The 216427-nt window shown below is 38.0% G+C and overlaps 5 protein-coding genes and 2 long non-coding RNA genes across 17 annotated transcripts; 5 read left to right on the forward strand and 2 right to left on the reverse strand.

Moving 5' to 3' along the window:
• The first annotated feature begins 3049 nt into the window (after positions 1-3049).
• Positions 3050-10793, forward strand: LOC134802083 (uridine and thymidine phosphorylase-like). Its single transcript, XM_063774679.1, has 7 exons — positions 3050-3282; positions 5303-5423; positions 7596-7751; positions 9263-9448; positions 9545-9680; positions 9891-10084; positions 10505-10793. Exons 1-7 carry the CDS (start codon positions 3182-3184, stop codon positions 10616-10618), a joined length of 1008 nt encoding a protein of 335 aa, XP_063630749.1. The 5' UTR covers positions 3050-3181; the 3' UTR covers positions 10619-10793.
• A 10191-nt stretch (positions 10794-20984) lies between these two features.
• On the reverse strand, positions 20985-204437 carry LOC134802926 (uncharacterized). Its single transcript, XR_010145906.1, has 3 exons — positions 203917-204437; positions 202347-202660; positions 20985-21368 (listed from the first exon to the last, which is right to left on the reverse strand). It is a non-coding gene; the product is annotated as an uncharacterized LOC134802926 (long non-coding RNA).
• LOC134802371 (multiple C2 and transmembrane domain-containing protein) lies at positions 34611-181805 on the forward strand. 7 transcript variants are annotated; one of them, XM_063775007.1, is made up of 21 exons: positions 34611-34938; positions 57644-57751; positions 92438-92595; positions 116565-116718; positions 154602-154702; positions 155077-155188; positions 157201-157355; positions 159243-159434; positions 170997-171148; positions 171618-171776; positions 172768-172954; positions 174217-174413; positions 174742-174955; positions 175519-175664; positions 176579-176724; positions 177232-177288; positions 178048-178124; positions 179382-179488; positions 179785-179894; positions 180045-180142; positions 181617-181805. In XM_063775007.1, exons 2-21 carry the CDS (start codon positions 57721-57723, stop codon positions 181692-181694), a joined length of 2631 nt encoding a protein of 876 aa, XP_063631077.1. In that variant the 5' UTR covers positions 34611-34938; positions 57644-57720; the 3' UTR covers positions 181695-181805. The 7 variants fall into 7 exon arrangements, with proteins under 7 accessions (XP_063631077.1, XP_063631084.1, XP_063631093.1 ...); XM_063775014.1 differs by having other exon boundaries at positions 157213-157355; XM_063775023.1 differs by lacking the exon at positions 177232-177288.
• Positions 77941-80445, forward strand: LOC134802094 (uncharacterized). Its single transcript, XM_063774690.1, has one exon. It carries the CDS (start codon positions 78091-78093, stop codon positions 79471-79473), a length of 1383 nt encoding a protein of 460 aa, XP_063630760.1. The 5' UTR covers positions 77941-78090; the 3' UTR covers positions 79474-80445.
• LOC134802665 (3-oxoacyl-[acyl-carrier-protein] reductase FabG-like) lies at positions 93636-97926 on the reverse strand. Its single transcript, XM_063775302.1, has 3 exons — positions 97502-97926; positions 95061-95255; positions 93636-94370 (listed from the first exon to the last, which is right to left on the reverse strand). Exons 1-3 carry the CDS (start codon positions 97899-97901, stop codon positions 94210-94212), a joined length of 756 nt encoding a protein of 251 aa, XP_063631372.1. The 5' UTR covers positions 97902-97926; the 3' UTR covers positions 93636-94209.
• Positions 102861-103636, forward strand: LOC134799036 (uncharacterized). The gene is made up of 3 exons (XR_010145311.1): positions 102861-102976; positions 103115-103465; positions 103588-103636. It is a non-coding gene; the product is annotated as an uncharacterized LOC134799036 (long non-coding RNA).
• LOC134802680 (receptor expression-enhancing protein 5) lies at positions 192747-207282 on the forward strand. 5 transcript variants are annotated; one of them, XM_063775333.1, is made up of 6 exons: positions 192747-192965; positions 193035-193267; positions 197983-198106; positions 198563-198650; positions 201574-201615; positions 206102-206147. In XM_063775333.1, exons 1-4 carry the CDS (start codon positions 192836-192838, stop codon positions 198640-198642), a joined length of 567 nt encoding a protein of 188 aa, XP_063631403.1. In that variant the 5' UTR covers positions 192747-192835; the 3' UTR covers positions 198643-198650; positions 201574-201615; positions 206102-206147. The 5 variants fall into 5 exon arrangements, with proteins under 5 accessions (XP_063631403.1, XP_063631393.1, XP_063631387.1 ...); XM_063775323.1 differs by lacking the exon at positions 201574-201615; XM_063775341.1 differs by lacking the exons at positions 198563-198650; positions 201574-201615 and adding an exon at positions 206277-207282 and having other exon boundaries at positions 192748-192965; positions 206102-206230.
• The last annotated feature ends 9145 nt before the right edge of the window (positions 207283-216427 follow it).

Genomic DNA, 216427 nt, shown 5'->3' on the forward strand with positions numbered 1-216427 from the left:
ATTCTGCACACAGCATATTCAGTACAGGGAAAAAAGTTTGCGTTTTTAATTTCAATCTCCAGGCGTCGGCCGAGCCGATCCAAATAGAACGATGTCTTTTTCGCTCTTATTGCGTGGACATAAAGCTTTATTCTATCGGTTTTGGCCGATTCCGCGTCGCGTCAAGTGTGGGGAGAGCCCTTTAGGCTTAAGGCCAATTCGCAGTGGAATACCAAAGATGTGAGCTTCAGCGTCACTTTCCTATCTACCTCTAATGGCAAATTTTAAGCGAGGCTAAAGGCTAAGCTCAACTAGTGCCGCAAAGTTGATTTTCTCAATAGTTAATATTTTGCGAGGCTGAACAGCGATTGTCCGACCATAAGACCAAACGCCGAGCCTCATAATTAGAATCAACCTAATAATAAAGAACTTCCGTATATTAGAATTACTTAAATTACTAGAGTTAGACCAAGATAAGCCTGCAACAATTTTGATAGCACTCGCAGTGCAAGTATTATTTTAAACGTCAAAACTTCTATGAAATTATGACATATAAATAACACTTGCACTGCGTATGCTATTAAAATCATTGCAGACTTTTCTTGGTCAAGCTAACATGTAGATGATGCAGGGTCAAGTAAAGAACCAAAAATAAACGCGAGCGCAGCGAGCGCGAAATTTTTTATTAACAATATCGCAAATTGTGAAAGCGTGTTAAAAGGCCGGGTATCGATCTTCATCTACGCCTAAAGTCCGAAGTGCCCCAGTGAGGCGAGCTTTCATGCAAAGTCAAAGCCGTGCTTCATAGGCTTCAGGATAAATAGTTGAGCACAGACACGAACCAATGTCCATTGTATTAAAAGATTTAAAAGTTGTATTAAGGCCAAGCTTGGCGCAGCGAGGCCAAAGGCTAAGCTGAAGTAGAGGAGATGTGGAACACAAACCAATGGTAAATTGAGGTAAAAAGTGAGGCCGAAGGTCGAGCATTCCTATGAAAAACTGGGGACACGTTCGTCTTCTTTCTTTTTCTTTGTTTTAATCAGTAGTCCCCGTGATTCTGAGTCGAAATAACCCAAAAGTTGTTGGTTGATCGAAAAAAAGTGAACCATTTTTCCTGAAAACCCCTATTATTACAACTTTACAACAGGTACGCAGAATACGCCCCGTCAAACTGTAACGTATTGCTTCAATTTTATTACAGTATTTCATTAATTTAAAGAATGGATCGAAAAAAAATAATAACAAAGCATACTCATTATTATAAGAATAAAAAAATTTACTCATGAATTTTGACCCTATGGAACAAAATTTTATTTGGTGCGCGCTGAGCCGCCGGGGCCCGCTAGCCGAGGCGGGGCCCCTAGGCAGTTGCCTACTTTGACTTAGGGTTAATCCGGGCCTGGTCACTATACTTCGTTTTTTTAGCATTAGTGAAAAGGTAAAATTAAGTGTCTTAGACAAGCTCACGTCGGGCCGAAGGCCGTTTTATTGAAAAACACTCTTGAAAAATAGGTAAGTCACGAGCACGACAAATATGTAATTATTTACATTATTTTGCTTTCATAAGTAATAGTTACTGATTATTTATTTATTTATTATTTAAAATCTATTTGCATTTTTTAAAATGTATTTTTCTGCTCTATACGGCACGACCGATGCCGAGGTTTGAGCCCACAATTTTAAGTTTGAACCACATAAGAAAGGTTTCGATTTTTTCAAGGTGTCTACAATTGTGAGTTGTGAGATACTACTTAAGAGGCCTCCAGTGGGCTTAGAGCATTTAATAACCGGAGTCGCCTTTAAGAGCTTACCCCTCTGCCGAAAACCTTGCACAATAGGGTATTTGACTGTATTTAAAATAAATTATTTTACACCATGCATGAAATAAAGCACCAGAAGATTAATAGAGAAACGTAGACAGCAGTTGGGAGATAAACATGTTTTTTTATTGTCACTCAAAATATAAAAAAACATATTACAAAAACACGTAAGTACATTAAACGTATGCTAACACAGAACATATAAAGCACCAGAAGATTAATAGAGAAACGTAGACAGCAGTTATATTTAGACACAATTTCTATTTTAAAATTCGTATAAAACTATAAAGAGTAGGTAATTTCATTGTGACGTCACATGCTAGTGTTTCGTATAAATTCCATAGTCGCAAAATAGTTTCGACAGTTCGAAAAAAGAAACTGATTTGACTAGTAGTCAAATACCCTATTGTGCAAACTTTTTAATGGACTGATCTTTATCTCACATGGCTATTTGTACGTTAAGTACAAATTATGTACAAATAGCCCTACATTTGACGTGCCCCTCCCCCGCAAAAATCGGCAGAATGTTTTGTACAGAAAATGACAGCCAAGGCGTCTCCAGTTACTAAATGCTCTACGCCAGTGGGCCTTTTTAGTTTTTATTAATGCCTGTAAACTAGCTGTAATAGTAGCGGTGATCACTTTCTAATAGATATTGTTACAAGCTCCAGGTTAAAATGGCCTCCAGCAAGAATACTTCCAATTTAGGTACATAAGATTGTTTGTGATGTGACACACCTAGGTGTACTGATAAGTTCATAGATAATATTAAATAAATAAATATTATAGGACATTCTTACACAGATTGACTAACTCCCACGGTAAGCTCAAGAAGGCTTGTGTTGTGGATACTCAGACAACGATATATATAATGTAATATATAAATACTTAAATACATAGAAAACAACCATGTCTCAGAAACAAATATCTGTGTCATCACACAAATAAATGGCCTTACTGGGATTCGAACCCAGGACCATCGGCTTCACATGCAGGGTCACTACCCACTAGGCCAGACAGGTCGTCGCTAAAAGATTACATTAATTAGGTAATTACATCATAAATTAATATCTAAAGGCCTTATCTGTCGAAGTCGAAGCGTCCTCAACGTCGATAGATATACTTACAAATCTTACAATAATATTAATCATTGGCAACCCTATTGTTTGAGTCAAAGATTACGTTTACACAACAATCAACACGTCAAACAATCATTACAATCGTTTGTTTTGTATTAGTTCTACAACGACTGTCGACTCGAGAAGTTCTGTATAATCAGAACATAAAAAAAAAAGAATAAAAACTTTGGATTGCCTGTTATAAACTCCCATAACCACTGTAATCAAAGACCTTAAAACTTAAAAAAAAGTGTTTTGCTAATAATGCAGTGCAATTGTGACCATCTCTTAGACAGTTCCCAAGACCACTACTACAACTGTAGTGCCGTGTGGGATGAACGCAAAATTGGATATCCATGTCCGAAGTAAGTTGGACTACGTTTATTATTAAAGTGTATACCTATATAAGATAAGTGCATATTTTTAATACAAGAAAAATATTAATTGAATAAGATAAAGAAAATAAGCTTTATACATTTTTTTTAATACCAATTGTGACTGTAGAACTACCACCAAAATTCATCAAAATCGGTGCAGCCACTTGTGTGTTTTTGTTAGTATAATTTAGTATTGCTGACTGTACATTAAAAAATACAGATGTAGTGCATAATTAGGTATTTTCCATCGTATTTTCACGAAAATGTATGAACGTATCTGCTATTTCAGTCTGTCTCGGTACAAAAGATACTGAGGTTCACTGAACTAGCATGACAAATACGAAGCTTTCCGAGAAAATACGATGGAAAATAATTATTCACTACATCTGTACATGTTCTTACCTAGGTCAAAACATTAAAACAGCGTGCCCTTGTAAAAGTAACATGTTTGATTTGTTGTCATGTTCATGTGTGATGCACAGGTCATGTCATAAAATATTTGGTATCGTCTTGGGTCGTCCCATTCGTTTTTCGTCAAGTTCTTAAATTAGTCCTATTCTGCTTTCGTCACTCATTCTACAATGAAAGCCACCGACGATTGTGATGAATGTAGAATGAGTGACGAAAGCAGAATAGGAGTTATTTAAGAACATGACGAAAAACGAATGGGACGACCCAAGACGATACCAAATATTTCCTTTATTTAGTTTTCATCTTAAGTTAGGTTGTTTATAACATGAATATAAAAGTAAAATACAAAAGCCCATAAAAACAATAAAAAATACATATAAACACATTATAAAAAACCTAACCTAGGGTGCCCTCGGCAGCAGGGCAGGGCCCAAGCTGCCGGTGGTCAGGGCCGCAGAGTGAGGAATCGACGCGCCGTGTCCAAAATTACCGCATTCTGCATCTGACCCTTGATCCAACCATCCAGCGAGAGTCTCTCTAGGTGTTGGTCGAGACTCTTCGCTATAAGACCGTTCGCTGACACGACTATATGAACAATGATCGTCGAGTCAACATCCCACATGGCGGTTATCTCGTGAGCTAAGTCTAGGTACTTGCTGGACTTGTCCTTCTCGGCCTTTACGAGATTCTCATCATGGGGGATGGTGACGTCGACGAGCACGGTCCGGCGCTGCGATCGATCTATCAGCACGATGTCAGGCTTATTGGCTACAATAGTCCTGTCAGTGATGATAGATCGATCCCAATAGAGCGTGGCACGACCATTTTCGAGAACTGGAGCAGGTGAGTACTTGTAGTACGGCACTTCACGGTCCACAAGGCCGTATAGGAGGGCAAGCTGCTGGTGAATAATTCTGGCTACGAGATTATGTCTGTGCAAGTACTCGCCGTTAGCAAGATGAGAACAACCGGAGATACTATGCCTGAGCGACTCTCCGGAGTCTCCGGGACGGCGGCATGCCCGACAAATGTCGACCGTACCGTCCTTCAGGATATATCTCCGGTATCATAAAATATTATTGTTGTGTCTAAAAAAAGTGCAATTTTTATGGATTTCTGTGCACTTTTTGAATATACATTTCAGTGACAACAACCTTCGTAAAAATGTTAAGTTAAACGTTAGATGCTAACAAAATCTGTCATATTTTTGGTTACGAGTGATTTGCAAAAAAAAATGTACGTAAGTAAGCGCAGTTAAGAAGCTGTGATTAGTCTTAACTTCATTGATCCATTTGTGTTACGCAAATAAATTATGCAAAAAATGTATACGTAGTTAAGCACCTGTAATTAGTCTAAAGTTAATTGATTCCATTGTCTTACCACAGTTAAGCCATTTCTATTTAAGTTAGATGCAGGAAAGTGTGTTAGCGTATGCTAGACTATATTTGTACGAATTAAGTACATTACAATACAATTTACATAGTTAATTTTCGTAACACAAATGAATCAATTAAGTTAATACTAATCACCTAGTTTCTTAACTGCGCTTAGTTACGTAAATTTTTTTTGCAATTCTCTCATATATGTTATGTAACAGGAACCATGACGGGACACTGCGTTTGCGCAACCCACACCTGCGACACCTGGAGCGTGACTTCATCTACCACCTGGGCCTGGACACTAGCGCCGACGTGCCCGCCATGTTCGGTGACGTCAAGGTACACTACACACACACACACATACATACAACTGTAGGTGTATACAGGTGTATGCAGCACTACACCTGGAGCCAACAAACTAAAACCAACCAACAAACCAATGTTTATACAAAAAAACAAAATTTTAGAAAAGTAACATAATAATATAGCCTGTAAGTAAAAACTAGCCAAGTCCATTCCTGAACTTTAATTACAGCCCAAGTGAACTAGAAATTGGCACTCATATATGTAGATATATCATTATTTTGCCGGCGAAGTGAACAAGGACGCATAGGTATTCTTAATGTTGAACTTGGCTCTCATTTCACAGAGTAATGTTTTTGATGGGATTATTTATATCATTGGCAAGGTTAATTCTGCGAAATGATCGATTGACAGTCATGATTAGATAACGTTGCTCTTGCTTCTGTACTATCCTCGATAACCTGGGCATCCAAGGGCTCTTAAGATTATTATTTTATTGCATACGATAAAATAACAAAACATCGTAACTAAGAGCGATCGAACACGCAGTACATCTCGTTTTAACCATTCTATATTAGTACAGTCACCTGCAATAGTATGTTACACAACGAAAGCGGCAAAAATATCTGACACTATCTTATTTGTAGAGCCATAAGAGTGTGTCACATATTTTTGCGGCCTTCGAATAGTAACATATTATTGCAGGTGACTGTACCTACGAGCAAAGTGTATAGATGTAGTGCATAATTATTTTCCATCGTATTTTCACGGAAACGTGCGAACGTGTCTTGCTATTTCAGTTAGTCTCGGTACAAAAAGTAGGTACTGAGGCTGACTGAAGTGGCATGACAAATACGAACGTTTCCAAGAAAATACGATGGAAAACAATTATCTGTTCTACTTATTATTATAACGAGTAGAATAATGTCGAATATCAAGTACTTAAGTATTTTCAGAGTCTAATATTAATGTGGCTCCCACATTTTTCTTATAAAACATAATAGATCAGATCACTTGTTAATGCAAAAAGCATGAACAAAAATATTATAGACTTAAGTTGACTGTTTTAAAGTATAAGTTATTAGTGTAAAGTGTCATTTCTGTCAGTGCAAGTTTCTATGAAGCACTGAGGACATAACAACAACAACATAGAGCATAGAACAAGTTGGCTGTTTTAAAATATAAGTTATATTTTAAAACAGTCAACTTATTTCTAAAATATTTTTGTTCATGCTGTTTGCATTCACGTTCACGAGTGATCTTGATGTTTTTATCTAACATACCTACTTAGTATGAATACATACATATGATAAAATAGTCCTCTATATTTCTAGGAATGCCTATTCCTATTCTGTATTCGTGTCGCCTGTCGGGAAAGCCTACGAATTCGGAATAAACAAGTACTTACTGGACATATGGTTCCAGAGGACTATTTAGGTATATTCGGAAATGCTCAACATCGCTGCATAGATAAAATGAATTAATCTAGATAGGTTTCAAGGCGAGTTACTTGATCATTCATTTGGAAGTTCATTTGCAATTTAAGTTAGGTAAATGGAGCTTAAAGCAAGGTAGGGCTGTGGCGCATTTTAAATGTTTTATTTATTTTAAATGTGCGATACCAAATGATGTCAAAAAAGTGTAGTCGGAGCAAGATAACTATGCATGCATGCTATTTGCAATGGCAAAGTGTGCCAATATTAATATTATTGTCAATTTCTTTGAAAATATGATGCTTTTTAATGACAATTCCTCACTTTGACCTGCTGAAACTGGAGAAGTCTCTCCAAAAAAAAACCTAGTGATTATATGGTCTTTGCTCTCCAAGTAGCTACCTAGAGTTAGACCAAGAAAAGTCTGCAGAGATTTTGATAGCCCGTGGGCTATTTACGCGTGGGCACTGCGTGCAGTGCAAGTGTTATTTTAAACGTCAAACTTCTAAGAAATTAAACGTATAAAATAACACATGCACTGCCTGGATAATTTTGGGATGCGATGTCTTTGCCTTTGATTTCCGCCATTATTTAATGTGAAAAATAAAACCAATGGCAACCGTAAATCTGGTTGCTGGAGATAAAAATAATCAGCGGACCGTGTTAAAAATGCAGCCATACAAGCAGAACATACAAGCAAATATAACAAAATAACAATTTTGACGTAGCGGATAGTTTTCAATAACTAGCCCTTAATCATCATAATATGTTTCAGTTTGTCTGTATGGGCGGCACCAAGCACCGCATGCGCGAATTCGCTCTTCACGTAAGACAGGCGCTGGGTCTGCCTGACACAGGCACACTGGAGAACTTGACCAAACACGCGCACCGGTACGCCATGTACAAAGTCGGCCCTGTCATCTCTGTCAGCGTAAGTATAGTTATAGTTCACTGTTCACGTGAGGCAGGCAAGCCGGACACAGGCAAACTGGAGAACCTGACCAAACACGCGCACCGGTACGCCATGTACAAAGTCGGCCCTGTCATCTCTGTCAGCGTAAGTATAGTTACAGTTCACTGTTCACGTGTGGCAGGCAAGCCGGACAGAGACAAACTGGAGAACCTGACCAAACACGCGCACCAGTACGCCATGTACAAAGTCGGCCCTGTCATCTCTGTCAGCGTAAGTATAGTTACAGTTCACTGTTCACGTGAGGCAGGCAAGCCGGACACAGGCAAACTGGAGAACCTGACCAAACACGCCCACCGGTACGCCATGTACAAAGTCGGCCCTGTCATCTCTGTCAGCGTAAGTATAGTTACAGTTCACTGTTCACGTGAGGCAGGCAAGCCGGACACAGGCAAACTGGAGAACCTGACCAAACACGCGCACCGCTACGCCATGTACAAAGTCGGCCCTGTCATCTCTGTCAGCGTAAGTATAGTTACAGTTCACTGTTCACGTGAGGCAGGCAAGCCGGACACAGGCAAACTGGAGAACCTGACCAAACACGCCCACCGGTACGCCATGTACAAAGTCGGCCCTGTCATCTCTGTCAGCGTAAGTATAGTTACAGTTCACTGTTCACGTGAGGCAGGCAAGCCGGACCAAGGCAAACTGGAGAACCTGACCAAACACGCGCATCGCTACGCCATGTACAAAGTCGGCCCTGTCATCTCTCTATTTAACTAAACTCTGGAAAACTTCCAAGTCCTCATTCTTCATAAGTATGTCTAGTATTACTTCATAAATTAATCTAGTCACTCCTTGAATAATATGTCAGATTCACGTTATTATAAATAATAACAAATTTATAAGTCCGGTACACAAAATCTTTAAATAATCTTAAATACGAACAAAAACATTTGTACACTAATACCAAATCTATGCCATGGTTAAAAGTAGGTGCGGTCTCTACTAGCAATGAATAAGTACCATTATGATAAAACTTAAATAATCGAAAACTGTGCACAATGCTTTATTTTATGACACCTATGAGTCCTGTGACTGAAATTTGAGATGTGATAACATACTCTCTGCATACCAAACCGTTTATGGGATCGCTTTCGCAATGCCGCGCGCCGTGCTATATTTGTATTGTATAGTCAACTACACTCCCAGCTGGGAGTGTTGTTGACTGTACAATACTCGTATAATGAATCATATTATTAATGATTGACAAGTTTTACAACGAATGATAATTTATTTCCTTTAGTCTTTTTTAGACAATTATATAAATAGAATTTGGTTTTGACGTTGACAGTTAATCCATAGTCCATCCAAAAGTAAAAATATATCAATACCAAGCAACATTTGGCATCAATTTGGCCAAATTCCAGAATTCCAATCATACAACTTTGGATATTAATTCATGGGCTCTGTTACGATTGGTAACCCTTTCATGACCACCGTCGCTGTTAAATATTGCTATTCTTTTCCAGCACGGCATCGGAATACCCTCCATAAGCATCCTACTCCAGGAGATGTTTAAGCTGCTCCACTACGCGCGCGTGAAGGACCCAGTGTTCTTCAGAATAGGGACCAGTGGGGGTCTCGGTGTGCCCCCGGGGTCGGTGGTTGTGTCATCATGGGGCATGAATGGGACCTTGGAGAAAAGTTACGATATTGTAAGTGGACATTTCGTGTAGGACGCGCTAGCTGCGCAGCGCTATCACCAGTTCACCACGAAGTATTATGAAGTTGATTCAACCCCTTTGTTTCAGCCTGTGTTGGGCAAGGTGCGTAAACTGCCCTCCTTCTTCGATGAGCGGCTGTGCCGGGAAGTGCAGTCAGGAGCCACAAACGAGGGTTACACCACTTATATCGGAGGCACAATGGCTGCCGATGATTTCTATCGAGGTGAGAAACACACAGTGATCTTCAGATTTCGATTATTTCTATGGAGTCCCACAACCCACACTGGATTATATTTTTTGTGCTTACGGCGAATCCGCCTCACTTTAAATATCTACCCATAAAGAGTAATGTAATTAATGGTTTATATGGCTGAACATGGGCTGAAATGAGACTGTGAAATGTTTTAAACTAAATCTATCGCTTATTTTCCAGGCCAAGCTCGCCTTGACGGACCATTCTGCGACCACACAGAAGCGGACAAAATATCCTTCCTTCGCACTCTCTCAGAGCTAGGCGTGAAGAACATAGAAATGGAGGCCACAGCCTTCGCCGCATATACCAGGGAGGCAGGAGTGCGAGCAGCTTGCGTGTGTGTCACCTTTCTGGACCGACTGCAGGGCGACCAGGTTCGTAACTTTGACGAGAGAGGGCGCTGATATCAAACGCGTTAAGTTATCTTAGTATACTTATAGATGGCGTGATAATCAAAATAGGTTGTTAGGAAGATTGATGATTTAAAAACAGAGGTCACGGGCTATATGGGTGGGTTTTTGATGAGGGATATAATTATTATCGTGCGTGTACCTTCATTACAACAACAACAAATAGAGATCGCGACGAGTTGGACAGGATAAACTTAACCCTACATATTATGTGTGTGATAGTCATAACTCATAATAAATCACGCCAATCGTGGGTTCAAACCTCGGAAGGTAACCGTGCGGTGCGACAACTATTGATTATAAGATTTATAAGTTTGTGCATTGAATATTAGAATTAGTTTATTTATTTCCTTTCTCAAACTGTCCTGTCTCTTCATCGTACAGGTGACGTCAAACAAAGCCATGATGCTGGAGTGGCAGAACCGTCCTATAGCCCTGGTGGGAAGTTTCATCGTCAGCTGCTGCAAGCGCCGGGCTTTGGTCCATGACAGCCAATAACCCCAATTTATCATTATGAAAAAATGGTACCTACATGCAGTACTGTCTTTACCATAAGGGCACACGGGGCCCGTGCCCAGGGCCCCGGGGGGGGCCCCGAAGGACAGACAGTAAACAGTATATTTGATTACACATAATAAATAGAAGATCATAGTACAAAAATGTTATAGCTTAATTCGCCTTCTTTAATACTTTCCACAAGGGCCCCAAATTCTAATGTGCCCAAAAGGCCCTAGCATAGTTTAAGACGGCTCTGCCTACATGGCAGCATTTTTGACATTTGTGGCAGCAATTGCTGTAGGCAGTAATGTGGCGACTGCAATAATGCAGCCGCCTGGATTTCTGCAGAAAACGCCAAAAAGGTTATTTTATCGAGAAATTAAATTTCAGTAAAGTAATCTTATTTACTATTAAGACTTAAAAAATCCTACTCTGACAATGACTATAAATTGTTAACACTTTTGCTGTCCATGCATTACATGACATACACCGTCTAACTAGTTCTGTCACGTCCAAGTGACATCAGAAATGGATGGCTCTATACATTTGTGCATTACCTGTAATGCACAAATGTAATGGACGTATCGGTCCATGTCAGTAGTGAGGGTGAGGGACAGTTAAAGTGTTAATAATATTCTCTCTCTCGCATTTTCACTCCTTGATGTCATATGGTACGGTTATTTTGGGCAATTCCACGGATGCAAATTGCGTATTAATACTCCAGAAACATGCGATACGGTTACTGGCAGGAGTTAAACCCAGGAACCCTTGTAAGGACCTATTTAAAAAAAAATCGAATAATGACGCACTACTCCCTATACATATTCGAAGTATTGATGTTCGTTAGAAAAAACTTGCCACTGTTTAAACGTATTGAGGTCACGGGCAAAATAATCAGATCCACGGGGAGACTCAGAACAGTGCCGCGACGCATGGCACTTTCATGCAAAAACCCGCGAGTAATCGGCCCGACATACTACGAGCGTCTACCCGCTGAATTACGTACGGAAACATCTGACGAAACATTTGAACGTCAACTGAGAGTCCTTTTATTGGATAATCCACTTTATTCTGTAAATGAGTATATGACCTTGACATTTTAAATTGTAAATTGAATCATATAAATTTGACATGTTCTCAGTTATTGATTTATGTATAATGTAATGTGTACCTGTACGGCTACCACCAGTTTTGACATTGACAGATTAACTCGCGTCTACGTAAATTACTTTCTATACATCTCGCTTGCACTAATATGCGAGTACGAGCGAGATGCATAGAAAGTAAGTTACTTAAACGTGAGTGAATATGTCAATGTTAAAACTGGTGGTAGTGCTTCTAGTTTTCATTTAAAACATGACGATCATTAAGACTTAGTACTTAGTTATTCCCGTATTTTGTTTTCACATGAATGGATAAATTGTTGACATAAGATTATTATCAAACTGCACAACGGGACTTAATCGCGTATTTAAGTTTTAAGATTTACCTCCGACGTTTCGAGGACGGCGTTGTCCCCGTGGTCTCGGAGAAGACTGGCTCAAGTTGCCATCAACATCTTCTAGCCGCGCGAGTTTTTCGAACTACCCGCACTTGGTCTTGTTTATCAGTTTGAACGTTTTGCGCACTAGGGATGTCACTCTGTCGACACACAACACTAACGATATTCGATTTATCGACTGTCGATATTCGTTTCCGCTTACATTTACTAATGACTGGATTCCATGTGGATGAGATCTTAAAACCCTCGTCCCGATTAAAATTGCAATGTTTTTTGATTTCAATGGCTTCCCGCACTTTTCTACTGTAGAAATGGCGATCCGTGGAGAGGATTTTAGGGTTATGCAGCTCAATCCAGTGGTTTGGTCCTGACTCCAGCAAATGCTCAGCCACCGCAGACTTGTTGACCTGACGATTTTTGACAGCTGCGATATGTTCCTTAACTCTTTCTGCTATGGTGCGCTTAGTTTCTCCGATATAGGAACTACCACAACTGCAATCTATTTTATAAACGCCAGGTGACTGGAACGGTGGTGGGTAGCCCTGTAGCACCGGTTTTGGCAAATATCTGGATGGAGCATATCGAAGCCAGTATAAACTTGCAGCCTTGGGCGGTGAAGTTGTGGAAGCGCTATGTGGATGATGTTTTCTGTATTATGAAGGGTGGGAAGCAGGAGGTGGAGCAACTACTCCGATATCTAAATTCAATTCATCCGAAGACGAAGTTCACGTATGAATTGGAATCACAGCGCAGTTTGCCGTTTTTGGACGTGAAAGTGATTGGTCGAGTGGATGGAACCCTAACTCATACTGTTTATAGGAAACCTACACACACTGACAGGTATTTGAACGCCCTTTCTCACCACCATCCTCGTCACTTACAATCGGTGGTTACCTCGCTAGTAAACAGAGCACATGATCTGTGTGACCCTGAATATTTAGAGAGTGAGATGTCGCATATTCAGGAGGTACTAAGGAGGAACGGGTACAAGGTAAAAAAGTGGCAACCCAGACGAAAGGCAACGCGGAAACGTCCTGATGTCTCCAGACAGCCGGCATTTTTGCCGTATGTAAAAGGGGTAACGGATAAAGTTGGCACAGTACTTGGAAAGTACTCTATAAAGACGGTGTACACACCTTTATCCAAAGTAGCAGGGAGCCTAAGGTCACCGAAGGACGTTATTCCGTTCCAGTCACCTGGCGTTTATAAAATAGATTGCAGTTGTGGTAGTTCCTATATCGGAGAAACTAAGCGCACCATAGCAGAAAGAGTTAAGGAACATATCGCAGCTGTCAAAAATCGTCAGGTCAACAAGTCTGCGGTGGCTGAGCATTTGCTGGAGTCAGGACCAAACCACTGGATTGAGCTGCATAACCCTAAAATCCTCTCCACGGATCGCCATTTCTACAGTAGAAAAGTGCGGGAAGCCATTGAAATCAAAAAACATTGCAATTTTAATCGGGACGAGGGTTTTAAGATCTCATCCACATGGAATCCAGTCATTAGTAAATGTAAGCGGAAACGAATATCGACAGTCGATAAATCGAATATCGTTAGTGTTGTGTGTCGACAGAGTGACATCCCTAGTGCGCAAAACGTTCAAACTGATAAACAAGACCAAGTGCGGGTAGTTCGAAAAACTCGCGCGGCTAGAAGATGTTGATGGCAACTTGAGCCAGTCTTCTCCGAGACCACGGGGACAACGCCGTCCTCGAAACGTCGGAGGTAAATCTTAAAACTTAAATACGCGATTAAGTCCCGTTGTGCAGTTTGATAATGTTTAATAATCGTGAAAGTTTAAATCAGTGTTTGACATAAGATTAATTATTGTAAGACATTTTTTTAATTTGTATCTATTAAATAAAATAATATTATGTAAATATGAATGACGATCATAATATGAATTCATGTAGATTAGTCTAGCATAATTTATAATGTAATTTAATATTATGAGAATAAATATCTAAATCTAAAATCTAAATCTATTAATTATCTCTTAATAGTTATTTCTTATTTGTTTTACGAGGGGGCAAAGTTGTTGTTTAACCGCTCGTGCTAATATTGATACAGCCGAGCAAGCGAAAGATTCCAAAATTGAACCACGAGCGTAGCGAGTGGTTCGATAAATGGAATCTTGAGCGTTGCGAGGGTTTCAAAGCACGAGGGTTAAACAAAACTTGCCCCCGAGTGAAACACAAAATTTTTCACCACACCAACCCGAAGCAAATATTAAATGTAATATATCAAACAAAATCAAATCCAAATGAATGTTATTAAATATTTATCATGCAAAATCAACATTTAAAAGTCAATTCTACCAGCAAACATAAGAAAACAACTCAAAATTTGCATTTGATTACTTTGCCCCATATGTGAATAAAATGCAATTTGCTATCAGTTTTTGAAGTGCAAAGTAAGCCTTTCCGAGCTGGTGTGGTGAAAAATACTTTTTAATACAGTTGCTCACAAAGTGCTACTTTACGTAGCTGTTTAGCGTGCGGAAAGTTGGTTATGTCGAACTAGTGCTTTTTACTTTTCCAATTTTTTTAAATTTATACTTGTTCCAATTCACGACTACTTATTGATGAGTGTTAATATTAGTTTCCTTTAAACGTCGTAATCAGCATAAAAACCTACTGTTAATGTAAGAATATGAAAAATATACATATTTCATATTTTAATACTTACCTCTTCATCATTATAACACGTTTATTTTTTAATATTGAATATTGAAAATTCCGTTCTTAATAAGGTGTCTGAATGGAACGGAATAGCTGCCAAACGCCCATAGATATAATATACTTAAAGACGACGTCTAAGCGAGCTGTCACTGTTACCACTTTTGTTTAGTGTACGATTAACAATGTTTTACTTATTTTTTCGCAACTGTATTAAAAAACGTCGTTCGATACACGTGCGGAAATGTCATTCTTCACTCGTCCCGAGTCTTCCCACTCGCCTGCGGCTCGTGGCAAGATATCTCGGTACTCGTGAAGTAATGACATACCTTCCGCACTAGCATCGAAATGTACTATTGTTTTTGTTTTTATCGAAAGTTGTGAATGCAAAAAAGGTCAAGGATTCAAATACTGAACTGAAATACTCATTTCATTGCTCATGCTCTTATGTGGGACATTGTTGTTCTACAAGGTGTGCAAAAAATTATACGTTTCTGCACCAAAGCATTTTACATTCCAAGTAATTATTTTTTTTACGATAGGTAATCATTATTTCCTGTGATATAATTTTCCAGATATTTCCTTGAACCATGCCAACCTTTTGTAAATTTTCGGCAACTTTGACATCTATAATTTTGTATCTACCTTCACATCAGACCTGAAGCGGACGACGTAGGTAATTTATTGTGAGAGTCAGGATGGCGGGTGTACCTAGATAAAAATAATCAAAAAGTATACCATATTTTAGTACCTAATTTGTACTATTTGGTACCTCCTTTAAAAAAATTTGTACCTCACGGTATTAAAAGTTATCACCAAAAAACATTACACCCGCCATTCTGACAGTCAGAATGGCGGGTGTATTTTATTACGCAATGATCCCGCGATTATTGATAAATTCTATAAAAGACAAATTTTAGTACCTTTTTAGTACTTTCATATTCATTTATAAATTGAGCCACATTATTTGTGGTTTCCGAGTTTTACTCATTTTACACTTTACATTGCTATTACAATTTTACAGGCGCTTCGATTTTTAACCGTATCGATTTCGTTTTTAAGAAAAAACCCTACGCTACAACTATTGTTATTACGCCAGGATTTAGTACCTTTTACGTTTAATTTGTTACCCTTTCACGTTTAATCTGTTAAGTTCAATTAACTATGAAAATTACCTCTTACAAATGGCCAGGCGCGATGTCAAAGAATTCTTCCTATGAAAAAATTCCGCGTACCGTGTACTTATACCTACTCTTAAGTATATCGTGATTACTGATTAATAAAATAAAACCCGCAAATTATGTCTGTTTGTCGGTATATTAGTGTGATGAATATACTTCTTTGTGGGATCCCGTTGATTTTGCTAAGAAGACATACGATTGAAATACATACCTTTTAGAAATACAAGCAATTATTTCATTTAACTATTACATGATGTTTTTCTATCGTCTTGGTACAGTTTTTCTTCTGACAAGGTCGCTGTGTCTGAGTATGAATATGGCACGGAAAGCGACCCCACAGGGAATATTACGCAAAACTCTGCGTAAAGGGCGTCACTAGCACCAACACAGGGCCTACCGCGCAACCCGAAAATCAAAAGTTCGGTTTCTGCCTCTCTATCACTCTTGCATATTCGATCGATAGAGAGGCAGATAACGAAGTTTAGATTTTTGCGTTTCGCGGTTAAGCCACTTGTACACAAACCGCCTTGAGTATCAATGTCTAGCCTAGTTCGGACTACATAGTCGAGTGGCGAGTTGCGAGTATTACGTGTCTGAACACTAACAATTTAGTCGAGTAGATTAGTCAGTAAATTAGTCGAATGGATCCATTTTGATCTATTTTTTCTGGCGAGTGAGCCTCCCCGTGGCCTCACTCCACCACTCTTACTAGTCTTCTCGACTAAATTTTTGGTGTTCAGACACGTTTAGTAACTAAAATTCTCACTGTATGTATGTTGGTTTTTCGGGGATACTTGGGGGGGATTTAAGGTCAATGAGGGCATTTCCGTCATAGTTTAAGTTCACTTTGGCCGGTCATAACTATGATGATATTAACTTTTTAATAAACCTTAGGGGTCATCCATTAATTACGTCACACGAATTTCTAGGTTTTTTTACCCCTCCCCCCCCCCCCTTGTCACATTTGGTCACATTTGGCAAACCCCTCTACGAAATCGCCAAATCGAATTAAGTAAGTACCTAAGTATTATTAATATTTTATCAAAATATTTTTGACGATATAAATATTAGTAATTTTATAACCCAAAAGTGCTTAGGAAAGAAAATTAAAAGAATAAAAACGATTATCGTTTTAAAAACTTGTTATTTAAATGTACAGCGAATAAAATAATTAAAAAAAAAATTTCGGTTACTGATGAAGTTAAAGTGACGTCACAAAGTTTGTGTCTCCTCCCTCCCCCATGTCACAATATGTCACATTTTCTTGACCCCCTCCCTCCCCCTAAACGTGTGACGTAATTAATGGATGACCCCTTATCACTGTAATAGATTAAGCATTTATTTAACCTATGAGATATAGACGACCAGTCTGGCCTAGTGGGTAGTGACCCTGCCTGCGAAACCGATGGTCCTGGGTCCGAATCCCAGTAAGGGCATTTATTTGTGTGATGAACACTAATATTTGTTCCTGAGTCATGGGTGTTTTCTATGTATATAAGTATGTATTTATCTATATAAGTATGTATATCGTCGCCTAGCACCCATAGTACAAGCTTTGCTTAGTTTGGGGCTAGGTTGATCTGTGTAAGATGTCCCCAATATTAATTATGTATATATCGAATACCGAGGGTCTCAAAGGCGGTGGGCGCGTGGGGTAGTATCTCGATGTATTACTTCACAGCTAAACCAGTATGCTACCATGCTACCAGTGCATGAAATAAACATTAGGACTCGTTAACCATACTAGTGCCTACTATACTTCAGTACTAAATGTTTAAAAGAACTAATTGCTATTTTTAACTCAAGGGAGCGATATGAAAGTAAAAAGAAACCGTTTAAATCTTTATTCAAGTCAAACTAGGCCGGCTCCAACCCTACGCCTCTAACATGAGAAGATTTAGCCCTATATGGGACCGGCAACAAACTCAGAGGGACAAATCTTTTCAAAACAAGTTAAAACAACACATAACACATCATTTCTTTATTTCACAAAAGTAAGCTTCTAATGAAACATAAGAAATCAAAATAACACTTGAAATAAAACACTTAGCTAAATGGTTAAAAAACGCGGGATTCTATAAGCTATCAGAATAATCCTTCAGGTATAAACCTTCAGGAACGTAGCGAGTTAGGCACGAGGTTGGCTAACGAGTACGTCCGATCTCTAGCGCGGTCCGATCCAGAAGAACTACCAGCGGCGGAGCCTCTCCGCTCCCGCCTCAGTCAAGTTGGCAAACCTGCTCGACCAGTCTACCAACATACCGACAAAAACGCCAACTCGTGCCTACGCTCACTCGAGAGAAACCTCTCGACGTTCCAAAGCCTTCTACCTGTCATCTTAGTTCAACAACACGCCAATAGATGGCGTTACTCTCTACGCAACTTTATTTCAACAATGCGCCAATAGACGGAGTTACTCTCACACAACTTTATTTATTTTGTTACAACCAAATAATACGTAGCTCAACATTGCTAATCGATTTTATACAGGCGTCTAAAATAATGAACTATAACGCTGCAATACGTCTTTCTGGTGTCAGGGTCCGACATATATATTTTATTTATTTATATAAAGGTACTCATATTAAACTCCTAATAGTACTGCTGGTTATTTAAATATGATTTTTTTTAAAGACATGTCAGTTGACGGATTTTGCCTAGGGTTTGGGGCATTTCTGTCAACCAACGATTTTTCTTGTATCGTGACGTATTACAAACATGTAGGTACGTCAAGTGAACATAAATGCCACTATACCCTTAATCGAAACTAAACCTTAGTGAACTCAATATAAGGTTAAATTTAGATTTTATTCCCAAATGTATTCTTGCGGCAAATCCGTCCTATTTTTAAATTAAACCTTTAAAAAAAGTTTAAAAATAATATCTACTTTTTAATTTTAAATAATACAGCACAGATATCTTAGATTGATGTACGAAAGCTACCACGAATTTATATGAGAAATTTGACAATTCAGTAAAAATCTCGCATCACTGCATGAGTATGATATGAGTTATACTTACCTAAGTGAGTCAAATCAAAAAAGGTTGGTAAACACAAATTTTAACCACCCATGGTTTCTCACCAAGAGATTATAATGTAAAATGGATAAAAAGACCGATAAACATGCATATCGAACAATAATAAACATACTAAGGGCTGATTTAGACTGCGCGCGAACTCGCATGCATTTTAGTTACATTGCGGACTGTTGGTTACGTCCAATTCAACCGACCGATCAAAAACCGCAGTGTAATGAAACTCGCATGCGAGTTCTCGCATCGTCTAAAATTCTAAATAAGCCATTATTAAGGCCTAACTTACATCGTCTCATCCCAACTTCACAAAACAGAGCAGCACACTTAGCTCGATATCAAGTTCGGAGAGCACCTGAACTTTAATAGCGTTATTTTTTTTTCATTTACTGGCGACTGAGCGCTGTTTCTGACTACTGTTGTGATCTGTTTTTGACTACTGGTATTAAATATGCTCTCTGCCTTAGCCATCGAGTCAGCAAGTGCATACTGTTGTTAGAATAGTCGCAAATGTTGTTGGACGGATTTACTCCTCTGACGGATTTGGCCACATTGACCTTAATAGTTTTGTTTTTCACATTTTTCCTTCAAATATAAATTTATTTTTCAGTGTGAAAAAGAAATGTTTTGTAATGTTCAATTCGAGCGCTTTCAAATGATATCCTACTCGACCTAGTAACTATAGACTTGTAAATTTTGCCCCCTCTTTATATTGGGCATTTTCCATAATTATTAAAAATTCATAAACAAATAATCATTCCAAATTTCAAATCGATAGCTTCCGTAGTTCTCGATATATTTAGCGATATGACATACGGACGGACAGACGGACAGAGTCGCACCATGAGGGTTCCTTTTGTACTTTTTTGGTACGGAACCCTAAAAAGGACATCAACGGGACGAGAAGTCATATACCGACAAACAGACATAATTTGCGGGTTTTATTTCATTAATCACCATATACTTAAAAGTTGGTATTAGGTACACAATTACAAGCACAATTAAGAGCAGAATTTTTTCATAGGAAGAATTCTATGACATGGCGTCTGGCCATTTGTAAGACGTAATTTTCATAGTTAATTGAACTTAACAGATTAATCGTGAAAAGGTAACAAATTAAACGTAAAAGGTACTAAATCCTGGCGTAATAACAATAGTTGTAGCGTAGCGTTTTTTCTTAAAAACGAAATCGATACGGTGAAAAATTAAAGCGCCTGCAAAATTGTAATAGCAATGTAAAGTGTAAAATGAGTAAAACTCGGAAACCACAAATAAAATGGCTCAATTTATAATTGAATATGAAAGTACTAAAAAGGTACTAAAATTTGGCTTTTATAGAATTTATCAATAATCGCGGGATCATTGCGTAATAAAATACACCCGCCATTCTGACTGTCAGAATGGCGGGTGTAATGTTTTTTGGTAATAACTTTTAATACCGTGAGGTACTAATTTTTTTAAAGGAGGTACCAAATAGTACAAATTAGGTACTAAAATATGGTATGCTTTTTGTTTATTTTTATTTAGGTACACCCGCGATCCTGACTCTCACAATTTATTGCGTACCTTTTCGCTCAAATGTTTCCCGATTATTTATTTTACATCCTAAGCCGATTGGTGACGTTTGTTTAGGATGTTACCTTCAACGAGCCGTTTTATTTATCGTTCGAATTACGGACTAACTGGCCCGTTTACCTATTTGATTTGTAGAACTGATTATTTTTGACTTGAGCAAGAATGCAAAATTACTAGATTGATGGAATCTAAAATAACTTTAAATAGGAGATTCCTCTGACTTTGCTTAGTTTGGGGCTAAAAGTGATATATCTGGTAACTTACCAGTGGTAAGACTGTCCCCAAATTTAAATTTATTCTTCTAATTTTTTTATAATTTTAATAATTTTAAGGGAGATAAATATATCTAAACGGTCTCTCTGCTGCACGATACCACAGACAGAAGGTATTATATTATACACGGTGTAACATGAGGGAACCGAATAATTTTAACAGCGTATTCCTGATCATATTTAGAGAGAAAAATGTCCTATAAACTTTTATGAAATTCGCCTAGTTTCAGAGATAATATTAATTTAAATAAAAACAAGTTTTTATTGTTACATAGTGTAGAAGGCATTTTTGATGGTGATGTTGCTGCTATGGGACGTAGTCTAAATATCCTTATTGATAGATGTCAAAAAGTGACAAGTAACACTTTGCAAAAAGTAGGTTTTACGAAAAAAAAATGTAAAAATCAATTTTCAGTGACAAGTTTACCCATAACATTTATTTTTAATGTACAAATACATTCAAAAAATTGAAAAAAACAAAACAAAAAAAAAATTTTTGGCGAAATTGACCTCAGAAATGCGTGGTTAAAATTATTCGGTTTCCTCATGTTACACCGTGTATAAGGAAGGTTTCTTGTTATCATCAGCCAATTTTTTTGTTACAATTTGCCGTCCTAGGCTCGGGCCTACTGGGCCTTAAGGCAAATCTGCCACTTATTAAGTCTTATAACACCCCGTTATTTTCGGAGTTTAAGACTGGGACGTGTAACCTAAGAATCAAATAATTTATGCATTTCAATTACTTTATTACATTACAATCAATATTGCAAACACTTGACGTATAAAACACGTTAGACAACACCCATCCACAGCCTACTTGCCGTTTTGCCCCTGTGCTCGCTTGCGGGGCAGCACGCGGGCAAGATGTGACTTGCGGTGTAAGGTAAGTTACAACCGTAGCTTGTCTGACTTACCCCGTGGTATGGGGATAGGTGGAGCTACCAACCCACGCCCGTGGGGTAAGTGAAGTCCATCCCTGTGGCGGGGTGCAGCGCGTAGCCGGACTTGATTCCTGCGCTGCGCCAGTAGCCCGCGCATACGTACATAGGCCTGTAATGGAAATATAAGACACTATCTCATGCACTATTGGCTGCCGCCAAGCAGTAAAAATTAAAAACAGGTCGATAGCCGAAAGCCGTTCAGATAGTGACGCTGAGCGCTGCTGAGAAATGCGAGGAATGGCGCGGGCCATCACATCAGATATGTACCACTGGGGTATAATCAAAACACAATATTTAGTGGCTTTTGACGACCGGTCTGGCCTAGTGGGTAGTGACCCTGCCTATGAAGCCGATGGTCCCGGGTTCGAATCCTGGTAAGGGCATTTATTTGTATGATGATACAGATATTTGTTCCTGAGTCATGGTTGTTTTTTATGTATTTAAGTATTTATATATTATATATATCGTTGTCTGAGTACCCACAACACAAGCCTTCTTGAGCTTACCGTGGGGCTTAGTCAATTTGTGTAAAAATGTCCTATAATATTTATTATTTATTTATTATTTTAAGAGGTTGAATAATTATAGTAGCTTTTAAGTGGTTAAAGAATACCAAAGCGACGGTACACCCAACTGCAAAAATGCATGGTCACTTTATGAATGAATTCCATTCATAATGTGGCCGTGCAATTTGGAGCTTTCTGTACAGCCGCCATCAGATATATCGGACCGGCCAAATGAAAGTGCTCAAAATTATTTGAACACGCACTCTAACGCCTTGACAATAGAGGCGCGTTCAGATATTTGTGAGCACCTTGGTCGTTCCGATAAATCTGATGGCGACTGCGCTACTGGCGATGTAAATTCACCATGAATCTAGTATTAACTGGATTGGGCATGAGTGGTGGGGATAACTGACAGAACGGGATAGTCTTACGTATCTTTCAGTAGGAGTAGCAGAGAAAGCGCTATTATTGTTTGTCCTTATCACAGTCTCACATATTTTTTGTTCCCCACCTTTTTTTTAGTATGGATGAAGGTGGGCAACAAATAAATTCGACCAATCACAGTGTCGCATTTGCGTATGTTTTGTCCCTCACGGAGGCACGCGTATACCACTTCTATACGATCCTACCTTCTATGAAATTCACTGACTAATGAAATAGTCGTTTGAAAGCTCTCTGTCGACTGAATTGAGAGCATATTGTGGGAGTAAATGTAAGGACACCTCACTGCAGTCTGCGGCTCTCAGACAAAATAGTGTATAGGAAAATTAAACAAAAGTCCTCTCCTTCACGATTTTCGTCGACATCTCTTCTAAATACCTAAAACTGGTATGGATGTGTTCCTCGTGGTCTCTAGAATACGAATTGACCGGTTTTAGTTTATGGAGGGGGGGACGGGTCGAAAAAAAGGGGGGGAAAGTGGGCGGCCGACCAGCATTGATATTTGTTCACATCTCGAGTCCTATGGGGCCGATCGGTTCATGTGAGGTGTCGTTTGAAAGAGTATTAAACGTGCTATTATTGTTTCATAATAACCGTAGTCATAACTGTAGTCGTTTACAAAATATTTTAAAATATATGATTTTTTACCGTGCATGGATGGCATAAGTACTGACAAAACATGCGTCTAACTCAATAAATTATAACTTTACCGCAATTAACGTTCTTACAAAATATACGAGAAATTTCATTAGCTTTCCAGAAACATAAGTTTTATTGGTGTATGATATTATATAACCAAGTAATGACGAATTTTGTTCAGCATGGGTCACTACGCACCATCACGTAAATGGCGGGCAACCGACCTCAACTGTTCATTATTTCTCGGGTTCTATTTTACTGATCAATTGGTGATGAATACCATTAGAAAGAATATTAAACGTACTATAATTTGTTTCTAATAACCGTAGTCATAACTGTAGTCATTTACAAAATAATTGAAAATATATGATTTTTACCGTGCATGGACATAAGTACTGGTAAAACATGCTTCTAACTCAATAGATTATAACATTACCGCAATAAATGTTTTCAAAATATACGGAAAATTTTATGAGCTATCTAAAAATATAAGTTTTATTGCTGTATAATGTTGTATAACTAAGTAATCATGATTTTTGTTCAGCATGGGTACTGTGCACCGTCACGTAAATGGAGCCCGGCCATCGTTGAGTTTTCATTATATTCCCGGTTCTATTTTTCTGATACTTGGTGGATACCATTTGCAAGCATATTAAATTTTCTGTGAATAATCGATTGTTTAAAATCTGAGGCCCAAAATTAACCATTTTAAAAATATTAAAGAAAATGTTTAATTTTTTTTTACCTAAGAGGTTTGCTTAGTCACTGAAATAATTTGAGAAAGAGATAATGTAGTTAATATAGCGTGAAATTTTTAGAATAAAATCAACAAACTATTTATTAACTTTCCAAAAATATTGTTTAGTTACCGTACAATTATAAATATATATGTAAGCCAGGACCAATTTCGCCAAGCAAGCAAGCAAACACACGGCGCGGCGAGCGCCTGGTAGACCAGCAGCATTCTATTATTGTTTGACAGTACATTTGATAATGTAAGTATCCAAAATGTGAGGTTCTGTTATAAAATATCGATATAAATGATGGTTTATTTGCTTTGTCTTTTATCACAGGAAACTTAAGTATGTTTTGACAAAAGCCCAGTTCTAAGTTCATAACATTGTTAAGTTCGTAGCTTTCATGATTGCAAGACCACTGCATATAAAGTACTTAATATCTGTGTTGTTATTTGACTCACATCTACACGTAAATCGTGCTGCCTTCGACGCATTTTAAACATCTCGTGGAAGGATCGAGTCACAAACGAGAAGGTACTTAGCATCGCACGTTTACCCAGTATCACAGCAATCTTGAAAAAGAGACGATTACGCTGGTTGGGGCACGTGCACAGGATGGAGCCCTCTCGTTTGCCACGTAAGACTCTCCTGAGCGAAATAGCACACGCTAAACGACCGGTTGGGCGACCAATGCTTCGTTTTAAGGATAGCGCAAAGCGAGACATGTTGTCCTTCCGGATCGTTCCCACCAACTGGGAAAGGGAGGCCGAAGATCGCGACCAATGGAGGAAAACCCTGGGTGAAGGGGTAGTTGCACACGATGAAGCGTGGTTTAGCCTTCTTCACACTAGGCGAGAACTGAGACACCAGCGCGCCGCTCTCCCACCTTCGTCACCGGGCACGGCATTCTCCTGCCAGCTATGCGGTCGCGGCTGCCGCTCTCGCATTGGACTTAATAGTCATTTGCGGAAGTGCCGCACTCTTAATATGGACGCTGTTTAAACCATCATCTTATTGATGATGACACGTAAAACGTTTTCAAACCCACTCCGTAATTAATAATTTAAAATCACCTTGAGATCTGAGGCTTGTGGCGCTTTAAAGGGATATTTGTCGCCGGCACGCTCCAGGATGCAAAATAAGTGACTACTATTTGAGTAGCAGCGTAGGTCCACATAGGTGATAGTTTCAGCTTTAGATGGTAAATTAGCATTTATGGTCAATATTTGTAATAGGCACTCAAGAAGGTAATTGCACGTTATTTTTATTTGCCACTATCTACTTTCGTTGCATTTTTGTAAGCTTACAATCTGATAACTTGAAGTAAAATCTAATGGCGAGTAAATAAAAACAAGTAATTATTTTAGTGCACTGATGCCGGCGTTATCTGCGGATTTATTTTGGCGAAATTAATTATACTGTCAACAACTAGGTAAGTACATATATGTATTATTAAAACAAAATTTTAAAGGGCCTCTGATTCTTTGCAAATTTATCTTAATGCAATATATTTTTATTTGTGGTCTACCACATTTAATTTTGGAAACAGTGAACAATAACTATCCGTGAATTCCGGTTTTAAGTGTAGTAATAGTAACATTAGGTCAATATTGAGTAAAATATTTATATTTATTTACTATTTTATTTTGCTGTCTGATTTATAGTTTTTGCTTACCTATTGATTCATTGGCGTTTGGCATGGTAGTTTTAGCTTATAGGTATGACTCTATTGACAGTTATGAGATTAGAGAGTACTACGGTATTTAAATAACGCTCGTCTGTAACTACATGATCTTAAATATATAATAGCGACTCATAACTTCGCTGTTCGACTGTAAGTCATACAAGAGAGTTAAGTAGCGATTGCGATATAAGAGGCTATAAGTAGAAGACTTTATCACGCGTTTAGAAACTTAAGTGCAAATTGCAGATTATTACGCATACTTATAGATGTTAAGGTTGTTAAATTCACTTTGAGCTATAAGCTATAACACTAGCAGCTTAACATGCATTATAGCGCCCAAAACAGCTACTGTAGATCTTAAATCTTTAGATAAACCTTTTAAACACTTTTATGTCACCAGAGCCTGTAAAACTAAGACTAAATATGTAGCTATTCTAGAGCCAGGCTATGTCTTTAGGTAAGAAAATAGGTGCTAATTGTCGCCTAATTGTTTGTTGGGATTTATATCCGGCTCGCAGTGACCTTGCTGAACAAAATTCATTATTACTTGGTTATATAATATCAAACACCAATAAAACTTATGTTTTTGGAAAGCTTATGAAATGTCTCGTATATTTTGTAATTACATTAATAGCGGTAAAGTTATAATTTATTGAGTTAGAAGCATGTTTTAGCAGTACTCATGTGCATGCACGGTAAAAAATCATATGTTTTCAATTATTTTGAAAATGACTAAAGTTATGACTACAGTTATTGAAAACCAAATATAGTACGTTTAATATTCTTTCAAATGGTATCTATCACCAACTGATCAATAAAATAGAACCCGAGAAATAATGAAAAGTTGACGCCGGTCGCCCGCCATTTACGTGACAGCGCTTAGTGACCCATGCTGAACAAAATTCGTAATTACTTGGTTATATAATATCATACACCAATAAAACTTATATTTTTGGAAAGCTAATTAAATTATACGTACATTTTGTAAGAATATTATTGGAGTAAAGTTATAATTTATTGAGTTAGACGCATATTTTATCAGTACGTATGCCATCCATGCACGGTAAAAAAATCATATATTTTAAAATATTTTGTAAATTACTAAAGTTATGACTACAGTTATTAAAACCAATTATAGTACATTTAATAACCTTTCAAATGGAACCTATCACCAATTGATCAATAAATTAGAACCCGAGAAATAATGAAAACTTGGACGTCGGTCGCCCGCCATTTACGTGACTGTGCGTAGTGACCCATGCTGAACAAAATTCGTTATTACTTGGTTATATAATATCATACACCAATAAAACTTATGTTTTTGGTAAGCTAATGAAATATCTCGTATATTTTGTAATACAATAATTGCGGTATAATTGTAATTTATTAAGTTAGACGCATATTTAATCAGTACTTATGCTATGCACGGTAAAAAATCAAATATTTTAAAATATTTTGTAAAGGACTACAGTTATGACTACGGTTATTATAAAACAATAATAGCACGTTTAATACTCTTTCAATCGACACCTCACACGAACCGATCGGTCCCATAGGACTCAAGATGTGAACAAATATCAATGATGGTTGGCCGCCATCTTTGCCCCCCTTTTTTTCGACCCGTCCCCCCCTCCATAAACTAAAACCGGACAATTCGTATTCTAGAGATCACGAGGAACACATCCATACCAGTTTTAGGTATTTAGAAGAGATGTCGACGACTTTTTTCAAAACAGGCCGGTTTCCTCCAGTCTAAAATAAAGAAACCTAATTAATACTTACTGTGACGTGCACTGAGGCATGATTATCACTGGTACAACAGTAATGTAGCACAGAGTTTACAAAATTAATTTTAATCTAAAAAGCAACTTGAAATATTTTTAGTGGCATTTATATCAAAATAATTCTTCTTCTAATGCATTTGTTTTTTTGAACTCAAGTCATGTCAAAAATCTTAAGTACATAGTAAAAGTATAATAAAAGTATTTTAAGTAAAGAGTTTGTATTAATAAATACCTACCTCTTTTCTAGATCGTTTTTGATAGTACACGCAGTGCAAGTGTTAATTATTCGTCATAATTTCATAGAAATTTGATGATTACACTTGCACTACGTATGCTATCAAAATCGTTGCAGACTTTTCTTGGTCTAACTCTATAAAGATTAACTTGGAGCAGAGCTCGTCTTATAGTGTAGTAAATGAAGCAAGTTGTTGTATGGAGACCCATGCATTAATTTCTCAGTCGATGAAATTTTGCTTGGTTATTGTATAGTATGAGCCGAAACTAACATATAAATATCCAAAAAAAAAACACTCCTAAGTTAGGTATTTATACGTAAAAATACAAATCTGTTTATATATTGAACCGAGTAATTCCTCCGTCCAAAATTATTTTACTAAATAAGTAATTTTTCACCTCAGCAGCTCGAACAAGGGTACTTTGCTTCTTAAAAATAGTGAGCAAAACGCGATTTTGCTCACTGAGTGAGACAAAATGACATTCAAGTGACCTTTATAGTCAAATGTCATTTCAACATCCGGGGTCTAATACAAGTTCGAAATACTTGGGTTCTATTATCTCTGTCCCTTTCACACTGTTAGCAAAAAGAAACAGACGAAAAAAAGTTCAAACGATATTCAACGGTATATTGACGGTTTATATCATTGTCATTGGCCGGTCTTTATATTTATGAAGTGTCAGTTTTTGTTAAATCAAACCCCGATTTATTCCCATTAGTATCAGAAAACTCCAGGAACAGGCGTTTCAAGTACAAAATTAACCCAGTAGCTGGCAAAACTGCGTTATTGCGAAACGGCATACTGGGTATGGCCTCTAAAGTATATAATCATTTACCAGAAGAGTTAAAAGAGTTACACCTAAATCTATTTAAAAGAAAATTAAAGGCAGAGCTAATTGAAAAAACATATTATAAAATAGAACATTTTTTAATGATAAATTTTAATGTAATCCTATTTAAAATAATAATTCAATAATGTATTATAACGACATGTAAGATGGAAGTCTATTTTGTATTAACTCTCTTCCTGTTTCATATTTTTTTGACTATATAACATTATACCTAATTATTTTTATTACTTATTTAAATCAGTAATAATATGCATGCACTAGATTAAGTAGTTAACTAGGTTAAACATACTCTAATTTTCACATGCCTAACGGCCGAATGTATTAAGGTTCAGTATCATTATTGTAACATCTCATGTACCATATGTTCTTGTGAATAAATGACAATTCAATTCAATTCAATTCAATATAATAGACCTAGAGAAGGATTACATTTTTCAAGTTGTCTAATAGGTATGTTCTCACTGCTAAGGTGTGAAAAATTTTGTGTACTACACGAGATCAAAGTTATTTACATCTCGTGCGATTTTGAGTCCCTTACTACGCTCAAGATTATAAATTAGATTCACTCGCTACGCTCGTGAATCTATTATAGAGTCTTTCGCTTGCACGGGACTCAAAATAAGCACTCGAAGAAATATCAAACTTTGATCTCTTGTTGTACAAATAACTATGTATCAGTATGTGATACTAGAAAAAAATCTAAAACTTTTGTCAAACATGAGAATATTTTTTTATGATAATTCCTTTTTTGACGCTCATTTTCATCGGAAAATTGCTCTGCCATTTTTTCCTTCTTATATGATCTTAGAATATAATTTGGTGTAGTTGGTAAGAAAATCCAAAAAAAATGCATACCCAAGTTTATGTATTTTAGAACTATTAAAAACTGAGAGTGGAAAATTTCTCAGCCTGATTTCTTTTTAAATATGTATATACTAAGTAGTCACGTATATACTTAAATCCAAAATATCCAAAAGAAATATCATCCCTTGTACACCCCGCTCCCTATACACTGCTCCCGGTATGTTTAGTTTTTAATTCGCTCGTTATTTTTTTTTATGTTTTATAGTTGAATGGAAAGAAAACTGTGAACTTATTTTCTATAAATTAAAAGGATCGAGAAATTTTCCACAGCGAGTAAAAAGACAATTTCTGAAAAAAGTATAGTTACATGGTAACTTTTTAGATTTTCAATTTGTAGGTATAAATCGGCAATAAAATGGCATTCCAGTGAAAAAATTAGACTGAGCAATTTTCCGTTCCAAGACACGCCAAAAAAATATAGTTTGTTAATATTGGTATTTCTGCGGGGATATTTTTTTTTGATATTTCATATATTGTTGCAATACGTTACATGAATATGTCCGGAGAAGAAAGTTTAAACGGAGCATTTTTCCGTAAAAAGATATTAACGATTTAAGACTTTAGGTATTTACTTAAATCATATTATTATTATTCTTTGGAAATTTATACAATACTTTTTATTTATTGATATTTTATCATACTGTAAAGTTTCTTCTGGCTGAGGAATTACTGCGGGGTCCACTACCTTCATTTACTACACTATTAAGGATTTCGCATGGCGGAGGAGGAATGATGGTTTTCAAACAATGAAAAACTTTAAAGTTCATTCCAATCACTTTATCACAAAATTAGTATTGAAATAACAGTTCTTTGACATCACTAGACAAGATTAAACTACTCCACACTTTTAAACCACGTAGACAAGGTTGGGTTTCTTTCCAGTTTAGTTAATATTTCAGTTGGTTATAAGACCAAGTAACATTAGGTACGAATTGTACTGATCTGATAGTGGCATGAATACTAAAAGTTATATTATAACATAACTATACGATGATTAGCATGAATAATTAAGGGTCCCGCCGTCACGCTCTTAGAGTTAGACCAAGAAAAGTCTGCAAAGAATTTGATAGCATACAGCATACGCAGTGCGAGTGTTATTTATACGTCATAATTTCATAGAAGATTGACATATAAAACAACACTTGCACTGCGTGTGCTATTAAAATAGTTGTAGACTTATCTTGGACTAACTCTGGTCTGATTTGAGAGACAGGGGCACAGATTGGGGCACGATGGCTAGAAGTTATAGCAGCGGGGACAGCATGGTGAGTATGAGTAGCACGAGTAGCACAGGTATGGGTAGTTAGGGCTTCCGCCGTCGCGCGCGTAGCCTGACTTGATACCGGCGCCCGGCCAGCATCCGACGTGGCCCCTGCAAAGATTTGGTTGAATATTTGAATGGCATATACCTTAATTACCTATTAACTAAATATTTGCTATTTAGTTACCTAACGGTTATAGTTGCATTTTTTAAGCTGACCGAGGACAATGAGCTCTCATAGTCCTAAACGGTCAGCTTAAAAAAAATCAACTATACCAATACGTAGGTAGGTATAAGAGAAATAACCTGGTTGTTACAGCTAGGCAGGGCTGTAATTCAGAATGAACTATAAATCTACTCTAGCTCCTGCCTGCGACTTCGCCTGCGTGGAACGATGATGATAAATGATAAAACTCTAATATCCTTTGTCCTAGCCTTCTCCCATATCATTTGGGGTCGGGTCGCCTCGTCATTGTAGCCTGGCCTCAAGCTAAATATCTCCATACCAAATTTTATCTAAATTGGTTAAGCGGTTTTAGCGTGAAGTGGCAACAGATGGCTCCGCTACAGAAATGCGAAAAATGAATGTGCGAAAACATACAGTTACTTTGGCATTCACAATATTAAGGGATAGCAGGGATTGTCTTCTCCTTCTTTCTAGGAGACTACCCAATTGCGTGGCTAGGATATAAGATCGGATTACAAAGTTTGACCTAAGAAACAATGATAATACAAAGACGATTCTATAATACTTACATAATTCAATATGTAATATACGTGCTAAAGCAGAACTAAATTCACAACACTAATTTTATTTTAATTTGTAATTGAAAATAATTTTGACGGCATTTAATATAAAAAAAACGTCAGTTTTATAATGCTGACATTTGCTTCTTTTCTGTTTTGAGGGTCAGGCAAAGAGCAAAGAGCATATAATCACTACGTTCTACGTTCAAAGAGTATAGTATACTGCATGAAGGTTTAAATTCAGTTTATTCTCGGACTCCAAAAATTCTGGAAATTCGAAATCCGTATCGGATTATCAGAAATGGTTTTCTGCCTTTTCGCCGCAGTTTTATTGTCCGAATTTCACTTGCCAACCAACTTTTCGCAGATGATTTACCAACATTCGGTATCAAAAGAAATTTTAACAACAATCGCGATAAACTCAAAAACTACTGAACGGATTTTCATGCGGTTTTCAGGTAATATCAATAGAGGGATTCTTGAGGAAGGTATAGGTGTATAATTTGTTAAGGTTTACCCGTGCGAAGCGGCGGGTCGCTAGTATAAATTAAAAACAGGTCACTTACGTATTGTATGTAGAAAAATTTTCACTCCGTACCGAGAAATATCGTCAGGAGCTTGCGTTGGCGGACCGGCTCAGACGCCGGGCCGCCTCTCTCCGCGCCCGAGGACTCGGGCCCGATTTCAGCATTACCTATTGCCAAATGATGGGTGGGTGGCCAATGTTACACAAGTCGATCTAACCCCTAATAGACTTCACAGCTAGTCCCGGAAAACTATGGAGTGGTAGAAGTGACCTCTACCAACCTCTACCGTCCATACCATGTGCACGCACTTTACTCAAAAATATGTCCCATAGCTTTTATGTGGGCGAAATAAAAACTGACATATATTTTCGGGTAAGTTGTATGCATAAATAAAAGGTCATTGGTTGTATGCGCCATGTATGCGCCTCATATTTTTACACTTGACATGATATTGAGAGCAACAGTTTGCTATACTATCTCTCTGACAGATGTTCATCCATCATCATGGTGTGTCATGTTAATCATGTACCTACCCTTTTCAGCGGATACGACGGATATCTCTGTCTAAAAAAACAAATAAATACAAACATGTTCATTTTAATAAATTTATTACAATACTGTTTCACTTGACATTATACGTGACAGTAACAACCAGTAGACTTCCAACTGTCGTGTCTACCAGTAGGAGACGGGCAGCCTCGGGTACGGGTAGTCCTGCTTGCCGTTGATGCAGCGGCCGTCCCGCGGGCCGGACTTAACGCCCGCGCTGGGCCAGCAGGGGTCGTTAGCGGGCCATACTCCAGGACACCTGTAATTATGGAAGAATCATTTAATGGCGGTTAACAAAAAGACACCGGTTTTGTGCCTAGGCAAAGAGGAGGGCAGCTGTCATAGGTTTTTATAGATGGCGCCAGCATAGGTTTTTTCTATTTCTAGTTTTGTTCTATGGAATATTATAGCCCGGATGCTTCCAACAAGACTTCCAAAAAAATAAAACGAGAATATGGGACACGAACCTAAATACGAAAGATATTAGGTAGTACCTACAAATGTACAAATGAATGAGGAAATTTATAGCCCAATTTATTTGTGACCAGTGTGACCGGATATGAACTTCATAATCAGATGATGAAGAAAATACTCACCTAAGCATGATGCAGTTTATATGTTTAATTTGTACGTAGATAAATATCTATTGTTAAAGTGGTTGATATTGTATTTTTTATATATTTTATGTATTTTATATAAAAAGATAATATTAAACAGTTGCCCAGACGGTTATTCAAGTCCAAATGTGTCAGATAGCTCAAAAAATTCTTCTGTTTTTCAGTAGCTTGTTCCTTTTTCAATAACAAATGGATTTCTGTGGTGCCAGCGGGGTGTGCGGGACAGCATAGGCACTGCGCGACTCGTAGTGGTGTGGTTTTCTTGCACATTTTGCAACAAATATTTGTATATATATAGTAGTTATTCTCCGGGAAACATGTAATTTATTTTTTTAGTAGGCTACCACATATACCACATATACAAATAAAACCTTATTATTTATCTATGGACTACCAGACCAAAACTCTTTAGCATTATCTTTGATCATTAATCTGAGCAAAAACTAGCATCCGTACGTCAACAAGAATGCACCTGTCATTAGCAAAGGAAAAATTGTGATTAAAGAGAGTAAAGAGAATATAAATATTTTTAAAGACTGTGATAACATTACCAGTGTTACTTTTTACACTAGATCTAGTTAGATAGATAGAGTTTATTATAACAAAGTGAAATCTAGTAGATCTGTTAATGTACATAGCATAAATGCAGATTCATAATAAGTTCCGTGTTTATTGTTTCTACTGTTAGAGAATGTGATAGTTTTCGTGTTTGTAATTAAAATGAAGCAAGAAGGAAAATTCCTCAATGGAAATCTCTACAAGTAAGTTACATGAATATAAAAAGTCCTTTCTACAGCAAATACTTATTCTAGACGGCATATATAACGACGACGGCATTTTTATAATCACTTATTTATTGACTACCTACATCAACATTATGATCTACGGACTCTACGGCGTAGAGGCGATACGTGGTGCTACGAGTTTAAGTGCACTGTTGTACGTGTGTGTTGTGTAACCCTTCTCGTGCATGAAAGGAGGCCTTTGCCCACTTGCCCAGCAGTGGGACCTATATATAGGCTGAATTACATTATGTATTATTGTTTTATTCCACGCATACAGTTGTGGTGCATAATTATTTTCCATCGTATTTTCACGGAAACGTACGAACGTCTCTTGCTATTTCAGTCAGTCTCGGTACAAAAAGTAATAAGTAAGTGAAGTAGCATGACAAATACGAACGTTTCCGAAAAAGTACGAGGGAAAACAATTATGCACTACATTTATTTTGTACTAATGTATAATGTATCCCACATGAGTCACTACTTAGAGCTCTCTCGAGATGCACCTTGACTACCCCACCGGCCTCGACACCGGCCTACTAACCCCCTAAGGCTAGACGATGTAAGCTTACTCAGCGCTGTAAGCGCCGCCGGGGTGGCTACGTGCGCAAACCGATTTCCCCCCAAAATTCTACGTCAGTACGTAGAGGCAACCCGCGCGAGCGACCCGCTACGATCCACCCCCGCGCGTCTTTTGTTTTTGCAAGCCAATATTCATTAATAAAAACCCAACCCTGTGAATAATAACGAATGTTATATTTGTAATATAACCTTGTTGTTTCGTTAAAATTGTGCGCGTTTGTTTTTATCTGTGCAACTTGATGAGATTAAGCTAATCGTTCGCGTGTATTGCGTTTTTTGAATGTGTGTGTGTGAAAAGTGCGTTTTTGGATTTGGATGTGTTATTAATGAAAAGTAAGTTTAATTAACCTCTTTAAGTATTCTGGTTATATTTGAATATTCTGCAATTTTCAGGTCGAGTTAATTCTTCAGCAGTTTCTATAATTATGGTAATTGCAGAATGTTATATGTAAATTAAATGTGGTTAAAATCGTTGTCGTGCTAGTTCGGTGTTTTGAGCATTGTTTGGAACAGGACAAACACGATAAGCAATTACTTAGATTATTAGGACCGATTGATTCATTATTCATAATATATATATTACTATTTTTTTTGGGTTGCTTATAACAACAGCAGATTACAGGTCGAATATAAACTGTAAAGTACAGTCAGCAATAATAAGTAACGTGTTTCAATATATTTAGCCACTTTGGCTATCACTTCTATTTGATGCTGACTGTACCATCGCCCACACTGATAACTGACAGTTCGTAAATCTTATTACAATAGGCATAAGATCCACCTATGGACAGTTAAGAGTGTTGCTGTTGTACACTGTTTATAGCAAACTTTTTCATCTCATCGATTTCTTGAAGTCCATAACTGCGATAGATTAAATTATTAAAAAAAAAGGCGAAAGGATCTATCCTTCAATTAACATCTAAATCTCATAGAAATAGGGTTTATTTTTAAAGTAGTGTTTGTGTTCATATCGTAACTGGAAGTATTATCCACAACGCTGGGACTTATTCGCGTAAATTTAAGTAAAAAAAAAAACATAAGTGTGCTGGGTAAATTAATTACTCGTAATTATTAGTGCGGGTAGCTCGAAAAACTTGCGCGCCTAGAAGATGTTGATGTCAACTTTACTCAGTCTTCTCCGAGACCACCGGGGCAACGCCGCCTTCGAAACGTCGGAGGTAAATTTAAAACTTAATTTTACGCGAGTAAGTCCCGTCGTTGTGAATAATAATGAGTAAAAATCGGATTCTGATAAAAACGGGAATAAGTTTATTGTTTTTAAAGAAAAAATCTAGAATATCACTGGTCTTTCTGTAATGTCATTAATGTAGATAGGTACTCAGAAAAAGTATACTTACTATAATGTTGATTCGCGAAACCGGTTCAGTTCAGAAAAACCTCGCGCCAGGTCTTATGAATCTACATAAGTCCTGGGTTTCAGTTTGAGTGTACTCTAGGGTTGCCATAAGTGTGGGGACTCAGACCGGGACATTTAAAGAAAACCGGCCAAGTGCGAGTCGGACTCGCGTCGCGTTTAAAGGGTTACATAATTTGTAACAATGTATTTTTTCATGTGAAACGTGAGTGAAATGTCTATAATTAAGTCCGACTCACGCTTGACTGCACATTTCTAATAGGTTTTCCTATAGATAGGTAAAGAACTATTTTGTGTTTTTTTTTTCAAAATTTTAGCACAGTAGTTTCGGAGAGAAATTTTCCATGTGTTTAAATTATTATTCATTGACCAGTCAAGCTACCATGTAGATTTAGGGGATTCAGGGCCAACCAGCAAAAAACGCGAGCGAAGCGAGCGCGAAATTTTTTTGACAAAATTGTGAAAGCGTGTTAAAAAGGCCGGGCCGGGCCTAAAAATCCGAAGTTCCCCAGTGAGGCTAGCTTTCATGCGAGGTCGAAGCCATGCTTCAGGATAAGCTCAGCTAGAGCATAGACGCCAACCAATGTCCATTGTATTAAAAAGCGAAACCGTATAGGCCGAGCTTGGCGCAGCGAGGTCAAAGGCTAAGCTGAAGAAGACGAGATTTGGAAGACAAACCAAAAATTTAGGTAAAATGTGAGGCTGAAGGTCGAGCTCAGAAATCTCCACATTACTTAATAAGCCCGAAGCGTACTTATAACCAGCGCGGTGAGCTTTCATGCGAGGCAAAAGGCCAAGCTTCTCAAATCAAATTTTTATATTTGTTAAAAATTAAGCGACACTGAAGGTCGAGCTGTAAGAAAGCAGCGCTAGTGTTACTCAACAATAATATGTGTCATATGTACAAGAGTTACTCGGAGGGCCGAAGTTCCATTGATGAGGTTTTAGGCCCTAGGGAGCCTGAAATTCGAGCTCTACATTACAGACTTTAAAAGCTATAAAATAACATAATTTACATAATCATCTAATTATTGTGTGTCTGAGAAACTGATATTGGACATTAGGTAAAAGTAGATACCATAAAACATTTTTTTTTAATTTTGGCCATATGAAACGTAGAAATGTAGGTATATTATTATTTACCAAGTCCAGCCCCCTACTAAATACCTAACTATGATTTTTAAACCGGGACAATTTTCTTATCGGCCGGGACGCCGGGACACCGTGCTTCAAACCGGGACATGTCCCGGCGTACCGGGACGTATGGCAACCCTAGTGTACTCGTAACATTCCTTTGAAATGTTATATGACCAGTGGTGTTATATGACCTAATTGGCACATGCTTTTACTACCCACCCAATAAAATCATAACCATAAAAACTTCGTTAAGGGAAAATGCTGTTTTCTCTCTAGTGACATTGACCTTCCCTGAAATCTAAGGGCTTTCGATGATTAATTATGAAAATTTGTGATTAATGATTTACAAATTTTCATTCATAAATCAAATCTTTATTGTTGTTGAAATTCATTCTCATTTTTGCCATCAGCTCCTATAACTCGTCTGAGTTGAACCCAATAGAGGAGTGTTAATGGGGTTTAAAACAAAAATGTTTTTATTCTAAATGTGTACTTCTTAATTTGGTAGGGTTGGTCGGAAAAGCGAGTTTTAAGCAACCTACAATTTTTATGTAGGTATTTAACGACAAAAATTATTAAATAATTGTTGTACTCACTTCTATACATACATATTATATATATATGTTGATTTATAAGAGCTAAAGTTTGAAGATTTGTCCTGATCTTACAAAATTCAAGCACTAAATCCACGCCAGCTCTTTAGAATCTCGCACGTTACATTCTGTCGCAGAACCCTTAATGTCTAGACATAGTTAGTCCTTGCCAGTGATATTGGTCGGGGGTTGCCAAACCGAACTGAATCTAGGCCAACGAACTGTAACGCATGCGGGACGAGTCAATATTTTAGGTAAACATTGTAGTTTTAAGCGTGAAGAAGTCTTAGATGTGTTTCGCAGAATCCGTGTAGGCACCGATTGTTTCGTAAAAGAAGGGTTGGCAAAAATTCGTACGCTAAATTCCCTTTTTGTACACAACTTTGCATTAACTAGCATTTCAATAAGAACTATAATTTACTATTTACATATAAGTAATAAAAATTGTTTGGAATGAGTTTTAGTATAATTTTCATGATCGAAATCAAATTGGCGAAGTTGAGAACGGGTGGCGAAGTTAGGTTATTTTAATTATTATTTTGTAACTATTTTTACGCTGGTCTTCTTCTTCAGTCGGTCCCTCAATGCTGAGGATCGTGACATCATGTCTATCTACTCCTCGCCAAGAGTATGGCCTCGTGCAGTTTTAATTGCATAGGTGCAGTGATTTGAGCACACCATCTAGTAGGGGGAGGGCCCTGAGGTGCCTTCTACTTTGCCCTTCATAATAACTCGCTCCAGGCAGCGGCGTGAGAGTATTATAATTATAGTAGTATATGAGTATTGACAAAACCGGCATTTTATGCGCAGCTCTATGTATTTTGAATTTAAGGGATATCTTTTCTTAGTAAAATTATCATGTTTAATATTTAATGTAAGCAAAGTTGGGCACCAACGGTGAAGTTAGGGTTCCTTCGGTAGATAGTTTTGCCGACCTTTATCTTCAATGAATTGCAATATTGCTAACGGGGTACCCAATGAACATTGAAATGAGGCTAAAATATTATTCGGGTCAAACAGATCACTGTGTTATGTCTTTCCTGTAGACATACACAAGAGTTAAGGGCTCTAAAGGTTAATTTTCTTATTTAACCCTTATCCACGTGAAAAAGTCCTCCTTTTATTTAGAGAACTATGATAAAATCATTGCTTACATGCCCACAAGCTGTTAACTATTGCCCACAGGAGAGAAAACTAGTGTGTTATCGCGAACAGCACATTTTTCTCTCCTGTGGGCTATAGTTATCAGCTTGTGGGCGTGTAAGCAATGATTTTATCATAGTTCTCTAAATAAAAGGAGGACCTTTTCACGTGGATAAGGGTTAAATAAGAAAATTAACCTTTATAGCCCTTAACTCTTGTGTATGTCTACAGGAAAGATATAACACAGTGATCTGTTTGACCCATTCATGTTATTCTTTCTGGCTGTCTGGCATGAGTTGCGTTCTCGCGCGCGAGTCCATACTTGAAGTCGCGCTAGATCAGTGGTTCCTAACCTTTCAGTCCGGTCACCCCTATGACTAACTAGGGAACCTGATTTTACCCCTCCTCCCAATGGTAATAAAAAATAAAACGTGTACGTTTGTTGTATTGTTATATTAGGTCAGCTTATTACCCCCGCAAAATACCACTTTTACCCCCACGGAGTTATTACCCCCAGGTTAGGAACCACTGCGCTAGATGTATGGGGTCGCGCGAGAACGCAACTCGTGCTAGACCGACTGATTGTGTCTGGACTACATTTTACTTATGCTAAATATGCAAAAATAGTTTTCGAAAAACGATTATGAGCATAATGGCATTAATGGCTGTTATTTATGGATTGTATCAATCGGTTCTCTCTGATTATATTATAACTTCGAAAGAAATGTAAAAATAATAGTAAACTCTACAGCACGTCGTATGAAATGTTTCCTACATAGCTAATACAAAAAGGAAGTAAAGGAACGCGGGATGCAGACACAGAATAATGCTGTACAGGGGGAAATTCCAGAAAGTTGCGAATTAACGTCAGGCGGGGGGAGCCGCGTAATTACGGTTATTTATGGGCGGCCAGTCGGTACATCTTTATTCTAACTTTGGAGGGAATTGTTGCATGTCAAGTAACATAGGTAACAGTCTAGAGTCGGTCCAAGCTAATTCTGCAGCGTATATTAAACGTTTTTTTTAACATAAACAAAAATACTAAATCATAAACGTTAGTATTTTAAAAGTAAAACTCTATTAAGTATACCTAGTTAATTCGTATGAATTTTGTAACATTATCAACAAAATTATGTTACTGAACATAATAATAGCGTTACCAATGCCGCAATTCAATTCAATTGATTTTTTCATTGTGATTCACATCTGTACAGTCGACGTCAAAAATATGTTTACACTTTTGCACCTTACTCCTTTGTAATAAGGCGAAAAACGTAAACATATTTTTGACGTCGACTGTACATACAATTTATAGAACCTTATACATTACATTTAGTTTGTTTAATATAGCATTACAAAGGCAAATGGAATTCGGATAACATCGAGAAAAGTTGGCAAGCAATCAAAGTTTCAGACTCCGCGCCGCTAGGGAGACAGTTTGAGGTACAATGTGTTAGTGGCATCGCTTGGGGCTATTTGGAACAGTGAAAATCTTAAACGCTTTGAGTTGGAGTACTTTTTGCTATGGCGATATATAAATCAGCAAAAAAATAATATAATTTTGTTTGAAAATTTCCTTACAAAGATGCACTTCAATGTAAAGTAATGAAATATAGTATACTTATAGTATAAAATATTGTTTATAAAAAATATTTGAATTATACAACTTTTCCTACCAAAAAGGTACAAAACGAACCCTAATGGTGCGACTCTGTCTGTCAGTCCATCTGTCACATTGCTAAATTATATCTCAAGTCAAGAACACTTATGGTATCGATATAAATAACATTTTACATTATACACTATTATTTATTTTTCATTACTTTTACATTAAAGTGCATGCATGGACTAATTTGTAAGGGAATTTTCGAAAAAAATATCTTTTTCTTTGCTCTTAAGTATATCGCCATAGTAAAAAGTACTCCAACTCAAAGCTTTTAAGATTTTCATGTCCCAAATAGCGATGCCACTGTACCTACTCAAAATGTCACCCTAGCGACGCGGAGTCTGAAACTTTGATTGCTTGCCAACTTTTCTCGATGTTATCCGAATTCCATTTGCCTTTGTAATGCTATACTAAACAAAGTAAATGTAATGTTGGGTCTTTTATATATGGGTTTCCCAATCTTTTTTGTACTGCGCTCCACGCATGGTACCTAATACATAAATGATGATACCTGTGTACCGCGGTGTGACACGTCGTGACAGTTCGGGAGCCCCTGTTTTATATTATCCTCTGGTATTGGGTCGGGAGAGCAGATGTAGACGCCGAAAGAAAAGTTATATTATAAAATAGGTTTTTCATCGGTCCGTGCCGGATTTGTTGATTCAGGTTACATCTACAAGCCTACGACAAGTACGGAGGCTCCTTAGGACAGTTGCCATCAGATATATCGGAGCCGCCGAGGTGCTCACAAATATCTGAACATGCCTCTATTGTCAAGGCGTTAGAGTGCCCGTTCAGATTTTTTTGAGCCCCTCGGTCTCTCCCATATATCTGATGGCCACTGGACATTTGATTAGGATGCCATTTAGCTAAAGTTTACGTGTAACTGTAGAATGAACTATTACACGTGGTATTTCCGGGCCGATACAGAGGGCCTACCGCGAGCCACCTTCGACGTGTTGCCTCCCTGTCACACTTACGTACGAATTTACAAGTGCGACAGAGAGTCAACACGTTGAACATGGTGCGCGGTAGGCCGTCAGCTTTCAAACCTTCAAGAAAAGATCGTAGTACCTACTCCCATTTTGAAGGCCAATGGCAACGCACTTGTAACCCCTCGGTGTTGCAGGTGTCCATGGGCGACGGCAATTGCTTCTCGTCAGGCGATTCGTCTGCTCGTTTGCCTCCTATATCATAAAAAAGTACCTCCTCCTCGCGTTATCGCGGCATTTTGCCACGACTTATGGGAGAACTTACTAACCAATACTCAGAAACTTGTAATGTAAAAAAAATTGGAATTAAAGGCTCTTTTTTTTTTTAGGGTTCCGTACCTCAAAAACGGAACCCTTATAGGATCACTTGTGCGTCTGTCTGTCCGTCTGTCACAGCCTATTTTCTCCAAAACTACTGGACCAATTAAGTTGAAATTTGGTACACATATGCAAGTCTGTGACCCAAAGACGGACATGTAATGAAAACAAATGAATATTAAATTAAGGGGGCACTTTTGGGGGCAAAATGAGAAAATTAAAAAACAAAGTTTTGCAAACCATATTGTGTTACATATTAAATGAAAGGGCTTATTTTAAGGGTTTCAAATATATTTTTTTTATAATTTTGTAATAAACAATTTAGAAGTTATTTAAGAATATAGGCAAAAAATGACCATTCCCCCCCTCCCTCCCTTAACTCCGATACTATTGGGTCTAAAATTTTGAAAAAAATACACATAATAGTTCTTTACCTCTAGATGACAGGAAAACCTATTAGAAATGTAAACAGTCAAGCGTGAGTCGGACTTAAGAAAAAAAACGCGGTTGGGCTGTTTTAGGGACACAGCCGTTATGGTTTACGTGAAACGTGGTGTGGACAGCTATTGCGAAGGCCGAAGGCCGAGCTACGCGTAGGGCCGAAGGCCCGAAGCGTCCCGCAGAGGCTCGTTGAAACGCGCGGCCGAAGGCTGAGTTGCGGGAGGTTAGTGCTCAAACAGAGAACAGTTATAGTGTACAAGTTATAGTGTAAAACCTATAAGAAGTCTGCAGTCAAGCGTGAGTCGGACTTAAGAATAGAAATTGCGGGTAGGCTGTATCAGGGTCACAAGTCACAACCGCGATTGTTTACGTGAAACGTGGTGTGGACAGCTAGTGCGAAGGTCGAAGGCCAAGCTTTGCGTGGGGCCGAAGGCCTGAAGCATCCGAGAGAGGTGCACCTCCACGCAAGGTCGAAATAGCTAAGATCAGTACACCGGAAAAGATTATTATAGCGGGAGATTTCAATATTAATTTTCGGGATAAGTCAAAAAATGAAATATCAGAATACCTTTTATCGCTCGGTTTCAGCCCTCAAATTAAAGAATACACTACAAGGCAGAAAACCACAATAGATAACATATTTAGTAATTTCCCACTACAATCCGGCACTATACATACTTTTTTCAGTTACCATAATCAAATATGGGTTAGGTTTAAAAAACCTTTGTAGAGTCTGTGCGAAAAGAGAAGAGTCGTGGTATGTATGGGGCTCAATACTTGCTAAATACATTCCACTATTCTTCTCTTTCCAAACAGACTCTAACTTAGTTAATTTTTTTTTTGTATTTATTATTAAAAATTCAAAATTCGAAGTTCAAAAAATTCTTCTGCAATAAGCCCTGAAGGGCCCTTTGACAAGTTCAGAACTAACCAAGTAACCATATATTTAAAACAACAAAATATCATTATAAAAATCTTAAAATAAATAATTATTACAATACCGGTAACAGAGATGTATAGTCTGAGATTATACATCTATTTTAAATTAATGTATAGTAAATATTAGTCTTAATGGTTATTTTTTTTTAGACTTAGATTCCTTATCGCGACGTACGGAACCCTCTCCAAGCGAGTGTAACTCGCGCATGTCCGGTTTTTTTTTATTTTATTTATTTATGGGAGCCTGGGGTCCGCTTAACAACTAATCCCAAGAATTGACGTAGGCACTAAGTTTTTACGAAAGCGACTGCCATCTGACCTTCCAACCCAGAGGGGAAACTGGGCCTTATTGGGATTAGTCCGGTTTCCTCACGATGTTTTCCTTCACTGAAAAGCACCGACCTACACGTTTCCCATTACGAACATTCATTAGTTATTAAATATTTAAGTTCATAATATAAAGTGTAGGTGCAGATACAAGTCGCATAATAATGTAGCTATTCTTCGAAGCTAAGAAATAAACATGACATGCACTTTACCCCCCGACATAAATTAAGAACACCCGCGGGCGGTGACGTCACAACATGGCAATCCAATCACGCACTTGCTTGTATTCCTGACGTACACAAGCGTGCACTAAAACGGGACGCTGGGAATATCTGTTACAACTTTCATTAGTCTTTCAGTCACGTGTAGTAAAAAATATACTTAGGATGAACAGGCACTTAGGTAACCGTCTTAGGTTTTGTTCAGATACTTGTGAACAACTTGGCCGATTAGATATAATCATATAACTTTCCTTCTTCTCTTCTCTTCTTAAGCTTGATGCTCAGCAAGGACTTTACACTACACATGTGTTCTTTACATTTCTTATAATGCTAGAAACCCAGCCTTACTGCAGCGTGCAATGAAACTTAAAGGAAGCCGGGAAACCCGCAAGAAATTACAATCACGTACTTGCTTGTTTTCTAGCTGTACACAAGCGTGCAATAAAACGGGAAGCTGGGACAATCTGCAACAATCACGTACAGTCATCTGCAATAATTTGTTACCCAAAGAAGGCTGCAAAAATATCTGACACGATTTTATTTATATAGCCATAAGAGCGTGTCACATATTTTTGCGGCCTTCGAAGAGTAATATACAGGTGACTGTACAGTCAACATGAATAGTAGGTAACGGATGAAACAACGAATCAAAAGTAGCTGCCACGATATATCTACTTTTCCAGATATGTAGAGATATAAGTAAATAAAATAAATATTTTTTGATGCTGCCTGTACTTGCTTGTACAGTCAGCGGCATATAGTAGGTAGCATCCAAACTCCAAAGTATTCAAATAGTTCGGTACGCCATACATTAATATGGTGTACCGAACTATTTGAATACATTGGATGCTACCTACTAATGTTAATGTTATACGACGCTGACTGTACTGTAGACGTATGGATACTTGGCTGTTGGTTGTAATAAAATAGATCGTCGGCAAAATCTGCAACATTTGTTTAACAAAGTTGCGGAGAAATATAAAGATAAAATTGAGCCGTTAAAGCTCTGAGGAGTCAACACCAAATCCCCTCATATTTTTTATCAAGATTAATGATTATGAAACTTAATTTTTTACGTCAGCCAATTTAGTATACAAATAAGCAAGAATATAAAACAATGGATCCCTTGTTCATTTATTTATTACGCTCTACTCGTGGTTTCTTTAGAAATTAATTTATCTATTTAAGTTTTAGTTCAGCCATTGCTTTTTATTGATTAATACCATGACGATGACGGAGAGCAAATCTTAAGAAGAGGTTTAGGCTGTATTTCCATTGAGGCGGAGATGACTCTTCCCATCTCACGTTGCGGGAGAGTTGAAGCACGTCTCTACGTGCTTCAACTCTCCCGCCTTCTTGCATCGGTTTCCTCATCACTGAGGGTCGTGGTCACTTCTAGCTAGGGAACAGCTTCTCCTTGACAATTTGCCGCCATCTCTTTCTGCCTGTCGCCGAATGTAGGGCACCGTGAAGCGTTGCATCACGGGCTGAGCGAATTTGGTCTGTCCACCGCATTGGGCTTCTGCATCTTCAACTAATAGAATTGTTTGTAATTCACATCTCATCTCCGCTCCAACCAAAATACTAATGGTCAATTCCCGCACGTCTCTTCCCATCTCTGCTCATCTCTTCCTCAGTGGAAAGGCGGCCTAAATAACAAATTCAGGTCTCACACTACAAACATAAAGTCGTATCGCCGTTTATGTATAAAAAGCTCTCTAATGAGACAAAGAGCGGGGTGAAGGCCAGGCCTTAGCCGGTAAAGAACGAAAAGGTATCATTTTAATTAATTTCGAATACGAGGCTCCAATTAAAAGATTGACGTATCAATTCGAGCCATTCATTGCAGGGAATATTCCAATCTACCGAGTAAGGGCGAGTTGAAGGCTCATGGCCACCAGTATAATAGGTATATATACTTAACAGTAACCCTCTTTAACTGACCATAGGGGGATCATACCTATAACTGATATAACCTTGCAACAAAGTTTAGGAATGGTATGTAACCATTGGAACCCACACCTATCATGTGCGGCGCGTCATCGTGAACATTGTTGGAATGCACAAAGATTGACATTAGGCTGTAGGCTGTAGTCGTTAGTCCAAATAGTAGTCTGAAATAAAATAAGTGTATAAAAAAAAAATTTGGCGAGCGATGGTGATACGACAATCACAGAAACCGTACAAGACGGAACTTACGGCGTCCGCTAGCTGGCGCAGGTGTACGGGGCTGACGGGGGTAACCGCGAAAATTGAAGTTCGCAAATTGCGGGCATGTTTCTTTGTCACTCTATTTACGCCTTCATTGGAGTAAAAGAGAAAGATCCCCGCAATTTGCGAATTTTATGTTTACGCGGCGGTCGCACGCGTCCGAGCCAGTCAGGGTGGAGTATTCTACCTGTCCAATTTCTTTGTCCAATGTCTATTGCGTCTCACATTTTGCTTAATGAGAGAGTGAGACGCAATGACATACTATTTTTCGTTAACCCGCTCCGTGCAACCGTGCCAGCTAGCGGAAGCCCTTAGGTCACGTTACACTGGTTAATTCGAGAACTTGGTTCTCCCGCTGGTAATACACGGCCAGTAATAATGGAGTTCCAGAGTTGACGAGAGAACGAAAGTATCGCCGTGATTTATTAATCAACGTTCACATCGGGCGGCATTTCAGGTGACCTGCTTTTATAAATAACATGAGAAAAGTTAAAAGGAATTTTAAAACGTAGACTGTGTCAGGGATGCAGCCGCAGTATGTGAAATATCTTGAGTGCATTTAATGCAGTGTCTGATATCGGCCCTCATGTATTTATTTGAGAACTATGGCAGCATGTATTTGGGAGCGCCGTGATGTGACGGTTGGGGCTTTCAACCCTACGTACGTACGTAGGTACGTAGTTTACGTAGTGTACGTTTTATGTTATTTTAGAGCTGGCCTTCAAAATAACATAAAAAATCTGTAACAAAAACAGTTCACAATACATTTTCACACATGTCATCCTTTTGTGGCATATAAGAGTTTTATATTTGAAGCGGTCCCTCTATTTTTCCGGGATTCCATGACAATGGGACGTACTGTGATTCCTCAGGACAAATTCAGGTCAGTTAAAAAGTCGTGCCATTACACTTTTCGTAATTTTGTTTTCAAATGTTCTGTTACTGACCGAATAAGGATAATTTAACAAAGTAACAATAGTTATTTGTTTTACAAGGGGGCAAAGTTGTCGTTTAACTGCTCGTGCTAATATTGATACCCGAGCAAGCGAAAGATTCCAAAATTGAACCACGAGCATAGCGAGTGGTTCGAAAAATGGAATCTTGAGCGTTGCGAGGGTTTCAAAGCACGAGGGTTAAACAAAATTTGCCCCCGAGTGAAACACAAAATTTTTCACCACACCAACTTGAACCAAATATTAAATGTAAAATATCAAACAAAATCAAACCAAAACAAATCCAAATGAATGTAATTAAAAATTTATCATCCAAAATCATCATTTAAAAGTCATTTCTACCAGCAAACATAAAAAACCAACTCAAAATTTGCATTTGATTACTTTGTCTCACATGTGAATAAAATGCAACTTTGCTATCAGTTTTTAAAGTGCAAAGTAAGCCTTTCCGAGCTGGTGTGGTGAAAAGTAACAAAGACTCTTGTTGGCAGTTGTGATAAATACATAAAGAAAGCAAAAAAATATTCTTCTGAAAGGAAAAATGTGGACTGCTCATGTAATATAATTTATTTCTGGGAAAAGGCCGAAATAGGATTGTATTAGGAGACGTACACATTTGCAAACAATAAAGTCAGACATAAAACAAAAGACCATGGATGCTACCTTAGTTTCATGCGATATACTGAATTCAATAAGGTACCTAAGGTGGGGTAAGTCTATCACCGGGTTAAGACTATCACTTTGTATGAAATCCTCATACTGTTTGTCTTGCCACGAGCAAAATAAACTATGTTAGTCTTACCCCACCTTACCTTATTAAAATTGAAAATTAAATTTTCCCTTTTCCTAATTCTTAAGCTGGCGCCGAATGTCTATAAAATATTGAATGTTCAGTTAGGTGCATGCCTCGCACCAGTCAATATACCTAGTGTATTTTGTATGGCTGTTTGCGAATACGATGGTGAGGTACTTACCGCGAATATGGCGCTGACATACCATCAGAGTGATGCTGATTTGCATCAAATATGGGGTACATAGGTATAGACCTATCATGCGACGACGGGCATCGTGACATTTGTTTGTTTACTAACTGCCCAATTTCCTGCCTACAGTCCCTTCGTTCCCCAGAGGCATGAATAAAACGTGACAGAAAGCCGATGGTAGGTATGTGGAATTAAAAATGGCTTCTATTAATTAATTCATTTTGAAGTCATTCGGGTCTAGAACACGCACAATTTTACAAACATTTATTAAGTAATATATTTAAGTACTTATTTGTTGTAATACTTAAATGTGTTGTACTTGTACAGTCAGCAGCAATAGTTGTTAAGCGGGCGAGGTGTACAAAATGATCTTGACGCGACTTTATTGTTAAGAGAATAAGAGCATATGTCATGGTAATTTTGAACGGCTACAAATATAATGACCACCAAAAAATACTTTGGTACCCTAAATAAAAAAATCATGCTTACCAAAAAAAATTACTGAACACCAAAAAAATAAGGCCTAAATATACAAAAGTACCACCACTTTAATTAAGACTGCACTTCAAATTGTTTTCAAATACCAAATATATTGAATGATCACCAAAAATCATTAATGATCACCAAATCTTGAAGACCAAATTAATGCGATATTTTCACCTAAATAAACCACTATCATAGTGGTTTAATCATAATGATTACCAAAAAATTTATATATATTACCAAATAAAGTAAACTGATGCCAAAATTACTAGCCCCTCCATACCTACCTAACCTAATCTACTTTTCTAGTAGCATTTCGTTATGCTACTAGAAAAGTAAGTTAAACTGCTATCAGTTAAGTGGGTTAGGTTAGGTTAGCACTGCGACCCTTACAGAAACGAAATGGTACTAGAAAAGTAGGTTAGGTTAAGTTTCAACTGCTACCCATACAGATACGAAACGCTACTAGAAAAGTGGGTTAGGTTAGGTTTGAACTGCGACCCATACAGAAACGAAATGCTACTAGAAAAGTGGGTTAGGTTAGGTTTGAACTGCGACCCTTGCAGAAAAGAAACGCTACTAGAAAAGTGGGTTAGGTTAGGTTTGAACTGCGACCCTTACAGAAACAAAATGCTACTAGAAAAGTGGGTTAGGTTAGGTTAGAACTGCGACTGTTACAGAAATAAAATGCTACTAGAAAAAGGTGACGAAGTGGATTAATTAATTTAATAGGATAACGATGCTTAATTAAAATGTGGTTACAATTTTGTGATCATTTACTATTTTTGCGTTTACAATGATTATTTTGGAGCCATTTGCTTTAATAGGATAGCAAGATTTAAAAATTTGGTTATCATTTTACATCAAAATGGAGTTCTAATTTTGGTGGTCATTTACTATTTTTGGGTTTACAATGATTATTTTGGTGTCATTTTCTTTAATAGGATAGCAAGATGTAAAAATTTGGTTATCATTTCACATTAAAATGGGGATTGAAATTTGGTAATCATTGACTATTTTTGGGTTAATAATGATTATTTTGGTGTCATTTCCTTTAAAAGGATAGTAAAATGTAATAAAATTGGTAATCATTTCACATTAAAATGGTGTTATAATTTTGGTGATCATTCATGATTTTAGGGTGGTAAAATAGATTTTTTTGGTATTAAATTTTATTAAATCTGGTGATCAGTTAAATAGCAGCCATTTTGAATACCTTATAGGTAAATAAATACGTACCTATTTAACGTAAACTTTCCATTACTTATAATTTAATATACCTATCATTATTTTTACTTTGAAGCTGCGTATTTTTACAAGCTTTTATTTAGTTTCACCTGTCCGTTGTCTGTCTGTCTGTCGGTCTGTAATCAAATCTTGCAAGTTAAATTTGATCCACTTCCCGGTTTCCGATTGAGTTAAAATTTTGCATGCATGTATAAATCAGATGACAATGCAATATTATGGTTAGGGCTTGCAAATATTCGAAACTTTCAGGTATTCGAATATTCGACTTTTTCTGACGAGATATTCGAATATTCGAATAATTATTCGAATATTTAAAAAAAATAAGAAAAGGAACGAAAAATCGGTTTATTATCGTTTTATTCAAAAGCTTTTTTCACATATTGCTAAAATTAATGATATTTTGCAGAAATCCACTTATTGACTAGATTTTATCATCCTACTCTGAAATACCCACGTTTATAAAAGCAAGTAAGTACCTAAAACGCAAAAATTAGACATTTTCAATATTTCTTGATAAAACTTTTTATTATAAATGCGTCGTTGCGTGAATTAATATAACTTTAACCATCCAAACACGTATGTAAGAGAGAAAACATTTTAGTAGGTAATCACTAATCATTTTCTGATTTAAATTAACTTCTTGTCGTTAAGAAGCCTGTAAAATGGCCTTTAATTCCATTGTATTTTGAATCTTTATTGACTTTATTAGTCTTGGCAAGTTTAGTTTTGATTCCTAATGGTCGGCTGTTATATAATAAGTTATATAATTGGTATTGGAATATTTAAGGGAAAAAGTTGGCTGACTACGGGGTGGATCATTCGTTAGCTAAAGGTGCATGGTTAGATTACCTAGTTCGGTAGGTTTGGTATGATCAAATTTGTGAATTGCGATAAAGGGCAAGGTTTAGACTTCGAATATTCGATTAAGGTACGCTTTTACTCAATAAACAAAATGACCCTTTATCTTAAAACTTACGTAAAGTTACTTGTACCTAGAAAAAGCATTAGCCGCACCGTAATAAAACATACTTTTTGATTTCGTTTCCTTTGAAATTGAGTTAGGTTCTTAGGTTTAACTGTATTCACGAAGCCTATTGAGAGGAATACAGTAAAAACATTATTTCCTTCGCATTTGGGTACCTAAGGTTCCTCATTCACTGTTAATACCCGGCAAAATACACAGAAACTGTAACTATAACGGATGAAAATAGATTTTACCTAGTAATAAAAAATATTCGAATATTCGAAACCTGAGCGGCCGAATATTCGAATATCAAAACAGGTCGAATATTCGACATATTCGAATATTCGAATATTCGAATTGCAAGCCCTAATTATGGTACCATCGAGCTGATCTGATGATGGAGACAGGAGGTGGCCATAGGAACTCTGTGATGAAACAACGCAACCTAATTGTGTTAGGGGTTTTTAGAATTGTCTCGATGAGTATTAGTTGTCTGTCATAAGAAAAGTACAGTCAGCGATAAAAGCTTGTACCAAAAATGAAATTTTTGCCAAAAACTTATATATTACGGATTTCATAATAAAGGGCCATGTCAAATGTGTCGGCGGAAAGTTTGAGACAGCGACGCTTGCTTATCGCAGATTACTTAAAGTGATTACCAGTTCGCCGGACGATATCAGCCTGTCAGTTGTTCGGAGCTGTCAAATTTTGCATTTAACTGACAGGCTGATATCATCAGGCGAACTGGTAATCTGTGGGCCCCTTAATAACCACGTAAATGTCAAACAAAATACAGACGAACACAATGTTAGCTGTCCATTTTAATTAATTAGCACGTTTCGTACGCAAACTGCGTGTAAAATACGTGCGTAGTCTTAGCGTACACTTGTAGGTAGTAAACGGAATTGTTTAACACAATTAATTCGAAACATTATTAAACAAAGGGTAAGCCCATGATATAATAATATACTCCGCCTGGTACTCTATTCCCGTCTTTTCTAGGTCACCTAACTGACACAAGCCTACGTCATCATGCGACAGCGCTATATGATAATATGCGATAGCGCTATATATAGCGGCCATGTTATTGTGACGTAGGCCTGTGTCACTCTGGGAATAGAAGACCATGTTTTATTCGACCATGGGTAAGCCCAAGTTAATATTATTCTGAAACCAAATTGTGCGGCTCAGAGCCTCGTAATTTCATTTCCGGCGGGCAGATGTAGGCGTTTCTTTAGCCAGCTTTTAGACCTAATGACCTAATCCGTTTTGGACTTAATAGATTGGAATCCTAATCATCTAAAAGCTTACTATTGTTATTCATGAAATGAAAATAATAAATAATAATTAATAATGATAATTTTTAGCTTGTAAGGTTTTTACAAAAAGCAGTGGTGGCCGAGTGGATATGACGTCTGACTTTCAATCCGGAGGTCGCAGGTTCAAATCCTGGCTCGTACAATGAGTTTTTCGAAACTTATGTACAAAATATCATTTGATATTTACCACTAGCTTTTCGGTGAAGGAAAACATCGTGAGGAAACCTGCATACATCTGCGAAGAAATTCAAAGGTGTATGTGAAGTCCCCAATCCGCATTGGGCTAGCGTGGGGACTATAGCCCAAGCCCTCTCGCGCATGAGAGGAGGCCTGTGCCCAGCAGTGGGACGTATATAGGCTGAAATGATGATGATGATGAAGGTTTTTACTATTGTATATGTATGTTAGTTTGTAAGGTATCTATGGGCCTTAGTTGCCTGATAATAAATGATATTTAATTTAATTTAATACTAGTGGCTCCGTGACCTCGCGAACACCCATGCCTCCTCCAATTTAATAAACTGCCAAAAACTAATTCTCCACTATATAATTATCCAACTATATAATTATCCAACCTGCTTACCAAATATCACGAGAATCGGTTGAAAAATGCGATCTGTACACGAGATCAGTGGCGTAGCTAGGGGGTGGGGGGGGGGGGCGGCGCGGGCGGCCCGCCCGGGTGTCACCCATTTAGGGGTGACACCCACAATTTCCGCCCCGGGTGCCACTCATGCTAGCTACGCCACTGCACGAGATCATCCGGACATTTGAAATAATTATTGCCCAAGCTGATCAATTAAATACCTTTTGCGTTAAATTTTCACGGGAAGTAGGTAGAGGTACCTGATTTCTGAATGAAATCTATTTTACTTATTTGCGGTAGCCGCATGTTTATCGGGTTTGAGTCCCCACTGTCCCCAGCCACCTCCTGTAAAAGGGTTCCTCAATCCCATCAGGGTCAGTAATAACCTGTCCCTTTCAATCATTTTTTTTATTTCTTCTTTATTGTTAAAGAAATCCGATAAGTTAGAGTCGTGCCGATACTGAAAAAAAAATATCCAGGTTTCCGACAGACATCATTATCAGAATACTAAATACACTTCCAAATGCATTAATGGAAATGTAGTCGTTCTGATCTCTTTAAACTCAGGGCTTATGTAAATTGAGTGACAGTGACAGGGATAGAATGGGCTTGAACGAGGTTTTGTAGTAAGCCTGGCACGTTGCCAAGAATTACGAGTTAAATCGTTAGTGCGAGCCATAGACTATCTCCAATAGACTCCGTATTGTAAAAACATTGGCGAACTTTGGTAGTCAGTATGTCATTAATTAATTAGCACTATCGAATCACCCAATCAGCATAAATTTGCTGGAGGTCTATTTGTACTTTACCTGCAATATAGATCTTATTTAAATTGACATCACTTAAATGTATAAAAAAATATACGATTAAACAAAGATTTATTTACCATCTCCTTGACACCTGGCCTTATTCCACAAATTGACATCTAGTGACAACGTCAACTCCGGCGTATTCGTTTATAAGCCATCGGAATTCAATCAATAGTACATTTAAATTCTCTGACAGGCTGAAGTTGGAGACCTTTTAAAAGGACATCGGGCGTCTATAAGTTAAAAGTGGCATTATATATGCTTGGGTTGGTACTCTGAGACCTTTTAATAGGTCTTTGGGCGGCAGACCCTCTGTAGGTAGATGATCTGTGGTGCGAGGTAATCCGGTTAAAAGGTTAAACGCGTAATAAGCGCGGTTGGTATTCAGACGAGTAATTACACACTTACTTGGACGTTTGGGTAACAGAGTGTTAAATTCAGTGACAAATAACATACGTAATAGTAGTGAGAAACCGAACAAGTGCGAGTCGGACTCGCCCACCGAGGGTTTCATACCTACTTTTTAGTATTTGTCGTTAGTGGCTGTCCATAAATTACGTCATCGATTTTTGATCCCCCCCCCCCTCAATTCATCCAAAAATCATGCTTCGAATGACCCCGTTTCCTCCTACGTCACGCTACCATCATCCAATGTCCAGACCCCCCCCCCCCTAATTTGAAATGACGTAATTTATGAATAGCCCCTTATAGCGGCAACACTAACTACACGGTTCATGTTATGAGATACAGCCTGGTGACAGATAGACGGACAGTGGAGTCTTACTAATAGGGTCCTGATTTTACTCTTTGGGTACAAAACCCTATAAACGTGGTGATAATAAAGTGTAGTTTATTGATTTTTTAGACAATCAACGTAATAATACAATTCGTTTTCTACAACAATAACAGAAGAAGAAGAGATCCCTCAAAGGAATAAGTTCGCCTTTACACTTCTTACTAATAGTATATCTTTCCCATCACGGAACAATGGTGTTCCGGACCTTTGGGAGGCGTGCGCGGAGCCGAAGCCAACACGTAGAGGCCCTTTTGACACTTTAATGAAATGTAAGGGGTACACCGAGCGGAGGCTGCCCTTGCCCGTGTCATGGGACGCACGCAGAGGCAGCACCCGCCAGGGTGTAAGGACTATTGAGAGTTGATGGAATCTAAAATGAACTAGGTTATTGGGTGAAAGCGATGGACTAAGAACTGAGCTATGGGGTAAAAAACTGGACGCCTGCCTAATAAAACGGTATGCAATTTTATTTCCGGCAGACGGTGACTCGCCCTCACAAGATGGGCCCCCACAAAAAGCGACATCTAGGATGGCTCAAGGGCAACACCGGTGTGAGCGGCTCAGGGGTGTCGAGAGGTGTGCGCCGCTTTCTACCCAGTGGCTGTTAACAGCCACTGTGCCAACTCGCGTCTTATGCATATTTCACTTCCACCCCTGGAGCTTATAGCTCTAACGACTCCACTCTGGCCGGCCGGCTAAGGCAAGCCAGAGGCAGAGAATCCTGTCCCACCCACCCTCCTTGCGGGTAACAGAACTCTCCAGGAGCACTCGGGTACGTGAGGTCGCTAATCCCCAACAGCTCGCCACAAGCTGCCCTGCGTTGACTGATTGCACTGGTAAAACCAGCGGGCGATGGGGTCGTCACATCCCTACGCCTATATAGTATATTATTTTTAATATATGTCGTTTTGTACAATAAAGAGTTTACTACTACTACTACCTACAATAAGAAGGCCGTAAGGTTTTAACTCAAATGGAGATCGGAGAAGTACACAGAGAGAAGCCAATCTTCAGAAACAAATGAGCGATATGCCTGATGAGACCACCGCTAACGCTGATCGGTTCTAACGACCAAGGTCGTATCAAAAGCTCGAAGCCATATCAAATCGTTATAGCAGAGTCGGCCTCTAGGCCTCTCCATGCATCAACAATGTTTGTGGACTCTTGAGTGCATTAACCCCAGCTCCTTTGTAGGCTTTTACAAAACTTTGTAAAGGCTTTCGACTAAAAGCAAAGGGAACTAACAAGAGCCTTTTGAATTGAAACAAGTGCAGGGTTGTGGTGAATAGTAATTATTTTGAAGGCGTTTTCATTTAGAAATGGCTACAAATATAATGACCACCAAAAAATACTTTGGTACCCTAAATAAAAAAATCATGCTTACCAAAAAAAATTACTGAACACCAAAAAAATAAGGCCTAAAAATACAAAAGTACCACCACTTTAATTACGACTGCACTTCAAATTGTATTCAAATACCAAATATATTGAATGATCACCAAAAATCATTAATGATCACCAAATCTTGAAGACCAAATTAATGCGATATTTTCACCTAAATAAACCACTATGATTACCAAAAAATGTATACATATTACCAAATAAAGTAAACTGATGCCAAAATTACTAGCCCCTTCCGCTCAACCCCCCGTAGTCCGCACCGCATACCTACCTAACCTAATCTACTTTTCTAGTAGCATTTCGTTATGCTACTAGAAAAGTAAGTTAAACTGCTATCAGTTAGGTTAGGTTAGGTTAGGTTAGCACTGCGACCCTTACAGAAACGAAATGGTACTAGAAAAGTAGGTTAGGTTAAGTTTCAACTGCTACCCATACAGATACGAAACGCTACTAGAAAAGTGGGTTAGGTTAGGTTTGAACTGCGACCCTCACAGAAAAGAAATGCTACTAGAAAAGTGGGTTAGGTTAGGTTTGAACTGCGACCCATACAGAAACGAAATGCTACTAAAAAAGTGGGTTAGGTTAGGTTTGAACTGCGACCCTTGCAGAAAAGAAATGCTACTAGAAAAGTGGGTTAGGTTAGGTTTGAACTGCGACCCTTACAGAAACAAAATGCTACTAGAAAAGTGGGTTAGGTTAGGTTAGAACTGCGACTGTTACAGAAATAAAATGCTACTAGAAAAAGGTGACGAAGTGGATTCATTAATTTAATAGGATAACGATATATTAAATGATTGCACATTTTTAATTAAAATGTGGTTACAATTTTGTGATCATTTACTATTTTTGCGTTTACAATGATTATTTTGGAGCCATTTGCTTTAATAGGATAGCAAGATTTAAAAATTTGGTTATCATTTTACATTAAAATGGAGTTCTAATTTTGGTGGTCATTTACTATTTTTGGGTTTACAATGATTATTTTGGTGTCATTTTCTTTAATAGGATAGCAAGATGTAAAATTTTGGTTATCATTTCACATTAAAATGGGGTTTGAAATTTGGTAATCATTGATTATTTTTGGGTTAATAATGATTATTTTGGTGTCATTTCCTTTAAAAGGATAGTAAAATGTAATAAAATTGGTAATCATTTCACATTAAAATGGTGTTATAATTTTGGTGATCATTCATGATTTTAGGGTGGTAAAATAGATTTTTTTGGTATTAGATTTTACTAAATCTGGTGATCAGTTAAATAGCAGCCTTTAGAAATCACGAATGTTGTTATGTATCGGGCAAGAGCAAGACCAACTAGGCGGGTTTCTGTACGGGTTGTATTAAGCTGACGTCACCTAATTTCATAGTTTCTGGAGAAAAATTATATACCTACGGTACTCGAATTTAAACTGTCGTGAGACATTACTAACATAAAAAATAATTTTACATGTCGCGCAACATGTGTAGTCTCATATAAAACGGCTTACCAAATATCACGCGAGATAGCGCTGTACCGGTAGCGACGATTTCTACGTCCCGCTAATGATTTTTTTTATTGGGATTGTATAAAAGGGTTTGGGGTGTATTTTTAATATATTGGCTTTATTTGTGCTTGGTTGTTTAATTTTATAGTGAATCCTTCATTAATAAAGTCAAAGAGGATTTGAAGAAGAGAGTTACTGTCATGGTAAATTATGTAGCTACAGTTCATTTACTGCCATCTTTCGACAGAAGATTAAACCTGTTTGAACGCCATTTGATTTTGATCCTTATTCTTTAACTGATATGTGTTAACTTTTTAAATATTAATATTCACGCCATCTACTCGAGCATAGGCTGAAGGTTGTGGCGCCATCGCTCGAAAACATGGAACCATACCTTTGGCCTATAGTCGAGTAGATGGCGTGAATATTAATTAATATTTAATAAGTTAACACAAATATCACTGAAAGAATAAGGATCAAAGTCAAATGGCGTTCTAACAGTTTTATGTTCTGTCGAAAGATGGCAGTAAATTTACAGTGGCTACATAATTTACTTTGACAATCCGTCTCTATTATATAAAGTGCACCCTTTTTGATTAAGTTAGGGGTACATAGGTACATGTTTTTCAAATAATTTCCTCCTATTCCAGACGGGCGCTAGAGTGAGTGTGCGCGCGCCATGATCGCGTGCGTGCGCTGCGACAGCTGACAGGAGCTGCAAGAGGTCATGTCCACCAAGAAGCACTCGCCGCAAACCAGTGAGTGCCTAGTGTTCTTTTTATTTCACCTTCCTCCTCCTCGCGCCTTTCAATACTTTTGAGCGTTCCGACTGAACGTCTAGCGACCTTCACCAAGGAGGAGTTTTGCCCGAAGGGTGTCAAGTTTCGTTCGACATTTCCGCGGCCAAACATTCTCAATATTGCCTACCACGCCAAACATTGCTAGGTTTGAATAAGTTTTTGGCAAAAATTTCATTTTTGGTACAAGCTTTTATCGCCAACTGTACTTTTTTTTCCACAGGCAACTAATACTCATCGAGACAATTCTAAAAACCCCAAACACAATTAGGTTTCGTTGTTTTATCACAGAGTTCCTATGGCCACTTCCGGTCTCCATCATCAGATCAGCTCGATGACACCATAATAACTATAATATTGCATTGCCACCCGACTTACGTATGTATGCAAAATTTCAGCTCAATCGGAAACCGGGAAGTGGATCAAATTTAACTTGCAAGATTTTATTACACACAGACAGACAGACAGACAACGGTCAGGTGAAACTAAATAAAAGCTTGTAAAAAGCTTGTTCGATCAAATTTATAAAATGTTCGACTTCCTCTCATTATGAGGAATTAGATATATGTAGGTACTTAAATAGCTAGGTAATTTGGAAGAAAAGTAGATTGACTATTGTTAAGGCAGGCAATGTTTGGCGTGGCAGGCAATGATGAGCATATTTTACCGTAAATATGAAACGTTTCCAATGGAAGGAGAGAATTTAATTAAACCACTGTAAAGTAAGGTCTAATTAAAATACTTCATTCGTTTCAGCCGTAGATTTTAACTTGGAAACGGCTGTTGCAATTACTTGTTCAGTTGAAAATGTTTATTTTAGTAAATACCTAGATAATGTTTACAGAAACTCATTTTCAGTGAGTATATACTTTGAGCAAAAAACATTTCTTCTCAGGAAATGTTGTTTCTCGTTACCTTTTTGTGGTTACTAACTCACTTAGAATTCTAGAGAGCTTGGCATCTCATTCTCGCCGCTTCTGTCAAATACAGCAAGGAACAAAATAAAAAATCTTATAAGTAGGTATAGTCAGCCTTTTCAAACTCTAGAACGATGCGTGCCTTCGACTGATACCTGTATATGAGGGATGACTTTTATTTGTAGTTATCTCATCTACGGGGATCATTCGCATGTGTGGATTCGATTGACCTATCGACTACCTATCAGGAAATGAAGGATAAATTTTGCCGTTCAAAAATTCTCTTCTTCGTCGTAACCTCATGATTAAGGGCCGTGAACGCCATAAGTCGCTTTTTCTTGGATTGCTCTCCAACCTGGCCGATCTTCTGGCCTGGCTGGTTGAAAAATTATAGGCCAATAAAATTCTTATGACATAACGAATAAGGACAATGCAAATGACAATTTATATGTCCTTCCAGTACCATTCCGCTACAACAAAGTCTTATTATTTATTAGCTTTAGCACAAACATCGCCCCGAAGGGCCCGAAGGTGTCTTGCGGTCTGACGCCACTTAATCAAATCAAATCGTGTTAAACTCTATTCGGGTCCCCGCAGATTATTCATGACTCGACTGAGCTTGGTAATTTGACGCCTACGTATTTCGATAAATGAAACTATAATGGCTTAAGTGAGGGTCTAGCTAAGTGGAAATCGTTTACAGAAATCGCCAATCGAAATGATGACGTGACTTTTTATTGCATAATGTCTTGTCATTTTTAGGCGCTTATTATCCATTATTATTTATTGAACTTATGACTCTATATCAAATAGTACTTTTTTACAAATCAACCTTTTTTTACCTCCTTATTAAAACTGGCAACCATTATTCTCTTTTTCGAGTCAAATTAAGTCCCCCAGTACCCTCATTACCTGTTTCCCTAAAGTTAAATAATAAATAAATAATAAATACATAAATATTATAGGACATTTTTACACAAATTGACTAAGCCCCACGGTAAGCTCAAGAAGGCTTGTGTTGTGGGTACTCAGACAACGATATATATAATATATAAATACTTAAATACATAGAAAACAACCATGACTCAGGAACAAATATCTGTATCATCATACAAATAAATGCCCTTACCAGGATTCGAACCCGGGACCATCGGCTTCATAGGCAGGGTCACTACCCACTAGGCCAGACCGGTCGTCATAAGTTCATAAGCCCTTTCAGTTTACAGCAGTGGCAGGAAACGTAAACAATTAAGTACCCGGCAGTTGTAGACAATACGGCGTGTAATTTGTGGGTGACATCCGCAATGGGGCACTGGAACTTTACACATATGGGTAATTGGGTAGGTCCGGGTAATATCTGGGGCACGGATTAATTTATGTAGGTATAGGCACCTATTTATGTTTTTAGATATTTGGCGGGGTGAATTTTAAATACATGTACAGTCGCCATCAGATATATCGGAGCGGCCAAGGTGTTCACAATATCTGAACACGCGCTCTAACGCCCTGACAATAGAGGCGTGTTCCGATATTTGTGAGCACCTTGGCCGCTCCGATATATATGATGGCGACTGTACACAGCACTTAATTGGCTTACTTATCGTGCTATCGCAATATCCAGAATTAAAAAGAGTAATAAATAAGTCTAGCAATCTGTACTAATATTAAAAAGAAAGTCTGTCTGTCTGTTAGCTCTTTATAATCGATCATCATCATCATCATTCCACGCAAACGAAGTTGCGGGCAGAAGCTAGTATTGAATATTGCAATGAAAGACTGTTGAATATCACATTGCTTTGTGCAGTCTGCACACTTATACGGTTCCTGCGGGTAAAATAGAACCTAACGTTTTTTTGTTAGGGTTCCGTACCCAAAAGGTAAAACGGGACCCTATTACTAAGACTTCGCTGTCCGTCCGTCCGCCCGTCCGTCCGTCCGTCCGTCCGTCTGTCTGTCACCAGGCTGTATCGCACGAACCGTGATAGCTAGAGAGTTGAAATTTTCACAGATGATGTATTTCTGTTGCCGCTATAACAACAAATACTAAAAACAGAATAAAATAAAGATTTAAATGGGGCTCCCATACAACAAACGTGATTTTTGACCAAAGTTAAGCAACGTCGGGCGTGGTCAGTACTTGGATGGGTGACCGTTTTTTTTTTTGCATTTTTTTCCGTTTTTTTTTTCATTATGGTACGGAACCCTTCGTGCGCGAGTCCGACTCGCACTTGCCCGGTTTTTCTTTGAGGCGTCGGTCGGTGTTGGTACTCTGCGAGATGCGAGATAACAACTTAGGGCCGATGCAGACGGTCTGCAACCCGACTGCAACTTGTATGGGAACTGCACGCCGACTGCACGGTAACTGCAACGTCGCAGTTGCAGTCCGTCTGTATCTGCCCTTAGTCAAACGCTTAGTTTGTTTTAATATTATTTCATTAACTGAAACCTAAGACATAACGTGCTTTAAGTAAATAGGTAAATACGAGTATGTATATCACTTTGATATCACCATCAATTCCACTGTGAATTAAAGAACAGAATGAATAACTGATAGGACGAGGAAGTCGAATCACCAGTCATTTGTCATAATTTGACAGGTGTAATTTGACACTATAATGTCGGTACGGTACTTACAAAATTAGCTTGGTTGTGATTTGTTTGCATTATTGTTGTGTTGTGTATGATTTAAAGTCGGACCAAGGTATTTTCATTCACAAAGTGTTGCATTATCGTAATTAAATATGAAAATATTATGTTTATAATGTGACACAAAATTAGATTCGACGGACTCTAGGATTCTTATTTCTTATAAGGCTCGCTATTTAAAGAGCGGCGGGGGAATTGGAATTATAGATGGCCAAGCAAATCTTGTCAGTAGAAAAAGGCGGCAAATTTAAAAAATATAGGCGCGAAGGGATATCGCCCCATACAAAATTTGAATTTCGCGCCTTTTTCTACTGACAAAATTTGCTTGACCAAGTATATATACACAGATAAATTATAATTATAGATAAATAAGGTAAAGAGATGATAATTCTAAAAATTTTCACAAACAGTGGCATGTAGGTATATACAAATAAGATATACTTACAGTTGATATATACAGTGGCCGCTCTCTAATGGCTAGAATTCCTATGTGTAAATAGTTTCTATCATTCACAGTATCATTCATCATTCGTTTTATCCGCCTTGCCTCTTCTGAAATTGCGAGATCTCTAGCAGCCCAGACATCAAAACTTGCCAAGAGAATTGCAATTTTGATTGGTCAAAATAAAGATTCAAATTAGAATGGAATGACAGACCTTTTTATAGGCCTCTGGGCGGCTAGAGGCGATGAAGATAGTTTACTCTGATTTAAATTTCTAACGAGTCAATTTCATGGAAGTCGTTTTAAACATCTTCATGTATAAATTAGTTTACGTTGGGTCTTGTCTGAGTGTCCATTTATTCGCCACTACACCCAACGCATTCTTTCTCTAAACGCCTAGAAGCCTGTTAAAAGGCTTCCTATTTCATTATCATCATCATCATCAGGCTATAGTAGTCCACTGCTGGACATAGCCCTCCCCTAAAGAGCGCCATAGCGCCCTGTCTTCAGCTTGCCGCATCCACAATCTGCCTGCATCAGTCTTTCACAGATCGTCATCCCACCTGGTTGGAGGGCTATTTCATATTAAGTAGGTTTTTTTTTCTTTTTGATATTGGGGTGCCCGTCCGCGTCGGTTGACGTTTTTGGTGGTCCAACGGTTAAAAAGTCGAAGTTCAAATTAGCCCAGCAACAGTTGCCTGATTGATCAGGTATCGCCACAGCGCAGGGTATTAACATCAAAGGGAAACAGATTTTAAAATCTGAACACCATTCTATTATGAAACAGTTTCTATGGTAGCCCTCGCCAATGTAAGACTTAATTATTTCTAACACGCCAGGTCTCGTGTTGGAGCTACATAAAAGTAATGTAGGTCCTGTCGGTAGTACCAACTTACAGGATATTTCCCGTTGTTAGGTTGGTAGCGGTAATTATGTTTTTGCCACTGGTACGCGGTAAGGACCTAAATACAGATACTTCGTAGTATTTTTTAACAAATTGCTGAAGTGTAGTAAATACCGAAATATATTATGTAACTAAAAAATTATTAAAAACAATATGCCAAAAATGCCTTTGGTGCATCATTTTAGGAAAGATCTGATACTCATCTCGCCCGCGCCAATACACGTAGGTACAAACATAGTACGAGCTAAATGCACGATTAACTGAATGATATCAGTTAGATGTTATTCCGATATCATGTACCTACGTTCGAATTGGCCTGTAAGTCTATTTACACCGGCTTCATCCGAGAAATAAGGCCCGCGTAATATTGTATTCTAAAACACGTTTCAATGCTGGTTGGACAAAGTCCACATAGGTACGCCTTTAATTCTTTACCTGGTTACTTATTACCTACCTACTAGATTTTATTTCTTAACCCGTTATAGTGTCTCACTGCTGGGCAAAGGCCTCTCCCCTTGATCTCCACAACGCCCGTTGTTGTGCTTTACTGATGAAGGTGTCTAAGTCGTCCCCACCAGGGTCCCTTTTTTTCCCATAAAGTTTTAAGTCAAAATGTATTGTTTGTCATATTATCGTTAGTCATAAAACTGAAACCGTTAACTTTTCAGGACTTTCGTAAGGTTATTCTATAGATAGGTTAGGTTAGGTTTGTTTTATGGCAATCCTGAAAAGTTACGCGTTTCTGAGAAAAACCAATTATGACTAACGAAAATTCGGACAAACAATACATTATGACTTAAAACTATTTGGGAAACAATAGAGACCCCGTCCCACCATCTCCGTCTGGGCCTGCTACGTCCGCGTTTCTTTTGCGGCATCCACTTGGTGGCTATGTCGCAGTCGGATCGTATAATCCGCCGTATTACATTACGGCTAGCCGTTTTCAAAAACAGGGGCGTTTTGAAATGCGGCGGTTTAACGATTAGCCGGATTGAATGCGGCTGAATGAGAATCCGCCGGAATGTATTCGGCGCCATACGTTCTTCAACACGGCTAGCCGTAATGTAATACAGCAAGTCATTAGCCGCCGCTTTGACAGTTTTTAGTTCCCATTTTTAACACCCGTGGCGCTGCCTGACAAACGCTGGGGTGTCCATCAAATCTGGAGTTCGTCGGACTGTTTCTTTTCAAAAAACATTTCTTTCGCAACTTAACTAGACGGAGCCTCGCTTCGCGGGGCTCCTATTTCTGAGCGGTTTGCCCTTCGGGCATCTGAAGCTACCTAACGAACCTAACCTACCTACCTATTGATTTAGTGAGACGTCCGTGAAAACATTACACTTTGGGGAAAAAAGCGTAGGTAGGTAAGTAGGTTAGGTTCGTTAGGTAGCTTCAGATGCCCGAAGGGCAAACCGCCCAGAAATAGGAGCCCCGCTTGCGGGGCTCCGTCTATTTAAGTTGTGAAGGAAATGTTTTGGAAAAGAAACACATGTAGTGCGGTGGGACCATGGTAAAAATAAATTAAATTGCAAATATTGTCAAACTCCGGTTACGTAGGCGACCGAAAGAACTGGTCACTCTACAATCTAAAATAGTAGTACGATGCGGCTAAACGTTGGCCGCCTTATTGAAGAACGTATCGCAATGACAATCCGGCTAATCGTCGAACCGCCGCATTTCAAAACGCCCCTGTTTTTGATAACGGCTAGCCGTAATGTAATACGGCGGATTATACGATCTGACTACGACAGCTATACTAGCCCACCTATTCGGATTACCTATAGCTACGAGATTACACTGTCAATTTTTTCAACGAAACAATAGTGATAAAAGAAAGACGCATATCTGAATCACTAGAAAATATATTTAATTACACGAACGGAAAGTCTTTTCGTGACCACAACTCAACGTATTTTCGTGATGCAACTCAGCTGAAACGTCGGAATTTAAGGTAAAAACAATGAAATCATATCGCGTAATTAAATATGTGTAGAAACCGCGAGAGTTTAAAGTGTTACACTAGAAAAATGAAAAAAAAAAAGTACAAGTACCAATAAGAGTGAAGGACAAAAGGTTGCCATTTTATAAAAAGGATCCCCGAAAGGTAATGCGATCATTCAGGAGCACTTTGTATCCGTTATCGCACCTTCAGGCCGCATTGTATAGTTTTACAACAGTAGTCCTAAAAGGTTTAGGCTTTATTTTTTTCTGACTCCGACGGTTATAATTTTATTTACCCTATGTATTTAAGTATGAAGGCCATGTTTTGTACCATATAATCAAAACTACTGAGCCAATTTTGGTGATTGAAGAGAATCAATTCCTTTTTCGTCACAAGCACGAACCTTACTACTTAATAACTTATTTTGCATTATCCAATCTTACAGGTACTTTGAAGACTTTTCGACTTCAAATTTCAACTTTAATTTCAACTGCATATTATCTAATGTATATGCCATATATTATAGATAATCTGTTAAATCGCTGTCATCGGTATTCTATGGTGGTACCTCCTACGTATTGCTATGGTTCATACAGTCCAGGGATCGGATACCTAAGCACTGGCTAAGTATACTTACATTGACATTTTCTTCTTTTTTGTGACATTGTTTTATTTATTAATTTTATATTCTTTTATGTTTTTAATTTTCTGTTTTTAATGTTAATGTTAAGTTGACGCTCTTTTAGTGAAAGCCTTTGTTTTATTATCCTTTTGTGTAAAATACTGTGTCTTTTTCTTTAAGAAATAAATATGTCTAATCTAATCTAATCTAATCTACCGGTATTTTCTATCTACTGCGCGGGAAGTCAGGAGAGGCATTTTCCCGCGCGTTGTATAGGCGCTGCCGTTAGCTTCTCGAATGAAATATGGCTGGATTTTGTTCCAAGACAACGTATTCACGAGCCGGGGGCTTATTCAAACTTTAATCATTCTATCTTGGTTTGATATTGAGATATTATTCGCAGAGGCTCGTGCTTGTAAACTCCGACTACGCTAAAGGGGCCCACAGATTACCGGACGATATCAGCCTGTCAGTTGTTCGGAGCTGTAAAATTTTGCGTTTAACTGACAGACTGATATCGTCCGGCGAACTGGTAATCTGTTGGGCCCCTTTAGTTTGCACTGACTTGGCAGTGACAATGCATACCAAATCCCATAGGAGCGCCATGTTTGACGTAGGGGACTCCCTCTGGTCGCATAACAACTTTTGTCATATTTTTACTTGTCATAACACTTTATGCATGAAATTGTAAGTCATAAAAATCTTTAGTCAGAATGATTCCTGAGCATAACTGGGTTTTTGTCATAAATGAGTTATGACATATATTTTATGGTCATTAATTTAATTTGCATAAGATTTTAAGTCATCTGCTTGATATCCATAATTGTTTTTCGTTCGAAGTAGTGCAGTGAATAGTATTAATATAGACATAAAAAAATAAGTCATATTTTTAGTGTTTTTTCGTAAATGTTACAAGCATGAACAATAAATATGTATGGTTGTGAGCAACCTATGAAGCAAATATTACTTTAGTCATAATCATAACCACAGAAAGACCGTATAAAAGAGGAGACCCAAGGAGAGGAGCCCCCTCCACTAGGAGAAACGGTTTTATAAAAGAAACTAATCATAGATATAGATTTATTCAAATATTTAGTAGGTAAGTTAGGTTCGTTAGGTTTCTTTAGATGCCCGAAGGGCAAACTACGCAGAAATAGGAGCCCCGCGTGAGCGGGGCTCCGTCGAATTAAGTGTTTGGACGGAGATTAGGGCTATCAATAACTAAGTATGCCTTAAACCATTATGGTTGAAAATTATTATGCTACAAAAGTAACAAAACGTTATACGTAAAAACATTATAAGTATCGACAAAAATGCTTTTAGTTGGTATGACATTTGATTCATTATAATTAATCCTAAATGCACAAAAAATATACATTATGACAACTGCTGAGTATGTCATCAAATATTATGGCTAAAAATGTATGACATAATATAATATGACTTTTTATTTGTATGCGCAATGATGATTATGACACAAATTGTTATGCGCATCAAAGATATGACTTAAACTTGTATGAAACCCAATATGGACCCTTGACGTAGCCCATGGTATGAAAACTTAGCGTGGTCCGACTGAAGTAGTGAGCGTCAGATGAACTGCGAAATTTAAAATATCAATATTAAATCAAGAGTAGATTTATAACTTCAAATAGGTAGATATCCCGTCCCTCGTCTGAAATATAGCAAGTCAAATAAAATAAAATACTAAGGAAATCGTATGTCGTTATGACAACTGAGCTGTTGGCCCTTGATTTACATAACGTGGCTTTGTTGAAAATTACATTGCTTTTATTCTGTACATTTTATTTAAATAAAAGTACCTAAACAAAATCTACCCTCAAATGGCTTGTCAAGCCAGTTGAGGGTAGATGAAAACTTTACACGATAAAATAATGTAGGTTAAGTCCGGTCGTTAGTGACTGATCCAGGCGGTTTTGTAATTGGTCGGTTAACCAATAAATGTTATAACCACGGTTATAACTACCCGAAAATGTACAAATCGTTTGTTTACTTTTATTTAAATACCTAAAGATACAGACTATTAGCTGTACGCGACTTCGTTCGCCACACAGATTTGCCACTAAACTAAACGCAAGTAGCAATAGTATGAACTCGCACTTAACATTAATCAATGTCTTAAGAGCCAACGGGAGTGGTCATTTCTCCATACAAACGTACTTCTCGTTTTCCTCCGTGGTTTTTGAAGCTAGAGCAATGATTTTTTCAACACAGATTAATATTGTCAATATCTATGTCGGACCGTTTTGCTTTTTTTGATATTTTTGTTTTTTAAGGCGCTAGAGCCCTTCAAAAATGGCCAAAATGGCCTAATTGACTATGCCGCAATGAGAGGCGTGGCATTCAAAACTGATATCAATTAGCCAAAAAAGCAAAACGTTCCGACACTGATAATTTCATAATCATTTAGATTTCCAAATTTGGTTACGATTGGTTAAGTTTTGGAGGAGGAAACAGAGGAGTACGAAACCTCGATTTTTGAGATTTTTACGCAGGATTTTTCGCCTTGTCCTTATCGCACTACTTTTAGGTGCCGCTTCCGTTAGCGAGACGGGTATATTTACCTAAAATATTTAAAACTCAGCTCCTGTTTCGTCTTAACAGGCCCTATTCAATAACGTTAGAGCGAGCACTCAGAGAGCAATGTCACAGTTAATAGACTTGGCGTCAAATAGAATCCATTGCGATCTGCGTAAAGCCTCTCCGGTAGAATCTAGATTTTAGATGCTCTAGATTCCAGGGCATTCAGGCGGTGTCCCAAGTGTCAGCTTGCATAGTCGACAGTTTCCGGGCCGCGTATTGTCATTGCTTAGCGAGTCAAGGCTAGTCGAACGCTCAGTCGAGATCCATAATAATTTAATAATACAGTACAAATAGTACAATACAAATACTTTTTACTGCCCACTTCAATAAACGAAAATGGTGCCTACAGGCCCCGTATACAACATGCCAATCGCTAACGCTCCGTGGCGAACGAAACGCAACTGTCACTGTCACACTAATATAGAAGAGTGATAGAGAAACACAAAGCGATTCGATAGACAAGCGCAAGCGATTGTCACCTTGGCTAGGCCGCCAGAGATTTTTGCGCCGGTGGCAAACAAGCGCGCGGCCCGGCGTTAGTATTACTTCCTCAGTAGGCTGCTCCAGATTCGAGCGAGATGACATTTCGCTGTCCCCCTCTCTTAAAAGAGAACACAGAAATTCATACTCTTTTTATTCGTGTGTTGACCAATTATATAAAGCTTGTCTTTTTTTTTTTAATTATAAATGGCCACATGGCCACAGGCAAGCCGAGGCGTAGACGTGGCCTACGATGGAGCGAGCTTGTCATTTATCTCGAGGTAAACTTATATTAGGTTGTCAAAGACTAACGATTGACTGGATCGGAATAGCAGCCCTGCTGCTCAAGATAAGCTGCTAAAATAAAGCCCGGAATCTTTAACCTGGCGAGGCGTCTATTGAATCCGATTTTCACTGGCTTGCCTTTTCAGAATATGTATTAACAGCTCATTCGATTCTCGCTAAGAGTGCTTCTGAATAAATAATAGGGACATAATTTTATTTACATAGACCTTGTGGCACATGTGTTTAAATTTCCAGTTTCCACACGCTAAGAATGATGATTAATGATGCGCAAGTTTTGCCTTGTAACTCACCTGTTGATTTTCATGGTCTTAATCAGGGGCGTATTTTGAAATTTGACGCCCCGGGCCAATACGTTTCGCCGCCCCAGAAGTCAAGGAAGAAAAATAAAATGCAATACGCCAGGGGCGGCATATGCCCTAGGGCCCTGGTCTCAATCACATACCACCCACCCAATATATTAAATTATACTAGTAAAACTTAGACAATCAAAAGGCTTTGATTCTAGTCTCAGGAACGCATAAAAAAAGGATTGATTACTGGATTACAGCACCTAAAGTAATTTCAAAATCAGAAATACTTAAACTTTTTTGCATTCCTCTAAATTTGTCAATACTGCTGTGGCGCAATGACCTGAAGTGGATCTTGGCCTCCGACACCAAAGACCGCCATGTTACTCTGTCCAAAGCCGTTTCTGTTCAAATTTGTCAATGAGTATGTGATATCAAATACTTGTTTTACTTACGTGAGATTTTGCAATTTTCAAATCGTATCATGACAATATTGACAATTACCATACACATGTTTAAATTTGCCCTGAAAAAGACCATTGTTGGGCAAAGAGGATGGCAAAATATAAATCGATTTATGAAAAACAAGAGCCCCTCTAATGGCTCATGTATTATTCAATCTACAAGCTTCAAAGTTAATCGGTTCGACTCTTTTACTTATAAAAAACGTTTTAAGATTAGGATAAGATTTTGTAAAAGACAAGGCTGTGCATAAAATTAAGTTGATGAACAGCTGCCAGGCGACTTGGTTCTAATAAACCGGATGCTAGCAAAGTGAGATGATAAGTTTCATTGCTCTGAAAATTGTAGGTAGGTTAACTCTTGTAGTCTAATATATCGTCTGTCACCATTCGGAAATTTAAATTCAAATGCACCTACTATTGATTTATTTTATTTCATGGCATTGCATGACTCACGGAGCCCATTCACTATAAACGATTTTCCTTCCCAGGCGGCGTAGCACGGTCGCGTTTTTATCCCTTGTCACCATGCCTGTCACGTTCTAACAAGTATGTAAGTGCGAAAGGGACGCGCATAGTGATAGACGATAAAAATGGAACCGTGCTGAGCCCACAGGACTCGTTCATTCGTTTTTCGAAGCTGTTCGTAGGATAACGACCCTTTAAACTCCCCTCCCATCTACCCAAATAACAGAGCAATCGTGGGCGTCCTCATAAAAGAATTCACACCTTTAGAATCGTAAACATTTCATTTGCGGATACATAGCGTGTGGCCTTCACCGGCCCTTTGGTATACAAAGTATACACTGTATACACGACTCACTCTGTATAGTAGGTATAGGATAAAGATGTTCATGTCAACTTTGATGTTATTTCAGAATCTCGTTTTAAAATGAGAGCGTAAATACAGACAGATGTAGTACATAATTATTTTCCATCGTATTTTCACGGATACGTACGAACGTGTCTTGCTATTTCACTCAGCCTCGGTACAAAAAGTACTGATGTTGACTGAAGTAGCATGACAAATACGAACGTTTCCGAGAAAGTATGATGGAAAACAATTATGCTCTACATCTGTAACTTCGATTTCATGGCGGTGGCTATGTGTGACTCTTCGGGCTACCCCACACTAGCATTTTTTGAGCGCAGTCTCTAGGCAGGCTGCCTAGCCAAGGTGGCAATCGCTTGCGGTTCGCCATCGAATCGCTTTGTGTCTCTCTATCACTCTTCCATATTAGTGTGACAGTTGCGTTTCGTTCGCTATGGAGCGTTAGCGATTGGCATGTTTTCTACGGGCTCCAGAGCTATGGATAATGGCGTCGCTGCTCAGTTGCGCTAACGTTGCGTCGAGCAGCAGCCATAGAGTTGATTAGACGTTGACGCCCGGGTGACGCTAGTGTGGGGTGGCCTTTATATTCAACAATTCTAAGAAATATTCATACCCGCCGTCTCAAGAGCGTGACAGTAAGGTCCGTAAAAACAAGCGATCTGCATTCTAAGCGGTAACTTACCGTGTTTATGTATAGGCACTTATTCCGTCGCAAGAGATTTGGATACTCTTTTCACACTTCTTGTACAAAATGTCATTAAAACTTACTTTCTATACATGTAGCTCGCACTAATATGCGAGTACGAGGGAGGTGCATAGAAAGTAAGTTACGCACACGCTACACGCTAGCGAATATGTCAGTGTCAAACTGATGCTAGCTGTACGGGTACAGGTATTAGTAGGTACGTATTTATTAATTAATATGCTAAGCGGCTTAATCACCGTAACCCTTCTCCAGGGATTAGGTACGTTTGACGTAGATTATACAGGCTTCCCTCGTGTGCCAGTAATTAAGAAGTTTCACGTTTTATGCTGTAATAAAAATGATTTAATAGGAACAGAATTTCCATTGAAGTCTTATTCGCCTATACGTTATCTCGCTTACATTTTAAATTTTACTAGGTAAGTATGTTCAATGATAATGATAATCGTGTGCCTGGAATTTACTCCCTATTGAAATTGAAATATTTCGGTACCTACTACCGGATTATTGGATTTGAACGGGAAATATAAACTTTGCCGGATTATAGAGCGGGTGAACTTAGTCGCTAATTCCCGGATTACTGGGCATGCCGGATTGGCGAACGCCGAATTACTAGGAGCCATAGTAAATGTTTTTTTGTATCTGTATTTTTTATATTCTCTCTATTTATTTTTCTTCTTAAGTTAGGAACAATAAAAAATACATATAAACACATTATAAAAAACCTAACCTAGGGTGCCGCCGGCAGCGGGGCAGGCCCCAAGCTGCCGGTGGTCAGGGCCGCAGAGTGAGGAATCGACATACTATACGCGCCGTGTCCAAAATTACCGCCTTCTGCATCTGACCCTTGATCCAACCACCCAGCGAGAGTCTCTCTAGGTGTTGGTCGAGACTCTTCGCTATGAGACCGTTCGCCGACACGACTCTGGAACAATGATCGTCGAGTCAACATCCCACATGGCGGTTATCTCGTGAGCTAAGTCTAGGTACTTGCTGGACTTGTCCTTCTCGGCCTTCACGAGATTCTCATCATGGGGGATGGTGAAGTCGACGAGCACGGTCCGGCGCTGCGACCGATCTATCTATCTATCTATCGATCTTTTTATATTATTATTATAGTTTTTTTTCTATACCTACATCTCTAAGTAATTGTAATACGTTAGTTACGCTAGTTTGAATTGGTTAGTTGTAGTTAGTGGTATTGTATAATTGTTAATGTATTATTATTACTTTTGCTTGTATGTAAATAAAATTCAATGTTGACGTGTAAAAGTGCCCTTGTGGCCTATTTGCTGAATAAATGTTGAAGTTGAAGTAGAAGTTGAAGTTTACTGTATTTCCAAAACAAGTTTCAAGGTATTCTTTCCTACTAAAAGCAATAGGTAAACCTTATCTCGTTGTAATAAGGTTTACGAATGGCCAGTAAATTGTGGCAACAGTACGGTTACCATCAGTTTGTCACTGACATAAACGCCGTCGAGAACGTAATTTACTTTCTATACATCTCGCTCGCACTCGCATATAAGTGCAAACGGGATGTATAGAAAGTAAATTACGTTCTCGACGGCGTTTATGTCAGTGACAAACTGGTGGTAACCGTACTGTAGTTTACGCGGGTGTGAGTTAAATACTTGCCTACTTTACCCTAACGACTGACCCTAGAGGGTAGAGAGTTTATTATATAGGACGGGTTAATAGGACCTCTATTTATAGGTTTTATATTAGTTTGTTTTATGATGCTGCTCGTAGAGTCTGGCTAGCCAAAAATTGTTGACAGATATTTCGTTGTTGTATCACCAATTGTCTATGATTTAAAAAAAAAGCTAAAAGTCAGTTATCAATTTAAGTCATTCATTCCAATTGTTTACGGTTTATAAGGGGTTTATATGGGGTTTATTTTAAATAATATTAATAATGTCTATACTGAGTGAGGTTCGCAAACTATTATTTAAGCTCGTAAATAATTACGACAATGTGTGAAGTCGACGTGTAGCGTTGTATAACGAAAAACTGCAATGTTTACAACTCCTAAACAAATTAAGAGGTTGGTGCTCTATAAATATTTTGATACTTAGCATTTAGCATATTTGGCATAGTACTTATGTATTTTTTTTTGTGATGGATTAATATTACGGTATTATCGAGCTAGGTCTTATTTACACTACATTTCTTTTTTCGCCTTGTTACAATGGTATATGGTGAGAAAGTGTTAACATATGTGTTTATCGTTGACTATACTTTACATAGTGGTAGAAATTATGTGAGCTGACTTTGAGTGCACGTCAACGTATATTTAACTTGTATCCCCAGGGACCTTACGTGTGCACAGAAAATCAAAAATATTTTCTAGCATCAAAACTATAATTCCTACTACACAAAGTGTGACCAGCCCAAGATTTTTTGAATTTCCCGCCAAACATTTGTGTAATATTTCAGTAGCCAGACCTAGACATTTGTACGATTTTTTAGTCAATTTTACTAACATAAAACTTATAGGTACCTACTTATGTATACTTCATAAAGGTACAAGTGACAAATTGCATAAGTAGAAAAGTACAGTTCAACTTCAAAAATATGCTTATTAAGTGCCTTACACACATGGCAATAAGACTATTTAGCATACTCGTATTTACAGTTTCTTCATTTTGTATAATCGTTGATGGATATTAAAAAGCCGTTACAGTTTAACCCCCTAAGGGCGATTGTGCACTAAGTACAATGAATTTTACTGTCCGGCAGTCCGAGTTTTTACGGTCCGATATGGCACGCCATTAAATGTATATAGTAGCTTGTGCACTAGACGTAATTTTACCGTCCGACATTTTACTTTTCCCCATTCCGGACAGTTTTTTTCGGGTCCGAGATGACAGCTATGAAAAACGTGTTTATGCTTGTGCACTGCGTCTGGAATTAGTATTATTCATGACTTGGCCGGGCGGGGGCGGGCTAGGAGGGGTGTGTGTTTCATGCCACTGTGCCGCACCTGCGAGTAAAAACACGGACAAGTGCACAAGCCAATCGCCTTAAGGGCGATTGTGCACTACAATGAATTTTACTGTCCGGCAGTCCGAGTTTTCATGGTCCGATATGGCATGAAAAAAACGGATGGTTGGCTTGTGCACTTGTCCGTCTATTTACTCGCAGGAGTCGCAGGCGCGGCGCACTGGCATGAAAAAAACGGATGATTGGCTTATGCACTTATCCGTCTTTTTACTCGCAGGTGCGGCGCAGTGGCATGAAACACACTCCCCTAGCCCGCCCCGCCCGGCCAAGTCATGAATAATACTAATTCCAGACGCAGTGCACAAGCATAAACACGTTTTTCATAGCTGTCATCTCGGACCGGAAAAAAACTGTCCGGAATTGGGAAAAGTAAAATGTCGGATGGTAAAATTACGTCTAGTGCACAAGCTACTATATACATTTAATGGCGTGCCATATCGGACCGTAAAAACTCGGACTGCCGGACAGTAAAATTCATTGTAGTGCACAATCGCCCTTATTCATAAAACTTTACGGGCCTAATTTAGTTCAATTATGTTTTATCCCTTTCTTACAAATACATAAGTCAAAAGGACAGATAAAGACAAACCATTAGGTTTAAAAGTGGAAAAATTACTGTCTTGGGTGAGACTTGAACTCATGGTCTCTGGATCGATACTCCAGCGCTCTGCCATCTGAGTCACCAAGACCTCATCCATAGCCAGCAAATCTTTCCACCATATTATAGGTCAAAGGGACCTTAATAGCATCGTTCGCAGACGTTTCTGCTTGTGAAAAATTAAAACGATTAGGTATTAACTAATTGAGGTTTGTAGCGCGTTTATGAATAAGGGTAAGAAATTAATAACTTTATTAAATTACCTACGAAGTTTGAACAAACTCACGTGTCACGATTGGATTAAAATTGTTAACCAAATGCTAGTCCGAGGGCCATGTCCGAAATTAAAACTAGTGACATAAAAGTGTCACGAAACATCGCATGTTCTGATGGTTCTGAATTTTTTATTCGGTTTCGCGACTACATAATTTATACCAGTTTTTTGACTTTATTTCTTCACAACTAGGGAATTTTTCTTTTGTTTTGTGTTTTAAAGTAGAGTACCCACAGTGGTCTAGTGGTCGCTGTGGTCGGGATGTTAGCCGAGTAAGCTAAAGATGCCGATTCCATTTCGGCCCACCGGTGGGCTTGGTCACGTTTTCTTTAGTAGGTATAATAATAGGTATTATAATTTATTTTTCATTTTATACTAGCTTCTGCCCCGACTTTGTCTGCGTGGGGTGATGATGATGATTATTGATAAATACGAGTAAAAATTTGATAGGTATATATTATTCAACATAGCTGATGTAATACGCCATTTTAATTTAGCTTTTTGTTGATGGGTGGATTTCAAAATCCTGCGAAAACTTATGGTTCGGTCTTTATAAAAAAAAACTAGTAGGTTGTGCGAGTTGCAACTTTTTTATATGTTTTTAAGAATTATTATCTTCATGTTCCTTCAATTACCATCTCCAATAACTTAATAGTTTTTTTTTATATAAAATGTTTTATGTGTCTAAAATCATCACCGTTCTACCGGAAAAATCTGAACCTTATTGTTTGCAGTGAAAATTATAGCATACCTATCGTACGATTGCGATTTTTCTTTTACTTATATCTTTTCCATGTTGTTGTTTAACACATGGGAAAATATGCAATAATTCCTTCACCGAGAAAGTACATTTAAAAATATTTAAAATTTTGTCACGAATATTCGTCAACACCGTCATGGTAATGTCAATGTGAGCTTATCTCCGTGTATGAACAACGAAATACCGCTAAAGGTCCTTGCCCTATTTTTCACTTTAATATAGAATGCCAAAAATGATTTCACTATAAAGTCACATCATTGAATCGTGAGAAATATTACGAACAAATTTGTGAAACGTAGTTTGTCACAACAGAGCATCATCACCGTTATGCTTTGGTTTAAAAAAGTTACAAATGATATATTAGAAATAATTATTGAAATGAATGGCAAAGTACATGAAGTTTATTGTGTAGCATAGACATTAACTTCTATTATTCGTATTCTAGAAATAAAAACAAGAAACTCTCAAATCGTCAACACCATACCCATCATCACCGGGAAAAAATGACGACCGGTGATGATTTCATGTGTATGGTGATGACGGTTCTCAGAAACTTTTCTAGTTATTTTGCTATAATTCATTATGAAATTAAGCTGTATGTTTGAAAAACGTTCTCTATGTCTTCTAACACTATATAATGTCTACCTTATAAATGTAGAATAAATGTAGAAGAAGATATGACTATTTTTTTCACACTAGAGGATGGTTAGTTTTAAATAACATTTTGACTGAAGTAGGGAAAATTTAGGTCACTTAGAACTTAGAACATACAAATGTTTATTTTTTATTATCTAATAATGTAAATCGTGCAACTTAGAGTCTGTAATTGCATTGTAACGGTTTACCGTTATTTCCAATTAAAATTCTACAAAATAAGAAATAAACTTAAACCTAAATATAACTATAAACTACTATAATACACATTTCATACTTATTATCTAAAAAAAATATACACAAAAACCTTGAAAACTAATATATACAAAATAAATCTACGAACAAACAGAATTGACGACTGCATTTGCTATTAGGTAAAACTAGATGCGAATACAAAGGACTACGTCACCCGGCTCGCGATAAGCGATGTGAACCGGCCAGCTAATGAGACACATACGCGTCCGAGACATTGCTACCACGGCTTTGACAGCGAGAGGTCAAATCGACTAAATTCAAAGATACAATTTTACAGTCATGATGTGACAAATTTTTAATATGGTGTAAAATTTATTCTAATATTAAATGTGTTAAGTTCCAGTATTTCCCCAAATAGGGTGAGTGTTTTGAATATTTTGTAGTTTTAAGAGAAAGGTAACTTTCATAGTAGTAAAGTAAGGAATCATTTTCTTCTTGCCATCACATTTTCATTTAGTTCTTTCTGGGTACATTTGGCTATCACTATCTGCTTATTAACTGTAATTTTCCTATAAAAATAACGCAGGAAATAACAAGCTTCTCGAACCTTCTGGAAATATGAGTCTACCCACTTTATAAAAATCTTGTAGATTATAATCAAAGTTAGGCTTAATTCTAATTTAAATGTATAAAATTACATGCCAAATTGTAGTTGACATGCATTAATAAAGCTTTTAGTTGTAGAAGTACATTTAGTAAATTTAACTTCACTTTCTTCTTTGTTTTAAATTTAAAATGATGATTCTACTTGTGACTGCCACATCATTGATCACCTTTTAATTCTTTGGGGTTCACTACACCAGCCTACTTTCTCATTAGCGCATTAATTTGGCCTAAAATCCGGATGTCGCAGTCACTTGTACAAAATTGGACTTTTCTTGAAATGGCCATTTTTACCGGAATTCCAGGGACCAAGTCTGGGGTTGGAGTCGGAACCTACCAGCCTGAATTCGCATGCTCCGCTTCGTTCCGGAAGGTTCCCGTGCTGGATCCGGAACCCTTTTTTTTTTTGAAGACGGCCACCTCCAAGTTCGACGTTCTGCGACGTAGTGCAGGGAAGTGACCCCTATCAAGGACTCGTTTCACCACTGTTAATTGCCAGCTCAGAAAAGATCCACGACCTTGTCTTTCCTTTAGTTTTTTTTATTTTTTTTAAATTATATTTCGTAAAATTTACTCTGGTTAGTTTTCTTTCGTCTCATTTTGCAATCTACCTACTTCATGCGACGCTAAACGTCACATTGGCGCCCATACTGGTTATTTCTGAGCTGTGCATTATTGAAGCAAGTCCTTGGCCTTTTTCTCCTCTTGGTTTTCATTGGTGTTGGTGGCTTTCTAATATTAGCACTTGTAATTCATCTAGTTTTTAAGTCTGATTTGAGCAGTTGTTTGGTACGTGGTTGTCAGTTTCTCACTTCATATTGTTATAGCAAAATTCTTGTTAAAAAAAAAAAAAAAAAAAAAAAAAAAAAACTACACTTCACTTATTCCGATTTAAAATAATTTTAAAATTCTATCGTATCTCACATTCCACTTACTTAGCAACTAAACCTAACTGCTTTTTAATCAATTGTAATCAAAACACACACTTTTTACGTTAAGATTTAAACATGTCGTACCCAATTAAATATTTGTCACTACAAAAAGCTGAGCTTGAATATGAGGTGATCCTTAGAGGTGGTTCAACTGGTTCGGTGCAGGACCTCCGAAGCCAGATAGTAAAATTGGCCATACCTCCTGAGGACATTTTGGAATCACATTTAGAGCCTGCGGTTGACCTTGATGCTGTTAAAGACAGTCTAACAAAATCCCAAACGATGCTAGCATCCCTCAAATCTAAATTTGATAAGACCCTGTTCTTGCGTACCGAAAATCTACTACACCACATATATCACAGATTAAGGCGTATCTCAAACGTTAGTGCCACGTTAGTTGACCAGCACAAAAATTATTGCACTACCTTTAACAACCAATACAAAGAAATTACGACGTTGAGGCCGGCATCAACCTCAAATGCAAATGCAGTCTCAGTTTTGGAACCTGAAGCTACGGCGGTACTCCACTGTGATCGTAACCTGACTTCTGACTTGGCAAAACTAAAGTACTCTGGAAAAGCCTGCGTTTTTTCTTTCATTCAAAGAGTTGAAGAATTCGTAGAGGTTAGGAATATATCAAAGGATCGTGTATTGAAGTTTGCCTACGAGATTTTCACTGATGACGCATTACATTGGTTCCGTTGCAATAAAGAAAGTTTTCAAAGCTGGGACGATGTCGTCGTCCTATTAAAAAAAGACTTTAGTCCAAAGAATTACGACTATCGCCTGACTAATGAAATAAAATATCGTACGCAAGGGGAACAAGAAAACATTTCTATTTACTTGTCTATTATGCATGGCATGTTTTCGCGATTGGTTAAACCGTTGTCTGAGGAAGAAAAACTCGAAATTATCTTACATAACATCCGGCCATGTTATGCCAGCACCCTAGCCGCTTCACCTGAGATCAAGGACCTAAAGACATTAAAAACCCTTTGCACAAACTATGAGGACATTCAGTCACGCTTATCCTTGTTTCATGAACCGCCTAGGGTGACTTCTGAGACTCTAGCCCCAGAATTTGCCTACACTAAATATCATAAAAATAATATCTACTACACAAATAAAAACTACCAAAATACAAATTCAAATGAAAAACAGAAAAACTACTATAATCAAAACAAATATCCTAACTACTCGAGCTCTTACAACTACAACAAATCTAAAACTACAGAGGAAAAGCCTACTACTACTAATGCTGTACAAGCGACAGCAAACAGTACAAAAAATGTCAACACTGCTAGTAACTCGCGTAAGTACTGTCCTAGGTGTCGCACTGATACACACTCTTTGAAAGAATGCAAACAGCCACACTTCCCTATCTGTTTTAAATGTGGTAATAAAGGTGTACGCTATCCTGATTGTAAATCCTGTAATCCTAAAGATGCAAAAAACTAAATTCAGTGGATTGTAGTGAACATAATCTTTCTAAAAAATCTAGTGAAAACTTTAGTGATTCAGAGTGGAAATCTTGGCTCAACTTCATATCTAAATTTTTCACTTGCTATTCAGTCACTGCAATCCACGATTCAGATAATATACATAACAGACCGTATGTCTCAGTTCAGATTAATGGTAAAACTATCCATGGTTTGTTAGATACGGGTAGTGGTTATACAATTCTAGGTAATAACTATCATAAAGTTTTCTTGGATGCGGGTTTCAAGCTCAACAGTACGGATACGATAAATTTATTCGCAGCTGGCAGGCATAGACTAAACAATATTGGTATGATCAATCTGCCTGTCTCGTTCTTAGATCAAACCCACATCTTGAAGGCCTACGTCGTACCAGAAGTCGAAAACTCCTTGATATTAGGCATGGACTTCTGGAGAATTTTCGAATTGTTTCCTAAAAAACTAGATTCCGTAATTTTACCTAGGGATGTTGATAAATTAGCCTCTCTATCACTAGACCCTCAACCTACACACTTATGTGACTATGATCATCTTTCGCCTGAGCAAAAAGTTACGGCTGATCATATCACTGCGCAGTTTCGTAACATTTCATATGAAGAACGTGGTCTAGGCCGCACTTCTCTAATTGCTCACAATATAGATACCGGTAATGCTGTTCCTGTTCGACAAAGATACTACAGAATGTCTCCTGAAAAACAAAGAATACTAAACACTCAGCTTGATGAAATGTTGCGTGAAAACGTGGTAGAACCTTGCAGAGCCCTTGGTCGTCCCCTGTTCTGTTGACACCTAAAAAAAATGGCGAAATGAGATTCTGCTTAGATAGCCGTAAATTGAATGCAGTTACCATCAAGGATGCTTACAGTATTCCATACATTTCTGAGATACTCGACAATCTGCGTGACGCTAAATATCTCTCTAGTTTAGACTTGTCAAAGAGTTTTTGGCAAATTCCTATTAAAGAAGAAGACCGGTGTAAAACGGCGTTTTATATTCCTTCGCGTGGTACCTTTCAGTTTGTTTCTATGCCCTTTGGCTTAACCAATGCTCCAGCGACGCAACAACGACTGGTTGATATGTTGTTCTATGGGCCTGATTTTGAGCATAAAGTCTTTGTCTACATCGACGACATTATCATTGTCTCATCGACCTTTGAAGAACATATCTCCCTATTAGTTAGAGTTCTAGAGAAACTTAAAATGGCAAACTTAACCATTGGTTACCAAAAGTGTCAATTCTTCAGAAATAGACTGAGTTATTTAGGATATGTAGTAGATGGAAATGGACTACAACCGAACCCAGAAAAGATTGAGGCAATCATTAACTATCCAACTCCTACTAATCGCAAGGAAGTTCGTCGGTTTATTGGAACGGCATCATGGTATCGCCGTTTTATTCCAAATTTCAGTTCTATAGCTGCACCTCTTAATAAACTTACTTCACAAGCTAAAAACTCACCCCCTTTTAACTGGTCTACCGATGCTGAAGTCGCCTTCCGTACGCTAAAGGAAGCCTTAGTATCTTCTCCTATATTGTCGTGCCCGGATTATACGCAGCCGTTCCAAGTGCATACAGATGCGAGCGATTACGGCGTGGGTGCGGTCCTGACACAGGTCATAGACAATCAAGAGAAGGTTATAGCGTACATGAGTAAGTCTCTCTCTAACCAAGAGCGTAACTACAGCGCAACAGAACGAGAGGCACTTGCAGTACTTACAGCGATTGAACACTGGAGGTGCTACTTGGAGAACGGCAAAAAGTTCGTCGTGTATACCGATCACTCGTCACTTAAGTGGTTTCTAAATCTAAATAATCCCACGGGTCGTTTAGCCCGTTGGGGAGTTCGTATGTCCTCATTCAACTTTGAGATCAAGCATCGTCGTGGCTCAGAAAATGTAGTACCAGACAGTCTCTCCCGTTCTGTTGCTATTGCCGAGATTGATGAGATCCCAACTAGTCCTGACATGTTTTATTCTACAAGCGACTCGTGGTATCTAAATATTTACAACGGTTGCCAAAACACTCCTACTTCATTTTTAAATTACAAAGTAACTAACGGCAGACTATTTAGGTTTAAAAAAAGTCTAAATCCTTTAACTCGAGAGTTCGAGTGGAAAGAAGTCATTCCCCTCGAATTTAGACTCGACATTATTAGTAAAAATCATTCAGAACCTACCGCTGGCCACTTTGGCATATATAAAACACATAAACGGCTTTCTTTAAACTACTTCTGGCAGGACATGCATCGCGATGTAGTTAAATTTGTTTCTAATTGTGATATTTGCTGTGCTCACAAGCATGCCACTCATGCTACTCTAGGCATTATGGGCCGTCCTAAAGACTGCTCACGCCCTTTTCAAATGTTAAGCATGGATCTCATAGGTCCCCTACCCCCATCGAGAAAACAGAACACTTTTATATTTGTTGTGACATGCTGTTTCTCGAAGTACTGTTTATTATTTCCCATTCGTCGCGCAACCTCCGAGATAATAGCTAAGTTAATCGAGGAAAAAGTTTTCCTAGTTCACGGCGTGCCTAGTACTGTTCTTATGGACAATGGAAAGCAGTTCACAAGTAACGTGTTAAAGAAATTGTTTAATGACTACAATGTCCCTAACGTAAGATTTACGCCTAAATATACTCCGCAAGTGAACACAGTAGAACGATACAACAAAGTGATTATTACAGCAGTATCATCCTACATTGAAAACGACCATAGGTTCTGGGACTGCAATCTACCTAAAATTCAATTCGCTTTGAACACATCCAGTAATGAGGTAACAAAATACACCCCCGCGTTTCTCGTTCATGGACGGGAATTGGTCACTAGCGGTTTACACTATATTGACCCAGAACTAGATGACGACATAATATTTACTCCTAGAGATGAATATGCAGAGAATCTAGGTCATTTGCGGAAATTTTTTGATAAGGTTCAATCTTCTCTAGTGCAAGCCCATACTAGGAATAGCGAACACTATAACCTACGCCGTAAAGATCATGATTTTAAAGTTGGCGATACTATTTGGAAAAAAACGTTCTACCTTAGCGACAAAAACAACATGTTTGCGAAGAAACTTGCACCGAAGTATTGTCCATGTAAGATCGTTGCTAAAAAGTCTAATTTAGTATACGAACTAGAAGACATGCAAGGGAGGAATATAGGTAACTGGCATGTTAAAGATTTTAAGATCACCAACTACAAAGTTTAATATGATTAAGTAGTCCCCTATGTACGATTTCTACATTAACTGTCTAAATTTATTCACTAGCCTCATGAAACTGACGTATAAGCGCTGGCACATACTCTAAATACACTAACTGTTAGATTAGATTATTTATACTTTGTAAACCTCTACCGGTTTGTGAATTTCAGGCCTATCAGTAGGCTATCAGGTCTTCTAAACAGCCTGTAGTATGATCTAGACCACTGAGGTTAGTGATTAATATATTTAAGAACCATTAATAAATACATGAGAGTATTTATACAATCGTAAGTATAATACTCAATCTGCTAGGACGCAAAAACATATATAGAAATGTTTATTGCTTATTTGGCTGTGTGATGCATGTATGAAGAGGAGGTGTATGTTGAGATTGAAGCCTGAATGATGACTAGTGTATCTATTGAGTAGACAACAGAAATAGCGGGTTTTCCTAGCAAAAACCCTAACCTAAAAAGAGGGGTATGTAACGGTTTACCGTTATTTCCAATTAAAATTCTACAAAATAAGAAATAAACTTAAACCTAAATATAACTATAAACTACTATAATACACATTTCATACTTATTATCTAAAAAAAATATACACAAAAACCTTGAAAACTAATATATACAAAATAAATCTACGAACAAACAGAATTGACGACTGCATTTGCTATTAGGTAAAACTAGATGCGAATACAAAGGACTACGTCACCCGGCTCGCAATAAGCGATGTGAACCGGCCAGCTAATGAGACACATACGCGTCCGAGACATTGCTACCACGGCTTTGACAGCGAGAGGTCAAATCGACTAAATTCAAAGATACAATTTTACAGTCATGATGTGACAAATTTTTAATATGGTGTAAAATTTATTCTAATATTAAATGTGTTAAGTTCCAGTATTTCCCCAAATAGGGTGAGTGTTTTGAATATTTTGTAGTTTTAAGAGAAAGGTAACTTCCATAGTAGTAAAGTAAGGAATCATTTTCTTCTTGCCATCACATTTTCATTTAGTTCTTTCTGGGTACATTTGGCTATCACTATCTGCTTATTAACTGTAATTTTCCTATAAAAATAACGCAGGAAATAACAAGCTTCTCGAACCTTCTGGAAATATGAGTCTACCCACTTTATAAAAATCTTGTAGATTATAATCAAAGTTAGGCTTAATTCTAATTTAAATGTATAAAATTACATGCCAAATTGTAGTTGACATGCATTAATAAAGCTTTTAGTTGTAGAAGTACATTTAGTAAATTTAACTTCACTTTCTTCTTTGTTTTAAATTTAAAATGATGATTCTACTTGTGACTGCCACATCATTGATCACCTTTTAATTCTTTGGGGTTCACTACACCAGCCTACTTTCTCATTAGCGCATTAATTTGGCCTAAAATCCGGATGTCGCAGTCACTTGTACAAAATTGGACTTTTCTTGAAATGGCCATTTTTACCGGAATTCCAGGGACCAAGTCTGGGGTTGGAGTCGGAACCTACCAGCCTGAATTCGCATGCTCCGCTTCGTTCCGGAAGGTTCCCGTGCTGGATCCGGAACCCTTTTTTTTTTTGAAGACGGCCACCTCCAAGTTCGACGTTCTGCGACGTAGTGCAGGGAAGTGACCCCTATCAAGGACTCGTTTCACCACTGTTAATTGCCAGCTCAGAAAAGATCCACGACCTTGTCTTTCCTTTAGTTTTTTTTATTTTTTTAAAATTATATTTCGTAAAATTTACTCTGGTTAGTTTTCTTTCGTCTCATTTTGCAATCTACCTACTTCATGCGACGCTAAACGTCACAGCATGTTAGTCGTGTTAAAACAAAGTATTTAAACAAGCAACATATATTAAGTTTTAAGCGACCATAGGCTACGGTACTGGCTCACTATCGTAATGGCCTTATGTTTTTTGATAATATTATATTAATTGATGTATATAATTACAGCAATTAATAATTATACCATTGGGTAGTCACCGGACCCAATAACATTTTGTAACTTATGACATGCATCACAAGTAGGGGTCTTGCAACTTATAAAACACTGATTATATATTAATGTTTAGCTATTAAACAATATATATATGGATTTAAATCATTATAGCTATTTTTAAAGTTGATTTAAAAAACAACAAAAATACAAACTTATGCAATGAATCAAATTATCAAAAAAAAAGTAATATATCATAAAAATTAAGCTCACTGGTAAGCCAGCAATTTTATAATATGATATAAATACCAAGTTATGCAGTAGATAAAAGAAGATGCGGGTTTAAACTGATAATAAGAGTACAATATTGTTAATATGATTTAACATTGAATAAACTCAAAAAAATAAATGAATACATAAATTGCCTATTTCGGAATATAAATTATTTAAAATTATACAATAAAAATACTTGTTATATATTTATTTATATGAATAAAATGTATTTTTTATAATTTTCTAAAAATAATTTATGTAGCTAGTCTTATGTTCAAAAACATGTTATTTGTAATGTTTATTAAAGTTCTAAAGCCTTACAATTAAAAAAAGTTTTTGTTTTTTTAATACGTTTTTAATACATATATAAATTAGTTCCCAAATCGTCAGTACCGTACATGCAGTGTCATTACCGTCTATAAAAGAGGCATTACCATACCATGATTGTCATCACCATCTTGCGTTTTTATTTTCCGAAAGCGATAACTTCAAATATAAGCCACAAATGATTGTATAAATACCATAAATATCCTCAATATACAGCCCCCTATTACTTTACCCAGCTAGAATCGTGTTAAATTAAACATTAAAAAAAATATCTTTTTGTATGGTGACATTTTTGGTGATGAAATCCACCCTGATGTCTGTACGGAGTTAAAATAGTTATTGCAATATTTTTACTATGTACGTTTCATGTATGACACTGAAATTTGCAGACAGACATTTAATTACTGTCGCAGTTCATTTTGATTAAAAGTCAAAGGTGAACGACCGGGCTTGTACAAAAGTTGTTAGCATACGACTATAGTTTGTCAAAGGAATGTCTCATTTCAATCATAGACAGAGAGAATCATATTATCTTTGTCTTTCACTAGTACTAGCACCCAAAAGGAAAGGATGAGTATAGTTTTCCTGGTTCTTACTGTCTGACAAATTGGTTTAACCAATTATATTTTTAATTATAAAAGCTAAAGTCACACATGCATAGGGTTGCCAACTTTTTTTTGGTGGAATATAGTATTTTCCAGAATAAGGAATAAAAATATAGTACATTCCAAAAAAATATAGTACTTTCAGATAAAATACTAAACATGAGTGTAATATACGTTTAGTCGGAAATATAGTATTTTAGCGTACTATATATTTTTCCAAAAGTATATAGTACAGAGAGCCAAAATATAGTACAATACTATATAATATAGTACGGTTGGCAACCCTACACTTGCATGTAATTACTTGCAGTTCATATTCAGTTGTAAAAGTGCTCAGTTGTAAAGTTGTAATAGCCTACCATTATAGAATAATAATGAATAATTTTAAAATTAATAATTTAAAACTCTGTTTACTCTTTTAATAACCCTATTTAAAAAAATACTGAAAGAATAATTAATTTGACCTTTGTCTATTTGAGGCAAAATTATAGTCTCAGCGCCAAATTATAGATTCCTCTAGTTAAAAGTTAAAGCTGATATTGATTTTTGCCACCAATGTGACATTTAGGTCAGGCATTTAATCCTATCAATTAATAGATCTATACCAATAGGCAGTAAATGCCTAAACTAAAAAAGTTTTGTGTACGTTTACGTACGATGTACGTACGTACGTGACGACCGGTCTGGCCTAGTGGATAGTGACCCTGCCTGCAAAGCCGATGGTCCTGGGTTCGAATCCCAGTAAGGGCATTTCTTTGTGTGATGAACACTTATTTCTTCCTGAGTCATGCGTGTTTTCTATGTATATAAGTATATATCTATCTATATAAGTACCTATGTATATCGTCGCCTAGCACCCATAGTACAAGCTTTGCTTAGTTTGGGGCTAGGTTGATCTGTGTAAGATGTCCCCTAATATTTATTTATTTGTATTGATTGGTACGAGATTTCAGGCGCGTTTAATAATTGCTAAGCGGGCGAGGTGTTCAAAATGATCTTAACGCGACTTTATTGTTAAGAGAATAAGAGCGCGTCAAGGTAATTTTGAACACCTCGCCCGCTTAGCAACTTCTGCTGCTGACTGCTGCCTACTCATATTGCATATACCGTACCCACACGAAGCACTTCAACTTTCAACCCCGCTCATGCTGAGTTTGAATGGTCTGTCTGACCTTGCTAACTTTGTATTATAATTCTACAGATTTCCGAGAAATTCATCTAGTTACTTACCCATAAAATTAACCTGCACAATATTAAGGTTTTATTATCCAGTATGAGATATTAGATAGTTACAATTACAATTCACAACGCAACTCCCAAACAAAAACTTGTTTCTTTTCGCTATGAAACAGTAACGAGAACATTCAACAGATCCGACCGCAATCACGTCTTCAAATCACAATGATACCATTAAATTGATAAAATAGTATATTGGGCAATAAATAAGATTATATCACCACCTTATCCTCGGCGTATGGATTGATTTCACTTCCCATGCCCGTTAAATTCGTATTTGAGGAGTGTCATTTCAATAAGGGCTTAATTTTGTATGGTGTTCAGAGAAATAAGCCCTTTTGAAAAGATACTCCTCATTTATAGTTGAGTTGAGGCTACATTTTTGTCTTGATTTGAATCGGCCTTCGCCGAGTGATTCGTACAAAGATATTATAACTCGAGATAGGTTATAGACTTATAGGCCTACAATTGCTCTTTTTTTTATAGTCGGGCCTAGGCAAGCGAGTATTAATGTGCACGTGCTAAAGAAAAAAAAGCTTAAAATGAATGGTATTTATACTATTTATGCCAAAATTAACCATCAAAATAGATTTATTCGTAGGTAGGTAGTAATGAAATCAATATAGAAGTATTTTTGTGCTCCTTATGTATGTATTGAGTATAACCAATTAATTGACCGAAGCGAAGCGAAGGTCTGCGTTTTGACTCGGGCGTTTTGCTTTTGTATGTCCGGATGTTCCCCTCTACAGGTCGCAATTCTTAACCGATTCTTGTGAAATTTTGTAACCGAACTCTATGATTCGATATTTTTTTTTTGTCAAGCCGGTTTTTGAAAATTTTTCAAATTGGAAAAGTTGTGATAGCTCGCGCTTAAGCAAAAAGTCGTATCGGTATCATACGAGTCTATTCTACCTATTTGAGACATGTTTACAGATTAAATGGCTAAAAATTCAGAAAATTTATTTCGCTGGTTTTGGAGGTATTAAGATATTTAGTTTGTATGTCCGGATGTTCTCCTCTACAGGTCGCAATTCTTAACCGATTCTCGTGAAATTTTGTAACCGAATTTTATGATTCGATAATTTTTTTCTGTCGAACCAGTTTATGGAAATTTTTCAAAATGGAAAAGTTGTGATAGCTCGCGTCTAAACAAATAGTCGTATCGGTATCATACGAGTGTTTTCTTTTTGAGATATGTTTACAGATTATATGGCCAAAAATTCAGAAAATTTGTTTCACTGGTTTCGGAGGTATTGAGATATTTAATTTTAACTTGAGAATGAGTAGCTGAATTTCGTCAGATTATCTAAGAACTATCATGGCGCATTTTGTAAACGTTTGCTTTTTTTGTTGGCACGGAGGGTCTGGGTTCGATCCTCAGGAATTATATGCTGGTATACTTTTTGTATTTTTTTACACTTAAAACTCGTATTTTTTTTTTTAATTTACTATATTTTTTATTTTGAATAAGTTGACAATTTCATATTGTTGATTGATCAAGCGCGGGCAAGTTTCATTTTTACAAGTTTCTATATAACTGTTCGAGCCGATATAGTTTGATGTCCTAATTTCCTAAAAGATGGCGCTGTTACAAACGCAAACTAAGTAACGGTAGTTCTTCGTTGAATATATTCATAATATATATGTCGCAGTCAAAAGTGTGAACTGGTCAAAAGAACTTTTAACCGACAAAAACAGGCAAAACTGCTTTTGACTGAGCATGTTGGTCAAAAGTAGTTTTACCTGAAAATCATTGATTAATAGTAATTGTGACTGTTACTATCAGTCAAAAGTACTCGCAGAAATAGGTAGGTTAGGGTTATTATTTTTTTGCTACGCCCTAAAAACGAAACTGTTCCCAGAGATAGGTAGGTTAGGGTTATTTTTTTTTTTGCTACGCCCAAAAAACGAAACTGCTGCCAGAAATAGGTATGATTTTCAGGTAAAACTACTTTTGACCAACATGCTCAGTCAAAAGCAGTTTTGCCTGTTTTTGTCGGTTAAAAGTTCTTTTGACCAGTTCACACTTTTGACTGCAACATATATACTATCAAATATGAGAATATATGATTGGTACTGGTAACTTAGCAACTTATTCAAACAATAACTATCCCTAAAAATTGAGCTTTTTGGTCATTTTCAATTTTTAAATTATTCTAAACCGAGTCGTACATTTAATACTCGACTACGGCAACGCAAAAGGAGGGTTATGATTTTGACCGGTATGTACTTGTGTATGTATGTATGTATTATGTTCATTTGTTTCCTAATAACTTCTAAAGTACTCATTATAATTTGTTAAACGATGTGTCATTCAAATCGTCCGCTGGATATGACCAAATATGACTATGTAAGAACAAACACGGTGCTCTCTAGAGGTCATAAAGCCGCGAACCAAAAAAAAATCCAAATAAGTAATGATGACGTGTTGTATATCAATCGAAAGGGATTTTAATACATTTCAAATATATACATATTGTTAGCTTTTGCGCCCGGCTTTGCTTGCATTGATGCTACCCGTGATGACATACGGAGCCGAAACGTGGACACTCACGGTAGGACTGGTCCATAAATTCAAAGTCGCTCAGCGAGCTATGGAAAGGGCTATGCTCGGAGTCTCTCTGAGGGATCGTATTCGAAATGAAGTCATCCGTCAGAGAACTAAAGTCGTCAACATAGCCCACCGGATTAGCAAGCTGAAGTGGCAGTGGCCCGGTCATATTAGCCGTAGAACCGATAACCGTTGGGGTAGGCGAGTTCTCGAGTGGAGACCGCGCATCGGCAAACGTAGCGTAGGACGCCTTCAGACTAGATGGAGCGATGACCTTCGCAAGGCGGCTGGCAAGAGCTGGATCAGAGTTGCCGCAAATCGTGCTCAATGGCGTGCAATAGGAGAGTCCTATGTCCAGCAGTGGACGAGAGTAGGCTGATGATGATGATGATGATGAGTGCTTGCATGCCCCCATAAAACATTAATTTATCGGGTAATTCAAACTACGAATTTACAAGCGCCCTGGATTCTATCCGCGCATTACCAGACTACGGCGATACAAGAAGACTTAAGGATGACTCACGCTAGACCGAGCCGTGCCCGGGCCATGGCGTCCGACACATTATTTTGGATGATGGCTGATCGGTGATCGCGTGGTGCGTATCTTAGAAAACAAAGCGCCGGACGCTTCGGCCCGGCCCCGGTCCGGTCTAGCGTGAGGCATCCTTTATGAAAAAAAAAAAATTGTTTGGCCGTTATATAGACTGTATGATACTGTCTGTCTTTTAATGATCTGGGGCCCGTTTCTCAAAATCTTGGAATGTGGCCCATAATTCCCGAAAATTATTTTTTCTTCGAGGCAATTACACCGTTCCAATTTTTTCCCAGTGGAATTTCTTCGCTTTATTTTATTTTTATGGACATTTTTTTCATACAATAAATTTTCCCTTTCTCAATTTATTCCCTTTTCTTTTAATCCCAATAGTTAAAATAACCAGTAGGCTTTTTTTCACTAACTAAATATTGTCTATCTCCATATTTTGTCTTTTTTTTAATGCTAGTGGTAAAAATAACCAGGTTTTTTTTCAAATAGGCAGGTTAAGGTAATTTTTTTTGATGACCCTCTAAACGAATCTGCTCCCAGATATAGGTAGGTTAGGGTTATTTTTTTTTGATGACCCTAAAAACGAATCTGCTCCCAGAGATAGGTAGGTTAGGGTTATTTTTTTTGATGACCCTAAAAACGAATCTGTTCCCAGAGATAGGTCGGTTAGGGTTATTTTGTTTTGGTGACCCTAAAAACGAATCTGTTCCCAGTGATAGGTAGGTTAGGGTTATTTTTTTTTGATGACCCTAAATACGAAACTGCTCCCAGAGATAGGTCGGTTAGGGTTATTTTATTTTGGTGACCCTAAAAACGAATCTGCTCCCAGAGATAGGTAGGTTAGGGTTAATTTTTTTTGATGACCCTAAAAACGAATCTGCTCCCAGAGATAGGTAGGTTAGGGTTATTTTTTTTGATGACCCTAAAAACGAATCTGTTCCCAGAGATAGGTCGGTTAGGGTTATTTTGTTTTGGTGACCCTAAATACGAATCTGCTCCCAGAGATAGGTAGGTTAGGGTTATTTTTTTTTGATGACCCTAAATACGAAACTGCTCCCAGAGATAGGTCGGTTAGGGTTATTTTGTTTTGGTGACCCTAAAAACGAATCTGCTCCCAGAGATAGGTAGGTTAGGGTTATTTTTTTTTTGATGACCCAAAAAACGAATCTGTTCCCAAGAGATAGGTAAGTAAGGGTTATTGGCTGACAGCGTTTGGGGCAATTTTTTCACTTGTAGTTTTTTAGATTATGTTTTAATTTTAGTGTTTTTGATATTTGTTGTATATGGATTGGGCAGCGTTATCGATTAAAGCTCTTAGCCAGAATATTTCGTAACCTTTCGCAAGAATCACTTTTTTTTGATAAAAATCGCATTAAAATCCGTTCAGGTTCAATTTCAATGAAAACTGAAATTATTACGATTTACTCACTTCTCGCTTAATAGTTGTGATAAAATACGGGCCTTTAGGTAGTTGCAAGTTGCAACCACTGTGTGGCGCTGTCGTCGTGCCCAATAAAATATGCTCGCGAGGTCTACAGCTCACAGAGCCACTAGTATTATGGTGGCCTACATTAGGGTTCACAATATATTATTACAGTAATAAGCCTGAGAGAGTTGCGATGTGGCAGGCTGACGTTTACGACACGAATCCTTGGAGACAAATTATTCACACCCTCCATTGGAATATGAACCATATCTGTGTATAAATAGAGTAGAAACAGCAACATTTACACCATTAGAAAAGTTGTAGGAATTATTGACGGCCCTTACGGCGTAAAACTAATTAGCAACAAATTAGGGATGTCAAATGTTACCAAATAAGCCGTGGATGTCTGCTAACTTTATTATTTTCTGGTTACCTGTCAAATTGTAAAAATACTACCAAATTTATCTTAATATGTGTGTGTCCGAGATCCGCCGGGATGTAAAAAGGTGCTAATTAATACACTTGAACATCTTGATCTTGACACGCGGCAGCGTCTCAAGCCAAGTTCAAAAGAAGAGAACTGGCGACGCAGCGGCCATCTGGAGCCACTTTTGACCCCTGTACGTAACTCAAAATCTATTTCACATAAACATATTTCACTTTCACTTGGAACAGAAGATCGAGCATAGGCAGTTTTTAAATTTGTGGAACTGAACCTTTGCTTTTAACTGCTTTTACCTGCAATTTAACATTCGCTAAAATTGGATCCTCAGTAGGTACGAGTACCTAAGTACAAGATTCCTATAATTCTTATTCATAAAATGTAAAATTGTAAATTTTGCCAACAGAGCGGTCCGAGGCGCTAAGCGGGCGGCTGTCAAAGTCGGCGTCCGAGCTTTCGTGCGCGTCGCCCGCGTCGCGGACGCCGCCGCCCCGCGCGCGCTCTGCGCACCACGCGCCGCTGTCGGTCGTGCATCGCACGCAGCACTTCTTTACTAACCTAAAGGTGAGTCGCTAGATGGCGCTGTGCGGTGTCAAGTTTAATCGTAGGTCGCGCTAACGATGTGTCAACGTAGAATCCTGAATAGTTATAGGTTATGATGTTATGTGACAGTGACATAAGTTCTACTGGCAACCTTTCATGTTAAATAAGAGTTGTCCGCATAGACCGCATACCATCACACACCCCACTTCTTTACTAACCTGAAGGTGAAGGTGAGTCGTTAGATGGCGCTGTGCGGTGTCAATTTGAATCCTAGATCGCGCTAATGATGTGTCAACGTAGAAAATTACGTAGAGTTGGCGGTGTGATGTTTGTATCGGCCATCGGGGTAAGTCGCACAATTTCACGATAAAAGTTAAACTATAACAAACGTTTGCAATTTAGCTGCTTTCCAGGACAAACAAGGAAATTTCCTGAACTTTGTTCCATATTTTTCCTTGATCGACAAAACGAATACAAGAACTCTTCAGCTTGTTGCTAAAATATTGGAACATTTAAAGGAATTATCGTATAGGTTTAATATTGTAACGAGTTTATTTGCGAAATGATGATTTCATTTACTTATTCCATTTCCAATCCATCGGAAGGAATGTACTAATTTTGAGTGCTTATTTTGAGTCCCGTGCAAGCGAAAGATTCTATAATAGATTCACGAGCGTAGCGAGTGAATCTAATTTAGAATCTTGAGCGTAGTAAGGGATTCAAAAGCGCACGAGATGTAAATAACTTTGATCTCGTGTAGTACACAAAATTTTTCACCCTAAGCAGTTAGAACATACCTAGAGGGACAGAGATAATAGAACCCAAGTATATCGAACTTGTATTAGACCCCGCATGTTGAAATGACTATAAAGGTCACTTGAATGTCATTTTGTCTCACTCAGTGAGCAAAATCGCATTTTGCTCACTGACTGAGACACAAACAGTGAGCAAAATGCGATTTTGCTCACTGAGTGAGACAAAATGACTCAGTGAGCAAAATCGCATTTTGCTCACTGTTTTTAAGAAGCAAAGTACCCTTGTTCGAGCTGCTGAGGTGAAAATATTTTTTCCCTCTTTTATTTAACAATAAGTTCATAAAAATCTCAATGTTATGAAAAGTATAACCGCTTCTACGCTTTTTCGTACAGTCACAAATGTCACAATCAATTTACAAACAATAAAGTCGTGCGAAAGTATGATTACGCACATGGTCTTCTATTCCCAGAGTGACACAAGCCTACGTCACAATAACATGGCCGCTATATATAGCGCTATCGCATATTATCATATAGCGCTGTCGCATGATGACGTAGGCTTGTGTCAGTTAGGTGACCTAGAAAAGACGGGAATAGAGTACCAGGCGGAGTATATTATTATACCATGGTTACGCAAAAATAATATGGTTAATGGCTCCTCTACACGATGGGGCAGCATACTAGCCCACGTCTATTCCAGAACTATATCGGGTAGGCCCTAACTGTTTGAAACGCATTTCAACCATCGCATAGCCATCTCGCTGATCTAACGCTGGGCCATCCTGTAGTGGAGCCATCACCATCACAGGGCCATCTCACTGGTCCAGCGCAGGGCCATCGTGTAGAGGAGCCATAATAAGATGATCATGCACCTTCGTCACTAATGGCAGGAAAAGCCACCATCCACAACTATGTTCTGTCCAGTGATATGTCTGGCAGCATCGCTAGCAATGAAAGCTACTGTCTTCGCCACGTCCTCTGGTTTGATGAACTCTCCTAGGGGCACGCTTGGGAGAATCTCTCGACCGAACTCCTCGGGATCTGTGAAATTAAAGCCAAAAATGTTTTTCATAAGATCTTGTAAATCAAAAGTAAATATTAAGTTTTACGCGCTTACGCCCAATAATTTTGAACATTTTTGGAACAAATTTTGAAAAAAACTAACTAATATGGCTCAGGGACTTAAAGAAGGTTTTGGCCTCCGAAACGAGAGCTCTCCACTTTTCCCGATCCTGCGCCGTTTCCTGCCAATTATCGGTTTGAAGTTGACGCAAATCTGCTTCCACACCAGCGGTATCTGGGCCGACCTACCGGGCGGCCACCAGTCGGTCATGCCAAGTATGCCCTCTTGGCAGCCCATTCCTCTTCCATTCTTAATAGGTGACCGAACCAGCGAAGTCTATGGGTCTCTTCAAACTGCTGATCGATTTTTATCATAGCTAAAACTGCCGCAAGGATACTAGCTTTCGTTTAAAAAAAACTGCATCGTAATCGGTCTTGTTGGTCCATCGGTTTAAGAGCTACAAATGCTACAATTCTACAGACAGATATTGGCGTCAAACGTATAACAACCCTCTTCTTGCGTCGGGGGTTAAAAACAGTTATGTAAGTAGTAGGTAGCTAGTTTTCTTTTCTCAATGAGGGATGAGGGAGGGAGGGATAATTTATTTTACCTCATTAAAAAGAAGTCATCAGATTACATTACAATTACTAATAAATTCAAGTCCTTACCTATATTCGCTCTTTCTATAATCTTCGTGCCCGTGACATAGCCTAGGGCTACAGAGTTAGAGCGAACTTTCTTCGGCCCCAGTTCGTAAGCGACATACTTCGTCAAATGCTGTATCGCCGCCTTTGACAGGCTCTCAGTCAGCAGACCTTCCACGTACTTGACCGCTTCCACCCCGGATATGTTGATGACATTACCTGCACGCAAACGTAATTATTATTAAATATAATCTAATGACTGGACAAAAATATATATGTATGTACCTATTGAATCTATTACCTAATATTATTATAATAATATGACCTTGTCAATAATTTAAGATAAGCTTTGCAAAGCCAAATATGTACGTCGTACGAGCATGACTCATCAAGTCATCAGTAGGTATACTCCGCAATCTCGTCGCGCTGTCGAGGCAATCCGGTACGGTAGGTCAGAAGGTGAAAAAAACAGGTTAAAATTAGAATGAACATTTCATATTCAACCGAAATATTAAAAAAATTCAACTAAAAGAAGGAAACCAATTAGGTACCTAACTACTTGGTATCCAGATTAAGTTTTTTGAAGTGAAAACTTCTTTAGCGGCGCTGAGCACTTTTTGAGGTGGGGTAAAAATGATAAACTCGCAGCGTAACGCGTAACGTAACGCTGACGTCATGTGTCACGGACAATTTTATTCAACAAAGAACTTTAGTCATAACGTATCATAATCAGGTCAATTATTTAAAACTGGACTTTTATATTAAGCAATAAAGCTCAATGTTCTAATCTAGTACGGGCTGAAATACGAGGATCTCACAGTTACATTATAACTTTATATCACTCAAATATAATTCAATAAAGCTACATCTTGATGAAATCGCTAATAAAAGTGAACTCTAGTACTGGTGAATAAAACTCAAAATATCATGACCAAATATATTTAGATGCGAGGTCTGCAAGGTAACTTTACAATTTCTATTCGAATTTTAAACAATTAACGCTACAAATTTAAGCTCACTGGGCAGCAATTTCGGAACTAAAGTTTTTCAATAGAAAGGAGGATGGGTCAATAAAATTATACATAGTGCTGCAGACATTTTGGACTAGAGTCAGTCCATGAAAAGTCTGCAGCGGATTTGATAGCCCACGCAGTGCACGTGTTATTTTAAATGTCAAACTTCTATGAAATTATGACGCATAAATGACACTTTTGCACTGCGTGGGCTATCAAATCCGCTGCAGACTTTTCTTGGTCCGACTCTAGTCATTGAGTTTTCACTTCTGTCGGCACTCCCGGAGTGCAACCCGTTGTTGAAGTGAAAACTTCTTTAGCGGCGCTGAGCACTTTTTAAGGTGGGGAAAAAATGATAAACTCGATTCAGACGCGTAACGTAACGGTGACGTCATGTGTCACGGACAATGTTATTCACCAAAGAACTTTAGTCATAACGTATCATAAGCAATAAAGCTCAATGTTCTAAGGGGCTATTCATAAATTACGTCATTTCAAATTAGGGGGGGGGGGGTCTGGACATCGGATGATGGTAGCATGACGTAGGAGGAAACGGGGTCATTCGAAGCATGATTTTTGGATGATGTTAGGGGGGGGGGGGGTCGAAAATTGTCAAAAATCGATGACGTAATTTATGGACAGCCCCTAATCTTGTACGGGCTGAAATACGAGGATCTCACAGTTACATAACTTTATATCACTCCAATATAACGAGGGGTGCGTGGTCAAACCCGATAAGTCGAGTAAAAGGGTTTTAAAATTAGAACTATATGTGACATGCGTAGAATTCTTATTTGAATGATAAAATATTTGGATTTATCGGGTTTGACCTCCAAACCCTCGATAATTCAATAAAGCTACATCTTGATGAAATCGCTAATAAAAGTGAACTCTAGTACTGGTGAATAAAACTCAAAATATCATGACCAAATATATTTAGATGCGAGGTCTGCAAGGTAACTTTACAATTTCTATTCGAATTTTAAACAATTAACGCTTCAATTTTAAGCTCACTGGCCAGCAATTTCGGAACTACAGTTTTTCAATAGAAAGGAGGATGGGTCAATTATACATAGTGCTGCAGTCATTTTGGACTAGTCATTGAGTTTTCACTTCTGTCGGCACTCCAGGAGTGCAACCCGTTGTTTTTTTTTTATTATCTTTTGTTGACAGTCTGTGTTAGAGTAGATAGATAATAAAAATATCGAAAAAATCATACAAAGGGGCATCGGCGGTGGGGTTGATATACCTACTTAGATGTAAGTATATCACTTACATCAAATTGTGTCAAAATATATTTAATAATGTTTTCTGAGCGAAAAATGGGAACTAACAGACCAATTCGAACGTGCACTTGCACTGATTTATCTTTGCTAAATAAATGTTAGAGTTTATTAATTTTAAGTTTTTTAATAACAACGACTTTGTTGCTAAAATGTAGGAGAGACTTACCTTGTGACTTGATAAGCAGTGGAACAAATTGTCTTGTCAGGTTAAAAGTCCCTCTCAGATTCGTATTTACATGCGCGTCGAAATTTTCCATAGTGGCCGTAAAGATGTCATCAGAGATAAACACCCCGGCATTGTTCACTAGTACATCCAGCCGTCCGTGTGTTTCAGTGACTTTATTGACAATCATTTCAACATCAGCATCCTTGCTGACATCCCCTTGTATCCCCATAGCTTCATTCCCACTGTTCGCCGTACAAATATTCTTCACTGCATCTATAGTCGCTTTAGTACGACCAATGATGACTACTTTAGCATTTTCCTTAGAGAAATGTATGGCTATGGCTTTGCCGATACCGGAGCTGCCTCCGGTGACTAGGACGACTTTATCTCTGAACGCCATAGTAACGAATGCATCGTGTGTCAGCAGCCATGCTATTTATAGACATATTGTTTATATTATGATAGCATATTTGGACAATAATCTGCGGCTTTGTTAGCCGGTTATGATAAGTCACCTTCATGCGCTGATGCGCACAACGTGTTTGTCGCTAATGATCCTTAGAGCGTTTTCACATTGTCCGATCCGATATCGGATGTAGGATCCTACATCCGCGTAGTCAGGCCGCGGGGACGCGCCCGGGCGCCATCTTCAGCGGTCACGCACACTACAACAAACATTATACCTACACATACGCACACAAACAAATATTATCGGTCCGACAGCTGACGGGGGGCTCCGACATGACTGAATTTATCGGAAGCGCCTTTCCGATATCGGATGTCGGAAGGCGCCTATGACAAAAACAGCTGCAGGGGAGTGCCTTTCCGCCTCCGCCTTTTTGTATTTTTTTATCGTTTTTTTTTGTAATAATTATTTATTAAATGCATAAATAAATACAAAGAAACACATATATTTTACATTTTACTTCTTTCCGACATTCGATATCGGATCGGACTATGTGTTCTCACATACTCTCTAAGGCAGTCTTCACATTGGATGCTGCTTCGACGTGCGAACCATGTTTTTTACTCGTACGTCAGCAATTCCGTAATAAATGAAACAAGGATAACAGTTGTGTAAAAATCATATTTTAATAACCGCTATACTTTTCCCAAACCACATATTGCCCAACCATAAATCCAAACCAAACCATAACACCATATTTTTCTTTTTTTTTCTTCAACAATACAATTAAAAAATCAATGTTGTAAAAAATACAGCTGCCACCAAACATGTTTGTACAGTCATTCTTTCTAACCACGTTTATAAATGCGAAAGTAACTCTATGTAGGTATTTCTACCTATGTATCTGTGCTATTACCTATTCACGCTTAACCCTTTACCAGGCTGACAGTTCAAAAATGACAATCGAATGTCAGTCTTACTCGTCGAAAATAGAACACATGTTTGAAGTGCCGTATGTGGGAAATATATATCCCTTAGCCTGGTAAAGGGTTAAAACCGCTTAATGGCACTAACACCACAAACGTGGAACTTGTGTAAAAATGTGACGTTTACAGTTATTTATTGACATTATTTCAACCTAGCCGGAATCTCAGTAGAGTCCTATTCATATAAGTCAGATGACTATGTGTATGTTGTAACCAGTAATATGGCGCAGTTTCGCTAGCAATGAAGGCCACTATAGTCTCCGCCATATCCTTTTTGATAATAGAGTCGTATCCAGATATTTGAAAGTGATCATCATCATCATCATGTTAGACTCTTGGCGGTGTTAGCGATTTCCATGTATGTCGTACTCTGCCTTTTCCTTGACAGCTTGATACGACACAACGTAAGAGTTTTTCCTTTACTTGATCCATGTACGCTCTCCATGGCCTCCTTTCTATTTGCTTCAACTCTCCCTTCAAAGATGTTTTTCATAAATTAAATGTGTCGTAGCAGCTAGGTGTCCAAGCATCTTTCCTCTTCTGTTTTCTATGGTTCTCAACAAACTTATCTTCTCTCCTACATATGTCTTGCTTATTGCAAAATGTTAGATAGAGTCTGCGCACTAATAGCAACTGAACCCTCCGTCCATAACTATGTTCTGTCCAGTGATATGTCGGGCATCGTCACTGGCTATGAAGGCCACGGTTTTGGCCACGTCTTCTGGTTTGATGAACTCTCCGAGTGGTACGCTCGGGAGAAACCCACGACCGAACTCCTCGGGATCTGTGAAATTAAAGACGAAAATGTTCAAAAGACCTTGCAAATCAAAAATATAGTTTGTCAAACCATTTTTGATTTGCAAGGTCTTTTGAACATTTTCACCAACCACCAACCATCAGTAGAAGAAAGCGGCAAATATAAAAAATGTAGGCGCGAAAGTAATCGTACAGTCAGCAGCAATAGTAGCTAAGCGGGCGAGGTGTTTAAAATGATCTTGACACGATCGACTTCATTGTTATGAGAATAAGAGCGCGTCAAGGTAATTTTGAACACCTCGCCCACTTAGCAACTTCTGATGCTGACTGTACCATAGAAAATTTGAATTTCGCGCCTTTTTCTACTGACAAATTTGTTTGACCGGCTATAATATTGATAAGCAAGAAATGGCGTAGGAAGTACAACTGGCACATTGTGTTAATTCCATAAAAAATATGTTTGGCAGTCTTTTATTTTAGAAAGTAATTAAATTTTCAAATATTTTCATCTTCATCGCTCTTGCAAAATTCAAGCGAAAAAAGACGGTGAATAGTGATAGGCGACAATAATAGAAAATAATAAACAGTTTAGTAATAGTTTTCTTTTTTCTATGGGGGCAATATAAATCACAACACCTCAACTGTCACTAGGAACCTTCTGTATTAAACTTTGCATGTTTTAATTTCATAAAAATGAAACAGATTGCATTTTAATCAATAATAATAGATAATAAATATTAAAAGTCTTGCCTATATTCGCTCGTTCTATAATCTTCGTGCCCGTGACATAGCCCAGAGCTACAGAGTTAGAGCGAACTTTCTTCGGCCCTAGTTCATAAGCGACATACTTCGTCAAATGCTGTATCGCCACTTTTGACAGGCTGTCAGTCAACAGCCCTTCCCAGTACTTGACCGCTTCCACCCCGGATATGTTGATGACATTACCTGCACGCAAACGTACAATTATTATAATAATCTAATGACCAGTCTGGAAAAATACAGTTATTGTATATATTGAACTATTATAATATGACCTTGTCAATATTAAAGTTGAATTGACTAATAAGATAAGTATCGCAATAATTTTCGAGCATGACTCATCAGTAATCAGATTTAATTGAATTAATATTCGTGTTTTCTTAACGCAGGTAGAATGCGGGTTTGTATATTATAATTGCATAAAAAACCATAGGTTTAGCCTTTAACAGCGTATTTCTGATCATATTTAGAGACAAAAATGTCCTATAAATTTTTTTGTTACTCTCCTAGTTTCAGAGTAAATACCAATTGAAAAAAACAAGTTTTTATTGTTACATAGTGCTAAACGCCTTTTTGATGGCGATGTTGCTACTATGGGACGTAGTCTAAATATCCTTATTGATAGATGTCAAAAAGTGGCAAGTAACACTTTTTTGCGAAAAGGTACAAGTTTACCAATAACATTTACTTTTGATGTAGGTACAAATACATTCAAAAAATTGAAAAAACCAAACAAAAAAAATTTTCATTTTGGCGAAATTGACCTAAACTCGTACTAAATTTTTTCCTTCTTTTCGGAAATGCGTGGTTAAAATCTTTCGCATTCCTCGTGAGCACCTTGTATAAGGTGCTAACATATTAGTTACCGCCATAGATAGGACCTTCTTACAAAAGGCTTAAGGTCCACCGATGTACAGTTAACAGTGTGGGCGATGGTACTTAACATTAAAACAATTAACTTTTTATTTAAAGTTGTTTTAATGTTAAGAAAACTTTTCATATATATATTTTTTCATTTACCGAACAAAAAATCAATTATAATTCTATCTACTACCTATCTATCAAAATAAGCAGCATGTGCATTTAAATGTCATTATCAACGTGTCGTTTGATTTATCAACGTGAAGTGGCCAGTTAAGTTTTAGGCTGTTATAGGTATGTAATAGTGAGATCTCATTTAATTATCTCATTAACAGCGTTTTTATGTAGCAAATTTGTTTATTGTTTACCTATCACAGAACACTTATTGAAATGCTTGCCCTATTCCTGCGTGACAAAGTTCAAGATAAAATTTTATAATTTAGGATTAAGTATTGACTAATTCATAAACATTTTCGTCACAAGTACAAGTAGATAATGAACAGTGATCGTTAATTTTCCAGCAATTTTGGTGCAGCATAGTAAAAATAAAGGATTTTCTTAATTTTTTTTCTAGGGAGAGGATTGGTTAAGGACTTAAGGTTAATATTACTGTTATTAACCCTAATTATCTATTCCACCTAGAGTAGGGCATACAGATGCTTTTAACCAACAATGCTGCACCTAAATTGCTGGAAAATTAACGATCACTGATAGTGATAATGAATACACAGCGGTCTCAAAATATTTTTTCTTGAATTTCAGACCTTTCGTCTTCCTCACAGAGCACTAAAACAAAAGAAGGGAAAAGTAGAAAAGCCAGTGACGAAGCAAGTCACGATATCTGATCTACCAGTACATTGACCTCGCTCTCCGTTTTGTATGAAAAACGTTCTCGCTTGAAAATATTTCCGATAATAAACGGAGCACGTTCTCGAAAATGGCAAAACTTGAATACTAGACAGGCAGTCAAACTAGCAGCATTGAGCTTGTATGCTGCCGCATACAGACGCGCAGATGCTTTTAGACCCACTGTTACATCAACTTTCTTGCTGAAATGTGTCAGACTTACCCTGTGACTTGATAAGAAGCGGCACAAACAGCCTCGTCAGGTTAAAAGTCCCTCTCAGATTTGTATTTATATGCGCATCGAAATTTTCCATAGTAGCCGTAAAGATATCATCAGAAATAAACACCCCGGCATTGTTCACTAGTACATCCAGCCGTCCGTATGTTGCAGTGACTTTATTGACAATCATTTCAACATCCGTATCCTTACTGACATCCCCTTGTATTCCCATAGCTTCACTCCCACTGTTCGCCGTACAAATATCCCTCGCTGCATCTATAGTCGCTTTAGTACGATCTATGATGACTATTTTAGCTTTTTCTTTAGAGAAATGTATGGCTATCGCTTTGCCAATGCCTGAGCTCCCACCGGTCACTACAACAACCTTGGCCCGTAGCCAAATTACATTCGCTCCTTATCGATTCGATCTCTACGATCGCGAGCGACTGGTCGATAATGTTTATAATAACCTAGCCAAGAGGCAATCTTTTTAGTTAACGCTCATTCTACGCGCCAAGTCGGTAAAAATTAATTTTTGTCTGTGGTTCTCGTTCAAAACCGTCAAGAAACATCATCTGTCAGCTGTCAAGAGTGTCAAGTGAACAGCGAATCTAATTTTGGAGAAAATAATTGTTTTATCGGTAAGCAAATTAAATATTTTGGTATTTGTTTAACTTAGTTTATCACAATTTCGTGATACAATAATTCTATATAGTGTAATATTTGAAGAGTGCGTTGTTAATTGCATATAATTTTGACCTAAAGTTTAACAATTTCAGACAGCCGTCGTCCCCGCAGCCCCAACCAAGGCGGCGACGCAGCCAGAGCGGGCAAGAGCGGCTCCGCGGGCTCTTCTTCCACGCTGAGAAGTTCTCGCCAAGTTGGCACGTACAGTCAGAGCTGCCGCTGCAATGACGCCTTCATGGCAGTTACCAGTGCTAAGGACGTGCACTACTGGCTTACTTGACCAGAAGAGACAATACTTTAAGCGTTAGTATTGATTCAAACCGTGAAGTGAAATTGTGGACAGGTTTGCCCGAATCAGTGTAACCTCAGTGAACTCATTTACTTCATAGACTTCAAACATTTTCGAAATTAACAAAAGTCAAGCGGACATTGAATACATAGATGTTATGCATTAGATTTATCTATTAAGATCGCCGAGGACAGGAACACTTGGAAAAGCATGGTACATCGCGCAGGAAACACTTCAAACTAGACACGACCTTCAGCAATGAAGACGCCGACTAAGAAGATGCATTAGATAAGATAAAAGCTGCCTGTGAAACCAAAACTAATAAATCATATTGTTACTTACTTAATATTATTTTTTTATTACCTACCTGTCTTTGATTTTTGTTTACTCAGTAATAGAAATACCTAAGTGAGTGAGGCGTTAAAAATGAATTAAACACATCTTTATTATTTATAGTCAATGGAAATTTGGGAAGGTAATCTCACCCGCTAAGCTACTGGCTGTTCATATTTAACCTTTTGTATGCTCCTGTCAAAAATTTGTAATTTATATATCAATCATAATTGAATAAAATAAAATAAATAAATAAATATTGGGGACATCTTACACAGATCAACCTAGCCCCAAACTAACCAAAGCTTGTACTATGGGTGCTAGGCGACGATACACATACTTATATAGACAAATACAAACATATACATAGAATACACCCATGACTCAGGAACAGATATTAGTGTTCATCACACAAATAAATGCCCTTACTGGGATTCGAACCCAGGACCATCGGCTTAGCAGGCAGGGTCACTACCCACTAGGCCAGACCGGTCGTTTTACAAAGACAACTTTTAAAAATTAATGCATTTTTTAAAGTTGAATATAGGTAAGTACATGGGAGCAGATCTGCTCCTAAGCATACCAAAAGTTAAGGTGGTAACCACCATAAATAAATGAAACAAGGATTGGGTTAAAAAGTTAATTTATTTTATTGAAAATCTATTAATGAAAGATGCAGCAGGTATTTTTTGCCAGCAGCATGAAATCAGTAGCCAGTGTTTTAAAATAGTAAAACAACACTCAATATATTTTTGTGGTTGTACATGTGACATAGTTTCTTCCCTTGACCCTGGCTTTGGAGCACCATAAAGTATTGGTTCATATGCCAAGGCTGCAATGAATATCCAAGTCACCTGAAACAAAATGAATGCTTAGTTTTTCAACAAACTCTGTAACATTTGGTTATAAAACTTATTCTCTACCAGTCATATGACAAAAAAAAACTAAATGTTTTGTGTAAGTACATGTTATGATTATTTTTATATAGTGTGTAGGTACAGTCAGCTGAAGAGAAAAAGGTACCACCACTACATAGAAGTTTGTATGCAGGGGTGGGACCTTTTCTCTGCAGCTGACTGTATCTGCGCCTGCCAAAAGAAGTCATATACAATGTTTCATAATATGAAAAAGTTTCATTAATATGGTTGATAATGTATATGTATGACAACAGCCCGTCTGGCCTAGTTGGTAGTGACTAGTGACTCTGCCGGTTAAGCTGATAATCCTGAGTTTGAATCCCCGGTAAGGAAATTTGTTTGTGTAATGAGCACAGATATTTTGTACCTGAGTCATGGGTGTTATCTATGTATTTAAGTATAGTTTGTCAAAGGACTTTCTCATTTCAAACAAAGACAGAGAGAATCATACTAGCTTTGTCATATACCAGTACTAGCACCCAAAAGATAAGTATGAGTATAGTTTTCCTGGTTCTTACTGACTGACAAATTGGTTTGACCATCTATATATAGTTATCTAAGTACCCACAACACAAGTCTTCTTGAGCTTACTGTAGAGTCCGACTAGAAATTGTAGAAATTAAAAAGTAGCAACACTGTAGTCTCATCCCTTTCAAATCAATTTAAGAAAATGGGATGACACTACAATATTGCTAGTTGTTAGTGACCTTGCCTATGAAGGTGATGGTTTTGCTTCCCGGGAAGGACATTTATTTGTGTGAAGAACTTTTGTTCCCGAGTCTTTATCTATATTTGTAAAGCCTTTACCTATATACCTTTGCCTTTACACATTCAATTCACTTTCCTATTGAAAAACAAGTGCTTGCCATTGCGCATATGGGTACCAAATTTAATCTACACCGTTCATCGGTTTATATTATTATTAGTAGGTATAGTAGGGATAAGTTATTGACTCACTCTTACCTTTGTAGGGACATTGTTTCGTGTTGCATTTGTGGGTGCATAATCCATTTTTCCATGACACTGTCACTATAGATAGGTAGATATTCAGCGCCTCGGTCACATTGGATCCTTTGGGTGAAATGCTGCGTACGGCCCACAATCCTTTGATCGTAGCATACATGATAAGATCACCAGCTAAGGGCAGTCCTTTCCTAAGCAGTTTCAAGTTTCAATAGAGGCGATTTTTCAGACGGCGCCTGCGTCTAAGCGACACTTCCGCGTTATTCACCGCCCACAATAATGTTGAAGTATGCTTTTTATTACAAATTCTAATTTACAAACACTATTATTCGGTATTTTCTTGTGCTTCGGTAAGTTATCTGCAAGGGGATAGCTCGAGCTACGTATCGACACCTAGGAGGCGATAACGATTTGATTTCGCTTGTCAAAAGTGTCACTTGGCTAGACAATGTATGGCAGATATCGAATTCCGGTAACGAATGTTTTGCGTTTCGTTACAACATTGCAACTTGGCTAACATTTTTGTATTCGTTAATATTTTTCGACAGACTCATCTACGGTACCTGTCATTCCCATACATTTTTTATCGATTCGTTAGCGATATCTTTTTTCGAAATGCGTTTCGGCTAGGCCCCAACGCCTGAACGCCATAGTAACAAATGTAGCGCGTGTATCAGCAGAAATGCTATTTATAAGCTTATTACTTATTTCTATTATCGTAGCAAATTGATAATAATATCTGCAGATAGTGAATAGAATCAGGCGTTACTTTGCGGAAATCCATACTAATTAAAACCAAAATATTACTTTGCTAATCCGCGAAAAGATAACGTTCTAGTTAATCAGTGCTAACCCGTGGGGGGACAATTGTTACTCGCGTCCGCAGGAATAACCTACCACAACCCTGCACGTGTCCCCTGGGTGGTGCTAAATGAGTAACGCCTTCCAAAGGCAACCCAGCAATCAGAGAGATACAGTATGGCGATCACGAATGTCAACGATTCTACAGATACAAGCTCACTCAAAAAGTGTACTCCTAGGAGTCTTAGAACAAGGGATGTCGGACCCTCGGTACGCATCCTGCAACTGAACATAGAAGGAATAAGTTTAGCTAAGAGTGACTATCTGACGAAGGTATTAAGGGACTATAGAGTTGATATTGTTAATGTTCAGGAAACTCACACGAGGGATGAAGCGGACTTTGAGATAAGGGTAAGACTTCCGGGCTACACTCTAATTAAAGCCATCCACCATCCTAAACACGGCATAGCCACTCTTGCCAGGTCAGACATCTCAAACATTCATGTGGCCACCGTCAGCGCCAAAGATTCTTTATATTACATCGTCGTGCAAGTAGAGGACATCTCTGTGACCAATGTCTACAAGCCACCAAGTATCTCATGGCCTTCCGAACTACTCCCTGTCCAGCCGCACCCGAGTGTGTACGTTGGGGATTTCAATAGTCACCACACGAACTGGAGATACTCAGAGGTGGACGCAAATGGTGAACTACTGGCTCAATGGGTGGATATGAACAACTTACACTTGGTATTTGATACAAAAGACAAGGGAACCTTCCATTCTGCCAGATGGAGAAAGGACTATAACCCTGACCTAGTATTTGTATCCAAAGACCCCTTGGATCATCCACTTCCTTGTAGTCGATCGGTACTGTCCAATTTTCCGAACAGTCAACACAGGCCCATATTTTTGGAGATTGGTCTTAAAATTCCCCTTCAAAATTCTATGCCCCTTCCGCGATGGAACTTTGCCCGAGCGGACTGGGTGAGCTACGAGGAGCAGTTGGATCTTAATGTGTCTTCAGCTAACTTGGACCCTATAGCCTCCAACTATGGAAACTTTTGTAAGCTGATAATCAAAGCTGCAAAGGCATCTATACCAAGGGGTTACAGAAAGGAGTACATACCTGGATGGAGTCTGAAAAGCGAGGATCTGTATAAAGAATACCAAGAAACGGGAAACCCTCATACTGGCGCCGAACTCCTCGCTTCGCTCGATGAGAGCCGAAGAGCAAAGTGGGAAACCGCAGTTGGGCAAATGGACTTCAAACGATCCAGTAGAAAAGCTTGGAGGGCCATCAACAGCCTAACTGGAAAGAACAGCCAGAACAGAGATTGCCCAACCGTTAACCCAGATGCCATAGCCAATAGACTGGTTGAACTAACTAGAGCCAAAAGTGACAAAACCTTCACGAAGAAAATTAAGAAAGAACTGACAGCTCTCAAGCAAAACTCCCCAAGAAACCATGAGCTTGCCAGACCATTCAGTGTAGAGGAACTTGTCATCGCTATTAAGCAGCTCAAAAACAATAAAGCCGCTGGCCCTGATAACATCTTTAATGAGTTCATCAAGCATATGGGGCCCATCGCAATCAGCTGGCTTACAACCTTGTTCTCTAACATCCTGGCAAACAATAACCTGCCGAAAGAGTTTAAGTTAGCAAAAGTAATTGCCGTGCCCAAACCAGGAAAGAATGAAAACCTTGTCGAAAGCTATAGACCTATTGCTCTCCTCAGCTGTTCTCACAAGCTGCTAGAACGTCTCCTTCTAGGCCGCATTGAACCTTATATAGAAGCTGTCACACCGTCCGAGCAAGCCGGTTTCAGGAAGGGCGGGAACTGTGTCGATCAGGTGTTAGCTCTCACTAACTTTGTAGAAGCCGGATTTCAAAAACGCCTTAAATCGACCGCAGTTTTTATCGACCTCACGGCGGCCTACGATACAGTCTGGAGGCACGGCCTGGTTTATAAGTTAATGTCAGCAATCCCAAGCAGAGAATTAGTAGACCTCATCTCCAACATGCTGACTGAAAGGACCTTCGAAGTTTTCTTGGGAAACAAGAAGAGCAGGAAACGCAAGTTGAACAATGGCCTTCCTCAAGGTTCGGTGTTAGCGCCAATGTTGTTTAATTTGTACATCTCAGATCTTCCGCATACAGAAGCTACAAAGTTTATATATGCCGATGACATTGCACTTATCTCACAGAGCAAAGATTTTGAATCTGGTGCCCAAACACTATCATCGGACTTAAAAGCTCTGTCAGCATACTTTAGCGCGTGGCGACTTATACCCAGCCAAAGTAAGACTGAAGTCTCCTGTTTTCATCTATACAACCAGATGGCCAGCTATCACCCAACTGTATACCTGAATAAAGAAGCACTCAAGTACAATCCCTGCCCAACATATCTCGGTGTTACGCTAGATAGGTCCCTGACCTATAAGGAACATCTAACCAAGCTCTCGCAAAAGGTAGCAACGAGAAATAATCTCCTCCATAAACTCTGTGGCACCAGCTGGGGAGCTTCGGCGGATTGCTTACGCACTTCGGGTATCGCGCTTGTGTACTCTGCTGCCGAGTACTGCGCACCAGTATGGCTAGGCAGTGCACATACCAACAAAGTGGACGTCAAGCTGAACGAGACCATGCGATGCATCTCTGGTACTATTAAATCTACCCCGGCCTACTGGCTGCCAGTACTAAGCCATGTAGCCCCGCCTCATCTCCGACGCGCTCAGGCTTTGAAGAGAGAAGTGGAGAAGATTATGAAAAAATCAACGCTACCAGTACATCAAGAGTTCTGCCACCCTCCTCCACAACGTTTGGTTTCTCGAAACCCACCCTGTGCTATAGCGCCAGGCCTAAGCGACTTCAACATCTCGGATAGGTGGAAAGCTGACTGGTCTACTGCTACGGCTGGAAAAGACACACCCTATCTTTCAGACCCGACGAGAAAACCAAAAGGGTTTCACCTACCTCGTAAGATCTGGTGCCGTCTAAATAGGATGAGAACAGGTCACGGCCGTTGTAATTATTTCCAACATAAGTGGGGTTGGAAGGAGTCTCCCCTCTGCGAGTGCGGCGAAGAAGAACAAACCACTGAGCACATATTGCGGCGCTGCCCTCTTCACTCCTATCCTGGCCCAGCTGAGGATCTGGATGCCCTGACACCCGACGTAGTTGCCTGGCTTAACAACCTCAAAGCTGTTCTCTGATTGCCTAATCACGCATGCCATACGATTAAATAAATAAGTGCTAACCCGTTATACTTACTTGCGTATTTTTACACAATTAATATTCCCACCCTCTAACCGCAAAAATAAATACGCAAATAAATATAACAAACCACCACCAAAAGAATAAACCTCGACACGTGTTTCGCCTCTCTACGAGGCATCCTCAGGAGTTGTTGACGGTCTGACGCCCGGCAACGGAACGGACGGTTGTTTACGTGTCGAGGTTTATTCTTTTGGTGGTGGTTTGTTATATTTATTTGCGTATTTATTTTTGCGGTGGGAGGGTGGGAATATTAATTGCATGTAAAAATACGCAAGTAAGTATAACGGGTTAGCACTGATTGACTAGCACGTTATCTTTTCGCGGATTAGCAAAGTAATATTTTGGTTTTAATCTGCAGATTTGCTACTAGTCTGTTTTGATAAGTCGCCTTCATGCACATTACGCGTGAGTCTCTAAACCGATAAGATGCCGACAAAATACCAATGTCTGGACTTAGTCCAGACATCGCATTTTATGGGGCAAAATTTATTACTGGTAGGGAGTTCCTCTATCGATAAACTCAATTTATCGATGCTTTTCCGATATACTAGTGATCGCTTCCAGTTTTGTCTCTAACTATTATTTTCGAGACATTGATAAAGTAGATTACATAATTATTTAATAATATATTATCGCAAGGTTATGATTACCATTGCGGTATCGTCTTGGGTCGTCCCATTCGTTTTTCGTCAAGTTCTTAAATTAGTCCTATTCTGCTTTCGTCACTCATTCTACATTCGTCACAATCGTCGGTGGCTTTCAATGTAGAATGAGTGACGAAAGCAGAATAGGACTAATTTAAGAACTTGACGAAAAACGAATGGGACGACCCAAGACGATACCACCATTGCATTATAAAATAGTGATTAGTATCTCTTTATAATATATGTATAATTATACCTAGTGTGTAGCAAAAAAATAAAAAGCATAATGGGATGGTTATTCGGATAGACATAATAGGTACTTATATTGTCATCACGGAAATAAATTGATAATAACCGTGCTTAACGCTTAAATAAAAAAGCAGAAAAAACACGGTTATTATCAGATAATAGTATATCATACTACTTAATTATTAATGTTATGAAATTATTAATGTTATGTCACCGGCACATAAGCATGTTCGTTACAAGTATGGGTATAATCGTGGCAATAGATAATGTTAATCATACTGAAAACTACACAGGACTCTGCAAAGTTATAATGCTCATTGATTTTGTTAATTTCAATTAGGGCACTATTAAGAAAATGGAGGTCGAGTGACCGCGCTGTGTTAGTTATTAGTACATTAATTCCAGTTGCATATAGCATTAGATTTCTGACTAATGTGAGTCTTACCCTGTGACTTGATAAGGAGTGGCACGAACAGCCTCGTCAGGTTAAAAGTTCCTCTCAGATTAGTATTTATATGCGCGTCGAAATTTTCCATAGTAGCCGTAAAGATATCATCAGAAATAAACACCCCGGCATTGTTCACGAGCACATCCAGCCTTCCATATGTTGCAGTGACTTTATTGACAATCATTTCAACGTCCGTATCCTTACTGACGTCGGCTTGTATCCCCATAGCTGCATTCCCACTGTTCGCCGTACAAATATCCTTCGCTGCATCTATAGTCGCTTTAGTACGACCAATGATGACTATTTTAGCTTTTTCTTTAGAGAAATGTATGGCTATGGCCTTGCCAATGCCTGAGCTCCCACCGGTCACTAGAACAACTTTGTCTCTAAACGCCATGTTTGGCACTGATGCTTGTATTGTAAGTGAAGCTACTTATAGTACTATTATCTTTATAAATACAGCAATTTTGAAGATAATGTCTGTCGTTTTGTAGTACGTACATAATTGTAACTCACCTTCATGGATATTGTTCCCTTGTAGAACTAATTGGGGTAATATAATAACAATAGAACCACATGTGTGCGGCATGGCCGGAATAGCAATTTGAAGTTGGTAAAATATTCTCAAACAATTTTTTACTGTGAAGAATTGATACAAATTATTTCGCCAGTTTATAGAACAAGAGTTAGACCAAGCTAAGTTGGCAGAGATTTTGATTCTCTGGTACTCTCTGAAAAATTAACAAAAAGAGATATGTTACTGATACTTTTGAACGCGAACTTTTTATCGCGAACTGTCTAGTTGAGGGAGAATATCTCTATTTGGAAATATTAGCGGCAGGTGGGTACTTTATTAAGCGCGTTGTTTCATACGCTACAATTAATGCTGACTGTACTATCAGGGAAGCCGTACATTTAAATAATTTACAACCGCAATCGATTCATATGACAGTGCAGAATTCGCGCAACGTTAATCAAGTTATGGAGTTCGAATAATTTCGAGTTGGAAACACGTCGCCCAACCGTACAATGGAATGGAATAAAAGGTTCAACATACACATTATATTGTATGCTTAACGCATTCACGTATAAGGAATGTTCTCGTGTGAGAATGTTCCCCATCCCATAGTAAACGGAGAACGTTCTCGAGAACGGCACAACTATATCTCCCGTCAACATCCTAGTACATAAATTCCAAGAAACTATTTTAGGGTTCCGTATCTTCGAAATGAAGAAACATCACTCTTGTGTCTATTCGCCCCTTTGTCACAGCCAGCAATTTGCTCCGAAACTACTACTGGACCGATTGGATTGAGCTTAAATAAATAATAACAGACTAATACAGTCGATCGATCAAATAAACTTGTACAGTCACCAGCAGAAGTTGCTGAGCGGGCGAGGTGTTCAAAATTACCTTGACGCGTTCTTATTCTCTTAACAATAAAGTCGCGTCAAGATCATTTTGTACACCTCTCCCGCTATAGCAACTATTGCTGCCGACTGTATGTAGGTCTAAATGAGCTTTAAGGTGTCATCATAAAGGAAAAGGCCGGACTCTAACACGTGTTATTATTCATTATTATTATTTTATATATTAAGATTTTTACTCATAATGTTCACAACGACGGAACTTAAAACTAAATTTTACGCGATTAAGTCCCGTCGTTGTGAATATTAATGTGTAAAAATCGTGAATTTTTATACGAGTTATTACTACCAAGAGTTGAATAAAATCAAAACTCCAAGGACCCGAAGGAGGATAAAACTTACTTTAGCCTTTGTAGAGTGAAGTTATTAAGTAAGCTCGCGCGAAATGTTAATGCACATTTTATCTAAAGTCTTAGGTATTCTGCTCAGACAATTACTGCAAAGTGGCAATTTGCCATAATTTAGGTACTTCAGTTTTATTATAGGAAGAGAAGAGCCATCCAGTTTTATGCTTTAAATGTGAAGATAACCTTGGACCGAACCGTAACTACCCGACTAGACTACTATACTTAGGGCATACTGAAAATTCCTGGACTGGCCACTTAGAAAAAATAAGTCGTCTCATATATCAGAATCCAGAAACTTTCAGTAAGTCCCACGTAAACGCACGGATAGTGTCAATATTCAAATACCTATACAATATTTTAATTAGGCACTGTTTATTGTATCAAATACAATAGTCTAAAATTGCATGAATCATTAGGATTAGTGTATAATATATAAATATGTACTTAGTTCTAATATTGTGGAATTAACAAGCAGAAGAATGTTCAATATATTAAGAACGGGTCACTCACGTATTTTAAGTCGAAAAACGCTCGACGTGTTCTCTGCATCCTGAACCATTAATTTTAATTTAATATTGATGCTAAAACAACCTATTTATAGAACGGGTCGAGATCAAAAGTGAAAGGTCCAAGATCAAACTCACCCCACCTCTATAATTTGGAGCGGGTTGGATCAAGCTACCTCAGATCCTCAGAGGATTTGCCGGTTCTCTCGCAATATGTTCGAACAGAGACAGGTCGTACATTTCACATTTATTTAAAAAAACCTTTTCAAATTGACGCCAAGTGATTTGCCTGGCGATGAGCTATCAAAATTTAAGGGTAGAACGTACGTGCACGTTATCATACAACGGGTATTTTAAATTTTGAGCTAGACTGATGTATATAATTCAAATGATTTACTATCTTAACACAAAATGAAACTAGTGGTTCTGTGAGCTGCAGACCTCGCGAACCCCCATAGCTTATTTTAGACAAACAGCAGACCAATCGCCTGATATATTGATTTTTTTCGTAAAACTGAATAAAAAAAAAATCTTACTCACCAAATTTTACCAGAATCAGTTGAAAAATGCGACCTGTAGAAGAGAACCAGATGGTTGGTTATACGAAATAATGTTATACGATACTTTGCACTTCAAGTATTTCGAAGTATTTTTAACAGTGAGATCTTTTCTTACTTTACTGCGGAAGCAAGTAGTGCGAATCATTCCATATGCGAGATAATGACAGCTTTATTTATTTTTTCTATCTCAATATGTAAAGATTTGTGTATCTAAACTACGAATAGCAGGCGTAGGGCGTAGGTATCTCAAGAGCTCAATCCTACCAACTAGTAAGAAATTTATAATTGAATTAAGTATATAAGTTAACTAATTGTGCTCTATATTAAGTTTATAATGTATTACTAAAATATAAATTTATCGTTTAGGTAAAAATATAGGTATGTAAAAATCGCTATTAATATAATGCGCTATATAACGTGGAGTAACGGGACAGGCTTAGCCTAGTGTGTTCCACTAAACTAAATCAATGTAAATGTAACAGACTGATTTAAAAATAAATTTTACTTTACTATACTTTTACTTTACTTTACCTCTTTTAAATCTTATCGAAAATAGTCAAGTCTTTCAGCTAAAAACGTATAAGATTCGAGTTCTTCCAGCACTAACTCTGAACACCGTCATTAGAACAAGATCAAAGTCTGGGCACGTAGTGTGCCAGCCCAACCCGGGAACAAACTAGAAAATAGAAATGGAACACTAGCAAACTCTGATTGAAATGCTGGAAAAACATTCTATAGAATCCGGGTTCTGGGATAAATTTAGACGAAAGAAAAGAATGAAAGTTGTTTATAACTAAATAAATTATTTTTATTCAAACACATAAAAGTTTATAAGTGGTACCTATAAATAACAAAGAATGGTAGTTAGTTAGATTTTAATACCTACGATTTTACCTGACAGTGCAACTTGTTCGAGTGTAATGTAAACCGAAATAATACAAGTTAAGCTAAAATAATAATAAAAAAAACCGGCACCGACTTCAAACATATCAGTGAGTAACGCATATACTTAAAAACGGATTATATTTTATTTTATCCTTTTTGAAGTCGGTTTTCTTTTTTTTTGTAAAAGTTTTTATTTCTCCATTTTTAATTGTAAGGCATTGTTAACAGCTTATGAGTGACGCGTGACGCATGAATGAAAATAATAATGATGCGTATCACTAAATTCGTAAGAATCATTCCTGTCACTACAGTGCACAAACACAAAATCCATCCTCCGCCCCGCCACTGACCCAATCCCTCAACCCCCAGATCACTCAACCTCACAGCACATCAACCCCTGATCACGGAACCCCTCGACCCTGAAGCCTGAACCACCAACCCTTCAACCGCCATTTCCCGACTCCTCAGTAGCCTTACCATAAGTCTAACACTGACATATTAGCTTAGCGAGTGCGTAACTTACTTTCTATGCGTCTCGCTCGTACTGGCATCCTATTAGTGCGAGCGAGATGTATAGAAAGTAAGTTACGAAGACGATAGCGAAGATGTAGTGTCAAACTCGTGGTAAGGCTACAGTTGTACTTCATCAAATGGGTTATTAACGGGAGGAAATGTTTGAGTTACTATAAAAAACAACGATGTCGCCATACTCGTACCTTTAAAAATTGAGGAGTTCCCTCATTTCCTTATGAATTTCGTCACCAGATTATAACCAACAATATTATGGGAACACCTTGGAGGTAAGTTCGTTCGAACCTTCGTTCAAACAAAAAAAATAATTACTCAAATTGGACCACGGGTTCCGGAGTAATCTACACTTATAAAATCATCATCATTTATCATCAACAATCATCATCATCAGGTCCACTCCATCAAATTAGTGGTTTTTAAGAGGAAATGCTTGATTTGCTTAAGACAATACCCAAATCACCATACATGTGCCTTTAAAAATTGAGGAGTTCCCTCAATTCTTCACGGATTCCATCATCAGAACAGCACCAGATTAATGTGGGACGCTCTTGGAGGCAGTTCCCTTCGAACAAAAAAAGAATTGCTCAAATCGGACCACGGGTCTCGGAATAATCGCTGAACGTCGTACATTTTAAGAAATCGTCATGATTATCATCAAAACAATCATCATCACCAAACCACACCATCAAATTGGTGGTTTTCGAGAGAAAATGCTCGAGTTGCTTAAGAAAACACCCAAATCACCCTACATGTGCATTTAAAAATTGAGGAGTTCCCTCAATTCCTCATGGATCCCATCATCAGAACAGCACCAGATTAATGTGGGACCACCTTGGAAGTACCTCCTTTCAAACAAAAACAGAATTACTCAAATCGGCCCACGGGTCTCGGAGTAATCGATGAACATACATAAAAAAAAAACAGCCACAACCGAATACAGAACCTCCTCCTTCTATGAAATGGAAGTCGGTTAATAAAAAAAAAAAACATAGCCACAACCGAATACAGAACCTCCTCCTTCTATGAAATGGAAGTCGGTTAAAAATACTTTAATTTGTTCTAATAGAGGGTAATGTAATGTGTTTATCAGTTGGTGTATGTAAGTATGCATGTCTGTTTGTTGTTGGTAATAATGGTAATGTCACAACAGAAGTGCAGCTGCAGATGCCATCAATATGTCATGTTTATTGGTGCGGTGTTGATGCGTCACTGTCAATTTCCTTGATTAAAATAGTGATTAAATAAGTGACGTTCGTCGCCTTATTACAGCCTCGATTAAACGTTCAATTTGTCACTTATGGTAACACCTTTAGGTACGAAGGCGTATCATAGATCCTTTGTCTCAACGATTGTTTTAATTCCAGAGCCGATGGCAGCGCAGCAGAAGCAGAGAGCGGTGTCCGGCCGGCACGGCGTTCTCACTGGCACCCGGGCAGGATTCCAGCGGCACCGAGTACGCTGGCGATGGCAGTTCGGAACACAGCACGCCGGCCAATTCCCCCAGGAGACGCAAGACTGGTTAGTGTAGGTTAGAGTGAGACAGATATAGGAACAGTAGGTACCCATTAGCTGGCGACAGGAGCTCCGAGTACAGCTTGCAGGCCCATTCACCGAGGAGAGGCAAGACTGGTCAGTACCTACTGTTAGAGTGAAACATAGACTAGGAATCCTCTAGACCGAGTTTAGAGCAATTATTTCATGCAACCGATGATGCCAAAAATGCGAGGGTGCGCGGGACGAGGTGAGCGAGAGAATATGTAAATGAACGTTTCCTGAACCGTATAACGAGCATAAACACAAACACACTTGGCTCGCTGCGCTCTAAATAAGCCTCCATTTTGCAATTTTAATTTGGCTTCCATAAATTACCGTTAAACATATTGACTAACAGTTCATTTAAAACCTCTACTTTATTGCTAATGGTTGCTTTTGCAAAAACGCAATTATGTAAAATGAGACATTTGGTACTGTGACAGTACCTACTCGTATATAGAGAATAGTTTTTGAGTACAATTTAACGTATGAATATGTATTACCAGTATTACTCACATGCTTTATCAACATATTTCGACTGCAGGATGAATATGTATGTATCTAGGTATGTAGGTACCTACTATAAAAATAAATGGACCTTCATTTACCGAGGAAGATAAAAAAACCCGACAAATGCGAGTTGCACTCGCCCACCGAGGGTTCCGTACTTTTTAGTATTTGTTGTTATAGCGGTATCAGAAATACATCATCTGTGAAAATGTCAACTGTCTACTTGTCTAGCTATTACGGTTCACGAGATACAGCCTGATATGTAAGTTAATCATGTAAGTAAGATTAAGGTAATTGAAAAATGAGTGCATCATGTCGTCGTTAAACATAAGTTTGGCGAACCTAATATAAGTTTAAAATGTAGGTACCATACTTTTCTGAAAAAAAAAAAATTAAATGAGAGACAGACAGACAGACGGACGGACGGACGGACAGACGGATAGCGGAATCTTAGTAATTGGGTCCCGTTTTACCCTTTGGGTACGGAACCCTAAAAAAGAACTAGTTTTTAGAGTAGGTATTGTGTACTTTATGTACAGTCAAGTACAGTGTAAGTGCTTTCCCAACACTGAAATGGTCTTAAAATCTACTATGTATAACTATTACTATGTATAACTTATACTTATACATAATTATCTTTATGATATTAAGTACTAGTCACTCATCGCTAGGCAATACCCGTTCCTATCTAGTCGTATTATGTTTTTAGAATTATTAAGTCAGTGCACGGTGGTGCCATCTCTTTGTTGGCTATGTTCTACACTACACGTTTGCTTTCATCCTGCAGAAACTGAAAGAAAAGCTCTACTACTTAGTTTCACTTAGTACCATTTGGCATTTATTGTTAGTAGCGCCATCTAGGCGTTACACTTAGAAATACGCAGAACGCTTCTTTAAGAATTGTTTGGATAGTTCCTGGTTTTTCCGTTTTCGGTAAGTGAGTCGCTTATTGCGTGCATCGCCAGTTAAAACGGACCTTACATTACAAACTTAGAGCATTTAGTAACTGGAGACGTCATGGCTGTCATTTTCTGTACAAAACAGTCTGCCGATTTTTTCGGGGGAGGGGACATCAAATGTAGTGCTATTTCTACATGATTTGTACGTAACGTACAAATAGCCACGTCAGTCCATACAAAAGTTTGCACAATTGTGCAAGTTTTTCGGCAGAAGGGTTAAAGGCGACTCCAATTATTAAATGCTCTAATATTACAATATAGCATATGCTATGTGACGTCATAGGACGTTTGAAAACGGAGATTTAAAAAAAAAATCAAAGTAATTGCGGATTTCCATTTATATATTAAGTTAGTGTTATTGAATATGATTGTTGATCAAACGTTACTGGGTCATTCTCGCATTTCGTGCAAATCGGTATTATTTGCAATTTACCAAAAATGTGTTGGTGTTTTCGAATACCTGTCAATGCAAGGTTGTAACATAGGACCTAAAGTATATGGGCCCGCCATGAACAATTCTAAAAAGGTGGTTATTTTCTTTATATTTACAATTAACCCCCACTATTTTCATTCCTCTCTGCACGTATCGCGTGAAGCTATACTTTGACCTCCATTTGAACCTTAAGATACTAAAAATAGAAAACTTCTTTTTGGTTCAGTAAACAAGTAATTTAGTTATGTTTTATATCGTATAATTATTATACTCTAAGAAATTAACAATAAAACTATACAGCCTTATAAGTGTATGGTCCAAGCATTTTCTTCATTACCGGCGCGAGAAATGGATTAGCTATATTTTGCTATATAGCAAGGGTATATAGCACTTCCCGCGGATACAACACATTGTTCGTTAGTCAGTTGGCCGCGTGCTACCGCAGCGGTCATCCGTATGTTACTTTTGACGAAAATACCTACGTTCTCTCGTGTCGGGAAGGAGTGTGGTTCAGATAAATCTTCATCGCCATCTATTGATTTATACAGTAAGTACCAATTGTACATTATTAACATTATACCTAATTGATGTGTTTTAGGGTTGCCTTTCGGGTGGCTTATTCTGCGAAATCAAGGTCTGATATCAACCGACCTAGGCGACGAAAACTTCCAAAACTTCATTCATATCTGTTTCATTCATTTCTTTTCCTTCCAATTTTGCCAGGGAAGGTAATGAACGAATTTAGAAGGTAATGATAATGTATTAGAGGCAGTGCATTTAATGGAAAGAGGGTTAAGTTATTATAAATAGTATGTTGGTATAAGCATTTAAAACTGTATGTAATAATATATAGGGGAGCCCAACTGGTGATTTATGGATCTAACTAGAGCGCAGTAGATTAACATAACCTGCCGCTCTACATATAATACCAGACCGCACTCAAGGACTGTGCTGAGAAATTTGACACGTTACTAAGAGACTAAGTGAGTTGGAATTGGAATCATCAGGTTCCTGTCGACGATAAGGTAGAGAACGGGGCAAATGTTTGGAATAAAAGGCAGAAACTACATGAACATAAACACAGGCCGATAAGTAATAATAGTGCCTCCGCTGTCAAAAGCGACAATTCCCAACCCGTGCGTGATAAATCTCAGAAAACTGATACCAGCAGTAAAAAACGGTGTAAACCTCTCAGGGCGATGGAGCATCGCAAGTTCATCCATCTGTGGAATATAGCTTGACAATCGGAGGACATACGGGCATATCTGCTGTTATTCATGGTGCACTGTCGACGAACTTAAGCTCAAAGGGGACTCCAAGACTTTCAAAATAGGAGTACCCTCGACAATGTATGAATCCTGTTTATTTCCAACTATGTAGCCCGATAATCGTGGTCATTTCGTAAATCCAACGTCAATGGGAGTCAGACAAAAACCAACCAGTAATACTTAGTTCGGAATCCTGATTCGAAACCTTCACTGGATCTAATTCACCAAAATGTAAGGGGTCTTAACACCAAAGTAAGTTTTTCGGGCTTCTATGCTGTTGGTCCAGACTACTTAGGTACCTGCATAAGGGGTCTTAACGCAAAAGTAAGTTTTTCGGGCTTCTATGCTGTTGGTCCAGACTACGTAGGTACCTGCATATATCTTAAAGGGGTGTTTAGAGCATTAGAATGGTCCAATACACTTCATGCTTAATCTGGTACATACTCTCCACAAGTACATATCCTCACCATTGGAAGATTTCACGGGTAAGACGATCCCAAAGTCAAGGTATTCTTTTCGTTCAGCTTTAGCAAAGCTGTTTGAGTCCATACTCCATGGCACGTTGTCGAAACAAGTGAAACCATTATTCCTGTGCAACAGTCCGCATGGTTTCAGAGCGAAACGGTCTGTGGAAACTAACCTGACCTTGGTTTACACCATCTCAGAGCATCTGGATATGGGTATCCTGGTAGACGTCCTATATTATGATTTCCGAAAAGCCTTCAATCGTATGGATAACGATGTATTCCTACACAAACTAGACGATATTGGGTTCAATCCACATTTGCTTAACATTTTTGCCAGTTATCTGCGTGATCAACCGCAGTACGCAACGACCAGCATGGCCACTTCGTACCAGATCCGTACCATACTCGTTCTGGTGACAGCCAAGATTCAATCTTGGGGCCTTTCCTATTTGGAATAATGGTCAATGACCTGCTCTCGGTTATCCATAACGCTCGTTGTCTACTCTACGCCGACGATCTTAAATTGGTATATTGAGTTAAGAAGGAGGAGGATTGTATGTTGCTGCAGGAGGATGTTTCATCTCTGTTCCAATGGAGTCGGGATAACAAACTGACTTTCAATGCGGCTAAGTGTCAAGTGTGTAGTTTTAATCGAGCCCTATTTCCTACACATGCTCAATATTTTCTTGGACCTGAGCCAATAGACTCTTGGGTCAATAGACTCTTGTAATAACAAGAGTCGTCTCAGTAAAGGATCTTGCGGACATATTCGATACGCGGCTAACATTTCACGACCACATCAAAGCACTTGCCACTGTAGATTCAGTAGATTAGGCTTTGTCACTCGCAACGTCAGAGAATTCCATTTCCCTTGCCCCATAAAAGTTTTTTACAATGTTCTGGTCAGAAGCAAGTTGGAGGCGTCCTGGATAGCCTGGATCCCTTACGAGTCAACGTACATTCTACTATTGGAAAAGGTCAAAAGAATTTCCTTAGGATGTATTACCAAAAAATATTTATTTTAGGAACCCTGGGCTTCATGTTTTTGGAGGTGAGGCACAACTTAAGCCTACTACTTTTAGCTTGTTGGGCTTTTCGTGGAGACTCTGACTGCCTTGAACTAGTAGAGAGGCTTGTAAGACTTTTTGTACCGGACATTAGAAATATAACCCTTGCTTGAGATTTTGCGAGTTTATGGAGCTGCGGTGGATGGATTGGCAGTCGAGTGTATTTGGATGTTAATTTTAAATTAAAGTATGTAGTTTCTCAGTGTGTTGGTGATAAGACTGATGTAGTGCTGTGTAAACATTAAATAAATAAACAATACGAAATACGTCTTCAATTACGTAAATTGTGCTTGACAATCGCTACAAGCTAGGTGGTAAATCATAAGTCGCGAATGTCAAGCCGGAATATTTGTTAAGTCGGCTTTATCGTCTGCACAGCGCTTGAGACACGTGATTTTAATGTTGTTAATTATATTAATGGTGTTAATTTTCGTTAAATAAAGTTTTTTTATTGCGATTTCATAAGTTTGTTTCATTACCGTCCACTGATAAAATTACCATCCATGCCCATTTCATTACCAGCGCGTAGTTCATTACCACCAGTCTTATTAAATGAAAAGTAATAAGGTTACCAAGGTGCCTTTAGCATAAAAGTGTCAATAAATGAATCCACAATGCATGAAAACCCAAAAATTTACCATTTAAAAGAAAATTTACAAATCGAGAGAACATCACCGATTTGCACGAAATGAGAGAACGACCCTACTGTATAATTATATTTATGCCTATTCCCAATTACTTGTAAAGTATAAAACGTTGCGGTTTTGTGACATAGAAACACGAATCCCAATAAATTGTGTTGATAAAGGCGAACTTTATTGCTAACAAAACAGAATAAACATCACCAGTGGATGCGGTCTCGCCAAACTTCGCTCGTAATGACCAAAAAGTCACAGCTTAGGTCAAAGCCAAACAGAGTCGGGGCATCGATCTCTCGCGAAAATAATAACGTTACCTAATCGTTACATTATTTAACGTTATACGAATTTGTTTTGCCAAAAAACGTATCTTGCGACGGGACGGTGACATTTGTATTTTTATATTTTTGTCGAGATTGCTTTGTTATACGCCACCACGAGGGTAAATTATTCTCCCCTTATCTTTATTCATCAGTTAATATGTTAATTAATACTCGATTAATTACTTGCCTAACAATTATCTTTGGTCTTGGAATTCAGTCTTTTATAATCGAGAGACAAAATTTTCGGTCCAGAAACTTAATTTGACCTGTTTCCATGAGTTGGCATTTGACATTTACGCTAGCAACAGTAGCAACTACGTCAAGTCCATCGCAGTCCATCTCGATAGCACCATGTCCCCACACTAACTATAGTACATCAGTGCGAGCGAGATGGACTGCGATCGAGTTTACGCAGTCGCTAGCGTAAATCAGATTTATTTCCTCATTTATATGCAAGGATAACCATCTCTACACCGTTTAAATCGAACCACCAAACTTTGTGATTAGATAATTTCCAATACCTAGTTTCTAGCAGTCTGGTGGATCTGCCAATTAAGAACTTAAAAGGATCCGCCAACTTACTATTAAGTATATTAATTTTTAACACGAGACAGATCGTTACGAAGTTGCATTGTTCCATTATTGTATGGTGTATAATATACATAAGCTTCTTTCTGCCCGCGACTTTGTCTGCATAGAATTATGATTTTCGTGGTAAAAAACACTTTTGACACACTGGTCTTCTTCTCTTCTTCCTCAGCGAGTATGCGCCCACTGTTGAGCATACGCCTCTCCAAATCTCCTTCAAGCAGCCCGATTTGCTGCTTCTCTCCTCCACTAGTATTATATTATCTTATCGTTTCGGGAATCCTTGCACTACTTCGACGGGATACACTTGGACCAATAGGGATCTTTTGTGCAATTGCCCGCTTAAGAATGATTTTTAACTAAGTACTCATGAGAGCTTTTTCGACCATCGCTATGTGCCGGATGATGGAGCTCATGGGTACCGTTTTGAATTCCTTTGGTTCCAGATAGCCTGCTCCTAAGTACTTCATTCTTTGTCTGGCAAGGGCGTGACATTCACACATTGGGTTTCTCATTGTCTCGTCCGACGCCACACATTCGACAATCATACACTGGTAGATCCAATCCAGATCAAAGTCATAACCTCTTTTACAATCAGAATACGCCTCTTATTGAGATGAGGTGCCGAAATTGGCGTCTAGATCATTTGATTAGCTTTAATTAGATGAAACACTCGCGTTGCGTACTCTTTATTAACTCCTGCATCACTGCTATTTACATGAGAATTCTGATGCAGCCCGATCATTTCGGCAAATTCAAACGGCCTGATTCGAACTTTAAAAAATCAAAAACGTTCGATCCGATCCATGTCGTATCTTTAGCAATTTGTTGATGTATCTAAAAATTCGAATCAGGCCGTAAGTGTGTTATTCATAAATGCACTACAAACTACCACCTTTTTTTTTTTTTTTTTTAAGAGGGGAAATGCTTTACGCATACCACCCGGCGCGGGGACGGGCCGGGATGGTTATGTGGGACTCCCTGTTGTGGGCTAATGAGACCCCAGGTTTACCCACTAAAACCCCTCTGTTGCCGCCTCGCTGCTATATGGCGAGGTCCCAGGAACGCCGGAGTACTCTTCCGCAACCTCGCCAGCACAAACTACGAGTACCACCCTGAATTAACTATCAAATATTCGATTGTCTTGATCTGTCATTTTGATCTATGTATTTGTTATCACTACACTATATAAAAGTCCCCTGCCGCATCTGTCTGTATGTTCACGATAAACCCAAAAACTACTGAACAGATTTTTATGCCGCCTTCACCTATCAATAGATTGATTCTTAAGGAAGGTTTAGATTTATAGTTCGTTAAGGTTTGGTGTCACCCGTGCGAAGCCGAGGCGGGTCACTAATATAGGGAAAAAACATAAATTAAGTAATTGAGGCTTTATAAACATGGGGCGTGTAACGTTGTTACCTTAACACGATTCGCGCAGTGTCAATTACGAGGCTGACGTGAGCTCATTTCAGTGATTCTTTCTCGGGTGTGCGAAACGCACGCGGGGCCTATTTTAGTTTACGCGATTTGTATTTGTTTAAAGGTTCGGAGACTATCAGATTTTAACGTGATTTTGTACACCTTTGATAAAAAAATATATTTTGTAACTGTAGATAGATTCGGTGTGTACACTACCTATACAGAATATACATTATAGGTAGGTACCTGGTCTATTGTTTGTATTTAACAATAGATTAATACCGGGGTGAATAGGGAGGGAGGGCTAATATGGATAGAAATCAGGAATGATATTTAGAGTCAGGCTAAGCTAGCAGAGCTAGCTCTGTACTGTGTTTGTTAGCACAGAGTGTGCAAGTGTTATATTAAATATCATAATTTCATAGAAGCTTGACGTTTATGACAACACTTCCAAATTCTGTGTTATCAAACACGATGCAGATATGCCTGACTCTACCTACCTGATAATATATTTTCTTATAAACTTCCCAGAAAAATTGCATTATGCGATTAAAATAAAATAGTAGTAGTGTCATTATACAATTTGTGTAAGTAGTTTTTAATAAATTATCACGTAATTATTATTCCCGGGTTTTAACCCTATTTACCCCGCCATCCCTATTCGCCCCGGTTGACTGTATTTTTTAGATTACACGATACGGTACAAGTGTTTTGCGTACCTATTATTTTAATAGAGTCTATACTTAACTTGAAGTTGTGATTATAGCGGGCCAAGAACAATCAAACTTCGGTAACAAGATATCCGATGGATTTTTTCAAAGTCGTCATGAATGAAATAACAGGTAATTACAATAAGGCTAATTTGGTAGCTATTACACGCAGTAGTTACCTATAGCTAATTTTTTTTTAACCCTTTTTAAGGCATAAGGGTGTCAGAAATAATGCAAAATTTGAACATTATCTCTTTGAAATATAGGTAGTTGAAAATCAAGTGGGAAATATATTCCCTCTGTCTTATAAAGGCTTAATATTATGTACGTGTTATAGTCACAACCGTAAATACCATTTATTACATAATTAAAGGTATCCAGGATAGTATACCTACTTTAAAAGTACGAGTATTTAGATTCACTATTGTGTACCTGTTAAGCGTACAACATTAATTCATTAATTATATATAAATACGCATTCTTATATGAAACTATGTTTTGTTGGCGTTGGCGTGTGTGTATTTTGCATGCGCGGGCATGTTTAAGCACTAGAGTTGTTAACACAAGACGCGACACGGTCAATCGAAAACATGAAGCTATATAAATTTAGTCTAGCTTTTATAATGAAGCGCTTCATTATTTCAGGATTTATTTATAAAAGAGTGTGTTGTTAGTAAAAGCGTGTCATGTATGTAATGTATTTAATGTATTTTTGTGCCCTTATTTAAGCAAAAAACTATTTCGCGTATTTTGTTTTACGTACCTATATCATTTTAAATTCAAAGATCGGATTTGATAAGAAGAGAAACAATGAACTTCTGTAAACTGGTTTAAAATTTAACCCTTTACCAGGCTGACAGTTTAAAAATGACATTCTAATGTCAGTCTTACTCATCAAATTAGAACACATGTTTGAAGCACTGTATGTGGGAAATATATAGGTATCCCTATATTTACCCGAATAAGTAAAAGCAAAGAATAAGTTGGTTCCGGAGATGTCACTAGGAATACCAAAGGAGAATAAGATAAAGCTTCGAGTTCGGAATAGCAAATAGTCTGATGCATTAAGCTGTCCTACTTTCGGTCTGTCTACTGTCACTTAGCGGATTGATTGTATTATCTCGCGCCACAGAGTCAATAAGATGTGTCAAAGTCTTAACCCCCTTTTTCATAAAACTTTACGGGCCTGATTTAGTTAAATTATGTGTTATCCTTTTCTTACAAATACATAAGGCAAAATGACAGATCAGGACAAACGATTCATAGCCAATTCAGGCCAGTAACCCGTTTATGAATAACGTAATAAGAAGGGTGCCCCTATGTTTAAAACTTTGTTTCATTCCAACTATACCTCCACCTCACTCTGTCGTGTCGAGAAATCGCAGAGTCTGTGGAGTCATTACTGGCTCAATTTGGCAGCGCATTCGACAAAGCGATCCTATATTGGAGGATTTGGAGGAATTGAGTCGAGCTCGAGCTGAATGAAAAGTGCAGATAAAAATATTTCATTCAAGCGCAAGCTGTGCTAGCATCGCTTTGATAAACTTTTTTAATAATCATCATCTATTACTTATAGGAGATGCGGTTAAAGCGCTGGTGGCCTAGCGGTAAGAGCGTGCGACTTTCAATCCGGAGGTCGCGGGTTCAAACCCCAGCTCGTACCAATGAGTTTATCGGAATTTACCTATGTACGAAATATCATTTGATATTTGCCAGTCGCTTTTCGATGAAGGAAAACATCGTGAGGAAACCGGACTCATCACAATAAGGCCTAGTTTCCCCTCTGGGTTGGAAGGTCAGATGGCAGTCGCTTTCGTAAAAACTAGTGCCTACGTCAAATCATGGGATTAGTTGTCAAGCGGACTCCAGGCTCCCATGAGCCGTGACAAAATGCCGGGACAACGCGAGGAAGATGATGATCATCTATTACTTATAGGTACTCGTGTGTTTGTAGCGTATACATACCGGAGGTATATGAAGTTACCTTTATTTTCTTGTATAGAGGCAAAAACTAATTCGTGCTTTGAATACGACAGCTAATGTAGATGGCGCTGTATGGCTACATACTTTGTTCAAAAATTGACACCTAGGATTGCGCAAACTCAGATTTCACGCATTTTAGGGCCAAATGAATTGTATTAAACGATTTTCAGCTTACTGGAAATTAATTCCTCAAAAGTCGCAAAACGCTTTTTTTGGATCCAATAATTTGATAGGCTACTTTTGAATTGCGCTTAAATAAGATTAGATAAATTACTCGACTTGTGATTGGGACTTAATGAAAAGTCTCGGATATTAGCACGGAGTCTCATATAAACGAGTTCTTTTAATTTAGACTCAAAAGATTTGAGTTCCTGGCAACACTAACCAGTAGGTATTAGGTGAGTATATTAATATTATGTATGTATATATAAACTCTTTATTGTACAAAACACAAATTTATGGCACAGGATAGGCAGTAGTAGTAGCATAGGTAGTTATGTAGTTCCAATCTATCACGACGACCAAGAGTGACTAACAATACCATAACTAGGACCGTGTCAAACAGAGCCTCCGCCTAGGTTGTTCGCTGACTTCTAAATCTAGGTCACACATATTGACGTCTCCCTGAAAATATGGTGCTAACAGAAAGCACGTAGGGTAAAGCGCCTATTTGTAAAATGTTCTTCATTTTTTTGAAGTAGGTAAGTCATGAAAATTCCTTAAATTCCATATTTGTCGTTTTGTCGTTCGTTAAAGGGGCCCACTGATTACCAGTTCGCCGGACGATATCAGCCTGGCAGTTAAACGCAAAATTTGACAGCTCCGAATAACTGACAGGCTGATATCGTCCGGCGAACTGGTACCTAATCTGTCTAGCTGCCCCTTAAAAGTGTCAACTTGTTAAGAATTTTTGGTTCCATACGTTTTAAATAGGTATCATTCAGAATTGTTAAATTGTAGCCTTAACACATTCAGGGCCAAGAACCCGATTGTCGGGTACACTGTTCGTAGCGACTACGCGCTCCATACGGCAAAACCGTGGCTACGCGCTACGAGCGTAACCCGTAGCACTTAGTGGCAATGAATGTGTTAAGAGTCATACGAACCCGTCGCCAAAAACCTCCCATAAGTACAATCAAAGTTACGCCCTCTTAAAACGGCATTCTTAAATTAAATTTTTAACGGCATGCTTAAATTAAATTACTGAAAAAACTGTAAGATCGGTTTCGCACTACGTCCGATCCGAATCCGATCCGAACCCGTGAAAATATGGTCCGTAGTATTTAGCCGTAGAACTATTTCTATGGTAAGTTACGCACCGCACACGTTGAATGACGGAAAGAAATCGGATGACGGAGATCGGATCTAGTGCGTAATTTACCATTGAAATAGTTCTACGGCTACTACGTACCATATTTTCACGGGTTCGGATCGGATTCGGATCGGACGTAGTGCGAAACCGCTCTTATACACGGAATAAATTGCATTTGTACGGGACAGCCCGTGGAATACTTCTTTTGAAAACGAAATATACCTAACGGTTTTTCTAACCCCTTAATTGGCGGGAGTATACCGTTCACGGTCGTTCCAACTTAATGGCCCCTATGTATCGTTTCACGAGGTCAATATGTGGGTCAAGTCCAATTTATAGCCGGGTCCGGTCAAATTATACTTACAACGGACCGTTAATTACGTCAACATTATTTACGGCTAATAATCAGTTTTCAATTATTTTATCTGTGTGACTGATAGAGTCTGTCTAATCTAACTCTGCACCGACTTTGATATAAACTTTAAAATATTTTTATTTAAAAATTTCAAATACTAAATAAGAGGTAACCAAGAATCCGAACCGTCGTTATTTCGCATTCGCATCATAATAAAGGGCCGTTTTCAATTCGAAGCGCGAAATATTTAGGTAGGTACCTACTGATTTATTTGCAACTCGTTGTATTGGCATCCGTACGGATGCCTAAATATGGATGCTACCTCATGCTACCTGCATATTTATATTCTACTTGATATCCACCATGAAATGGAAAAAATTACACAATCCCAAATGTTCACGTTCACCCATAATTTCAGGCAGAAATACGTAGACCCTAAAACATCGGAATATATCATTCATGAATACATCGCAATACATTATACCTACTTTTTAAAGGTTTTTTTTACATTTACCCTCGATTCGTTGGGTATAATGGACTAGTCTCTAGAGGCCAGTCGTTTACTTTTACTCTCGGTATGAATTACTTTTACGCTCATAACAGTCATAATCCATTCTACGTATGTAAGTAGCGCGTTACGAATAATTATTTAGGTAATATTTCGGCGTTTTATCGGTTTTCTGTGGTTGCCGTTCTTTCAGCTTTTAATGGCAATGTCAAAGAATTTATAGAGGTCTATTGGTTATGGCAGAGGTGCTTGACATGTCAATTTATGTTAAGTATCATGACAGAGTACTAAAGTGGCCGTTTAAATTTTAAATAGGCCGTATTTTATCCCAATGTTCCCGGTGAAATAGAATTGTAGCCATCACAGGTGAAAACCTAACTCTGAGATAATGACAGACTATAAATTAAGTCCCGTAGTACCTGAAAGAGTTATAAGACTATCGGCGCGATTCGGGAAATGAATTAGAGATTAACTAGATACGATATACCGATATAGTAAAGATAAGTGACGTCCCACGTGTAAAGGTACCTTATGGCGGTTGGCGCTTACGCTATTATTAACGCCGCTCCAATATTATTGCGGCGCTATGCGACGTAAGCGCCAGACGCCATAAGGTACCTTTTGCCGTGGAACGTCACATATCTTTACTACATCGTATCTAGTTAATCTCTAATTCATTTCCCGAATCGAGCCGTGTTGTTCATTCCGAAAGGAAACGTAATTCAGCAGGCCAATTCTAATTTAAGAATTTGATATGATTTTCATCTTATTTTGATACGACCTTGATCGTGAGCGTTAACGGCTCACGCTGATTGGTGCTGACGAAATGCAAACAGGAGTAGTGTCAGTGGGGACACTCCTGACTTCGGACAAACTCGGCTCCGTTCAGCTCAGCATTGCTCCGAGTTATTAGGGTTGGCACCACTAGACGTCCTTTTGCGTGCACAACCACAGATAAGGTAATCACTTGAATTTTGACAACCCTAAATAGCCGAAAGGGAAAGCCATAAGTCAGAAAGAAACAGCATGATTGACCCTAAATCGCTGTCAAATTTCGGTTTTGTACTCGTAGGAAGTGTCCTTTCTGTACAGTAGTACTATTACTTATTCTGTGGTAGTGTCACAAACCGTTTCGATCGCACTTATTGGTGCGCGTTGTGCGTGCGATACCTTATTTCAAGGTGGTAAGGTCTACCTATGTTCAGGCAAGTGTGTTGCTGTTATTATCTCTTAGCGGTCTTTACTGATCCATTTACCCTTTACCAGGCTGACAGTTCAAAAATGACAATCGAATATCAGTCTTACTGGAAGAAAATAGAACACGTCATGTTTGAAGTGCCGTATGTGGGAAAATAATAAAATATATATCGCACATACGGCACTACAGCACATCCCTTAGCCTGGTAAAGGGTTAAAAAAACACCCATATACAAAGTGTATACTTTTGAAAGTCAAAGTTATGATTAAGTATAAAGTTTTTTAATGAAAGCTTCCCCTGGCAACACTCGGCGCCAGCAGTCCGCCCGACGCCTCCGCGGGAAAAGGTCGCGTTCCATTTTCAAACCGTTTGACATTTGAATTATTTTCCCGCCGATAACCTCTTCTGTTTTATTTTTAAATGTGCTGTGAACGGGTCGGCACTCGGCATAGATAATAAAGTTCTTTCTGTTGTGGCCCTTTATTGAAGTGCATAAGAGTCTAGTTTAAGTACAAATTGAAAATGTTGGATGCAGTGCCTGGAAGTTTTTGCTGGTTTCAGCTATTTTGAACGTGACGTGATAATAAAGTGCTATATTCTACATTAATTTAAATTTATGGGTGATTTAGTAGGGTTTTGCGGAAACATATTTTATGATTATCTTCCTGTAATCTGTACGCGTAGGGTTATTATTATTACCTGTAATTTGTCTGTTTTATAATTTTATAAATTGTTTGAGACATTTATATATATAGGTATTTTCTGTTACATACTTATATAAATATTTTGGACAGGTAGACAGTGTAGGTATTCATGATATTATTTAGTTAATCTAGAATTTGAAAATGAATAAATTATGATGACTTACGATAGGTACGTACTGAAAACCCATGTAGTGTGATTTTTACGCGGGAAAATTCGTTGATTCTCGATGATTTCAGATTTCGTTTTCCAGAGGAAAGCTAAGTTGCCCGAATGTTATGATGATTTTTATTCTAGGTAATGATAATGATGTGAATCTGTGAATAAACAATAAGCTACAGACTAATATTTTAATAAGTAATGGTTTTTATTATACGCATTGGTATACAGAAGGCACGAGAATTCACATCTCATTTGTCTGTTTTTCGTTAGGGTAGACCAAGGCGAATCGGATCACTGGGGAAATCGGATCAAAATAAGCATTTCTGTAAAATTTGAAAGATCACGGTTAGTTACACCCAGTCAATCAGCGTCCCGCGTTTGCTCTGTTCCTAACGCATGTCGCCACAGTTACTGTCATTGTAAAAGACTCATGCGTCGGTCACGGTGACGCTTCCCGATGAGTCGCTCCTACAGGTGTATTGTGATTTTACCGCCGATGTAAAAAATGTGCAAATACAGTCCGTGATAAAAGTAAACGCAAAAGGCTAAAGGTTTGTAATTGTTGTTACTTATTGTTAATGGCGCATAGTGTTTCCTAATTTGATTTTGTTTTTATTGTATTTAAAGGTATATTTCTGTTACACGAAAATAATTCAAACATATGATATGGGGTTATTCGGATCATCTGATTGGGGGCGATTCGGATCACATTAGAAAACAAGGTTTTTGGAAGTTTTTTTGGCTTATTTTATGTTCGCATGTTTTAGATGGTGCGTACGTATAAAAAGAAGAGGGAATCAGGGGGAATGGTCGGGAGAAAATATGACTACAGCTGCTAATAAGGTTTTAAAGAGACCGCTGTCCCTACGTAGAGTCTTTTGTTACCAACAACTAATTTTTTCATATGGGTTGAATCGGATATGTGTGAGTTTTCATGTTTTGGTTTGCAAAAGTTTACAGTTTTTGTTTATTTTCATTTAAGTTATTCGATTTTGTTGGTAAATGGCCATTAGCATGTTTTGGATTTATTGTTAATATATATAGTGGCATATAGGAGTGATATTATGTTGCACTTTCTGTAGGTGGCGTGATAAAAAATTTAACTGGAAAGGAGGAATAAAAATAATGGTCAAATGCAACATTAAAGATACCAATGATAGTTGATCTCAATTATTTCACCTTTGTGATTCTTAATCATATGATTAACATTGTTAACCATTATTAATTAAGATTTTATGACAGAGTTTTTTTTATCCGTTTTACCCCTTAAAATGGGGCGAATCGGATTTTTTACGAGGTTTTGTATTTTATTTTTCATAAATCATATTTAAGTTTTATTTTGTGTCTGAACCTTGGATTCCGTTCATTAATAAACAATTTATCCAACTGAATATTAATAAAAACAGTATCACCTTAAAAAAAAAATTATTGACCGTCAAACAAAAAATGATCCGATTCGCCTCGGTCTACCCTATTATCGTTGAATAATTCAACATTTCATATCATCACCATTATTTCTGTAGTACAGAATTACAGAGAACCAGGAGCGCTATTCGACTTTATTATTTAACAGGTTTTCGTTTTGCAATCGTTGTGAGATTTTCGTATTGATTTGAAATAAACACAACTAGCGACCCGCCCCGGCTTCGCACGGGTTACACAAAAACCGTAACAAATTATACACCTAAACCTTCCTCAAGAATCACTCTGTTGATAGGTGAAAACCGCATGAAAATCCGTTCAGTAGTTTTTGAGTTTATCGCGAACATACATACACACAAACAGACAGACGCGGCAGGGGACAATAAGGTCCCTTTTCATAGACAATGTCCCAAATATAGGTATAATATCTCACCAAAGACATATGTAACTTCGTATAAGATGAATAAAGTCTAAGGCAAAACCGTGCCTCGGAAATCAAGAAAAAGTCACAGCGCACACACCTTTGGCCTATGCTCGGCTAGATGGCGTGACGACACCGTTTCATATTTAACAATTTTAACACATAGATATCAGTGAATGAACATGGGTCAAAATGAGATAAAAATAAAATAATTTATCCATATATATACATTTTTTTGATAATTTTATACGTTTTCATTTTGAGTTTTAGTCGTGTGTCGCTAGATGGCAGTAAATTTACTGTGATTACAAAATTTACTATGATAGGACCCCTCTATAGGTACTATCTATTCTCTTTGATCTCACTAAATAAGTTACTTTTTGCCCATGGTCTAATAAAACATGGTCTTCTATTCCCAGAGTGACACGGGCCTACGTCACAATAACATTGCCACTTTATTTCAACATAACATGTTACATGGGTACATTATACCTATGGTTAATAAGTTAAAATATTTCTTTATAATTTTATAATTTTCATTTATATGTATTTTATCTTAAATTTTACAATAACACGTCATTTTTAATTATTCGTTAGCAATATCATCCGATTCACGACAGAAATTTCAGAATTTCGGGTAATTCTGTTTACACTACTGACAACATAGGATAGCTCTCTCACATTTGACAATTCGGATCTAGATAACTTCATGCCCTGACCGTCATCCTTGTCGAACGCGTGTTAATTGTTATTTCCTTCTCGCTCAGTGTCAGCAGTCGCAGTGTTTTCCAAAATTTTTACGCCGTAAGCTTGGTAATTAATGTGTAACTGTGAATTAGTTTTTCAAACGTTTGTCTTGTATAGATAAATAAAGTTTAATTTAATACATTAGATTTGTTTTATTTTACTATGTTTCTACATGAATAACTTAAAATTAATGCCGTTAAAATAATTTTCACCGTTGGTTAAAATTCTCCCACATTTTAAAGTTTGAGAACCTGTAAACAGCATGATGACGTAGGCCCGTGTCAGTTAGGTCATACGCGAATCTCGGAATAGAGTACCAGGCGGAGTATATTATTATACCATGTTTTTGCCGTTCCTATAAAATTGTAGGTACCTAGAACTTTTATAGTGTCTTCGTATTTTTTGCGCCAAATAAAATCCTGTCTAGAAAACTCAACACAATTGTTATTCTTCATGAAACTCCCGCTTAGCACTTTAAGGAGACAAAAGGTTAAAGCGCTTGAAAACAAAATGTGCTTAATGTGCTTTTGTCTTCGTCACTTTAAAGAGTTTAAAGTTTTAATGTTAACTTCGTCCTTTCTCACATGTTTCTCACGAGGTAAATTAATTTAGTTGGAAAAGGTCACATGTTATGTACGAGACAGATGTAGGTATTGTAGGCGAATGAAGATAATCTATAATGTAAAGAAAAAAATAAACTACCTACATAAGTATTATATTGAATTAAAAGAATATTTTTCATACGCGAAAAGTACAGTACTAAATTAATAAAAACTGAAATAGATGTAGACTAAAGGAAAAGTGAGTAGAGGAAATAAACTAGAATAAATAAGTAAATATTTGCAAAAATAAATTTAAATTTAATAAAAGCTTGTAAAACTTCGTCTGCAGTTGTGAGAAAACAGAAATACGAACGACCTTTGTTGACCTTCTTTTGCCAGACGAGCCCACATTAGATACTAATGAAAGGTCCATAACTAGTATAATAGGTATTTTTGTATGAATTCAAGCTTTAATTGATGTCGGTCTTTGTACAGTCACAGTGCAATGACTGCAATAATATGTTACTCTTCGAAGGCCGCAAAAATATGTGACACGTTCATATGGCTCTACAAATAAGATCGTGTCAGATATTTTTGCGACCTTCGAAGAGTAGGTAACATAATATTGCAGGTTACTGTACAACGCTTATTGTAAATGTGAAAGTCTGTGTTTGGGTGTTTGCTCCTCCATTACGAAAAAAGGCTAAATGGATTTTACATGACACAAAGTATTTAAGTATAACCTGGAAATCATTTAAAAGGGTAAATGAATAAATTCTGCGCCTCGAGTAAGATTGGAAATCCCTTCCTTTCTACAAACCGGTAATATCAAACATTTATTCTTTAATTTATTTATAATCTCACTAGCATGCGTTGCTGCTTATATATTTATTACGAAACTAATAATGTACTATAACACTATGACATAAAAAATAGAGATGCAACGGATAGTTGTTTGGCCGGATATCAGATACCGGATATTCGCCTTGACCATCGGCCGAATATCCGGTATCCGGCCGCCGAATATTCGGCCAGCGGATCTATACCTTACATTTCGGTTTTTCAGGTGCGCATTCTGCAGGTTTGACCTGTTTCCTAGTGAACGTTTCGCGCGGACACATTTCTAGGTTTGAAATGAGTGCGCATGCAAGTCAGTGGAATGTTTAAACTGTTTTAAAATAATAAACGAGTACGATTATGACCGTGACTGTTTCTTAAATCCAATTTGTTTACTCCGAAATCAAGCAATGTTACTATCCGGTATCCGGCCGGACGTAGGTCACTATCCGGTATCCGGCCGGATAGGCCGCATACCGGATAGTAACCGAATATCCGGTGCATCTCTAATAAAAATACAAATTGTCCATCCATCAGATATCTTGTCTTGGTTGAAGTTTAATCCAAAGTTGGTTCAGGCATAATACAATTATGTAGCTCAGTTCGTGGATCCAACTAAGCTTCCGAATGGAATTCCCTGCTCTATAGAACGCTATAGCTTAGGTACCTATACCAGCTAAAGCCTTAAGGCTCCTCTACACGTTGGTCCAACCTATTGGTCCAATATGTTGGGACAACGTGTAGAGGGGGTATTGGTGTCGGTTGGCGTTTGGCGCGCGGGTTGGCGATGAGTTGGCCGCGGTGTCGGTTTTTCAGCCGCACATCAAAGGGATTGGCCAAGCGATTGCGGTACGCACCTACACGTGGCCCAATCGGCAGTGCGTGCTCGGACGCGGTCGAGTGCGGACGTTTGTGCTCAGTATCAATTTTAGTTTTTTTTTTTATGTTAAAATGACGAGTACGTGACCTCGTTATGGAAGTAATGAAGGAATAGGAAATTTACGCAGACGGTACATTTACAATTTAGATAAATAAATATAACAATACATACTTATAGTTAAACAAATGAATATCATATACATATAACATATTATATACATAGTAAGTACCTACATTGCACAATTTGCGCAGCTATATTGGTAAGCTAGTAACAAAATTAAAGTAAATTATAATATGCTCTAAAATAATTTAAGCAAATTATAAGGTAAAACGAAATTAAAAAAGATATTTAGATATTTAAAAAAATCTAACATTCATTTATTTTCGGGAAGTAGGTATCATCAAAAACTCTTGCAGCTTCTACTACATTTTTTAAAAATTTTTGATGATAATAATGGTACGTGGCGTATCTTAGATAAATTGCTGCAACGGCTAATGCTTCCACGTCCATCTTGGAAACCGGTCAGATCACAACTAAAATTCGCCATCGTGTAGTAGCGTTCCGTCCAAGTCACGGCCAACTCATGGGCCAAGCGTTGGCGGAGCATTTGGCCAACGTGTAGAGGAGCCATTAGAATCGAGATGTACAGGCCAATTCGAACGTACAGTCAACAACAGAGCTATGAATACAGGCAAAGTGTCAGAAATATGTATACAGTACTTTATTGCCTGTACATTAAGGTCGTGTATACATATTTTTGGCACTTTGCCTGTATTCATAGCTCTGTTGTTGACTGTACACTGTCATCAGAATGATATTTGAATCATGTCATTCATCGATTGTGCGTCTCCCACGCCAATACATATATGGACAAGTGCGAGCGAAATGCACGATAACTACAGGCCATTATCGTACACGTCATTCCATCCATAAACATCTCCGGGGTCATAAATAAAGGTAGCCAAGCTACAAGTAAGCGTTCAACCGTTTCATTGGGTCCATAAGCCTGAAATAATGTGAAGTAACAAACAATAAGGTCATTCCTACGCGTAAACGGCTACGGTATCCACAAGGTCATTGCCGGCGTCTTCCATATTTGTTAGTTTTATGTCAAGGACACACCGAACGATCGACTGCTATCTATCTAATTTAGGAGTCCCCAGCAAGCTCGGCCGAATTTCACCTTCCCATACAAACTGTTTCGTTCTCATTTACAAACTACGTGTTGGATTGTATTGAAACTTTGCACATACAATGACATGAGGTATACAGTATAATTAGTTTATATAGCTACAGTCTATAAAACAAACGAAATAGAGCAAAAAAAGTTTTGAATCAAAAACTTGAATTCGCTGTAAGTATTTTTAGTGTTCCTAACAAAGCTTTGTTCACGGAACACTTATGGGATCACTTCGGTCTTGCAAATCAGTTAAATGCGTTTTTTAACAATGTTATCTGAAGCTAAATAACCTAATTACAGAACTAGATACATATACCTTTATCAAATTGTAAGTACCTACAAAGTTTCCGAGCAAGCTAGCGTAACTAACGTTTGTATAGAGAACCGAGCTTGCTGGGGACTCATAGTTATATAGGTACTCGTAGGTTACAAAAACTTACAGATGATTTATGCTGCATTAACATGCCGCGGGGAGGCTACCAAATGTTTCCGATTGCCGAGTGATATTTTCTGCCTAGACACGAATAAATATGCTGACGAACTATGCACATTTTTTGGCGTCAGACAGTGTCATAATACTTACTCGTATATCTGTCAAGTGAAGTGGACGTAATTATTTTGAATGCGCTTACATTCATACCTACAAATAATCTAAGCATAAATAAAATAAAATTTTATCCATTAGCAATGAAAAGCACTTTATAGGTATAAGTACTTTATCACGATAACGGATAAAATCATGATAAAATGACTATTGAATGCAAATCTAGTACTAAGTACCTATACATAAAAGTCTTTAAAACTGCTCGATAATAAACATATTGTCTCGGGCGCAACCGGGCTTAGAAGCAAGTGCTGGCAACATAAGTATGTAAAGTGAAAATAACGTTGGCTAGAGAATATACGGCGACACGGTTCTCAACTTCGCATTTGGACTATAATATCTCCGCGGAATCGCGGTAATAATAAGATAAATCACAATTCCAGAGTCCATAGCACTATAATAGTAGATTGTACAACAAGGGCATAAAGTGACCCAATTTTACCCGAGGCAATTTTTTGGTCTGAGCGAAGCGAAGACCAAAATAGTAGACGAGGGTAAAAATTGACATTTATGCCCTTGTTGTACACTCTGCTTTTCACTTCGATTGCGAGGAAAATATACAAAAAATCAAATATTTTAGGTTATTTTAACGTATTTATTCAAGACTAAAGAAAATTGTTCTTGGGCCGGTCGGAGGCGCGGGGCACGCCGATCGGGAGAGCGCCGGTCGGGGGCGCGCCGGCAGGGCTGGCAGTTTGTATGGCAGAATTTGGACTTTATTGCTAAGTCAATAACGGTCGTAATAGATGATTTTACTTTATGCTCTAGAGCATAAAATGCGATTTTATGTCGTCTACGCACGACATAAAGGTGCACTTTTTGAGCATGAGAAGTGAAAAAACTATATTGTAGATCTACATCTACAATCACTTTGGAACATACATAAAACAACATAATAATCTAGTACAATACGGTTTCCAGAGGTGGTAATTTTGTATTCCTGAAACTGAATTAATTTTTGTATAGGTACAGTCGCCATCAGATATATCGGAGCGGCCAAGGTGCTCACAAATATCGGAACACGCCTCTATTGTCAGGGCGTTAGAGCGCGTGTTCAGATATTGTGAACACCTTGGCCGCTCCGATATATCTGATGGCGACTGTACGACAATCCATTGGGAGCCAATTTGAGATTTTAACTTATAGGTACTTATAGGTATGATGTTAGATCATGACATAGCGAATTATCAAGTCATCAAGAACTTTGTTGTATCCACCATAGGCGCAAATTATACATAAACGGCGTAAAGTGAAGAACACGGTGCAGGCGCGGTCGACTAATGTACCTACTTCAGAAAGACCAAAGTTTTACAATTAAGTAGTACACGTCAGACACATCTTAGTGTAGTAAATAAAGGTAGTGGACCCCGCAGTAATTCCTCAGCCTGAAAAAACTTTACAGTATGATAAAGTCTCAATAAATAAAAAGTATTGTATAAATTTCCAAAGAATAATAATAATAGAATTAAAGTAAATACCTAAAGTCTTAAATCGTTAATATATTTTTACGGAAAAATGCTCCGTTCAAACTTTCTTCGCCAGACATATTCATGTAACTTATTGCAACAATATATGAAATATCAAAAAAATATCCCAGCAGAAATACCAGTATTAATAAAATAAAATTTTTTGGCGTGTCTTGGACCGGAAAATTGCTCAGTCTAATTTTTTCACTGGAATGCCATTTTATTGCCGTTTTATACCTACAAAATGAAAATCTAAAAATTTTCCACTCTCAGTTTTTAATAGTTCTATAATACATACATTTCGATACGCATTTTTTTTGGATTTTTTTACCCACTACGCCAAATTATATTTTAAGATCATATAAGAAGAAAAAAATGACAGAGCAATTTTCCCATGAAAATGAGCGTCAAAAAAAGGAAGTATCATAAAAAAATATTCTCATGTTTGACAAAACTTTTAGATTTTTTTCTAGTATCACATACTGATACAAATAACTTATTTTGTAAAATAATTTTGGAGTGAGGAATTACTCGGTTCAATATATAATCAGATTTGTGTTTTTACCTAACTTAGGAGTTTTTTTTTTTTTGGATATTTATAATGTTACTCTCGGCTCATACTATACAATAACCAAGCTAAATTTCATCGACTGAGAAATTAATGCATGGGTCTCCATACAACAACTTGCTTCATTTACTACCCTATCTGGCTATTCTGGCTTTTCAAGTTGTAAGTACTATGCAAATTCAAGAATTATTTCTCCTATAAGCTAGTGAATAGTTTAGAACGTTTAAAACAACTATCTCGGTGGAGATACTGAGGATATTCGCAGAATTGGCACAGTGCACAGTACAAGCGGCTTCGTAAAATTCATCTCGGTTTCGGAGTGACATAGACTATAATGTTTTAAATCGATTTGTCTTTTTTTTATTTCTATGGCTTGATCCTTCTCTGCATGTTTCGGCATCGCTGTAGCATTATTGATACTTTATTACGTGCCGAAGCTCTCAAGCAGTTTCCAGTGTTGAACCCTCGGCTCTCAGGCTGAAACTGTTTCGCTTCGACAAACAGCCTATTACCATATAAATCATCCAACAAATATCAAAGCCTATAATTAAACGCTAGATCTGCCTTGATTTAATAAATTTGGTGTACCTAATTCAGTACAACGCAGGATAACATCATTATGCGTGGGCGGGATGATACAGATAACAACATTGCGTACGTGCCCTTGTAACGAGCCAAATATTCTGTACTATGTATAGTCAACAACATAAGTTACTAAGCTCGGGACGTGTTTGAAATAATCTGCACACGCTTTTACTCTAGTCAATGAAGGTATAAAGGTAAAGGCTTGGTGTTAAGAAATTGTTTATAAAGCTAGTCTCGATTGACCAACGCTTAATTGCAAAAATTTACATTTCTTTATACAAACTCGGAAGACAGTAATGGAACTTATGAACGGCTACATTTATTTTTAAATGTAGGTACACTAGGTATACCAGCACAATTTATACAAGGTGAAATTCATAATTTTATCAAATAAAATCCCATGACGATAATTCACTACTATTAACCGCGGTCGTAACAGCTATGGGCTAATATGGGCTTACCAGAATGAAACAAAAAATGCTTTTTCACTTCTCATGCTCAAAAAGTGCACCTTTATGTCGTGCGTAGACGACATAAAATCGCATTTTATGCTCTAGAGCATAAAGTAAAATCATCTATTACGACCCTTATTGACTTAGCAATAAAGTCCAAATTCTGCCATACAAACTGCCAGCCCTGCCGGCGCGCCCCCGACCGGCGCTCTCCCGATCGGCGTGCCCCGCGCCTCCGACCGGCCCAAGAACAATTTTCTTTAGTCTTGAATAAATACGTTAAAATAACCTAAAATATTTGATTTTTTGTATATTTTCCTCGCAATCGAAGTGAAAAGCAGAGTGTACAACACGGGCATAAATGTCCATTTTTACCCTCGTCTACTATTTTGGTCTTCGCTTCGCTCAGACCAAAAAATTGCCTCGGGTAAAAATTGGTCACTTTATGCCCTTGTTGTACAATCTACTATTTTGAAGCAAAACAACAATGTGTCGTGATTAGCGCTGAATAGATTAACACACACACACACCAGCGTATCGTTCATGATATCAAATCATCAGCCTTAGTTGAAAATTACTCTCATTTCCTCAACTTTACTACGTCGTTTCAAACGACTGCCGCCGACATTTCCGAGTAATTTGTCGCTGAGCGCAGGCAGGGAGCCTATAAAAAGGCCTTTATTTGGCAGCACTAAAGCCTGTAGTAGCACTACTACTCGTATTCCTATGGAAACTACTCCGCCTAAAATGTCGTTGAATATCGTACATGGAAGAATGGAAAATATATTACTCTGCTGCAATGTAGGCACTTTGTTTTCGTCGTGTACCAATCCCGTAGTGTCCGAATCGTTAAGTAGTAGCTTGATTTCATAGTGATTTCATACCCATAAATCACTATAAGGCAGGTATAAATGAAGTGATTCTATTTGTTCTTAACAAACATATCCCTCGCACATCTCTGGTGGAAACGTCGTCATTGGATAACTCATTGAATTATTTATCGTATTCTGGTGCAGCAAATTCCAAAATTAAACTGATTTTCCAATGCCTACAACGTACAAGTCAAATACAAGCCTGCAGGCTATCGATCAATTGACTTGTCAAGTTGTCACCAGCGATTGGAGCAGGCCGGAGCCCCACTGCTGCGCACGCTATGTACACGACCCACGTTCCTATACAAAATTTCGTGGGCTTGCCCACGGTTTGCATTAAAACGTGGGCCGTGGATGTAGCGTGCGCAGCAGTGGGGCTCCGGCCTTAATCATTATAATTGTTATAATTTTTGGTTAATTAATCTTACGCTGTACTTATTTTGTTTCTTCTTAGACCCTGTGCCCGATAAAATGTGATGCTTAGACATTACATTAATCACATGTGCTCGTGCAACTAATTAAGTGGTTATTAGTACAGAACTATATCATAAGTTATATAGAATAGAAATATTTTAATTAGTAAACACCAAAGAAACAAAATTCGACTTACATGTTTTGTATGTAAGTCGGATGTTTTCAACGTAAGGTACAATGTTGCAAATATCACGAAACCGCCTCATCTCAGCATGTTGCTGGTGACTTCAAGCGTTGGTATCATATTACGATGAGACCAGAAGAGAAATAAAATAAACTAAACATGATGAAAATAAACTAGACATAAAATAAACATGGATTTGTCATATTATTGTCTATCATATTTATGATAGTGACCCAATTCCCAATTCGATCGAATTGCGCCTCTATCGTAGTATGAAATATTAATTCCACTTCTGCAGAATTTGGGCTGAACATCTCGATTGAGATGCCCTTTGCCCTTGGGCCTTAGATATTAGTTGGAGTTAAGTATTTATTCTATATATTTATAAAATGTTATATAAAATTAAGAGGCATTAAATATAAAAATACTCAGTGATATAAAATGTTCACATAACCAAATACACATGGTAAATACCTCGTTATTAGTTACCTATGTTGATGTTCGTTTCATGGATAGAAATAGCTATACAAATCGTGTACCAATTTAATGTGTATATAAGAGCCAAAAGTGCTCAAACATGCGACAAATGAGTCGCTTAACTTCAAACTTGGGTTTCCATCTGTCAGATTATGCGATTTTGGTATTAAGAAAAGGTAATAGGGTAGACATTTGCTGAGAGGGTCGAATGGATTTACCCGAGTTGGAAGTTAAGCGACACAAATCATAGTTGCAAAAGCCACAGTCAAAATGTTAATTTCTCCTGTTAATCCAAAACACCTGTCATGAAATTTTTATAAACGAACGTCATTTAATTTGAAGTTTAGAACACTCTACTATTGTCAACTGTTTTCAAGACTAGCCAAAAAAGTTAATTATGTTTACAATGTAAGCGCTTAAAGCCCCAGAAGCCTTCGTATCTAAAACAATCTGAATTATTGCGTCTTCTACGCCTTAGCCTTCACTGAGATGCCCAACTGGGAAATTCTAGCCCCTTCTGCCTACGAAAAAGGAACAGCAAATCAAAATTTATAGACGGCGGCGTCTGGCTTAATTGCTAACAATCTAGGAACCGACATAATTTGTAAGACTTATTTGTTATTTATGTTGAGAATGTTACAGATGAAGACTACCTACTCGACAAAATTCGAAAAAGATTTTATTGTCATAACAGTAAATTGTAATGAGTAAATAGTTATATTCGTGAGTTACCTAAATAATTTCATTTGTTTATCTTATGTATGTATTATTTTAATGATAGATACCTACTTAATATTTATACTTCTAGTCTAGCCATGTAGTTATTCAGAAGAATTTTTATTTTGGTTTCATATGGTTCTTTTTTTATGATAAATAGGAGGAAAACAAGCAGACGAATCGACTGATGTAAGCAATTACCGTTGTCCACGGACACCTGCAACACTAGAGGGGAGGTAGACACTACACACCATCTGTGGTGAAGATGGAAATGTGGTCAAGTAGAGCAGAGGTCTCCAAACTTTTTTACCTGATGAGGACCCCCCTCATTGCCCCTCAGAAACATTCGCGCGGGCCACTGTCGGTTTTTGTGCCGGGGGAGGGTGTCTGGTTGCTGCTGTTAGGAAGAGTTCCACTCACAATGAATGCTGAACCTGGAGCCTGCCTCCCGCGCTTTGGGTGTCGGCGGGCCGGATTGGAACGCGTCGCGGGCCGGATTTGGCCCGCGGGCCGGGGTTTGGAGACCCCTGCCGTAGAGTGATGAGGGAAAGAAGCGGCAGGGATTAAACCGAACAATTTCTCGGAGCACTAATAAATAAATGAAATATAGCATACATTTTTTACGCAACTGCATACATACAATCTAAATGCATGTGAAACACGAATGGTGGTGCATAAACTATCAATTGCAATAAAACGCACGCGTGGCCCGGCCTTGGCAACGTTGGCAGGGATTCAAGTTCCAACCGAGCATTCAGGACATGCGGACAGCTTAACAAAGGTCCTGCCATATATGTCCGGGGACCGTTTTAACACAAACACAAAAGAAAACTTTAGGGAATACAGCTCAAAACTTTGACCATCGTAAAGTTAGATCGCGCTAAGTTTTCATTCCAAGTGCTACGTCACATGGGTCTCCCATGGGAATAAACGTTGGTAGCCTAGTGGTAAGGCGTGCCTTTCATTTCAGAGGTCGCAGTTTTCGCAACTTTTCGCAACTTTAGTATTATCATTCGATATTTCGCAATCACTTTTCGGTTACTTAAAATAGTAACCCTAAATCTAACGAACACATCCGCGTCAGCCTCGGAATCCGTGACGTAGCGGATAAGCTGCAGGAAAGTCCCCTACGATGGTATGGCCATATACGCCGCAGACCGGTAGACTACGTCGGAAATAGATGCCTCAATCTCACTGTCCAAGGTCCTAGATCACGCGGTAGGCCTAAGAAGCGCTGGCTGGACGTCGTGACAGCGGACATGGGAGAGAAAAATCTCACACCTGAGGATGCCGAAGACCGGGCAAAGTGGAGAAGACTGAGCAGGAAAGCGGACCCTGGCACTAGGCCGGGAAAACGCTAGGTCGAAGAAGAAGAGAGTCTAACCCTAAATCCTAAGTAGTTCCACCATTGGATTGGAAGATAAGATGGCATTCGCTTTCATAAAAACTAATGCGTTTTCCAATTCTTGTGATTGAACTCCCATGAGCCTTGGTAAAAAGATAGGACACACAAAGGAAGATGATGACACTGCTAAGTCTGTGCAGACAGTAAATGTGGTTGGACCCTAAATACTAGAGTTGACTCTCATGAGATGTTTCTTGTGAGCCATCAACAAACTGACCAACTTATATTGGATCGATATTGAAGCTTATGTTGTCGGATATGAAAAGCGGGATATGTGGGGTGTAAATCGATATCTGAAGTATTTTTTCCCTTGATGCTTAGGTGCTTCCTTCTTTTTCAACTTTACTTGTAAATATATTTTGGAATTGGTGTTTTACATTCCGCCATCTCGACAGTAACTAAAATGTTGTAATTCTTAAATATATTAGACAGTTGCATTACCTATAATAATTGACTATTTAAAAAAAATTATTAAGCAAATTGGCCATGTTTAGAACTCCTCACCTTAAAGGTCAGGGAAATATAGGTTGCATTATATTATTAATCGTTATATTAAGCGACTAAGTCCAAGTTTGTTTTTAAACCGTCTGTTTAACCCCGGAGTGAAACGTTTATGAAAGGTACGAACGACTATTATCGTTGAATCTCAGTTGCCAACCACTTTGCATTCAAATTTGCAAAATGCAAATGCTCTCTATTACAGTTCTTCTATAAGCGCCCTAGGCCATCGCCTTTCAGACTTTCAGAGGGCCTACCGCGAACCACGTTCGACGTGTTGCCTCTCTGTCGTACGTGCTTGCGAACATGTTTACCACTAAACGTGGGTGTATAGTCGACGGGATTTACTCTAGGCCACAGTGAAACCATGTCGAATTGACAAATAGTAACAAATTCCTTGAGATTACATTTATTTCGTGACTGGCTCAGATTTCCATTGTCAATGACAACACATGCCAGGCCGAGAAATGTCTAAGCTCTTGACTGAAGTATCGAGACGTGACTTGCCATGCCAAGCTGGGACTAAGCTCCCGAGGGCTTTTGTAAAATGATCACTCGGCAGATAGTGCTATCGCTGGGGAAAATGAGGGGTTATGTAACTTGTGGATGGATCAACTACTAATTTATTTTCAGTCTTATGGGCCTAGCCAAGATCGACTGGCGTCTTCTATCATCGATTTGTCGTCTTGACTAGGCCCCCAGCCAGAATAGCAGACATTTTGTAACAGATTCTAGAAGCATGCTTACCTAAATAATACTTGATTCCATTATGTACCATAAAATACATGTTTGGATAAATAATCATGGCAACAAGTGGCAAGAAAAGTTGATCCACCAATTTAGCAACAACTTACAGTCGATCCAGCAAGGTAACTTTAAAGTCATTGTTTTACGAAAAAATTATATTCCTCGTGGTTAATGAAGATCGAAAATACGTTTTGCTTTATTTATGGTTTTCCCTTCAAACAATGGATACAAACTTAGCGTAGATGAACTTTATGCAAATGATGTATAAATATTGACTGACCTTTAATGGTTACTGCTAGTATATTTAAATATAGAACGGTCCGACATTTAAATCTGCCTAGCATGACCCATTTCGAGCTTTACATCGATACTATCCGAAGATAACGTAGGCTGAACAATAGATAACATACCGTAGATACATACAATGTGCGCATTAAAATTGTGCACACGATCAGCAACAAGTGTTATAATATAAATGTTAGTACTTATGTACGGAATATCGATGAATATTTACCAGCTTTCGGTGAAGGGAAGGGAATTGTTCGCCCCCTCAAGATATGATTTCCAGGATTAAATCTATCCTATCTCCTTCCACGGGACTCGGACTATTTCCATACCAAAATTCATCTCAATCGATTCAGCGATTAAAGCGTGAAAAGATAACAAGTTAATTCCGCTTTTATAATATATTATTAGCATGGATGTTTGTTCTCTACACAACTAACATACTTATTTGAAACACCGAAACAACTCCTTTTCACTCCCTCAGGTAATTTATACTTAGTACATCATGAGGCCTGGAACTTCTTGACAGAGATGAAAATTTATATGAACAGCGCACAGACTGTCTAAGTCTACACCCACTCCAATTAAATCCGTTAATTTGCGAACAACCAAAGTCAAATTAATCTATTGAAGCTATTATGAACATTGTGTCATTTTTAAGTAGTAGTAGTAGTAATCACTTTATTGTACACAACACAGCTTTACATAATAGTTACAGAAATAAAGGTACAAAGGCGAACTTATCCCTGTAAGGGATCTCTTTCAGCTAACCTTCGAGTAGATGAGGGGAGAATTCAAATTAGATAGACAAACTTACGGAATGCACAGTAACATTTTAAAAGTAAACTAACCAAAATGTCCAAAAGTAAATAAAATACATAAATAATAAGCTCAGTTTCGTATTGATGACGTCTGAGTCTGACGGCGATATAATGTATCACTACAACTTATAAAACAAAGTTCCCTCGCCCTAACAGACACGTTTAAGGCGTCTAGTTTTATCAATAATCTTGATCTTAAAATATATTAGCTCATATCCCAAGCTCATATTATATTTCTTAGGTACTTACCAATTTTCCTATGTAGGTATTCATCACCCTCCAAGCGTTCGACCTCGAACCACCGATTTCGACATTTATTAGTTTTGGAACTAGATAGTTGAAGATTCGAGTGATGTTCTAAATGAGTGCAGGGTTGTATGAAGTTCCTTCGATAGATAATAAAACAGACCGCGCCTTAATGGGCTATTTAAGTCTTGCTTGTATTATGTATATTATATCATCCCATTTACTATGCTAATTGAATTGTTCAGACTGTCAGCTTTTCGAGATAAGTTCAAAGGTCAAGGATTACTATTTTAGAAGATGAAATAATGCTGAATTGTCTCATCATTATGTTTAGTGTAGCGTCGCTATATCACACACTGGGGCGGCATCCGAATCCACATCAGTGGGATAACCGCGGTTTGCTTGCACTGACTTGACAGGCGTTAACAACCAATATAGGGCTTTACCGCGAAAATGAAAATCGAAATTTCGTTAACTGTCACGCTATTGCTCTTACATACCTATTCGAGAAATAGAGAGGCAGATAAAGGAATTTCAATATTCGTTTTTCGCTGTAGCGCCTCAGAATTACTTTCGCACTTATAATAGTTAGTAGTAGGAATGTGATAACACTGATGATATCTAAGAAGCGGCTATCGGATGCAAATTACGTTAAGTAAATATAATAATGACGTATAGTACTAACTATATACATAGAAATGGATACCGTATCGAAACAAAAAAATCATATAACCGGAAAGTCTACTTTTCGCGTCTAGTTTCAATGCAGGTGGGGATTTACATAAAATGTGTGGTCAAGATAAAGGACACATATCTGTCCGCTGTATTGTTTGTTGTTTGTGTTTTGGTGATTTTCGTAGCTGCATTAAGAATCAAACGAGATCTAATGTGTGCTAAACTTGTTGATTTTTTATTAGTTTTAATTCTTTAGTAATCAGCATGTAAATAAGTGTTATCCAAATTATTTTAAGCCAAACGGACCGATTAATATTTAAATTCTTACTAGGTAAATAAGTAATACAAATGAAAAGTTTATATTGAAACACGATTGCAGTTAATATTGAAATAAGCCAATCACCTCATTATAGTGTATTAGTTCTTTACAACAACAGCTCTGGGAGCGAGCCATGCCAGGCGAAAAAAAATCCGTTTTGTATAAAATCACTAAAGTCAGTTTAGTCGTGATTGACGACAATTGATTGACAGCTTTTTACGCAATAATGGGAATGCCAACGGCGATTTGAGCACGTTTATTTATTATGCATCCTAGTGGCTTACCTATAGGTAGGTAATCGTATTGTAAATAATATAAGAAAACCGCCTTTCCGTCAAGTAAAAGCTTTTCAAATTATCTACACACATTTACTTGATGACGCGACGGTCCGCCTTCGTGAATTTTATATTATGACAGACCACACGCGATGCTTTTTTGTTGTGGACACAGACGGTTAAAACTACGATGCTATCACGATCAGTATGTCACATACGAACAGAAACAGAACACAATTTACTACTTATTGACAGACTTTATTTATTTGCAGTAAGGTCATTTATTTAGGGGTATATCAAGCTATATGGGGTAAACGTGACTCAAGGTAATGATGGGTATTTAATCCATAAAATAACAGATATTAGGTTTCCATGCATGTCGTTGATTTCTATTGTGTAAGCATATTTGCATTATAATATCTAGACAAATATACGATTAGAGTCTTTTACTATCTAGGTGTCCAGAGCCCTATAAAAAAGGTCTTATTGAATCTTCTTTCTTCTTCTTCTTCTCTTCTTTTCTTTCTTTTGAGTAATCAAAATTACATTTGTCTGGAAGCATAAATCCGTAGGTGGCTAGGCTAGAGGATATCAAACTTAACGATCACACAGGCGCATACATCGCACCTTAAGATCCCAGCAATATTCCCAATGATACACTACGTAAAACTTATTATTATATTTAAAATTTTAGTCATTTCTCACAAATTAATTTAACTAGTAGTCCGCCCCGAACTGAGAACTCGCGCTTTGCCAAAAATTATATAGAGCGATTGACTTTGTTGCACCTACTTACTCGTATAGTCCGACATAAAATTATAGAAAATAATTTTCAAGAAAAAAAACCGACATACGTACATAGATGGTGCACTATGAAGAAAAGGAGGTAAAACCGCCCACTTTTCTAGTAGGTAGCATTTCATTTCTGTAAGGGTCGCAGTTTTAGCCTCACGAACCCACTTCTCTGATAGCAGTTCGGTTATGTGAGGATTGCAGTTCGAACCTAACCAAAACCACTTTTCTAGTAGCATTTCGATTCTGTAAGGCTCGCAGTTCTAACCTAACCCACTTTTTTTCGGTTCTGTGAGGATCGCAGTTCAAACCTAACCTAACCCACTTAACGGCGCGTGCGGTGCGGTGTACGGGGGTTTGAACGGGAGGGGCTAGTAAGTTTGGCATCATTATACTCTATACCTACACTTTATGGTAGGTATCATAGTGGTTTATTTAGCTTAGGTATCAGGGGTTTTCCGGGTCAAGGTCCGAGTCAGGGTCCGGGTCCAGTTCCGGGTCCAGGACCAGATCCATGTCGAGGTCCAGGTCTAGGTCTTGGTCCAGGTCCAACTCCAGGTCCAAGTCCTGGTCCAGGTCCGGGTTCAGGTCCAGATAAGAGCCCGGATCCGGGTCAGGTCTGGCTCCAGGACTAGCTCCGTCAAAATCGAAATTCGAAATCGCCAAACGAGCTTGAAAAATGTGGCTGAAAAACTTAACATGCTTAACAAACATAACGAAGAGGACAAATCGCCAAACGTGAACTATGCTTCGTTGAAGAGTTCCGTCTGATCATCATCAGCATTCCACTTCATCAAATGTCACTTTTTTGAATGTATATGCTTGATTTGTTGATAAAACACATAAATCACTATATGTATGCCTTTAAAATTTGAGGAGTTCCCTCGATTCCTCATGGATCCCATCATCAGAACTGGGTTTTGACAAAAACGGGACCAATCTGTATGTATATACATACAATCAAAAAATTAATTTTCAAAAATCGGTCCAGTAATGACAGAGACATAATATGGAGTAACAAACATAAAAAAAAATCGCAATCGAATCTCCTCCTTTCGAGATTTGGAAGTCGGTTAATAAATGAGGGCGCCACTTTCTACGTAGCTGTCACATTTTTGACGTAAAATGCTTACACATGGCAACAATTTATAGTCTGCCAAGCCATTTCCGTCAGTAGTTAGAAAAAAGCGGCTAAAAATGTAGGCGCGAAGTGTAATATCGCGCCTTTTTCTACTGACAAACTTATTTGACCGACTATAGTATGGAAATTTTAGAGTTCCATTTTATTTAATTTCTACTATTTTATGTCCCACTATAGGCGGCAATGGATCAAAAATCGCGTGGATATATTACAAGGTCTGTGGAGCCCTTAACTGATACTGTATCTGTGGTAAGCCGAAATATTTCCTGTCAAATGTCAAATACCTATATTATGTTTATTTTTATCTTGCTAATTATTTCAAAATGGTAAATTTAAAAACGATATTATAAAAGTGCAAGCAGAGCAATTTCATTTGATACCAAACTCGACCATACTATCTTGCAAAAAGATGACCAGAATAGCAAGACCCCTCACAAATATCTTTTTAGCCTTCTAGCTCAATAATCGCTTGATCGAGCCTGCTCATAATTTAATGACTAAAATATAATGCCCTCAAGTACACGTTTACCCAATTTCATTAAAATTAGAACAAATTTACTTAAGTTCTTGAGTATCAAACTATCCTCTGATAGTTCAGCTTAAAAACATCGAAATGCCGGGACGTGCCCCTAGCCAGCCGCGTGTCCCAAGTCGAATGTAAGAACTTCGTTCGCTTCGCTCGCTCATTCGACAAAATGCATCTTGTGACATATCTTTCATTAATTTAGTTGTTTTGTTAAGTGTGGCAAAAAGGGGCACTTCTCCCATATCGTTCCATATTCGTTAAAATAACCGTTACGATATTTGTTTCCTGTGTGTTGTATACGATCAACGTACTGACCACAACAATACTATGTGTCATTTTATATTCATGCAAAGTTAATGGTGTTTGCCCACCGTTGGCAGAGGCTTTCTGTAATGCAAATAGCTTTAATGCCATGTTTGTGGAGTGGGTTGTGTTTGCACCGTTTCGCGGAATAACGTTAATAGCAATTGTAATAATGGTTATTTCTACGTATTAGACAGGTCAAGTACCTATTAAATGAAGACTGTTGTGCGCCCTGTCGATGAAAAAATACTTAATTGATTGTCTATGCTTATTAATCTATATTGATATGTCTGTAACCATAGTCTAATAAAACATGGTCTTCCATTCCCAGAGTGACACGGGCCTACGTCACAACAACATGGCCGCTATATATAGCGCTATCGCATATTATCATATAGCGCTGTCGCATGATGACGTAGGCCCGTGTCAGTTAGGTGACCTAGAAAAGACGGGAATGGAGTACCAGGCGGAGTATATTATTATACCATGTCTGTAACAAATAATTATGTGTCTGGCTGTAGCACTTTACTATCATATGAATCATATCCCAATGAAAATAATGATTAGACTATATTTCATCAAGTTTACAATACAATGCATCTCAAACCGGTAATGGCGGTATGTATAGTGGATGAGAGACAGTAGATGTGCACAGTATGGCGGCGGAGGCTCGTCAGCGCGCTGCTCGACTGTGTGCTGATGAAGAGACTTAAGCTCGCAGTCAGGAGGTGGCGGAGGATGCGCCTCTTCCGGAAGAAGGAGGGTGAGTAGGGATGGGAGACAGTAGATGTGCACAGTAAGGCGGTGAAGGGTCATCAGCGCGCTGTTCGACTGTGTGCTGATGAAGAGACTTAAGCTCGCCGTCAGAAGGTGGCGGAAAATGCGCCTCTTCCGGAAGGAGGGTGAATCTACAGGGACCGTACGCGTTGGAGGGTCTACCTTTACGCTCCAACACAAACCCTCCACAAATGCTCCAAAATATAAATTATCAATAAACTGTAGTTCTACTGGGCTCTACTTTAGTGCTGCCCCCTACCGCTCATGCACGGCACGCTCCATGTGGTCAACACAGACAAAATCTGGATTCTGAACCATTTAGGACAACAGTTAAAAATATGAATTGAAATAGAATGAGCCTCTGACTGGACTTATTTCTAGTTACATAACTGGTTGCATTATGGGGCATACTGTATCGCGATTAGAGAATATTACCAGATAACTTTTTTGGTGGAATGAAAAAATATCTATATTAAGTATATAAGTCGGCCTAAATCGCAAACCTCGTAACTCCTCCGGGGGAGTTACGAGGTTTGCAACTATAAGTATTGTTGTCCAAGGTAGCAATTACTAATTTCCTTGAAATGGAGTTACGAGGTTTGCGATTTAGGCCGACGTATTACGGAGTTTTTGGGTCCAACTTTTATAGTTCACACGAATCATATTTTTATAGAAATGAAATGGAGACCAACTTCTTTGCCGAGTACCGAGACCAATAAAATGCTAGCAGGTAATAAAATTGGAAAGTGGTTTCTGTATCGTGAGCAATGGCGAACTGTCTAGACAAGTCTAGATAGCTCCATTGGACACTCTTAAATAATACCTACAACAGTAGAAATATTATTTAAAGATTCTTATGAAATATAAATATTTAGACTATATTTTTTACGACAGCTCCAGCTGAACATAAAAGATAAGCAATTTTCAAAGTTTTCGTAACGCAAAGGTGTATTATGCAAGCACTTTCTACTCACTTGTTCAGCGCTGAAGGGCAAATAGAAGCTAAAATTGAGAATTTGAGTGCTTAACAATTCAACAGGCAACGTTGTTAGACATTGATGAAAAAATCACAATTCTCCTGAAACTTAGATAGGTAGCGTATACCTACTTACAAGTGTTATGATATGATTTATATAATCATTGAAATGTTATGAAACAATAATATATTTCGTAACCGTTTTACGTTTAAAATAGGCGAGTAAAAATAATACAGTAAGGAAATACCTTTTTCGCAAATCTTCGCAGTTCCTCCTATATTAGAAGTTTTATTAAACTACTTTAATTTAGCGTTAAGTGGAACTGGATAAATTTTTCACCGTCAAATTTGCAGTCATTATAATTATTTTTCCATTAGCAAATCCCCTCTAGGGAATTTAAATTAGGTATTAATAAATATGCAAGAAGAATACTAACGCCTTTTTACTACGTCGGAGGTTTTTTAATTTACTTTACTCTCCGTCCGCTCTAAGGCAGGTTTTTCAATTACTTTCCTCCACGAATGATATTTCTGTAAAAAAATCACATTGTACAAGATTATGTTTGGATTAAATTCCATTTTTGCCGATCGGGTTCTTCGATCAAATAAGATATAAATAAGAGGTATTTCAATCATCTTGTCAAAGAGATTTCTAAATAATTCCCTGTAATTTCTCGTGGATGGTATAACTTTAATAAGAATTATTTTAGTACAAATATGTACCTAGTACCTCTGTAGGTACTAGATATCTTTGGTACTAGGTACATATTTATACCCTTCCTAGGACTCTTCCTAGACTCACTAAAAAAGCGGTATACAGCTGTAAAGTTAGGGTTATGTAGGTAGGTAGGTTTGTTTGCCACTTAATAGACAGTCTTCTCGACACTGACCTTATATGCTTTATTAGGAAGGAGCGTAGACCAACGTAAATTTTCAAAATTTTTGAAACTTTGCTCATGGTTAAATCGGGAAAAGCATCAACTTTAGAAAATTATGAGAAATTTCCTATACAGAACTATAAAAAACCGAAAATTCCGCTTTGAAAACTATCTGCAACATATATATATCTGTTGGTAACATTTGCTGACTTTATATTTATTGGTCGACAGATCTATCGATGAACCGGCAGGTGTCGACGGACCCGGCGCCGTCCACATCGGGAACTCCCGCGCACTATCCGAGACAACCGCCAGCGGAACTGTTGCAATTGGTAACTTTCAACTTAAGTTCTCCTTGCCAGGCGTGGCTCACTCCGCGATTTCGTCGCTTTGCTACAGGTAGCTAAATGTACATCCGTTCCACACCAATTTTGGTGGCTAGCCGCGCGTAGCGCTGTCGCCACCTAGCGGCAATGTCTGTCCTGATCGTAACAGACGCGTTTTGTTAGAGAGTGAGTCTTCTGTACCTTACTATTATTTATTCTGTGTCCTTGCCTAGGTGACCGAGTTCTTAGCGACGTAGTCTAAAGGTATTTTTGCCATAGTTTTCGGCTAGGAGCTTTTACATAATTATTCCAAGAATTAAATCGATAAGTTGCTGTCACTTGATTTTCGTGATAAATCCCCTATTTTCCTATTTTTTCAGGAACCCGATGAATCCCAAAGACACAGAGAGCAGTTACTACGGCAATATTCGTTCTTCCAGCTCAGGGTACATCTGAAGCGGGGTCAGAACCTCGTGGCCATGGACAAGAACGGTGGGTGTCTTCTCTCTACACTACACACTTCTCACTAGATCACTGAATACCGGCACGCATTCTCACTAATGCTAGGGCGCGTGTAAAGGCTGATACACACAGCATTCCTCCGCACTAAAGCGATGGAGCGGCAAAGATTTTCACTATAATCTAAACAGAGTCTACTATCAAGACTTTATCGTTCATGTTCTGAGGGCCTACCGCGAACCACGTTCGATGTGCTGTCTCTGTGTCGCACTTGTAAATTCGTACGTATGTGTGACAGGGAGGCAACACGTCGAACGTGGTTCGCGGCCCCCAGATACTTGTCACCATCTTTGCCGTTAGGGTATATCTGATGACGGCTGTACTTACTCAGCGCCGAAAACGTGCTGCATACGCATCCGGCGTGGCCTGAGGGCCTACCGCGAACCACGTTCGACGTGTTGGCTCTCTGTCGCACTTGTAAATTCGTACGTAAGTGTGACAGGGAGGCAAGATGTCGAACGTGGTTCGTGGTAGGCCCTCAGGCATTAAAAGAAAACAGATACAGATACCTTAATCTAAAGCTTGCCTCATTGTTAAGAGGTTTAAATCATTGACGTCAACAGATATAAAAAAAATGGTTGCCATATTCATACAGAAACAAAAGTTAACTTTAATCGGCAATTAATTACTCTAACAATTTTATTGTAATTACCTAAAGGCTCAAAAAATGGTAAGCAGAATAAATAATTGTAGAAACGGAAATGACATATTATGTAAAATATAATACTAAGTAAAAAAATCATAACTGGAATATGTATGTGTTTGGAACAGATGTAACTTAATAAATTCAGAAATTAATTGGAACTTTATAAACGCCTACAATATTATTCAATGCAATTACACGACTTTGGTACGAACACTCACGCCTTTTCGCCATTCAAGCACTATTTTCGAAAATACAACACAAAATAAATATGTTTTTTCTCACAAATTATCTTGACAGTTGTATGTACTAAATATTAATTTAATCTAAGGTTTAATACATTTTATTATTGTACTTTCTTATTTATAATGTAGACGAAAAGTCAATCCATCATGCATTTTTGTAACCATATAAAAATTTGAGCACTGCAACCGAACCAGAGAGAAATATATAATGTAAGAATATTCATATTATTAATATTTTAATCACCATAGGTAGTTTTTTTTGCTGCAAATAGGAATACCCACACAATTATTTTCATCAATTTATCATTTACACTTCACATTCTGTTATTTTTAAGTATCATTTTTTTTTATCATTTGCATGTTTTAATTTTTTATTGCAATTATTATAGCTTAGCTGTAGGTAATCTTAGTAACTTTCATACCTATAGTTTTTAATATGTACCTACATAGTTATTTCTGGAAATTTAAATCAAAAGGAACTTACAACACCTGCATTATGCATATGCACTCTGCAGTCATGCATTGCATTGATCTGTCATCGCCGTCATCGGCGAGATTTATATTTTAAAATCGTTATTTTTATGTTTTTAATGGATTAAATAAAATAATTTGGATTAAGTAGGTAATATACATTAGGTACTTCTTAATGATTTAAATAACCACATTTAAACTGAGTAGCTTATATAACCATTTTTTTTTAACAATAATCGTAAATAATATGATTAATATGTATTACAATTATTTTCCAATGTTTACACTGTCATTACAAGAATAATTAAAGTACTTATTCCTATATTGTATTATTTCATTCTATCCTTTTACCATCAATTCATTATAATTATTATCATAAATAATAATACAATTACTATGCACACCAAAGTAGTGACTTGGCAAAGTTAAACAACCAACATTACTAACTGCCAAATTTAGAACTAGCATCCATAAACGTTTTATGAAAAAAAAACTTTTCAACGGTAGTCGGTAACAAAATAATAGAAAAAATTGGATCTCTTGAAAGTTTAGCTAGTACCCGTAGACGTTAGCGGCCTTATTCTTTGATTTCGCTTCTTCTAACTATTGGCTACGCCCAACCCCAGGCTTGTTGGCAGGCACCAGCGACCCGTACGTCAAGTTCAAGGTGGGCGGGCGTATGCTGCACAAGTCGAAGATCGTGTATCGGGACCTGAATCCCGTGTGGGATGAGTGCTTCACGGTGCCTATTGAGGATCCGTTTCAGCCGGTGCAGATTAAGGTGAGTTTGATTTGACAGTTAAATGGTTATGGTCCTTGGCAGCCAGCAAGCCCATATTGAAACCATAGGTATTTGTATAGGTCAGAAATCAGAATTGGTTTGTTTGCTGCCGAGCACTATAGGGAGCGTGCATGAACTATACTCTATTCTATAGGGTGCAGCACAGGAGCCGTCAGATTTTTATCGCGAGGCGTTAATGTGAAGTTTATGCTTCCGATGTAGCCCATAAGATGGCAGAAACTCTACTATGCACAAAAAAACGTACCAGAACGGTAAATGCCAGCACTTACTTTGGCAATGTAGGTACCTACATGTATATGTTACCGATTCAGGCCACAAGATGGCAGACCGCAGACCCTCGAACGCGCACGGTCCCTATACAACAGTAAAAGACGGTCTCTGTACTAATAACAGCAACACTCTGAAATTACTGTAAATATAAATATTATGACTGTGGAATTAGGTTTTAGAAATGTCAGATGACAATGTGAATGATTGTATAACAGGACTGTATTACCATTTCCTACTTGCCACAGTAACACAATAAATGCTGCGGTAATGAGTCAAATCTGAAAATAATGAGACGTCATAATGTGCTCAGTGGCTATTAAACCCGAAAATGTTTACGTAATATTTATTTGAGCGGATTACAAAAAAAAATGTTTTCCGTAATCAATGGAATCAATATGAAATAAATATAGACGAAAAAATGCTTCGAAATTCTTCTGACAACGCACGGTACATTTTCAGAAGAATTTCCTAGGGACTTAACTATGAAGGTTTTCAGTCCACAAGTAAACAGCATTTATAAAAGCCGATAACACGCATGGCAAATCCATCTTCTAATAAGCCGTTAAGTTAATCAAAAGTAGGAAAAGTAACCAATAATAAGTCCCAAAGGAAGTTCAATAACAGTGCTCGCGAAATTACTTTTCTATGAGTTCCCCTCCGCCCGAACGACCGCTTATGAATCCAATCAATTTTATTTGTACCTACCACTCATAGCAATTGCCGTCGGGACCTAAGTGTAGTTTTATAGTGCTAGAATAGATCTTAAAATACCATTACGATATGAGTAGATATCTATCTAAGATATTGAACCCTCGCAAGTAGAAATTAAATGCAAGACGCAAAACTGATACTTATTAGCTAGCGTATTTATCCTATCTGGAAGTAGCAACAGACATCTATCTGTGAGTAAAATGCGGCTTTGGCTTCGATTATCTCCAAACTAGGGAAAGGCGCAAAAAAAGTATTGTTAAAGAAGTTACGTAGGTATCTTCACGATAAGTAAGTATATAAGTAAGATAGATAAGTAAATTTTTAAGGTAGACGTCCACGGCGTACCGAACTATTTGAATACTTTGGATGCTACGCGCCGGATCGAATATAATATATCCCAATTTCGCTTATTTTAATGGTTAGAGTAGGTACGGAGAGTAGGTAATATAGAAATATTTATTATAAAATAATGTATAAGTAATAATTCCTGTTTCCTTTGGAATGAGGAAATAGGAATACATAATTAATTTCAAATAACGGAGGAAGTATATTTCTGTTAGGTATTCATGGTGTTCACGAAATATATTTCAGTCACTTTCGAATTTAAACGTCCCTCTCTGAATTAGTGAGGAACTTTATCTTCACTCGTCTTGTGACCTAAGTACAGTATCTAATAGGTACTCACGCTCCGCGATTGTTGCGCCATTAAGGGCCCTAGCTAAATTGTTTGTCCAATACTTATGCTATAGAATTTATATTTTAGCAAGAACCCTGAATGGAATCCCGTGTGGTGACTGTATACTGATACTTGACCTATAGTGATACTTTCCTCTGTTACTAGACCTTGAAGTCTCTAGCCACTTTGATACAAACGCATATCCCCAGGTGTTCGACTACGATTGGGGCCTACAGGACGATTTCATGGGATCCTGCCACCTGGACCTCACTGCCCTGGAGCTCGGCCGGACCCAGGACCTGGTGCTGTGTCTGCGGGACCCAAACAAGCCCCAGCATGACATGGGGGAGATCGTACTGAACGTCACGCTCTGGCCGAAGAGTCAGGAGGACAAAGACCAGGTAAGGTGCCACCTTTACTTCACATGGCTCCTCTACACGATGGCCCAGCGCTGGACCAGCGAGATGGCCATGCGATGGTTGAGAGCACGCACTATGGAATGGGCCACGTATTGATGCGTACGCACCATCGCTGGCCTTAGATGTGCGGACGAAAAACCGACATAGTTCCCATCCCATCGCCATCCCGCCGCGCCATAAGCCATCCGACACCACTACCCGCTCTACACGCTGGCCCATCTCAGTGGGCCTGTGTGATGGCCCATCGTGTAGAGAAGCCAACAGACTCAACTTGCTGCTGTATCTACGGGATGCCAACAAGCAGGACGACATGGGGGAGATCGTGCTTAACTTCACGCATAGGCTAAAGAGCCAGGAGGACAGTCGCAATCAGATATATCGGAGCAGCCAAGGTGCTCACAAATATATGAACACGCCTCTATTGTCCTGGCGCTAGGGTAGGTATCCAGATATTTTTGAACACCTTGGCCGCTCCGATATGTCTGATGGCGACTGGACAAGGACCAGGAGGCCTAGCCAAGATGACATTCGTTGATAGAAAACGCCAATTGAAACTTAATGTATGGAAATAGTCACGTGAGTTTGCATAGCATCTGTCAATTCTGCCATCCCGACACATTATTACTTTTCGTTCCGCATTTGTTCATTTATTACGATTGTAATGCTGGCTAGGCCCCCTGGTACCTGCGACCTAGGCCACATGGACGAACCTGGTGCTGATTGATAGCATATTTATACAATAGATATTGTATAGATACCCCCGGTACTTGAATTTGAGAGGCAAGCACAAATCTGGAAAAAGGATGTATGCTCATAAAATTGATTTTGATTGCGAATTACTACTCTACCATCCTGTTGAACAACAACCTGAATGATTGACCAACTGTGGCGTAGTTTTAGGCTGAGGCCGGTGATTCGGCTGGATTACCTCTGGGCTGAGAGATCAATGACTACTAAACCATATACCTACAGCCGCCATCAGATAAAACAGAGCGTCCAAGGTGTTCACAAGTATCAGAACAAAGCCTCTATGATCAAGATGTTAAAGTGCTTGATCAGATATTTTTAAGCACCTTGAGCGCTCTGAAGGCCTACCGCGAACCACGTTCGATGTGTTGCCTCCCTATCACACTTACGTACGAATTTACAAGTGCGTCAGAGAGTCAACACGTCGATCGTGGTTCGCGGTAGGCCCTCTGATATCTGATGGTGACTTAGGTACATTATTTTATAAAACCGTACTCACTTCCGAGGGCCGACTTATCCAGCTTTTCTGTTATCAGTAGGTCTAATACGGGTAAACCATAAAAAGTGACAATACGACCTTCACTTGTGTAATAAACTTTTGTTATGTGCCAATTGCGTGCAACGCTACCACAGACTATACCAGTTAGTCATCATATTGGCTTGGTTTATTTGCCTGTATACGATGCCCATAGTCTAATAAAACATGGTCTTCCATTCCCAGAGTGACACGGGGCTACGTTACAACAACATGGCCGCTATATATAGCGCTATCGCATATTATCATATAGCGCTGTCGCATGATGACGTAAGCCCGTGTCAGTTAGGTGACCTAGAAAAGACGGGAATGGAGTACCAGGCGGAGTATATTATTATACCATGTACGATGCCAGTCTTTTACGTGCGCCAAGACCGGCGCACGCGTCTGTAGAATAAAAAAGTTAAAGATAACCTTGTTCGAAGTTCGAAAAGTAAATAAACAACGCGAGTGATAAAAAACGTGTTTAGATTTGGAACATTTGTGTTAACGGTTATTCTTATGTGCCAGTGCGTTTTTTTAACTTTGATATTACATTATTTCCTGAAGACTGGAAATAAGGTTAATGATTAAAAGTTTTTGCCAATAACTTATGGTGTTTTGTGGAGTTTTTGTGACTGTGTAGTGTGTTGGTATTTGATGCGTATTTCGTGCTATAGGTGTATGAAATATGCTGCAGTTGTAATTAGGGAGACCAACAAGCGTATCAGATAGTGCATTTAGTAACTATCTCGTGTTTGTGCAACGGCTGAGATAAAATCTCACTTACTTAATGTGGTGGGTTGGGACATACGCACTAGGGTTATTATTACTATTTTCTAGTTTGACCTTTCTCCTCTTACATACATTTATTGATTTATTACTAGCCATCGTCTTTTTTTAGCATTTTTGGTGCAGCGGAGTGGTGTTAACGGAATTGGTATACTTAGATAATTCCAACTTAAATGGTAAATTAAGGTTAATATTAACGTAATTAACGCTAATTAATCATTAGGGTTGAAATTGTTTATACCAATTCCGTTAACACCACTCCGCTGCACCGAAAATGCTATAAAATGTACGATGTCTGTTTATTACTGCATATTTACTTAGATCGTGTGCGAGTTATCGATGTGTATAATAAAATAAAACTATAAGAGATATTAATAGTACGTTGCAATTTAACATATGTTTTTAAATTATTAATGTGATTATACAATACATAAACAAATAGTACCACAATTTATCACAAACATACTTACCTATTTTCTTGTTATTTTTTCCGTAAAGGAGCGAATAATGGGCTCACTAGTTTACCTGAGTAGTTTGGCCCGGCGTTGATCAACAAATTCTGTAGTTTTGTTTTGTTTATTTTTTACGCCATTCGCAGGTATAGTCTACAAAAGAGACTTAGGTAGGTAGGTAGGTATGATTATTGGAAAAAAGTTATTTTTATAAATTGGCTACTTTCCTACTAGTCAAATCAGCTTCTTTTTTAGAACTGTCAAAACGATTTGCTAATATGGAATTTATATGAAAACGTGTGTAGTGACGTCACAGTCAACTCACCTACTTTTTATACTTCCATCCGATTTATTAAATAGAAATTGTGTTTAAAAATAACTGCTATCTATGTTTTTCTAATAATGATCATGGTGCTTTATTTCGTGCCCGGTGTGAAATATTTTTTTTTAAGTAGAGGAAAGTACCCAATTATGGTATAGTAGGCAAATGAGGAGACGAATCGCCTGATGGTAAGCGATTACCGTCACCCATGGACACCTGCAACACCAGAGTTGTAAGTGCGATCTCGGCATTTAAGATGGGAGTGCCAGTTTAACCAAGTACTCAAACTTCCAGATATTGGATGAGATGAGGCAATGCAGTAGGTACAAATACAAAATATTAAGTTTTTTTTTTCTCAAACGGCTAAGAATTTGTCACTTACGACACACGTTCAAGGAAACAGCCTAAACACACGTTCTGGTAAGTAACTTACCTGCCATTAGCGACCACGAAATGAGTCGCTAATCAAATTGGCACACGAACAGTGGCTGATGTACTGTTTTGTTTCTAATAACATGTATTCAAGCGGAAAGGGGACGATCTATTTATTCTCCATAGTTCCATACAAACGTAGTCCACATTTTCCTCCCTGGATATTGACATTATGAAAAATATTTTTACATAATGTTATTTATTTTAGTCATAGCTATGCCCGACTGCTTGTATTTTTTCGTTTTTTTTAATTATTATAAAAGTTAGGAGCGAAAAACAGGTTGCATATGCTCCAAACTCTTATAGGTGGTACCTAGGTAATGATAAAATTCTCCTAATGAAAAAATCCAAATAAATCTAACGATCCAAAAATCAGTCAACGGTCAAAAATACAAAAAAATCTAATACTTAGCTATGATTAAAATGTAATACATCAAATTATGTTAAAATATTTTCTATAATCTTATGTTAATATCCAGGGAGGAAAATGGGAACTACGTTTGTATGGAAAGGCGGTTTCGGGGCGGTCGTCCCCTTTCATCTTAAAGTACCTAATTTACCATAATTATGACGATATATGAAAAAACAATGTACAAGTATAATAAAGTAATGTGACTAAGTGTAATGTCCTAAGCAATTAGCGGACGTAGGTCACGCTCATAATACATACGTATACCTATTACCAACGAGCCATTGCATGTATTTAGGAAAATAGGAAATCAGGTAACGGCAAATTCTCTACATTATTTACGTCATTCGATGGTATCAAATGTATTGCATTAATTGCACACGACGCAACACACTTGATTAACCTTAAATAAAATAGATCTAATGCATTGGCTTTGCAATATTTACCATATACATACCATCGCTCACACTGTTAACTGTACATCGGTGGACCTTCTGCTTTTTGTAATAAGGTCCACCGATGTACAGTTAGGAGTGTTGCTGTTTGTACTTATAATGTGCCGATGCTAGTTAATGTGTACAGTCAGCAATACTGTTAGCTTACAAATATGTAACTCTTAACTTTGGGTCGGTTGTTGGATCACAGCCGGTACTTAAACTCTAAATCATAATTAGATTCCAAAAAAAGTAAGACAATGTTGCCACTGCAATAATTTGTTTGTAAAACAGTAAATTCCTTTTTATAAATAAACACGCTAAGATAATTTATTTATTGGTAATATTACTCCTACGATTTAAAAACGTACTTTTACTTACTTATTTTTACATGAATACAAGACGCGCTAGTAAAAAGTGGCAACATTGTCTTACTTTTTTTGGAATCTAATTATGATTTAGAGTTTTTTTTTTATAGTTAATTACAAGCGTATGTAAAGGGTTATCTCTTTACCTATAGTTAAGTAAAGTACTACACAGTTAAACTACGTAACGCTTCAGTGAACAAACATCCAACATCCCGTTATATAGATAATGTATGGTTATAGTCTTATTTACAGTGACTAACATTAGCTCTGAATTGCTTTAGATCAGGTACCATACCTATTTGTAATATTTGTATGTAAGTATGTACTAGACCTTGATATTAATCTTTATGTTCATACTCGTATCCCAGATCCGGTTTCCATCATCAGATCAGATCGATGGTACCATAATATTGCATTGTCACCCAACATACGCAAGCAGTGTTAATTCAGCTTAATCGAATAATGGGAAGTGGGCCTAAAATTTAGCTTGAAAAATTTGAACCGAACATACATACTAATAACATTGCAAGCTACATATAAAAGCTTGTGAGAAAATAGCATTATCAGATTATCACCGGTTTTTCACAGGCATGCCAAATTTCAGCTCAATCGGGTATAGGGTTTGCACGACGGATCCGAAATGTATGCGAATATCCGCGGATCCGGATCCAGATCCGGATAATTTAATACATTTCGGATCCGGATTGCAAACCCTAATCGGGTACTTAACCAACGGGTACTTAACAACGTATGTGTGGCAAAGAGGAAGAGACAGTAAGACACTTCATGTGTTGTGAATGTCACGCCCTCGCCAGACAAAGAATGAAGGACTTTGGAGCAGGATACCTGGAACCAAAGGACTTTAAAACGCTACCCATGAGCTCTATCATCCGACACATGGATATGGTGGGAAAAGCTCTTGAGTAGTTGACGGATCTTTTCTAGGGGGTAACTGCACATAAGATCCCTATGGGTCGAAGTGTATCCGCAAGGGCCCCCGAAAACAATAAGATAAGACTTAACCAACAAAGTGGTCGAAAAAATAGTTTGCATTGAAGACAACACATAGTTACGAGTGTTACGACGAACCAATGGCAAGTTAAATAACAGCTTGTAAAATTAGGATAGTCAGCCTTAATTATATTTTTAGTCGCTAGTTATTATTTAAATTCGTACTATAGTTTGTCAAAAGGATAGCGTGTGACGTGAGATTGACAACTATTATGTCTGACATAGGCAAGTAGTTGCCTGATGCTTAACAATTCAAACATCTCATATTTCGTACGGTTGTACAATTTACGTATGTTATATGTGAAACCGGATTAACTCAGTTTTAGATACTACTTAGCTGACGTAAGATGGCGGACACTTAGACAGTGACGTCATGATGTTACTCGGTATTAACAAAAGATGTCATAGTTTGTAATAGTGATCTGCGAAGATTATTGATAAAGATTGTCTTAATCAGTTCCCTACGTAGTGTTAAACGTACTCAACCGATTCTAGGCAAAATATTATGGGGTAAAATTCAATCTACCTAGGGGCTATTCATAAATTACGTCATTTCAAATTAGGGGGGGGGTCTGGACATCGGATGACGGTAGCATGAAGTAGGAGGAAATGGGGTCATTTGAAGCATGATTTTTGGATGATTATAGGGGGGGGTGTCCAAAATCCAAATCCAAAATCGATGACGTAATTTATGGACAGCCCCCCCTACTCGTCACATCTAAAACTTAAGCTACAGAGTGACACGGCGCGATTCGGGAAATGAATTAGAGATTCACTAGATATGAAATAGTAAAGATATGTGACGTTCCACGGCAAAGGGTACCATTGCCCCGGCTGAATATTGGAGCGGCGTTAATAATAGCGTAAGCGCCATCCGCCATAAGGTACCTTTAACCGTGGAACGTCACACATCTTTAACTGTTTCATATCTAGTGAATCTCTAAATCATTTCCCGAATCGCGCCGTCAGTTAAACAAAAAGTATCACCATAATTACATACTTATTATTATTAATTAGAAAATCCTCACAATAGGCATTGTCATCAATTTGTAAAAAAATTGATCCGCTACTACCAACAACATTTTCAACATCAGTACACAAACGTGTCGATTGTTTTATTTTTCAAATTTATTTAACTATAGGCGTGTCAATTTACAAATGGACATGTGTGTGTAGTCCCTCGTGGATTCCAGACACGCTAATACCTACAGTTACAATAGCTGATTGTGGGCAACATCGCGACAGCGCGGCGCTAGTGTGGCCGTATTCACTTAGTTATACCTATACCTACTTAATAAATACATTTGGATAGCGAATGCAACAGCGTTACTACCTCTCTATCTCTCTTGAATAATATTCGAGCGATAGAGTGGCAGATAAAGTAATTCATTCGACTATGCACGAGCGATAGAGAGGCAGATTAAGAAATTTCGATTTTGTTGCTCGCGGAAGGATTTCTGCTGTAGCCCGAGGCTGTAGCATTAATTGAAAACTGAAATGAAACCTTGAAAATGACACATAAGGTTTTCTTTTCTTAAATTATGACATTTATGACAGATCACAGCGGAATTAACAAACGCAATGACGATGTTTGAATGAAAACAATTGAAATATTGAACTCGGGCATCTAAAATAAAACCCATGGAAGTATAAAGTTAGTGTTAATCCTTCAGTGCTCTTTCTGATGCTAGTACGAACAAAGAAGAATAAATAAATAGAAGCTAATAATAATATTTACCGCTGTCGTAGTTCGTAGACTAGTTTTGCGTAAACGTTTACAGATTGTTTTTTCGCGAAAATCGTAAAAAAGCAAAGTGGTACCAGTTATTCCGAAGGATGTATACTGTAGTAGGTACTTAGCTTAAAGCAATAAATACATTTTAAATCTCATTCAATTACATACCTTATATTCTCTAACAGTACGGTTCACAATTGAATAATTCAGGTGTTAGAATATTTACGTGGAATTCAAAAACTAGGTGGTATCGATTGATGAATTGTTACAGTTCTCTAAACATTCCAGAAATACGCGTTCGTAGTTAACAGCCATGTGATCACATTCACCTACCATCTTTAAAGAAGAGAGTCAATTGCAGTTCAATTCATGAGTAAAAGATCAGTTTCAAAAATCTCAAAACACCACACCTCTCCCTATAATGGTAGGTAGGTATTTTTGGGCCATCGGCGTTTCCAATCTTCGAGGTTTGGCTGTTCTAACTAACTATGCTCGTATATGATTATTTTTTATGCTGCCATATAACAAAATTAAACAAAAAAACTGTTTTTCTTTAAAAAAATAAGGTATAAATTTACTTACGAATTAAAAACGAAATCTATAAAACTGTGTCAGAGCTGCATTTTACCTACGCATGCAAATTTTCCTGCAGAGTTAGTACCTACATTAATTATACCGTACCTACCTATCATTTGTATTAAATGTAAATTATAATCATGAATGAAAATCATTTAACCCTAGGGGGAATACTGTTAATTAATTTCATTTAGACGAATGGATTTGAACGTTATTTATGTCCTCAGGGACTCCTCAAATGGAACATTGTGGTTTTAAATACATATTCGAATATAATTCGATTTATAATACCTATTTATTAATTATTATATATGACATTAATGATCACCATTTAGCATAAACTGTAAATCTGTAAATATGTAGGTAGTAACTAATTTTATTAGAAAATATCAGCGCACTTTGTTTACTCTACGCTTGTTGGTCTTCAATTATATAAAACTATAGCTGCTTATTTGCATAGCACTCAATGCCGACTAGATAATGACCTATTCAAACAATGAGAGAGAATCTAATCATTTACATTGAAAAATAATTAAAACAAATGCATGCTGTGCAAAGTGTGCAACCAGCTGAATATTCTACCTAATTCATCTTCAAAAACTGTGCCTATAATTTAAGAATGGAGAAAGAAAACCAAATGGATCGCCTGAGAAATCGCCTCATCAGAATCCAAGAGAAGATACAAGACAAAGTAGAAGATATCCAGGACCGCGTACAGCATAAAATAGAACAATCGAAACTATCACGATTCGTTTCCCACATATCGAGTGAAAAGAACTCACTAGATGGAGATCGAAGTTCAAGAGAAGATGATGCTAATTCCATCGATACATTATCGATAAGTTCCAACGAGAGGGAAAAATCGATACCACGTTTCGTAGTTGATGAAGCTGATGAATGTGTTGAGGCAACAGAAATGGAGCCAATCAAGGCGTGTGAGGGCTTTATAAAGATGGAAAGAAATAATGTTCTGTTTACGAGGAGAAGCATATCGGCGACTAATTTGGCGTTTGACAGTGATGAATGTGAAGGATCTAGTGACTCCTGTGCTTCCAGCGACCTTTTTGAAGATGCCAGGTAAGAATTTCGATTTATCTATTTTACTTGCGTTACATGTAGCGCTTGGGTGACAAACCTATCATGGTTTGAGAGATATTATAACGTCTGCTTCACGCTATATCCACGTTGTTGCCGGCATTTCCGAGTAAGTACTGACTAGAAAATTGAGACGTCCGTTCCCCAAAATAACTTAAACGGTAACGGTATACGGTGGTAACGCTACAATGACAAAACTTGAGTTCTCTTCATTTTATTTTATTTTCCAAAACCGGCTTTATTTTGGCCTGGGCTATAACTTTCATCAAAGTTCGTAAATCTGTAACTATAATTAGATACTGCATTGATTGGAGTGAGGAAAAGAAAGATGCCCGAAATTTGCGAGTTTCACTGTTCTCGGTAGGCCCTCTGGTGTGATGTGAGTCACCCTTGTAATAGTCTGTTTGAATTGAGTCGTATGGATGCACGCATAAAATTGTTTATGGCATGCAATGCATCGTTAATAAACTCGTTATAGCTTTATTTGGTGCGCCGGTTTACGATAGCGCATGGTAGTTTAAAGATGACAGTGACACAAAAGCATATTGTAAATACATATGTTTTTTATGTTCTAAAACAATTAAAACGTCCATTAACTGGTATTTTCACTAAAGATTAAATGAAAAATTTGGGGACAAATTTTACAATTCTCTCTAGTACCTACATACCGTTAAATCTTAAAAAGTTTAGGTTGAATACTTTGCAAAACCCTAACAGGACACATTAGGTATATTTTGTTGACTGGTAATCATTAAGTAAATATAATGCACTAGTTGGTGCAGTTCACGCACGAAAACAGTGGATTTGGGGGCTGAGGAAGCTGGTGGAATGGTCTGCGAACCCGTGGCGTCCCCCAATAAGTAACGCGGGCAACGCCGCAGGGGATGTTAGTGGGTATTCTCTTCGCAGAGGGAGTTACGGGAGGAGCGAGTCCCACATACCCCCCCCCCCCCATGGGCTTCCCCAGTCCAGGGGGTTATATGCCTAAATGCATTTACCCCTGCGTCAAAAACAAAAGCCCGAGGGCAGGCTCTGCGGCCTGACACCTGGCGCGGCGCGAGATCATTTAAGGCAATCTGTGAATCATTTTGCTAAAGTTAATCTTGTAATTTTGTTGCATTAAGTAAGTCAATAGTCTGTGTCCTATTTACACATTAATGTTGAATAATGAATCTTATTCTCAGACCAGGACCACGCCCCCGCTCCGGGAGCCTGCCCGGCGCACCTCTAGTGCTGCAGAACCACCTGGAACTTCCCCCAGCCTTCAGCACCTGCACGGAGCTGATCGAGAGGCTCGGCAACCGGTTCCCTCGGCTGAAGGAAAAGGGCGACAGGCTGCATAGGGTACTGCGGATTGTGGGTGTGGGTGGTATTAACATGCATGGATGTTGTGGATAATCCTAAAAGGCGTGGAATATTCTGGGTCATCTCAGAGTAGACTGAGGACCTGGAAGTCTGCTTGGGGTTCCCGTGATGTTGCGGAAATAGCGAGAGCTCCCCTTTTCATTGAGAGATGATTGAGGTGCATTTTCCGCCTTAGTATGCCGAAGTTTTTAATTTAAAATACATTTTAAGGAGTAAGGAGTTGGCGGTTTTTAAAAGGGTGATATCAAGGATGCTTGACAGTGCAGCGAGGCTTGTTGGTACTGTTGGTAGTGCCTACTAACACACTAACACGCATGGTCCGTACAGTATACGTACAGTACTAATATGCAGCATGGATATTATGTTTTAAGCAACCATTCCATACTGCTAACTTGACGTAATCACTTTTGTATGCGGTAGTTGGTAGGATTGGTAATACTTGGTAATACTAATAGGTACCATTACCAACTTGTTTTTTTTTAATTCCATTGTGGTTTTTAAATTAAATAGGAATAATAAGATTAAGAGTTATTCCATTAACGATAGTATAGACGTTAAAAAATTGTGCGGCTTAAAAACTAGATTACATTTAATACATAAACTTAGTAGTATAATTGTACATGTAAATAAACATAGGTTACTAACAACAACTTAAGTACTTATGTATTTTTTACTGTTGTAAATGTTGACTTATTAACAATTTTATCCTGTTTTCGTGGTTTTAATAATCCGACATTAACGTAATTAACTTCCTGTAACTTGACCAACTATAGGTACTGAATTATTTTAATAGTGTTAGTAAGTTACAAAAGAAATGGAAACGGCTTATTTTGTGCTAATATTTCCCAACAAAGACCTCTTTTCATTCCTCTTACGTGTAGGGGAGGTAGGGGACCATTGGGCAGTCGGGAGGCTCAGGCACTCCCTTGTAAACCAGGGGCCGATTGCATAACAAACTGCAACTAATATTACAAGCGGAACTCCTTATTTAATAAGTGAAATTAGAAAAGGAGTTCCGCTTGTAATATTAGTTGTAGTTTGTTATGCAATCGGCCCCAGGACTTATTACAAGGGGGTGTCCTAGCCTCCCGACTGCCCAATGGTCCCCTACCTCCCCTATTCGCCTGTACCTAATCGGTTCGGTCGGCGGCAAAATAATTTCAGAATTTTTGAACGAATTTCCTATATTTTGAGAATTTCCTACAATATCAATATGATTCAGCCACCAGCAACACGAACTCAAATCTTTGACCTTTTCTTAGGTTTAAGATTTGGCTATTTTTCGTTTCCAGTATCTATTAAAGAACACGCGACTGAGCGACGTGAACAAAAGGCTTAAGGCTCAGATCTGGAGCTCAGTGGTCACCATCGTGCTAGTGGAAGCCAAGAATCTCCCGGCCATGGACATGGACACGAGGTCTAGCGACCCTTATTGTAAATTTAGGTAAGCATTACTAAAGGACACAATCTATTAAAGAACACGCGACTGAGCGACGTGAACAAAAGGTTTAAAGCTCAGATCTGGAGCTCGGTGGTCACCATCGTTCTGGTGGAAGCCAAGAATCTCCCAGCCATGGACATGGACACGAGGTCTAGCGACCCTTATTGTAAATTTAGGTAAGTATTACTAAAGGACACAAAGGCGATGTGAACAGAAGGCTTAAGGCTCAAATCTGGAGATAGGTTAGGTTAGTGTGTACCTAACAATGCTTGTGGAAGCCAAAAACGTCCCGCGGTCATGGACATTGGACACGAGGTCTAGATCTTTGTCAATTATAAATTTAGGTAAGCATTAATAAAAACACAAGAGCAAAGTGAATGAAAGGCTTAAGGCTCAAATCTGTAGGCAGGTGGGACACCATACTGGAGCCAAATACTATGTTTTATTTGGACATTTATCTTTATGGTTCCAGGTTAGGTAACGAGAAATACAAAAGCAAGGTTGTATGGAAGTCCTTACATCCGTCGTGGTTGGAGCAGTTCGACCTGCATCTCTACGACGATCAGGAGCAGATACTAGAAGTCACTGTGTGGGACAAGGACAAACAGACCAAGGACGACTTCCTGGGAAGGTAGGTTATATCACTACACCTTATAAAACAAAGTCCCCTGCCGCGTCTGTCTGTTTGTGTGTTTATATATTTGTTCACGATAAACTCAAAAACTACTGAACGGATTTTCATGCGGTTTACACCTATCAATAGAGTGATTCTTGAGGAAGGTTTAGGTGTGCGACGCCGGGGCGGGTCGCTAGTCATCATATTTATCCAAAGAGTCCTATAGGACTATACTAGCTATACTGTCTAATCTGTGTAATCGGTGGTTCTTGTTTGGATCCCGCATTTCAGCCTCAGCATACTGCTATGAGTTTCTGGTAACTTATGGGAATATTTATCAGTTGCTTCGATAAAACAAATATTGTGAGGAAAACCAGCTAATCCAAATTTAAATTATGACTAGATGAAATTACCGTATCGAAGCCTTTCCATGTGATAAAATGGGTCATTGTTGATTAATTCTGCAAATCATGCAGATCAGGACAACAATAGTGTATTGTTTGGCTATTCCCTCGGGCGGCATACGTTGTTCGTAATACAATAAATGAATAAACAAACGACGTAACTGTGAAATATTTTACTTTACCCCTCTTTGGGTAAATGATACGTTCTGCGCAAGCTGAAAGAAGGATAAACCAGTGATCTGCAGTTTTCTTTAATACCTACCATCCGTATTGTAATGCGAAGACAAGGATGAATGAATTACCTCCATCAAAATAACCCTTTTGTCTTCTGGTTCAAGCCCACTTTACAGGCCTCCTTGTGTACTACTTAATGTTTTACAAAATTCCAATACAGACAGCTCGACTCGCCGTGCTGAATGATGCTTTCGAGACATGTTTTAAGGGACCCACATAACGTTAACATTACCGTGCATGTTTGAGACAAATGTTGTATTTCTGTAGTTTATTATCATTGACATTTTAGACGTCGTTCATTTGAAATTTAGGTTGTTAACTACTTCGGTACGTTGCGTTTTCTTAAGTAAATAACTATTTCCTCTCAGGTGTACAATAGATCTCTCCCGTCTAGAACGCGAGAAGACCCACAGTATGTGGCAAGACCTAGAAGACGGGAATGGGCAGATCTTCTTACTGCTTACAATCAGTGGGACCACGCAGAGCGAGACCATCACGGACCTCACCAGCTACAAGGAGAACCCGAGAGATATTGAGATCATTGAGAAGAGATACGTAAGTAATGTACTTCTTTTTTCAGAGGACGAAGCCATTTTGTTATTAGTGGGTATACGTAGGTCTCTAAGCTAACTAAAAATAAATTGCTATTGAGTTTTCTTTATCCGATATAGTCCGATATAGCGTTATTTGTGTTTACCTGCTCGTATTAAAAATCAACATTGAATTCAATAACTAGAATGTTTCTGACCCTGTGTCCCGGTCCGAATATTAATCTGAAAATTGTCTGTGTTAGCTAGTGTCACACACATGGCCAGTTTTTTATTTAGGGTTTAGTTTTACTGTATGTTTTCCGCTTGTGTCTGTAAACAGACAGATATTGCGGTTCCTAAATCCTAGTTTGACTACCTTATAAAACTACCTACGTATATTTCAGTAACAGGTAGGTGTGTCAATAACTATTTATCACTTTCTTTGAATTACAATCACTATCTATCAACCGTTAAAAGGATTGACAAAACCATTAAAAAGATTAATGGTCAATTGATCTATGTTTTATTTTCATTGATGGCGAAATAAACAGCTATTCATCACGTTTTCTTTTTATCAGATGATGCCAAAGCGGCTATTTTAGCAGCGGTGTCAATATCACCTTGTCAAGGTCTAGGTTGATTCAGATTAGAAATATGGGCCTCGCGTCTTCTGATAGGTAATGTGCCTACAATAATGCAGGACAACGTAGGTACTCGTAATTACAAGTTTGATTTAACTTGCTATGTTCCTATATGTATAAGTGAGCCATCTTCGAAATCTGCAAGCAAGGTCCAAACCAAGTCAGGTCCCCTATATCAGATTGCGCTTAAATTTATCAGGCTTTATCACTCAGCTACGTAACTGCGATATGAGAATACAAAATCGTACATGTTTGGATAAGGCTTTAATTCAGCTAATAACCGCATTGGTATTGGTTAACCGTATTGGTTAACCCACCACCGGGTTGGTCTAATGTTGTTTAATTATAAATACCTATTTCAAAAGTTTTTTGCCTATTAATATTGGTGAGTTACGTAACCACGAAAAAAAACCTATAAATATTTTTTGTACAAATGAAACCCACAATGAAGTTATCCAATTTTCTTTACAAGTAGCCAAATTTTCATGTCGTATGGTCTATTGGTCTGTCACAGTCACAATTTATTGACAGAATCAGACGGATGTATGCAGCCGACTTGGCTTGAGTTTACATGGAAACAGACTAGTAACAAGCACGAAAAACGCATGCCTGTACCGAGGTCTCTTACAATAAACCTCATTTCCAGACATGGTACTACCTGAACGAGCAGTCGAGCGGCGTCGGCTGGCTCTGCGTGAAGGTACACGGGGCGAAGGGCCTGGCTGCTGCGGACTTGGGGGGCAAGTCCGACCCCTTCTGCGTGTTGGAACTGGGGAACTCTCGGCTACAGACTCATACGGAGTACAAGACGCTCGCGCCTAACTGGATGAAGATTTTTACTTTGTGAGTTGTTTGTTATTAAAACTTACATTTTCTCTTCGCTGCTGAGGAATCGCGTCGCTGCTGAGGATAAGTCCGATCCCTTTAGAACCTTCCCGGAGAACTCCCAGCTACCGATCCACATGGAATACAATTGACTTAAGTATTGAGAAATGTTGTCAGTGACTGCGCCGCGCCATGCAACGAGTGCAGATTGTACCACTTTTTTGTTACGTTTATTTGCAACAAAATATTTGGCAAAAACTAACCTGAACGAGATTTACTCCATCTTCAAATCCAACCAAACCAATCTTCTAAAAGTCTAAAACCTAAGCCCACAATTCCTTTCCAGCACAGTGAAGGACATAAGCTCAATCCTCGAGCTAACAGTATACGACGAAGACCACGACCACAAAGTCGAGTTCCTGGGAAAGCTGGCTGTACCTCTGCTCAGCATCAGGAACGGGGAGAAGCGGTGGTATGCACTGAAGGATAAGAAGATGAGGATGAGAGCGAAGGGGAACTATCCGCAGATACTGCTGGAGATGACTGTGATATGGAACCAGGTGGGAATGAGTAGAAGTGTCATGTCGCAGTCGCAGTTCGTGTAACGTTTTTAAGTGGATTATACAGTCAACTGCAGAGATAATTGCACTCTCTGCAAACAAACTTCTATGCAGGGGGGCACTATCTCTGCAGCCAATTGCACTCGTCCCCCGAGCAAAGCGCAGGGTTAACATGCAACTTAGAGATCATGTGTCAGCTCGAGACATATATACCTCATATAGGTATATATTTAGAATCTTTTTGGTAGATTTCTCACGATAACTTTAACATGGTTGTACGGACGAGTACGGATCGAAATTTAATTTTAGTAAGAACACAGTTGAGATAAAGATAGGTATGTCAAACGCTGAAAAGGGTTGATAAAATCGTGGAGTTTGAATCAGTAGTGCATGACAATTACTCTGTCCAAAGCCGTTTCTGTCTAGTCGCAGCGACGAGTTCGCTAAGATCTTTTTGCACTTCGTCTCTACAGGAGAGCGGGGTTCTTACATAAATACTGTCAATAATCTGACCCCTAGTTATACGACCTACCTACCTAGTTAGTTATGTTGTTTTATTTCAGTTGAAAGCCGCGATTAGAGTGGTTAACCCAAAGGAACCAAAGTACATGCACCAAGAAGCCAAGTTTAAGCGGCAACTGTTCATCCGCAACGTCATGAGACTGAAGGCCATCATCATGTGGTTTATAGAGATTGGGAAGATTTTACAGTGAGTACCTGTAACCATCATTTTAGTCCTTGTTACAAGGTATTAAGGTCTTCTATTTGTCATGTCGCCATGACATCGTATGTAATAATTTTTAACCAACTTCAAGATCACGAAGAAACCTCCTGCTTCAAGATATATAGTAATGGTACTGCTGATGTGCTGATGAAGACCTTGTGTGTGTTTGTGAATGCCACGCATTTTTGTGATGTCTGTTTTTTCTTTGTAGGTACCTTAGGACTTTGTTGAAGACGATAGAATAAGTGACCAATAGAGTTTGACGGCCGACCCGTCAAGATAGGCATTTTCGCCAGAGTCGTCACAAAGTGTTTTTCACGACTACTGTGAGGAAATTTATTAATTATATAATTTTATAATCGTTTTACGGGAGACGACAATTTCATACCTCAATAAACTTTAATGAACTTGGTGCGCTGATATTAGTTGAGTGTCGACCAATCAGTGAGTGGAAAATAAAATTGTAGTACAACCCTACAACTAAATTATTCTTGGACTGTTGTGTTGGTTCAGGTGTAAAACTAAGCGCTATTACGTCAAGATTTAGATCATATATTGCCATATTTCCGAGCAGTAGCGTGAAAAGGTTACTTTATGTAATGTGCCAGTATTTTTAAGGTTCCGTACCCAAAGGGTAAAAACGGGACCCTATTACTAAGACTCCGCTGTATTTCATGAAGCGTGATATCTAAACAGTTGAAATTTTCACAGATGATGATATTTCTGTTGCCGCTATAACTACAAATACTAAAAATAGAATAAAATAAATATTTTAGTGGGACTCCCATACAACATACGTGATTTTTTTGCCGTTTTTTGCGTAATGGTACGGAACCCTTCGTGTGTAAGTCCGACTCGCACATGGCCGGTTTTTAATTTTTTCTTCGTGTCTATTCCAGAGACTGTTTTGAATGGGAGTCCCGCGTGCGCTCGTTCTTCGGGCTGCTGGTGTGGCTCGCCTTCTGCTACTACTACGAGATGTGGATGCTGCCATTCCTCATCCTGGTCTTCCTGACTAGGAACTGGCTCATTTACAGGCTCACTGGTATGATTCGTGACATTATTTTAATTTATTATGACGCAGGGGTCCATCCGTCGTGGCGATACGCGATACCCAATCAGGCATCTGATCTGACACTGCGCTTTTTTATTTTAATTTCTAAATAATTTATTTCATATTCTAATATCAAAAGACCATTGTAACAAATCATTAGGTACCTACCTAATACCTTCATAATAATTTTATTCATTTTGCTTTGATTTTTTTTGCGGTGATTATTTTATTCATTGGTCCTTTGTCTTACTTTAAACAGACGTTGCAACAAATGGCATACGATTTTAGATAATTGCTGGCTAAGTAGGAGGAACGAATTCAATCGATCAACCAAACGCGGCAATGTATTGCAAAACGCATGCGATTATCGTTGACGTTTGGCGTTTGAGAGGCCGGTGTAGAGAGAGTAGAGGTGTACGAGACGTTCCATTATTTTGTTTTGTTTTTGGGTACCTAATTTTTTTTTCAAAATGTTTTAGTTTTTTTTATTATTTTTAGTTGAATACGAAGACACCCGAATATTCCAAGCGTTTAAGCCGTATTTGCCAAGAATAAGTAAGTCCTGTATAACGGTTTATAAAGTTAGCTACGCGGCATTTTGGCATGATATGTTTTTGGGATAAAAGCGATCTTAACCCGTTGATCACCAAAGACGTACACGGTTTCAGTTTCATATTAACCTTCATGCATTCATAAGGTTTACGATGATGCGTTATTCATGTAGGCGTGGATGGCGTTCAGAGGGTTAAGATGAATAAATGTGGCTTTCCACACAGAAGGGTGGGTTTAAAATTCCAACAGAAATTCTGATAAAAACGTCCTCACTGCACGTGAAGCTTAAGGACTCTTCTCTGATGGAAAGCCACAAATCTTCTTTGCAGATGTATTTTCGGTGCTTTCCTAATCCTACCTACTAACTGTAGTAGGTATATAGGTATACTTTTTTTTCAACGGGGTAAAATTAGCAAAGGTTGGTTGCCAATAATAAAATTAATACTTCTGACTAATTTATTTTAACATAATAAACAAGCGTACACATTGTGTCTAACAAAACTTGTGCTTTTTAAATGTTGACAAAGAATATCATAGTCGGCTGAAGCATAAAGGTGGCCACTGACGAGCCTTCCAACAGTCCAAACAGCGTGGCTGCACTCCAAAATTGGTCCATGAATGTCAAAAACGTACTATGTTTAATATTAGGATGACGTCCATTTGGATGAATCCATTGTAACGGCATCCATTTGGAAGGCTCGTCAGTGGCCTGCTTAATGAAGAATGATGATGAAAATAAAATAAATGACTTTTCCAAACCAGGGGGCAATCCACTATTACAACCAGTGGATGATGAAGACCTGCTAGCCGAGGAAGATGACGAGGAAGAAGTAGATAAGGTATTCTTCACATTAGTATATTATGTTTGCCAGTAGAACAGTTTTTGCAACTCTTGCTTTAGTCCCTCGCTACGCTCAAGATTCGAAAGTATTTTTCGCTTGCTCGGGACTCAAAATCAGCACTCGCAGCAAAAACTTTTCTCTTTTCTTGCACCTATAACTATTTATTACCCGACCCTTTTTCTTTCTAGTGCAAAACAAGTGCGAACATAACTTCTGAAATCACTAGTAGCGCTAAACAAATATATACTAGACTAGACTATCCTCCTAAGGCCCAAGGTCCTACCTATAGTACCTCCTCAGTTCGATGAAATTTAAATCCTATTTAATTGGAACAGAGACGCTTTTGCTTTGTTTCGTTCAATTTTCCAACAACGCAAAATCAACTCTATTTTCTACACTATACACCGTGTTTTTTTTGATTTCCGTTAATTTCAAGGGTGCATTCCTGAGCTTAAATCAAGTAACTTTCTCAAAGACACCGATGTTCTAATTAAGTCCATTTCGGAGATAATCCATAATTTATTTTTTTCCTATAAGGCCTCTACAAGCGTGTACACTTGCCTTAGGGCCGGCTTACATATTGATTAGTGTTTAGAATGATTTCATACATTTGCTACTAAACTTAAGTACAATCTCGGTCGATTGATGTACGAAATGACATTTATATGTCACAGATTTCAATTGTTTGGTTGAGTTAAATGTAATGCCCGTGTTACAACAACGCTATATGCTACATTTAATTACTTTTTAAACAAAAAAAAAAACAAAAAAGAAAACAAAAAAAAATTTTTTTTTGAAAATTAACTATGCCATTTAGTTCTTATAAACGTACTTAACTATACCCCGAAGTTAACGGAATTCAATAAAAACACGGTGTAGGATCAAAGTTCAATGGCACATTTGGGATTTTTCATTTGTATGGCTGGGCCTTAGGAATCTATCGGTACAGCTTGGCAAAAAAGAGTAGAAATTATAAAGTGACAACACTGTAGTGTCGTCCCGTTTTCTTATATTTATTGATTTGAAAGGGGCGACACTACAGTGTTGCCACTTTTAATTTCTACTCTTTTTTGCCAAGCTGCAGAAGTAGGAGCATAATTCTTATGGCGAACCGTCTCCTATTAATAGGAACTGAAGATAATTACCTTCAGTTCCTACTCTACTTTATTACTTTACGTACTTACTTGTTTTGGTTTGTGTAGGTAGAGGATAAATATGACCTCACAGTGAATTACACTTTGAAATTTTCCGCAGGAGGAGAAAAAATCTCTAAAAGAGAGACTGCAAGCAATACAGGAGGTGACGCAGACGGTGCAAAATGCGATCGGCTACGTCGCCTCATTAGGAGAAGCTGTTAAAAAGTAAGCTATGCTGGGGCATTCCGGTCCACTAGAAAGTCGCTTACGTAACGATAGCCTTGTATGGCAGCTACCTCAAACAAAACCGGAAAGCTCTAAAATATAGTGCCAATTTGTTGAAGTCAATTTTACCAGACCCAATATAGCTTTCTCTGTACTTTCTGAAGTATTGTAAATAGCATTACGTTAGCGACATTCTGGTGGAATGCCTCTGTTGCTCACTTTACTAATTGATTAATTGTATACTTTATCTTAATGCATAAAGGTATACTTTCAACTGTACCTATTTTTTTTTTCAGTTTAGCGAACTTCACCGTGCCATATCTCAGTTACATTGCCATCATCATGCTGTTTGGAGCTATGGTGGTTCTCTATGTGATACCGATGCGATACTTGCTCATGGCGTGGGGTAAGTTCGTCTGTTTATTCGATTTTGTACCATTACAACGCCAAAGACGGCTACAAACGTGTAAACTTTACAGTGTAATATAAACCGTCGCGCATTCCGATATGAATTAGCGATGTACTGTAATCATCACAAATATTTCACTTTCGACAGGCATAAATAAATTCACGCGCAAAATTCTCCGGCCACACACGATACCGAACAACGAAGTTTTGGATCTGCTATCGAGGGTTCCGGACGATGAGATTTTGGTAAGTTTACCGATATTACTTTAAAGTGTCCTCTTTATATAAGTTACCTACCACTTATGTACTTATCTAATTTTTACAAGGCAAAGAATTTACTTACTATGCTGTCCGCCATAAATAAATAATAAATAAAGAAATAAAATGATATGATGATGTTTATACCTACGAATGAAGCTCCAGGTCTATTTGTTATTTATCTTTGTCTCTGTACAGTCAGCAGCAGAAGTTGCTAAGCGGGCGAGGTGTTCAAAATTACCTTGACACGCTCTTATTCTCTTAACAATAAAGTCGCGTCAAGATCATTTTGAACAACTCGCCCGCTTTAGCAACTTCTGCTGCTGACTGTACATTGTGTACAATAGTATGTAATATGCTGATTACGACTGTTTGTGTTCTAAATAAACCAAAAAAAATGATTGATAAATATTATTAATTTAATAGTAAGTTGGGTGGGTAGGGTTACCAGATACAAATTTATAATTTCCTGACAAAATTCCTGATTTCCGAATATTTTTCCTGACATTCATATTTTTGACGAAAACAGGGGGGGGGGGATGTGAGTTTTAATCACAGAGGCAGAGAATACTTCTTATTATATTGTTATCTGCGAATGCGAATATTAGACATGATTTCGATTTCTAAAACATCTGTATGTAAAAAAAACTTTAATTTTTATGTATGCTTGACTAAAGATTTGTTGGTTAATAATTACGAAGTTATTTATAAGTTGAGTGGATCTCATTTATTATTATTTTACAATGTTTTTGGATTTATTTAAGTAAATAAAAAGGTACTTTATAAAAAAAGTCTATCAATTCAAAAAAAACCTGACATTTTCGTGTTCCGTCCCCATTCCTGACAAAAGGCCAAAATTCCTGACATGTCAGGAAAATTCCTGTCATCTGGTAACCCTAGGTGGGTCGGCGTCAGTACCGAGCTTGCATGCTCGAGATATACAGCCAGGAAAGTTATTAGCGTAGCATCTCTGCATACAAATACTTAGGTATCTCAGCACGCAAACTCGGCGCAGACGCCGACTCCCATGTATTTAAAAAATATTCATTAACGTGAAATTTGCTGGCTGTAATAATGGAGTGCAAAAATCCCTTGGAAGTTGGAAGCTTGACGCCAAGCTCCACGCCGAACGCGCCCTCTGAACGTTCGCCACTGAAACCTTAGAGCCCGCGCAGACAGAGAGCGGTCTGGAGTTCCGAGTTCCGCGTTCAGAGTTCTGCGTTCTTTCGAATGTACTGAGCCCCTTACGACAGCGCACACAGCAGGCAGTCAGACCGCGACGGTCAAATCAAAGCGGAACGCCGCGTTCTAGAGTTCTTTTGCCGCCGAGACAGAGAACGCCGCGTTCACCGCGATGTCTGAAGTTGCAAATACAGAAAAACTGAATTGGATTGGTTAGAGAAGGGAGATTATTATATGATATATACCTATACACTTACACTTAGCCACTCTTTCCTTCCAGTTGGACTGCCGCGAGCTGAAACCCCACACTTCCACCGAGCACCGCCGCGACGCGCGCAAGAAGCACAAGGCGTCATAACGCGGCAACTTGCGTCGTCGGCTCGCTGACTATGTCGCCAAGTTGAGGGTTAGGCTCTAAGTTACTTGCCACGGCTTTTGCATATGTATTTAAGGAATAATACGACTAGAGTCAGACCAAGAAAAGTCTGCAGCGGATTTGATAGCCCACGTAGTGCATGTGTCATTTATACGTCATAATTTCATAGAAGTTTGACGATTAAAATAACACGTCCACTGCGTGGGCTATCAAATCTGCTGCAGACTTTTCATGGACTGACTCTAACAAAGTGGTGAAAAATAATGCAAAAAAGATTGTCACGTTCTAAAATTTGACAACCTACCTTAGGGTGGTATTCTACCTGTCCAATTTTTTTTCCAATGTGCATTGCGTCTCACTCTCTCATTAAGCAAAATGTGAGACGCAAATACACATTGGACCAATATATTGGACAGATGGAATGCCATCCAAGAACGTAAGGCTGAATTTCTTTGTTCGTCTCATTATTCTTTGTCTAAGTTAACTCTTTGAGCATCAAGCGTAAAACGGAAATCCTGTTCCCCTAACGCCTCATGCCATACTGTCTTCAAAGCTGTTGACTGACAATACGTAAATCATACTGTATTAATGCTTTATTTCAATTGCCATACGGTGATGAGTTAAGAGTGTTGCTGTATATAAAGCCTGACCAGTAATATATGATCATTGTCAAGAGGGCGCTGTTATTCTCATTGTATAGAGCGACAGTTCAGTATAGTATGAAAGAATTAGTTCCAGTGAAATTCCGCAATATGGTCGTTGATCATATATTCCTGGCCAGGCTTTACTTCCAGCGGCGTTGTGGCGTACAGGGCATTTTCCGTTGACGTGATACGGCGTATTTGGAGTTCAAAAGGTTAACAAAGACTACAGAGATTACACAGAATGACCTCGCCAAATTATGTACCCCATAAATATGTTATGAATAATGTGTTCAACCCTTTTAAGTGTTTCCACAGTACAATAATTTTAACTATCATAGACATGCGAACTTGAATCAGAATTCATGTCTAGAAAAAAAAACGAACTCTGATGCCACATATTCTATGTCTGTGGCCTTTCATACATACTTAATAGTTTTTTGGCTCAGTCAAAAAAGATCCGTGTGTAAAGCAATGGGGTAGTTTTAACTAGCACAAAAATCTCATGTTACATATAAGTCATATAACATATAACTTTTAAACAGTGTATCTACATCAATTTATAGAGCCTAGTTTACTTGTAAACAATTTTTGTTATACATTTCAATAAGTATTCCAAGAATCTCATGACCTCGAATATATTCCACGCAACATAAATATTTGTATGTGATTTGTAAACCAATTTGTATTTAAGTACCTAATTTAATAGGTGCAATCAATAGGTATAAAAAACCCCCCGAAAGTCGTCCACATAGATAGGTAACTAAATCATCTCTTGTCATATTTACCAGCTTATCGCTAAAAAATGTTTAAAAAACTTTTAAACGCATCAAAACTTTTTTTTGACGCGGCGCAGTTCATGTGTAAAACGCTAAATTGAACTTTATGGAAAGCTTATTAAGGTTTAATATCGCGTATCGATCTGGCTATGATATTGACGGCTATTGTCACAAGAAATTAGCGAGAAATTCAATTATTATTAACTATACTTGGTCAAGTAAATCTAGTCAGTAGAAAAAGGCGGCAAATTTGAAAAATGTAGGCGCGAAGGGATATCGTCTCATAGAAAATTTGAATTTCGCGCCTTTTTCTACTGACAAGATTTGCTTGACCATCTATATCTGGCAAATCAACTTTGTCAGTAGAAAAAGAGGCGCAATAAATTATATTTTTCTATCGGAGAACAACTCTTGGCGCCTACTACATTTATTACATTTTATGCCTTTTTCTGTTTTTTTTTTTTTGTGATGAACTTACCTACTCTGGCCTGGCACACCCACTTTGTCAGTAAAAAAAGGCGCGAAATTCAAATATTTTATGGGTGGTCAACCAGTCGCGCCTATATTTTTTAAATATGCCGCCTTTTTCTACTGACTGAAATGGCTTGCCAAACTATAGAAGCACTAGTAGCACAACTAGCCAGACTTACATTTAATTTACTACCAATGGTAGATTATCTTAACACGCTACATGGCCACACCGGCAGTGAAAGAAATTGAAGATTAGTAGAAAACCATTCCCTGATCCTTGTCCAAAATTCCGAATTATCCGTTATAATGTAATCCTTTAATTCCGTTTCCCCGTTTACTCGTTTGGCTGAATGGGCCAGGAGAGCGATGCCATAAAAAAAAAACCACGCCACTCTAATAAATTGACAATTTAATGCGTAAAATTGTCCCGTCTGGACACTGCTTGGGCAAAATCGTCTTGTCCTTAAACCAAAACCCTCGCACATCAATTGCCACAGTGGCTAAAGTCCGTTTCTTCCAAAGTTTTCCATTTAGATACGAAATTAATTTTAAGATTGATTTTTGTACCTATTTTAAGTATCCTTAAAGTTATAAAATTTTCTTATACGCTATTGTAATAATTTAGTGAGATTGCATTTAAACTAAAATTGTATAAAAGCGATAAAATAAGATTAAATATATAGATAGGGATTTTAATAAAAATGACACAAATTTTGTATCAAATGTTATATTATATTAGACATTTTGTTAAGATACTGTTGAAAATTTAAACAAATACATAGTTGTCAACCCAAAAGTAAATAACAAATAATTTATAGGTGTATTGTATGTATATTATAAATGATTAAGAGTACCTAGAATTGTTTAAAATACCTATATAGGTTTTGAGAAAACGTTATTAGAGCATCAAACTATTCAATCAATATGGTAGTCGAACCGTAAAAGTAACCGCATTATTGCGGTTACTTCGATGTTGTTACTTCCGAATGCTTAGGTCTGTGCAATGATTAGGTAAACATAAGCATATAGTTGAATCATCGAGAGCGTGGAATTGCATATGTAGTAGTATTGTTTGTTTACAGGCATTCTATATTTGAATTTTCTATTTTCTTGTACTATCAGCATACAACCACTACAAATGCAATTCCATCTTCTCGATAATTCAACTATACCTGTGCTAACTCGGGACACGTAGGTACAAATTGATGTTTATTATTAAAGATTTTTGACATATACATATTAAATTTATGCATTTTCTTATTGGAAATCCTGTATTACTGTAAACAGGTACAATAATCATGTCTAATATCGAACCTCTTAAGTTAAATAAATTTAATACTTATTCGTGCCCCGACTTAGCACAGGTATGAACATTAGCATCTAAATACTTCATCTAACCCCGGTTTTTCTTAAGCGTGTTTGTCTGACGAAGACTGAACTCTAAAACAATAAGGCATTATAACGTATTAAAAGAAAAGAAAGAACAAATAAGTCGCTTAACTTCAAACTCGGGTAAATCGCATCATCTATCATCATTATGCGATTTTTGCATAAAGAAAAGGTAATAGGGTAGATATTTGCTGGGAGGATCGAATGGATTTACCAGAGTTTGAAGTTAAGCGGTACAAATGTGACTATTACGGATTTGAAGAACCGGGATAACATAAATAACATCCACTAATCTTTCATCAACTACATTCTTTAAATTGTATTTTGCTTAAAACTGTGTAACTTAGTCGACGCTACGTGAAATTTTAACTTCTACATTAGCACAGATGTTTAATATTGTCATATCTTTGAAATCTATCTAGACACAAATTTGTAATTTTCTATCTATACTAGCTGAATGTCTTATTATAGTACAATTTGGTACCTGCTATCTCCTCTCTTTCTTCAATTATAGTATTCATATGCGAATCTCATAATCTTGAGCTAATTATCTCTAAAACATGTTACGATTAATAATTAGTTTAATTGTAAACGATGCGCTTCAATATTATTATTTAATAAAAATATTTTTATCTTGCACCCTCCGATTAATACTAGCACCACAAATCAATGATATCAGAAGGTCTACCGCGAAAATCTAAATTGCGTTAACCGCCTCTCTATCGCTCGAATACACAAGAGGGATAGAAAGGCAGATAACGAAATTTAAATTTTCGGTTTTAACGGTAGGCCCTCAGAAACTGACAAGAGAGACAAAATATTATCGATTTGTAATACCTAATAATTTGCTTTTATTATAAGTTGTTTTATTTACTGGATTTAATTTCGTATTCCATTTTCGAATAGCTTTTACAGCTTTCTATCTGTTCTAGTCAATTGCTTAAGAAATAAGTTCCTGCTACTGTGTATGATAAGAACATTATTTTTGTGAGAGCACGGCTAGAGCACTATTTTATATAATGTACTAAGTTAGCACTTAAAAGCACTGTTTCGCGTTACATTATTTACTGTGTAAAACAGCTGCATAAAAAACGATGTGATATGTAATGTATAAGTTTTTAAAAATCGAACAGAATATGATTTGTGTTAAAAATAACGAGTGTTTCATTTTTGTTATAAAATATGCTCTCACACCATCCTTAGAATGTATCGAGAGATGAGCGGTTAAACCTCAATCTAAGCATTTTAGTTCTTCCTCCATCATTATCTTCGCAATCTTCATTTTTACGCTTATCTGCCTCTTTAAGGGCATTTTCTTAACCGTCTTCGCATACCCTAAAAATATCAATTCTATGTCATCGAATTCATGCACATCTCGGTTATTTTGACTTTCCACATAATTTACATTTGGATTGGAATTTATACGTCTCTTTTTCCTATTTGGTTGTTCTATCACACATTCTAAATTATCTGAGTCTGACCCAAAATTGTTTGTAGAATGTTTCCCCTTATTTTTTGTAGGTTGTTTGCTATTACATTCAGTAGCGTCAAAGTCTGACCCAAAGTTCGTGTGATCCGCTTCTTCCAGCTTAATATTGAGTATATTATCAGAATATTCTTTCGTATTGTGATCATCTTCTGTATGGTAAACGACTTCTGTATTTGAACGTATGTGCGGCCGTAAGAATTCCAAGTACTTAGCCCAATGCCAATATTTGTATGAGGAAACTGCTTTCGAGTTATCGGTCTGCGCCCTTATGTGTTTCTTGAAACAATCTCTGAGGTTTTTCCACTTCACCTTCAGAATTTGTACTGCAACAAAAACTACAAGATAAATATTTTATTTATTTTATTATTTATTTACATACACACAACCATCGTTACAGGCTATCCTAATTCGACAGTATGGAATTTGACACAAAATATGATTAATAAGATAGGTAAGTACATTATTACAAATTACAGTAAACGCATATAACTTGGCCGTTGTGAATTCGTTAAAAGAACAAAAAAACAAATCTAACTCGATCGCTACTCGATTAAAGCCCACATGCACCGTCCCACTAACCCGGGGTTAAGCAGTTAAATCATTAACCCATTGTCATATAGTAGGTGGTAACCATGGTAACTCCAGGCGGCTTAGCACGGTCGCGTTTTTATCCCTTGTCACCATGCCTGTCACGTTCTAACAAGTATGTAAGTGCGAAAGGGACGCGCATAGTGATAGTCGATAAAAATGGAACCGTGCTGAGCCCGCAGGTTTAACCGGTTAACCCCGGGTTAGTGGAATGGTGCAAGTGGGCCTAAAGCCCCCCATTCACACTCCTACCTTGTAGTCCGCCTCGTAGGACTACGGCGTAGGATATAGGTCACACACCCTCCTACGTTGTAGTTCGCTTTGCAGGACTACGGAGCAAGAAATAGCTCACACACGGTACTGTTTTGCCGTCCATCACCAGTACTGCTTCGTTTCTCACAAGTGTCGGTCTACTTACTCTTGAAAATGTTATGTGTAATAAAAAAATAAAGAAAATAGCTCTTCTGTTATATATTTTCTTGTTATTGGATAAAAATAAAAAAGAGTGTGGGAAAAGAAACTGCTAAAAATTCGCCAGAGAGCGTCATATTTCTTAAGTATTGGTAATAATTGTTGCAATGCCTATTCCTCCATTGTTTGTTGGAGTGATTGGGTGATTTCTGGTCCCAAAAACAGCGATTGTCTTTATAAATTTCAAAAAAATGGCGCGCATTGTTGTCATAGGGTAGACCGAAGCGAATCGGATCACTGGGGAAATCGGATCAAAATAAGCATTTCTGTAAAATTTGAAAGATCACGGTTAGTTACACCCAGTCAATCAGCGTTCCGCGTTTGCTCTGTTCCTAACGCATGTCGCCACAGTTACTGTCATTGTAAAAGACTCATGCGTCGGTCACGGTGACACTTCCCGATGAGTCGCTCGTACAGTACGGCTACCACCAGTTTTGACATTGACATAACGCTCACGTTTACGTAACTTACTTTCTATGCATCTCGCTCGTACTCACATATGCGAGCAATAGTGCAAGCGAGATGTACAGAAAGTAAATTACGTAGACGTGAGCGTTATGTCAATGTTAAAACTGATGGTAGAGGCTCTGGTGTATTGTGATTTTACCGCCGATGTAAAAAATGTGCAAATACAGTCCGTGATAAAAGTAAACGCAAAAGGCTAAAGGTTTGTAATTGTTGTTACTTGTTGTTAATGGCGCATAGTGTTTCCTGATTTGATTTTGTTTTTATTGTATTTAAAGGTATATTTCCGTTACACGAAAATAATTCAAACATATGATATGGGGTTATTCGGATCATCTGATTGGGGGCGATTGATTCGCATGTTTTAGATGGTGCGTACTAGGGCTTGCAAATATTCGAAACTTTCAGGTATTCGAATATTCGACTTTTTCTGACGAGATATTCGAATATTCGAATAATTATTCGAATATTTAAAAAAAATAAGAAAAGGAACGAAAAATCGGTTTATTATCGTTTTATTCAAAAGCTTTTTTCACATATTGCTAAAATTAATGATATTTTGCAGAAATCCACTTATTGACTAGATTTTATCATCCTACTCTGAAATACCCACGTTTATAAAAGCAAGTAAGTACCTAAAACGCAAAAATTAGACATTTTCAATATTTCTTGATAAAACTTTTTATTATAAATGCGTCGTTGCGTGAATTAATATAACTTTAACCATCCAAACACGTATGTAAGAGAGAAAACATTTTAGTAGGTAATCACTAATCATTTTCTGATTTAAATTAACTTCTTGTCGTTAATTCCATTGTATTTTGAATCTTTATTGACTTTATTAGTCTTGGCAAGTTTAGTTTTGATTCCTAATGGTCGGCTGTTATATAATAAGTTATATAATTGGTATTGGAATATTTAAGGGAAAAAGTTGGCTGACTACGGGGTGGATCATTCGTTAGCTAAAGGTGCATGGTTAGATTACCTAGTTCGGTAGGTTTGGTATGATCAAATTTGTGAATTGCGATAAAGGGCAAGGTTTAGACTTCGAATATTCGCTTAAGGTACGCTTTTACTCAATAAACAAAATGACCCTTTATCTTAAAACTTACGTAAAGTTACTTGTACTAGAAAAAGCATTAGCCGCACCGTAATAAAACATACTTTTTGATTTCGTTTCCTTTGAAATTGAGTTAGGTTCTTAGGTTTAACTGTATTCACGAAGCCTATTGAGAGGAATACAGTAAAAACATTATTTCCTTCGCATTTGGGTACCTATTACGGTTCCTCATTCACTGTTAATACCCGGCAAAATACACAGAAACTGTAACTATAACGGATGAAAATAGATTTTACCTAGTAATAAAAAATATTCGAATATTCGAAACCTGAGCGGCCGAATATTCGAATATCAAAACAGGTCGAATATTCGACATATTCGAATAATATTCGAATTGCAAGCCCTAGTGCGTACGTATAAAAAGAAGAGGTATCAGGGGGAATGGTCGGGAGAAAATATGACTACAGCTGCTAATAAGGTTTTAACGAGACCGCTGTCCCTACGTAGAGTCTTTTGTTACCAACAACTAATTTCCTCATATGCGGGTGAATCGGATATGTGTGATTTTTCATGTTTTGGTTTGCAAAAGTTTACAGTTTTTGTTTATTTTCATTTAAGTTATTCGATTTTGTTGGTAAATGGCCATTAGCATGTTTTGGATTTATTGTTAATATATATAGTGGCATATAGGAGTGATATTATGTTGCACTTTCTGTAGGTGGCGTGATAAAAAATTTAACTGGAAAGGAGGAATAAAAATAATGGTCAAATGCAACATTAAAGATACCAATGATAGTTGATCTCAATTATTTGACCTTTGTGATTCTTAATCATATGATTAACATTGTTAACCATTATTAATTAAGATTTTATGACAGAGTTTTTTTGATCCGTTTTACCCCTTAAAATGGGGCGAATCGGATTTTTTACGAGGTTTTGTATTTAATTTTTCATAAATCATATTTAAGTTTTATTTTGTGTCTGAACCTTGGATTCCGTTCATTAATAAACAATTTATCCAACTGAATATTAATAAAAACAGTATCACCTTAAAAAAATTATTTATTGACCGTCAAACAAAAAATGATCCGATTCACCTCGGTCTACCCTACGTCAAACACGGTAGTCCACAACGTAGGACGACAACCCACACACAATCCTACGCGGCGGACTACAGCGGTGGGCGGGGCTTGCAGGATTTGTAGGACCCAAGAGGCATCCTACTTGGTGTTGTAGGACGGCACGTAGTCCGCGACCCCCATACACAATCCTACCCAATGAGGCGGACTACAAGGTAGGAGTGTGAATGGGGGGCTTAAGGATCCGAATTGCCCGCGTAAAAGGGGCGACTAGCAAGCCGAGTGTAGTGACCGCGTGCTTCTTCACGCGAGGGCGGAAGGGCTGCTCTTCCGCAGCGCCGGAGCCACCTAGATCCAAAACCCTCCCCCAACCCCCGCGCCCCGCTTTCGACGAACTCCAGAATTGATGGTTTCCATCGGTTTGATATGCTGCGCCACGCGTGGTAAATTAAAGAACTAGTTCGACCAAAATGCCGCGGCAAATTGCAAACGGCGCTGTTAATGTCATAAGATATTTTCAAAATGCCGATGCCTTCGGAAATTTGCATAACGTTTCACGTTTGTGAAATGATGGCGCCGTTTGTAATTCCTACAATTTGCCTGCGACATAAATACATACAATACAACCCCTATCTATGTCAAAAAAACCGGCCAAGTGCGAGTCGGACTCGCATTCAAAGGGTTCCGTACATTAAGTCCGACTCACGCTTGACTGCACATTTCTAATAGGTTTTCCTGTCATCTATAGGTAAAGAACTATTTTGTGTATTTTTTCAAAATTTTAGACCCAGTAGTTTCGGAGATAAAGGGGGGGGGGTTGTAATTTTATAAAAAAAAATTAAAATTCTCAAAATGAGCTCTTTCATATAATATGTAACACGATATCGTTTGTAAGACTTTATTTGTTAACTTTCTCATTTACCCCCCAAAAGTGGCCCCCATCCCATGTTTAAAATTCCTTTGTTTACGTTACATGTTCTTCATTGGGTCACTAATTTACATATGCGTACCAAATTTCAACTCAATTGGTCCAGTAATTTCCGAGAAAATAGGCTGTGACAGACGGACAGACAGACAGACGCACGAGTGATCCTATAAGGGTTCCGTTTTTCCTTTTGAGGTACGGAACCATAATAATCGCAGGTAAGGTTGACGAAATATAAAGTGAACCGATCTCTCGAACAAGTTTGAACAAGATCGGCTCACTTCATATTTCGTCAACTTTACATGAGGGCCTACCGCGAACACCTAAATTCGCAAATTGCGGCATCTTTCTCTGTCTCTCTAATAACGCCTTAATTGGAGTAAAAGAGAAAGATGCTCGCAATGTTATTAACTGATTCGTAAACCTTATTGCGAGAACATAAGGTCTACCGATGTTCAGTTAATTAAGAATAATATTGCTGTTAGTAGTAGCAAAAAGAATAGATAGTACCTATAGACGGGTCCTGTCATAGTAAATTTTGTAGTCACAGTAAATTTACTGCCATCTATCGACACACGACTAAAACTCAAAATGAAAACGTATAAAATTATCAAAAAAATGTATATATATGGATAAATGATTTTAATATTTTTATATCATTTTGACCCATGTTCATTCACTGATATCTATGTGTTAAAAGTGTTAAATATGAAACGGTATCGTCACGCCATCTAGCCGAGCATAGGCCAAAGGTGTGTGCGCCATCTATCCGAGAATGACTTTTTCTTGATTTCCGAGGCACGTTTTTTCCTTAGGGGCTGTCCATAAATTACGTCATCGATTTTTGACGATTTTGGACCCCCCCCCCCCCCCCTATAATCATCCAAAAATCATGCTTCAAATGACCCCATTTCCTCCTACTTCATGCTACCGTCATCCGATGTCCAGACCCCCCCCCCCCCTAATTTGAAATGACGTAATTTATGAATAGCCCCTTAGACTTTATTCATCTTATACTCCGAGATCTTATACGAAGTTACATATGTCTTTGGTAGTAGGTATATTAATCTCAAACAATTGCAAAGCCGTTACAATAAGTAATTGTTATTCATATCAATTCATATTCTTTAACAAAGAATTCAACAAACCACTAATAAAAAAAACTCACCATCCAGATCGAATGTATCAGCTATTTCTTCCCATAACGCCTCACTTAGATCTTTTCTACATGGAACCTTATGGTCGTAAAGAACTGGGTGCTGCTTTATTGTTTCGATTATTTGTTCTACTAGTATTTTATCTCCCATTTTAGTAAAACTAGCGCGATAATTCTGCAGTACGTTGATTTTTGCATGTAACTATCGCTAATCGCGATGCGTTCGGGCGATGCGATAATGGCGATTTTCATTTTCTACCACATCAGCTGTCAAAAAACGACAGTTACGCGTAATGTTGCCAGAGAAATAATGGGCTAAAATTGTATTCTAATCCATGTCAAGAGGTTCTTAGTTCTTTATAATATATTTAGGTTATAGCAATTATTTTTTATTTAAGTAAGTGTTCAACTATAATATTTATACTTATTACATTGTTATAATAAAATTAAACACAATTTCAGTCACAAAATTAAACTACCAAGCCACAATATTATTATCTCTTGGCAACATTATAAAAAAAGTTAGCGTCAGCCATTACTTGTCAACGAGTCGTGGCCGTGGACTGTCTGCCGGTTTTACCTCATCTACGCCTCTCATCATATTCCAACCATGAGTGCCAAATTGTTAGAGTACAGGGAAGCCATAGAACGTCAGCTGCGCGACAAAAGCAAGCCATGGACCACGACTTTCGACAAATTGGAATCGAAAACCGGCGTGAACAGACTGTACCTTTTCGTCGGTGAGCCTTTTTTTTCTTTAGCGTTTATTTATATCCTTAGCGGGTTTTAACGTTCTTTTGTGTTGGCAGGTCTGGTGGCGTTCACCGGTTTATATTTAGTGTTTGGATTCGGTGCTGAGCTGATATGCAACTCGATTGGTTTCGTGTACCCTGCCTACATGTCCATGAGGGCTCTGGAGTCCCCTTCGAAAGATGACGACACGAAGTGGCTGACATACTGGGTGGTGTACGCGTGTTTCTCGGTCGTTGAATACTTTTCCGACTTCATCGTGGGATGGTTCCCGCTCTATTGGTTAATAAAGGTCAGTACATTTCCATATGTCACTAATTACATTACTCATCACTTTGATGCTAAATTTATTCTTTCAAAGATTGTGCAATATATTTAACGATGCCTAATGAACATGTCTAATAAAATTTGAATAGCATGACCCAGTTTACCCTGTTCTTCAATTAATCAGTACATTCATATGCATTAGATTTTCCTGTAAAGTTAAAATAACTTATTGTTGGTAATACAATAATGTAGACCTATGAATAACCTAGATACAAACTTGATGTTAAAACATGATTGAATACTGTTGCTAACTTTGCACCACCTTGAATAGAAAAAAAAGTGAGGGAGGAGAGAGAATTAGTTAAGAGTTAGCATTGTCCGGCTACCGCATTGGAAAGACACACACTTAATAGTATAGTTTTAAATTTAATAAAGTTAAGGTACCACTAAACATGCCTGGAGTGAATATAAAACTAATCTACCTATATGGTAGTATAATAATGGGTATAAGAAGATTAGACCATGAAAGATCTAATTTATTCGAGTGGCAGGTAGACAATCATCAGTTGATAGAGTCAAGCAAATAAGACATTTTTATTAGGTACTTAGTTGACTATAACTTTTCATTCCGATAAGTCAAAACTGAGTATGTGGACCGCAAGGATATATGTAAATCATGTAAAAGAATTTTAATAGTATAATTTTAGAGATTTTACTGGATCCTTATTCTACCTATATGTGGACTCGATGTGGACCAAACATATATTTGTAAATCATGTAAAACAATTTTAACAGTATATTTAGAGATTTTACTGAATTTCCTTGTTCTATAATTTGTATTACTTAATATTGTTACTATCACTAATACACATACTCATTGAAATTGTCCACCTGGGAATGATGTCATTGATTTCAAGACTAAAGGTCACAGAGATTGGTAAACAACATCATTGCATACTTTATACTTTGATAAAGTACCTATCATGCCTACAATTTTTTTTATATCCACTTTTAATTATTGCAATCAGCTTTAATATGAAACGAAAAACAATTGCATTTTACTTAATTGATAAAATAAAGATCTGTTCCTAGCTCTATTGCACGCGCATAATTATATTGTTGTCCCGCTCATGCTGCCGGCAGTTAATATCACTATGCGTGATCTAGGAATAGGCAGGCAAAAATTTACGAAAATCGTGCTTAGTGTTTTTTTTTTTACTTTAATTACAGTGTATCCTATCCTAATACCCAGTGTTGGCCGAAAGTTAATGCAAATTGAAAATGCTGGCCATTAACCATTATAAATTGAATCGTAAACTGTAATTGTCCGTTACGGTTTAAGGTTCAATTTATAATGGTTAATGGCCAACATTTTCAATTCGCATTAACTTTCGGCCAACACTGCTAATACCTAATTAAAGGATCAGCAACACTCTAGTTTCATGCGCCGCTAGATTACGATGTCAACGTAGTGTCAAGCGGGCCGTATGGCTTGTTTGCCACCAAATTTGATCCTATCCTATATAGTTCTATACTGTATGAAATATCATTTGATATTTACCAGATGCTTTTCGGTGAAGGAAACGGGACTAATTCCAATAAGGCCTAGTTTACCCTCAGGGTTAGAAGGTCAGATGGCAGCCGCTTTCGTAAAAAACTACGTCAATTCTTGGGATTAGTTGTCCAGCGGACGGCGGACCCAGGCTCCCATGAGCCGTGGCAAAATGCCGGGATAACGCGAGGAGGAAGACTATTCTAGATGCTTAGGCAACCCTTATCATTTCTAGACAAAATGTTATCAGTATTAGTATTACTCACGTAAGATAAAGAATTCGTTTTTAACATTGAAATAGGTATTATACGAGTTCTCAGACCTTTATCTAGTTTATATTGAAGTCGTAAATTATTTAATTATCTTAACGAGTAGGTACCTAATGGAAACATTACGTTTGTTAGTTTGCCCATTAGTTAATTAAATAACCATTTTGCATTTGAAACAATGGTTATTATGGTTATGAGTAGACCATATCGGGTAGTCTGATAAGTATTGAATCAATATATTTATAGATATCGGTTTTTGTTGAATTCCGATAACTTCAACCTTATTCACTGAAATAAAATAGTATTATTTACTGTTTTTAAGCACCATGTTTACGGGTGTTTGGATACCTAAATAAACATCGTGAACTTTAGCAAAAGATATATTTCTTAGGATAGCTTAGTATTTCGAAAGTCTGGCTTGGCATGGGGGCCTTCCTTAATATTTTGGCCACTTTCACGTCTGGTTTCGTAAATAACGTTAATTTTACTTAATAGAATAAACTACCCAATATTGGCCACCCTATTGTTGTAGGAAATTAACCACTGTTGCCTTAAAATAAGGTTTAAACGAATTAAAGTGAGCTAACATAAGTACCTACAGTGTATAGATCGTGTCATTCATGAAGACGCGTGCCTTGACTCGTATTGTCATGTTATTAAAGGTTAGATTTGACAAATCTACGCGTCATCATGAATGACACGAACTATATCCATGCAACTCGCACTTGATGTTGTTTTGTTGATGAAGTAACGTCAGGTAGTGACGGTGACGACCATTTCACACGCCACCGCGACTCTTTGTTCGCACGTATCTGACGTATCCGGCGCGAGGCCGTCTGAGGGCCTATCGCGAACCAAGTTCGACGTGCTGCCTCTTTCGCACTTGTAAATTCGTACGTAAGTGTGACAGGGAGGCAACACGTCGAACCTGGTTCGCGGTAGGCCGTCTGTTCATTATGAATTCACTATTTTGATTGAAAACGACGGATCCGCGTCAGTACGATCGTTGATACCTCATACCTGTCGTAGGATCCTAATCCGAACGGGCAAAAAACAGGCCGTTGATGGATTACAAGTTTACAAGTGTAATTTTTTAATGGTCTATTTTTATTTTTCTTTATTTAAAATCATAAACAATATTAATTAATAACCAATAATACTACTTACCCAATAATACTTAATAGTAACACGTTGGCTGCCCATCATACTACACCTACAGTATTGACAGTAGCTCCCACGCCCAATATAAATTTAAGTGAGGTTTTGATTCCACCGGTGATGCTCATGGCCATACGGAGAAGATTACGTGATCCCACCGGTGATGCTCATGGCAGCCAACGTGTTAAAATTAAGGAATTAAATTACTTAACAGTCAAAAACATTTGAGTAGGTATATTTTTCTGCTTGACATTTTTGTAATTCATTTCTAAGGCAGTATTTGTCCGAGTAGAACAAAAATTCCGTTAGATAGGTACTATCAGAGTCTGCTCTTAAGGGTCCCACTGATTAACAGTCCGCCGGCCGGTCTCGGCCTGTCAGTTGTTCGGAACTGTCAAAATTTTGTTCTAACTGACAGGCCGATACCGTCCGGCGGACTGTTAATCAGTGGGCCCCTTTAGGTATTGAGGCAGTGCGCCCGCGTCGAAACCGTCCGGATTACAGCGATTATCTGATTAGCTAGGCTCTTCTGTACTTATCTATTGCAATATCTATATGCGTCAGTTAACTTTTGTCATGTTCATTTGTACATGTTCGTTGTCATTGCCACATTATGTTTTTATAGAGTTTCATAAGTTGTGCCGGCCAATGTACATCAAGATGTACTCCGTTTCGATGGAATGTCAACCTTCATTAAAACAAACAAAGTATCTTTTCATTTGTCTCGTAAAATTTTCGAACAAACGAAATTCAACCCAATAGCAAATAAAACTAGATTCAAACTTCCTTAGCTATAAATTGTATGGTGAGCGGCACGAGGATAAACATGTCTCCATAATATGTTGCAACATTTTTCTATACTAGTGTTTGCTCCTAATTTACGGGATAGAATAACAACAAGAAATAGTTGGTCGGTCGACCCACCACATTCATTGAGAAGATCCTCTAAACCTAAAAATAGGACGTTAGAAAGGCGAGAAATAGTTCGATAGCGGTTAGAATACTTTCGCAATCAGAGTGTGAAATGTTTTATAATACTTTTATAAATCACCTCCAAAAAATTTAATCAATTTGCATTAAACAGGGGCCCGTTACATGCTCAATTTACTGTAATAATGTATCGGATGCTGCCAAGGTCTCTCAAATCGGAACCACTTTATTTTATTGGCTAGATGTAATCTGCACTTAGGTACTGCATTCTTGAATTAATTCACTGTGACAGACACTGCTGTCTCTATATTACGTCTTGCCGTTTTGCCGAATGTATTAATACGTAAATAAAGCTTGACCGCGCTCATTTACACTCTCTAACTAACTCGTAGAGTTACTCCCTGCATTGGGCAATAAAGCGACGAAAATATATGTGTACATTAAAAATGATCTAAACGTCCGTTCATGAACGTGCAATCCCGACGACTTTCTAAGGGCTGATTTAGACGGCGCGCGAACTCGTATGCGATTTTAGTTACATTGAGGACTATTGGTTACGTCCAATTCAGCCGACCGATCAAATACCGCAATGTAATGAAACACGCATGCGAGTTCTCGCAGCGTCTAAATGAGCCTTTAAATAACCCGAATTAGGTCATAACCCGAGGGCCATGGAAAGCTCTCTCCGAGCGTGCACGCTTATTGCCATACGTTTGTTTTAGAATATATGTATATGGCGGTAGGCGTTAGCATCGACAGTACACTTTGAGCGTGCGTTTAGTGGCCGGTGGTGCGTTTAGTGGTCTCACAACCCGTGTTTTCAATCCACAGTGCATCTTCATCATATGGTGCTACCTGCCCGGAGAACTTAACGGCTCGCTCATCCTCTACCACCGCATCATCCGCCCCTACTACCAGAAGCACCATTCGCAGATCGACGCTGCTGCCAGCGCAGGTAAACATAACTATCTTACATGAACCATCATTGGCCTTTTCCTCAATAGCAGACGTATGGTGTAACATCCGACCGCTTTTGGTGGCTGAATAGACCGATGCACGGTGGAATGATGCCATGCTTCTGATTGGTCATGAGAATTTTCTGTTTTTCGATGACAACTTTTAATAATGTTGACAAAGAGTCGTACAATTTGGGAGGGATTTTCCTAAATAAATTCCTAAGATCCTTACTAAATTTCATAAAATTTTGTTTGGTAAATAAAACGTTATCGTCGAAAAAAAGACAATGTTCATGTTTAACCACAAGTTCAGCGTCGTTCCACAGTGTGCACCACAGTGTCCGATTTGGAACCTCAAGCTTACATCTTTCTAATACAAAAAAAGCAGAGTAAATTAGGTATATATATTTAAACTGTCATCTCGACAAATGCTAAATCGTACATTTAATTTTCAGTTGCGAAGGCCGTAAATAAAAATGTAGATAAAGCGTTTGCGGCCATTACCAAAAAAATTGATGAACTGCATACTGACTAATGTCAAAGGTACTTCTGCACGGTGATGGTTCTTGTGACGGTCCTTTCTCATACATTTTTAAAACATGGGAATATGCATAGTCCTTTCTGTGATGGTTTATAGTGTGTTTGTATTCCATCGGAAATATCACTGGATTCATTCGTTCACAACCCACACAGACATATAGTGAAGACATACACATATTTTTTTATGTTAATGCGATTATTTATATCTTAATATACTTACCTAAAGTTGGTATAATACAATACAACACACACAAATAAATCTCATAACATTGATCTTTATAGAAATAGAAAACTAAAGAATCAGACATATTTTAGCACAATGTTAGAACTCGTTACAATCGGAACCCCTAACAATAGTAAAAAATAAAAAATGTGTATATTATATTTAAAAATACATAATATTACATCAGAAGTACAATAGAATTTATAATCATCTATTGGTTATGCTAGGACAGATATGGTCAAAAGAATTATATTCTGTCTATTATGACTAACAGTATAAGTACGTATAATAAATTTTACCAAGCCGGTCGGTAGGTAAAAACATATTTTGAAATTATTCATCACAAAAATAAATTCGTAATAAATACAAAACTGTTTTTCAGATCTTAAGGACATTGTAAGGAACTTAAACAAAAACATGGACAAAACTTTCGACGCCTTCAACAAAAAATTGCAAAATCTACATCATGACTAAGCGCAGCGCAAGGTATAGCACCTTTTCGGTTCTGCTACCAACGAGGGTTTTGTCTATGGTCTTCTATGTCTTATTTAGCAAACAGACAAATTTTATATGTAGGTTAAGTCACAAACCTTACAAAAACACAGTAAATACATACTAACATCCTTTAATTTTAGGCGATAAAGAAAAATCATTAAAATCCAAGCATAGTGCAACTAAAGCAAGTTAGGTACTTATTGTTTGTTATCAATATCATACACCTTTTTAATTCACAATAACAATTACTTTAAATAATTTAATCATTTCGTCCCGCGTGACTAAAGATACATTTACGGCTCGGCCACGACATTACGCGACTTGCGATGGCGGCAGCTACAACCATAGAACGAAAGGTCCGATCGCTGTCTTACTCCAACTATGATTATCGCTGCCGCCGTCGCAAGTCGCTCAATGTCGTGGTCGAGCCGTTATTGATGAAGGTATATATTTAAAAACAATACGTAGTACAATCCGACATAATTAATTGTCAACCTCTGGAAGCTGACCATTTACCATTAAAAAAAACGTATAGGGATGATACAACGAGGTTACTTATATAGGTATGTTACAAGTCTCACTTCCTAACGAACTACATAATCACAAATTATAAACCGATGTAGTAGTACAGAATAAATAATAGTACTAGGTACAGAAGACTCACTCTCTAACAAAACGCGTCTGTTACGATCAGGACAGATATGGCCGCTAGGTGGCGACAGCGCCACGCGCGGCTTATGAATAGCCGCCAAAATTGGTGTGGAACGGATGTACTTGTAGCTACCTGTTGCAAAGCGATGAATTCGCGGAGTGAGCCACGCCTGGCAGTAGATTACTTTTTGTTTGTTTTTCAACGTGTTTAGTGTTGTATGAGAAATACCTAAACGCATTTACGGTATTCACATTTACACCATTAAACCTCTTACTCCCTTGTCACATATTATGTTATCATTTGTTAAAAATATATTTGCGTCAATTGTACAGATAAATTTAAAAAAGCGAAACAAGCCGCTTTCAAACCTGGCGCAGCGAAAATGAAAGTAGCGAATAACGTACCCGTATCGGAAACGGACGATTCTGAAACTGAGGTCCAAAAGTTGGTGCGTGACACTAAAATCAAATTGGATAACCTGAAGAAAAAACTTAATATGTAACCCCCAAGAATTAGTTTGCCGTTGCGTGTATGTTTTTTTTGTTTTGTTTGGTCGCCGTAGACGTAGTTGTACCATAGACGACACCCATTTTATACTAATATTGTAGTAAACTGAAGTAGGTAATAAATTTGCAAAGTTGAGCAAGATTTCGTTTTGTGACCTTGATTTGCTATATAAGAGAAAAGGTAAAAGAATTTGAAATAGAGGGGTATTGTCAAAGTAAATTATATAGTTAGTACATTTACTGCCATCTTTCGACACAAATGATTAAAACTTTAAGAACGCCATTTGACTTTGATTCTTATTTTTTCACTGATATGTGTTAAATTTGTTAAATGTCAAAAGGTATCACCATCTACTCTATGGTGCCATCTTGTCGAGTGATGGCGCCATACCTTTGGCCTACTCTACTTGTCGAAAGATGGCAGTAAATGTACTGACTACATAATTTACTTTGACAGTATTCCTCTAGTCTAAATTCTCTTTGTATATGTACTGTACAGATTAGACAACAGATTAGAAAAATGGAATTGAAACAAAATACTATAGCGAGGACTAGCAAGAACTTGAATAAAGTTTACAGTTTACGTTACATTGACGGCTGCTGAGGTACTTAAACTTCAAACAAAATTTTGATCAGATGAAGAATTAGACAATGTAATGAAAATTGCATGCAAATACTTGCTAGTCTAAACCTCATACCATTTTCGACTTGTCCCAAACTATCTTATAACAGTTAAATCTAAACTCCGATTTAAAAAAAAAATATATTGACTGTTGACAATTCAAGTACGGTGATATGTATGTATGGCTCAATACCACTATTAGCGCTGCCTAGTTCAGCTGCCTTTATAGTATGAATACGAATTCTTGCCCGACCATGCAGTTTATGAATTCAGTTATCTGTTATAGAACATAGTCTATTATATCTTTTCACCTTTTTTATAAAAGCGATATCATTTGTTTATGTTTACTCATATACTTATTTTGCAAAATCCGTATAAACTAGAACTTAGCCAATAATGTCCCATATTAACCTGATAACTGGTTTTAGGTAAAATGGATTAAAGCAGTAAAGTCCATACAAAATTCAATGGTAAGTGAATAGATTGGAATAAAGTTGGTTTTTAGATTTGCTTAAAAACTATCTGGTCGGAAATAATAACAACTAACAACGTCCAGGACAAATTTAGTAACAAATTAAAATATTTTCTGAAAAATAATTTAATTTGTTCAAATACTTCATAACGTCCAGGACTTTAAAAAATACTAGAAACATTGATAACACTATATTATTCAAATTTTGCACTCAAAAGTATATTTAGAATATAACATACCTACTAAACGCAGACTAAAGCTTTATAACATAGTAATTAGGGAATGCAAATCGTCGGTTAATAACCGATAATTTCCATACAAAAAATAACCGAAAATAACCGATTTGCATTCCCTAATAGTAATAATGTACACGGTGTAACATGAGGAAACCGAATAATTTTAACAGCGTATTCCTGATCATATTTAGAGACAAAAATGCCCTATAAACTTTTTTGAAATTCGCCTAGTTTCAGAGATAATATTGATTTAAAAATAAACAAGTTTTTGTTGTTACATAGTGTTTTGATGGTGATGTTGCTGCAATGGGACGTAGTCTAAATATCTTTATTGATAGATGTCAAAAAGTGACAAGTAACACTTTGCAAAAAGTAGGTTTTACGAAAAAAAAAATGTAAAAATCAATTTTAAGTAACAAGTTTACCAATAACATTTATTTTTTATGTGAAAAAAAAAAACAAACAATAAAAGATTTTTTTTGGCGAAATTGACCTAAACTCATAGTACATTTTTTGCTTCTTTTGACCTCAGAAATGCGTGGTTAAAATTATTCGGTTTCCTCATGTTACACCGTGTATAATTCATTATCATTATTGTATCATAACATCTGTAGGCACTGTAGTCATTAATTAATTGTGTAGAATATAATAATATTTACTGCTTTGCTTATGTCTTGCACTAACTCTTGGACTGACGCATGTAATGATTATTTTCTGCCAGAAGTTTAGCTGTTACCAAAGCTAAACAGAAAAAAATCGTATTCGCTTTAGGCCTATTAATAATTTAGGTATCTAATATTTTCTGACCTCACTAACGTAAACGGTAACCTATTATGGCTCATCATCATCATCATCCTGGCGTCAATCCCGGCTGTGCCCCCGCGCGGGGCGCGAGGAGCCGGGGTCCGCCTTCCGACTCCTTCGTGACCACTTTGCCCGATCTTCGGCATCCCTGGTAGTGAGTCCGTTGGCACGCATGTCCTCCTTGACGACATCAAGCCATCGCTTCTTGGGCCGGCCTCTTCTTCCCGTACCGGGAGGAGGCGGCATGGCCAGGCATTTGTTACCCACGTAACTTGCCGGTCTGCGCGAGACGTGGCCATACCAACGAAGGCAGACTCTTGCAGTTTGTCTGCAATGTCACGGACGCCAAGACTACCCCGAATGTGGGCGTTTCGGACGCGATCCTTGCGTGAAACTCCGCACATCCACCGTAGCATCTTCATTTCCGTGACACGCAGTTCCTGCTTGTGCCGCTCTAGTAAAGGCCAAGTCTCGCTGCCGTACAGAAGGGCAGGTCTAATGATGGTCTTATAGACCTGTCCCTTCAACTTAATCGGCATTTTGGGGTCACAAATAACCCCAGTCATCTCCCGCCATTTGACCCAAGCAGCGGAAATTCGGGCTTTGACGTCGCTGTCGATGTCCCCGGTAGTGCTAAGTACAGATCCTAGGTACTTAACTTGATCCGTGCGCTCGACCATGTCCACGCCTATGCGGACGGGTAGAGGATCTGTACTATTGCAGGCCATGTACTCTGTCTTCGCCACATTTAGTTTAAGACCGCCGTTCTCCAGCGACCCCCTCCATCTGTTCACACGCTGGACAAGTCGGCCCTTATCAGAGTCTGTCAGCGCGATATCATCAGCATACATGAATAGCCACGGTGGCTGCTCATGGTAGTCTCGGATGCTGGCTGACAGGGCGTCTAATATCACGCTAAACAGAAACGGGCTGAGCACAGAGCCCTGATGTACTCCAACAGTGACAGAGAAGTGGTTGGTGTCACCAACAGCGGTCCTGACTATTGAATCAGAATCGTGGTACATGTCCCGGATAGTGTCAATATAGGCCTCAGGTACAGCCTTGGACCGCAGCGCCCACCAGATCATCTCACGAGGGACACAGTCAAAGGCCTTTTCCATGTCCAGAAACAGGAAATGTAGAGGCGTGTTCTTTGCTCTGTATCCCTCCATGAGGGTCCTCAGGGCAAATACAGGGTCCATCGTTCCGCACCCTGGCCGAAACCCATATTGACACTCCGACCTGTAACGACCGGTAACCTATTATGGCTATTATGTACTTTTATTGGTCTAATAATAAATTAGCTGTGCGCGTGATAGTGGCGCTTTTCTGGCAGCTATGGGAACATTACTTGACTGTTGTTATTTTTTATTATCAGTTAACATTACTTATTTTAAAAACCGGGCAAGTGCGAGTCGGACTCGCGCACGAAGGGTTCCGTACCATAATGCAAAAATAAAAAACGAAAAAAAAAGCAAAAAAAAACGGTCACCCATCCAAGTACTGACCACTCCCGACGTTGCTTAACTTTGGTCAAAAATCACGTTTGTTGTATGGGAGCCCCATTTAAATCTTTATTTTATTCTGTTTTTAGTATTTGTTGTTATAGCGGCAACAGAAATACATCATCTGTGAAAATTTCAACTGTCTAGCTATCACGGTTCGTGAGATACAGCCTGGTGACAGACGGACGGACGGACGGACGGACGGACGGACGGACGGACGGACAGCGAAGTCTTAGTAATAGGGTCCCGTTTTACCCTTTGGGTACGGAACCCTAAAAATGATAGATTTTAAATAGGACCTATGAAAGTTTGTATTCATTCATGGTTTGTATAAGATTGTCCTTAAAATATGTATTTATATTGGCACGTATTTAACCGGTCAACTAATTAATCGAATTTGGGTAGTTTAAAATAATAGAAATGGGTACTAAAATTAATAGTTTGGCAACAAAAACGGAGCCTTAAAATATATCAATATGAGTTGTATTTTAATGCCGTTACAGCTTTTGTTTATTTTTAGGCAGGTACCAAATATTTATTTGGCAACTGAATTATTATAGTGGCGACTATTTATGAAGCATATTTTAAAGAGAAAACTGCTATCTATTCAGTTAAAGATGAAGTTCTTATAAAATATTTTGTTTGGTCACTACACGGTCAACCTAACACGCTCCTCCTCGCTTCGCTCGTCGTCGCACCTATCTTTTGACTCTGGCAGAACACAGTGGTAACTATTGAAATATGTGATTAACTATTGAAGTATAATGGCCATTAGGTGTTTCATGATTAGGAATTTCGACTATAAGTATAGCAAGTATAGTAGGGTATTATTGGTAAATAAATTTGTGGTATTTTGTGGATTAGGAAATTTGTCAATTTAAAGTACCTACTAGGTATGCATATGTTTAAATTTAAATTATTTAAAAATGGAGTATTTAAAGCTTATGTATATAGATATCTTAGGTATTCTGTATATGTACAAAATATCCAAATTTTATGATCGCTTTACAATATTAGTTGCCAACTTATTATTTTAGACGCCAACCTATCAATTCAAGTTCCCTATATTTTTTTTGGGTGGCTTCATTTTGCTGCCAGTTTTTTAATAATATGACGCTTAAATTTGAGGCTAATATAAATTTATTGGTGCTAAAATATTAATGCACAGCCAAATTATATTATTATATGCCCAGTGAAAGTTCCTGTTTAATATTTTAGTTGCCCGGTTAATAATAAGCCATTTATATTTATAATATTTATTCACATTTTCACCTCATTGAGGCAACTACCGACACGTCACATAGCCCTTACGACACAAACGATATCATTTCACACTTGGGGATCACAATAACCTTTTGACCGCCAAAGACTATAGCCGAATATCAACCTTCGTGCATTCCCCCAAGGTTCAAAGGGAACAAATATTTTGGTTTAATGTACAACACATTGTCTAACATTTCCATTGGCATTTTATTAAAAACTATTAATTATTTAGGACGCCTGTTACATAATTTTGTGCTACATACCTGTCAACCAATGGGACTTGGCCAATCAACTGCTAGGTACAATTTAAGTCTGGTTTTACAGTTATGTGTATGTGGCGAAGCCATCAGTGCCCTTAGGTCATATTTCATTTCCATGCCTGGAGGAGACATACTAGCCAAAAATACGTTGATAAATTTGTTTTTGGAATAATTTTCTTACTTACCTACACACCTTTTACAAAACGTAATTAAAAGTTAAAACTACAATCATTTAACTGAAGAAAAAAACGTATCATCTTTGAAGATAGGTAGTCTCCCAAACCTTTGTTAAAATTATCAACAATACGAGTAAGCACTTAAAAAATTGGCAACGTATTTTGTGCCATCCTGTAATCCTGGATACAAGAGGTATTTATTTAAAAACAATTATATTAATGATATCTTTATATTCACAGCCAGCCGCGTCGTCAAGGATACCATCGGGAAGACCAACTAACCGATGCCAAAAACAATTTCGGGAGCAAAAAGTACAAATATGCACCCGCTTCATGCCGAGCTTGCAGCACAATCACGCCATTTAATATATGTGAAGCACAGCTTTCCATGAAAATATGTGAAGCACAGCTTTCCATGAAAATATGTGTAGCACAGCTTAACTGTCAAATTAATTATTACTTATTGACAGGCGCCGTGTCAGCTGTGCAAGAATATTCTTAAAATACATTTCTGTATAGGTGCTTTTTTGATTAACTCGGCAAAAAGTTGCCGCTGTCCAATAAGGGTCAATTGAATCAGATAGTTGACGATCACGGCTTCGAAAAAAAAAAGGAAAACACCTTAGTTTTGACCTAAAAGTATTGTAACATCTCGCTGGCCCAATATTATAGGGTTCTGTTACATTTTCAAGATAGTTGAAATTCGACTATGTCACTATGACAATGTTCAAATTTCAGTTCGATAAAAGTGAAACATAGAACCCTGTAATATTGGGCCAGCGATCTGTTGTCCGATTTGACTACACAATGTTAATTGATTTATTTTCCATTTTGTTAAGGAAACCGTGTAATATAAAGTAGTTAAGGATTTTTTTTTTACGATCGTAACTTTCTTCTATTTGTAACTTTTATTTAGTACCTAATCAAATCTTTAGTTTAATCTGTTCTTTTTGCCTGTAAGATCTTGATAGAAACGTTAATGTTAATCATGGGCATATTTTTATCGTTTCTAGATCTCATAACGGAATTGATTTAATTTTTCCCTGTTGTATACACATTAAACTTTTGCTCAAGGAATGTTAGTAGAGAACAAATTACTCTTTCGTTACAAAAAATGTGTTTTTAGGTTACGCAAACTTCCACATTTGACAGGCAAACTATACAAAACAATTTTTCTACATTTTGTATAAAAAATTTAGCAAGCATTTACATTATATTGTTATAGTAGTTCGAAGTTAAAGCTTAGGAGTTATATTTTGCCATCAATGTTATAAAAGTTTTTCACATTTGCTTGTGATCAAATACCATGGTAGTGTGCCTTTGATGATTTGGCTGTCAAAATGTAATTTTATTGTATGCACTTGGAGGGAGGAGTTTTAGTCCTGTCATTTTTCACGTAATAAAAACGAGTTCATTTATAATTTGATGTTTTATTTTTTTTCCCCCAGTGAACATCATGAACTATATAGGGACTGTGAGTTGTAGCGAGTAACAGCATCAGCACGGACCCAAAAGCCCATTAAAAATTTACTTCTAATAGTCCTAAATGTGTGTAAAAACAGTGTCACAATACCAATTTAATTGGCCATGGTCATAGAGAAAAAATACATATAGTGCTCACTCTATGCATCAGTTTTACCAAAACGACTATTATTTTCGTAGTCGACATCTAGTAGCGGAATTATCAGTACTGGTACTTGACAATAGATGTTCCAACGACCGAAAAGTCTAATGCTCAACAATTTTCAGCTAACATAACTGAAACTCTATTTTCAAATCCTTTTAATATAAAATGTAAATTGTTGTTCAATACAATTTTCGTGAGTTGCCACACTGGAGAATTATAGTATCAAGTAGCGGTACTGATAATAGGCCTGATGACAAATTTTGAAATCCCTTTTATTGTTGTCGGTACACTTGTATTGGTTCCGAAAAACACAATATTTCAGCTATACTTATAAGGGTTAACATAAATATTGCATTTTATTATAGCTAGTTTAAAACTCGCGCGAAAACGCCTCGCACGCCATTTGTGACGTCACCAATTAGTTGGTGGTAGGGTGGTAGACATTGTTTACATACTTACAGTTACGAATTTCCCTTGAAACCGAATTATAATTGTTAATTCAGCACCATATATTACGATTAGGGATGGTAAATACATTACAAAAATTTATCACAATAACTCATTTTACACAAAAACTCTCACACGGTTGCAATTTAAGATGAATTAAATATTTAGATACATGTAATAGCCACGTCAAATTAAGCCTGTAGGGTAGGTGGGAGTTTCACTCAAACGCCAATGTCAACGATACTTTTATTGACTATGAAAACTTATACATATAGGTGCATACATTTATGGGTTCATACAAAACTGGTTACTTCCTATCTACTTAAATCGAATAACAGACGGCAAGGTTGAGCACGCCTGCTACCGATGCAAATTGCCAAGGGACAGTCGGGAACCTATCGCCAAGGCACTAGCTAAACCTAGGGAGGTCAGGGAGAAGACTGCAAGTGGCTATCGAACTCCCGACCCATTGAGACTCGCCAAAGGACAGAGGTGTACCTATCGCTAAGGCAGTCGCTAGCTGAATGATCTGATGGATGGATATTCTTGCGATACCTCGAAGGAGGTATGCGTGGCCGCGCCCGCCTTCCGGCTGTGACGGCTGATTCGGGTCGCTCCCCACCTCGTGGGGAGGTCAAACGTCATCATTTTGTGGATGACAGTGCTTCTGTTGTGAGGTGGGTTTCTGTGCGTCCATGTTGCTGGCAGACGCGCTGGTGCTGCAGGAGATGGAGCAATGATCTGATGCGGCGCGGACTGCGGCTTTTATTCGGTCCGGTCGGCGATCGTCGTGCGCGCTCGGTGCTCCTCGGTGGCTGGCCGGTGTGACGCAGTACTGTGCGAGCGAGAAAGTATTCGAGCCCGCGCGTCGTGAGAATTAGTATTGTTACATTCTCCCCCTCTGGTACTCGGTAACGTCCCGTGAGAGTACCAGGATCAGTATTGTTACATTCTCCCCCTCTGGTGCTCGATGACGTCCAGTGAGAGTACCAGGATCTGGATTGTTATATTCTCTCCCTCTGGCACACGTATGTCTGAAGAGAGAGTACCAAGACAGGACTTGTGTAGAACGATGTCTCCTTCAGTTTCGCCAAGTTGGCACTATCTTACAAATACTGCCTGAGAGGGTGTTCGACGGAACCCTCCCCCTGGAGTGAAGCTGGTCTGATAGCATACATCAACTGTATTGGTGTGACTGTGGATTCTTCTGTTGCTACTTTGTCTTCAAGTTGTGTTGTTACTACCTTCTTTAGATGATTCGTCGTTTGCCTCCTTATTTATTTCGTACAGTCCCATTTTACACGTAGCCCTAATAGCATTTTCTTGTAGGGATTTTGTTGGGCCTTTGTTTACGTATTAGTTGGGCAACCGTTATATTTGGCCGTACGATTTGCTGGAGGGCCCTCGACAAAGGCCCTCCCGAAGATTCCCAACAGAGGGCCATAAAAGTAATTTTTTCGTTGGGCCTATTTAAATAAATCATACAATTATTCAACGGTGGTGGTTTTGGTTGGGCCGTGGTTGGGCCTATACACATTTGTTTGATGGTTGGTTAATTGTTACATTTGGCCGTACGATTTGCTGGAGGGCCCTCGACAAAGGCCCTCCCGAAGATTCCCAACAGAGGGCCATTAGAGTAATTTTTTCGTTGGGCCTATTTAAATAAATCATACAATTATTCAACGGTGGTGGTTTTGGTTGGGCCGTGGTTGGGCCTATACACATTTGTTTGATGGTTGGTTAATTGTTACATTTGGCCGTATGGCTTGCTGTAGGGCCAACTGCAAAAAAATAAAAAAGGGCAATTTTTTCGTTGTGCTTCTGTTTGCAAATTCAACAATTACCCAACGGCAAGTCAGGTAGGTCGGTACATAGTCTAATAAAACATGGTCTTCCATTCCCAGAGTGACACGGGCCTACGTCACAACAACATGGCCGCTATATATAGCGCTATCGCATATTATCATATAGCGCTGTCGCATGATGACGTAGGCCCGTGTCAGTTAGGTGACCTAGAAAAGACGGGAATGGAGTACCAGGCGGAGTATATTATTATACCATGGGTCGGTAGGTAGTCGTGCACCAGGTTGAAGGCCCAACACAGCTTGTCCCACAAAGGGCCAACATTGTAACTTTAACGTTGGGCCTTGTGTAGGATTCTTACAATACTACCGTAGGTAAATAGTTGTGTAATTTATAGTGTGCCTACAGTCTAATTATGTAATGGGCTTTTGTTTACGAGTCCTACAGTTACCCTACGTTAAGTAAGTGGTTGTGTAATACGACGTTGGGCATTTGCTGATAAATATTACAATTACACTACGGTAGGCATTGGTTGTATCCACATGAAGGACATCAAGGCTAGGCAGCAGTTGTTGTTAATCTTCTCTGTATCGTTCCAATTTTAGTATATGTACTGCCGAAGCAAGTACACTTACTATACACTCTAATGTATATATATACTAACCGCACTTCGAAACTTCGTAAGCGAGATTTATGTTTTTTGAGATTTAAATTGAGAAAATACAATTTTTTAAATTTATGTATAAATTTTATAGTTATAGCTATTAGATTTATAAGTTACTTTAAAAAAATATTATGATTATATCCGGAATAATCGAGAAAATAACTATAACTTCGATGTTTGGAGACAGTAACGCCATCTAGTGACGCCACAAGCAAACTCAACTGGTATTGTTGGGCATCAGTACCACAGCCAATGTTGGTAAATGCGATATTTGTGCTCACTGGGCCAACGAATGTTATCGTTGTTTAGCCACCGGTACCAAAATACACAAAGGCCCATTGTTAGGCGTCAGTGCCACAGCCAATGTTGGTAAATACGATATTTGCCATCATTGGGCCATCGGATGATATCTTTGACTAGCCAACGTTACCAAAATACACAAAGGCCCATTGTTGGGCATCCGTGCCACAGCCAATGTTGGTAAATGCGGTATTCGTCACCATTGGGCCAACGAATGTTATCGTTGTTTAGCGAACGGTAGCAAAATACACAAAGGCCCATTGTTAGGCCTCAATGCTACAGCCAATGTTGGTAAATGCGATATTTGTCGTCATTGGGCCATCGTATGATATCGTTGATTAGCCAACGTTACCAAAATAAACAAAGGCCCATTGTTGGGCATCAGTGCCACAGTCAATGTTGGTAAATGCGATATTTGTCATCATTGGGCCATCGGATGATATCGTTGATTAGCCAACGTTACCAAAATACACAAAGGCCCATTGTTGGGCATCAATGCTACAGTCAATGTTGGTAAATGCAATATTTGTCGTCATTGGGCCATCGGATGATATCGTTGATTAGCCAACGTTACCAAAATAAACAAAGGCCCGTTGTTGGGCATCAATGCTACAGCCAATGTTGGTAAATGCGATATTTGTCGTCATTGGGCCATCGGATGATATCGTCGATTAGCCAACGTTACCAAAATAAACAAAGGCCCATTGTTGGGTATCAGTGCCACAGCCAATGTTGGTAAATGCGATATTTGTCATCATTGGGCCATCGGATGATATCCTTGACTAGCCAACGTTACCAAAATACACAAAGGCCCATTGTTGGGCATCCGTGCCACAGCCAATGTTAGTAAATGCGGTATTCGTCACCATTGGGCCAACGAATGTTATCGTTGTTTAGCGAACGGTAGCAAAATACACAAAGGCCCATTGTTGGGCATCACTGCCAATGCCAATGTTGGTAAATGCGATATATGTCATTATTGGGCCAACGAATATTGTCGTTGTTTAGCCAACGGTACCAAAATACACAAAGGCCCATTGTTGGGCATCACTGCCACTGCCAATGTTGGTAAATGCGATATATGTCATCATTGGGCCAACGAATATTATCGTTGTTTAGCCAACGGTACCAAAATATACAAAGGCCCATTCTTGGGCATCTGTGCCACAGCGAATGTTGGTAAATGCGATGGTGGGCCAATACAAAATTAATGTTGGCTACGGAACGAACCTCATCCCAACGTTTTCCCTACCGTTGGCACCGTGGGCCCCAACGAAAATGCTACTAGGGAGGGTACTTTAGAAAAATAATGTAGGGTAGATGCAACTTCTTCTTTAAAAGAGTGGGTAGTTGTCATTGTTGAGCGTGACAACTCACAATGTAAAAATACCAAGGGACAGTCTATGAACCTATCGCCAAGGGACCTAGGTAAGTCTGGGAGAAGACTGCAAGTGGGCTATCGAACTCCCGACCCATTGTGACTCGCCAAAGGACAGAAGGTGTACCTATCGCTAAGGCTGCCACTAGCTAAGTGATCTGATGCGGCGCGGACTGCGGCTTTTATTCGGTCCGGTCGGCGATCGTCGTGCGCGCTCGGTGCTCCTCGGTGGCTGGCCGGTGTGACGCAGTACTGTGCGAGCGAGAAAGTATTCGAGCCCGCGCGTCGTGAGAATTAGTATTGTTACAAGCCGAATTTGGGCAAGCTGCGGAAATAATTCGTGTAGTTTTGAAAATTGGTACAGGCATACCTTCTAGTGTCCAGATAAACATACTAAAAGTCCTCGAGGGTAGGGGGTGTGCTAGGGGTGTAGAGGGGGGGTTGAAGGTACCTTTTTTCATATTTTTGCTCATATCTCGAATATCTGTACGAATAGCATTATAATTACTTCGGACAAAAGTTTTAACATAAAATTTACTACAAAGGACAATAAGTAATTTTGGTCCATATCCTCAATACTTATGAAACCTATGCCAATGATAGTTTCAATGCTATCATTTATTTCATACTATGACAGTTAAGTCGAAGTCGCGGGCCAACATGGTCTTTTTAGGGTTCCGTACCTCAAGAGGAAAAAACGGAACCCTTATAGGATCACTCGTGCGTCTGTCTGTCTGTCTGTCCGTCTGTCACAGCCGATTTTCTCCGGAACTACTGGACCAATCAAGTTGAAATTTGGTACACATATGTAAGTTTGTGACCCAAATACGGACATGTAACGTAAACAAATGAATTTTAAACATGGGGGCCACTTTTGGGGGGTAAATGAAAAAATTTAAGATTTCAAACTATATCATGTTACATATCAAATGAAAGAGCTTATTGTAAGGATCTCAAATATATTTTTTTTATAATTTTCGAATAAACAGTTTAGAAGTTATTCAAGAAAATAGGCAAAAAATGACCATCCCCCCCCCCCCCTTATCTCCGAAACTACTAAGTCTTAAATTTTTTAAAAAATACATAAAATAGGTCTATACCTATAGATGACAGGAAAACCTATTAGAAATGTACAGTCAAGCGTGAGTCGGACTTAATTACAGTTTTTGATCCGACCCCTACGGATTTTTTAAAGAGATTTCACTCACGTTTCACATAAAAAATACATTGTTAACAGTGCCGGATTACTTAGAGTAGTAGTTTTCTTAGAGATACTTTTCTGATAAGATAATCATTTTAAATATTTAACGGTCTTACCTACTTACGAGTAATTGTAAGGTCAAATTAAAAATAATGTTTAAAAAAAAATGTTAAATTGAGAGCTAGCTCAAAGTTTTTTGTACTCGTCGACTTTAATGGTTGAATTAATAAAGACTTTGTAACCAATAAGCAAAACAAGCACGTGCTTACGGTAGGGTGTTTCATTTTTCCGAATTTTCGATTTTCATCTGACTTTGCTCGAATTCTTGTTCTAACTGATAAAATAATATTATACGTTAAAAAAAATTAAAATCGGTCAACATTTAGAGGTTGCACAACATCAACAAAGATTTTTCAAATAACCAACGACTCTACATCGGAGGGTAGAAAATGGTTTAAGCGGATACCATCCAAGCGGAGAGTAGTGTGATACTGAACCTTCTACATATAAATAAATTTTAAAATTAGTAGTAAACTTAGATTTTGGTTACTCGATAAATGTTCTAATTAAGATTTTTCAGTTTTTCCACCTGTTTCCAAAGGAAAAGTGCTTTTATCGTGTTTTAGACGCAAAATTCAGTTTTCTCATTCGATTTTAGTATCAGTTCATTATATTTTGTCATTTTAGAACATAGTTCATTTTCATGCAATGTATGGGGTTCTTACTCTACCTTTTCAACTTGTGCAACCTCTAAACGTTATTCGATTCTTTCGAAAATTGAAATAGATAGTTTTTAGTGTGGGGAGACTCCATTGGTGAGCAAAGTCAGGAAAAATATTACAACTTTTTTTTCTCCATACAAAAGTGAATCACCCTAGCTTACGGCACCACGTTCAGGGGGGGCACCAAAATGCCAGGTTTAAAAAGGTGAACAAATTTTAAAATTAGGGACAGACACATCGTTTTTACCACACGATTTTTTTAGCTGTCCAAAAGCTAATTTGCAAAAATAATGGCGCGTAATTCTTTGGGAAACAATCGGTCGCAGTAGAAGAGTCGTGATTACATGCATAGATTCGATTTCAACCCACTCTTTTGCGGTTCGGCGTTAGGTCTTATGCGAGGCCTTCTGCCTTACGGCAAAGTTGATCTTCTGCCTTAATTACACTTGGGCGTGGATCCAAATCCAAGCTTTCCTCTTTCGCAGCTGGGCCTACTGCCTTTCTCACACTTCGCCAATTCAATTCCAAGCTCTGCTTTCTTGCATATTTTAGGTGCATGAAAACAACCTCGCTGAGACCCTTAAATATCGAGCCCTATGCGAAGCTAGGCTGATAGAAAACTGTCCCATCCATTCTCTGTATGAAATCCTGGATTCGCGCCTGGTTGGGACTAAAACTAAAATTGCGTTTTTATATCGAAAAATTTTCGCGCTCGCTTCTCTCGCGTTTTCAATAACTTTATAAGGTATGATAAAGGTGACATATATTCGGGTGGCGACTGCAGCAACATTACTCTGTTGCAACGTTACTGCTGCAGTACTGTCAACTTCCGTGATAAAATGATGTGACTGATTTCCATACTAAAAGTAAAAATGTACAACTGTCTATCATATTGCGTTTTTATATCGAAAAATTTCCGCGCTCGCTTCGCTCGCGTTTCTATTACTTTCTAAGCTATGATAAAGGTGACATTCGGGTGGCGACTGCAACAGCATTAGGTACTCTGTTGCAACATTACTGCTGCGGCACTGTCAATTTTCGTGATAAAATGATGTGACTGATTTCCATTCTCAGCTGTAATGCGGCAATGAACTTCTCTCAATTTACCAAAAAATCAATGTAATCTTGATGACCCTAGGGAGAGGGGGCACCTAGAAATGCTTAGGGCATCAAAATATCTTAATCCGGCACTGATTGTTAAAAATTGTGTAATATACGGAACCCTTGGAACGCGAGTCCGACTCGCACTTGGCCGGTTTTTTATATAAATAGAACCCAGTACGGCAACGGTTTCACCATAGTATGTTTTATTATAATAGAAAGAAAACGACACGTTATGCATTTTATTATCATTGTATTTATATTAATCAAAAAATAACAAAGGTAATATAGGTATCTACCTACCTACAATATTAAATATCTATATCGGGTGTGTAATGTTTAATATAATTATAAAAAAACTATCATACATTTGTTATAACGCCATTTGATATATTATTGTATGTTATAATGTAATTTTCATTATACGTTTCCTTTATTATATAGTGATTTCATCTAAACTGTCATTGATATAATGCCTAATGTAATATAATTTTCAAATAGTATATAGACATGTTTTATAATGACATTTGTTATATTATATTTTTGTATAACGTAACACTTCATACAATTTTATCAAGTATATATACATATATCGTATAACATTTTTTGGCATATTTCATTGACTGATAACGTAAAGTTTTACATACTTTTTATAACTAGTACGCAGGCCTACTGCTTTTGCTAGCTATTTTATTGTAGGGAGGTCGCAGTTCTAACCTAACCTAACTTAATTTTTCACGGATTTCGTTCTGCGGGGGCCGCAGTTCAAACCTAACCTAAACCACTTTTTTGATAGAATATTTTATTCTACGGAGGGTCAAAGTTCTAACCTAACCCTCCTTTTGTTAGGTAGTTATTCGTTTGTGCGGAGTCGCAGTTCCAACCTAACCTAACCCATTTATGCCATGCAACTATTATGCTACATAAATAATTATGTGATGTCACTTGTTATAACAAATAATATGCTTTAGAGTATGTAATAATTATGGCAATGTATATTAGACGAAGTGTAAATATACCTTATGACCATTATACCAATAATAACATTATGTATACCGTTAATTAGGTATTACGGTAGTATGCCATTTATTACGTTATTCAAAATAACGATATATCAAACTATAATATATGAAAAGTAATTATAACAAATGTAATGCACCCATCTATAATTAAATCGTCTAGATGAAGTGCCGGTGGATTAAAACCCACTAGTCTACCTCGACCTAAGAACCACAATATAGAAATAACATGAGCACAGCTTCCTATAGTGCGTCTACCCGTATGTGCAATAGTATTGCAATATGGCTTCTATCAATAGGGCAG

The sequence above is a fragment of the Cydia splendana genome, chromosome 2 (assembly GCF_910591565.1).
Source record: "Cydia splendana chromosome 2, ilCydSple1.2, whole genome shotgun sequence".
NCBI classification, from domain to species: Eukaryota; Metazoa; Arthropoda; class Insecta; order Lepidoptera; family Tortricidae; genus Cydia; species Cydia splendana.

Excerpts from the sequence above, each read along its gene's own strand:
- LOC134802083 (XM_063774679.1), top strand. The coding sequence starts at position 3,182 with ATGCAGTGCAATTGTGACCATCTCTTAGACAGTTCCCAAGACCACTAC. Across the intron at positions 7,752-9,262 it reads GCCCTGTCATCTCTGTCAGC|CACGGCATCGGAATACCCTC; the intron begins GTAAGTATAGTT and ends ATTCTTTTCCAG. Across the intron at positions 9,449-9,544 it reads TGGAGAAAAGTTACGATATT|CCTGTGTTGGGCAAGGTGCG; the intron begins GTAAGTGGACAT and ends CCTTTGTTTCAG.
- LOC134802371 (XM_063775007.1), top strand. The coding sequence starts at position 57,721 with ATGTCCACCAAGAAGCACTCGCCGCAAACCA. Across the intron at positions 116,719-154,601 it reads CCCCAGGAGACGCAAGACTG|ATCTATCGATGAACCGGCAG; the intron begins GTTAGTGTAGGT and ends ATTGGTCGACAG. Across the intron at positions 174,956-175,518 it reads TGACTGTGATATGGAACCAG|TTGAAAGCCGCGATTAGAGT; the intron begins GTGGGAATGAGT and ends GTTTTATTTCAG.
- LOC134802094 (XM_063774690.1), top strand. The coding sequence starts at position 78,091 with ATGTCGTACCCAATTAAATATTTGTCACTACAAAAAGCTGAGCTTGAA.
- LOC134802665 (XM_063775302.1), bottom strand. The coding sequence starts at position 97,901 with ATGGCGTTCAGAGATAAAGTCGTCCTAGTCACCGGAGGCAGCTCCGGT. Across the intron at positions 95,256-97,501 it reads ACTGCTTATCAAGTCACAAG|GTAATGTCATCAACATATCC; the intron begins GTAAGTCTCTCC and ends GTTTGCGTGCAG. Across the intron at positions 94,371-95,060 it reads TATAGAAAGAGCGAATATAG|ATCCCGAGGAGTTCGGTCGA; the intron begins GTAAGGACTTGA and ends TTAATTTCACAG.
- LOC134802680 (XM_063775317.1), top strand. The coding sequence starts at position 192,836 with ATGAGTGCCAAATTGTTAGAGTACAGGGAAGCCATAGAACGTCAGCTG. Across the intron at positions 193,268-197,982 it reads CGCTCTATTGGTTAATAAAG|TGCATCTTCATCATATGGTG; the intron begins GTCAGTACATTT and ends TTCAATCCACAG. Across the intron at positions 198,107-199,252 it reads CGACGCTGCTGCCAGCGCAG|ATCTTAAGGACATTGTAAGG; the intron begins GTAAACATAACT and ends ACTGTTTTTCAG.